The sequence below is a fragment of the Stegostoma tigrinum genome, chromosome 13 (genome assembly GCF_030684315.1).
Source record: "Stegostoma tigrinum isolate sSteTig4 chromosome 13, sSteTig4.hap1, whole genome shotgun sequence".
In the NCBI taxonomy this organism is placed as follows: domain Eukaryota; kingdom Metazoa; phylum Chordata; class Chondrichthyes; order Orectolobiformes; family Stegostomatidae; genus Stegostoma; species Stegostoma tigrinum.
This window is the reverse complement of record NC_081366.1, coordinates 37,533,248-37,821,605: the sequence shown is the minus strand read 5'-3', so window position 1 is coordinate 37,821,605 and position 288,358 is coordinate 37,533,248. Positions and strand designations below refer to the sequence as shown.

At 40.7% G+C, this 288,358-nt stretch overlaps 1 protein-coding gene across 2 annotated transcripts; it reads left to right on the top strand.

The window, feature by feature from the left end:
* The first annotated feature begins 54,267 nt into the window (after positions 1-54,267).
* On the top strand, positions 54,268-273,527 carry LOC125458512 (A disintegrin and metalloproteinase with thrombospondin motifs 2-like). Of its 2 annotated transcripts, XM_048543837.2 has the most exons (23): positions 54,268-54,346; positions 54,896-55,335; positions 55,655-56,013; positions 108,296-108,455; positions 185,585-185,784; positions 207,152-207,235; positions 218,586-218,742; positions 221,412-221,517; positions 226,290-226,433; positions 227,970-228,102; positions 232,543-232,656; positions 233,377-233,522; positions 240,564-240,739; positions 243,544-243,677; positions 247,036-247,159; positions 250,588-250,668; positions 251,025-251,188; positions 252,149-252,308; positions 257,450-257,582; positions 264,459-264,666; positions 266,206-266,335; positions 266,882-266,986; positions 270,890-273,527. In XM_048543837.2, exons 2-23 carry the CDS (start codon positions 55,254-55,256, stop codon positions 271,333-271,335), a joined length of 3,546 nt encoding a protein of 1,181 aa, XP_048399794.1. In that variant the 5' UTR covers positions 54,268-54,346; positions 54,896-55,253; the 3' UTR covers positions 271,336-273,527. The 2 variants fall into 2 exon arrangements, with proteins under 2 accessions (XP_048399794.1, XP_048399795.1); XM_048543838.2 differs by lacking the exons at positions 54,268-54,346; positions 270,890-273,527 and adding an exon at positions 267,078-268,531 and having other exon boundaries at positions 54,822-55,335.
* The last annotated feature ends 14,831 nt before the right edge of the window (positions 273,528-288,358 follow it).

Below are 288,358 nucleotides of genomic sequence, written 5' to 3'. Positions count from 1 at the left end.
GCTTCCATGTAAGAGCCTTACAGGGAAACAATTTTGTGGGAATGTTAGAAATTCAAAGTAAAATTTATTTTAAATTAAATTTTGTATTTGCATCAAATCTTAAGAAGAAAATCTTTGTAATTAAAATACCAGATCACTGGGCTCTAGGGATGAGAACTTTGCTGTGTTCAGGAGTTGGCTGAATTTCAGCTTCTGAGGCCCTTGACTTCAAATATTCATGAAAAGTAGAGCTGATTCTACCAGTAACTGTATAAATGTCTATTAGCCAAATGGGAATATAGACAGTGCCTTCCTCCTATAGAGGAGACAAACAAGTGTTCACTGCCAAATCTTCAGCTACTCCCTCCACCCTAATTCTGAAGAATCTAATGGACTCAGTGTCAGGCTGACAAGGAACATTCTTACTGTACCACTGAAGAGGAAAAGTAGGTCTATAGTTAACCATAGACCATTGAACCATTCCAGAAACCCCTAACATCTGTATTCCTTGAATCTAGTGCCTTTTCATTCCTAGCTATCAGGGGATGAACTTTACATCTAAAGAATGTTCAATGTAAGGTGCTTAGTCAGTGAATGACATGTACATGCTTTCACAATTGGACTGTGACAGTCCATAGTACCAAACCCCTTTTCTAGTAACTTGCTGTTGTTATGTCTCACTAGCGTAATGTACTAGAAATCAAGCCCCACTGCTCCTACAGTTCTCACAAAAGCTTAAAATGTTATCAAAACACACAAAGTCCTTAATTTACTTGTTGGATGAAATCAGGCTAACAGGAAACACAATCAAAGGTGTCTTTGCTTCGTAAGAATTTTGGCTTGTAATAAATGAAGAGGTTCCAGCTATAGGTAAATAACCGTGAACTACCAACATATGTAATAACATTAAACAGAAATTGCTAGAAAAACTCAGCAGATCTGACAGCATTTGTGGAGACAAAGCAAACTTAACATTTCAGGTCCGGTGACCCTTCTTCCGGACTGATTGTAGCTAGGGAAAAGGTCACTGGACCTGAAATGTTAACTCTGTTTTCTCCTTCACAGATGCTGCCAGGGCTGCTGAGATTTTCCAACAAATTTGTTTTCGTTCCTGATTTACAGCATCCGCAGTTCTTTCGGTTTTTATGTAGCTAGGGAAAGGCTTGCATATATATTAAAAATGGTGGGTGGCAGATGGTGGTGGTGCTGATACAGTGGTAAAGGATAGGTGGAGATAGAGCCCAGAGAGAGAAAAACAGTTGAGCAGAGAAAGGAACGGCTAAAAGTCAGCTTGTGAGAATGAATGGTTGAAATGGGGATTATTAGCAGCTGATAATTGGTTGTTTGTGGTAGCAGCCTATGTGTTGACAAGGTTGGCGAATGGATGTTAGAGTAAGGGCATGGGAGAAAGTATTCAAACCCTAAAATTGTTGAAATCGATATTGAAACCTGAAGGTTTCAGTGTTCCCAAGCGGAAAATGAAATACTGTTCTTCCAGCCGCTCTGAGCTTTGCTGGAGCACTGCATCAAGTTTGGGATAGACATGTTGGTCAGGGAACATAGCAGTGTGTTGAAGTGGCTGGTAATTGGAAGCCTCAGGATCGTTTTTGCAGACAGAATGTAGATGTTCTGCAAAGTAGTCACCCAGTCTGCACTTCATCTCCTCTGTGTAGAGGAGACCAGATTGCGAGCAGTGAAAACAGTAGACAAGATTGAGTGAAGTGCAGGTAAACCTCTGCTTCACCTGGTAGGTGTGTCTGGGGCTGCGGATAGTGAGGAAGGAGAAAGTAAACAGGCCTTGTTATCACATGGGCTGCTACCACAAATAACCCATTGTCAGTTACTGATGGTCCCTATTGCCCTAGTCTGACCTTTATCCATTCCTTTGTTTGCCCAAATGTTTTTCTCACTCTTTCTCCCTTGGCTGCACCTCGACCTACTGTTTGTTCCTTCCTTTCCCTTCCCCACTGCATCCTCATTGATATGTACCAACCTTCCCCTAGCTTCAGTCTGTTTGGAAGGAGGGTGATGGGACTGAAAACATTAACTCTGCTTTCTCTTCACAGATGTTGCCAGGCCTGTTGAGATTTTCCAGCATGTTCTGTTTCTGATTTCCCGCATCTGCATTGTTTTGGTGTTTTTGTCAATAGTCAACATGTAACTCTAATAGTTAAAACTGTAACCTCTATTCCAAAACAGCCCTAGACACACATACAGGTGGATACAGACAGACAAAAAGAAAAAATGGTAATATGGTTGGAGGGAAAGAAAATTGGGAACCACAGTTCAAAGGCACCAGCCCATAGTGAATGCTGAGATGGTCCTTTTGTTTGCCAGGACATTCTGTTCTCAGTCTCTTTTCACTTCCTCAGAGGAGTCACAGCTAATTGCTACACAAATCGTAAGGCCTCTTTTTTACTGATTAAAAGTCAGAGCTTACGCAACTAGTGGGAGAAAATAACAGGATATCTTTTGATTTCAGATATTTTTACTTCCCTTCCAGAGGACTGAAAACTTCTCCCCGCATCATTCACACCCACAAGGTGTACAATTGTCAGGAGCCAATTGGAGAGTTGTTGTCAGGCTGATGACCTTATCCAAGACTGGCTGTATTAACACAAACCAATCAGCTGCTTGTTGCTAGCTGAATCTCACTTTGTGTTCTCAATCTTGAGCTGGCCTGTCTATAAGCAGCTTCCCCAATTGCTTGAACAAAACAGCAGTGTAAATATGAATTACGATAAGTTTATGCAACCTGCGTTTTAAAAGTATGACATTCCTTTATCAGTTCTTTGTTGAAATTCACTCCTTTTCTCAATTCAGTCCACAATCAAAAATAGAGTAAAATAAAAATATGTGGCTTTTACACTGCAATCCAACTGCGCTATTGGGTTATTTATTTACCTTTGTTGATGTGACAACAGTATCAGATATATCCCACTGATTTCCTCTTTCTATGTGTTATTTTCACCTTTTCAGGACATGGGATCATGATTATGTAGAAATCTTTCCCAATCTAAGTATGTACAGCTTGTGTGGTAAATGCATATGCTTTTGACTTAAGGGGCCTGTTTTCAATTTAATTGCAAATTTATTGTTTTTTTTAACTGGTTTCAAAATCCAGTGTGAATTCTATTGATCTCCTGCCATAATTTGAAAACCCCAAGGAAAATTAGGACACCCGGTTACTTCTGAACTTTGATGATTTGCCTAGCTTATTATCAGTTTTTTTTTGTTACTTTAAGTGAAATTGATTATTGCAGTTAATTGTTTTTATTCATGATGTTTTATTTCTTCTATCTGTGGCAAAGAAATGTGAATGCCTTCTTTGATTGATTTCCAGTCTTCCTGTGTGATGAAGGCACAATCTTTTCCAAGTATCATGATTTTGAAAAGAGACCAAGAATCACAGGCACTGATGCCCAACAATGCTTGAAACCTCTTCATTGCATTGAATGTCACGCACTTACACATTTGAGTTTAATTTAAGTTTACGGCCCTTAAAGCACCCTACACCTTGTTGCATTGAGTGATGCATAATTGCTAAAACATTTTTTCACTTGTATCTTTCCATGTTATAGAAGCAGAATCAAATAATTTTTAAACATTCATTTATTGTACAAAAAAATCATATGCTTAAAAACAATGATATCCACTTGGACTGATCCCAAAACAGCTCACATCTACTCATTGCAGCAAAACATTCTGCCAGTGATGTAATTACTTGTTTCTTGTGTTCTACTAAGTTAAAACTCATTTGAATCTTTAACCTATTTGCCACATACAACTCTCAAATTGACGATTGCACTGAAAGACATTCCTGGACTTGTTTTCAAAGCATGTCATATAACAATTCATTTATTAATTATCTGAAAAAAACAAGTTCAATGGTGATGACAACCAGCGTTTAATTAGTTTTGTCATCTGCACTTGAAGCAAAAGTAAATTGTGTTCTGGTACCAATAAGTGAGTGTTGTACCAGAGATTTCTGAGGAGCCCTGCAGACCATCTGTTTTTCAAGGCACTCGGTTTCAAATTCCCAGCCTGCTGTGATTACTGGTTTGAACACAGTGCATTTCTTTCTCCTGCATTGTTTCTCTGATAAACCAGATACTGATTAAATGTTAACTCTTCAAATTCCACCTGTGCTTCGCAGCACTTTTATATTTTTTTCAGCACAAACCTCTTTAATGCATTTTGGAAGATTAGGAAGAACCCGAGAAAATCACAATGTAGTAATGAACTGATATTAAATTTTCTGAACTCTCATTGTGCAGCAATCCCTTGTATCGTCAAATGGTTACATTTAACAGCTGAAAACGATGTATGGAATATATAAATGATTAATCTATAATTGGGTTTTTTTGCTCCATTTGTCAGGCGGAAATTGGGAGAATAGGAGTTAAAATTGAATGGTTATATTAGCTGTTCTTTTCCACGTGCAGGTTAACCTTAGTCTATTTCTGCTGGTGGCTGGGATGCCGTCTTGACTCAAACAGGAAGCTCCTTTGTTACCCTTTCTCCTTCCCATTTTCTGTCCTTTCTACCTGACAGCGCTTAGCCCTTAATATTATGAGCTTTGATCTTTGTGATAAATATTTTAAGTGGCACTATCAAAATCTAACAATAATGCATTTATTATATTCTTTACGCGATTTCCTTAGTTGACCTAATTAAATCAGTAAAGCATGCTTTGCCTTTAAGTTCCATGTCAATCATTCCCAATTAACCTTTACTATTCCTAGTGTCAAGTAATGTGATCCATTGCAAACTACTACTGACCTGTTTTGTTATCTGCCTTTACCGTTATTTGAATGGTGTCACTTTTCTATCCTCTGATTCCTGACGTGATCAATACTTCTGCTATTTCATCACTAACCTCAGTCAATTTTTATTAGTATGCAACACCTTAGCAAGGGAACTAAACAACTGCAAGTTCCAACAATACATTTATTATTAGTTCCTTTTTATTATTTATAAATCCATTAGTTGTTGTTGCGATTCAGAGCTGGTATTCCTAAGGCCCTCCATTCACCTTTTGCCACAAATACAGAGATAAATAAATGTATTGAACATCTATGCAAATCCCTTTGCTTCTGTGGAAAGGTTACCTGGGTTTGATTCTGACCTTGTATTTTTGTATGTGCTTACCATAGACTTTGCTGTTGTCTTTTTTGTTGCCAACCAATCCTTGTCTATAGCATCTCCTTTTTTGCATTTGTTCCTGTGGTATTTATCCTGTTTCCCTCTATATTGCCAGCTGTAATATTATTGTATATGCCTATAGACTTTATTCATGATTTAATTACATATCATTGAAACCAAAACTTTCTTTTGTTGAAGGGTTAAAATATATTTTTTAACTGTGCCCTTTTTAAGGTCAAGCACAATGTTTTTCATCTCGTTAAGCTAGACTGTGTTCCCTTTCAGTCTTTGAAGATGCACTCTTTGCTACTCTAAAACCTTTATTTTAGACTCCAATATTTATTTTCTATCTTGACTCTCAACCTAAACGTGATATAATCACTGGCTTGTTTTTCGGAGTGCAGTGTATCACATCATGAAGCATTCAAGGCATGACGTTCTTCCATGCTTCTGATACAACAGATTACCAATGTGTATCAGGAAAGTGACCCATGTTCCTTCATAGTTCACAGAAGTGCTGAGGTGCATGTGGTAATCGTTATGAATTCACTGTATAGACTTCACAGTGGTGGTATTAGTTGTGTGAGAAGTAAACCTGGATGGATAACTGTTTGGAGAGCTCAACAGTCTTCTGTGTCATGTGGCTAACCTCATTTTAAACCCTTTAACAGTTAAGTCCCTTGTCTCAGTATCTAACTGTGTGCACTTTTATCTTAAAGAAAAGTCAGGACTGTAAATTAGGTGTGAGGTCAGAGCATATCGAAAAGATAATGATTGCATAGAATACTTGAAATCTGCAGAAGGAGATTTGCAGTGTGGAAACATGCAAAAAAGAAGTGATAGGAGTTACTAATTTAGTATTATGGTATTGATGCTAATTCAACACCAGAAATGTGAACGAATTGGAGCTGTATGTCTGTGTTACAAATAGTTGGACTACTACTGTTATTTTACAAGCTGTTACAGAGAGCTAAGGAACAGCATTGACTAATTCATCGTTTGGTCTCAAATAAGGCATCATCGTTTGGTAGCTCCTTCTGCTAAGGTTCTCAAAATCTTTGGCATCCGACTATGTTGGCTACTTGCCTTTGCTGTATAATTGTGAATTTTTCTGTCACCTCCACAGCTTCCCCTTTAATCGCTAGTAGCTGTTCACACGTTGGATTTTCCCCAACCTAGCGTGCTGTAAGCCAACTTCTCTGGGCAAGTGTTTCTTTCAACTGTAGTCTAGACAAATAAAGCAGTGGACTTATATGTAAAATTCTGCACCAACTGTACCTCTGAATTCTGCCAACCCAAACTTATTTGATAGGGATTGTAAAATCATTACAGAGATCTGTACTAAACCATTTCTCAGTGCAATACAGAAACTCACTCAAACACTATTTTCAGTACTATCTTTTTTGTTTTAATGTTGTATTTGTGTTTTTGATTCATAATGTCCACCACTTTCTTTGCTGAGTGATTTATCTCTTTTGAAAATTTTGCAGCTAATCCTCCCATGCCCAGTGCCAAGTTTCTTTCAAAGCGAACCATACCTTTCTGCAGTAACTAATGCTTGTAGCTTCCTGATTTGATGCCTAATGTATCCCACATTTGAGTGTAGACAATTTATCCGTGTCTCACATAACTTTTGGCACTCTTCTCCTTTCTACAATTTTCTCAGTATTCCCTTCACTCCAGATTCTTCTCCACCCCTTCAATCCCATGCCCTGGAGTTAAACTCACACCCATATCTCTGGCACAAAGCTAAAAACAGAAAATTTTGGAAATACTCAGCAGGGCCAGGCAGCGTCTGTGGGGAGGAAAACAGAGTCACCTTTTCAGGTCAATGACTTTTCATCAGAACTCTGTCACTGGGCCAGATCAGGTGCAGCCCATTTTTCTCATACAACTACTTCACATTCCAAAGCTATTCCCAAAGCTTCACTTGCTTTAATTACTCCACTTTACAAGCATCTGTGTGCGTGCTCAGTACTTCATCAATATCCACATATTTTGTTTAGCATGTGCTACAAGTACAGCAACAAAACCAAAATATTAGGCCGAACACTAATTTGTAGTTTAGTTTTTGTCATTTTACATTCCCTTCCTTGGTTATTGCAAGATTGTTAACTGACACATGAATGATGGCCATTAATTGCTCATCCAATTCTCTTTAAAGTTCACTTACCATAATTTCAACCTGCAATACTTAGTCACAGAGGTACCTGTACATTTTTAACCTTCCACAATTAAAGTATGTTTTCTCACAGTTATGGGAACCACATGTCATACCATGCTCCATAGTTTCATTGTTGATGTTGTTATTATTAATTTTCTGCTTTCCCTGAGAAACAACCTTTATAAATTAATGCACAAACAGCTCTTTGCATTTGGAACCAAAAGCAATTTGGATAATTTCTGCTGTTAATACTCCCTGCCTGCATCCTGAGTAGATTCCATCACTTCCTGCTACTTATAACCGCCTGTCAGCTTTCGCTGTTACATTCAGGCTTCTCTGTGCAATGTAAAATGTTGTCCAAAATATTCTTCCTGACCTGAGCGCTCGATAATGTCTCAAGCTGTTTCTCAAGTTCAGTGATTTGCAGCTTCATTACACAGATTTAATGACAATAAATGAGGATATCTTCATCTTGCGCACGCAGTCTGCATTTTGGAATTCTCCTACCATCCCCATCATAAAAAAGAGCCTAAATGGCTGAAGATTGCAGTTGGTGAACCAGGACCATGACCAATGATTTCCATTTCCCCACTGCACTGTCCTCTTGTGCAGATCAAAAGTAGCCATCAGCTAACAACCCTTTGCTTTCAAATGATTTAATCCCATGATCTACGGTAGAGTCAGTTTACATTGGATCATCAGCGAGAAGTGCCACATTTCGACTACAACAACAGTTTGAAGGGCAAAATAGACTTTTGGAGTCAATGATTATAACAATTGTGAATTCTTTAATTACGTTTCTTTGTAAATATAACAAATTGTTGATCCAAGAGATACGCAGTTTAGCAGAAAGAGATCACTCAGTTGCAAAGATTGGAATGCAGAAGCAAATTTTCAAACAAATCACAGTTAAACAAACCTGTAGAAATGCATTTTAATAGTGAAAGACATTCAAAGTACCACTGTCCTCATGAAAGAGATTTATCAAAATGCTATCTATTTGCGAATGTAACATTAATATATGCAGTATTTCAGATGTGTTGAGTCACATGCCAAAATGATACATCGAGTTAGTTCTGACTATTCCCCCTCCAAAAAAGCTGATGTTGTTTGCAAAGACTTTCAAATAAAGATGGTGACCCTTTGTAGCCACTCAAATTTCTGCAGCGCAGCTTTGCTAGCTACATGGCTTTCTTCAGATTTGGCTTCCTTTCCTCTCTGCTACCTGTGGCCTTAATTAATGCAGTTTTAATGATCTGTCTAACCTGCAACGAGCTCTGTTACTTTGACTTTATGTGGCAAGACACTTTGTAGGTGACTCATAACAGATCAAATGCTCCAGGGATTCTTACTTTAAGACCAAATTGAATGACTGGCCATTGAAACTCAGAACCGTAGACAAACTGCATTCAATAATCTGATAAATATTTCATGTTTCATTGTTTTTAAAGATGGCATAAAATATGCTTCAACTGTCAGTATTGAATTCTTGAATCCTTCATGTATTAAATATTTGGATATTAAAATGTCCATGTTTTCTATTATCCAGCAGCTGCAAAAATAGTCCATTAAAAATATTGTAATATGGTAATTATAAAATGGGTGTCAATGTTGATAGTTAGCCACTGACTGCTTCTTTTAACCTCACCATCCTCTCTGGACTAGTTCAAAAATATTAAGTTGGATGAATATTTTGGGTTTCTTGTCTCTTAAATTCAAAGAATGCTATTCTTTACGCTGCACAGATGGAATTTGCTGCACATCCAAGCTTCATTCACTGTAAGCTTTCCAGGTTCTTGATTTTAATCCCAAAGTGTCTTCTTATAACAATGCTTAGTTTGGGTTCCATGAAATCTTGATCTGCTCTTTGCCAAACTGTCCAGCTCACCTTTACTTACCCTTTTGCAGTATGGAAGGTGTAGCTGGATCCTATATCTTGCTTAACTACATCTGTTTTAACTTGACAATACTGAGCTAGTTAAATTCCATGCAAGTAGAAAGTAATTTTCAATGGTTAAACTTTGTTAATGGATTTTGATTTTGTTAGTTTTAAAACAGTTACATTTTTATTACATGTCCTTCCGTTGTGGGTTAGAGTTTTATTGTATAATATTCAAAATAAATACTTAATCAATTTCTGCTGATTCCTTAACCCAGTATTTTAATAAAAAATAATGACGGATGTTTTAAAATGCCTCCATCTGGGCAATGATATGGCAGAAGAGAAATCTGTCTGTGAGAATTTTTTTTATTCCCTCATGGAATGTGGGAATCACTGGCTGGGCAGCATTTTTTCGCTGTCCCTAGCTGCCCTTGAGAAAGTGATACTGAGCTGCCTTTTTGAAATGCTGCAGTCAACTTGCTGTAGATTGATGCACAATGCCCCTACAGAAGGAATTGACCCAGCAACAGCGAAGGAATAGCAACATGGTTCTAAGTCAGGATCTTGAGTGGCTTAGTGGGAATCTTGCAGCTGGTGATGTTCCAATGTATCTGCAGCTCTTGTCCTTCTAAGAGGAAGTGGTTGGGTCTGGAAGGTGTTGTCTAAGGATTTTTTGGTGAATCTGGTGCATCTGGTAGTACTAACTGCTGCTACTGAGCATTGGCAGTGGAGGGAGTGGATGCTTGTTGCTGTGGTGCCAGTCACGCGGCTGCTTTGTCCTGGATGGTGTCAAGCTTTGAGTGTTGTCGGAGCTGCACTCATCCAGGCAAGTGGGGAATATTCCATCACATTCCCGACTTGTGCCTTGTAGATGGTGGACAGGCTTTGGGGTATCAGAAGGTTAGGTACTCACTGCAGTATCCCTAACATCTGATCTGCTCTTGTTGCCACAATGTATATGTGGCTAGTCCAACTGTGTTTCCTGTCAATGTAAACCCCAAGGATGTTGATAGTGGGAGATTTAGTGATGGCTAACACTATTGAACGTTAAGGGGCAATGATTAGAATGTCTCTTATTGGAGATGGTCATAGCCTGGCATTTGCGTGGCATGATAGCTACATGCCACTTGTCAGCCCAAATCTGGATATTGTCCATGTCTTGAAAATAACAACTGCTGTAGATCACTGGCTCTGATGAAGAGTCATCTCGACTCAAAATTTTAGTTTACTCTCTCTCCATGGATACTGTCTGACCTGCTGTGATCTCCAGCATTTGTTGTTTTCAGTGCAGATTCTAGCATTTGCAGTAATTTGCTTCTAGATTGTCCAGACCTTGTTACATTTAACATGGACTGGTTCAGTATCTGAGGAGTGGTGAATGGTGCTGAACATTGTGCAATCACTGGCAACATTCCCACTTCTGACCTTATGTTGGAGGGAAAGCCATTGATGAAGCAGCTAAAGATGGCCGGGCCTTGGAAATTATCCTGTGCAACTCCTACAGAGATGCCCTAGAGCTGAGATGACTAACAACAACAATCATTTTCAAATATGCCAGGTATTACTCCAATCAGCAGAGAGTTTGTCCCTGATCCCCAATGATTCCAGTTTTGCTAGGGATCCTTGATGCCACTTTCAGTCACATGCAGGCTTGAAATCAATGGATGTCACTCTCACCTCACCTCTGGAATTCAGCTCTTTTTGTCCATGTTTGAACCAAGGCTGTAATGAGGTCAGGAGCTGAGTGGCTCCAGGTGAACCTAAACTGGGCATCATTGGGCAGGTTACGGCTGAGCAGGCAATCAGAAAAACTGTAGATGCTGAAAATCAGAAACAAAAACAAAAACAGAAATCGCAGGAAAAACACGGCCTGCCAGGCAGCATCTGTGGAGAGAAATCATTTTGATCAAGTGATCCTTCTACAGAACTTTAACAGATGCTGCCAGACCTGCTGAGATTTTCCAGCAATTTCTGTTTTTTTGTTTTTATTGCGGAACAGATGCTGTTTGATAGCATTGTTGATGAAACTTCTACCACTTTACAGAGTAGACTGATGGGGCTGTAGTTGATCTGGTTGGATTTGTTCTGCTTTTTGTGTGATGGACCTGTGGAGTTTTCCACACTGTCAGGTAGATGCCACTGTTGTAACTGTACTGGGAGAGTTTGACTAGGGGAGCAGCAAGTGCAGGTGGACAGTGAAAGACTTCCTAAGATCAAGTTTGGTGCTTGACTGGTTTCGATTCCAGGAAAATGCCTCAGAAACTGGAATTTCAAGTCTATAATTCTTCTCCGCTCTCATGTTTTCCACTGTTCAAATAGCCTGAAGTTACTGCCTAAGCTTATGATCAAGAATCTACATGTACACAAGATCCCAAGGTTTCCATGGCACACAGACAAGGGAACAATAACTTCAGAAGAAAATATGAGACAAGAATGTCAATTAGCCAATCTAGATCATGTTTCCTTTATGATTAAAATTTGTTTTTGATATACCAGATTCAAATCCAAATTGAAATTGGAATAATGGTTTGAATTGAATGGGTGAATGTTTATCTTGCTTCCACAATGTGACAATGTGACAGACTTTCCAAAAGAAATAGGTTGGGTGGAAGCTTCTATTATCTCTCTTAATGTGACCTCAATTATATTTAATCATAGGACATGAGGAGATGGTCTTGTGAATAAATAGAGTGAGAAATGTATGCCTTTTTTTCAGGTACATGAGTGGTCTTAAAGCTCCAAAATTGTATTTTTGACTTATGCATTCAGCCACAAGGAGAAAATTGTTGTAGATGACATATTGATGAGAGAAAAATTTACAGCCACTGAAATACACTTGAAGTGCAGTTGTAGAGGTATAAATTCAGCACTCAATATGCGCACAGAAAATGGCAACAGAAGCAGTGAGCTAATAATTAGGTGATGGATTGTATTTAATGATTGTGATGGGAGCGCTGCCTAATGGCTGGAAAGCCAGTGAGAGCCCTCTATCATTTCCTTTTAGGAAGACCCACCAAACTAAAGTGCAAATCAGGAACTCAATGCAGCAGCAGTGTGCCTTCAGCAGGTAAAAGCACCCTCAAGGCTGAAATCCCACTCTTTGAGAGAGGCCAACCAATCAGTGCATTTTATCCAGTGGCATAACACAACAGCCTTTGTAATGGCACAAGCATGAGGTTGACATCAAATGTAACATCAATGCTGTACAGGCTATTTAATCTCAGTCTATTACCAGGGAAATGTTGTGTTGGTAGCTACAGAGCTGTATTTGGAGCAGGGACCAATAATAATGTCTTACTCTTCCCAATTTAATTGAACAAAATTTCTGCATTTCTGGTACTGAATACTGGATAGTCAGTCTGATAATTTAGCGACAGAAGAACTGAGAGAGTTGGTGATAAATTAAAGCTTGACGTCATTGGCATACACATAAAAATTACCACTGTGATTCTGCGCAATGTCACTAAAGTACTACCTGTAAATAACAAATGTTTAAAAAAAATCGTTCAAGAATGGCCACTTAAAAGTACGAAGCTCTATCCCCATGTTTGCTTTGGACGGTAGATGATCCAAATTGTTCAATGCATTCTGGATATTGACTCATTCAAAGTTAAAAGTAATTGTTTTTGATTTATTATCATTTGTTGCAACTGAAACATAACACCAGAATTTGATTATCAGTGCTGACAATAACCCTACATTTACTGGATACCTTGAATGAATGGTTGGTAATTACACCCAAATCCTCTCCTCCTTAAACATTTGCTGCATGCATCCATTATGTACATGTGGTTAAATTAATTAATCAGAAATATCACTTGAATAGAATTTCAATTTTGCTTTTTAGGACTAGTTATGAAATAATGCTTAATGCAAGATTAGATTTTCTTTGTAATCTCTATGAATCCTGTCTGAAGATTGAAAGTTATCTGGTCTATTTTCTCATAGAAATAAAACTTCAAAATAAAATGATCCCTCATCCATTGTTTTTAATTATCCAGATAGCAAACTGGGATTATAATACTGTTTTAAATTTAATCCATTAATCACTGTTTTTTTCAAACCATAGTAGTAAAGCTAGAATTGCAATTTGATTCAACGCAGTTAAATTAAATCTTACGTAATTTTAATGGTTTCCATTTACATAAATTCCAGTTATATCAATGTTCTTTTTTGCTTGGTTAAAATTAGCAGTTTATGATCAATTCAGATACGCTTCATTCCAAGCAAGCAGATTATACCAGACTGGATCCTAATCCAAAAGCATTTCTCTTAAAAATACTTATTTATAAGTATTTGGTAAGGAAAATAGATCAAAATGAATATACGGATTTTTAAAATGTGAAATAAATTGTCACCAAGCAATTGTGCAACTCTAACAACAATGAAGAAGCTTGACACCACTCAGAAAAAAAAGCCCACTTGGCTAGTATCTCATGTACCACCCTAAACATTCACTCCTATAAGTAGCAATAGTGTGCATTACGTGTAAATGTAAGGGCCACATATATGTCATTTGAAATAAAAACTGGATAATGAAGCTTGGATTACTTTGTTTCAGAGAAAGAACCAGTTATTTTCTTAGCAGAAAGCAAAAACGGTACTGTGCTCTATTCATTCATTAGTTACACAAGGGCATGTAACTTGCGCTAGAACTGGATTTGATAATTTTGAGAGGCATGCTGGTATCAAGTGTCTTTTTGGATCAATGCAAAGATACTGCCCAACAACAGCTTGTAGATTGGTTGAAGTTTTGTTTGTCACAGACTTGAAGGGCAGTTAGGACTCAGACGACCAAGGATGCCAGATTGTTTTTCTGTCTTCCTTTGTGAATAGGAAAGAAAGACTGCTTGATGACCCTGCAAAAAGAAAAAAAATGCTAACTCAAGCCAAGATCTAGGGCCAACAGACTAACTACCAAACTGAGGATTGTTACAGATGACAACAACATGGTATCATCAACAAAAACCAAAACAAAAAACTGTGAGAAATTCACTTTGTTTCACCTTGTGGTTGAAATCTTGATCAACAGCATTTGTTTAATTTTGTTTATATTTTCCACCCACGATACTGCTGAAAAAACTGTGTCCTGGCCCAAAACCTCAACGTTCCTGCTCCTCTGATCCTACCTGGCCTGCTGTGTTCCTCCAGCTCCACTCTGTCTTATCTCTGACTCCAGCACCTGCAGTTCTTGCTATCTCAGTGTTCATCTAGTCTTCCTTGTTTGATCTAATTGAGAATAAATGAATTCAAGTTTGGATTTAGAGGGGGTAGAGTTTAAGTTTGCATAATGTAAACTAATAAACTTTCTGCCACCTGTAACAGGATATTTTTGTTATAACAAGTAAGTTTTGTTTCTTGTTCATTGATGTAACAAGGTTTATCCTAATGTAGATAGTGGTCACAGTCAGACATCAGCCTCCTACTGATTAATTTGATCATCGTTCACATTTATGGTGATTTGTAGAATTGTGGGGCTTTATTTCCAGAGCGCACTCTCCATTGTTGTAATAAGTGCATGGGGTTAGGTGCGGAATCTTTGATTGTGGATGCTATGAAATTGAAATTGGAGTGGAATGACTTGGTCATGGATAAGAGGACAGATACAAGATTTCTCATTTTGTAAAAGAAGATGCCATTGAAAGCCTGTATTGTTATCTTGCAGATAAAGGAAATAGACGTGACTGATACAAAACTGAGCGACAGTCGAGTTACAAGTAAGTAAGAATGAAGCAGCTTTACCATGATATAGAATGTGTCAGCTTGAGATAGAGAAGGAAAGAACATTGAAACTGAAAAAGTTGGAGATGGGGATGAAACAATTTGAACTTGTGGAGAAAGGTAAAGAGTGAGAATTTAAGAGAATGGAATTTGAATCGTACTGGGAAAGAGAAAACAGGTGTGAGGGGGAAAGGGAAAAACAAGAAGAGACTGGCTTGGAAGGTTGGCTTTAAATGTTATTCTTGGAGAAAGATTTAAAAACCTGTTACATTTATTAATTAGAATCAATGTTGAATACCAGAGAGTTACAATAATAAGACAAGCAGCAGGAATGGCTCATGGTAATGAATTGAGCTATAAAACTAAACATTTTTTCCCATCACTGCATAAACTTGAGAAGTATAGAAGTTGTGAGAGTGAAATGAAGGCAAGTAGCCATAGTAAAAAAGAGGCAGCTGGTAATTTCCTGAGATCTCTTTGTCAGATCAGAAAGGAGGCTGCTGCATGTGGAAATAGAAATGGAAGGCTGAAGTATTTGTGTTGTAACAAAGTGGATAACTTCATTCAGAACATGATCTTGTGAAGGCAGTCCATTGAGTGTTCTGGTTTTCATAAGAGTGATTCTGTAAAGGAAACTCACAGGGAAAATACCATGGATTAAATTAGAGCATTAACTACAACTATGAGACTGAAGGTAAATACCAACTTTGTAATGATATAGTTCAGTTCTTCAACACATGCGATATGTGTCAGTTACTGGAAAACTTCAACATATAATCAAATAGGCACCTTTAATGGACATACTAGATTTTGAAGAACTATGCAACGGAGTGTTAGTAGATGATGTGGAACTTTTACAAAAGTGGGGCACTAGTATTTCTTTACGGTTATGATAGTCGATTACCAGAAGCTATTCCTTTAAACACAAAGTCAGTATATTGGTGGAAAAATTCAGACAGTTTTTTTTTACATGTAATGGATTATCAATAGGAATAAATGTGGACCAAGTTTCTAAATCAATGCCTACATTTTTTCAGAAAATAAAAAATAATTTGGGCATAAACAATTGAAGTACGTGGAGTATCATCTACAAAACTTTGAAGAAATGCCATCAGATCTCAACAATAATTAATACATATTGTGGTGAATACCCACAGGATTGGCACAAGGATTGGATTTTTTGTTACTTACTATCACAGATTTGCTGAATGAATCTACTGGGTTCAATCCATTCGAATTGATTTCTAGACATGAGATAAGAGGTCCATTAAAATTGATTGCTTCTAGAGAGACTCACAGGAGCATGCAAAGTAGCATATAACCATTCGAAACTCCACAGGCAAAGATGAAAGAATGGGCAACATAAAATGTTACAGCTGCAAGGTTTCAAACATAAGACAAATTTTTGTTACCTTTACAAGGCAAACCTTTGAAAGTGCAATTCAGTGCTCCATACAAGGTAGTTAAGAGGGCAAGCAGATACTCCAGATCATGGGAGAAGAATTGATGATGTCACACAAGTGATTTCATCCTTGAGAAGGAGATAAGAAGTAGAAGTTATGTCAGGTACTGGGGGTAGTGGAAGATGACTGTTATTATAAAACTGAAGAAGAAGGAGAAATACTGAACACCCAATACCAAAATACCACGATGGTTCGATAATGTATTCTCATTCTTAGAAGAAAGGCAATAACCTGAACAAAGAAGCAAAAGAAGCATTCACTAAAATAAAATTAAGAGATGCATTTAATTTGACGCAGCGAAAGATATATTGCTGAGGTCTGACTTCTTAATGTATAAAAGCAACTGTTGGATTTGCTGTTATAATTAATTTTTGTACGGCACTATATAGAACAGTACTAATCAATGGCAACAGTATTGAGCGTTGCCTGTGTCTCTGTATGGCTGACTTACAATTTGCTTGGAGTAATTGCTATGATCTAAAATCACCTATGAAGTAGTGAAACACATAAACAGAATTTTAAAAATCAGCAATTTTACAGAAAACTTTCCCATACAATCTCTCTCTCCAGCTGAATACATTGCACTCCTTTCTTCATGAATCCAATGAAAATTATTTTAATAAAAGCAAAATACTGCAGATGCTGGAGATCAGAAATAAAAACAGAAGTGTCAGAGAAACACAAAAGGTCTGGCAGCATCTACAGAGAAAGAAACAGATTTTCTTTGGAAAACAATTCAAAAAGTGTTTTTTATCCTCTTAGACAGTGCCTTCAAATAAATTGGGTGAATTTTGAACAATCCAAAGTTCAGAAAGGTAATGGGAGAGTTGTGCACATCGTAACACTTTGCTTTCAACATTAAAAAAGATCTACTAAAATAAAGTGTGCAGGTTAACTATTGACAGGTTCCTTTCAAAATGGCTGTACTGGGAATGATTTCAGGAACACTTGTTTTCCTATTTCTACCTGCTGGAGTTAGTGAAATGTTTTCTTCATAAAGTTAAATGTTCCAAGGGCGTATTATATTCCGGTGCTTCTGTGATTATTGATAATGTTATCTGTGAAAAACAATGGATTGAATTTGAAGAATAAAGTTTCTAATACTAGAACAATATTTTGGAATCTTAATTCTTAATCTTCTGGAATGTTAGTCTTCTTCGAGATGCTATCTCCCTGGCTGCATTACCTTGCCATCATTCACTTCCCTCAAAAGATTGAGCTATATTGTCTTCAATAAAATCTAAGTGCCCTGCTAAATAGGTAGGCTTATTAAGAGGAGGCTATTTGGTGTTTTCCCACTTAGGGTAGTCTGACAACATGAAATGAGCCTGCTCAGTTTACATGTTTTTTTATCATGTAAAACTGAAGGGTCTAGGCCCGAAACGTCAGCTTTTGTGCTCCTAAGATGCTGCTTGGCCTGCTGTGTTCATCCAGGTTCACACTTTATTATCTTGGATTCTCCAGCATCTGCAGTTCCCATTATCTCTGCATTTTTAGGATCTTGATTAAAAATTGTTCGACAGCCACAAATGGTTATAAGTCCTTTACTTCATGTTAGAGGATGGAATTGTTATCTTCCCACATACTTGAAGCTACATCTTCTGAGAAGGTTGGTTATAAATTTAGAAAGTTCCTGTTATCTTCAGTCTCCTGTCTTGTGACTGTGTGTGCTCATACATATGAGCAACTGTGTAAATAATAAAACTGCAGAGATCCACATATTGCAGGTGAGTAGTGATCAACTGAGTAATTGATAGAAGTGACTAAAGTGAAATAGTTCTCCATCCAGATGGTTTTCAAAACTCACACCAGACAGTAGTTCAGCTTTGAATAACCCCTGTCAGATAGACTGTAAATAGCATCTTATTGTTCATATTTGACCAGCAGAGCTATTCCTGCCTCAGAATAGGTTTGATCCCTTGATGGCTTGCATGGGTATCGCTCAGCAACTCTGTTCTGATCTCCTTAAAAATGATGTCTACTTCTGTTATGTAAGATATTTTCTTGGATATCACTTCATCTCCATATGCTTGATAACTCAATGTAACAAGTATGGACATGATGCTTTCAGGCTATCTTTTCATCATTACTTTCTGTAGCACTTAGAGAATCGCTACGTGTGTTCATTGCTTGACTTGAGCAAGATGCTTGTCTTTTAGATTCAATGTTCCTGCTGAGTTGATTACTTCTGGATTATGTTAAACTGTTGTTTCTAATTGCATCTAGAAGATTTCACTCAGTTCAAACATCCTCAACTTTCTTCACAGAGTGCTGCTCCCAGCAGCATGTTGACAGTGTACATCTGTTCCTCTTGTTTGTATGTTGTGTCCAGGTGACGTTAACATTATTCTCCTTAACATTGACATTTGTAACATTCTTTGCCGACTCTTTGGACCCGATAGAAGAGCGTTGAGGAAGATGCTTGAAGTAGATTGTACCTGGACTCCACTGCCATTTTTTCTCTCCCAAATAAGCATTGATTAAAATGCTCACAATCAAAAAAAAGTCAGCTACTCTTTCTCTATCTGAGTGCAGTGTCATTCAGTCTGCCCTGAATGAAAATGTAGCTTGCTGTGAAAGAGATGCACCAAGCCCTGTTTCATTGACATTACACTGCAATATGACTTCATCATTGACCTTGTAGTACAACAACACCGGTTTTAGATTAACTTTTTGATTTGAATGAAAGCTGCTCTTTGTCCTGCGCCCTAATATCTCTGCATCTCCTTAACATTGAGCATACTTTGCTGAATAGTTCACAAACTGAAAAAAAATAGCATGGCTGTCACATCAGTTAGCCACTGCACCGCCACTACAATTTGTGTTTTGTTAGGGTACAGGCAAAGTTCTTTTGTATGTTTGACCCATATATTGGGCTTCAGACATCTTCATTTGCATCCTTGTTCCAGTTCAGAAACTGGTTCAGGTTGAAGTGCAAGTTCAGTTTCATCTGGCTCTCTCTCTCGAGCAGTTTTGCTAGGCTCTGGTCATGGTCTGCTATGGCTTTGTCTGCCGTGTCTTCCCAACCATAGATTAGAATATCTGCAATCACTTCCAGTTTGGAAAAGTCACTAACTATCTCATGCTGTCTGTCTTGATACTCTTCCAGAGCAGTGGAAAAGGACAACTATCAGTATCTCTCAAATGGCATCCAGAATACGGGCGATAAAATAATTGTTTACATTCTGCTTCACTTGCCAGTACAGGACTATCTTGCACATCAATGGTAGTAAAGACATTTTCCTTTGGTAAGTTGTAGCAAAATGTTTTCAATCAGTGGCATGTGTAGTGAGATCTCTGCAAAGTTTTTTTTGAAATTCTTTGGATCTAAGTATTCTCTCAGTTTTCCAAGTTGTTCCCTGCTCCCAAGCCATTAACCCAGTCTGTAAGATTGGTCATTTTCTCGACTGGTCTTCTTTTCCAGCTTTCCTTTCCCATCTTTCAGGCTGGACTTGAGGCCTGCTGGAAATCTCCTTGGTCGTTTCTGACTTGATCTCACCCTTTCATCTACTTTTAGATCATACTGACCAGGAGAACATTCAAGTCCTGTAAAAAACATCTTTGTAATTGTGCAGGATCTTGTGTTATTCCTCACTGTGGTAGAGAACTGGAAACCGAACCTTACTATTTCCAGATTCAGTATAAAAGTTAAAGGTTTTATAAAAGGACATTAAATCCCTAACTTACCTTCCTTTTAGATCCAGATTGACAGAAAGCACAGACAACGTGTTTGTACTTTAAAAGAATTATTATGTCAAATAAATAGACTCTAGCTACAGATAAATAAATATGAGCCATTAATAAATAACTTTATCAGTTAACATCTTAGCCCTTACAAATCTCCCTGTACTTGCACATACATATAGACAGAACAAAATTGAAAATGGTCTCTTCCTTCTTTAGGCATTTTCATTTGCTTGCAGGAGACACAGGGTGGCTGGCTCACACTTACAATGTCTCTGATTTGTTGGTTAACAGCTATGGCTTACAGTACCTAATTGGAGAAATCAACTGTCTTTCTTCAAACTCAAGGTTGTTGTTACTGCAGAGGAAAGGGCAAATCCATCTTTTCAGAGGTTCCATGTTTTCTCACCAAAATATCTACACCCTCAAGCTGTTCAGATTCTTGGGAGCTGATCATATAGTTGTTGACAGGCAGAAGGCCTTTGTTATCAGAACTGGTCACTGTTACCCAGACAAATCATTTACGTGATGTTAGCTGAACCTCCATTCGTGCTTGGTTCCAGCTCATCTACAACAAGACATCCCCCATCGCTTGAACAAACAGCAGTTAGAATGAGTGTCAGGTTATTTCCTTTTAAAACATGTAGCTATCCTTTTCATAAATCATTAGTCCTTCTCACATTTCAGTCCATAACCAAAAATACAGAAAATTTAAAAATTGTCTTTACACTTATGCAATGACTTAGTAACCTGAAATACTGAAACACTCTTCTGGCACACTCATTATCTGTGCTTGAGACTTGCTTCAGTCAAGATGTATGGCTTTCACTTTAATCTCCAGGCCTTCTTCATCCAATTGCATTGGGCTCAGAGCTTATGTGGTCCACTTGGGATGATCATTGTTCCACAAGAGAGGTTCAGTCTCCCCTTCAAGGCCTTCATTCTTTGGTAATTATCTTGAGCAACTTTGCACAGAGCTGTGAATTCATGATTTTTTACAAAGGATGAATGCTCAGTACCATGAGAAGAAGGTCAATGACCTCCACTCCATCAGCATTGTGCCAACGTGTTCTAGCTGATACTGCATACTCACCCTGTCTCTGCGACTGCATCCACCTTTCAACAAGACTCATGCTCTACCACTTACACTATTGCCTGCAACGTCATCATGCCTCATCCTCCCTCACCGAACCTCTAATACGGCTAACTCTGCGTGCCCTCTGTGTTGCCTACTCACTCACTTGGGACACCTTTTCATCTGCACCAAAAGTAACAACTGTGTCACCTGATATCATCTCCCATAATACCTGCATCTCCATCATTCCATGAGGAAAACAGCCCACAAGTTGGCAGAAAGAATCAAGGTTTGTTGCCCATTATTTTGCTCTTCGTCCCTCATGATGACAGAATCCTGACTCTGACCCCTTGAGCAGGGCCAGACTGTTAACAGAAGCTATCCTTGAATTATTATGCCAGGCTACCCCAACACACACACACCACCCCCCACCCCCACCCCCGGCCCCCTACATGCCTGATGCCCGCTGAAAACCAGGATAAGTTTGCTGGCCTTCTGCCTACACTAAATGGCATGGCATAACAACAGTGCTACAGGCCTGGTGTCTCTGGCTGAGGGGACAAAACAGAAAAAGGCAAGGTCCGGCCATGGAAGGCAGGGATGCTACAAATATCCAGTTAGTCACAGAATGAGTGAATACAATAATGGCAAGTGAAGAGCCCAGAAGTGCAGCCTGATCTGGTCCGTGAACTGAATATGTGCCTCAACAGACAGTGACCTAGCATAGCATTAAAGTAAAATTGCCATTCAGTCTGAGGTAAGCAATGAATCGTAGAAACGTTTTACATTTGCAGTTGAAATGTGCCATTGAGGCTGCTTAGAGGCTGACAAATGTTGGATACCAGAGATAATGGGAACTGCAGATGCTGGAGAATCCAAGATAAGAAAGTGTGGAGCTGGATGAACACAGCAGGTCAAGCAGCATCATAGGAGCACAAAAGCTGACATTTTGGGCCTAGACCCTTCATCAGAAAAGGGCGAGGGGAAGAGGGTTCTGAAATAAATAGGGAGAGACTGTTGGATACCAGTGTCCATGGTTGTGGGGTGTGTGCCCACGGAGTGTGCCCTCTAGATGTTGGTGCCTGACGTCCAACACAGAAGTTGTTTGGAACAATCATGAACTCAATCCACTAAGCACCAACTCTGGTTTCTGTATCAGAGATAGCAGATGCTGGAGAATTGGAGGTAACAAAGTGTGGAGCTGGATGAACGCAGCAGGCCAAGCAGCATCTTAGGAGCACAAAAGCTTTCTGATGAAGGGTCTAGGCCCGAAACGTCAGCTTTTGTGCTCCTAAGATGCTGCTTGGCCTGCTGTGTTCATCCAGCTCCACACTTTGTTATCTCTGGTTTCTGTATCCAGTTTTCCCAAATTCATTACTTTGGCAAGTTTGGTAATATTGCAACATGGACATTAATGGGTTGAATTGGGCCATTAGCAAGGACTTTAATTAATGTTAATTACTGTCAATTGGCATCTCGCTGCTGCCAGATGAGAATCTCATGTGCCACTTTTGAAAAGTCGAAATTTTGAGGTGAAATGATTTTAATGTCGAGATCCACCTCGCTGGATTTCTTACCCTATTTCTGCCGCACATTTCATCTTAGCCCGCACCTCTCAGAGCTTTGTAAATTTCTGCCCTGAATCTCTTCTTTTGCATCATGGTGCCTGTTGAGTTCCAACATCAGACGGCTTTGACGTATTGCTACATAATGCAAGCAAGACTCTATTAGCCTAGGAATTAGGGTGTAATTTGAAGAAACAGGTCCTTAAAACAAAATGGTGCTGAAACAAATTGGCATTAAGCAAGGTGACATAAAACTAAGGCTTCCTGCACACTCTTCACATCCTGGCCCTAGTGTCTGCCATTGAGCTTCATCCCCAACAAGGCTAAGTAGAAGTTGTGTCAGATTTGCTCAGTGTTTGAGGACCTGATCTGAATTTTAGACTCTATCTGCACTTACACTTAAGTTAAGTTGATGAGAATGAAAATGGTGACACGGTTTCATTACCAACACATCTTAGCTCCAATTGGTACATCTCTTATACCATCTTAACTGTATTCTTAGCTATAACTATTCAGTGACAATTAAATACAGAAGTAAAGAAAGATTAATTATTATCTCCAAAACTTTAATAAAAAGTTAAAGAATGCTATCTAATGAGAATGAATGTATGTATGTGGCCAATATAAATCAACGATCTATATGTTAGTCCCAAGTGGAATAGACAGTCCTACTTGCTAGTTTGCAATTGGGCAACTTATGGAAAATCTACTAGTGCTGTAAAAAAGAATTTGATGAAGGCAGTAATAGAATAAGACTCACTTTGGAAATGATTCCAATGTAATTGAAGTCATCTGGGAAAGTTAGTGCCACAGTAAGCACATTCGTTCCATTAAAAGAGTTCTGGCATATGAAAGTGACAGGGAAACTGTGGTTGTTTCTCCAGAACTCAACACAATGATTTAATTTTCACAGGGATCATGTAAGTGGGTCTCCAGAACTCCAGCCTGAATTAGAAAGAAGTTACATTTATCTGCACTTCAATCTAAAGCAAGTGTCATATCAAGTTTGAGAACAAACATATGTAATGAGCAGGGAGCAGAATAATCAGTGGGGAATGCTGAAGACTGACTCAAAGATGGCCTTGAACATTTTGTAATGGAAGGGTTGATGAGGTTTGTGGGGCCAGGAGAAGCAGGGATGTTACTGCTGTTTAATACAGAATATCTCACCTCATTATTACCACTGGCTGCTTCGCAATTAAGGATCCATTGGATTTCCAGTCAACCCCATTTGCTAAGCTACTATTGAATGTTCATTGAATACTGGATAGCTGGATAGCTGTATTCTAATGAGACTCAAACCGGGGAATGGTTTAAGCCTCCCACTGAAAGGTTTTGATCTGTGTGTTAGTAACTTCATGTCTGTTTGATGTGTTTTAGAAATGCTCCATGTAACTCTATTGAATTGCAACTGGAGAAATGTGATTCACTACAAAATGAGTCACTCTCAGAGAATGTTATCAGCCTCATCTTGATGTAATTTAACAGTGCATTGCTTTACACCAGATGTCAGAATTCACTGCTAAGCCATCTCAATTAATTTCATGTAGAGGAAAGCAAAAATAATGATGCCTTTTGTTTTAACAAAAGGAGCAATCATTTTATCATCAGCAAAGCAATTTGAAAATGAGGGAATGTTGAAGTACATTTAAACAGTGTCTAATTTTTAAAAGTTGTGGGTACATTTAAATCCAATATGTAGCAAAACAAATATAAGCATTTTGTTATCTAACTGTATCTTTTGAGAGAAAAAACAAATTTCAATTTCTCAGATAACAAAGTGTGAGGCTGGATGAACACAGCAGGCCCAGCAGCATCTCAGGAGCACAAAAGCTGACGTTTCGGGCCGAGGACCTTGATCAGAAAAGGGGCATGAGGAGAGGGTTCTGGAATAAATAGGGAGAGAGGGGGAGGCGGACCGAAGCTGGAGAGAAAAGAAGATAGGTGGAGAGGAGAGTATAGGTGGGGAGGTAGGGAGGGGATAGGCCAGTCCAGGGAGGACGGACAGGTCAAGGAGGTGGGATGAGGTTAGTAGGTAGGAGATGGAGGTGCGGCTTGAGGTGGGAGGAAGGGATAGGTGAGAGGAAGAACAGGTTAGGGAGGTGGGGACAGGCTGGGCTGGTTTTGGGATGCGGTGGGGGAAGGGGAGATTTTGAAGCTTGTAAAGTCCACATTGATACCATTAGGCTGCAGGGTTCCCAAGCGAAATATCAGTTGCTGTTCCTGCAACCTTTGGGTGGCATCATTGTGGCACTGCAGGAGGCCCATGATGGACATGTCATCTAAGGAATGGGAGGGGGAGTTAAAATGGTTCACGACTGGGAGATGCAGTTGTTTATTGTGAGCCGAGCGGAGGTGTTCTGCAAAGCGATCCCCAAGCCTCCGCTTGGTTTCCCCAATGTAGAGAGAGTCACACCGGGTACAGTGGATACAGTATACCATATTGGCAGATGTGCAGGCGAACATCTGCTTAATGTGGAAAGTCTTTAATCGGGAGCCTAACCCTCCCCCCAACTACCCCTTCACCCACCTCCAACACCTTGACTTGTCCGTCATCCCTGGACTGACCTATCCCCTCCCTGCCTCCACACCTATACTCTCCTCTCCACCTATCTTCCATTCTCTCCATCTTCGGTCCGCCTCCCCCTCTCTACCTATTTATTCCAGTTCCCTCTCCTCATCCCCCTCTCTGATGAAGGGTCTAGGCCCGAAACGTCAGCTTTTGTGCTCCTGAGATGCTGCTTGGCCTGCTGTGTTCATCCAGCTTCACACTTTGTTATCTTGTATTCTCCAGCATCCGCAGTTCCCATTATTTCTGATATGATTTCTATTTCTCAAATTCTTTAGGCGTTTGTCACCCGTGCTCAGCATTCAACACTTGTTATCAGTTTACCATTACTACTGTAAAGTTAAAATTTCTTAGATTTTCTTTTAAGCAAAAAATTCAGTATTTAAAATAGGCAATAGAATTTAGACTAAATGCCATAACATTACTAGCAAAATGCCAATAGATATTGGCAAGGTGATCTTCTTTGGGATAAAAACAGAAAATGCTGAAATATTCAATAGGTCAGGCAGCATCTGTAGAGATTTTCAGAGTTCAGGACATTGATGAAGGGTCATCAAGCTGAACTGTTGTCTGCGATTTAATGTGGTGATGGGGCTCTAACCCGATGGTTACAGATTTGGTAGGAACTGTCTGCCATTTTTCTCTGAGAAGTCTAATGTTATTGTCATCAGATGCTATCCTAGCCATGCCAGGCCTCACTTATTAATAAGCCACTAACAAGGTGGAAATTCCCCACCCTTGTGAGCTGCTGGCTAATCCATGGCTAGCACAGATCTATATAGGCAGTGTTGCTGGGAGCAATGGCCTATGGTGAAACTTTAGTTTTTCACCAAGGCATTGTTTATAAATCCTTGGGGTGAGATATGTGTGCAAGGGGTCTCTCCAGGGAGGGGAGGAGTGTGTTTGAAAGCAGGTTCAGGGAGTAGTTTCCTACTTCTTGATGCTTGATGCCTATTTCGGCTCAGATTGTTATTGACTGAGGGCTTCCCACATGTATTTTTTGGATACTTCAAAAGATGGTGACTCCTTGACCAGTCCTGGTTGAATATCAGGAGCAGTGGGATAAGGTCTTAAGGAGGAACCTAAGAGGCCCTTTTGGCCCTTTTCAGACTGGCCCAGTTAGCTATGTAAGGACATTTGTGTTATTACTTCGCTATCATGAGAATGCTATGTAGATTCTGTGTAGGCTGGCTGCTATTGATCTACAATCCCTACTCATCAGTCGTTGTTGCACATTCCAATCAGATTTTCTTGGTGAAGCAGAAACGGTGCCATTATATTTGTCACCCCTGTCAGAAAGTGGCTCTGTAAAAGATCAGGTAGGCCTCTTCCCATTGGTGCGGCACTTTCTTGTCTCGATATGAGTGTCCTTCTTTCCAATACACATCTTAACAATGTGTTAACTCTCATGAGCCATTCAGTTTTGTAGCCGCTTTGCATGTGGCTTGAGCAGTAATCCAAAGATCATTACTTTTGACATCCTGCTTCTGAATTAAGTTCATAACACCCAATACCCTGTAAGCAGGACATCTTCCTGTTGCTACCTCTGTCATTAGTTCCAACATGGGCCACAGCAATTGAATTTTCCTCCTTCCTTTCCAGTTGCAACAAGATATACTTTATCTTGGTACTGTGCAGGCACTCATCCATGGGAATTCTTGTTCATGGTTGTGAAGAATGCTCTATATCCTTCTTGTTAAAGAATCTCCCATTGCTACCACATTTATAACTTGCTCTCCCTTTCCTCAGAAAACTTTTTGAGCCACAAGGCCTTGTTCTGTGTTTTTGCTGTTCACCCTATAATCTTTCTCCTTGTCCTCATAGGTAAGAAGTACATTATGTCTGTTAACAAGACCAATGACTGCAGAACCTCCATCCCAAACTCTAAGTCCCCATTACCCACTTCCCTGAGAGTCATTTCCCTTTCCTAAACCTGTGCTTTCCTCTGCAACGTCTTCAGGAAATAAAAATCTAGAAATTCTTCCCCGCTATCTTGTGTTTAAATTATCTCTTTTACTGACCCTGAGCTGGAGTGACTGAAGTCAGAAATATTGCTGCAGAAATGGAAATTGTAGCAGTCTAGACATCACTGAACACTACAGGCAATTTAGCATGGCCAATCCACGTAGCCTGCTCATCTTTAGACTGTGGGAGGAAACCAGAGCACCTGGAGGAAACGCACACAGACATGGGGAGAATGTGCAAACCCCACACAGACAGATGCCCAAGGGTGGAATCAAACCCAGGTTTCTGGTGCTGTGAGGCTGCAGTGCTAACCACTGAGCCACCGTGCTGCTTGGTCTTGCTGTCCAGTAACTCCCACACTCTACAGTCCTGACACATTACCTGCTTTGTTATCTGGAGTCTTTTTAAACTATTTGTTTATTTTAACTTTAAATAAAATTAGCAGATGGCATTAGTAAAACAAATTAACGACATTTTACTAATCCAGTTTCGTCCCTCCTTATTCTCGCCAGCCTTTCATGACTGACAAGGCAAAAAAGTCAGAAGTGTGATGCAATATCTTCAATTTGCCTGGTTGAGGGCAATTCAAGAAGGTCAACGCTGTCCAGGACGATAGAAAATACATGGTCAGCTCCCTGCCCATCACTGGCAACAGTAAAAGGTGTCCTTGAAAATTGCCAAGGAGTCTTCAAGAGAACCAACCAAATCCATAACATCTGTCAACGACAAAGACAAGGACAACGTAATTCCTCACAAAGTCACACATGATCTTGACTCTGGACAATATTGGATAACACTCCTGGAATTTTTAAGCAAACAGCATTGTGGATATCCCCACATTAGATAGACTTTAACTGTTCAAAGTGGCTCACTAACACTTTCTCAAGGGCCATTAGGAATGAGCAATCAATGCTGTACATGCCAATGATGCCTATATTACTGAATGAATGAAAAAACAAAGTCTTAAGCCTTAATCGCAATTACCTAATAGCTGTGGGTCCTCTCTCTTAGTAGTCTACAACTTCTGTTAACATGGGTGATCTGTTTCTCTGATGGTAAGATATTAGTTGTGTCTTTTTCTGAAAACCTCTATGACCCCCTCAATTTCTGATTGGTGTTAAGATCTGCACAGCTCAACATCGGCATTTAAGATAAATGCTAATGGATGCTACTCTGAGATGATGAATTAATCTTCATGTTGCATTTTCTGCAGGGTGCTGATGGTTGTGGACATGAAAGTTATTATTGAGGGTGTCACTGGTATTTACGTACATTCACATAGAAATACATGAAATTAAGCACAGAGAAGGGTTACACATCAAGATTATTTTACTTTTTTTGTAACACAGGAGAAGTCCTGAAGAATTAGCACATTATCTTTCTCCACAAGGCTTTCAGTTTTGGATTCCTACCCCAGCCCGAAATAGCTACTGTATTCTATCAGCAGTCTTATAATATCAGACTCTCAAAAACTGAAAATTCTTCTTTTTGGCCTTTTTGCCTTGGCATACAATCCCTGCAGATCTCACTCCCTGCTACTGAATTCTGTCTCTCAGCAGCTGCTTCTTTTTCTCCCTCCAATGACCTACAGTTCAAGTGCTTCTCGGAGTAAGTTCCCATTCTGGCCCCTGGTATAACTATGGTGTAGCAACTGATGTCCAGTGCCCGCTGAATCTTCGAACAGTTCAAACTTTCAGCTGGGACTGCACCATATCATAATAGTTATTCCCTGCCGTGTCCTGCCTTTTACTAATGGTGTGGTGCAATTTCAGGATTTGAGTTTCCTGTTCATTAAAACTAATTATAGATAAAAGCAGAAAATATTTGCAAGACACCATGGATTCATCACATCTACAAGGATGTTTTGAATGCGGGTACATTAATCAAAATCAACTTCTGTCTCATTTCCGACTTGTTGGATTTGTATCTTTATTATGCCATTTATATAATTGTTACAAATGTCTTAAGGAAGAATGTGTTCAATGAATCAAGCTTCATTACTCCACCAGTCAGACATTAGATTAAATGTGTTGATTCAATTATGAAAATGCCCAGTTGATTCTCGTTTATACTATCTAGAATAAAAGGGTCTTCCACAACTCTCCTCGAATTAAGTCAAAACAATTTGTTTGCAAGAATGATACCTGGACTTCAGGGGTTAAACTAAGAGGAGAAATTCTACAAATTAGGCCTGTTTCATCTAGAACTCGGAAGGTTAAGGAGTGGTCAGGGTAAATAAAAGTAAACTATTTCCACTGATTGGAGATTCATGAACAAGGGGCATTATTTAAAAATTAAGGCAGGCCATTCAGGAGTGATGCTAGGTAGTGCTTCTACACAAAAAGGACGGTAGATAACAAAGTGTGAGGCTGGATGAACACAGCAGGCCAAGCAGCATCTCAGGAGCACAAAAGCTGACGTTTCGGGCCTAGACCCTTCATCAGAGAGGGGGATGGGGAGAGGGAACTGGAATAAATAGAGAGAGAGGGGGAGGCAGACCAAAGATGGAGAGAAAAGAAGATAGGTGGAGAGGAGAGTATAGGTGGGGAAGTAGGGAGGGAATAGGTCAGTCCAGGGAAGACGGACAGGTCAAGGAGGTGGGATGAGGTTTGTAGGGAGGAGATGGAGGTGTGGCTTGAGGTGGGAGGAGGGGATAGGTGAGAGGAAGAACAAGTTAGGGAGGCGGGGACAGGCTGGGCTGGTTTTGGGATGCAGTGGGGGGAGGGGATGAGCTGGGCTGGTTTTGGGATGCAGTGGGGGAAGGGGAGATTTTGAAGCTTGTGAAATCCACATTGATACCATTGGGCTGCACGCTGCAGGCACTCTCTTCCAAAAATAGCAGTTGATGCTAGAATGTTATTAACTTTCAATCTGCAACAGACTTTTTTTTGTTACGCGTAGGTATTAATGGATATGGACCAAAGGTGGGTTTGTAGAATTAGGCCACAGATAAACCATGATCTCATTGAATAACAGAACAGGGTTGGGGGCCTGAAAAGCCTATTCCTGTTCCTATATTCCTATAATTTTCCATTAATTATATCACCAGACTTAGTCTTTAAACAAATGGTAAACATTGGTTAATTTCTAGGCTATAACCCAAAATCTGAACTTTGTTCCATTGATCCTACAGATTTATACATGCAACTCTAAAGGTAAAGTCTCTGCAGAGTTTTTTTTTCAAAGAGGCACAAAATAAAAAAAAACTCCTCTTTGGTGAAGGGAGAACAGAGAATTAGATGATTGTTTACGGTCTACCAGATTCCTTGCTGAAGGAATGGAATTGCTGACAGCTGTAGATTGATGGAAGATTTTCAGTTCAGAATGAAATCAAGCTGGATCTGAGTCTTCAGAAAGTTTAGGAAGTCTTTAGAAAGTGACAGTTCAGTTTTTTTTGGATTTTATATGGCAGTCAGATACAATGGTGTTTGGAAATTTTGTCAGGTTTCCAGGAATAGAGAAATGCAGATTTTGGGATTTCTTCCTTATAGTTCCTCTTCTGTAAAACAGAAGACTAAGTCCAGAAAAGGTTGACAAGCAGCCATTAGTATAGAGGCCCCATAATCTTTCCAAACCTGTTTTTATAGTCATTAAGGGCTATACTCCTCATCTCTTATCTCCCTGAGAACATTGCTTGTCTTTTCTCCAAAGCCACTTGACTTTCTGTAAACAACAGCACAGATTAAACTGTTCATTTAGTTTGCAAGAAAGTAAGTTAAACCCTTTTAACAGAGAAAATGTCCAAACAGTTCCGTATCTTCCACTTTTTCATATACTCCATAACTGTATTCCCAATACAACAAACATAAATAATATTCACTACTAAATACCTTTGTTTGAATTCAAGCAAAATAGTCTAACAATTCAAGAAGTTAAATTCTATGCATAACACCTTCAATTTTCAGGAGTCTGGTAAATTTTTTTCCCCACATTATATCATGAACCATTATTTTTTTGTTAGCATGTGAAGATGATAGTTTGCCTTATGCCAGTCTAATCACTAATAGAACTAGATAGAGTAATTATTTTGTATTTTATCGTATTTCTCACCTTCCTTTTAAATCGATTATGTAATGTCATTTTAATTACCACATAAAAATACATATGTGAATGTAAAAAATATAATAATTGCAGCATACTTCATAGTTTTTTAATAACTAGTAACAGCCTAATGTTTAAGGATTTTTTTTGCAATTTAGAGATTATTGTAAATTGCTTTGAAAATGCCTCAAATTACATACATGACAAGAAAAATCCCAGAAATCTCCTGGCTGAGGTTTTTAAATCAGGTCTCTTGATTAATATTTGGTTTAATATGGGATTTAGTCACTGCACAGTAACATAGTTGTAGAGTGGCTAACTGTGGAGAATGTAAAAATATCATTATTATATCCTTGTCAGTTAAATGGGCTGCATCTGGTTAGGCATGAAGAATTTTTTTCCTTTTAGAAGAAATACATTTAAAACTAGTTTTGAGGTGTTTCTTGAAATTGCAACACATGCCACTGTATTTCTGTTTTTCATCACAAAAGCACTTGTTTGTAGTGATGCCCTAGGAACTCGTTCTGCAACTTATGATGGAACCTCACTGTAGTGATTTGAATGGGGGCCATATGGATGTCATTGATATGAGGTCCCTGATTGGGGTTGTTAACCTGGACCAATCAGGGAGCCCTGGCTAACAGATATAAACAGAGTGTTAGAAATTCTCTTCATACTAGGGACTGACTGTGAACAAGCTAGTCACAGTCCACGCACTGTGCATGTGTAAATACAACTTGGTGATGAGATACCTGCCTCCTTGGAGATATTTCACTCACCATAGCTCGGGAGGAGGAGAGTGGAGTAGAGAGTAGATGGCTCCTGGCGCTTGATCCCAATCAAACTGCAAGGCCTGAGGAAACCAGGAGCAAAGTAGAGTGCGTGCTAAAATTATGTATCAAATTTTGCCACAAGGATCCAACAAAGAGCACTTCCATTTATGCAGCCCCTTTAAAATAATGAAATGCTTCAAACACACAGGAGTATTTTGAAGCAAATTTGGATACCAAGCCACATTTTCAAGACTTGGGCTTTTCTATCCTCTGAACAGTAAAGCTGCACCTTGATTGTGCGCAAGAACCTGCTGTTTATTTGGCAAGTCTACTCATGGTCAGGTCCAGGTCACCAGGTTAATGCACACCAAAGGCTGGAAAGGCATAATGCATTACTGATACACTTCACTTAGTCTAACCTTGGCAGAAGGTTAATTGCTGGAGTTATTGCAGATGGTGACTTGCAATTCTAAGCTGTAAGCGCAACCAGCAAAGTTGCTGAATTTTTCAATTGGTTAATCATTTCCCTGGCCAGCTCTTGAGTTACAATGAGTAGATTCCCAGCTTCTGAAAAAATAGCTCTGGGTTCAAGTCTCACTGGAGGACTTGATGACAACTAAAGTGCACTTTAAGCCTGGTCAAATAGGTTGAATATCAACCAGTAATTCCTTCCAGCATATGCCAATGGAAACTGATAGTGCATTTTAGAAAGTGCTAGGGGTTTAAGAAACATTGGCCACAAAATGATGTTTTAAATAAAAGAATGTAAACATATTCAACTGGAGGTGTTAACCAATCTATTTTTGACTAGTTAACACCTTTATGGAAATGAGTGAAAAAAGCCAAACTAAAGAGTTGCACACTCCTGCGTTGACAATATTACCATCATTGTTCAAAGATGCAATTTCAATGACTACAAATGGCTCTGCCAAATTGGTCAATCATGATTTTTAGCAAGTAGTAGAATTTCTGGACCATACAAACACAAGATTAGGGATGGCAAAAAAAAAGGGTTGGAACAGAGGACGTGCGTTTTGCTAACACTTTAGTTGCCTTCAGGAAAGGAATCGGGGATCTGATTTGACTCCACACTGGGGCCCTCTTGCACCTTTAGTGGTATTTTGCTGACATTGAAACACCATTCTCATCCCATACTAAGTCCACCAACTCTATCAGGGCAATCCAGTCAACAGCAGGTTAATGGGCCATTGGAATGACAGGCTCCTCCACAGGCCACAGCTTGGTCTGTGGTCAGGCTTATAGAGAGATTTCCCTGATCTGTTAACCCCACCAGCTATGGGTCACTTTCAATTCAATACCTAAATGTTGGTGTGCTACCTGCATCCTCACTGCCACATCTTGCCTGCCTAGTCAGTACACACCCCTTGCAGTGGGACTGCCACCCTGACGCTGTGTCCTTTGAAAGGCCTGATGTCATTGAGAGTCTGCCTGCCTGTTGAAACACTGTGCTAGAGGGTGCACTGACAATATGGACAGGTTTGAAATCTTAATGGACCTCATCAAATGCTTCTAATACCTGCTAGGAATGCCAACCCACATTGTGTAACACTGATAATGGGAACTGCAGATGCTGGAGAATCCAAGATAAGAAAATGTGAGGCTGGATGAACATAGCAGGCCCAGCAGCATCTCAGGAGCTTGACCGTGTCTCCCGCATTTCCTGCAACACATCGCTCCCTAACCCTAACCCTAACCCTAACCCTAACCCTAACCCTAACCCTAACCCTAACCCCTGCCCCCGCCACAACCGCCCAAAGAGGATCCCCCTCGTTCTCACACACCACCCCACCAACTTCCGGATACAACGCATCATCCTCCGACACTTCCGCCGTCTACAATCCGACCCCACCACCCAAGACATTTTTCCATCCCCACCCCTGTCTGCTTTCCGGAGAGACCACTCTCTCCGTGACGCCCTTGTTCACTCCACACTGCCCTCCAACCCCACCACACCTGGCACCTTGCCCTGCAACTGCAGGAAATGCTACACTTGCCCCCACACCTCCTCCCTCACCCCTATTCCCGGCCCCAAGATGACTTTCCACATTAAGCAGAGGTTCACCTGCACATCTGCCAATGTGGTATACTGCATCCACTGTACCCGGTGTGGCTTCCTCTACATTGGGGAAACCAAGCGGAGGCTTGGGGACCGCTTTGCAGAACACCTCTGCTCGGTTCGCAATAAACAACTGCACCTCCCAGTCGCAAACCATTTCCACTCCCCCTCTCATTCTTTAGATGACATGTCCATCATGGGCCTCCTGCAGTGCCACAATGATGCCACCCGAAGGTTGCAGGAACAGCAACTCATATTCCGCTTGGGAACCCTGCAGCCCAATGGTATCAATGTGGACTTCACCAGCTTCAAAATCTCCCCTTCCCCCACCGCATCCCAAAACCAGCCCAGTTCGTCCCCTCCCCCCACTGCACCACACAACCAGCCCAGCTCTTCCCCTCTCCCCACTGCATCCCAAAACCAGTCCAACCTGTCTCTGCCTCCCTAACCTGTTCTTCCTCCCCCCCATCCGTTCCTCCCACCTCAAGCCGCACCTCCATTTCCTACCCACCACCTCATCCCGCCTCCTTGACCTGTCCGTCTTCCCTGGACTGACCTATCCCCTCCCTACCTCCCCACCTCTACTCTCCTCTCCACCTATCTTCTTTTCTCTCCATCTTCGGTCCGCCTTCCCCTCTCTCCCTATGTATTCCAGAACCCTCACCCCATCCCCCTCTCTGATGAAGGGTCTAGGCCCGAAACGTCAGCTTTTGTGCTCCTGAGATGCTGCTGGGCCTGCTGTGTTCATCCAGCCTCACATTTTATTATCTTGTGTAACACTATCAAAAATTATGCCTGAATTTGATTCAGTGTGTGTTTCTTCCACAGAAATTAATTGTCGTTTTAACCAGAAAAAAAACCCATGAAAGAAAAAGATTAGTGTACAAAAAGTAAAGAAACAATGGAATTAAAGAATTTTTTATAAAAATTTCATGTGATGTGCATGTTGCTGGACGGATTAGTATTTTTTGCCTATCTCTCATTCTCTTTGAAGAGAAAATCCATAAATTCTAAAGATCCAAAAAATAAACCTATTTTTCTTTGATGTAACCTCACCTTTGTGTGTGCAAGTGGGTAAGTGGTGTGAAAGTGTTGGGCTGTCGGTGTGCAGAGATGGGTTTGTGGAGAGAGCAGAGTGAATAATACCGAAAAGCTTGGGGTTGATGCAAATGAGTCCAGTAGATTTTCTTCATGGTAAAAATAGAACAAATTACAAGTATAGATCAGATTGGAATAGTGCTTTTACAAGGTGATAGCCATACATGTAATGTTTACAATGGTTCTGAATGGTGTCAGTGACATTAATGCTGGAATATTACATCATTCTCCAGCAGAGAAAGCTCCACACCAGTTTCAGTGGTTATTTAAATTAATTTAAATATTCTTGGTGTGACACTGGTGTAATCTGAGTGCAGAAACTGTAATTTGCTGGTATTTGCATCACCCCCAACCCCAACCCCCTCAAGACCTCCAGTGGAAACATTGACTGCTGGTAAGTGGTGGAACTGATAAATTCCAGCAAAAGAATGCGGTGAGGAGGATGAATTAGCTCCCCTCTTCTCAATTTCCATGGATTGTCCACAATATTTAATACTAAAAATTGGCTAAGCGTCAATTTCGGGGAGTTTCGTAGAGGGTTCCTCACTGTGAGCTCTGCTGACTTCTCATGCAACGTTGCACTGTTTGCTTAATTATGCATACATCATACCTCTACTGCTCCACATTCACACTAACATGCAGGGGCCAGCAGCAGGCATACTTGCTCAGTCTCCATCTCACGTAACCAGCTAGAAACTGATGTCCATTTCAAGCCCACTGACTCCCACAGCTACCTAGAATACACCTCCTCCCACCCACCATCCTGCAAAAATTCTGTCCCCAATTCCCAATTCCTCCGCCTCCGCCGCATCTGCTCCCAGGATGAGGCATTCCACTCCCGCACAACCCAGGTGTCCATGTTCTTCAAGGACCGCAACTTTCCCCCCCCCCCCCCCCCCGCAGTGGTCGAGAACGCCCTTGACCGCGTCTCCCGCATTTCCCGCAACACATCCCTCACACCCCGGCCCCACCACAACCGCCCCCGGAGGATCCCCCTCATTCTCACATACCACCCCACCAACCTCCGGATACAACGCATCATCATCCGACACTCCCGCCATCTACAATCCGACCCCACCACCCAAGACATTTTTCCATCCCACCCTTGTCTGCCTTCCAGAGAGACCACTCTCTCCGCGACTCCCTTGTCCGCTCCACACTCCCCTCCAACCCCACCACATCCAGCACCTTCCCCTGCAACCACGGGAAGTGCTACACTTGCCCCCACACCTCCTCCCTCACCCCTATCCCAGCCCCCAAGATGATTTTCCATATTAAGCAGATGTTCACCTGCACATCTGCCAATGTGGTATACTGTATCCACTGTACCCGGTGTGGCTTCCTCTACATTGGGGAAACCAAGCGGAGGCTTGGGGATCGCTTTGCAGAACACCTCCGCTCGGTTCGCAATAAACAACTGCACCTCCCAGTCGCGAACCATTTCAACTCCCCCTCCCATTCTTTAGATGACATGTGCATCATGGGCCTCCTGCAGTGCCACAATGATGCCACCCAAAGGTTGCGGGAACAGCAACTCATATTCCGCTTGGGAACCCTGCAGCCCAATGGTATCAATGTGGACTTCACAAGCTTCAAAATCTCCCCTTCCCCCACCGCATCCCAAAGCCAGCCCAGTTCATCCCCTCCCCCCACTGCATCCCAAAACCAGCCTAGCCTGTCTCCGCTTCCCTAACCTGTTCTTCCTCTCACCCATCCCTTCCTCCCACCTCAAGCCACACCTCCACTTCCTACCTACCACCTCATCCCACCTCCTTGACCTGTCCGTCTTCCCTGGACTGACCTATCCCCTACCTCCCTCCTCACCTATGCTCACCTCTCTACCTATCTTCTTTTCTCTCCATCTTCGGTCCGCCTCCCCCTCTCTCCCTACTTATTCCAGTTCCCTCTCCCTCTGATGAAGGGTCTAGGCCCAAAACGTCAGCTTTTGTGCTCCTGAGATGCTGCTGGGCCTGCTGTGTTCATCCAGCTCCACACTTTGTTATCTTAGCAGGCATACTTGTGATTGTTGGGACTTACTCAGATTCAAGTCGCTGGTGCTTTACTTAAAGACTAGCTGTGCACCAGATCAAATGCTGCCAGCCAGGAGTAGCCTTTCACGCTACACATGGTGGGAAGGAAACAAGAGAAAGACTTCCGAGGCTCCAGAGATGGCACTTCTTTGGAAATATGGCACATTTGTCTATGTATTACTACTTCACGTCATCACTTGCCTGATCAACTGTCATAGCAACATGAATCAAACCAGACAGGTATCCGTCCTTAGTGCTGTATCAGGATAGATTCTGTCTAAGGGAATGCTGCTCTTTGCCTAATAACCAGCATGACTGATATGTTGTAACTAATTTTTGTTGTTGTGATGCCTTCATGAAATTGATAATAACTTTTATTGAACACCTGGAAAAGCAAAGAAAAAATAAAGAGAAAATAAAGTTGCATATGCTTCTGCGATTAAGGAAGACTGTTTGCCTTTGAAGGAAAAAAAATTGCAGTAAAATGAATGATGGCCAACAAACAGGTCTCTCAGCTTATCCAACCTATGCTGATGCTTATGCTGCACTCAAACTTCTACCCATCATTTTGCATCTATTCCACCCCCAGAACCATCCAATTCTTTTCCCTCATGTTTGTCTCATAGAATACCTACAGTGTGGAAACAGGTCATATGGCCCAAGGGGACGCACTGACCCTCTGAAGAGCATCCTACCCAGACTCACTCGTTACCCTGTCACCCCGTACTTCACACAGCTATTCTGCCTAACTTACACATTCCTGGGCACTAAGCAATTTAACGTGGCCAATCCACCTAAGCTGCACATCTTTAGACTGTGGGAGGAAACCGGAGCACCCAGAAGAAACCCACTCAGGCACAAAGAAAACGGGCAAACCCCACACAGTCACCCAAGGCTGGAATTAAACCCTGGTGTTATGAGGCAGCAGTGCTCACCACTGAGCCACCGTGCCACCCTGTTGTGATTTGAATTCCCTCCTGTGTCTCTCTCTATTTCTGTCTGTCTGTCTGTCTACCTGTTGCTTACTCCCTCTCTCTTATTTTCAAACCTGCTTATCTCTCCGTCTCTCTCTCTCTCATGTTTAAGGGTTACTGTATTATTTGTTTCAACCAATCTCTGTGGTGACAAATTCCACATTCTTACCACTCTTCGGATGAAGTTTTGTTTTGAATTCTGTCTTGGATGTCTGTAATTACCTTATATGGGTGCCCAATTGTTATGCTCTTACCCACAAAAGGAAACCTGTCTGGATCCATGATCAAAATATTTTGTAATTTGAAAGACCCCAAATAAGTAACACATCAGCATTCTTTTTCAAAGTGAGAAGAACGCCTGTTTGGCAGACCTTTCTGATAGGCATACTTAAGCATTACTGGCATCGTGCTTTAAAATCTTCTCCAATGTTTCTGTTTCCTTTTTTTTAAAAAAAATAAAATGCCACCTAGAACTATGGACAGTACTCCAGTGTGATTACAAGATTCTATACAGTTTCAGTCTGACTTTCTAGAAATACATTAGGGGGAATGGTTTGCCGTTCAAAATGTCTGGGATCTCGCGACACAAATGCCTGTTATGGTTCAATGGGTGGAACAAATTACTCTACAAATTAAGTGATATTGGTGACAAGTTTATTGGGGGGTATATATATTAATAAATTGAGATTATTTTTATGTATGTAAGCAATAAATTTGTGTTAAACAGTAAGATGATATATATAGCAGTAAATATATATTAAGCAGAAGTCAACTTCAGAAATATTAGAAACTCATCCACACTAATGAGTGCTGAAACTACCTTAGACATGTTCAGAAATGGGTCTCACTGCCTCCTATTCATCAGTAACTCTGCTTTACAATGGCTGGTCTGGAGAGCTCAGGGTCCCTGGCACCGTTAGCAATCCCAGGCCAAGTTGAAGGCCCCTGAATAGGGCAAAGTCCCTGATATAAATACTATTCTGAATCTAAGATTATGTAGCATTATCATCATTCTGTGTTACTTTCAGTACTTTCCCAGACATTCCATTATTCAGTAAAACACCTCCAGGTGGCTCTATGCAATGGCCAAACAGGATAATTCTTGCAACAGTGGAGTATCATGCTGTCATTTCTCAGTCAAAACAAGCTGCTTTCACATTCAGCCTTTTTCCCACATGCTTTTCCAATTCATTAAATTGCTTGTTGTCATGGCCAATTAACTCTTAACAATTAACCCTTAATTATCTGGTTTGAAGATATTTTTAATCCTACCACTCCAATGCCCTTGTGGTCACCTGACCAAACTGTTGAGGCCAATGCATTGCACGGTAGGGTGGGCTCCCTCCACCCCAGCTGTGGAACAGGGACTGCACTGACATGTAGCAGAGAGGGGGAAGGAAAATGACTTTTGGATGGTCCAATGGTAGCATGGGTGACATTGAACTATATAAATATGAACTGTTCCAACTAATCTCTGGTTGAATTTCTGTGTAGGCACTACAATAACTGCCATCTAATGAGGTCAGCCATTCAATTCCATACTTACCAATTCTTTATAATAATAAACCACTCTCTCCGTGACTCCCTTGTTTGCTCCACACTGCCCTCCAACCCCACCACACCCGGCACCTTCCCCTGCAACCACAGGAAGTGCTACACTTGCCCCCACACCTCCTCCCTCGCCCCTATCCCAGGCTCCAAGATGACTTTCCATATTAAGCAGAGGTTCACCTGCACATCTGCCAATGTGGTATACTGTATCCATTGTACCCGGTGTGGCTTCCTCTACATTGGGGAAACCAAGCGGAGGCTTGGGGACCACTTTGCAGAACACCTCCGCTCGGTTCGCAACAAACAACTGCACCTCCCAGTCGCGAACCATTTCAACTCCCCCTCCCATTCTTTAGATGACATGTCCATCATGGGCCTCCTGCAGTGCCACAATGATGCCACCCGAAGGTTGCAGGAACAGCAACTCATATTCCGCTTGGGAACCCTGCAGCCCAATGATATCAATGTGGACTTCACCAGCTTCAAAATCTCCCCTTCCCCCACCGCATCCCAAAACCAGCCCAGTTCGTCCCCTCCCCCCACTGCACCACACAACCAGCCCAGCTCTTCCCCTCCCCCCACTACATCCCAAAACCAGCCCAGCCTGTCTCTGCCTCCCTAACCTGTTCTTCCTCCCCCCCATCCGTTCCTCCCACCCCAAGCCGCACCTCCATTTCCTACCTACTAACCTCATCCCACCTCCTTGAACTGTCCGTCTTCCCTGGACTGACCTATCCCCTCCCTACCTCCCCACCTATACTCTCCTCCACCTATCTTCTTTTCTCTCCATCTTCGGTCCGCCTCCCCCTCTCTCCCTATTTATTCCAGAACCCTCACCCCATCCCCCCCTCTGATGAAGGGTCTAGGCCCGAAACATCAGCTTTTGTGCTCCTAAGATGCTGCTTGGCCTGCTGTGTTCATCCAGCCTCACATTTTATTATCTTGGATTCTCCAGCATCTGCAGTTCCCATTATCACTTACCAATTCTTCAGATGGCCATTTCTATTGTCTCACAGTGCTCAATACACAAAGAGTTTGGTGTGCAAAGATGTTGGTCTTGCATGAAGATCTTGTGTGAGAAACTTCTTCACAGGTCAAGGCACTTACCCCATCCCTTCCAGAAATTGTCATGGCCATTTTCTGTGCCATTACATACTTGCAATTTGTAGGGCGATGAAAAGTGTCTCTTCATTGTGACCTCCAGGTCACTTGTACGGGTTATCATTAAACATCATTAATCCCTTCCTGGAAGCCCTTCCAATCCACCACATAGCCTTCACACTTACCCAGCTCCCCACTCAGTTTACTTGAGCTTTCACTGCCCAACATTCTGCCCAGTCTCATGTACATATGGACCAAAAGAACTGCGGAATCTGTAAATCAAGAGCAAAAACAAAGTTGCTGGAAAAGCTCAACAGGCCTGGCAGCATCTGCAGAGGAGAAAACAGAATTAGCGTTTCGGGTCCGAGGAAGGGCCACCGGACCTGAAACGTTAACTCTATCTTCTCCTCCACAGATGCCGCCAGACCTGCTGAGCTTTTCCAGCAACTTTGTTTTTGTTTCATGTACATTTGAGATGGCAATGCAAGGTGTGGTTGTATTCTGTCTGCCTTAGGCCAACCATAATGCTGTTGTATGTGGATGAAACATCCTCCCACATGACCCTGTTCCCACAATGCTCCATCATAGTCCTCCACTTCTCATAAAGTTGCCTTCTTTCTCCATTCTCATGCCCCCTTGCCTCCAGGCCTGTAGCTCCTGGATTTCTTACACAGTTCTCCCAGATTTCTCAGCATAGCCAACAACGTTCATTCCCCTATGAAATTCTGCCCTAAATATCGAAATAAAGTCGCTAGTTCTTTTCCAATTTTAAAGTTCCAAGCCAAATTCTAAACATTAAATTCCAGTTCCAGAATAACTAACCAGAAGTCCTATTTCCACCAGATTCCTGACTTTAACATTCAGCATACACAGCATTCTTTCCTAATCACTTTGTTCTCTAGTTGCCCACAGCAAATCTTCCCTCATTAAGGTTTCATACAGCTAAATGCCCACAAAACAACTGTCTTTTGTCTAACATTGGCTGAGTGCAAACAGTGGCTGTGAAAAGTCAAAGAAATGCAAAAGAATGAAGGGTGACGTGAGAAAAAAATACTTTTTTATTCAGCGGGTAGTTTAGGTATGAAATGCCCTGCTTGGAAATATGGTGGAGGCAGGATAGATTGAAGCATTCAAGTGGGCATTGGATAATTATTTGGATAGAGATAGAATGCAGGGATGTGGGGAAAGAGCAGAGATTGGCACTAGGTTCTGATGCTTGTTTGCAGATCCAACACAGGCACGATGGGCAGAATGGTTGCTTTCTGCACTGCGCTAATTCTGAAATTCTGTGAATAGCAAGGTATGTTCAACCCTGATGCAAGTTGTGGTGTTATCTTCAGCCGGTAAGCTGCAAGCAAACTCTACATTATTGTTAACACATTGCACGATGCATCAACTGCTATAATTATTTCTGAAAATTATATCTTCCCTGAAGCAAATTTACTCTATTGTTAAAATGATTAGAATGTTTCAGTCAGTATAAACCTCCAAATCTTAATGGAACCCTACAATAACAGCAACTTCTTTTCTTTTTCATCTAGAATTAGTCAGATTTCTGCCTATACTTAATAAATGGATCATGCATTGCAATTACTAATTAGCTACTTTTAAAAAAAATACTTTGTAGCAGAACACATCTACAGTTAGCACAGAGAAACAGACATCACACAAGGAACAAACACATTGAGGTGATTAATTCCTGCTAAATCCAGGAGAGGCACTTGATAGAACCCTGAGGTATTACTGTGGATGAGAAAGGTGACCTTCACTGAAATTTGTATTGACAGCTGAGAGTCATTCAGAACCTTTTTTTTTATATGCTTAAAATTCATGTGCTCCTGCACCACTATACATTAACAACTATTATATTCATGCTCTTTAACAAAAAAGCAGTTTCAATCTTGTACCATTTCTGCGTTCATCTGTTCGATTATCTTAACTGTCTGCTCTCTTGACTGTATTCTCCTTAAAGTATTGACCATTCAACTTTCCCTCCTGTCCCTAGTACTGATTGAGATTGTAAACAGGTCCCTCTATTTTGATATTAACACTCCCCCTTTGAAACTTGCCGTCAATTCCACTTACCTCAAAAATGCTACTTTTGACCTTTGCCCTTGCAAACCATGTCCATGTATAACGTGCCTTTTCTTTTGAACATATTGTCACCAAGACTAAATGGCACGAGTTAAAGTAAGATATCAGGCAACCTTAGAAACTGTTGTTATTAATGTGAACCATCCTTCCTCAGCTTTCCTAACCATCATGCAGCCACGCCATCCTCCTCTAATGCAGCCAATCATTGTCTAGCTGAGTGGGACTGCCCTTCTCTAGTTGCACTCATGACCAAGCAATGGGAGTCAGCAAAGCTGCTACAATGTATTTTTTAACCTTGCCTCACACTGTTACCTCTAGACATCCCCAACCTACACCCCTCTTAAAGGAGTACCCTTGGCACCCTCTTTCTTTAATAATATTGATGATGGCATAAAAAATATAATGCCATGTTCCTCATCCATGTAGATGATGTCTAAGCCTACCTTGATCCTTTCACAGTCTCTGTAACTTTCCTTGTTTGACATCCAGTTCTGGATAGGTCACGGAATTTCCCTAATTAAACATTTGGAAGACCAAATGCTTTGCATTTACCTTCTCCCACAAGTGTTGCTCCCTGATTTTGTCTTCTCTGCCTCTCCACTGTATCAGCATGCACTGTACTGTTTACAACCTTAGTGTGCTTTTAATTTGGAGAACTTCCAATTTCCTATCTGCTGATTCACAAAGATCCCCTCATTCCATCTTCTTCAAGAAATCCCACCATACTTTTGTCACTTCCAGCCTTGACTATACCAGTCTTTTCCTGGCTGATCTCCCAACTTCTATCAACCATAAACGTCAATTCACCGAAACTCTGAATTCTCTTTCTCTCGGATGCTGCATATATCCGACTCACCCATTGTCCTACATTGACTACCATCTCTAAGTTCCTTCATGACCTTGCCGTCTTTATCTCCTGCATCTCTCCAATCCAACAAGCCTTTGAGAATTCTGTGTTCCTTCACCACGGGCTGATTTCACATTTTCTTCTCTTCTTATTGCACTATTGGTGCTGCATCTTCCATGTTCTAGATCCTAAGTTCTGGAATTTCCACCATAAAAGATGCTGTTCCCACTCTTCTTTAAGGGTCTTTTGAAAATTTAACTTGTAATATGCCCTTCCTTGCTTATGTTACAACTTTGTCTGATCATACACCTACGAAGGGCTGTGGAATATTAAAGGCACCACACCAATGCAAACACTATTCATTTACTTTCAGTTTTGATGGTACATAGGACTCAGGAACAGGCGTAGACCATTTGGGTTTTTAAGCCTGTTCAACCATTTGATAAAATCGTGGCTTTGGTTTCAGCTCCACTTCGTCATCCGTAATCCTTCGAGTCTGACTGCCTGGTCTATCAAAAATTTAACTCAGCCTTGAATAAATTTAAAGACCCAGCCTCCACTGCCTTCTGAGGAAAGAGAATTCCACATTCTAACCACTTTAAAAAACAAACTTCTTCTCCTTACAGTCTTAAAATGGAGATCTCTTATTCTTAAACCATGTCCCCTATTTTTCATCTTCCCCACAAGAGGAAACATTCTCCCAATATCCATCCAATGCTGTTCCTTCAAGACCTTGCCTTCTAATAAGAACACGTCTTATTCTTCTAAAATCTAATGACTACAAATCCTAACTTGTTCAACCTTCATAATAAAATTCCTCCATACCAAGCATGAGTAGAAGTAACATTCTCTAAATTCCTCGAAATAAAGAGAGCAAAACTTAACACAGTAATCCAGCTGTGGCCTCACCAGTACCCTGTATAGCTGCAGCAAAACTTCCCTAGTTTTATATTCCGTCAACTTTGATACGTATTGCATTTGTCTTCCTAATCACTTGCTAACTTGTAGTTGGTTCATGTACTGGGACTCCTGGATCTCTGTATACCACCAAGTTTTGCAAACTCTCTTCACTTAAATACTATACAGCTTTTCTATTCCTCTTGCCAAAATAGACCAGTTCAAATTTTTTCAAATTATACAACACCTGCCAATTTGCTTCTGCTCACCTAATCTGAATATATCATTTGCAGACTCCCTACTTCCTCTTGACAGCTTACTTTCCTACCTTTCTATGTGTTATTGGCAAATTTAGTTATCGTACATTCAATCCTGTAATCCAAGCCATAGATGTAGATTGTGAGACTCAGTGCTGATCCCTGTGGCACTTCTCTAGTTAGAGCTTGCCAACATAAAAATAACTCATTTATTCCTCCTCTTCTTCCTGTTAGCTAACCAATGCTCTATCCCTGTTAATACATTAACCCATACCATGTAATCTTCTGCAGCAACCTTTGACATGATACTTTGTGAAACATCTTTTGGAAATACTAATCTCCCTCTATCCACCATGAATGTTAAGGGTTGAAAAATCACAATAGTAGATGAGTTAAGTACAATCTTTGCTTCACAAAGGCATGCTGGCTATGCCTGATAACATGATTTTGTAAATATCTTGCTCCAACTTGCCTGTAATTAGATTCTAGCATGTTCTCTAAAACAAATGTTAGTATAACTGGCCAATATTTCTGGATTTCTGTCACCCTCTCTTCTTGAATGAGAGGTTTACATTTGCCATTTTTCAATCTACCGGGGTCCTTCTCGAACTTGAAGAATTTTACAAGGTTATTAACTCTGCTGTCACATCTTTTAAGACCTATGCAGACTATCTGGTCCTGTGGACTGTTCAGACTTTTAGATTGTTTCCCTGGTGATGGGTAGTGTGATTATTTTATCTTCTGCACACTTGATTTTCAATTAGCTTTGGGACATTTTCTACAAAGAAGAGAAAGAAGTAACTGTTCAAAGCCACTGCAATATTTTTGTTTTCCATGATCGATTCCCTAGACCTACTTCCTAGAGGCACAATATGAGCTTCAGTTCCTAATTTCTTATTCAAATGTTTGTGGAAACTCTCTTTTTTATTACTAGCTAGCTGTCCCTCAAACCCTGCTTTCTTCCTTTTTGGTCTATTTTTATTCATTTCTTTGCTGGTTCTTAAAGCTTGTGGAATCCTTTAACATAGCAGCAATCTTTGCTGGGTGATATGATGTTTCTTTCAATGCAGTATTATCCTTAGCTTTCTTATTTAGCCACGTATTATGCGACTTTCTTAAAGATTTGCTATTTGCCTCTTTGCTTGTGGGTCAGACAATAACTAATTTCATCTGATCTCCTGCATAGATTTTGCTTACGCTTGCCCAAGTCTGAAAGAAGCAATACTATATTTCAGTTAAATGTTAATTGCAAGGGAAGAAAATGATAATTTTTTGAAAAAAAAACTTCACACACTAACTCACTAATCACACAATTGCTTAGTTTGGTTAAGATAATCAGTTTTAGACTCAATGATGAGTAAAATTTCACTTCTTGAATATTATAAAAATAGAAATGAACCAATGGCAAGAACAGAATCAAGCATTCAGCCTTTCAAACCTGCAGTGTCACTTCTTTCAGATTAAGGCTGATCTAGAGCTCAATGCTATTTACAGCTTTTATTCCATATGTATTAGTACCCTTGCCTAAAAATTATATCTATTTAAATCTGGTCAGATCCGTTTGTCTGAGTGTTGACAGCCTTTTGGAAAAGACAAAGTTCCAGATTTCCAGAAGCAGTTGTGGTGAAAAAGTGCTTTTTGATTTTCCTCCTGAATGGTCTATCATTTAAATTAAGATTTTATCCCTTTTTCCTTGACTCCTTTATTCTAGGAAATAGTTTCATGACATTTACTGTGTCCAATCCTTCTTAACATTTTTAACACCTCTCAATCTTCTAAGTCATTAATTATTCTATCACAATCTGAATTGATTTCTCCCCCTCACATTTGTCTCATGTTAATCCATTTTTGGACTGGTAGGAATCCTTAGATCAGCATTAAGCACAAACAGTCCATTGGGTCTTTTTACTGACATTGTATTTTCCTGCCTTAGCACTGAAATAATGCAGAGTCCAGATTCAAGAGTCAAACTCCTGACATTGCATTTCAGGTAGGTGTCTTTTCCGTGCGCTATGATTAAATGTGAACATCTCATTCTGCACACTATACAAGTGCTTTAGGTTTTTGTTTAACTTCCTTTATGATTCTGTTTTATCTGGTTTTGAGGTGTAAACACTTAGACAATCTGTAAGTGCTTGAGAATACATGGATTTAAATCTTTCATAGAGTAAATTCCTATTTAAATAAGCTAATTTAACTTGTTTACAATTTCATTAAAGGTGGACAGGCAGGGATCTAATATATGTGAACTATAAGTAGCTTGCAGAACAAATCAAGCCCCACAGATAGCAGAGTGGAGTTCTGGTGAAATATCATTGATAGCACAATTTCTTTGGAACAGAGTGAACTGAGAAAATGAGGTTTGCAATTCATGTGTGTTATTTATCTAAATGTTTGACAACAGTGTAATGGTTATATAATTATTATGCATGCTGCGAATGAAGGTTAGTTGAAAGATGGTTCATAGATTTGTTGAAATCTGCTTATTGTCTAATTTGATTAAATTTTTATTGTGAAGAAACAAGAGCAACAGTGGATTCTTTCAAGTTTGACAAGTAGTTGGAAGAGATTGCCGATAATTATTGTTTGAATGCTGTTAGTTCTTTTATTACATAATTATTACATTGCATAGCAATTACATACAATTTTACATTTTTGTGTTTTTCTTTCTTAAACTAAAATATTATTTTAAAAAAGCTGATATCGCCTATTCATCGCAATTGTAACATAATATATTACAAACAAACATTCAGCAATCTACAGTAGTAAAAGATAGCATGAAGGTCCATAGGAAAAACTTGTTACATCACAGATAAACAGTTCCTGATGAACGTATTTACTTATTAGAGGTTTTTTGATGTGTTATCCATCAACCAACACCTAAAACAGATCTGATTATTGATTTCATTGCTGTTTGTATGAATGTACTCTTCAAACGTTGGTTGCTATACTTCAAAGTCCTTTTGAACATTCAGAAAGGTCAGAGATATACACACATTTTTCATTCTTTCATATCAATGTCACTTAAAACTTTGTTCAAATAATCAGCAAAGATAAAAGCAAAACTAAACGGAAAAGGCAGAGATCTCTGAATCACATTTTTAAACAAATAGCTCCAAATACACCTTGTCACAACTATTGTTGCTAATTAAAAGAAAGGTGAATTTAGTCTTTGAAATTAGTCTTACTATAAATAATTCATAAATTGTTATTTCTTTGATTGTTGTGGTTTCAGAATGTTACTTTGGTTAAGACTTTCTAATGTGGGTGACCGGGTTCAATGAAAAATATATCATACAGATCACATTAACCTCACTCGGCAAAATTATATTGTGTATATTTTCGGACACTGTCAGTGTTTAAAGTTTCTTCACTACTACTACTATTGGCCTATGTCCAAGCCTAAGGTAGAATAGTCCGAGCTATTAACTTGGAGGTAGCAAAAGTGATGAATGCAAAAGTAAAACTAGCAGCAAAATCATATGGCCAAGAGTTCTAAATTATAGCTTCTACATTGTAATTATTCAGAACTTTCCTTTAATAGCTCTGAAGGAGCAAAAATAGCATTACCTTTCTGCCCAAAGTGAGATAAAACTATCTTTTGTAAACAGTGGACCTATCAAGTTGGATACAAAGAAGTTCTTATATAAGAAAAATATATATTAACATTTCTAATTGACATATCGGCAGAGCTTTATGGATCATCTGCAGATGGGAAACCCTGCAGATGGATGTTAAATTAATGCTGAACCATGCTCAACACTGGCTCTCTCATTCTATTCCACCATGATTTTATGAATGACAGGGAAAGCACAGATGTGCCATCCATCTGTCACCCATTTGGGCAACTAATACCTAAATAAAGACCTCATCCCACTGCTTCATTGATTTAACACACAGCTACAGAGGCCTGTGCGCAGCAGGTAGCCCTGCAGATTAAACTGGGTTGCTGGTCAAAGAATCTGCCTCCTTCCTGGTCCCTATATGTGAATTAAATGTCTTCTGCACTGTTTTTCTTCTCCATATCCACTCTGTAACCCCTGCTGTCTCCTCATGCTCCCCCCATACTCCTCCCAGGGTCCTGCCATCCCAGTCCCATTCAGACCCCAGATTTACTTGGCTTTGGGGATCTCCTCTTTGCTCCTCTTCCTGTCAGGACTCCTGTGAGACAGACAGTGGTCACTGATCCTGGTCAGGTATGGGATGAGCAAACAGATGTGTCTTACCGCTGAAAATTTATCTATTTGTTCTTGGGATATGGGTGTCACTGGCTAAACCAGCATTTATCACCCATCCCTAAATGAGGTTGAGAAGGGCTATCTTCTTGAACTGTTTCAGCCCTTGGTATAGATCGGTGTATCCACAATACTGTTAAGGACAGAGTAGCAACATTTTGATACAGCAGCAGTGAAATAGGTGCATTATAGTTCCACCATAGTATAGGATATGGCTTGGAGAGGATCTTCAATATGATAGTGTTTTCATGTATCTGCTGCCCTTGTCCTTCCAGGTAGTTGAGGTTGGGGTTTGAAAGGTATTGTCAAAGGTGCCTTGATAAGTTGCAGAGGGCCCGCTCTTATTGCATAATTCAGACTGTAGAATGGCAATTATCCTTCCATATAATCTGCATTGATTGGAGTTCAAGTTTTAGAACATAAACACCGATTTGAGGAACATCTTTTAACATTGTAAACTAAAAATATGTAATTGCGTTCCTAGCCAGGGTGTGACAATTCCAAAGTGCAATTACTAAAACTGATTATATATTGGGAATATTTGAGTTCTCCTATTTTGTTATGTCCTTACACTATTTTTGTCACGTAATGTCTTGTTAGTAAATGAAATCTGAATTTAATGAACCCTTATTTGAAAAAAAGTGAACTCTACTTCAAAGACAGTTATGATTGCTGTCATTATGTAAAGGACTGTATTTTTGCCAGAATATACAGTCTGGTGCTAAGTATGTTCAGGTTTTTATATTATTAACGAAGGCTTTTACACTTCAGACTAAATGCTATAGAATGCACTTGTTTCGTACTTAAAGTATGCATACGGCTTTACAAAGTAGTAGTGCATGCTAATGCCCTGCTTTTGTAATTATTTCCAATGAAGTATTTAATAAAACTGAAGTTTCTTAGGTCCTTGATTAGCCTGGTAGAATTACTTCTAATTAAGATTCATATGATTTCCTTTTAAGGCAAATCCAATTCGATATTATGTGAGGCGTTTGGTAAGGAATGAAACCACAAGGACCAATATTCCATAAATATTATGATTTTGCTCAAAATATCTTATAACATCATCTAAAGTAACTCTTAAAATCTATCAATATTCTTCATTCCTAAAAAAAATGAATTATCTTTTCTTTGCTGCTGTGGAATCTTTGATTGCTTTATTGGAGGAAAACAACTCCATATTTATGTATTGAGACGGATTTCACAATCACTGGCAAAGCAACACTGCTGCACACTGCTGTCCTTGAAGAAAATAATTGACAAAGACTTAGTAGTCTCTGTGACACAGATTTACTTTTACCTCATACCTGTTTGACTGTCGTGTCAAGCTAGCGGAGTCTTCAGTGTCTCTGAGGCATCATCATCACATGGAATGAGTTTCTAATCACATTAATGCATTCTCACAAACAACAAACTAGAAGTATAGCTAATTGAATTCCTTCCACTTTTAAGTTTTAAATGTTATAGATAATGAAAAAATGATGATGTATACAAGGATTAAGATGGAAGCTAAAATATTAGAAATGAATTTTAAACAATTAAAATATTGTAATGAAGAAATATGAAAGTTAGCACATTCTGAGCTAATAAGGCTATTTGCAGTAATTACAGAAATAGTATGCTGTTAAAACATTCAACATTATAGTTACATTCAGCTTGGAGCTTATGATGAACTACAGAACTATTACAGTACAGGTGAAGATACATTGCATATAGTGTTTATTCTAAAGCAAATAAAAAATCTTATAGTCCCATTGTTTCTCATCTGGTTCAACTATGTTTAATTCTCCCCATAAATATGAAATACTCACGTCTCATCCACTCTAACATGACAAAGTATTCTATGTTCCAACAAGCTCTGCATAAAATGAGTTTCTCCCAACACTCCTCCTCAGTCTAATGGTAACTTTAATTTGATGACTTCCTTGCCATTGGCTCCCAAAATGAGCAAATAATCTTTTTCTGTTTACCTTAGCAAAACCTTTCATAATTTTGAAATATCAATTACATGTCCAACTTCCTCTATATGCTCCCATTGAAAACAAGATATATTAAGTACATGGGAATTGTCCATGTTATCAAGAAATATGCTTTGCCATTACAAGGTTTCCAAATCAATGTCATTTTAAAGGTCATCACTTATCTGCTGGTTGCACACTTACCTCTGAGTTAGCGACCGTGGATTCAATCTCCACTATGAATATTAACATATATTCTTGATTGAAACTGCAGTATCATACTGAGAGAATATACTCCACTGTCTGAGGTGTAGAGTTGAGATTTTAAATAGTGACCCCTTTTGCACATTCTGGTGAATGTAAGGATTCTATGACAGCATTTAAAGAAGAGTAGTGAAGTCCCAAATTGCCCTGTTTAATATTCCTGTATCAATTAAAACAGATTAAGTGGCCACTCACTTATTTGCTGTCTATACAGTTTTACTGTGGCAGGACAAAACTTACCATTGTTCCTATTAGTGTTTGGATTTCAGAAGTCACCCTGCTAGTTGCTTTGGGATGCAATAAGACAGTATGGCCATATATTCCAACTTGAGACAGAAACCATATTTCTAATCCTGATTGTAGGTTGTTTAAAATTAACTACCTACTGTGGGGTAGCTTCTACAGTGGAAATTCCTGAATAGGGACGTCCTGTTTTACACCTATCCAGGAATCTTCAAACTTAACGATGTAGAAAATCATCATAGAAAGAACACCACTATTTTTACAGTGTCATATTGTACAGTTTATATATCCAATAGATATTATGACAGAATAAGTATGTAAGGTAAATAAGTGAGTTAGAGTGCCAGGTTGGTAAATGGAGCTGGGGTGCCAGGTGGATAAAGTGAGTAGGCTGCCATATAGGTAGGGTTGCAGGTAAGTTCCAGAGTATTAGGTAATGGATAATGCTTAGGGTGGATTGAATGAGGGGGCGGGGGGAGCGGTTTGGTTTCTGGGGATGTTTTGGTTGGGATCTTTTGAATGGAGCATTCAGTAGGAAGTTGTGAGGTTAGTGGAGTGTTGGGTTGAGCCCAGGAGGATGGTGGGGGTAGCTGTTGGGAGGGGGGATGTTGAGAATTGATATTGGAGTTCAGTTTAACAGTTACTCAGGAGTGTGCACTTTGAAAATCATCTAACCGTACCTGGGTATTAAGCTTAAGTGAGTCAGAACCCAATGAAATTTCAAAATTAAAGGGGAATTTTTGGATGGTTCCAGTTGCATGGCAGTTGCCAACTGGAATTTTTCATTTCCTGGGTGTTTGCTGCAGGGTCAGCAGCAGCAGGGATTCTTCAGGGTTTCATTCTGCAACTTCAGTCTACATTGCTGCAATGACCATATCAAAATACCTGAGTCAACATAAACACAAGTTTATTCTCTTAACGGAAGGTCTGAGAACTCACTAAACTTGTGAGAAAAATGTGAAGCAAAGGGCTTGATCTTAACAATAGTGAGGTAAATCTTTAAAGATACGTCAAATTCAGCTTCTCTTGCGACAAGTATATATTTTGCATTTGCATGTGTATTGAAATATTAACATCATTTTTAGAATTCAGATTTCAAAATAGAGGAAGATCGATGTTGATTATTTCAATTACAAGTGATTTCAATTTCAAGTGTGAAATTTCAAAGATTTCAATTTCAAAGTACAGGGCTAATGGTAAGATTCTTAGTAGTGTAGATGAGCAGAGAGATCTCAGTGTCCATGTACACAGATCCTTGAAAATTGCCACCCAGGTTGACAGGGCTGTTAAGAAGACATACAGTGTTTTAGCTTTTATTAATAGAGGGATCGAGTTCCGGAACCAAGAGGTTATGGTGAAGCTGTACAAAACTCTGGTGCGGCCGCACTTGGAGTATTGTGTACAGTTCTGGTCACCACATTATAAGAAGGATGTGGAAGCTTTGGAAAGGGTGCAGAGGAGATTTACTGGGATGTTGCCTGGTATGGAGGGAAGGTCTTACGAGGAAAGGCTGAGGGACTTGAGGCTGTTTTCATTAGAGAGAATAAGGTTGAGAGGTGAATTAATTGAAACATATAAAATAATCAGAGGGTTAGATTTGGTAGATAGGGAGAGCCTTTTTCCTAGGATGGTGACGACGAGCATGAGGGGGCATAGCTTTAAATTGATGGGTGAAAGATATAGGACAGATGTCAGAGGTGGTTTCTTTACTCAGAGAGTAGTAAGGGAGTGGAACGCTTTGCCTGCAACGGTAGTAGATTCGCCAACTTTAGGTACATTTAAGTCGTCATTGGACAAGCATATGGATGTACATGGAATAGTGTAGGTTTGATGGGCTTGAGATCGGTATGACAGGTCGGCACAACAACGAGGGCCGAAGGGCCTGTACTGTGCTGTAATGTTCTATGTTCTACTTCTGTGAAGGTTTTCTTTGATAGAAAGGTCAGTCCTGAACAATGACTAAATCCAACATTTTGTCAAAGAACAGATGACTGAAGACTCCTGCAGTACTACTGGACATATATTTATACTGTAATGCTTACAACAGGTGGAATAAATACAAGATCATTAACATAGTTTTCAGTTCAGAAGAATGTAGGATGAGCAATTTTTTTTTCAAAAAATCAGCTCAAAAATGCTAGTGTTGAGTTTAGAGGCAATTTTAATATCTCTCCTCAAAGATGGACATTATTTCAGTGAAAGGGTTTCGTTTGTGGAACTACCAAACAACGAAAGTTTGATTAGAAATTTTCAGATTATCAGAACTGAGAAAGACTGGTCGCTCAAATTTGTGGAAAGGTTCATTTTGGCAGGTTTGGAAAAGCCTTGCGCTGTGGAGAGAATTCAAAGACACAATTAGGAATCAGTTAAGTAGAAGCCTAAAGAGTTGAGATATGCCGTATAACTTCTCTAGAGTTGAGCCTCTGAAATGGGTACTGCTACCCTCCGTAGAGTTGCTATTCAATCAGTACTGCAAGTGAACAGTCCAGAGATGAAAAACTGGGTCTGGCGGCATCTGTGGAGAGAAATCGGAGTCACCGTTTTGGATCCAGTCTCCCTTTTTCAGAACTGAGTATAGGAAATGGTGGTATTTATGCTGAAGACAGTGCGTGGGGAGGGAGAAGAAGGGAGTGAAGGACATTTGGAGATTGACATCGGCTTAGTGCATCACCCCTTCCCCCGGAAATCTCACAGGTAGCACAGCAAATCTCTCAGATTGCAACGTTCAAGTACATAGTTACCAATTACAGAGTGAAATAACAATGGAGGCAGACCAGGATGACACGTTACTCTAATTTTTTTTCGAGACCTTGTTTACCCTTCTATGGGCAAACTCAAACGAACGACAACTTTCCCAGTAATTTTGAGATTTTTTTTGCTGTTTAATTCAGATAAACATCGGGTTTGGAAATAGACGCTGCCTTAAAGCAATTCAATTAGCCGAGTCTAGCTTTAACGATCGTGATTTTCTTTCCCAAAAAAGTTCTAGCATTTAGTTTCCCAGCTTCTAAAGGTGAACAGTTTTAAGTGCCAGTGCATGAAAGATTCGGGAATGTTTCAGATGCAGATTTGACAGCAGAAGTCAGACTTGCGCGGCTTTCGGCAGCTCTTTCATGGGTTTGAGGTAACGCGCATTGCAACCTAGAGGGAGCCCTTGTTCACCAGTGACAGAGTACAGTACAAGGGAAACGGAATTCTCAACTTCTCTCATCAGATCATTTCAAATCTTCTACTTCTTCACAGGATCTAGATGTACACGTGGTGGAGCCGAAACTGCCTCCAATCCTAAACTGTTCTCCGTTGCAGTGCATGGCCGCAATCTGTCAATCACAGTGACTTCATGAGATACGTCCCGTGCTTTCAATATTTTTCCCAACCTCCCGGCCCCTGGTTCGCTGCCTCCACTCCAGTGAGACCGAGTTAAGGACTGGCTGAGGGAGAGGGTTCCAGACATCGCTGCTCCTTCTTCTGTAGCCCGATGCTTTGGCACCGCACTGAGCCGCAGTCTACAGTGAGCGTTCAACTTTAAAGCCAGAGCCGCCCCCTCCCCTCCCCTCCATCGCACCCCAACAAGTTTTTGACACGACTTTGAAAGCGTGCAATGGATTACTTCAGCGGAACGCTGTACTTTTTCTTGTTAGCCTCGCTGGGAGCTGACGGCCTGTACGTCGCCCAGCATACAGGTAACGTTTGGATGGCTCTCCTGTTTGATTTGCAATACTTTCAGGAAAGCGGGATTTGTGCACCCACTGCTGTTTTGTTTTGGGGGTTGGGGGGGGTGTGGGGGAATGTAATGTTGTATTCAGTGTGTCCCTGCCAAATGCACAGTATTGATAACAATCTTGTTGTGAAATTGCCTGCTTTACAAATATTATGCTAATTAGGGTTGCGGTTGCGAACTTCAAAGCTACAAAATGTAAATAACTCAAACGGACCCTCTCGATAGTGTGATGGGCACGGATCGTTTTGAAAGTTTACCGCTGCATCTGTATCCATTTGCAGATTCACTTCTGGGCAAATTAACCAACTATGAGCTGATGACACCGAGCAGCACAGATGTACAGGGAAGATTTCTGTCCCACGCTGTAACGGCTGCTGGCAAAAGACGGTCGAAAAGGGACATTGGGAGTTTGCAGCAAGCTCCAGCTGATGGGCGCTTGTATTATAACGTGACGGTGTTCGGGCAGCAGTTTCACCTCCGACTGAAGCCCAACTCCAGACTGGTGGCACCTGGAGCCACGGTTGAGTGGCAGGACACGAACGGCACTCACAAGGAGCCTCTCCGCGGGGACTGCGTCTACTCCGGAGATATCACTGATGTACCGGGGACTTTAGTCGCCATCAGTAACTGTGATGGACTGGTAAGCAGCATTCCAACACGCCTTCCGCAACATTCACTCCTATACGTTAACCCTTCCCCTGCAGAGACAGCGTAGAATTCTACACCTGTCAAAAAGCAACGCATGATTTGAAAGAGATATCAAGGTGTACAGCTGCACGAACACAGCAGGCCGAGCAGGAAAGCTGAAGTTTCGGGCCTAGACCCTTCTAGTGTGTCTGATAATGTAGCCCACGATGCAACAGCTTTGGGTATTCTTGACAATGCAGGGAATAATATCACCCTTATTCGATAGTGGACATTTTGTATGCTTAGAAATATACAGACTTCTGTTTCAATCTCATAACTTCAGCTTCTGTCTCATAACTGAGACTTATTCATTGGTGGTTAATTCTAAAGTTCTTCTCTGCCACTCCCAATATATCATGCACACATGTAAACTTCTGTCAGCACTTCACAGTTGTGAACTCACTCAAAGATAGGATAACAGGTGCCCTTGGTAAATCTACACAGGTAAGAATGCAATTCGGTTTTAAGGCACATAGAATTTTCCATTGAATTGCTGTGAGCTTGATTTTAAACATATCTAGCTGTCAAGCCAGCATTCTTAAAAATTCTTTAACTCAAATAGGTTCTGATGTGCACCGAGGTGTAAAACTGATTAAAATTTTGTATTTGATTATTGATGATCACAAACTGACTGTGTGTATTTTCGCCAGGATGTTGGCATCCTTCAGAAAGCATGGAGCCCAAAACTTATGCACCATATTCTTGCAGAGCCCTAAACAGTGGTTTATATTTTTTTTATTTGCTCAGGGGAGATGGCTGTTCCTGGCAGGGCCGGTATGAATGAATGAATACATTCATTCATTAAGTATGGATATTATCTAGGTCTTGGTGTATTTAGACACAGACTGGCTCAGTATCCGAGGAGTTGCAAATGGTGCTGAACATTTTGCAATGTTCAATGAATGTCCCCACTTCTGACCTTAAGATGGACGGAAGGTCATTGAAGCAACTGGAGATGGATGGGCCTAGGACATTACTCTGAGGAACTCCTGCAGCTGGAACAACTGACCTCCAGCAACCGCAACCTTTTGTGATAGGTTTGACTCCAAGCAACAGAGAGACTTGGCCCATGTCACCCACTAATTCCCATTAACTCCAGTTTTTTGCCGGGGCTTCTTGATGCCAGACTTGGTCAAATGCTTCCTTAATGTCTCTCTTACCCGACCTCTGGAATTCAGCTTTTTTGTCCATGTTTCAACCAAGGCTCTAATGAGGTCAGGAGTTGAGTGGTGCAGGTGGAACCCAACATGGCCTTGCTGGACAGTTGCTGCTTGATAGCACTGTTGATGACACCTTCCATCACTTTGATGTTCAGGATGAGACTGCCATGGCAGTAATTGGCTGGATTGGATTATCCTACTATTTTTCCACATTGTTGGCTAGGTGCCAGTTCATTACTATTGCCAGAATGTTGTCTGGTCCCATAGCCTTTGCAGTACCCATTGCCTCCAATTGTTTCTTGATGTTACATGGAGTGAATTGAATTGGTTCACCACTGGCATCTGTGATGCTGCTATTTGTTGGAGGAAACCAAGATAAGATTATCCACTGGGCACATTTGGCTGAAGATTGTTGCAAATACTGATGTGCTCATCTCTTACATCATTGAGGATAGGGATATTTGTGGAGCTTCCTACTCCAGTGAGTTGTTTGATTCCTCATCACCATTCATGACTGGGTGTGACAGACTGCAGAGCCCAGATCTGATGTGTTGATTGTGGGATCACTTAATTGTGTCCATCACTTACTGCTTATGCTGTTTGGCATGTAGCTTTACCAGGCTGACACCTTAGTTTTAGGTATGCCTCGCGCAGATCATGGCATGCCCTCCTGCACTCATCGTTAGCTTCTTTGTTTTGTATTTTACTGCCCCTATCGAAAATGCTAAGTGTTCTAAATACTTCAGTAATTACCTTGTCAATGTGCCTTGCCACATTCAAAGATTTGTATCTGTGCTGCAATGTTCTTTCTGTTCTTGTAATTCCTCCAGGATAGTGCCCAAACAGCTATCCATTTGGGTGACCCAATGTGCATCATTTCACGATATTCCACATTAAATCCCATTTGCTGTAGAGGTACCATTTCATAATTTTGTGTTCCTGAAGTCTAATAATATCCAGATAAGTTGCTAAGTGTTGTAGCATATGCACATTTCTAAATTGCACTTTATATACACGCAGTATATTTTAAAAAAAACTGTGGTCCTCACATTGATTCTTGGGTGATTTCTTCACTTGGGGGAATCTCCAGTCTGAAAAATAGATGTTTATGACTACTTTGTTTGCTATTACTCAGCCAGTTACGTATGCAAACTGTCTGTTCCCACAATCCCATGATCTTTTATTTTCTAATCAAGCCTTTGATTTGGTACTTCATATAAAATGGCCTTTGGAAAACCATATTAAACAAATACTTCACAGTCTTTATCAAGCTTTCTTTCTATCTAATTTCATCCTATCCAATGACACTACCATCCTTCCCTAAAAGAAAATGGTTTCCTGCCACAGAGTCTTCATCCTGATTTTATTGTGGACACTAAAGTACTTGTTTTAGCACTTCTGTCAGGCCTTCCTGCCTCCACCAGAACATTTTTGTCTTTAGTCAGCCTCACCATTCCTTTAGTTATAAGATGTATTTGCTCTCTCTATATGTTAATCAAACATCATTTCTTACTTTCATTTGATCTCCTTCTATCCGTTTTCACTTTCTCCCTACACTCTATGTATCTGACCTGACTTTCAGCTGTATTCTAGGATGGGCATTTGCCAAGCCTTTTTTCTGTTTGGTTTTAAGATCTGTATTCTTTGTCATGCAGTGAGTTCTTGCTTTGGACACCTATCTCATCCACTCCTATCTGCTTTCTTCATTTATCATTTTACTTCTGCTCTTTTTCCTTTTTCTCTTTTTCATTTTTCTTTGGAGCCGTTTGCGGAGGGTTAATTGACAGCATTGGCATGGCCCTCCCAGCGTTCAGGACCAGTGGTGGCCAAGCTCCTCTAGCAATTGGAAGTTACAGTGGTGGATTTATCAAGATGGCGGCTCTGACAAGGTGAAGTCTCTGAGGAGTACAGCTGGAGTGGGCCTCTGGGTGAGACAGCAGCCTGGTCTGGCTACAGTGCCGTGGCCTCCTGGTTGCAGAAGGACCAGCATAGGAACTCCAGGCATTGGTGAGATGGTGGCTGCAGTGCCAGCAGCGTGGTATGTCCAGAATGGGTACTTCTGGTGTCCTCGAGTTGGCCTTCTATATCCTTCCTGAATACATTCTTGCCCAGAATGTTTAAGCATTATTCTCATCCATGTTTAAGTGACGTCTCCCATTATGTCATTACTATCATAACCCCACATTTCAATCTGCACTTGTACCTTGCAAAGCTGCTTATGAATTTTGAGAGGCTCATGATCACAATTGCCAAATATAGGTGGAGCTGGGGGATCCTGGTTGCAGGATGAGAATGGGTTCAGCATGGGACCCGGCATCAGTGGTGGTGTTGGTGAGGTGGGCCCAGCGGCATAGAGATGGCACCTGAAGAGTGACGACTCCAATGTTTGTGGGTGCAGCACAGACTGTGAGGCGGTGGCGGAGCGGATGCAGCACAGGTGTCCCTGGTGAGCTGGCTCAGGGCTTGTGACTCATGGCTCTCTTTCAGTTACGTTTTGTTTTATTCTTTAACTATTCAAAATGGTGCCGGATTGTGGTGACAGTTGAAGCTTTTCACTGTTTTACTGTGTTATACGCTGTAAAATGAAAGTGACAGTAGATCAGACAACTTCAATCACTAGATGGTACAAAGAGTATATCTGCTTTGTTATGACCCAATGCCACTGAAACAACAAAAGGAAGTGGAACCTTCCAAACTTTGTTTGCAACGCAGATGAGATAGACACCTTCTCAGATCACTGAGACTGGCTGTCTTCCAGTTGGGTATTTTCACCAGTGATTTTCTTTGTGCCTTTTCCGTATCTACTTTAAACATATTGTCAAGTGTTTCCAACTGAAACAGACTTTACTTCCACTACTCCATTTCCCAGAATGAGATCCACCCATGAGTCATTCTTGTTCGGCTACAGACATGTTGATTTGAGAAACTTCTGTATATAATGTTGGAATTCTTCACCTTTTTCATTTTACATTCTCTTCCTACTCTGTGCAGCTAACTGAAGTTCTGTATTTCCTTTGGTACTTGTTACATTTCTCTGATATTTACCTACAGATTTTCAACTCTATCTCTGTCTCACTATTTGGAAGTCTACAGCAAACATAGAGCAATATAACAGCTCATTTTCTCTAATTAAATAGTTTAAGTCTTTGAACTCAAATATATAATCCACCTGTGGAACTATAATAGTATTCTTGTTTAATGCTGTCAACTTCACTGTTTCCCTTCCCACCTCCTAGCCTTCTATATCCCCCCTGATTACATTCTTGCCCAGAATGTTTAAGCATCATTCTCACCCATGCTTAAGTGACATCTCCCATTATATCATTACTATCATATCCCCATATTTCAATCTACACTTGTACCTTGCAAAGCTCATTATTAATTTTGAGGGGCTTATGATCACAATTACCAAATATAGGCAGTCAATGCCTTTGTAACAATTGTTTGATAGTTTATTAGATTTAATAAGAAGCAGTGGTTAGATATGATATAGCAGTTAATTCAGCAAAAAATGTAGATGACTGTGACTGACACATAAGAATGTCTCATTGACCCTGTAGCTGCTCTGCAGAATGGAAGAGTAGGGGCAGTGACTTTGTGGTCTCTTTGTTGTGTCTTTTCTTCCCTGGAGCTTACAGAGGGAAACTCCGGTCTTCTCTGCAGAAGTTGGTAGCTTGTTTTCCTGGACCCCCTCTCTCTCTCATAACCATCTCACCCGACTTATCTCTGTTGATATATCTTACTTTGGGGGCTAGCCATTTATGCTGTGTCAATCACCTGTCTCAACCCACTTGGCCAATAACCATTGTCAGCTACTCATGATACCAAAATCATCATTGTCTCCTTGCCCATCTCCATTTAAAGGTTGCTTTTCATTCTGTCTAAAATTAAAACTTTTCTTTTTTAAGTATTGTATTTATAGTGGGGTGTTGTGTCACCTGATAAATCTTTAACATGAGTCAGGACCTTTTGTGATCCTTATAACCTTTCCATTGTTTTTGTTAACTAGAGATCTACCTATATTTGTCAAATGTTAGTTATTGCTATAACACTTAAGCTACACAGACAACACAAAATATGAAACACTTGGAAAACAATCAGCTGTAAAGGGAATCTAATTTACAACAGTCCACTCTTTGAGAAGATAGTATCGCCATTGATTCCTCAGTTCTTTCTTAACTAATCCATTTATTTCTAATGAATACATTTTACATTTCTTCATTGTATATCACAGATAACAGATCAAAGCTATTAGAATGTGATCAGGTTATTGCTTAGTAGGAGCTGCTTGATAGCACCGTACATGATATCTTTCATTACTGAGAAATGAGAATGGATTGATGGGCTGGTAAATAGCTGGGTTGGATTTATCTTGTTTTGTGTACAGAAATATATGGGCAACTTTCTGCACTTTCAGGTTGTAGCTGTATTGGAAAAGTTTGGCTAGACACATGGAACACTTTGGAGCTCATGTGTTCAGTACTATTGCCATTAAGACTCCATTCTGATGAGCTTTACATGTTTAATGGCTGCCACAGTTTACACAAAGATCACAAGATTATAGCAAGCCAGCCAATACACTAAAAGTACAATTACATTTCTCCAAATACATTCTTTTAGTTCTATGATGTAAGTCAGCTGTTGGCTATTACCTTTTCACTTCTGGCAATGATGTTTTCCTAGTGAAGGACAGCACACCATTTGGGATTCAAATTTGTGGTTTGCAGAAACATCTATCTACCCTTTTGCTTATGCCCTCTCCCCATTGTTCACCTCTGCCTTGGATTTGTTTCTGGTTGTAATTATCATCCTCACTGGTATTCAGCTCAAGATTGAATACCACAATCCTGAGGCATTCTACACTATCTGCCTTTTGCTCCTAGTTTGCCTGGTGGTCCACACGTTCTCTTAAATTATGAATTTTCTGTAGCTGTTGGGTGACTACCTCTTGAAACATGCTGTCCATGAGACTCCCAGCTGGCCTCGACAGCAATGATTCCTGCTGCCCCTCAAGCTCAACAACTTGAACACTTCTTGGTGGAGCTAGTCAAGTTAATCCCAACATCACCCCCCGACTCATTCCTCCATTGTTTTGTGATTGTTTTCCTTCATATGTTTAACTGTGTGTTTTTCAGGTCACTTACAAACAAGTTGGTTCTTTTTTTAGCTTTAATGTTATTTACCTGTAAAGCAAACACAAACTCTAACCATGTAAAGCACACCTCAGAAGATTAAATAGTTGCATGAGCCATTAAACAAAAATCAATAAACTGTAAACTTACCTGTAAATCACTTGTACTTCTCCACACTCTGTGCTGACAGTAATGTAACTTGAGTTTGTGTGTGCGTGTTGATGCTATTGTCCTGAAGTCCATGTCTTTCTGGGTTCTGCATTATTGTCTATCATCATTTATTCAGTTATTCACTTTTCGAAATAAGGATTGGAAAAGTCTGAAAGTGGAATTAGTTACTAAAACTCTGAAGATGTGCTGAATAAGTATGACATCTGAGTGTGGCCCAATGGACTGGTTGTATGAATCATTTTGTTAGATTTTCTACATAGAAAAGTGTGATGGAAATTTGAAATCTAAATGCATGTGACTAGTATAGTACAATTTCTTGGTGGTTTTATCCTTTTTTAATCTGATTTTTATGTGTACACCTACTTGTATATACTGATTAAAAATTTTACATAATCTCATTCATAAACCTCTTCTGAAAAGTATCAAAGGGTCATGGAGTAGATTTGGTTTTATATTGCCTGCTTCTCCTACTCTGATGCTGCTTGACCTGCTGTGTTCATCCAGCTCTACATCTTGTTATCTCTGGTTTTATATTAATCTGCATTTGAGGTCACTGCATGCCACTATTCAAGAGATGGTGAGAAGGAGGAAAAAACCGCTTTAAAGAGACCTTCCTCATGCCTTCGGAGAGGGAAGAGGCAGTGTGATAACGGTAAAGGTGAGAGCAGTCTTGTGCTCTTGTTGCTGCTCAAGTACGAGTGATGTGATCAGCAATGATACTTGGCATGCGTATTGCAAATTTGTGCATCATTATCCTTTTAAATCAAATCTATAGCATTACGGCTCCAAACCTCATTTCTGCTTCTTGATACTTTCAATATGTTAATCTGCTTTCAGATACAAACGGAGTTTGCCTTTTATTCCCTCTGGGTAATTTGGGAGCTCAGTAGCTTCCACGGTGACCAAATTAGAGTATTGAGTTAAAAAGCCAGGCTTTCCTGTCCTTAGTGCATTACACCAGCTTGCACTGGAGTAAATGCCCAAAGGCTCGTTAAGAGGCTAATTGATGTGTAAATTTCCTCCTAGGGTTTATTAAAGAATCTGTAAGATATTTTGGCAGCAAGCACTTGTCCCTGTTGTGTCCTCTTAACCTATTGATGAGCTGTTTGGCACTGAACAGAAGACTTCAGGTTTATTCAACAATGCTATTTGTATCACATATCAATGGTCAGTTCACTGCTGGAGCTTTTGCTTTTATTCATTCATGGGGAATAATCATCCTGGCCAACATATATTGCCCGTTTCTAATTACCCTTGAGCAAACTGTGGTGAGCTACCACCTTGAACCATTGCAGTTCATTTGGTGTAGCAATTCTCCCAATGTCATTAAAGGGAGTTAGATGATATTGGCCCAGTGATAGAGTTTTATGTCTGGTTGGTATGTGGCTTGCAGAGGCACGTGCAAGTGGTGATTTTCCCATGAACTTGCAGCCTTTATTCCTCCACTTGATAGGTTTTGGAAAGGTACACCAAAAGAGTCTTGGTAAGTGCGTCTTGTAGATGCTGCACTCTGTCACAGTGTACCATGAAGAAGAGTGTGAGTGTTGAAAGTGGGGTGCCAGTCAAGCTGGCTCATTTGTAATGGGTGATATTGAGTTCCTCAAGTGTAGCAGCTGCACCCATCCAGGAAATTGGAGAGCAGTACATCAAAACCCTGTTTTGTGCCTTGCAGATGCTGGACAAACATTTGTAGTTCACGAGCTAAGTTTCTTGCTGTCAAATTCCCAGCCTTTTACTGGCCACAGTATTTATAGATCCAGTTCAATTTCTGCTCAATGATCGCTCCCCTGCCCTGGAATATCAATAGGGGATTTAACATCATTATTTCATTAAATGTCAAAGGGAGATATTTATCTGCTCTCTTGTTAGAAGAGGCTGCTACCTGATACTTATGTAGTGCAGTTGTTACGTAAAAGCCCAAGTCTGCATACAGATTAGGCCTTGAATCATGAGAACAGACTGATTCAGTATCTGAGGAATTGCAGATAAAACTGAACACTGCAAAGAAATCAAAGATATCCAGACCTGACCTTTCTTAATGGTGGAAAGATCTTTTGAAGCAGTTTGTTTGGACCTTGGATATTATCTTCAGGAACTTCTACAGTGATGGCCTGGATCTGAGGCTACTGACTTCCAACAACTACAACCATCTTCCTTTTGTGCCGGGCACGGTGTCAATGAGCAGAGCTTTCCCAATGATTCCAATTTTACTCACATTTTGCTAAGGCTCCTTGATGCCTCACTGCATCAAATGCTGCTTTGCTACCAAGCACAGTCACTCATTCTGCCTCTGATCTTCACGTCTATTGTCCATGTTTGGAACAATGTTGTAACAGTAACAAAAACAGAAGTTGCTGGAAAAGCTCAGCAGGTCTGGCAGCATCTGTAAAGAAAAATATCAGAGTTAACGTTTCAGGTCCAGTGACCCTGCCACAGAACAGTAGCAATGGTTGGAACTTAGTGACCATGCCAGAAACCAACTGATGACACAGATAGGGAGATTTTCCAGGACACTTTGAACGTTAATAACACTGAAGAAGTTTTGACATTCTGGAAATTATTTGAGGACTTAATCTAAAGGTTAAATGCTGTGCCGCTGGACACTGAGAGAAAGGGAACAAAAACAAAGTTTGCTGGAAAAGCTCAGCAGGTCTGGCAGCAACTGTGCAGATAGAAAACAGAGTTAACTTTTTTGGGCTTCGTGACCCTTCCCCAGAACTGATGGTGGCTGGGAAAATGTCAGTTTATATGCAGAAAATAGGGAGGTGGTTGGGGTAGAGAGTAAACGATAGGATAGAGCCCAAAGAGAGAAAGACAGTTGGACAGACAAAGGAGTTACTAATGATCAGGCTGGGAGGGTGAATAGTTGTTAATGGGGACTGTTAGCCTACTATTACACACCCCCTGTTTTGGACACTATGTGGTAACAAGGCCTGGTGTGTGGGGTGGGGGGCCTGGGACATGGGAGAGTTTAGGCCCTAATATTATTGAACTCAATATTGAGCCCGGAGGGTTGTAGGGTCCCCACATGGAAAATGTGTTGTTCCTCCAGCTTGCGTTGGGTTTCAACTGGAAGAAAAGGACATTTGATCATGGATATCTTGTTATTGATCTCCCCTAGCTTTGCAGAAGTGGGTGGGACCAGGAGAGTGATAACGTTTGCTGAAGGGAGGAGGGAAGGAAGAGGTATGCTGCTTTTTCTGATGGGTATAGAACGTGCCTCCTCCAATGCTGCACCTCTAGAACCTCTGAGCCTTCTCGGTCACAAATACACATGATGCTGGATAAACTCACTAGGTCTGGCCGCATCTGTAGAGTGAGAAACAGAGTTAATGTTTCAAATGTAGTATGACTCTTCAGAACTGAAAGGTGTCTGCAATTTTGCTTCCTATACTTTTGATGGGTGGAGCAGGAGCAAGAGGGCAGATGGTACAGAGACTCAGTGTGAAAGACATGGGAGTTGTTAATAGTGGTAAAAGAGAAGAAGAGGTGTAAAATAAGTGTGAAAAGGAGAGAATGGGGCCTGTTTACTGAGAGCAAACTAAAGACACAAACACACCACAGCTGTGGGGGATAGGATGTAAGACAAATGGAAAACAAATATTGTATGGCCTGTTTCTGAACTGATGGAATTCAATCTTGAGATCTCAAGGTTGTAAAGTGTCTGAGCAGAAAATGAAGTTTTATTGCTTGAGCTTGTGTAGTTTGGAACATCACAGCAGAACCAAGAGAGAGGTATTAAAATGATGGCAAGATGGTTTATTGAAATGGCAAACAATTGGTAGGTCAGCGTCATTCTGAGTGAAGCAAGGTATTCTGCAAAACAGTCATCCAGTCTGCATTTGGTTTTGCCAATATAAAGGAGACTGCAATGGGAGCAGCGAATGAATTAGGCTGGATTGAAAGATGTAGTATGACTCTTCAGAACTGAAAGGTGTCTGCAATTTTGCTTCCTATACTTTTGATGGGTGGAGCAGGAGCAAGAGGGCAGATGGTACAGAGACTCAGTGTGAAAGACATTGGATCCTCTGGAAAGCCAGGGAGGAGACTGCAGAGCCTTTGGCATTGATGTTTAACTCGTCATTGTCTACAGTAATAGTGCCAGGTGACTGGAGGGTAGCAAATGTAGGTCCCCTGTTCAAGAGGGGGAGTAGAGACAACCCTGGTAATTTATGGACCAGTGAGCCTGACCTCAGTTGTTGGTAAAATGTTGGAAAAGGTTATAAGGGATAGGATTTATAATCATCTAGAAAAGAATAAATTGATTAGGGATAGTCAGCACGGTTTTGTGAAGGGAAGGTTGTGCCTCACATACTTATTGAATTCTTTGAGAAGGTGACCAAACAGGTAGATGAGAGTACCGGTTGATGTGTATATGGATTTCAGCAAGGCATTCGATAAGGTTCCCCACAGTAGGCTATTGTACAAAATGCGGAGGAATGGAATTGTGGGAGATATAGCAGTTTGGATCAGAAATTGGCTTGCTGAAAGAAGACAGAGGGTGGTAGTTGATGGGAAATGTTCATCTTTGAGACCAGTTACTAGTGGTGTACCGCAAGGGTCGGTGTTGGGTCCACTGCTGTTTGTCATTTTTATAAATGACCTGGATGAGGGCGTAGAAGGATGGGTTAGTAAATTTGCAGATGACACTAAGATTGGTGGAGTTGTGGATAGTGACGAAGGATGCTGTAGGTTGCAGAGAGACATAGATAAGCTGCAGAGCTGGGCTGAGAGGTGGCAAATGGAGTTTAATGCAGACAAGTTTGAGGTGATGCACTTTGGTAGGAGTAACCAGAAGGCAAAGTACAGGGCTAATGGTAAGATTCTTAGTAGTGTAGATGAGCAGAGAGATCTCGGTGTCCGTGTACACAGATCCTTGAAAATTGCCACCCAGGTTGACAGGGCTGTTAAGAAGACATACGGTGTCTTAGCTTTTACTAATAGAGGGATCGAGTTCCGGAACCAAGAGGTTATGGTGAAGCTGTACAAAACTCTGGTGCGGCCGCACTTGGAGTATTGTGTACAGTCCTGGTCACCGCATTATAAGAAGGATGTGGAAGCTTTGGAAAGGGTGCAGAGGAGATTTACTAGGATGTTGCCTGGTATGGAGGGAAGGTCTTATGAGGAAAGGCTGAGGGACTTGAGGCTGTTTTCATTAGAGAGAAGAAGGTTGAGAGGTGACTTAATTGAAACATATAAAATAATCAGATTCTTAGATATGGTGGATAGGGAGAGCCTTTTTCCTAGGATGGTGACGGCGAGCACGAGAGGGCATAGCTTTAAATTGATGGGTGAAAGATATAGGACAGATGTCAGAGGTAGTTTCTTTACTCAGAGAGTAGTAAGCGAATGGAACGCTTTGCCTGCAACGGTAGTAGATTCGCCAACTTTAGGTACATTTAAGTCGTCATTGGATAAGCATATGGACATATATGGAATAGTGTAGGTTAGATGGACTTGAGATCGGTACGACAGGTTGGCACAACAACGAGGGCCGAAGGGCCTGTACTGTGCTGTAATGTTCTATGTTCTATGTACAAATGAAACATTGCTTCACCTGGACAGTGTATTTGGAGCCTTGGACAGTGAGGATGGAGGAAATGAATGGGCAAGTGCTGTACCTTCTGCAATTGCATAGCAAGGTGCTGCAGGGGAGCGAAGAAGTGTCAGGAATGGTAGAGGAGTGGACCAGTGTGTCACTGAATAAACAGTCACTGAGGAATGCTGACAGTGGAGGGGATGGGAAGATATGTTTGGTGGCATTCTGCTGGAGGTGATGTAAATGGTGGAGGATGATTGTTTTGACTGCGGAGAAGTGCGAAGTAAGGACAACGGGAAACACTTGTCTTTCTGTGAAGAAGGGTAATGGGTGAGGGCAGAAATGCAGGAGGTGCATTAGAACTGTTGAGGACTCTGTCAACCACAGTGCTGGCAGCGTGGGGGCAGCGGAATTCCTTGATTGAAAAAAAGGTCATGTTGCCAGGTAGAAGGTGGTAATGCCAGATGTGACAGAGATGGAGCAACTTGGAGAATGGAATGGAATCCTTAAGGAAGCAGGTTGTGAGGAGATGTAGTCGAGGTAATTGTGGGAAATCAGGATGGGTATTGGTAGACAGCCTATCCTCAGAAATGGAAATAGAAATCAAACAAGGGAAGAGTCCGGGATGAATGATGGTAAACCTTTACAATTCTGGGTAAGACCAGGAAGCAGCAAAGACGCCAACGTATTATGCCTTTTCAGTCCCTGGAACCTACTGTTAATCTATGCTTACTGAAGATATGTCTGCTTAACCAACTCAAGATAAATTTAAAACCTGTAACAAGCAAAAACAGAAATTGCTGGTGAAACTCAGCAGGTCTGTCAGCATATGTTCTGAAGGAGGGCCTTAGGACTTAAAATGTTTAGCTCTCTTCCCAGATGCCACCAGACCTGCTGAGCTTCCTCAGCAATTTGTTTTTGTTTGTTTCAGATTTCCAGCATCCATCGATCTTAGTTTTATCCAAATTATGTAATCAGTATTAAAGACCAGAATTGCAAGCTAAAGCCAAACAAATACATTGCCAAATGCTGACATGGCACCATAGCTTATTTGGCTGAAGCACGCATATAGCAAACACAAACTTTCTGAGTTGGAATCTTTAGGGGTGCCTATGCACTGTTTCAGGGCATCATGGTGTTAATGGTAGCACCTCCATCTCTACAGCAGAGGGAACCAGTTCATGTCCCACCTGCTTGGAGGCGTGGCATAACATATCCAAACAGGTTAATTAAAAACACTTAAAACTTGAACAGTCGTGTATCATTAGCTCAGTATTCATGTAAAGACCTGTTTCCAACTAAAAACACCTAGACCTTTTACAAATCAGGGATTTAAAGGGAAATTGTCAAGGGCTGATAAATGCTGAGCAAAGGTAGTTAATTATTTAATAATTTTGTACAGGTAATGCTGCCCAGAATGGTTCTTGCAGGGTTTACTAAAAGCAAACATCACACACAATGACAAAGCTTAACTTTTCAAGTTCAACAAAGTCTACATGAAGTACGAACTACCACTGTAGGAACTTAAACCAGCATTTTGAATCCTTTGGTTACCCTCACGAATCTGATCATTCATCACTAATGTTGGCGTTATACAAACATTGAACACACCTGGACAAGGTCATTTCTTCCACTGAGGAGAACAACAATGCGCTGCTTGTGATCAATCAATACAACATTAAGCCTGTTCCCTATTTGCTGCAAAACAGTTGCACAAAGTTTGCAATTGTGCACTTGGTTATTGTTGGAATCAAATAATAATTAATGATAATTGGATGAAGCGATAGTTCTAATTGATAATTACTGAATTTCATTGCTGGAATTTGGGCCAAACATTGAGTTGATAAGAAACATTCATTTAAGACTTTAATAGACTCAGTGCTTTTTAGTCTGAATCCATCATTAATGCAGATGAAACTTGATTGAACTGCCTCTATTAATGGTGATATTCAAATTACATCAGTATAGCTGCCAGAAATTGGATGTTTAACCTTGTCAGTACTCTACTTCAGATGTTGTTCCTTTAACTTTGCTGGTTGTAACTTTGTTAGGTTTCACTGGAGAGTGTGATGCATTGTTTCCAGTAAAATAAGTGAGAAATTGGGCCTTGTATTTTGAGCTGATAACTAGTTACAGTTCAATGGATCTTTGTTGAAAACTAGTTTTTAAAAATATTTTATCAAAAAAGGTGAAACAATTTAGATGAATGTACATTTTAAGCTCAGTAACGGGAGTACTTTTGAGACTGGACTGCTGGCAGGAATTGTTCTCTGTTTGATACACAAATCTGAATTTTCTATGGATAATACATATAACATTTAATTCAGTTCTTTAATGTGACCAACCCCAGTTGAAGAGCTAGTGTGGATCAAATAGCTTTCTTTCGAGTTGCGAGCTCTGTTTCTCCTTACTCAGGAATCAGGTGCTGATCTGGCATGCTGGAGGCAAGAAGTGAGGCGTCTGGTTTAGGATAATCTTGGCTAACATTCTAAAATTATTGCTGCGGTGTACACTGTCAGTAGGCAGAGTGATTTCCAGCCTGCAGTAAAATTCTCTTGCCTTGTACCCTTGCGACTGATTTTAGAAGATCATGAGTTCAAGTCCTATTCCAGAGCATCTAGCACATAATCGAGCACAACCTTACGGTCCCCAACTTTACTGTTAGAGTCCTACAATAATGTAAGGGCCATCCATCAGAAGAATTGTATAGTTGCCAGTGATGGAAGGTTAATATCAACAGATCAACTGTTCATTTCTTAGAAGCTAATATATTGATTTCAGTAGAACAAATAATAGTCAACTTTCCATCTGAAATGATTGGATGGAAAGGTCAGATGGGTAGATTTTTAAACTTCATTGCAGAGGCATTTAAGTTGGATAAAAGGCTTTATGTTTCTGAAAAGTTTTATGACACTGAGGAGGGAGTGAGAGTGTGTTTCCACTTGGAGGCAGGAGCAAAAATTAGAGTTCATCAGTAGAAGATATTCACCAAGAAATGCTGGGGAATTCAGAAGAAACAGATGGAGATCAAAATGTGGACCTTGCTATGATGAAGAGTGGTTGAGGCAGTTAGTCTGGCTGCATTGGAAGGGAAGCTAGATAAATATATGGGTGAGAAGGAAGTAGAAAACATGGGTGGTTGGCTGTGCTGTCTCTCAGTGCCAGGGACCTGGGTTTGGTTCTGGCCTTACGTCATTGTCTGTCTGTGTGGAGTTTGCACATTCTGCCTGTGGCTGTGTGAGTTTCCACAGGGTGCTCCGGTTTCTTCCCATAGTCCAAAGATATGAGGGTCAGGTGATTGGGTAATTCAGCATGGCCATAGTGTCCGGGGATGTGCAGGCTGGAGGAATTAATCATGAGAAATATGGGGTTAAAGTTAAGGGTGGGGGCCTGTGTCTGAGAGGGATAATGTTTTCAGTGGCAATCCCGACTCGATGGGCCGAATAACCTCTTTCCACACTGTAAGGAGTCTCTGTGCAGATATTTGCTGAATGGGATGGGGAAGGAGAGTGGAGGATGCTTGCCTGACGCAATGTAACGCCATTATCTGAATTTTTAAGATAGTCCACTCAGCAGAAACCAGGGCATTAGTGTCCTACTGTACTGGGCCCATAATTCACCAATCCATTCCTGCTATTAATGTTCAATAGGCTTACTACTTGGTAACTGGGCTGATGCACTTAATCAGGTGCTAGGTCCATTTTAAAATGCGACCCTGAGGCACTCCGTGTACAAAACCAGCCAAAGCTGATGCTGCTCTGACTATCCCAGTGACGGGGTGTCTATTCGGAAGTCACAGTGGCCTGGAGTTGGCAGGCTACCTCTGGGCACTTGTGCTTTCACCAAGCCAGCTGTCCTGAAGTTGATGAAATTGAGCTCAGAGGGATAGGGCAACTCTACCCCCTTGTGCTGGGAACATCAACCTCATCTATCAAGAGTAAAATGAAGGGAAATATTCCCAAAATTGGTTTAGGTGCAAATGGCAAGCAGCAGGCACTATTAGCTTGGGTGGCCAGAAGCACACATGCCAGGTCTGAAATATATTATGGGCTTGTTTTAGGAACCACCTTAAATGTCAGTCTGTGGTAAAGCCTCACTCCTTCCTCCTTAGGGTTTCATAGTAAAATAATTAAAAGATCACTTAGCAAGCAGTTTGCTGCATTTATATTTAAAGAAAATCTTACCTCTATTAGGTTAAATGGGTAGTTTTTATAGACTGCCTTTGGGTTAATCTTTTTTCTGACTACTCTGCTTCCTTTTTATTGTTCTGGAGAGTGAGCAATGTAGGAAGACAATTTACCACCACTACCTTCACATGGCAAACTGGAGATGGTAGTAAATGTTGCCCAGCCAGCGATGCTCACACCCTATGGTGAATGTATAAAATGCTCCTGATGCAGTATATGAAAACAACACACACAAGCAGGATTCTTTCATCCTCCCTGACATAATATGAAAGGCAGTGTGCATATAAACAGTGAAACAAAGCTAAATGCTTGACCCACTTTGTTTGCTCTTTTCTCCTCTATGAACTTGGCTTTTTGCCTTTGCTGCAGCGATGGATTGAGTTTATCTGAATGCAATTTGCTCCAATAAAAATTTACAGGCCAAGGGGAGACAACACACTAATCTTTGTTGCTGAGTTTGTGTGGGACACTAACATGTTATCATCAGCATGGAACAGATGTGTGATCTGTATTTTCTGTCTTCACTTTAAATCTAGGCAGATGGTAAGGCTTCCCATTCGACTCTTGCAGAGGAGTAATGGTATGGGGTCTATTTCATCCGGTCAAGGTTGGATCTGTCAAGCTGTAGACGATCGTGCATTGTGTACAGGGCAATATGTTCTATGTTCTATTGTATACTCAAGTCTAAAGGAAGTGTTAGTGACAACAGAAATGGCAGTGCAACTCACAATGACTCATGCTCCCAGACCATCTAGACATGTGGATACAAATGGGCTGCAGAAGATTAAAATAGTAGTGAATGAATCAAACTCTGAACCAATTTAAGTTAAGATGCCATAGAACAGAGTGTGAATGTCTCCAAGTGACTTATTTTGTTATGTGAAATTGTTTTCCACATTGTAATTTAATAAAATGCCTTATGATAGGGTTTCCTAGCAGATTTAAGTTGGTTATAATATCCAGATTCTGGGAGTCATGCAATTTTCCTAAAATTAGCTGTTTGTCCCTGAAGACGCGCAGGCAATATTTCTGACAGTTTAATGTAATTTATTGTCTTTTTGAAACACTGAAGAGAAAATAATAAATGTTAAAATCAAAACAAAAAAGAAAGTCAGTGCAAGTTTGACAGTATTTTAAATTCAAGGTCACCTGAGGTACTGTTTTGAACTTTTTTTATTGATAAACGCACAGAATAAAAATGTTTTTTCAAAGGACATTGAAGACAAATTAAGTATCTTTGCAGTACTTGGTTACTCTGACCGACATTAATTGAATAAAATGTCATTGAAAAGATGTTCTTTCAAAACCAGTTTTCAAATGCACACATTTATGCTGAACTTTAAAATTTATCCATTGTATGCAATGCACAATGTGTAACTATTATGAATCTTCTTGGTTTATACAAAATATTTAAATGTGAAAGCTGGCCTACCATTAAATGCTTTTGTGGCTAAGCGGCTTACATGACAAAAATATACCTTTAAAGTGATTGATTTTGAAGACATTTTCTGTTTAGTAACTGAGTAATATCAGAAAGGTGCCATCTATATGCTGTTTCCACACTAATTTTTTTATATGCTGTCAAATCATTGTTACAATCTCAGTAGAAGCTAATATTAAAGAGATTTAAACATTACTAGCTGAGAAAATGTAATATTTTAAACATTTTACTGTAAGAAATGACCACAAAATTCTAAAACTATGCACTTCTTTTTGTAGTTTAGTCCTTTAAACTACAGAAGTGAACATTCCCCTTTTTTTATCATACATCTCATACACCAAGGTATTACAGTCCATGTAGCAAAGTGTCCAAAGTTGCTGCCAGTTTTCAATGGGTCATCACATCCTTACTTCACTACAGTGAATTCAGGTAACAATTTCCAGGCCTGTCCCTTCCACTACCAGCAGGTGAGGTCAGATCCATTGACTGTACTTCTCCCTTACTCTGCCAGCATATATCTCCACCACTTTATAGAAGACTGCATGTCCATCTCATTGATTTAGGGACTATCCCACCCCTCATCTGGTTATGGTACAGCGCAAAATGGAGCTGCCTTCTCTGTGCTGACCATGCAGAATCTCTGTTTTCTGTCTCCAATAATCTGAATTGTAGGGAAATCTGGCATCTGATCTCAAAAATGCTTTCATTGCTCTTCCCCCATTGGCAATGTGAAACAAAGTAGCACTTTTTATCCAGATACAAGCTTAATCAACTGCCTTTGATTTCAACTCCCATTCATCCATGGAAATAAATAATCTACATCATAACTGATTATAATCTGCTACCAGTAACAACTTTCTGGGACTTTAGAAGATTCTGTGTTTACTCATGATAAACTTAGAATCTGCTGCCATTGTCTCCAATTATACATTCCATTCACCTGCATATAGATGAAAGGAGACCTTGGATTTTTTAAATGAACAATCAGATCACCCAGGCTTAGTGGCAGACTGCAGACCAGGTCTCACAACCATTACCTCAAATGTGCAGTCCCAAAACAATATAATTTTATAAACTTCAATTGTACCATCAATATAGCTAATTGTGGAGGAAGGGGTGAAGAACAGTAGTCAGTATGACAGGCCATAAACTGTGCACAAATATTCAACAGAAATTAGTTCATTGAATGTGGATATCACTGACAAGGCACTATATTTCGCCCATTGTTAATAGTTAATTCAGACGGTAGTTAAGTGTCAACCACAAATGAGTCTGGAATCGCATATAAGTCAGAACAGAAAGGGATGGCAGATTTCCTTCCCTAAAGACCATTTACAGGACAGATGGGTTTCTCCAACAAACAATGATAGTCGCTATTACTGAGACTGAGATTAACTCATTCCACCAACTGAAATGGTTGGATTTGAAGCTCTGTTCCCAGACAGGAAATGAAACAAAGAATTGTAGATGCTGGAAGTCAAACAGAAATTGCAAGAAAGAACTCAGGTCAGATAGCATCAAATCTGAAGAAGGGTCACTGACCTGAAACATTGACTCTGCTTTCTCTCTATAGATGCTGCCAGACCTGCTGAGTTTTTTTTTCATCTATTTCTTTTTGTACCATCTTCCCATAGGATTAGCCTGGGTCTGTGGAATTCCAGATGAGTGATATTCTCACTACTTGTTACCACCTGTCCTTAAACTGACAGATTAGGGGAAAGGACCACATTCTGTGATTTGTGCTTTGCATCTTATCATTGCATAACACTATGTATACATTAGATAAATGATGTAGAGTAAGATTATATACATGAACAATGTTAAATACTGTTTTGAGAGCTCATGTAGACTTGTCAAACGATACAGTAATTGCAAGAACCATTCTTCTCAAAAGCTTTGAAGAACTTTTCTTGCTGCAATTGTCATGCACTGTGAATTCCAGTAATTAAACGGCCAATATTACATAATTTGCGACAGTGGAAATGAACAGTCTTCCTGAGGCTTTTCACCTTGGATCTAAGAAGATTGAAGGGAGATTCGATGGAGCTGTTGAACACTATAACTAGTTCAAATAAGGTAGTCAGAAATAAAAAAAAAATTCCATCAGTTGCTGGCACCTGGGTTCGAATCCTGCAATGGCAGATGCTGGAATTTGAATTCAATAAATGTCTGAAATTAAGAGTCTAATGATGACCGTGAATCCATTGTCAATTGTTCAGAAAAAGTCATCCAGTTGACTAATGTCCTTTAGGGAAGAAAACTGCCATCCTTACCTGGTCTGGTGACTCTAGACCCACAGCAATGTGGTTGACTCTTAACAGCCCTCTGGGCAATTAGGGATGGACAATAAATACTACCTAGCCAGCGACACCCTCATCCCATGAATGAATAAAGGAAATAAGAGTATAAAGGCAGTAAGAGTATATTTAAGAGGGAAATCAGGAGGGCAGAAAGGGGACGTGAGACAGCTTTAGCATTTAGGCCTAGAAGAATCCAAAGGGACTTTGCAAATACATTAAGGACAAACCGGTAACTAGGGAAAGAATGGGGCCTGTTAAAGATCAGCAAGGCTGCCTATGTGTGGAACTGCAGGAGATGGGGGCGATACTAAATGTGTATTTTGCATAGAGTATTTTTTTACTGTGGAGCGTAGAGAATGTGGGGAAGTAAATAGCAACATCTTGAAACATTTCCATATTACAGAGAATGAGGTGCCGGACGTCTTAAAATACATAAAGATAAATAAATCACCGGAATCTGATCAGGTGTAACCTAGAACTCTGTGGGAAGCTAGGGAAGTGATTGCTGGGCCCCTTGCTGAGATAATTGTATCATCAATAGCCATAGGTATGTTGCGGGGAGACTGGAGATTGGCTAACATGGTGCCATTATTTAAGAGAGGTGACAAGGAAAAACCAAGGAACAATAGACTGTTGAGCCTGACGGTGGTGGGCAAGTTGTTGGAGGGAATCCTGAACAGCAGGATTTACATGTATTTGGAAAGACAATACTGATTAGGATAGACAACATGGCTTGGTGTGTGGGAAGCCGTGTCTCACTAACTTGATTGAGATATTGAAGAAGTAACGAAGAGGACTGATGAGGGCAGAGCAGCGGACATGGTCTATCAGAACTTGATTAAGGCGCTCGATAAGGTTCCTCCTGGTAGACTGCATAGCAAGGTTAGATCACATGGAATAGAGGGAGAGCTAGCTGTTCGGATAAAGAACTGGCTCAAAAGCAGAAGACAGAAGGTGGTGGTAGAATGTTGCTTTTCAGACTGGAGGCCTGTAACCAGCGGTGTGCCACAAGGATTGGTGCTGGGTCCACTGCTTCTTGTCATTTATATAAATGATTTAGATGGGAACACAGAAGGTATGGTTAGTAAGTTTGAAGATGGTACCAAAATTGGACGTGTAGTGTACAGTGAAGAAGGTTACCTCCAAGTACAATAGGATCTTGATCAGATGGGTCAATGGGCTGAGGAGTGGCAGATGGAGTTTAATTGAGATAAATGCGAGGTACTGCATTTTGGAAAGGCAAATCAGCACAGGACTTGTACAGTTAATGGGAAGGCCCTGGGGAGTGTGGCTGAGCAAAGAGACCTTGGAGTGCAGGTTCATAGTTCCTTGAAAGTCGAGCGGCAGGTAGATAGGATAGCAAAGAAGGCATTTGGTATGCCACCCTTTATTGGTCAGTGCATTGAGTGTAGGAGTTAGGACGTCATGTTTGTAGCTGTACAAGACATTGGTTAGGCCACTTTTGGAATACTGCATGCAATCCTGGTCTCCCTGCTCTAGGAAGGACATTGTCAAAGATTTACAAAAATGCCGCCAGGGTTGGAAGGTTTGCGCTATAGTGAGAAGCTGAGTAGTCTTGGGTGGTTTTCCCTGGAGTGCCAGAGGCTGAAGAGCTACCTTCATAAAAGTTTATAAAATCATGAGGGGCATGGATAATGTAAATATATAAGGTCTTTTCTCTGGTGCTGGGAAGTCCAAACCTAGAGAGCATAGGGTTAAGGACAGAGGGGAAAATTTTAAAAGGAATCTAAGGGGCAACTTTTTCACTTAGAAGGTGGTACATGTATTGAATGATCTTCCAGAGGAAGAGGTGGAGGCTAGTATGATTACAACATTCAAATGGCATCTGAATGGGTATGTGACTACGAGGGGTTTAGAGGGATATCGCCAAATGCTGTCAAATGGGACATGATTAATTTGGGATATTTATGGACAAATTAGACTGAAGGGTCTGTTTCTGACATGTGTATCTCCATGACTGTATGACTCGATAACTCATTAAAGAAAAGTCAAACAACGATTGTGGTATATATACATGGAGTCAGGCCACCAACATTTTCTCAAAGACAACTAAGATTGGATAATAAATGGTGGCCCTGCCAGCATTGGCCATATCACTGGAAAATTGTAGAAAACAAATTCAAGTATTTGCTTCTTTCCAGAATATTACAAAATACTTAAAAACAAGATTCCCACAGTATTTTGGATAATCTTGTAAATCTGTTTTCAGATAATCATATTTTGCAATGTTGAAGTTTTAGATTCAGATTCCATTCTCTTGTAGATGTAAAATTTATAAATGGAATTATTTACATATCACCATCCCAGCCAGAAGTGTCATGGTGTAATCAACTATTGCCGTGTTTTCCATAAATATTAGAATATCATTAGCTAGATGATTGTTATCTATTTATTGGATACTGAGATCAAAGCGCATTTTGCCTTTGAGCATACTGTGAATGTTTTGGAATTAATTGAATATCAGGCAAAACTTGGTATGTGTAGAAACCAGGTTCTAGAATACTAATTTATTTGTGAAAATATCACAACAGCAAGGTTGATGAAAATCAATGTGATTTCTCCAGCGTCTATTTATAAATAGGACAGGATTTCTTTGTTTTAATTAGTGAACAAAATACTTAGTTGATTCTCACTTAGCTTAGCAACTGTGGAAAATGTTTTGAAAAAGGAACTGTAGATTCTAGAAATCTGAATCAAAAACCGCGCAAAACTGGAAATTAGATGGTAGGTCAGGCAGGATATGTGATCAGAACAGGTTTCATGTGCAGACCCTTCATCAGAACTGCATACAAAGGAATCTGCAGCGTGCATAAAATGGCCATATTATCCAATCAATTTTATTCACTTAATGGAGTCAACTCGTTGTCGAAGTGAATATGCGGACTTTTGTAAAGCTATGCCATTGAGTAGGACTGCTTGTACATGTGGTGTTTCCCGTTTAAACAATTCCTGAATGCTTTTTCTCACTGTTTCACAGACAGACAAGGTGTGTGGTTCACTGATGTAAAGAGATGTTTATCCTTGGAAAAGCTACATGTAACTTTATGCCACTTCTGAAGCTGACAGTATAATACCTTGCCACTTGTTCCTCTTTGGTTATATAATACTCTTATAGCATTACATACCTGGTACATTTGAGTAAAAATCAAGGCAATGCCACAACGACATGGAGAGGAGTCAGCTTTATTCAATATTTCTATCACTGGCAAAAGCTATTCTAGCTTCAATAATTAATTGTTCAGCTACATGAGGACAGATTTTGCTTGGCTTTTTTTAAGTGTCTACACGAACTAATTTAGAGCAGTTGGTGCATTTTCAGTGAAGTACACCGTAGAGTACTGCTTTCATATATGAACTTAAATTCTGTATTTATAATCAAAGCACATTATTATATTGATACTGATTTGTTACATTATTAAAGTGAGTTATCTTTGTCCACCTTTTGGTGGGTCCAGCTATTGGTAGCTTCACAGATATTGGTCATTGACTAACTCAAAGTGCATTTCTGTCAGAAAGGCCTGAGCATAATGGTTTGTCACCCTGATTTACAGTCACTTCAATGTTTGCACATTGGTTACCAACTGATAGTGGATTACTTCAATATTGAGCGGAGATATGAATCTTTTTGAGCTGGGAATACAATTTTACATTACTAAAAGAATAGCCCTCTTCTGACTGATGTATAAGCATAATTAATTTAGGAACTTGGGACTTGACTTAGGGAGTAAACCATTTGACCCATCAAGCCTTTTCCATCATTCAATAAGTTTATGGCTGATCTAGTTGCACTCTTCACTTTTCTTTTTGTCGTCCTCCGTAACCTTCCTTGTTTAATTAAAGTCTATCTGACTTGACTTTGAATAAGTTCAGTGACCCAACCTTCTCTTGTTTCTGGGGAAGGAGATTTCACATACTAATGACCAGGCAAAAGTTCTAAAAAGCTTCTCGTCTCTGTTTTAAAGGGGAAATTCCTTATCTTTAAACTGTGTCCCCTAGTTCTAGCCTCTTCTACAAGAAGAAAAATCCTCCTGGTATCCATGCTGTGAAGTTTTTTGAGTAGTTGTTTAGCTCTGTGATAATACTCTTGCCTCTGAACCCGAATGTTTGAGGTTAATGATCATTCTAGGATTTCAGGCTCTGGTGTCATTGCTGGCATAAACTTGTGCTTACTGCATTGTCAGAATAGCTACTGATGAAACCTCAAACAGAAGCCTTATTTGCCTGTTAGGGAAGACAAAGGGTGCCTGGATCCGAGAACTGCAGAAGAATTCTGGTGTTATGACCAATATTTTTTAATCATCACCTCAAGAACAGATGAAGTGTTCATTATCACCATCCTGCTTCTAGGACCTGGCTGTGTGCAGATTGGCTGTCCTGCTTGCTTATATTACTGGAGTGCCAATACCTTCAAAGTTACTCATTGCCTTTGGTGCATTTTGGGACTATCTTTGGATGGGAAAGATTATATAAGTGAAATGAAATGTTACAAGTTAAAACCAATAACTATTGTATTTTGCTTGTATCCCCAGTGTGCTTCCCCTCTTGTGTACATCCAGCTTAATACTTTTGCAATCTTTTGAAACTGCACTATAATTGGTTAAATGAATGAATGATAATAGGGGCCAAAGTTGAATCTGTTGAAGCAGTTGAAGCAAAGTTGAAGTAGACGGCATATTCTTGAATCCCTCAAGTTGCATTGATAGTAAATAGCGTCTGTCAATTTCAGAAGGCAAGCAGATAACGCCCATATTGTCTGAAAAGGATGTGTTTTAGAATGACTAATCGAGATAATCTTATACAGGCCATTAGAGAGTTGGGGCAAAGATGTTGTGCAGGTTTTGTTTAAACAGGTGTGATTATTTTCAATTTGTATAGCTCCTTGGCCTAGTTACCTATTTACTGGTTACTATCTTTTACTGTATTGGTCACCCACTGGGATGCTTGCAGGCAGGAGTGAGACTTGCAGCTGTACCTGCTGCGGCCTATTTGACCCATTGTCATGGCCACTTGAGGACTGCTTCTTACTGGCCACAAATTTTATGTCAGCAGAAGGTGGTAAGAGACTGGTGAAAGCCTAAGTATCCTAGTGACTCTGCTGGGAAAAGTAGCTCTTTCAGATGTGATTTCGACTTCCACCTCCAGACAGAGGAAGTTGTCCTCCAGCCAATTTTTTTTCTTTATTCATTCACTGGATGAGGGTGTCGCTGGTGAGGCAGCATTTATTTCCTATCCCTAACTGCCCTGTGGGCAATTAAGATTCAACCACATTACTGTTGGTTCTGGAGTCGCATGGACTAGGTAAGGACAGTGGTTTCCTTCCCTAAAGGATGTTAGTGAACCAGATGGGCTTTTCTGACAATCGACAATGGATTCATCATTATCATTAGATTCTTAATTCCAGATATTGGTTGAATTCAAATCTCACAATCTGCTGTGGCAGGATTTGAACCTGGGTCCCCAGGACATTAACAGTCCAGTGATAATACCATTAGGCCGTTGCCGCTCCTGTTTAATGCTCCCCAAAGTCATACACAACTGTGGGATGACCATGACGAGCAAGGATACAATCATTTTCTCAGAGCCTGCCATCTGAAAAATCATATGAACCTTTATATGAAAACATTTCTTTTGTCTTACTGCTAAATCCACCTGTCAGCTTAAGTAATGTGCAACCACTTTGATATTTCATATTCTGGTATTTAAAATGCTGTAATCACAAGATAATTATGGAAAGCCATTCATTTTTATTCATCCAAGTATGTGGGGATCGATGGAAAGCCCAACACACACTGCCTATCCTTCATTGTTTTTAAGAAAGTGGTGGTGACCCTTGAAGCACTATGAATGGTGAAGGTGCCCTCACATTGCAGCTAACTAGATTTCCAAGATTTTAACCCAACAAATAATGCAAGACCAACGTTATATTTCCAAAGAATGAGATGGATGACTTGGAGGCAACTTTGTGGTGCTGGTGTTACTATGTACTTGTTCCTGTTGTTTCACCGTACAGTAAGGTTATAAGTTTAGGATGTTCTTCAGTGCTGTGGCTGTTCTTTTTTTTTATTAGGCCCACAACTTTTCACTGGTTCCAGTGCATTCAGCTATTTCTTGAAATTACATGGAGTGAAATGAATGGGTTGAAGACCTGATTCATGATTCTGGGGACCCTGGGACGAGGCCACACTGGATTATCCACTTGACAATTCTGGGTGGAGATGGTTGCAAATGCTTTGTCCTAGCAGCTGCACTGACATACTTGGGTCCAACATCATTTGGTTGGCAATGTTCAAAACTCCCTCTCCAGTTAATTAATTATTTGACAACCATTAATCACGACTGGATGTAGCAGGACGCGCAACTTTGATCTGTTCCATCGGTTGTGGGGAAGTCTTGATTTACCCATTCAGAAACAAACACTGTAAAGTCTTTGTGCAATTTATACTTGGATTTCCTCCTTTCTAGTTTAACTCTTTTTCAGCTTCATCCTTCTTATTTCAGTTTCATTCTTGGGTATACATGTTGCCAATTTTCATGTTGTACTTTATATTCACCTATATTAAATCTGTTCTGTTCTCTTCTTAATTATAATTTTGAGTTGCTACCATAGAATCCCATTGGCCTTCTTAATTTGGCAATTTCTGCAAAGTCTGCTCATTTGGGTACAGTTTCCTTGCAGGCTGAGGTGGCATTGTTGGGCAAGAGCAGTAGTTTTATGTCAAAAGTTGTTGTCTCCTGCAAAAATACTTCGGTCTTGATTTCTGTTTCATTTGTCCAACTTTCCAAAAGCACGTAAAGATTCCTTGATATTTCCTGATGGCTTACATAAGTTGAGAGGGCAATTTCTTCTTTGTTAAAGCGTGATAGTAGAGCAGAATGCTGAAGGGGTACCCTAATTTACTGCTCATGTTAAACAGTAGCTTATTTGGGAAAATAAAACATGCAGACAAATAAAAGATATTAACACCTGCCAGTTGATAAATTACTCTGTTGAAATTTACAATTGAAATCAATAATAACGTTTATTTCAAAATGAAATAAAACGGAAAAATTTCTGTCTCATTTCGTGGTCTAATGTGCATTATCCTTTTGTTTCAGTGTGAAAATCAAAGGATACTAATGTCTTGGTTAAAATAGTAAAATTTCACATGAGGCATTAATATGACTATTATCAATATTGTACCAAATAATTTCAGGACATGTGAAATGCTTATGTTTATATTTATTGTTAAATTAGTTTCCAGCACCATCTTGTCTCCATTTGGGTTTTTGTTCACATTAGCTCATGACCTTGTTTATTAACAGTTCAAATATTTAAAACATTTTGGAGGATATTCATTAACATTTTGGAAAGAATCTATTGAGTAAACAAATATAAAGCCTGTTTTTGCTTTTAATCTTGGTAGGAGTCTTTTTAAATATATATTTACTTAAATGTACATTTCTTCTAAATGTGCAGCCATTTGATTTGTGGCAGGTCTGAGCAGGAACTCCTCTCTGGAATGGTTTTTCGTCCTTCGTGCCATTCTTGCAAATCTCTTCTGCACTCTCTCCAACGCATTTACATCCATCCTGTGGCATGGCATCCAGAATGGCACACAATACTCCAGCTTAGGTTAAGCAAATGTCCTGTATAAGTTCAGCATCACCTCTTTTAGTCATGCACTTTATGTCCCTTTTAATTTTGCATGCTTTATTAACTGCTCTCTCCACCTGCAATGCTACCTTCAATTATCTGTGCACGTATACATCTAGGTCCCTCTGCTCCTATGCTCCTTTTATGAATTGTACCCTATATGTTATGTTGTCTTTCCATGTTTTTCCTACCTAAACTCATTGCTTCTCATGACTGCATATTGAACTTTTTATTGCCACCAACCTCCCCACTCTATCAATGTGTATGCTTTCTCACTTCCTTTCTGAAACTTCTGCTTTCCTTTTGTTTCTGAAATATGTGTTTGATCTGACACATGACACTTTTTTCTTCTGTACCTTGATTTCTAATTACAAACACATGATCGGCTCTATCCTATCTCAATTGTCTGGCTGCAGAACCCTTCATATATGCCTTTATACCTCTAGAATTTGCCTTTCCAACATGTTTCTGACCCGTGTCGCACATTCTGTGCTTTATAAAATTTCAAGCAGTTGAAAACTGGGTCCTAACTCCACATCTGCCTTTAATATATTGAGACACCCCAAGGTACTTCACAGGATTATAAAATAAAGTAAAGCACCTTGAGCAATATGAAAGTCAGATGACTAAAAGATCGTTCAGTGGTTGCTTTTGAAGATGTCCCTGAAGCCAGGAAAACAGGCAGAGAGGGTATTTCAGAGCTTGGGGCCCAGGCAATTTAAGGTGCAGCCCACAATGTTGGAGCAGGCCAGAATTAGAAGTACACAGATATGACTGTGGTTGTTGGCTGAAGGAGATTCGAGCTGGGGTGTAGTGTAGCTATGGAGAGACTTGCTAACAAGGCTGAAAACTTTTAAATGGAGATGCTACCTAACGAAGAACCAGCATAGGCCAGCCAGCACTGTCTTGCTAGAGGAATGGAACTCAGTGCTCGTTAAGCAAAGAGTAGCAGAGTTTTGGCTGACCTTGGACTCATGGAAGGTGGAATGTGGAAATGTTACAATCTTCAAAGAGCCTTGCAGTAAAGTTTAATAAGATCTCAACTTGCATTTAGTGGCTTTAAGTACAAAATTTTGTCATCATTTCAGACTTTACTATAGCAAAAGACAAACAACATTATTGTCTAAACATTGGGCTGAATCTAGTTCAAGTGGAATTGAGGTTTTTGAAAGGGCTTTTCACTGTGAAGCAGAATGATTGAGAGTATCTTACCAAAAGTGCCACGTTAATTACTTATCATGCCCCATGTAATTTCTTCCATTCGATTTTCATCCCATGTTACAACAAACTGTTCCTGGGTACAACTCTCCATTAATGGAAATCCATCAAAAGGCAGTAACCATTGAGCCCACACTATCTTTGAAAGGCTGCTGTGCACCTTGACAAGCATTGGGATTTTGAAACTGCCCTGCTCATTGATGGACAGAATCTACACATGCCAGAGAGGGGAAGATGGCATTACAATTCTGACAGGGACTGGGAGGTGTGAGCTAAGGGGTTGTGCAGAGGAGGCCAAGCCACCAGATCCTGGCAAGCTGGTCACAGTTCCCAGATGGGTCAGTACCATCTACACAGTGCTATAACCAGGTCATTGTGATGGGCAAGTACCATGTTCTTTGCCAGATCTCTCTCTCAACCTATCTCTGTTACGCACCCCCTCCCACTGTGCTCTGCCATTCTCACCACATTCCTGTTGCTGCATTTCACCCAGCTATGCTCCCACAGCCAGCATCTTCACAGTGTTAGGGGAGAAACACCCTGCTTGCCCAGAAGCAACCTCTGAAGAGGGGAGTTTCAAAGCCTCAGACGAAGCATTGGCAATGCTGTCTCCAATATTCGCTACTTCCCCCACCCCCCAACTCGTGTAGGTACTGACCCCTCAGCGACTGTAATTATTAAAATGTGTGAGCATATAATTTGCTGAGCACCTCACAATGACCGCCCTACAGCTAACCAAGGAAGAAACCCTGAAGCTGCTGGCATTCGTTGGCACTGCCAGAGACCCAGGCAGGACAGGAGCCTGTGGTATAGGCAGTCAGGCACTGGACCAAGCAGGCCATGTAAATCCTGATCTAAAAGGAGATTAGTGGCTGCAAATTTACCTTATGGTGACCAGCGGTTCATCTAGTTCATCAGCAGTGGTGAGGATTCATTATACCACATAAACCAGAGAATCCTGCAGCAGAACAGGAGCGTGGATTCAGCACTGATTCAGTGCACTGTTGTCTACATGGATTCCTGGACTGAATTGCGCTGCTTTGGCTGGGATGGCTTCTGGCTGGAGGTTTGCCTGGTAAATGCTTCCAAAAGTAAATTAGCAATTTTTTGTCTCATCTAGGTCAAAATAGGGATTCTAACACATTTCATGATTTTGCATTAGAGGTAAATTTCTGAGATTAAAGATCAGGTGTGTCAAAGGGTGACCCATGACCACTTGATGTGGACTTATCTGCTGAAGTGAAAAGGTTTTGTTTTTGTGTGGATGTGTACACCAATCCTCACCTCAGCTTTATTTAACTTTATTTACTATTCGTGGGATATGGGTATCACTGACTCGGTGGGCATTTATTACCCATTCTTAACTGCCCAGGGTACAGTCAAGAGTCAACCATATTGGTTGTGTCTGGACTCGCATGTTGGCTAGAGTGAGTAAAGAAAGCAGGACATCAGTGAACCAGATGGGTTTGTATAACAATCGACAACAGTCACACAGTTCCATTAGGCTAAACCTCTATTCTGGGTTTTTCATTCAAATCCATCTCCCAATATGGCATTTCACCCCTTGATAGCCTCTGATTCTAGATTACAAGTAACATTACTGGGACTCTTGGAGGAAAAAAAAATCTATTTGAACTACAATAGATTAAACTGATACTTTCTCAGGTTGGAGATATTGAACTAAAGTCCATCTAAAACTCACCTAAATGAATCAATGTTCTTGAAATGAATATTAAGAAATAGAACATGGCAGACTGCAAACACTGGTCGCTGTCTAGTTTCGATGCTGCACGATCTGCTGAGATTTTACAGGCACTTCTTATTTACTTGCAATTCATCCACCTTGGTATTTTTGTTTATTTAGTCAATGAAAGTACTTGTACTTTGAGTTAGATGTTTATGCATTATTTTGATTAAGTAATTTGTTTTCTCTATGTATGCTGTGTGACTGAAATAACTGGGAACAATTGAATACATGGGAAAATCCCTGGGCTCCAATTTCTCATGTCAGCTCTGTCAAATGGCAATATACGCTGTTCTACTTCACAGTCTAATTGCTTGACAATTCTGAGCAGGCCTCAAGATATTTGAATTCAGAAGCAGAATTGGAATCATTGATCAATATCCTCAACTTTTCATTAATCTTCCAGCAACAACACAAGGAAAGTATTTATTTCTGTAATTCCAAATGTAGTACCACCTGATGTTTTGCAGCCTTAAATAAGAGATTCTGCATTAATTGCACTACCTTGTTCATTTAAGGTTTTCTTGGATTGCAGTTAACTGAGCATTCCTTTATTGACAATTTTAAAACGCTATGTTTACTTTGTATCTTTCCTCTTTGTACCCTACTCAATCTTGTAACTACGCCCCCTCTCACTCCTGTCTTGCAGCCTCCTCCACAAACCCCTCATGCAGCCGCTTTTCCATCTCGCCCATTTTAGTGCTACCTCCTTCCCTCAGCTTCTTTCTCACCCACACGCCTTCTTTTGTCACCACCTTTTCTCCCTCCACACATCTTTCAAAGCCTCCTTGTTAACACTCTCCCTCAGCCATCCCTGCCACATCCCACCTGGAACTGCTTCTTTCCTCGCCCCTTGTCCTCCCCTGGCTGATACCCCTACTATAGATCCAGCAATTGGACCTTTCAGATGTGTGACAATGTCCCCTAACCTGGCTGAAGGCAGCTGTCCGACAAGCCCACCCCTGCCATCTCTCAGCCCCCAGCTCTCAGCTTCCAGTCCATGCCCAGCATCTTGCTTGTTGCCAGTGCTGACTTTACTGTTTCTCTCCCACATTTTTGTCAGCAGCAAATCTGGGAGTGAACAGGAACCAGCCTGTGACGAGAGCAGCGGCTGCTCACCGTTTCTTTCAATTTTATTGAACCTTTTCTCTGGCTGTCACAATGTATTTTGAGCATTGCTTCTGAGATATCTAAATATTGAAGCCAGTCTTCAATGCAAAGCTCGAATTTCTGTGCCTCACTTTGATGCAATGGGCTACACTCAATTTTTGTCTGCTGCTTTCTTATCCTCGAATCCGTATAATTGTGAGCTCAGCCCCAGACACCATCATCTTTATCCCACTGTCCTCGGTAAACATGGTGCAGTCCTTGGCAACATGTAGGATTGGTATCTGCATTATTTTGTTATCCCATGGAAAGCCTGTGCCCCTGTCCCTCGCAGATACTGGGCGCTGTGTAGTTACAGTTGCGCATTTTTAAAGTGTATGTCAGCATCTCATTTAAAAGGAGGCATTGAAAGGGTTCTCTGCTTCAGCTTTGACCTCTTATTTGCCTCTTCCAGCTGTCCAGTAGTTTCTGATCTTGACAACTTTGTTAGTCTCAGTGGGGTAAAAATTGTGGCCACTGAAAGTGAATTTTGGCATCAGGCACTAGATAAGCAGGAGCCAGAAAACAGCATGACCCAAGGCACACCAGTTTATCTCACGCACTTAACAGATTTTGCTTGTCTGTTTTCCTGTCAACAATACTTACCTTCTCTTGCATGCTGCGAGACTTTCATTTTCACATCGCTCAGAATATCCTCTCTCAAGTTGACGTGAAGCTGCCATAATCTTTGCAAGCAAAGTTGAAATGGGAAATGAACTCACTTTTTTTGTTGGTGTTTAAAAATTTTGGAACACATTATTTATCTTGGAGGTGGATCCCCTTTTCCAATGCACATTAGATAATAATAGGACAGGGTATTAAGCGCACTGATGTTTTGCTGGTGCCATAGCAATGCTAAATAATGCCCTGTACTTTTCTTGCTGTCTAACTTCACTAGACTTTTTTCAAAAAATTAACTTTAATAGGTCTGTTTGCTTAATACAGAACTCTGGTTTCAATTAGAGATACTGACCCATCAGCAACCCGTATAGCCATATTTAACATCATATTTCCCCTGAAAAGGGAATGGATTCCATTTTTCTCCCAGTGGAACCGAGGCTAGATTAGTGTACTTAGTGGCGTCAGTGACTGGCTGAATACTTACCCGCCCTGACCTTTGGATTTGTTCTGGGAGCACAACTGACAGCTAGCCTGCAGCACAGTGGAAGCAAGCTGTACACAAACTTTCAATCCATTTAATAAGATGCAGTGTGTTTCTTATGTATTTCTGACTTAGCCCTGAAGTTAAATGGATGTTAAAGTCCAGTAGAATATCGCTGTTTGGTAAATACTCACTTGAAGCTTTGTTGGCAAGTTTAACCTGCCATTTTTGCATTAGCCATTAAATATTGTTTTCAAAGTACCCTTGCTGTGAGCTTCATAAAATAGACGATAAAGGTCAAAGAAAGTGAGAGGAAATTTGAAAGCACCAAGGAGGACGGTCTAAATTTGACAGTACTTCATCAACAGTACCTGCTAGTCAAGATAAAGCTTCCTGACAATAACAAGCTGAGAACTGCTTCATAAGCCCTCAGTTCCACAGTGATGCTGTTAGAGAGCTACTGCAAACTGCAACATAGCACTGGCAGTAACAGCCAAGGCCACTTACTTCCTCAACCTTTTTGTCTCCGCTTCCTTTCCGGGTAACGATTACCCGACGTAGCCGCTTGCTGTGCACAAATGTAGGGAGCACAATGGCACACTGGTTAGCACTGCTTCCTCACGGGGCCAGGAATCTCAGTTTGATCCTAACCTTCGCCAATTATCTGTGTAGAGTTTGCATGTCGTGCATGAGCCAGGTGCTCCCGTTTCCTCCTACAGCAAAGATGTGGAAGTCAGGTGTATTGGCCACACTAAGTTTCCCATAGTGTCCTTGGATGTGTAGGCTAGATGGCTTAAATATAGCATTACAGCAATAGTGTGGAATGCTGTTTGGAGGGTCGATGCAGACCCAAAGGTCTGAATGCCTTATATCTGCACTGTAGGGATTCTGATTCTCTATATAAAAGAAATGGCTGTGGCAGGGTTGGCTGCTTCAACTTGCATATCATAAAACAGAAGCATGAGAAGGTGAACTAATTTCTGTTCTATAGTGCTTCAGCCCATCGAGTCTACAGTGCTGCATTTTGAAGAATGAAGAATCATTTGTGGTCCCCATACTGCTAACAGTAGTCGCTTCTCACTCATATGCTTTGCAAAACCTACATTGTCTCATAAGAGCCATTATTTGCAACACCCAGGATATGTCTAAATGTGTTGATGCTTGAAGATATTGATTAAAATAAGATTGGCTTTCTCTGGATCATTAGCAGTGTTAGTAGGATGCATTGTGTGGCCTACAGTAGCAGCACAGACATATGTCAGAATGTTGCCTCCAATATACGTTGTAGAAAGGAATTGCCTGCAAGATCTTGTAGATGTTTGTATGCCTATTTCTGAGTGAGTGTGAAAGGGTCAAGATATAACAAAGGCTAATTAGAATTACCAGAAGTAAAAGCAAAATGTTGCTGATGCTGAAGATCTGCAGTAAAAGCAAGGAGCTGGAGACTCAGCATGTCTGGCAGCATCTGTGGAAGAGAAAAACAGCGTGAGTGTTTTGAGTCAAATGACCATGAGACATAGGAGCAGAAATTAGGCCATTCAGCCCATCGAGTCTACTCTGCCATTCATTCATGGCTGTTAAATTCCTCAACCCCATTCTGCCACTTTCTGCCCATAACCCTTGATACCTTGATCATCAGGAACTTATCTATTTCAGTCTTAAATGTACTCAATGACCTGGCCTCCACAACCGTCTGTGGCAGTGAATTCCATAGATTCACTACCCTCTGGCGAAAGAGGCTTCTCGTTATCTCCGTTCTAAAAGGTCTTCCCTTTTACTCTGTGCCTCTGGTCCTAGTCTCTCCCACCATTGGAAGCATCTTCCCAACATCCACTCTGTTCAGGGCATTTAGTATTCTATAAGTTTCAATTAGATCCTCCCTCATTCTTCTAAACTCCAATGAGTGTAGTCCCTGTGTCCTCAAATATTCCTCATATGTTAAGTTTCTCATTCCAGGGACCATTCTCATCAACCACCTCTGAACCTGCTCCAGGGCCAATATATCCTCCCTGATATATGGGGCCCAAAACTGCACACAATACTCCAAATATGGCCTGACCGGAGTCTTATAAAGCCTCAGTAGTGCATCCCTGCTTTTATATTCAAGTCCTCTCAAAATAAATGCCAACATTTCATTTGCCTTCCTGTCTACTGACTCAACCTGCAAGTTCACCTTGAGAGAATCCTAAAGAATCCTCAAGACTAGAACTTCTAAGTCTCTTTGCACTTCAGATTTCTGAATTTTCTCCCCACTTAGAAAATAGTCCATGCTTCTATTCTTCTTACCAAAGTGCATGACCTCACACTTTCCCACATTGTAATCCATCTGCCACTTCTTTGCTCACTCTCCTAACCTGTCCACGTCCTTTTGCAGCCTCGCCACCTCTTCAATACTACCTGTCCCTCCACCTATCTTTGTATCATTTGCAAACTTAGCCAGAATGCCCACAATTCCCTCATCTAGATCATTAATGTACAAAGTGAAAAGTTGTGCTCCCAGCACCGGCCTTGTGGAATACCACTTGTCATTGGCTGCCATCCTGAGAAAGAGAGCCGTTTATCCCCACTCTCTGCTTTCTGCCAGACAGCCAATCTTCTATCCATACTGGCACTTTGCGTCTAACACCATAGGCCCTTATCTTACTCAGCAGCCTCCTGTGTGGCACCTTGTCAAAGATCTTCTTGAAGTCCAGGTAGATAACATCCATTGGCTCTCCTTGGTCGACCGTGCTTGTTACTTGCTCAAAGAATTCTAGCAGTTTTGTCACGCATGACCTCCCCTTGATGAAACCATGCTGACTTTGCTCTATTTTACCAAACATTTCCAAATATTCAGAAATCTAATCCTTTACAAAGGACTCCAAAATCTTACCTACAACCGAGGTTAGGTAATCGGCCTGTAACTTTCCAGCTTTTGTCTTACTCCCTTTTTAAGTGGGGCTGTCACGTTAATGATTTTCCAGTCCTCTGGGACCCTCCCTGACTCTAACAATTCCTGAAAGATCACCACTAATGCCTTCACTATCTCTTCAGCTATCTCCTTTAGAACTCTGGGGTGTAGTCCATCATGACGTTTCTTTGCAGTTTCATTTTGCAAAAAACTTGACTTTTCTTTTACAGTTTTTAATTATTTAATAGTTTCTTCGCTGCATGAACAACATGTACCTGACAATCAGGTGATTAGGGAGGAGAAAGCATCTTTGACAGCATCTACAGTTTGTCATGAAGAGTGTATGGGCTGGCAGATAAGAAGGCAGGAGAGACAAAGATGATTAGATATGAAGAAACTCACATGGGATCTCTGGCCTTATTTCCCAAAATGATCCTTCCCATGATCACCAGGATATTGTCTTCAAAGAGGTAGCAGATGTTTAGCCTCTATCTGCATGGGTGAGATTTTTATTTGCAAAAGGTTGAATCTTGTGAGGTAGTCAGAAAATGTGGCTGTCAAGAGTAAAATCTGAAACAAAAACAGAAGTTGCTGGAGGATCTCAGTGGGTTTGGGCACAGTGGCTCAGTGGTTAGCACTGCTATCTCACAGTGCTAGGGACCTGGGTTCAATTCCATCCTTGGGTGACTGTCTGTGTGGATCTCCTCCTACAGTCCGAAGATGCACAGGCTTAGTGGATTGGCTATGCAAAGTGCAGGGTTACAGGGATGGGATGCTGTTCAGAGGGTTGGTGTTGCTTCTGCACTGACCACCTCATAAGATTTGTCGGGATTGTGTGATTCTAGGTCTAGCAGCAACTGTGGAGAGAAAGTAGAGTTAATATTTTGGGTCCGGTGACCTTTCGTCAGACTGGTCACTAAACTCACAATGTCAACTCTGCTTTGTCTCCACAGATTAGATTAGATTAGATTCCCTACAGTGTGGGAACAGGCCCTTCGGCCCAACACGTCCACACCACCCCTTGAAGCATCCCACCCAGACCCATCCCCCTATGATCCACACACCCCTGAACACTATGGGCAATTTAGCATGGCCAATCCGCCTAGCCTGCACATCTTTGGATTGTGGGAGGAAACCAGAGCACCCGGAGGAAACCCACGCAGACACGGGGAGAATGGGCAAACTCCACACAGACAGTCACCCGAGGCTGGAATCGAACCCGGGTCACTGGTGCTGTGAGGCTGCAGTGCTAACCACCGAGCCACCGTGCCGCCCCAAGATGCTGCCAGAACTGTGGAATATCTGGTTTTAAGCTTGTATTTTTATCAGTGAGGCTGTGGTCTGGAAGCCTTTTCAAAAGGCAGATGGAGACCCATTAGCAGATTCCTTCCCTTGGTCGTCTTTATCGTCATTTTTGACCAGTGTAGGATAAGAACGTGGGTAGCCATTTCAAAAACCTGCAACTCCATAACAGCGCCATGGCCACCCCTACACTAATTGTAGTGGTTCAAGAAGGTGGTTGACCATCACATTCTCGAGACAATTGGGATTGACAAGAAGTCTTGCTAGCAACGTTCATATCCCATGCAAGAACATAAGGCTTTGTATAGTGTGTGGCGAGGCCACACCTGGAGTACTGTGGGTAGTTCTGTTTTCAATATTGGATATTGAATATATTACTTGCTTTGTGGGTAGGATGGCAGAGGTTCTTCGGCCTGTCCTACCATGAGAATCTGTGTAAATTGGGCCTAAACACTCTGGAGTTGAGAAGAATGAGAGGGAGTGGTGTAAGATTTTGGAGTGATGTAATAGGGTTATTGTTGGAGGCAGTTTCTCTTGGTTGCAGAATCTAGGCCATGCAGGGGAAAGGTCTCCAGGTAAGGGAAATAGAATGCTGCAGATGTAGAAATTCCGAAAGAAGAAAACTGAACACACTGGAAATGTGGAACTGGTCAGGCAGCGTTGGTGGAGAGAGAGGCAGAAGTAAAACAGAGTTTTACCATTGGTAGGGCTCCTGTTGTAAGCCAGAGAGCATCCCAGACTTGACCTTTTCCAGGACACTTGGTCACCTTTTTCACAGGCCTGCAACTAGTGAGTTGCCATTCGACTGCCAATGGGAATGATGCCCGAAGTTTGGACAGCATCCAGAAGATGATGATGATTTGGTGGAAGCATATCATTCTTCCTACTCTAAGTCCAGTCAGTCAGCACCCAATGGGGATTGGATGGCATGGATGAGAAAGGAAGGAGGGGGCGCCAAGGGATAGCTGTTGTTGCCAGGAGCACCTAAATCAAACAGTGATCAGATAGATTCACCAAAAATGCCCCTCCTCCCAGGTCACAGGGGTTTACCTAGTGTTCTGTCCAGCTGGCAGAGAGCATCCATGGTGGCAGAGTAAGAACCTTAATTGCTAATGAAGTGATTTAATTATTCACCAAGGAGGGAGTGCTGTCCTTCACTTTTCCTTCCCTGTTTTCCATAGTGGGAGAGCTGATAGTCTCAGGGCCAATGTTTCAGGCCAGTGACTGAGAAGATGAGAAATGTCTAATTCAAAGGGCTGTGAATGTTTATTTTGAATTGTGGTTGCTTCATTATTGAGATGAATGGCTAAATTTTTAGTTTCTCAGAAATGCAGTAGAGGCCGAAGATTAGAAATGATTGTATTGAATGGAAGAGCAGGGAAAAGAGCCAGATGGTCTACTCTAGTTCTGATCTGTTGGGTCACCTTTAAATGGTTGTAATGGCTCAGATGCCAATGCTGAGTTTGAGGAAGAGACTACTACTTGCACTACTGGCCCGAAGCATGCCTTTCACACCAGTAGTATTCCCAGCATGACATGTCAGCTTGGTCTGTTATTAAGTTCATTGAATGTTTTTTCCAGAAATTAAAATTGTCATTAGTTGATGGCCTCATCTCTTTGTACTCTTTTCTATCTACAGAGCTGATTAATCAAAAATTGACCATCATTTACTGAATCTACTCTCTATAAAAAAAATCATAACTTCTCATCCCAAGCTTCTTTTAATCTGTCTTTGAAATGGTATAATTTAAAGCCACAGATCACTGTTTTTCGTGCCGTGAGATTTCTTTTGAGTGAATAATGTTGCTTTAGTCATATGTGGACTAAGACTGGTTCTAATGCAGTTTGTTAAAACTGTTCATTATGTGGGATTAATATGATATCCTTGGACTCTGCAGTCTACATAATATTTGTATATTAATAACAACCCACACAGCAAAATAATTTCACAAGGCTACTCAACCCTTTTGCTCAATCATGTTATGGATATGAACATTCATCTTGTAATCAGAACTTCTGCTTTCCATATCTCCGTGTCTTGTATTGTAATCAAATATAGCATTCCAAAGTACCAAATTTCTCTAGCATGGCTCAAACTAAACTACTGCTTATTTATAGAGCCATACAGCGCAGAAATAGACCCTTTGGTCTAACCAGTCCAAGTTGACCATAATCCCAAACTAAACTAATCCCTTCTGCCTGCAGTGGCCCATTATCCCTCCAAACATTTCCTATTCATGTAATAACTGTGAAACAAATCGAGAAATATGTGTCAATTTCAGGAGCAGCTCAAGACCCATGCTACTCTCAGTCCACCATCGTACAACAGTTATTACTTGTTTTACTAGCAAACTTTGTACACATCACCTATCTCGTGTGACATTGCTTGTAGCTAATCTTAGGCTGCATGATGTTTTTGTTACAAAAACAAAGTGCTGGAGAAGCTCAGTAGGTCTGGCAGCATCTGTGGAGAGAAAAACAGAGTTAACATTTCAAGTTCAGGTGGTTTTGAATGGCCTCCTTCTGACCTGGACAGCACTGTAAAAGATCAGTGTGCAGTAGAGGATTGTGGGGTTCAGTGTATAGTTATGCGTAGGCAAGAGTATCATTCACTTTTCAGTCAGAAAGTTCGAACGTAATGTTTAAAACGTGAAGATATTAATTTATAAATAAGACTTGCATTCACTGAGTCAGTAATTTTGTATTTGACTTGCTGTATTGAAGAGAATGTAAAAAGAAGCAACATTAGTATTGTTCTCCATCAAAATTTGATGTACTGTTGATACTGATCAATTCAGATATTCATAGCCCATCATTTTATTACATGCATCGAGTAATGGAGCCAGCTATATAGTTGAGCTTTTTCCTTCGGCGACTTGAGAATCCTGTTAAAATCTCAAACTTGTGAGGAAGACATTTACAAGAAGCCATTTTGGAGACAAAAAAGAACTACCGTGGAGTAATAATTTGACATTGAACTTCCTTTTGAGAAATCTCATCTGTAGATGAAAATTGATGTTCAGAAAATTATGGCACATACCCAGATTTGTGATGAATGCTCCCAATGGCCAAGGACGGGAGCACAGTTTGAAAACCACCCCTATGCTCCTGCCAAGCATAGTTTAATGTTGTTAAAATTTCTGCTATGCTGAGAACTGAGTTTATAGCATATTGGATGCTACAGAACATAGGGTGATGGCTAGCATGGTGTTTAGCACTGCTGCCTCACACCACAAGCAAACCGGGATCGATTCCACCCTCGGGTGACTGCCTGTGTGGAGTTTGCACACCCTCCCCATGTCTGTGTGGGTTTTTTTTGGGTGCTCAGGTTACCTCCCACAGTCCAAAGATGTGCAAGTTAGGTGGAGGACCATGCTAAATGGCCCATTGTGTTCAGAGATGTGTAGGTTAGGTGTGTTAGCCATGGGAATTGCAGGGTTACATGGATAGGTTAGGGGGCTGGGTCTTGGTGGGATGCTGTCTGGAGGGTCAATGTGAACTTGTTGGGCCAAATGGCCTGTTTCCACATTGTAGGGCTTCTATAGATTGAGTTGTTTCATTTGTTCTTTCTTTGTTCCTTACTGTTTACTAATGATTGATTGTCTTAACATTGTAGTTGCTGCTGACCAGAATGGTGCCAGGAATAATTATGCTTAGGTGCTCAGCTCACACTGTGGCTACCAGTGCATGCACAATGGTGTCTTTCTGGCTGGTAGCTGGAATATTAGTACTATGGAAGTGTAGCTAGCACACTTAATAGCTAATGGGGCTCTAAATCCCAAAGTCATTGTCTTAAGCTCTGCAATGGGTGATGATTCTTCAATGTATTTGTTTTTACTTTTTATGGAAAATACTGAGCAATTATGGGGAATAAAAGTTTTTGTCACAGGTACAAAAATTATAGAGCATACAGGGCACTTCTTGGGAGAACTGGGAAAATTTTATTAATTTGTAGCAAACAATAACATTAATAAATAATGCAAAATTGAAAAGTTTTTGATGTGTTTCAAAGTCTTTTAAAATAACATCTGCAAAAAAGTTATAAAAGGTCAAAACATGGAGAGAGGTTGATAACCACCATTGAACCAGTAATCTAGAAGCTGGGTCAACACTCCAGAGATATGGATTTATATCCCAGTGCAGAATCTGATGGAATGTAAATACAATTAACAAATCTGGAAATGAAGATTAGTCTCTGTGATGTTGACAATGAAACTATCATCAACTGTTCTAAAAATTCAACGGATTCACTAATGATCTTTTGAGGGAAGAATATCTACTGTCGTTACCTGGTCTGGAGATGGATGAACACAACAGGTCAAGTAGAATTAGAGGAGAAGGAAAGGCCAGTCCTGATGAAGGTTCCTAACCTGAAACATTGACTTTCCTGCCCGACTGATGCTGCCTGACCTGCTGTGTTCCTCCAACTTCACAGTTCTTGCTATCTCCTTTACCTGCTCTGGTCTGCAGGTGACTATGTGATGTGTTTATCCCTTAACTGCCCTCTAAAGTGGCCCAGCAATTCACTCAGTAGAGTGGCAATAATAGAGGCCAACAAATGTCAGTGATACCAACAACCCATTTTTATAATAATGACAGGCAAATGAATAGAACATGTGGGTAATAACATGATTCTGTTTTAATTTACTGCCCTAACAATGATAATTACAGGAAAAGTAACAGATAAAGCTAATAGTTGTACACTACTGTTATGCAGTTAATGGTATTCTTCACTAACTGGATGCTACAGTCAAACTAAATGAACATTTTGCTGACCACAGATATCATTGATACGATGTTTGCTGCAAAGTATAAAGGTTATACGTCTCAGTGATGCTTTTTCATCAATTTAAGTTTGCAACTGAAAGCCTAATTCAGGCTTTTTCTTGCAAATGATACAATGAGTTATAACACACCAGCTGCAGTTCAAAGCATCTCTCACCTTTTGCACCTGGCACACTGATTTTTCATTGATGCAATGCTAAGTTTTCATTTCCTAAAACAGCACTGAATTACATAGAATTCGAACCAACTACCTAATCAGATGATCTATAATTTTTTTATAATATTGGGCATTTGAGTTCAGGTGATGTGAAGTTTGGCAAATGTTGTAGGAGATTGATTTATTTATCCCCAGTGGCCAAAGGACCTGACTCGTTTGGTTTCCTGTTTGACTTTTTTTTGTGATGTGTAATATAATCAGTGCCATGGTTTGGTTGACAAGCTCTTTGAAAATAACATAATTGAAAACTTCTTTTATAATGAAACAAGAAAAGTTGGTAATGAAAGCCTTTGGCAACATCTTAAAAATTCTTTTATGCCCTGACTTGAGATATTTATGTGAGTTAATGCCATCTTTACAACACCAGGTTATCGTCCGACAGGCTTATTTGAAAACACAAGCTTTTGGAGTCTCACACTTCCTCCAGGTGTTCGAGAGAGAGGTGGCATCAGACACAAAATTTATAAAGAAAAGATCAAAGGATCACACCACTGATGAGGATGTATTAAACAAACCTAAGATGTTGTTAAATCTTTAATTGGTTAGAAGTATGGTTTAGAAGGGGTGGACACTAGGAAGTTGTTTCTGTTAGACGGGGAGACCAGGACCTGTGGGCACAGCCTTAAAATTAGAGGGGGTAAATTTAAAACTGGAATGAGACGACATTTCTTCAGCCAGAGTGGTGGGCTTGTGGAATTCATTGCCGCAGAGTGCAGTGGAGGCCGGGACGTTGGATGCCTTCAAGGCAGAGATCGACAAATTCTTGATCTCAAAAGGAATCAAGGGCTACGGGGGGAGTGTAGGGAAGTGGTGTTGAAATGCCCATCAGCCATGATTTAAATGGCGGAGTGGACTTGATGGGCCAAATGGCCTTACTTCCACTCCTATGTCTTATGGTCTTATGGTCTTAAGAGTTCAATTGAATGATATGTATATGTAAATCCTAGATTTTCTCTCAAGTCACTGCCCTGACAGAACTAAAGGTTTTCTCACTGTAATGAAGAGGTGACATTTTGGATCAGGCAGTGCATGTTAAGTGTGAGGCCTTTTTTAGAATCAGTTTGTGTTTTGGTTTGAAGTTCTATTTGTTCATGAATATGGTAGAAATTACTATTATGTTTCTTACCATCATGCTCCCTTTGAAATTTCTTTTTGGTGGTTCTTTCCATGAGCAGTTCAGCAATTATTTATAATGTGGAATTTGGTAATGCTTGACATGATAGTGACAAACTAACTCCCTTTGCTGCATATAACAAGCCACAAACTGTACTTCTTTAGGCCACGCATACGTTCAATGAGTGCCAGGGACAGTCTTATTTTCTCTGTTTTCCCCCTCACTGTGAAATTCTTTGTAGCATATAATGTGGTCTGAAAGAAATTTCTTCATATAAACCATATGTTTCATTTGGCAAAACATCAGTCTTTGCTGGCTTGGTTTTTGGAGTTTGGTTTAGATTTGTTTTTGGATAGCAGCCAAAAATGTTTGGATTTGGACAGCTGTTTGATTACAATTGTTAGGCTGCACAATATCATGGTGAATCAGTTTTTGCGATACAAGGTCTTTTCTAGCTGTTTTTTAGGTTTACTGTTACTTTATGAAAAGAGCCTGTTCAGAAACTCTGATACATTAAAGGGAAAGCTGGAATTTAACACAAACATTAATTTGGTGATCGGTGAGCGTGCATGCTTAGTCTAAGCTCAATCATAGTGAGTATAAAATGTTTTTTGTTTGCTACAGATTTTACTCAGCTGGAAAATTGAAGAGGTCTTCTAATATTTGACATTTAAAAAAAATCAGACATGACGATGCAACAGGACGCAGTCAGTCAGAATCAATACTAAGACTGAGCACCAAAATTCTGTCTGCGCATCCATTGAAATAATTGAAAATACAATGGATCGCTACTCAGAATCTTAGAATAATGTCATGACCCACTTGGGCAAGTGTGCTGATATTCAAATCCCATTAGTCCCAGGGTCGTCAGAAAAGTTAAAAATTTAAGCAAAGTATTCAAAAGTTCCTAATTTGCTTCCTGATAGATCTCAGTTAACAGAAAAAAGAACTGACCAGATTTATTTACTTAACAAGAACTGCTGCTAATAATAAATATATCAATTGTAACCACAGACAAATGAAAATAGTATTATCAACATCACCCTGCTCATTAAAACTCTACCTCCCCAACATCTTAGGTCGCTATACACACATACGAACATAGATAACCAAATATGGGGTTATGGTTAGAGGAAGTAAACACTGGGGAAACACAGTTCAATAGTACCACTCTGAGATTCAATGAGGTATCCTTTTTTGTTTTAAGACACCCTCTGTTCTCTGATACCTTGCTTCCAAATCATTTTCCATTCTTTGTAGGTACAGAGAATATCTCACTTTCTTCAAGGTTTTAGTTACTTTGCTTCAGCCAGGAGGTTTTGCTACCTCTGTTGTTGTTATGACAAGTTGTTTTATTTCATGAGCAGACAATTGTCATTGTTATTATACCGATGCCTTCTGGTATCCACAACTAGTCCCAGTTATATAAGGCAATCTGTGACTTGGCAAAGCACAGTCTGCATGCACAGCCCCAATGCTCTTTCTCCCCTCTTCCTGAACCCTTCATTGCTTGAACAAAACAGCAGCACAAACACAACTCACAGTAACTCTTCTCACAGTTCTTGTTTCAAAACAGTCCTTCTTCCACATTTTGGTCCACAATTTAAAATAAAGAAAATGAAAGATGCTGCCTTCACAATAGTTACAGCATAGCCTGCTGTCCATGCTGACTGTCTGCAAGAGCAATCCAACTGATCCTATTTTACTGTTCTTATCCTTTTGGCATTACAATTTTTTGCCCTTCAAATAATTATCCAATTCTCTTTTGAAAGGTCGAAATAATGACGGTCTGTCATTAGTTATCTGTCGCACAATGTGATTTTCACAATAATTGACTCACCACAGTGAAATTGGGTAGAGGATGCAGCAATTGATATGTGCCCTCTTTAGTCACTGAGCGTGTGTAAGAGCCGTCCGTCAATTGTAAACCAAAATGAGGTAGAACCGCATAAACTCTAGAGACTGAGAGTGACAATGGTAATGGCAAAGAAATTCTCCCCGTGCCGAATTTGCTAGCAGCGATGAAATAGCAGAAGAAAGCTACGCTGTAAGAAAAGCAGTTGTTATTAACTATATTGCAAAACAGAAAATCAAGCATAATGAAAAGTGTAGCACTAATAAACATGCAATTAAATAGTTTGTAAAGAGAACAGCCTGCAAATCACTAAAAAAGCCTATTTATCTTTAATAAAACCAAATCCAAAAAATAGATAAATGAATAATTAAATCTGCTAGTTAGTTACGATAACTATGTCTTGGAACAAATTGTAGACTTGGTGAATTATCAAACATCTACATGGTATTGGCAGGTGGGTTGAAGCTTGAACTGGATTGAAGCATAAGTTCCAAAAAGTTTACAAAATGTCTAATGCGTAATATGTGGTTCATGTATCAGGTGTGTAGAACTCCCTGCCTGATTTTACTTTTGACCCATGCTACCAAAGGTGTGCACTGTTAGTTTGAATTGCCCTGCACCCTACAGTTCAGAGATAATGGGAACTGCAGATGCTGGAAAATCCAAGATAATAAAGTGTGAAGCTGGATGAACACAGCAGGCCAAACAGCATCTCAGGAGCACAAAAGCTGACGTTTCGGGCCTAGACCCTTCATCAGAGAGGAGGATGGGAGAGGGTTCTGGAATAAATAGGGAGAGAAGGGGAGGCGGACCAAAGATGGAGAGAAAAGAAGATAGGTGGAGAGGAGAGTATAGGTGGGGAGGTAGGTAGGGGATAGGTCAGTCCAGGGAAGACGGACAGGTCAAGGAGGTGGGAAGAGGTGGTAGGTAGGAAATGGAGGTGAGGCTTGGGGTGGGAGGAAGGGATGGGTGAGAGGAAGAACAGGTTAGGGAGGCGGGGACAAGCTGGGCTGGTTTTGGGAAGCAGTTGGGGAAGGGGAAATTTTGAAGCTTATGAAGTCCACGTTGATACCATTGGGCTGCAGGGTTCCCAAGCGGAATATGAGTTGCTGTTCTTGCAACCTTCGGGTGGCATGATTGTGACACTGCAGGAGGCCCATGATGGACCTGTCATCCAAAGAATGGGAGGGGGAGTTGAAATGGTTTGCGACTGGGAGATGCAGTTGTTTATTTGGAACCGAGCGGAGGTGTTCTGCAAAGCGGTCCCCAAGCCTCCGCTTGGTTTCCCCAATGTAGAGGAAGCCACACCTTGTACAATGGATCAGTGATAATGGGAACTGCAGATGTTGGAGAATCCAAGATAATGTGTTTCCCGCAACACATCCCTCACACCCCGCCCCCGCCACAACCGCCCAAAGAGGATCCCCCTCGTTCTCACACACCACCCCACCAACCTTCGGATACAATACATCATCCTCCAACACTTCCGCCATCTACAATCCGACCCCACCACCCAAGACATTTTTCCATCTCCACCCTTGTCTGCTTTCCGGAGAGACCACTCTCTCCGTAACTCCCTTGTTCGCTCCACACTGCCCTCCAACCCCACCACACCCGGCACATTCCCCTGCAACCGCAGGAAATGCTACACTTGCCCCCACACCTCCTCCCTCACCCCTATCCCAGGCCCCAAGATGACTTTCCATATTAAGCAGAGGTTCACCTGCACATCTGCCAATGTGGTATACTGTATCCATTGTGTCCGGTGTGGCCTCCTCTACATTGGGGAAACCAAGTGGAAGTTTGGGGACCGCTTTGCAGAACACCTCCGCTCGGTTCCAAATAAACAACTGCACCTCCCAGTCACGAACATTTTCAACTCCCCCTCCCATTCTTTAGATGACATGTCCATCATGGGCCTCCTGCAGTGCCACAATGATGCCACCCGAAGGTTGCAGGAACAGCAACTCATATTCCGCTTGGGAACCCTGCAGCCCAATGGTATCAATGTGGACTTCACCAGCTTCAAAATCTCCCCTTCCCCCACCGCATCCCAAAACCAGCCCAGTTCGTCCCCTCCCCGCACTGCACCACACAACCAGCCCAGCTCTTACCCTCCCCCCACTGCATCCCAAAACCAGCCCAGCCTGTCTCTGCCTCCCTAACCTGTTCTTCCTCTCACCGATCTGTTCCTCCCACCCCAAGCCTCACCTCCATTTCCTACCTACCACCTCATCCCACCTCCTTGACCTGTCTGTCTTCCCTGGACTGACCTATCCCCTCCCTACCTCCCCACCTCTACTCTCCTCACCACCTATCTTCTTTTCTCTCCATCTTCGTTCCGCCTCCCCCACTCTCCCTATTTATTCCAGAACCCTCACCCCCTCCCCTTTTCTGATGAAGGGTCTAGGCCCGAAACGTCAGCTTTTGTGCTCCTGAGATGCTGCGTGGCCTGCTGTGTTCATCCAGCCTCACACTTTATTACCCTACAGTTCAAACCAAGAGATAACAAGGTGTAGAGCTGGATAAACGCAGCAGGCCAAGCAGCATCAGAGGAGCAGGAAAGCTGACGTTTCGGGCCTGGCCATTTAACTTGTTTTGGTGTAAGCTGATTACTTCACACTGAAGGAAGTAACACATCTAGGATTTGGCTGAAGAGGGAGATCAGAATGCATCTCTTTTAACAAATCTGATTGAAAGATTTTGAATCAAGCAGTGCAAGAACTGAGAATGAAGTGCAAATTTGAGGGGATGAAATTTAATGTCAGACCAGAAAGAAAAGTAAAGAGAAGAGTAAAAGGTAAATAATGAATGTTAGTATTTTAAAATTTCTACAACAATCGATATCTGAATGGGTGGAACTTTACACTTGTAATAATTAATTCAGTGCCTAAGATTAATTGACAGTTGTTAACAAAATGTCAGTAAAAAGGCATAATTACTTCAAATGACAGGAATTAACTTCTTGTGATGTCTAGTTTGCATCTATTGTAGAAATTAAGAACTTTGACATTTACTGTGTGTTGATGAGGAGATAGACAGCAGGGTGCCATTTTTATCAAGCTCAGAACGCCAACAGCAACTTATAATGTTGGCATTTAACAGTGTATCTGCTTGTTGCCTGAAGTTGCAATACCATTGTCACAAAAATAATAGTGAGCACAATTAGCCTTAGAGTTATTTGGACAGTAAAATTATGTTACATGCCATACCCAAGAAATTGTTGCCTGAAACATCAAAAATAAACTTGTAAAAACTAGCGATTGTTTAAAATTGGACTTTTGGGCACACTCTAGTACAAATGAGCTGTGGACACCAATTTTGCATCCTTGTATAGCTAACCACTTGTACCATTGACAAAATATATAGTTTAGACCTCAAATCAGTAGGTTGTATGCCCTGGGGATAGATAGGAAGTGAATAGGATGACCTAACTGCCACCTGACAGTGAACAGTAGAGGCCAGAAAGCGCAGCTGTTGTGCTAACTAGAACAGCCCACTGGAAGTCCAGCCCCCTATTCCCAAAATCATCACAAAAGTTGAAAAGATTTTATTAAAGTATGCGAAATCCCCAATTTACCTGGTTCTGAGGAAAGTTCATTTAACCTGAAATGTTAACTCTGATTTCTCTTCACAGACGCTGCCAGGCCTGCTGAGCTTTTCCAGCAACTTCTGTTTTTGTCCCCAATTTACCTGTAAGACTCAGACTCGGATTAACAGAATACACAGGCCAAGTTTCCGAACTGAACAAAAACTATTATTTATTACAAATAAATAGATTTTAACCACCGGTAAACAACAATGAACTCCTGACATATAATACACCAATTAAAAGTCTAACCCTCCTCTAACACTCACCCCTTAACACACAAACATACAGACTGACAAAAATAATTGTTTTATGAACGGAGGAGAAAAACTACTTGAGAAACGGTTCAATGGCATCTGTCCTTAACAACTGATGGAGGGGATCCTTTGGTTTCCCCTAGTCCTTTAGTTCCCTGAGCTTTTTCTTCAGGTTCTTTGACTTGTTTTATTTTAGGAGGCACAAAGCAGCAGACTCTAAATTAAAAATCTCTGACTTAATGGTTGAAAGCAACCGTTTACAGCAACTGCTGGGAGAAAACAAAGCTTTCTTTTGACTTCAAGTATTTTTCTGGTGAAATATGGAGAAAGAGAGAGACACCACCTCTCCTTCCAGAGATACAAGGGCTTCTAGCTGTATCATTAATACCCGAAAACTACCCAGGATCCAATTTGATGGTTGTTGCCAGGCTGATGAACTTGTGCATCCAGAATTGGTCACAATTCCACAAACTAATCAGCAACTTGTTGCTGGCCAAAGTGTATTTTGTATATACACCCCAGTACTGAGTCATTCTTCTCTTACACCTTCTCCCACTGTTTGCAAAGTAATAATGTAATCACAACCCTCAACAAGTCTTACTAACTTGCTTTTTAAAGGTATAGGAGTTCCCTTCTCAGTCATTTACCCAATCAAAAGGAAAGTAAATAAATATAGGTAAAATAAAAATATGTGGACTTTACATGTGCTAAAATTCCATGCTTAAATTTTGACATTATAAAGATTCAAGGAACTTTTTTTAGCACTGGAAAATACAGTCTGCACTGTAACCTCTGGTTTTATATTGTAACAGTTACCATTAACAATGATAACAACATCTGTCTAGACTACCACTCAAATCTGTACTAATGCTTAACTTTCAGGTAAACGTTCTAATTATAATAAAGAGAGCAATTCATAATAAAGCAGTTGAACATTTCAGTAAATGAGTACAAGCCTATGATATATAGCAGTGTCAGCATTAATTTTGGTATGATTGTTGCAGGTGACCATATATTGAAATGAAAGTGCCTTGTTTATCTGTTCAGCATTGAGCAATAAGCACGAACTGTTATTTCCATGAAATTCCAACTGCGTTTCATGTTTGAAGGGATGATCTTTGAAACCACACGTTTGTTAACTGTTAACAATATTTATAATGACTGTTTCTTTTTACACAAGAATATGCTGGACCAGAAGTATATTCGACCGTTCAACTCACAACAAAAGCATTTTGATGAATTATGTGACTAGTATTTAAAAATATGGACAAAGAAACAAAGTGGGGGTGTGTAATAGTGAAGACTGTGTTGATTAGTTATCAGCTGTCCTGTTGAATGTTATGAATTCTGTGCCATAATTACTTTTTGCACAGTATAAGTAAATGTCTATTTAGAGCAGCTGGTAGAATCAGGCACAGGCTGGGCAAAGGATTGTACCCTAGCCATGGTGTCAATCTGACTTCCAGTCTATAGGCATGGGATTGTTCCAGTATCATCATCTGCTTGCTTGCTTTATTACGTCCAAGTTTAGAGAACTTTATTTTTAAAAGAAAATAATTATGTGACTAATTATATGAAACAGATGATTAAAGCTGTGTTGTTGAACCAGTGTGTAAACAAAACCTCTTGGTTAACATTCTTTAAAATGAACCTTAGAAGTGACTACGATGTTAGTGGACCATCTCTTACTTCATTCGTATGACACTCATCTGCCATTTAATTCTATTTGCACGGATTAACAGCTCTAATAGTGGGCTAAAAAAAAGTCATGTGATTCACCAAATGTCATCAATAATATTTTCTATCTTCCTCTGAGCTATAAGGTTTTCCATATATCTTTCTATTACATTTTAAAGCCCTCATTTTTATTCTTTTCTTTGTCATGTACCAAAATGAATAGCAACTGATTCAGAGACAGAGAATAGTGACTTGGCCCTTTTTCTTGCCAAGTCCTTTATTATGGCTCTCTGTTGCAATGAAGATGTGCAGCCCCAGTGGTGGGTAAGATAGATACAACACTGCACCTGCCCAGTCCAAGTTGAGCAGCTTTTCTTTCCACATGAGCAGACTGCTGGATGATGCTGATGTGGTGAGTTGGACTAGTCATTAGTATTCAGAAAATATCAGTAAACGTTGTGTCTCACTGATTTGGAAAAGATTTCACTAGGTCACTGAAAATAATCCAAATGTCAATGAACATCTGACTGAGCATATAGTTTTCTCCATTCATAACATTCAATATTACATTTATAGATAGCTCAGACAGCTTCACCCTAGTGAGACACAGTAAACTGCAATCTGTATTTTTCATTTTTAGTGAGGCCTTGAGGCCTGCAGCAAGAATGACCGTTCATGTCAGGCGTTTGAAACACATTAAAAGGGTGATCGGGAGGGGGCTGAAAAATGCAACAAATAAATTGCCCAAAATCCAAAATCTTTTTAGTTGTGATGGGGCAGCATGGCAGTGCAGGCTTAGAGGGCTAAAGGGCTTGTTCCTGTAGTGTAATTTTCTTTGCAGTTTGAGAACATGTTAATCCTTGGTACATAAATATTTAGTAGCATCAGCACTGACTAATTTAAAATATTTTGGTCCATTTCTGCAAAGATTTGTAATTTACTTTTCCTAGTAATAACACCGGTGTAATACTGGGCGTAACCATAGCTTAAATCATGACATGATCATGCTCCTGTGAACTCCCTGTATAACTAAATGTGAGGCTGGATGAACACAGCAGGCCAAGCAGCATCTCAGGAGCACAAAAGCTGACGTTCCGGGCCTGGACGCTTCATCAGAGAGGCTCTCTGATGAAGGGTCCAGGCCCGAAACGTCAGCTTTTGTGCTCCTGAGATGCTGCTTGGCCTGCTGTGTTCATCCAGCCTCACATTTTATTATCTTGGAATTCTCCAGCATCTGCAGTTCCCATTATCCCTGTATAACTACTTTGTATGTCATAATGAGGCCAATGGGTTTTAGTTTACACAGCAAGACAAACTGAATTGCAGAATGTGATACGCTACCAGTAATAAAAATATCGAAACCCAATCTAATGAAAGGAATTCAATGACTTCTTCAGTCACCTTGAAACAGTGATCATGGTCAAGGGCCTGCTCAGCAGTGGTGTTCAATTGTACATTGTCGATTTTTTCTGAGTAGTCAGCTCTATTACGGTTGTCTATCAAATTTTCCATGTCTTATAGTGTTGACGTGTATGATAAAATGTGTTTTTGCTTTTAATGTCAGACCAAGGAATGACTGCTGTGTTATTCCTCATAAAGTATTTAACTTTTATTGTTTTTAAAATTCTAAAATGATGGAAATCCTGTGGGTATTTGAGCATGTGAAAGCTTTACCTGTGTAGTAGAACTGCGTGATCGCTGCATGAGCAGTTTTCTCTCATTTAAGAGTGTCTTATCTCTGGTCCTGTCACTCAGGCTGGCATGATTCGGACAGACAAGGATGAGTTCTTTATTGAACCACTGGAGAAAGACAAATTAGATGAGGAAGAAGAAAGTGGAAGAGTCCATGTGATATACCGGAGGTCAGCTACCAAGAGACCACATCCTGCATCAACAAGTGATGTCCATTCAGAAGGTCAGTAAACATGTAATTGTTTTCATAGATTCAAAGATTCATCACCTTTTGGAAGAGTTTGAATAAAACTTAGGTAGAAATTCCCCATCGGGGAAACCAAGCAGAAGCTTGGGGACCACTTTGCAGAACACCTATGCTCGGTTTGCACTAAACAACTGCACCTCCCAGTCACGAACCATTTCAACTCCCCCCTCCCATTCCTCAGACAGCATGTCCATCCTGGGTCTCCTGCAGTGCCACAACGATGCAGGAACTTCAACTCATATTCTGCTTGGGAACTGTGCAGCCCAATGGTATCAATGTGGACTTCACAAGCTTCAAAATCTCCCCTCTCCCAACTGCATCCCAAAACCAGCCCAGCTTGACCCCACCTCCCTAACCTGTCCTTCCTCCCACCTATCACCTCCTCCCACCTCAATCTCCACCGCCATCTCCTACCTACTAACGTCATCCCGCCCCCTTGACCTGTCCAGCCTCCCTGGACTGACCTATCCCCTCCCTCCCTCTCCACCTTTACTGGCTCCATCCCCACTTCTTTGACCTGTCTGTCTCCTCTCCACCTATCTTCTCCTCTAAACATTTTCTATCGCCTCTCCCTCTCTCCCGAATCATTTCAGAACCCTCTTCCTCTCCCTCATTTCTGAAGAAGGGTCTAGGCCCGAAACGTCAGCTTTCCTGGTCCTCTGATGCTGCTTGGCCTGCTGTGTTCATCCAGCTCTACACCTTGTTATCTCAGATTCTCCAGCATCTGCAGTTCCTACTGTCTCTGCAACTTCTTTTTATTGCTGAATGGATTCTGTTTAAATGATTTATATTCTTTGCTTTTTGTGAAGGCTGTTCAATGCTTTCACCTGTTTTTGAAATGAATGGAAATGTGAGACTGTTGGTAACATTTCCTTTTTAGGCAGTGGTGAAGATCAGAACTTATATAAATCTGGGAAGGAAGTACAAAGGTTTCCAACATTTCTATTTCTATTTGTGTGAAGAAAATAATCTACGTGTCTTGAAAATAACCAATTAATTACTTTTGAACGACAGTCAATATTGGTTTTAGGCTGCTGTGACAGAAACAAGAGGAAAATAAGCTAACAGCCAACCTCTCATGTCTTCCAGTGTAATTGCAAAGTGTGGGATGGGCTCGTTTACATTTTCTGGAGAAGTGTCTACACCATGGTGATGCTGCAGTGGAACTCACTGACCAGATCGGATTTGGGTTGTGGTGGTGAAAGTACAATGCCAATTTACTGATGTTCAACCCATTAATTATAGGGCCAAGTATGATTATACTGAACAGTATGTAACATTGGCTGTTATTAAGGTGCATCAAATGGAATTCATTGGGGGTCATTGGTGACTTCCCAGAAATCTCCTGAAAGGGAGAACAGTTAGGCATAAGAAACTCTCTGCTGCTCACTTCCATCCCTAAGCAAGGGAAGGAAATTCTTGGCCAATCTGACAAGATTTGGAGAGGGAGTTTCAGCATGTGAAGTCTGGATGGTTGATGTCACTGCCATTAATGGTAGAAATGCAGACATGTCCAGGAGGGAAAGGAAATATTTTGGGATTTATTCTGTTGCTGGAGGTTACAAATATAGGGCTACCGGAGGGATTAACGTCATATTTTGAAGTATTGCGAGTCTGGCATTCAATGTTTTTTTCCCTTCATTCATGGTATGTGGGTGTCACTGGCTAGGCCAGCATTTCTTGCCCATCCCTAATTGCCCTGGAGAAAATGGAAATGACTAGGCTACTTGAACAGCTGAATTTCTTGAGGGTGTAGGTGCAATCATATTGCTGTAGAGAAGGGAGTTCCAGGATTTGATCCTGTGACGGTGAAGAAACGGAGATACACTTCTAAGTCATTCTAGTAAGTGGTTTGGAGAACGTGCAAATAGCTGTGTCCCCATATATCTGCTACTCTTGTCCTTCTAGATGGTTGTATGTGTGGAAGGTGCTGTTGGAGCAGCCTTGGTAAATTACTGCAATGCCTTTTGTCGATGAATACTTGCCAAACTTTTTCCATTGTGATGCCACTTAGCAGTTGTGATAAATTTTGAGACTCAGTGAGGAAAATATTGAGGGGTAAGTAGACCTATTAAAATGAATGGGTGGAACTATCTATCTATCTGTTAGTCTGGAAGCAAAACTGTTATTACAGACATTGCAGCGGAGCTTGTGGCCATGAAATTTCATCTTGTGATCCTATTTGGAGTCCCCTCCTCTGGGAAGTCTTATTGGAGATGGTACACACTGCTGTCTCTGTGTTTTGGTGGTGAAGGAAGTGAATGTTGAAGGTGATGAATTGTGAGCTCAACAGGCAAGCTGTTTTGTCCTGAGTGGTGTCAAGCCTCTTGAGTGTTGTTGGAGCTGCACCTATCTAGGCAAGTAGAGTGTTCAGTCAACTCCTGATTTTTACATTGAAGATAATGTCCAGGCGTGCAGTGAGTTACATGCCACAATGTTCTTAGTGTCTAACCTGCTCTTATCAGATTTATATGGCTGGCTCAGCTCGGTTTCTGGTAAGTGGTAGCCCCCCAAGATGTTGTTAGTGGTTGATTTAGCAGAGGTGACGCCATTGAACGCTAACTGCTGATGGTTAGAGTCTCTTTTATTGGAAATTTTCACTACCTGGCACTCCTGTGATGTGAAGTTTTTTGTCAATTGTCAGCCCAAACCTGGATATTGTCCAGGTCTTACAGTATGGGGACAGGGACTGCTTCAGTATCTAAGGAGTGACCAATTCTGTTGAACGTTGTGCAATCACCTGTAAAGATCACTGCTTCTGACCTTGTCATGGAGAAAGGCCATTGATGAAGATGGTTGGGCTTGGGACATGACCCTGAGGAACATCTGTAAAGATGATCTGAAACTGAAATGACTGATCTCCAACCACCACAACCATTTTCTTTCATGACAGGTATGATTGACTGCAGAGAGATATCCCCTGATTTGCATTGACTCCAGTTTCGCCCAAACTCCTTGATATCACATTTGGTCAAATGTGGCTTTAATGTCAAGGAAAGTCATTTTCACTAGACCCCTGGAAGTTAGCTCCTTTGATCATGTTTGAGTTAGGGCTGTGATGAGGTCAAGACCCAAGTGGTTCTTGCACAACCCAAACTGAGTGTTAGTGAACCTATTCCTTTGCAAGTGCCTCTTGAAATCACTGTTAATGACCCCTTCCATCACTTAGTTGATTGAGACTAGGCTGGTACAGTATTTGGCTAAGTTAAGTTGTTTTTTCTCCTCTTTGTGCATGTGACGCAGCTGGACCATTTTTCACATTATTGGATACATTGTAGTTGTATTAGAACATCTTGGCCAGGGGTGTAGTAAGCTTGTGGAACACAAGTCTTCAGTATCATCACCAGAATATTGTCAGTTCTGTAGTATTTATAGCATCCTTGCACCTTTAGTAGTTTGGTGATTATCATCGGGAGTGAATTGAATTGGTAGAAAATCTGGGATACTTGGGACCACAGACAAAGGTGGAGTTGGATCATCCGTTGAGTGCCTACAGCTGAAGATGAATGCAAATACATCAGCTTGGTCTTTAATAATGTGCTGGGCTCGCTCCTTTCATTGTGAAAAGGATACTTGTGCAGGCTTATCCTCCTATTGATTGTTTCATTGTCCACCATGATTCATGACTGATGTGCTGAGACTGCAGAGCTTGGATCTGATCAGTTGGTTATTGATTGCTATGTCTATCACTTGCTGCTTCTGCTATTTAACACACAAGTAGCCCTTTTTTTTTAGCTTCACTAGGTTGGCACCTCATTTTAAGGTTTGCCCCAGGACTTGCACCTGGCATGACCTCCTGCATTCTCATTAAACCAGTGTTGGACTCCGAGCTTGATGGCAACATAGGATGGGGGATATTCCAGGCCATAAGGTTACAGATTATGGCGAAATACAATTCTTCTGTCGCTGCTGATGCCCAGTGCCTCGCGGGTGCCCAGTTTTGAGTCGCTAGCCTGTTTGAAGTCTATTCCACTTAGTTGGTGTAATGCCTCACGACATTATGGAGAAAATCATCATTATATGAGAGACTTTGTCTCCATGTGACTGTGCAATGGTCACTCTTCTAACAATATTGTCCTAGATGGATGCATCTGAGTCAGGTAGGTTGGTCACAAAAATGTTCTTCTTTTTATTGGTTTCTTCACCACCTGCTATTGACATGTTCCAGCAGACATGTCTTTAAGAAATTGGCCAGTTCTGTCAGCAGTGGTGCCACTGAGCCACACTTGGTGCTGGAGGATTGGGTAACTGGTAGGTGGCAATCAGTGGGAGATTTTTTTGCCCATATTTTACCTGATGGCATTAGTCTTGATGTGATTTGGAGTCAATGCTGAAGATTCCCAGGGAAACTCTTTCCTAACTATACATCAAAGTACTGCCAACTGTGGTGGTTCTTTCAGCCATAGGGACAAGACATAGCCCAGGATGGCGAATGTGGTGCCTGGAATATTGTCTGTAAGGTATGTTTCTACAAGTGACTAAGATTGTTGCTTGACTAGTCTGAGACAGCTCTCTCAAATTTGGCACAAACCCCTAAAATGATGGGAAGGAGGATTCTGTGCCATTGCCAAGGATTGTTGTTTGTGGTATTAGATTGATGCCAAATGGTCTTTGTAGATATTTGATACAATTGAAGTGGCCTAACAAGCCACTCAAAGGGCAGTTAAGAGTCAAATACATTGCTGTGGGTCTGCAATCACATGTAGGCCAGATCAGGTAATGAAGGCAGATTGCCTTCCCGAAAGAGTCTTGTGAACCAGATGGGTTTGCATGACTGTGAACAGATTGTGGTTGCCATTTGATTAGTTTTTAATTCACTTTTTTTTCAACTAATTAAAATTGCACCATGTGTAATGGTGGGATTTGAAGCAGTATCCCCAGAATTTTAGCCTACGTTTCTGGGTTACTAATGATATTACCACTATGCCACTGCCTCCCCTCAACTTACAAGGAAGCACAGTAAGTGAATGGGACTAGAGCTGTGAGTTGGAATATAGGCATCATAGTTTTGGATGGAGTGGAAATTAGGAAAGGAATGCTGGAGAGTGAGGATAGGTTTTTCAACAGCAACTGCAGTGAGCAAATGTAGATGATGATTTCACTGAAATGGTAGGACATAGTTTCTGTTATTTAGAGAATCTAGAGTTGTCAGCATAGTCAGGACTAAACAGGATCTTGCAGTTAAGAATAACTGCCTCAACCCATGAATATAATTGGGAAGTATGCATACAGGTATAGCAAGGGGACCAAAGTCTAACACTAAACCTCGCTATGCCTGTATGCATTCTTCCAATTTCCTGGATCTGAAGGGTTCAGAAGATTGTTAATTGGAATGGTGTTTACACACAAGTGTGAATACTGGAAAAGTAAAATAAAAACTCAAAAAGCTAGAAAGGCACAATAAAGAAAGGACAGGATAACATTTGAAGTTGAGTTCCATTAGAACAAGGGATTATGCCTAATTTACATGAGACATGGCATAGAGTTCAGCCCATGGACCCTTCAGCATGATACATACCTGGCTTATTAGTAAAACAGCTCTTACAACATAGAATTTTAGATTATTTTCATCTATTCCCAAAGCGCACTTATATTTGTTCGGAATTTAAAACATGCGTCAGACTCAGCATGGGTTATGAACCATCTCACAAAATGCAATTTGAGGGCAATTTCAGTTTCAGATGAGCTAAAATAATTCTCCCAATTTGCCTAAGGCATTTCAGACTACATGAATTATTTTTCCAAACCATTTGTTCCAATAGGGCTAAGGTTGATCGCATGAAAGATTAATGACCATAATGGCGCCATCAAAATGGATGTTTAATAATGATTAAAATATTTTTATAATTTAAGATGCTCCATTTCAAAATTCTTCTAAAATGTTTGAATTGTGTCCATAATGCATGAACATCTGCGGTGACACCAGTGAAACGACTAGAGCTTTATTTTGAAGACTGAATATGTACTGGCATAGCTCCGAGGGGAAGATTCAATTCCTGGACTCCGTGACATGAGACCAACGACTTGCCTAAGAAAATATCATTAATTCAGAGAAAGGATAAGGTTTTGTCACCATGGTAACCAGGCATATTCAGAATTTCTGTATAATCTGGGATTGAGAAACCAAAACACCAGCTCTGTCCTGTAAATATAAGCCTCGATCAGTGGATAAGTCACCAGCTCTGTCCTGTAAATATAAGCCTCGATCAGTGGATAAGTCACCAGCTCTGTCTTGTAAATATAAGCCTCGCTCAGTGGATAAGTCACCAGCTCTGTCCTGTAAATATAAGCCTCGATCAGTGGATAAGTCACCAGCTCTGTCCTGTAAATATAAGCCTCGATCAGTGGATAAGTCACCTGACTGATTTCATTGGCTGGCTTGATTTCTTCTAGGTGGAGAAACCACTTCTTTGCAATTTATGGGCATGTTTTATAATGATATATCTTTTCTGCAGAAAAATAGTCTTATTGTGCCTTGTTTAGAAATAAACAGTTTAGCTGCCCAGATCAAATCCATCCATACTGAACTGCATTATTTGAAATAAGTATGTACTTAACTTCTAATTACTTTACATTAGTTCGATTCTATCAGACTTCATTACGCTCAGTAGGAGAATGTAGCAACCAAATATTGCAGTAATTGGCTCCAAAAATTGTGATGATTAATTGAGGAATAATAAATTAACCTAATACCACGAAAGCTTCTGTATTTTACTTAACATAGTTCCACAACATCTTTTAGACAGGGCTTAGGTTTAGTTTGAAGACACCACTCTCTGACAGGTCAGCGTTTCCTTACTGCTGCTGTGAATTCCTGAAGTATGACTCTGGTAGATGGAAGCTTCTGTTTCCACATGCTGGTCAAAAACGCTAGCCTGTTAAAGTGAGAGATTTAATTCGAGAAGAGACAACATCTTGAGTAAGAGAGTTACAAGGTTCTCAAACTTCCTTCTCGAGTTAGTGACTGAGCAGAAATGTGGGATGGAAATTTCCACTGGTATGGCTGATGGACAGAACGTTGGTGAGACATGGTGAAAATTAAAATGTCAGATTTTCCATATTTTAAAAAAAATTCAGTTTTCTGCTCAGATTTACCTGTCAAGTTGAGAAACTTGCAAATGAATGGCAACCACCCTAATTCCATGCATTTTCATCTCATTGTTAGCTAACCTCACCTCATTACTACGCAGCTTTCAATTCTCTCCTTCCCTGAGAAACTAGGTGCCAATTCCTGACCAAAGGTCAGAGTGGAAACCTGATGGCAGCAGCTTGATTTTTTTTCCATATCTTCACCACAATGTCCCTGCAAACTCCGTGGACACCCTTTATCCAGGCAAGTTGACGACAGCAAACCAGCAGTTGCACCATATCATCGTGTTGTCTTTCAGACCATCTTTTGACCTGCAACCTTCTGCCAGATTGTTTTGCATGCAGGGATGAACACACATCTCATGGATCAATGCAGCATGCACCTTATGACTCTCAGCTTCATTTCTTCATGCTCAAACACTTTGCACTCACTTGGAGGCTGCCAATCTCTCTAAATTGCGTTGATTTTAGCGCAGAGAGTGGCAGCAGTTTATCATGGCACTGAGAACTGAACAGGCACAGGGGTGCGCATATTACTGTTCAGCATCATGCTCCCTCTGATGTACAGTACGTGCCAGCAAATGTACTGTATGTGCTTTAATCAAAAAGCTATGTGTGAAAGTCAACGGGGCACATTTCTTGGTGAGGTCAAAGAGGGCCCACTTGTCTGTCATCAGCATGCAGCAATGCTCCGGTGAATTACAGCACAAACTGAAGGAACAACGTCTCACCTTCAGACTAAGCACTTTACAACTTTCTGGACTTAATATTAAATTCAACACCTTCAGATTGTGAACGCAGTTGGGCAGTTAGGCACACCATTGTTCTGCAATCCTCACATTCCAATCACTTAATCCGCTCTATCAACACACTTTCTTCCCCAGCACTCCATCCCCCTCCTACCATTGCATAATGCTGCCCCTTCCACACTTCACTTCAACTCCGACGAAGAGTCGTCTAGACTTGAAACGTCAGCTCGCTTTCTCTCCGTGGATGCTGCCTGACCCGCTGTGATCTTCAAGATTTTTGTTTTCAGGGCTGTGGTCAATTGGGACGTACCACCACAGTTAGGCAAAGGCTCATCAATTACAATCCAGTAGTCGGCCATGGTGATGCAGGTCATGCAGAACCACTATGTCGCTTAGAGTTATAAAAACTGAAACAACTGCGGATGCTGTAAATCAGGAACGAAAACATAAGTTGCAGGAAAAGCTCAGCAGGTCTGTCCGCATTTGTGAAGAAAAGATCAGAGTTAACATTTCATGCCCAGTGTGTTCTGGGGAAGAGTCACTGGACCCAAAATGTTAACTGTGATTTTTCATCTTCATAGATGCTGCCAGACCTGCTGAGCTTTTCCTGGCTTAGAGTTATGTCAGTCACTCGATTCACTTCAGAAAGAGAATCTTCAAGCAAACCAGGATCAGCAAACCAATTTTGTTTTTATCGTCCTGTGACTTTTATCTTTATATCTTTGTTTATGAATTTTGGCATGTAACTTTACCACCTTTTACTTGAACAACTTTAAATACTATTAATGTGGTCAAGACAGCACATGAGAGACAAAGAAGTGTTTGAATCTATATAACAGAAATTAGAGTAAATCTTCAAGGTAAGATTTTTATAGAAATATCATAGGAAGATGAGGAAATTCTACTAAATGAATCATTCATATTTTTCTGCCCAAAATGAAAACTGTAAACAAATTCTTCTCTGACCTAATCATTTTTGTTTGGAATGTATAACAGATGTAGAGTTTAGTCAGCCATATGTCACACAGCAATTCAAAATATTAAATACCATAAAGTGGGGCCAGATGAGAGAAACCAGGAAAGTTAAAAGTTTTTTTTATGCTTGCAAAAAAATGGTTAGTGTGGAATGCATTCCAGCAAATAATGATAAAAGGAAATGCACCTTTTTGGTACAGCAAGACCTTGCTTTGAAAATGGTTTATTAATGGTGGCTGTGAAAATAGATAGGGGCAACACAGGGAAGTGAATTGATTGATTTTATATAAAAAAGGTAGATGATTAAATATTTCATATAAACAATATCTCCTGGTCTTGTTTTGATTGCCTGAGTGTTTTCCAGATTTACCTTTTCCCTGGGTTTCTTTGTCGTTTCATGGTCACTGGATGGCATGGCTCGGAACACCTCCCGGGTGTTGGTAGGAAGTGTACACTCATGATGCATTGGATGCCACAAAACTGATGCAGCCTTGATAGAAATGCTGGTCTTGTCCACCTTCTCATATTTTTATGTTCAATTAGGAGGAAGAGAATGCAAAAGCAAGGCGTGATATTCTACTTGTGTAAAAGCATGGTTAGAGTCCAGCTGGAGTATTGGGCATGCCACTCACTGCAAATGAAAAGGAAGGAAAAGCAAATGGTGCAATATTGACTGAATACAATGTTCCCAAAATGAAGAGCACAATTATAAACAGAGACTTGAAAAGCCAAACCTTTTTGTCTTGTTTGAACTTCAAATGCTAAAGGGTGGGCTTGATATAGATGTTACAGATTATGAAGGCATATCATAAGGTAGGTACTGATTTGGTTCCATTGATTAGTAGGATGGTAATTTGACACAAGATTCTTCCAAAAAGATTTAATGAGAATTTAGAAAGCATTTTATAAGACTATCAGACATAGGGGTAGAAGTAAGCTTTACAGGCCATCAAATCTGCTTTCAATCAACTCCACTTTCCTGCTTTTTTCCTTATAAACCATGATTCCTTTACTGATTTAAAAACTGTCTATTTCAGCTTTGAATAAAGTTAACAGCCCAACCTCGACAGTCCTCTGTGGCTTGAATCTCCAGTCTTTTATTCTGAGATCTGTGGGCCTAGACTCTCCCTCAAAGCGAAACAACCTTTCTGCATTTACCTCATGAAGTCCCCAAGGATCCTGTATGTTTCAATAAGGTCACATCTCATTCTACTACATTCCAATGAGTACAGGCCCAATCTACCCAACCTCTTTTAATAGGTCAGCCCCTCCACCCCAGCTATCAGCCTCATGAACTTTCTCTGGATGACCTCTAGTGCCAATATATCTTTCCTTAGATAAGGAGTCCAAAGCTGTTTACAGTATTTCAGCTGTGATCTGACTAATGTCTTATATAGTTTTGGTAAAACTTCCCTATTTTTATACTCCATTTGTTTTGTAATTCATGGACAAGAATTCCCAAACGTTCTATAGCTTTCTGTAGTTTTGCTCCATTTAAATAGTATTCAACTCTTCTTTCTGCTCAAGTGCATAACCTCACATTTCCTCACATCATATTCCAACTGCCTCCTCATGTAACCTGTTTATATCCCTCTACAGACTCTTTGTGTCATTCCCATCACTTGCCTTCCTCCCTATTTTGAATTATACATAAACCCAATGATTGGTACATTCACTTTCCTCATCCAAGTCAGTAACATATAGTATAAATAATTGTGGCCTCAGTATTAATCCCTGTGGCACATTACTGGTTGATTTATTAATTTAGAGTATGGGCAAAACGTGGAATCACTGCTGCCAAATACAGCAGATGCTGGAACTCTAAAACAAGCGCAACAGTACTGCCTGAGTTCTGACTGTGCAGGTCCCTGACCAAGCTTCCTGCTTCTCCCTGACTGATGATGCATTCATCTGCGAACTGATTATACTGGACCCACAGAACTGATGGCGGTCCACTTCTCAGACAGTACCACTGCCCCTGACTGCCCCACTTGGATGCCTGACCACATCCAAGTCCCTGGACTGTGAGCAGATGGTGTCCTTAACGGATAACACCAGGAACTCCTGCTGACAGCACCCCCTCTTGATCTGGCTGAATCTGACAATTCTCCTTCCAACTTTGAGACGCGACCATTTGGTTGAAGCAAATGCAGTGTGTTTGCCACGTAGTCTGTTGGCATATACTGCGGGTACGAGTTTGATATAACATAGTGTCATGCAGCAACATGTCCTCCCTCTTGAATGATTATTGCTGGCAACTGTGACAAACTGCCTGGCTTTGTGTGTGCACTAAACAGCAAGGAAAGACAGAATTACTGTGAACCTTTACAGTGCTACCAAGGGGACAAAGCACTGAAAGGCTTCTGATGCTGTCAGCAACCAATAGGTGCTAAGTGAGTGAACACTTAGGAAAAAGAGAAGGCCATTTGATCCTGCTTCATCATTTAATAAGATCATGGCTGATCTAGTTGTGGTGTCAGCTCCACTTGTCAGTCTTCTTAACCTTTGACTTCCTAGTCTATCAAATGTCCATCTAATTTGGTCTTGAATCAGATTAAAGACCCAGCCTGTAGTATATTCTGGGGTAGAGAATTCTCTGAATTCTCAATCTGAGATCCTTTGAGAGAGAAAAAAATCTCATCTATTTTATTCTGAAACTATGTCGTCTATTTTCAGTCTATTTCATAAGAGGAAGCTTTCTGTAAGTATCCAAATTGTATACGTTTCAAAAAAGTGAACTCACTTTTTTGGGTGCCCGTGGATAATGGCTTAAGCTGCCCAACCTTCACAAGATAAGCCGAGGAATGAATTGCATAAATTTTGTCTGAATTGCTTCTAAAACAATTATGCCAGTTTATGTTTGAAAAAAGAGACCAATAATTGCAATTAAACTTCCCGATGTTTATATTCCATGCCCCTTGCAATAGACAGCAACATTCCATTTGCTTTCCTAATCACTTACTGTATCTGCATCCTAACTTTGTAATCCCGGTACATGAATTACAAATGACACCTCATCATCCTGTTCATCATCATTAGTGGTCCCTTGCAGGCAAGGATGGCTTTCTTCCACGCTAAGGGTGAGTATGTAGGTTGGTATACAGATGGTTACGGCTAGCACAGGCTCTGTGACACTTGGGGCAGGAGGTGGTCGTGGAAAGGGGTGGGTGGGACAGCATGCTCTTTTAGCTGCTTTTACCTGGCTTCTGCCTTTTCCCCATGGCAAGTCTCAAAATGTTTGAGGTCTTCCTAAATGCTTCTCCTCCACTTTGGATGGTTTTGGACCAGTGATTCCCAGGTGTCTGTGGGAATGTTGCACTCCTGGAGCTTGCCTGCTGTTTCGGAGCTGGGAGTAGAGCACCTGCCTGGGGAGCCTTGTGCCGGTCATGTGGACGATGAGCACAGCCCATCACAGCCGATGAAGGGTGGTCAGTGCCTCAGTGCTGGGGATGCTGGCCTGATTGAGGTTGCTAGGGTTGGTGAGTCTTTCTTCCCAATGGGTTCACAGTATCTTGCACACGCAGCATTGGTACTACTGCTGCAGCACCTTGAGGTATCTGCTGTAGACAGTCCACATCTCAGAGCCATGTAGGAGGGCGGGAAGCACCTCAGCTCTGTAAACCATGATCTTGGAGTCGGATCTGATGTTGTTGACTTCGAACACCCTTTTCTTCTGGTGGCCGAAGGCTGCAGTAACACAATGGAGGCGACGCTGGATCTCTTCATCAGTAACTGCTTTGGTTGACAGGACACTCCCAAGGTATTGGAAGTGGTCAATGTTCTCTAAGGCCTCCCCGTGGACCTTGATGATCGGCGATTTGCTGCAAAATGCCGGGCCAAATTGATGGAGGACCTTGGTCTTGTGGCTGTTCAGGGTGAGACCCTTGCTCTCATGCCTCCATAAAGATACTGACTATGATCTGAAGTACGTTATCTAAGTTTGCACGTACACGAGCAACATCCGTGTACTGCAGCTCGATGGCACTTGTCAGGGTGACTTTGGTTTTATCTTGAAGGTGGCGGATGTTATATAATTTCCCACAGGTTCTGTAAGTTAGCTCCACTCCAGTGGGGAGATTGTTGGCAGTGAGGTAGAACATTGCAACAAGTTAGATCAAGGACAGTGTTGGGGTGATGTCACAGCCCTGCTTGACACTGGTCCGAACAGGGAATGGGTCAGTGATTCAGCCATTTGTCTTTACCATGACTTCCATGTCGTTGTGGAGTAGGCGAAGGATGGTGGCAAGCTTCATGGTGCAACCAAAGCAAAGAAGAACTCTCCATAATGGTTGACTTTGTAAGTTCAAAGAAGCCCATGTAGAAGGATAGATTCTTGAACCATGGGATCCCCGTGGTCTCTGGTTCACCCTTAAAACTGTCACCATCAATGCCTGCAAAATCTCAGTTGGCCACTCAACCAGGAAACACCAAGGTTGGTTTGATGACAATGATCATTAGATCCAGGAACCATCCTGATACAGACTAAGCTCACTACAAGAGGTTGGGCCATGTCTATTTCAGACTAAGTGTCCTATCTAAAATTGTGATAACTCTATTTAGTAATATTTCCAACACAGATAATTAACATTTTAAAGTATAAACTCTCATTCTTCAACTTTTAGTTGTTGGATAGTTCAAAGGATTACTTTCTTCTTACTTTGTTTTTCTGGCTCTTTTATTCTTTCTCTCAATCAATCTTTCTTTCTTGCCTCCTTGTTTTTCTTTCTATACTTAGTGAATATTGAATTTACTATTCTACCTGACACACATAATTCAGACCCTGGTTAAGTGATACTGATTGTTTAGAGGGATATAATAGACCTGTTCACAATAGGTACCAAAGACCATGGAGAGAGTGCGTCAATATTTTGTTCCAATTAAGTGAAATCACACAAAACTCTCTAAACTGTATTTCCATTTTTAGCCTTTCAGTTGCTAACTATGGAATTCTAAGCACGAGAAAAATTTACGTAGAATTTTCCAGAAATTGACTTATTGATTGAAGGCCCTTTTGTCATTTCATCAGTTTCTCATGGGTTCACATTACTCATTAGGAGAAAACTGCCGGATGCAATAGAAGGCCAGATTGAAAGTTCATCTCTTTTAAGCATGATTATAAACAAAGAAGCCATTAAAGATGACTGCTTGTCATTTTGGAGTTTAAGAAGTTTATATTTGTAATCAAACAACCCAGAAAACTAGGAAGTGAATTGCATTACACCCTAATCATTCATCTTCATGATCTAGGTTCACAGTTTCAGCTGAAATTTTCCTTTTTGAAAGATTTCTCACCACTACCTGCTCAGCCTTTATGCAAAATGACTTGGACAGTTGCAATCTTGTTCCTCTGGGACATGGATCTACAATGCAGAATTGGTATGAATCAATATCCACCCTCAAAGGCCTTGGAATGGGAGCTGTAGAAATATAAACTCGTCAACTGCCGCAGGGGCTATGTTCAGATGTTAGGGTTTGATGCATTTTATTGGATCAGAGTAGAAGGAGCTGTATCTGAACATGCTTTTCCTGATCTGGTGTCGGGTATATGTAAATACTAACATTGGAAACCTGTCACATAGTATTAACTTACTTTTCTGTCATGAGCATGAGCAAAATTAGAACACACACACTTACCTGCATTGAGCTTGAGTCCTTAGTACCTGTGGGTGGGTTAATATTTAAAAAAAAGTGGTAACTCCTGCATGAATTTCTCTACTTCTTCACTAGGCTTCATTACACAGACAGACATATGGTTTAGTGGTCAGTATTTCCATCTTTGTTTAATTTTCATAAAGCAATGGCTTAGATAGCAGCATCATAACTTGATGTAACCCTGCAGAGTTTGAAGTATGCTGTTAATATGTGTTGTCATATAATATGAATTTTGCTTGGATTAATATATTGCCAGTGCAGTTCTGCAAACTAACAATTAAATGTTGTTTGGTGAAAAGCATAACAAAATTCTTCAGTTATTTTGCAATGTGTTTAAAGGTTTATTAAAGTTAGTAAATAGGATTAGAGCAAAGTCAGTGGTGGCAAGATCAAAGCTCTTTTATAAAAATCTACTAAACCTGTTGCAGCACACAGGCAATGAGGTGGATGTTGTGGTCAGTCATGAATGAATGGCTCTAGCTGTTTGGCATACTTGTAGTTTTCACAGACTTTCTCTGGGACTTTGCACTGGAACATGCTTTGATTAGAAAGTCACTACAGCATCAAATACTCTACAGAGGATCTGGAACCCAATTGAAAATGGCAACCAACTATATTTCTACATAGCCAGGTGGGTTAAAAGATTCCTGATGAAAGTGTAGCCTAAACTAAGAAGTGGAAGTTAAAATATTTCTTCAATGTCAAATCAGATTTTTGAAAAAAGCATAATAAGGAGAGATGGAGAAAGATCAAGTAAAGAGAGAAATGAGAGATTTCTGCTTTTTAAAAAAAATGTATGATTACTTTAAATCTCTACCAATAATTAAAGTTCAAAGGAATGCATCCTCACACTTGTAAAAGCTAATTTTCAGTATCACAGTTTGCTTAATTGTAATTAAAATTCATTGCACCATTAAAATTTTACCTAAATAGCAATGGCCAAACTCTAACCTTTTCTGACAGTATTAGTCTATTTAGTACCATGTAGATACTACAATTTTACATGCTTCTGTAGGTGAAATTTTCAATTCTGTTTTGAAATGGTGGTAACCCCACTGGGTCAGAAATTCATTGACAGCTGCAACAGACATTACTGAAGCTCTTGTGGATTTGCAGCATTTGCATCTAATTTCTGAGTTTGTGAACCAGTTGGGATGATGGACAGGCTCATAGGCTGGATCTGTCAAAGGAGGAATTTCTAATTAATTGGTAGAGATTTAAAGTAATCATACATTTTTTTTAAAAAGCAGAAATCTCTCATTTCTCTCTTTACTTGATCTTTCTCCATCTCTCCTTATTATGCTTTTTTCAAAAATCTGATTTGACATTGAAGAAATATTTTAACTTCCACTTCTTAGTTTAGGCTACACTTTCATCAAGAATCTTTTAACCCACCTGGCTATGTAGAAAGAATCAACTTCCCTTGGATTCCCAAAACTACAGAAATGGCAGGAATGGAAAGGAGACCTGGGAACGTTGCTTCCTTGGGTCTCTGTTGTGCTGCGACATCTGAAGGACTACAGCAAAATGAGCTTTCCCAGGAATGGGAGGAAGAGTATCCTCTCTAACCAAGCAAATATACATTGAAATAGCTAAGAAGGAATTGTGCTCCCTCCAAATACGTAGTCTGTGCATCAAGAACATCAAAGACCTTAAGAGGGCAGGAAATGCGTAAAAAGACATACTCTGACATTGTAAGCATTCTTCTGCACAGCGTTCCTCAGGACAATACCTCTTGCAACTCCACACATTTCTTTCCCCTGACACCTCAGCCCCATTTCATAGAATCCCTACAGGGTGGAAACAGGCCCTTTGGCCCAACAAGTCCACACTGAGCCTCAGAGCATCCCACCCAGACCCATCCCCATAACCCACCTGATCTACACATCCCTATGGGGAATTTAGCATGGCCAATTCACCTAACCTGCACATCTTTGGACTGTGGGAGGAAACCAGAGCACCCAGAGGAAACCCACGCAGACATGGGGAGAATGTGCAAACTCCACACAGACTGTCACCCAAGGCTGGGATCAAACCCAGGTCCTTGGCACTGTGAGGCAGCAATGCTAATCACTGAGTCACCGTGCACAGTAAACAGGCACTATGCTCACTTACTCTCATTCTGTTGTCCTCCTGTAGCCAGGCCCCAAGACACACACTCCACAAATGTTGTCCTTCCCTCCCATCCACACAAGCCTTCCTTCCTTGGAGGAGAACAGTAGGAAGAGGCAGAGCCACGGGGTGATAATGGCCCTCCAATGACCAGCATATTGATCGTCACTTTGTAATGGATGTCCATCTCCTTCACTGGGAAAGATGTGTTATTTCAGAAGGTTGAACACGTCAACATACATATGCCATAAGAAAACCTGCGCATCCTGGGCCACTGGTATTTGGGTATACAGCAAACATTGATCCTGTGCGTGGAGACCCCGTCTTGGATGCAACATCTCCTTTTGAACTGTGTCTTTACATCCATCCCCTGCGCCCTCTGCAGCAGCTTGGGGTTAAATGGAAAGCAGATAGTGTTGCTGCTGTTACTCCTGGTATTGATGCTGTACCTGTTCTTGTCATGTAGAGCTGTGAAAGTTGCTTGTTTGTAATAGTGAAGGTTGGAAGCAGGGAAGTGCAATTTAAAATGAATGAAATCAAGAAAGTTGAACTTTTTTGAAGAATTTGGAAAAGGGAGATGATTCACTCTGAGAAGTGCAGCTTGCGGCAGCCTTTTATCTGGCCATGGGATAGATTTCCTTGATTTCACTGATCAGTGTTTTCCAGCCTGTTGGCTAGACTAAAGAAGCATTTCCTGCTGTGTCATCTCCACGACTTACCTACATGCAAATAGGGAAAATAGGTCTGCTGTTTGTTAAAGTCCGAACGCAGAGTTAAAGGACGTTTGTTGTTTGCTTGTTTGTTTGCTAGCCAGATACTTCCAAGGAATTTCTCGCTTTCTTGCAACGATGAAGCTTAGAAGTTAGTATCCTCACCCAATATCACTTTGAAAGGATTTCCTTCCTTATTACATAACCAAATCCATCTCCTATTGAAATGTGAAAACTGCCCTCAGTGTTTTTTCAATGATACTGCCACAGTGCAGATGCTGGAGTGATTCCTGTGATTAGATCTGCAGAAATTAGTCTCCAATTTACTTTTCAGCCACTGACTGAAGCCTCACTGTTACACATACCTCAAAATCTAAGTCAATGCTTCATTCTTCACAAAAAAACCACCCTCATAGAACTGGACTGGACTGAACTGACCTATCCCCTCCCTACCTCCCCACCTATACTCTCTCCACCTATCTTCTTTTCTCTCCATCTTCGGTCCGCCTCCCCCTCTCTCCCTATTTATTCCAGAACCCTCACCCCATCCCCCTCTCTGATGAAGGGTCTAGGCCCGAAACGTCAGCTTTTGTGCTCCTGAGATGCTGCTGGGCCTGCTGTGTTCATCCAGCCTCACATCTTGTTGTCTTGGATTCTCCAGCATCTGCAGTTCCCATTATCTCTCACCCTCATAGAACACTTTGTTTCAATAAACTATTTACTATCTATTCATATTTTCTGTGTCTTTGGGAATTCAAATTACTTTAGTAAAACTTTATTTTCTTTGCCCTTGTTTGCTCATGGAAATCACATTTATACTCCAAAGACATGCCTTTCTAACTGTTTTTAAATTGGACGTGTAGCCCTGATGCTGATCTATGAATGAAACAAACTGTGCTGTTGGTTGAAACAGTCTGTAGGCTCCAGCTGAAGCTGAATTCAAATAATTTGCAAACCATCCTGTACATCATAACTCCAATTTACAATTTGAGCAGTGAGAATCCATCATAGTTACAATAACGACAACAGTTACGGTGGTGCTAGGGATATTTTCCAGACAATTCTGATTCAGTGAGCACAATCCATCAAACTCTCATTTATTGTTGTTTACTGTCAAAGCAGTACATTTGTGTTTTAAAGAAACCTTCGCCCTGTGATTCTGCCTTTGTGGTGGCTATTCATTTCAGTTCATCTGAGATAGACTTGGTGACCATCAGAACAAGTTTGCTGCAGTCTGGCTGTTTGCTATTTGAAACGTAAAACAAATTGTCTGTTTCTTGGCAGAGGAACAGTCCAATAGGAAAATCACGCTTTAGGTGGAACTAATCAATACATGTTAAGTACATGTTCCGCTTGATTGATTACAGTCCCCTGACATTACAACAATGACCACACTCCAAAAAGTGCTTCATTGGCACAAAGGTGCTTTGGGACACCCTGAAGCAAAGAAATGCATTAGGCAAATGTAAATTCTTTTTGTTTTACTTGGCAATTACTATTGGAGCAGTGGTGAGAACCATTTGTGTGTAACTTACTGCTGGATGTAAGAAATTACTGTTGTTCCATCTTGATCCTCAGTGATATTTATTTATGATACATATGTCGATGCCTTGTCTTTTAAAAATGTAATCGTTTAATATGTGTATTGACAATTTTAAAAATATGTTTTTACCAATGAAGCAGACAACTATTTCACTGCTAATGGTGTTAGCCTTGAATCAGTGAAAGCATGATTACAATCCAAAGAGTTACAGATTCAAGCCCCACTCTGAAAACCTAACTGATGTAGGCTGATACCACAATGGAATAGTGAGGGAATGCTGCATGTTAGGAGTGCCATCTTGCCAATAAAGCTTTAAAATGAAGTCTCATCTGCCTTTTTCTGAGAGATGCAAAGGATTCTGTGGCAATTTTTGTTTAAGTACTGAAGAGATTTCCTGGTCCTGAATTTATCACCCAATAAATATTATTGAATTAGCATCTATAACTGAACCCACTGCTGTTTGGAGATGTTCGCTGACTAAATTTAGCTGCAGCCTTTCCTTATGTTACAGTGGTGGCTACACTTTAAATATACATCATTGACTGTGAAACACTTTTGGATTTCCTGGAGCTATGAAATATACAGAAAATGAAACAAAGAATCATTTGACTCAACCAGTTCACATTATTATTTATACCAAGGTGGATAAATAGCTCCAAACAAAAGTAGCCATTCTATCCCTGATAATGGGAACTGCAGATGCTGGAGAATCCAAGATAATAAAATGTGAGGCTGGATGAACACAGCAGGCCCAGCAGCATCTCAGGAGCACAAAAGCTGACGTTTCAGGCCTAGACCCTCTGATGAAGGGTCTAGGCCCGAAACGTCAGCTTTTGTGCTCCTGAGATGCTGCTGGGTCTGCTGTGTTCATCCAGCCTCACATTTTATTATTTTAGCTATTCTATCCCAATAGTTTTCAACCCCATTTCCCTGCCAATCTAATTCTGAATGTTGCCATAGGAAGCAGCTTAATGCCCCATCCTGCAGAGGTGAGCGAGAGGTCCGAGTGGGAATCCCACCAACACCTTGCTGCAGCACAATTAAATTTGGCGTGGGATGGCTCGTGGATAAACTTCCAGCTCAGAAACTAATTAAGATCCATAAGTGGACAGCAGAATTGTCATCCAAGGAACCTTTAAGCCCTTGGGTTTGTTTTCAGATTTCTAGGAGAAGGAGCCCCTATTCAATCCTAACCCAAACCCTAACTCTGTGCTTGACTGATGGATCTGCCATTGGGAAGGCGCAGCAGCCTGGTGTGCTCTTCTGATCCCCTCTTCTCCCCTCCCACAGCCACTCATTTTGTTCCCAACGACCCCAACCATCCACACTCACCTGTGTCCCTCAGTGGCCCTTAGGTCCAGCAGGAAAGTTCATGGGCAATGTTGAGCTATTGACCTCTGGTCGGCATACCTCCAGGCTTGGATACCCATTCCTATGCGTCCTAAACCTCGAAGGCCAGACTTTAGCCATTTAAGTGCCTGATGGACCTTAATTTCAATGGAGGCAACATTGGGTTTCTGCCATTTCCCCAACTGATGGATAAGACTCCTGTCATCAACATTCAGAATTTTAAGGGCCTTAATTTTGGCACCCAGCAATCCACATTATAAGATACCATATTGCTGCACCTTTCTGTCTTTGCCAATTTATATTGTACTTTATATAATTAGTTTTCAATTAACAAATCCATAAGCTAGACCTGTTTACATTCAAATATCTACTCTGTTCATTGATCCTACTACAGTTGCCCACTGAATGAAAGTGTGGCAGTACTTGTTTGATTTTTTTATCTCCTGTGCTTGCCCATCATGTTGAGTAGTGTTGAATCTGAAATTGAGGATGGATGGTGTTACGTTTCAAGAAGGTCTGGGGTACCACAGGGTTTAAAACAACAAGAGCATTTCGTCGGAGGCTCACTGATGATGTTACCTAGAATGGTGACGAAACGTCTGAAAACTAACCTTCCAGCTCAGCGAGCAAACTCACATCCAGAACCTCAACCTGAGCTACAAATCTTCTCAAAACTCGCTAACAAGAGCATTTAATAAGAAGGTGTTCATTCCAGAAGGTAGCAAGCTAGACTAATCTTCTTCCCTCCAAAATGACCAATGATGAGACATTACATAATCTGACTCTTACAGTGACAGTTGAACATACTTACACAAATACACAACATCCCTGACTGTTTACTTCAGAAGTTCCTGCAATGAAATCATTTACACTATCTACAGTCGTATGTGTAACAGTTCGTAAGGAGGACATTCCAGAGGAGTTCAATGCCTGTGAGGCTGTTGGCACACCTCAGCCAGTCTGTTTATTTTTCTCATTGGCTTTTCACAAGAGGACGTAGCCTAGTGCCAATTATGAAATGAAGTAGGAAGGATCCTTCATTGAGCTGGTAATTCACAAACTTAAGCCAAAGAACAGTAACTAGAGGATACACTTGCAACATTGGAGACCAACAAATCATTGTTTCCATGAAAGTTAATGCCTTTCAGTACTTTTCAAACAAGTGCTTCAGAACAAAGAAGCTGATGAAGATAGCATCACTATCGCACTCTGTCAGCTTACTAATTCTGATGCTACTGTAGAATGGACAAAGAGGACGGTGGTGCTTCATCCCAATGACAAGTGTGAAATGAAGAAAGTGGGTTCTGTTACTGAACTGTCAATCTGCAATTTGAAACAAGAAGATATACTATGATTCAGGAGGTGAACAGACCATGCCTTCCCTTTTAAGTGAAAGAAATATGAGTGGTCTTCATTAAAACCTTGTTGGAGAAGAGACAGGAATGATCACCCTGGAGTGTGAATTATCTAAGCCTGAAGTTAATTCTAACAGGAAAAAGGACAATGTGATTCTTGGTTCAGGTGACACTACATGCTGGAAAAACCACTTTGCCTTCCAATACACAACCTAAATAAAAGTGATGCTTTTGCTTAAAGGTCGTAGGCAAGTTCTACAACCGACAGCTGAGGCCTTGATCATGTATTATCAATGCCACAGGTATAGTGGACAGTCTTCTGGAGAAGAGTGATTGTAATGCTTAGTTAAGTGTTACCATAGTTCAATTCATACATGAGTGTTTGGCTTAATATCTGCTTTGACCTTTGGTCTGATTGCAAAGGCACTGATCCAAACTTACAAAATTTTGCCTGATTTTCATCCTTAATTTTCAATTTGAGAGAGATTCTTTTTATGCTTCCCAGATCCCCATTGAAAACAAAGGCATGTCTCTTTAGAATTTGTGATAGATCTGTCTCAGACTCTGATAAACAATTTACTTCAGCCCAGTTATTTGATTTTCCACTAACTACTTTGTTTTTTCCAGTAAAGCTGGAAAATTTCCTTTGAAAGCATGTAAGGAAATCTGTTCAGACTGACTGTACAACTGAACATTCACATTAAGCAACCACTTCCAGGTGTTGCTTCATCTGTTTATGTTCTTCATTCCATGTTGAGGGTAGCAGTGCAATGTGGCTCAACCGCTTTCAATGCACACCTTGAGTTTTCAATGAAACAGCTGCTCTGGCCGCCACCTCCATTCTTACCATTTTGCCGTTCAGTAACGAAGTGACACTGCACTGGTTGGTTTTGCTAGCAATAGGCAGTAGCTTAATGACAGATTGAGAATTTGGGCTTTTCTCTTCCTCTTTTTGCGTGGATTTTCTTTCTACTGTTCAGGTTTCTGTACTTTTGCAGTATGTGGTTCATGTTTCCTCCTCAAACACATCTAGTCAACATGACCTTTCTTGCTGCAGTTTCTACATACAGCTACTTTATGCTAACAATTTGTTGCTCTGAGCTGTTTTCCCAAACAGGTGATAGTTTAATGTCTGCGTTGGTCCACCTCACTCAGCCATAATTTTGTGACCTCACATGCTTGACCTTAATTGTTGACCTCCCTTGGCTGTTAGCTCCACCAACGCTGCTATCTCCATTGCTTTCTTTAGGTCTGGGTTTGCTCCTGACAGTTCATTTTTCTGGCTTGCTTCACATCTTAAGCCAAATGCCAGTCTGTCTCTGGTAACATGATTGAAGTTGCCTCCAAATTCACAAAATTCTGCTAGCATCTTTAAAATTGCTATAAACTGTGTGATACATTCACCATTGTGCTCACTGTGTCTGTGAAATCAGAACCATTTAGAAAGCACTGATGTTTTTGGTGAAAAATGATTCTGTAGGATTCCTACTATATTTTTCATAAGCATTAGAATCCAAATTCTCTGCCTGTACCAGCCCCCTCCGGGGATTAAAAGTTTTTTGCCCCCCATAATAATCAGGAACACAGGAATGACTATGTCTGCTTCAATTTTGTTAGTTTGACCAAAATAATGGAAGCTCTCTGTGCGGGAGTTCCAGCTCAGTATTTTCAACATATATTGTTGAACATTCCTGCCATTTAAATTTTTTTTAATAATGGAAAAGACCTATATGGCATGATTTACTGTAAACATTTTAACACTACCTTGCTTTTTTCCCATTTAAAACAGTGTATTCCTGAGGCTACCTGTTTCGTTTGAGTCTACAACCCCAACTCCTGATATTTGCATACGCGTACGGCATTCGTTACTCAGTGTTCCTTCAGGATGGAGCACATAGTGAGCTTCATCTGCACTGTACTTCTCTTCCCTGGGGTGAAATTCCCTTTTTTAAAATCCAAGGTGACTGTCTTTTCTTCTTTTGTGAAGTGCTTCTCAGATCTGTGATGTCCAAAATTTTTTTTTCGACGGATCGATAGATTGCTCTGGTGAATCTCAAAGCTGTTTTTATCCCCTCGATGCCAGTTTACTTTTTGTGTTACAGTTCAAGAAGAACTCGTGGCCATAGTGGGTAAAACATAACTGCTTCTATTAAGGAGGCATTCACCCCTAAGGCAGCAAGTTAAACTAATTGTTTTGCCACCAAAACAACGGATGATGTCATCTTGATGTCACATGATCAGACTCTTAAGGCAACAATCCAACCTACATAAATAAACACACAACAGTTAGGTCCTGCATGATGATGTGATTTAAAGTGATCTTGGTCATCCTTAAGGTTTACGCCATTCTGAAGAGATATTGTTTGTGCGAGTGCCTGCAGGACTGTACAGTTTTCAACTGGCCTAGTGATGTATTTGTAGTTTTCATTGAAAACTAATGGCGTTGGAGACAGTGGGTTGCCCCGGGTGTCACCTTATTTCCCTGTTCCTGAAATAGACATACCACCAGGTCATTGGCGAAAGGCAGCAACCTTCATCTGTCACAAATTGTTACAGCCCATGGGCGAGGTTTCCCCCTTTTGAGGTGGAAATCAGGAGTCAAGAGATTTCTTGATATTGTAATCTTGCCTCTTCCCTGACCATGCTGTTTCCTGGGTGAGGTGGTGGAGATGGGCTGGATTTCAGGCCATCACCTCCAGCAGCTGGCAGGCGATGGTTGGATGCTGAGGTATCAGGAATCAGTGAACAGTTCAGTCATTCTGACCCCTACCCAGTGCCCTTTTAAATAGAAGCCTTTCCTTCTGAGTGTAGATAACCATGGATACTCACACCTGTGATTGGTATAACCCATCTGTAGCTGAATTAAACCTAATAATAGTGATAAAACAACAATTTTCAGATAAAATTGCTCCCTTTTACTCTGTTTTCCTCTCCAGAAATCTGCCTGGTCCGCTGCTTCTTTCCAGTATTTTCTGCGTTTTACTTCTGAGTTCAGTTGTTGGTGATACTTTACTTTTATGTTAGTACTGTTCATGCTGTGGTCAGGGTTTTTTTTCAAAGATCCTGTCTATGGATCACAGAAACAGACCAGGACTGATAAAGTGTCCTTGTCAAACCCCAGATTTAGTTCTGAAGAAAGCATTTGGCTGAGTTATTTTTGGTCACTTGTTTAGAGGAAACAAATCACAGAAAGCCCCAAAGCATCCGTTTAACTTTTAGAAGTAACTGAGTTGAGTTTCAGTCCGTTATTTCAAATAGAGTCATAGAGGTGTACAGCACGGAAACTGTCTCTTCAGTCCAACTTGTCCGAGCCAACCAGATATCCTGTATAAATCTAGTCATATGAGCTAGCATTTCGCCCACATCTCTCTAAACCCTCCTATTCATATACCCATTTTAAATCTTTTAATTCTACCAGTCTCCACCACTTTCTCTGGCAGCTCATTCCTGACAAGGACCACTATCTGAATGAAGAGGTTCCCCCTTAGGTCCCTTTTAAGTCTTTCTCCTCTCACCTATGCCCTCTAGTTTTGAACTCCCCCACCTTGGGGAAAAGACATGTCTATTTACCATACTCATGCCCTTCATGATTTTATAAACTTCTGTAAGGTCACCTCTCAGCCTCTGACGCTCCAGGAAAAATAGTCCCAGCCTATTCAGCCTCTCTGTATAGCTCAAACCCTCCAGTCCTGGCAACACTCTTATAAATCTTTTCCGAACCTGTTGGACTTGAAATGAATCAAGGCTACTTATTGTAGTTTTTAATATTCTCTCTTTCTATGTACAATAAGGTAAAGCCCAGCTATTTGCCTGGTGGCAGTATTGCCCATTGTGATTTGATTCTACTGCAGCCTTCTCTTGTGTGAAGTATTAAAGATGTATTGATAAGGAGTTGTCTGTGTAGCCTTTTCCACATACATTTTCCTCAAAGGATTAAAGGCATTGCTTTTAATTAGTTAATTAGATACTAAAACAACAATTGGGTGCTTAGCTGAAATATAAGAATTAAAATTTATCATAAAAGGCTAGCTAATGATTTTTACTTCTGGACTGTAAAGTTGCGAAGCAGCACCTCAAAGCAGTGATTTTGTGAACAGCCATACAGGCCTTTTGGCAATGCAACTGTGCAAGTAAAAAGCACAGGATTTGTCGCTGGCGTAAATTCTACTTCCTGAACCCAGTATACCTGGATTAATGCAGGGTAATGTAACTCAGCTTGATAGATGTAGTGGAGATATAGATCTATGTAGGGGAAGAGCAATTTCTTTGATTTTTAATGGACAATTTGTGAAATATATGCCATTCATGGACCAAGTCAGCAGTTAGTCATCTCAAAGTATTATCCCAGCAGAGGAAAAAAAAACTAAGAAGCCTTAATCAAGACATTTTGCAAATATCATTACTTAACTCAATTGTCATTATGATTGAAAGTGATGTTGCTTACTCACATACAGTGAAACAAACATGAAATGTGTATTCCAATTCCTCAGGATGCCCCAGAACTTTCCACTATTAATGAGCTAATGTCATAGTTGTTACAATAATGAACAATGCAGCCAATTTTCATTCAGCAAAGTGCAATAAATAATAATGAGAAAAACTATTGGCTAATTTACTCGAGCTGGTGTTGAATAAGGGATAATTTCAGGTCAGGACACCAGATAAAATGCTTGCTTTTCGCTTCCATGATATTTTCTGCATCTGATTGACAGTAAAATGGGGTTCAGGCTACCAATGATGAAAAGTACTGTCTGGTTTTGCCTGTTAATTTAAATAATATGCATGAGATCGGAGTGGGGCTTGAACACACAACCTTCAGCTATTGAAGGGAGAACGTACTGAGCTGATACTCTTGTAGCTCTTACAGAATCATTTTAAGTTACAGCCTGTTCTTTGTCTCGTTTTTGTCGAGGAGTTTCTGGGAAAAGGTGTTGGACATATTTGTAAATGCTAGGGGGGAAATATCTGTCACAGATGCCTGGCTGGGTGCATTGAACAAACTGGCAGCGCTTGTGTTGCTGGGAAAAACAAATGCCTCTGTATTAGCTTAGAACACTGAAGGTGAAGTTTATACCATAAACATAACTTGTGAATACTTGATGCATCCAAACAAATGGCTAGCTCCATTATCATTGGAATCGATTTTTTTTTCCCCAAAGAAAACCACACCTCAAGTGAGCAGAGAATCAGCTAAATAGCTTTGCTGCTTTGTGCTATTATGTCTCAGTAGAATTGACTGTTTATCTGTATATTTTTGGTGATCTTAGAAACTAGCATTTTCCCTTGTTAAACACAAAGTTGTAAGGTGTTATTACCTTGGACAGAGTGAGTGACATCATATGTTCCATGATGTAAAAAAAATTCAATTAATGTAACAACGGGTTCTAGCTGAACTAAGTTATACATCCTTGTGTTTGTTGAATTTCTGCATCATTGAATTATGTCCAGTATATTGAATATCCAGGAGTGAATAGGATTTTGCATGACCTCTTTGTAATTTTTCTACTTTATTAAAAGACATGGATTTAACCAATAATTAGATGTTTGGTAGTACTGTAAGCACCCGCTATAACAATACGTAAGTATTTAGCATCTTAAATGTGAAACATCCCGAGGTACTTTAAAGGAGCATAATGGAACAAAATATGACACCTATATAAGGACACCTAACTCTGACACTAACCCTAGAAGGGGAATGTTATGGACAGGGGAGAGAGGTGAATTGAAAAGTTTTTTTTTGCCTTATGTCCGAGAGCAGAGGTGTTTAATTTTCCTCTCTCTTTTGAAACTGTTCTCTCCCCACTCAGTGTTTGTTTGTGAAATCCAATCCTTAAAGTGAGCCGCAACAAATTATATTTAGGATTAAATCAGAAGTATCATTTACTCATACATTCAAACTTGGTGGGTCATTAACACAATACGTGTGTACATATGTATATAAGGAAGCAAATAGGGAAAGGGAAATATTTATAGTCAAGAAAATGTAAAAACCAAAGATATGAAAATTAATTCACATGATTGGCAGAGTCCAAAATGTTTGTGTACAATGAGGGTTCTTTGGTGTACAAACTTGGATGGGCAGGTTTAGTTAGCTGAGGAGGGAGTTGCACAATTTTTTAGAGTTGACAGAATTGATTAGAGAGACAGAAATTTCAGAAAAGGGGACTGATGGCATGGGCTTACAGAGGTGACAATACATTCGAGGAGTTTGGAGAGGAAAGAGAGATTGGAAAGGGCAGTTTGCAAGGAATAGCCAAAGCTGGTTTGTTAAGGAGGCAAAGATGAGGTTAATACTGATATTTCATTTGAGAAATTTTGCAATATCAGAACAGTAAGTATCAACAGGTGTTTAATATGCATCAAAAGTTTAAATTATTTAGAAAGCATATGGCAATCATAAAATATACCTGAATATTAAATCATTTCTGGTATTTTTCTGCATAACTGCACATGGAAATTCCTTCATGGTCCATGTGAACAGTCCTCCACAGTAAAATAAACAAGTCTAGGTTCTGACAGGAACATCTGACACCTTTTGTAACTATCATCTAATATCCAAGAAAATTGTGTTAATTACACATGAATGTGTCACTGGGGACACCCACTCCTTCAAGTGCTGTTAGTCCCTGTGGAAAAAAATAGCAGTACATCTTAAGGCTGGGTTTTAAAAACACATTTTACCATTTGATTTTGCTTTTGAAGAAAGTAAGTGTGTAGAATGTTAGAATTTTTTTAAAAAAGCTGAGCTCCTTGTGAAGGAATGAAAAGTAGATGTAATTAATCTAAGCGGAAAGAATCTAATTGAATTTTCTGTCATTAATACTTAATGTATGTAAAATATTTCTAGTATCATAGGTTTACTGTCTGTGTACCTTGTTGCATTTTAACAATCTGACCATAGAGATGACACATTAATTATTTTGCGAACAGGAGTATGCAGAAATCATCTTGCTCTGATACATAGAGTGCAATGGGATGATTAATAAATAAAAACGTTTGCTAATATTTTATCCTAAAGCTGCAGCGTGAATTTCAAATCATGATCACGTTGTCGGGCAATGGACTTAGAAAGTGAAATGATTGGCACGATAGGGTTAGGCAGAATTTTAACTGATGTGAGCATAGTTGTACTTCACAAATATATTCTGATTCTTTCCAAAAAGGCAGAATATCAGCAAATCATGAATATGGGGCACTGAATAATGGCTCATTATTTTGCTTCTCCCAACAATTAGGCACCTTAAAAAAATCCATAGTTGTACCTAAGCAATAGAGTTCCAAAAGATGATTTTTGCTGTTAATTTTGCTTCAAGATTTGGCACACTATGATGTGAATTTTAAACAATTTTGATTTGTGTAGAATTGTCACTGATTATGGTTTGATACTTTGAATCTTACATCAATAAAGGAATATTAGGAATTTCCTGATTGCAGATCATTCACTTTATGTGTTTCATTCCGCTTATGGCTTAACTTATCTATTATGCAATATCAGGACCGTATTATTTTAATCTTTCTTCCAAATGATTGAGTTGCTGCTCTGAGTGTCAATCTCATGCTGGGCTTGCCAAACCATGAGCCTTGCTGGTGGCACTTTATAAAAGCTGGCAAATTGTCTTTTGAAATTACTGGCAAGTGCAAGACCCACAGTGTGCTGTGAACTAGCTGCCCTAAAGTTAGGACCTAACCCCAACAAAATCCATATAAAAGTAACTATGGTCATATAAGCCGAGACAAACAATGACTGAGATCATGTGTTCCTGCCGCAAAATAGCCAGAAGTATAATGTGACTGGGTTGCTCATGACACAAACTGCTAACTTTGATGAGATTTCTCAGTTTGAAACTAGTTTGCCTTTCAGCAGATTCTCACGTGCTCAGGAGTTACTGACTGGAAGGGAGAATGTGTAGGAATTAATTAATTAATGCCTATAGCAACTTAAGGACGCACGTCATCTTGACAACGATTTTTTTTAATGTGGTATAATTTACTGACTAGTAAATTCAAAGATTTTTTGGTAATAGTTGAAAATGATTAATCATGTGTTAATTTTAGACTTTGCAATTCCACCTACACTCAATAATGCTGAACTCTTGTTCAGAGGTGTTCCTTACACAATACTATTAAGGTGATGATGTTTTTAAAAAAGTCGTAATGTTGTTCTGTCATTACCATTTACTTGGGATATTCTATCTGATTTTGAATAGACACTCCTGAGATTAAATTTTGTCAGCACGTCATGGGTCTCGGTGTCAGGCTGGATAACCAGGACAAATCTTGTTTAGGCATTATTATGGCCACTACCTGAGTAAGGTTCCTCAAATCATTACGGTGCCACACAGGAAACTCCCAAATCATTGAGCTTTGGGCTGAGAAGGGACGAACTGACACCCTTTCTTTATTCACCCACGCCTTGGTTGATCAACAGGATTAATTTACAGAAAGATCCTTTCCCTTGTGGATATCTTGCACCTGACCCAAATTAACTTTTATGTTTTAAAAACAGCCAATTTAACAAGAGTTTCTTGAGTTCAGTGAAAAGTGCGTTTATTAAATACCAGACGCAAGAGGGAATAGTAATGTGACACATGTAAACACAGATTAGAAATAAGTAAGGGGGTCAATTTTTAAAAAAATCAAATAAATGGGATACGGCTCAGTCTCTTGGTCATTTGTGATGCGTAGAGAGTGAACAATGATAAACAAGTTGATTTTGAGATTCTTGGCTTTGCAGTTTAGCTGGAATTCTTTTATACTGTTTTTTGCACTGGTTTCCTGGCTAACATCCAGCATTCAGAGTGAGAAATTCATTTTACCTGAAATTCTGTTTTGAATAGTAAATGGTACTTTGTGACTTTCACAGTGCGCCAGTGCTCTACCCCAGTACACATGGGTTCCTCAACTCACCAGTACACACAAGTCCTCATCCCACAGCACACACAGATCAGGGTTCAATTTGACTTTTAACCACTTCCCTTGTGTGAAAGTTGAAAACATAGATCTGTCTGTTGTCCAGATGGTTGTCTTTCCTCCTATCATGTTCATAGTCTGAGATACTTAAAAGAGATCACAGTTGAGATTATAGTGCATATCTCCCTTTTGAAGCTTCTTGCTGTGTTTGAAGGAAATAATTACGAAGGTAGAATGTAGCTTTTGGATTGTGAAACATTGCCATAAAATTTAATGGGTTATGAAACATGTATCTTAAAGTGCCTGAGAGCTAGTAATAAACTGAAGTTTTCCTTTACTATTGTGGAATCCCATCTCTGATGCTTGTTTATAGTTTTGGGGAAGTGCCTGATTAGTGAGTCTGTTCTGGACTTGTCCTAATGAAAGAGGAAGACCCTTCCCGAATGTTGTCCACACCAATGACTACTTTAAATACTTTGTTGAGGTTTGGAACTGCAAGCACACATTCTCTTAGTAACATGGTCTTTTGTCTTTTCAAAAGTGATCTGACATTTATCCACCACCTTTTACGAATAGCGGCCCCTTTCTGTTTTGGGCAGGGCTCCCATGTAGCCCAAGAGTGCCTTTCCAAATGGCTGCCAAAAGCCGACCCACGAGTCATCGGTTGGGCTTTTCTGCAATTTGGCAGGTGTGGCAAGTTCTACAAAAGCTCACTAACATTCCTGAAGAGCTGGGACCAGTAAAATTGCTGACTGATGCTGGCTACAGTTTGTTATACATTTCTTACTTGGATGTTTCTTAAACATCTTGAGGTGTGACATTCCAGAGATCCTCTCCAGACACCCACTGAGTTTACATGTTCTGTTATCTTTTGACTATTCTTTTAAAAAACACGTCCATAAGTGATCTGATGTTACGATCTGTTCTCCTGTCAAGTTTAGGGGACCTCTGGCTATATATATTTGCAATGGGCGTCATGTTTCTTCTTTAAAAAAAGCTGCAGAGAATTGAAAGGCAGGCAGTTCTTCAGCATCCTTAGTATCACCAGGAAGGATGCTCGTTGTCGGGTCTGCGGTCATCAAAAATGGACAACATAAATGGGATGAAGGGTGGGTGTCACTTGACGACAGCAGCAGCAGGGTATTCCTGTGGGGGTAACCTATGAGCCTTCAAATGTCTGAAGAGGTGGGCCCTACTCCTTAAACCCCCACCTAGCCCTAAGGAATGCTATTCCCTTTTACAAGATGGGACTGATCAATGCAATGGCCAAAGGAATGACCAAAAGTCCTGTGGCCTTTAAGTGTGAGAGGCCATTCTCCACCTTCCACATTGCGGATTAAATTCCAAGGCAACAGGAAAGTAACAGTCACTGCCTCCCATCACCATGTTATGACTACCCCTACCTTCTAGCCTGCCCCTTGAGGGCCTGCAAAATATTACATCTTGGTGTCTGCAGGAAATCTGACCAGAATATACTGACAAAGAATGGACAAGTACCTAGTAGAATGGGTGCCCAACCACATTTCCATCCTTATCCACCCAAGTGTTGACAGGGACACTTGTATAACTTAGGAGAAAAATCGTATGGCAGTGTTTAGTATCTTTTTGCTATGACCTTGCATCTAACAAAAGAGGTGTATTGTGGAAGTGTGAAAATTGTTGCTAAGCAACCTGTTAAAATGTATTCTACAGAATTTCATTAACTGCATTTACAGTCCTGGATTTGGGAAGCGATCAATTGCAATGCAATACTTGCTTCACTGAATAGTATTGACTTTACCTCAAAGCTCCTTGTTGTTTTGTAAAATTCCAAATTGTTCTCATACTTACATACATTTTCTGAACAGTCATTAGTGACATGAATGGTTTTCAGATATTATTAACTCAACACTCAACAGCTCCTGATGGAGGCAATTAGATGCTAAAATTTTTTGTATTACCTTAATTATTGAATAGGATGTGAATAAGTGGTTAAAAATGGAGAAGGAGAGTTACTGAAAGTTAGAAGGCTATTTCTGCCTTTGAAGGTTCTCTGACATTGAGATCAAAGGGGAATATAGACTGCTTTGGTGATCATTGGTCACCAGCTTGTGCCATCTCACTGGAATGGCTCATGAAGAGGCTGCCTCTAACAAGTGTGGTCCATTTAAGGATGACAGGAAGGCAGGCAGCTGGATGGCCTCAGGATGAACTTCAACACAATGTATTGCGTCTCTCTCCAGACTGTCTTTACAAAGGCACATTCCAGAAGGAGATGCATGACGGATTGTTTCCCCCTGCAGCCATTTCTAGAGCGGTGTACAGTGGTGAGACCACTTTTGCAAGAAGGATAGTGTCCTTCTCACCACCAACCAAGGGATGTCTTGGTCCTTGTTGTAAAGTTCTGGGTAATGGGGCATTCTGCCAAATGACTTTGATAGTCTGCTCAGGAAACCACCTGATAGGATCCACCCTTTCCTTTCCCAAAGATGCCAAATGCTGACCACTTCCTGATAGACTTGTGGTCAGAGGTGTTTTCCTTCACAAACTTTTCATCAAAGGGTGAGTGAGAGGGAATAGTTGAACTAAATGAGGCATTTTGTGGCAGGGAGGCCAGCCCCATCCTTTTGCAACACCAGAGGCCAGTAGAACCTCTGGAACATGGTGACACTCGGTGTTTGCATACAAACTATGCACAGCTTGAGGCAGCAACACACAAAGGTGGCCATCAGGATGAAGGAATGGGACATGTTTTTGTCTTGGGTAGTATCTCAGGGGCATGCCCAGTCAGCTGTTGGCAAATCATAGAGTCCCTACAGTATGGAAACAGGCCATTTGGCCCATTGAGTCCAGACAGACCCTCTGAAGAACATCCCACGCAGATCCACCCCGCTACCCTATCCCTGTAACCCTGCATTTATCATGGCTAACCCACCTAGCCCACATGGACAATTTATCATGGCAATCACCTAACCTGCGGTGCCTATGCATAAGATAATATAACTGCAGTTGATAAAACAGATTCAACAATCAGTACAACAGAGCTAGCATTAAGGAAAATAAAGGATCAATCAAATTCATTGGATCGTGTACCTTATTCTGGATGAAGAAATATGGAAACAAATTAGGAATTTGAGTGAGATACATCGAATAATGATCACGGGGTTTCAACTACCTCAGAATGAACTTAGCAAAACAGGTTGGGGAAAAGAGAGGAATTAAGGGAATGCAGACCATGATTGTCTGGTTTATAGGCTGAGAATAGGAAGGACATGTTTAGTGATGACTGACCAGCTGTTCCCCCATTGAGAAGGACTCATGGTCCAGGGAACTGTCGGCTTGTTAAGAAGGGGTTGGTGAGCTTCTGGGGAATTCTGCCTCATCAGAGCTTTGGAGACCAGCAGCTCTGGGTGTGAAAGACTAGGTCAAGGCCTAGCCTTCAGGGGACCCAGTGACGAGGGGAAGGTTTTCTCTACCTTCTTGTGCGGAGAGGTGTTTTAGGGGTCAGGAGCAAGAGCAAGGCTGGTTTTCACAGGCTACTCTTTCCACCCTACTCCCCCCATCCATGCCACCGGTTGCCCAGATGTGGGACAATTGTAGAGCCCCGCCCCCCCCCCAACCCTCATTTCCCAGTCAGGAATTAAGCCACTTTCCTACTTTCCGTGCTGTAAGGAAAGTAATTGGGGACTGGCAATTGAGGTCTTTAACTGCCTGCTGGTTGTTAAACTGGAGGAAATGGATTCAGCAATAGCTTTGGGTCCTGACAATATTCTGGTAAAAACATTGAATATTTGTACTGCAGTACATGGTGCACTAGTAACCAAGTTATCTCAGTGCAGGGATAACACTGATTTCCATCAGACCATGTGGAAAATTGTTTTCTCGTTTTTTTTCTCTTGTTTTTAGTTTTTTAGTCTTTTTTTTGGTCACCTCCTGGAGAGAGCTCAGCCTTGGAGGTGAGCGCATCAGGGTATGGAGTGTGGGCGATGAGGACGCTGTCGAGCTGTATGGTACTCTAAAGGCCAATGGCATCATCGAAATCTGGAGCGGTTGGCAGCAAGGTGACTGGTGAGCATGAGTTGGACTCTGGCAGTCGGCAAAATGGCAGTGTGGAGGAGAAGAAGCCCAGGGTGGAGTAGAGATCCAGCACATGTGCGGAGTGTGAGCCCTCGTGGGGAAAGCTCACAGTGGAGTGTCTGTTGGCCTATGATTAAAGAAGGACTGTAATGTCGAACTTCTAACATATTTCATTATTTTTCTACTTTGTACCTAAGATTTTATGCTTAGGTACCTTTATGTCTAAGATGGTGCTAGAGAATGGCGACCTTGTACACTTTTCACTGTACTCCTCTACCCATGTACTTGAGTACATGTGACAACAAAACCTAATTCTGATTCTAATACTAATTCTAATGTATGTCCTGGACAAGAGAAATAGGACAAATCACACCCACCAGTTACCGATCTGCTTTCTCGTTAGTAGTGGTTTAACCTGAGGGTTAGCACACCTCCGCTGGGAGGAGAGGTTGGGAAGGTGGGACCTTCATGGTAACCTCAGCCAGTGAAGTAATTGAAGTCACTCTATTGGCATCACTCTGCATCACAACCTACTCGTCCCAGCCAACTGAACTAACCAATTCCTGTTTTGTGAAACACTGAATTCCAGAGGTATGCTGAGAGTGACCGCCCTTAGTATCAAGGCCACATGAATGTGACATCGAGGAATCTTGGCAAAACCAGAATCATTGGGAAATCTCTCCACTCTTTGGAGTGGAGTCATCCCCAGCACAAGGGTCAATCATCTCAGTTTCAGGTCTTCCTGAAGATGTTCTTTAGCGTAGTGTCCTAGGCCCAACCATCTTCGGCTGCCTCATTGACAACCTTCCCTCCATCACAAGATCAGAAATGGGGATGTTTGCTGATGGTTGTACAATGGCAGCACCTTCCATGGCTCCTCAGTTACTGAAACAGTGAAGGTCCAAATGCAGCTGGACTTGGACAATATCCAGGCTTGGACTGAAAATTAGTGACTAACATTTGCAATACACAAATACCAGGCAATGACCATCTCCGAAAGGAGGGAATGTAACCACGATCCTTTTATTACTTCTGGGTAAAAATTCTGGAACTCCCTTGGCAACAACATTTGTGGATCTGCCTAAACCAACTGGACTACAATGGTTCATGGAGTCAGCTCACCACCACCACCTCTAGGGCATCTAGGGATGGCCATAAATGCTGGCCCACCCAATGATGCCCACACCCTATATATTTTTTTAAAAAAGGACTCCTTAGGGCCTTAATTGCTGTCAAAATGAGAAAGCCCTCAATGCACCACCTTACCTAGCACTTACTGGGTAAAGTCAGGTGTAAGTTTCTCTCCAGGTCCAACAGGCCCAATTATTGCCACTTCCTCCCCATCTCCTTCTCTAGCTGCAGAGATGGGAAACTTTTGCCTGTCATTCCTACAATACATAACAAAATCCTTTTATAATTCAAATATGTTCAAAGCACAAGAGAGAATTTGCTAATGGATCTAGTAATAGGGAATGAACCAGGGCAGATTTGAGAAATAAAATGAAGGAAACATTTATGAAATTGATCCACTAGATGTGCCCATGTTTTGGGTGTTGTAAATTTCTATGCTATAGAATCTATTCCAATGTGTTCCTAATTTGAAAAACATGGAATCGTTAGAAAATTGTTGCTTTTCTTGTACCACCCCTGTACAAGCTGTGAAAAATACAACCACAACGCTTTCCCTACTTCGATGCTTATTTTCTTTAGTGTTCATGAATAATTTCCATCGGGCTCTATTCAGACACTGCAATTCTTAATGCCATGTCATTACTCATCTCAATTTTCTCATCCCTTTAAAAACCTGGATGGGCATCCTACCATTTTCTGTAAATGGATTCTTTCGTTTTATTCTGCTGTTTCTCTTCTATCTCTTATTTCCAAACTGGGACCCCTCTAGACTTTATTAACTTACAATATTTTGTACGTCTTCAAATCTCCTCATTTTTGTGATATACATTTCTTTTTCCAATTTTGCTTCCCTTTAATGATGATGTTTAGCACAGTTTACTTGTATTTTATACGTTTTCACATTCCCAAAATGTGGCAATGTAGAAAAAAATGAAGGAAATAAGTGAAAACACAGAAAAGGCAGAGAAAAGAAAAATTTCAGCCTTTCCCATGTGTTTTTGTAATTAATAGAGAACTCAACAGTTGAAATCTCTTCAGCGGAAAGAGGTTGCTAAATATTAAATATCAATAGATAATTGAGACAAATTCAGAAACAAAATGGAATTTGATGCCTTCTCTTGAGACGTGTTTGAAGGCTGAAGTTGTTTAATCAGGAGGCAGGACTCCAGGTGGGGTCCCCATTGCTTTCCGGCCTCTGCTCAAGTCATTTTGAGCTGGCAAGCTTCTGAATTGCCTCACCACCGTTGGGGCCCTTAAATGATTGATAACACCCTCTTAAGACCTCATTGTTCTGCAGCTTGTGTTCAACAAAGAATGGGCCAGGCCAGCCTGTTCTGAAAGATCCACTACTGGAAAGTGGTAGAGGCAGCCTGCTGAAAGGTACGTACTGCGTTTGCTGCTGATCCCTCTCCGCATCCCCCCCTAGTCTAACCCTTTCCAGCTCTCGTTTGCTTTTGGCTGTGGATCTTGCCAATCTGAGGCCTCTACCTGAGACTAATAGTGGTGCCACTCACTGGCACGCCTGGTTTGAAAACCTACCCACCTCAGGTTGGCATCACACAGTGACTCTCAGGATTTGAAATGCCTACCCCTGGGGTCTGTGAGCCTGGAAACAACTTAGAGCTCTCTCTAGCTCAGCAGAATGCAAGAAAGCCCCTCACCTGAATTAAGTTCCACTCAACATATGGTCCTATTGAGTTAGAATTCTGAGCCTTGTTGTGGATTAGCACATTTATATTTTGGACTAAAATTTTGATCTAAACTACTTGGACAATAAAATTAAAAGAATGAGGGTCGGGTTATATCAGAAAGTTACAAGTCTGTTGCTTAGCAATGAATAATTTGTAATATTGCACAAACCTTAAAGGGCCAATGGGTTACTGGTTGTAAATAAGAGCTTGTAGTTATAATGTGGGATTGCTTTATTTGGCAAGCTTGAAATGAACCACGTAGACAAATTGTTCCACTAGCAAATTACTTCCAGGCTACAGGTCAAGACAGAAAGTGGCCTCTGTAGATTGGCAGGCCAAGAGGAAAATATGATTTTGTGCCTGAGACCAAGTTAGAGTAGTGTTGTTCAATTAAGTCAACATGGGACTTTCTCCAAATGCACATATAATGCAGCATAATCTTAGAAAACAAGAAGAATGATTTTTGCTAATTTGTTTCTGCTCAATAATAGCAAAATATTTATAGGTGGCTACATTTAATTCTCCTGATGGCTTATATATTCAACAATAAACAATAAAATACATTCTTTGCAGTATATATTGCTGAGTGAATTACTGTATCAAATAAATAAATTATTTTTTTCCTTATTTAAGTGGATAGACCTTTCTTGCAAAATCTATTCTAAACCAAACAAATCAGCTTCATTATACTCAACAGAATTCTACAAATTGGAGTTAATCTAAGAAATCTAATTTTTGAAAATGACTGATGAGGAAAGTTTCTAACTTTAAACAGAAGATTAACTTTGAGGTTCAGCTTTTAAAAAAAGTCCTCATTTTCTGGCAAATGTTTTCAGCTGGAACAACCATTCAATATTATACATTGACCTGGGGGAGAAAATCTCCTGCCAAAGCAACTCTACAGTGTATTAGAGAAGTGACAGTTTTCTTTGTCCAGTCATGAATTATAGAATTATAAATCCATAAAATGACATCAGCCCAGAGATAAATCTGCAAATTCATCTCAGACAGTCTGCTTGTCTGGTCAGTTCTTCAACCCGTTGTATTCTTATTTGACAAATCCAGCAAGAAGCTGAAATGTACCAAAAATGCTTGTTTGTTTTGTATTAGTCAGACACGTTTGCCAAAGATCATGACGTGAAATGCTCATGTTTTTAACCCCCACACCCTATTGACTGTACTCTGCATTTCTCTCTTCTGTAAACTGTTCATTGTAAACATTACAGTGTCACTTGAAAAATCTTGGGCAGAAACTTCCCAGGCTCTGAATGACCTGGGCAATCACCCAGAAGTGGGGTGAATCATGTGAGATTGACAGTGAGGAGCTTTTTGCAGTTAAGAGCATGAAGTCTCATTTTTCTAGCCAATTGCGGGCAGCAAGATGAGATTCTTTCGAATGAGTGGTGAGAGACTTATTGACATGTATTAACATCTACATTATCTTCATTAACGTCCTCTTGCCTCATAGCTATTGAGTTTCCCATTCTCTCACACACTGGATAGAAACTAAATGGTGACAATAAAAGGTGAAGCCGTAATCTGGCAACTCCAGCTCACTACCTGCTCCTCTAATCTCTATTGATCATACCTCATCATATCTCAGGGCAAGCCCATGGGCAGTTAGTGAAGGCATGTACCCAAACTGCACCCCCCCATCCATTCGTCCAGCAGGACCAGGTCCCTGCTGACAAAGTAGATGCCTGTTATGCTTTGGCCAATATGCCTGGGGTGGATAAAACAAACCTTTCAGGGTGGCTGCGGCTGCCACCACTTGACCAACTGCTCAGCTGGGCTTTAAAGATGGCACCAACACCAGGGTACTCGGGAGGTCCCACAATTGACCTGTACTTCTGCTTCTGGTGGGTGGGCAATACGATGGGCAGGGTTTTGGTGCATTGACAATGGGGCAAATTTGGAAAGATAGCATGCAAAAGCATAGAGAGGATCCTCTATGAAATACCCCAGAATTGACGCTTAGCTGATTTTTAGTAAATTCAGCCACTTGTCTTTCAAAGTTACTCAAATGATAGTCTCCCATTAAGTATTCGTGAGCTTCATTTTTGCTACCTCCATTTTGACATGGTTAAGGTCTCAAAAAGCAGCAAGTGGTCTTACTGTCCCATTAATATGAATGATATAGATGGCTCCTGGTTCCATTCTGACTGGGGCCCGGTGGTCAGAATGCATGGCTGTCTCAGGTGGCCAGTCCTTTTCACATTGGAAATTGGGCTTCTGTGACATTTGTAGGATGCTGCTCACTATTCTTGGAAGGAACTGTTTGAAATATGTGACCAGACGAAACCAAAGAGATCAGTTAGAGTCAGAAAATAGTGCTGCACTAAAATCCTCACATATAACTTGTGCCACAATATATGACAGGCACGCATCTCCCCTTTCTTACAGCTTATTTTTCTGGCGGCTGTCTGGATTAGACCTATATGGTTTCAGTCAGCCAAGCCCCATTTTCATCTGAATGAGCAGCCAAGGACAGGGACAGAAACCACAGAGCCTGGTGCTCCTTCTGGTCTTGGTTCCTGGCCATCCAGCCAAGCCCAGCAGCCCCAAGCACAGAGGACCTACTGTAGACCCCAGACCCACTTCCTGAGCCCTAATGTACCCCTCCCCTGGGCCTTGTTGACAGCCATCCACGTTCCACATTGATTGAGTGTCCAAAAGTTACACTTACTCTCTAGGAGTTCTATAAATATTTGACATTGACAACAATGTTTTAGATTTTATTTTGTTAAAGGTCCCTTCATTGCTTTTTCCAGTCATTGAAAGGATTTGCCTGTTCACTTCAGCTTATTGCTAGTCTTGCTGTTGGCATTTCTCAGACAGCTTTCTTAGCCTCTGCTGGGGAGCAATTGACAGAAATTGGCTGCGACAAAGAGTTTGGTAAGCAGCAGCAGTTAAAAAGAAACACATTTTAAAAAATAGCAACTAAGCCAAGTCAAATAGTTGCCAACTCAATTGCTTGCAAAGGCTGATTAGTCACTAAAATGTAAAAACATCGCTTTTCTTACCAGGACAGCACTGGATTCTAGGGATGAGCAAATGCCTGGTGTACCTACTATTGCTCTGTCATTGTATGATGTTTTCCCATAATTAATATAACACAACAAAATTCCTATCCATTTATAGGCACATCAGGTGGAATTTTCATTTCCAAGGCTAAATGTGGGAAATGTGGGAATTGCCACTCGGGTTGCCAGTTGAAGTGTGGAAAGAATTGGCGCCAAGGAGGCTCAGTGCAGCTGTGATTGTCAGTGCCACGGGCACAGCATTTGCTGCCGAGCCATATGGCCGAAGATCTGCTTGTGACAAGTGGCAGATGTAGGTAGTGTGTTCTGCACCCACCCTTTGTAGGTATCTGGAACATATTGAGTACATCCTCTCTCAGGAGACCACTTGACAATGCTGAAGACCCTGGATTCTCTCCTCATTAAGTACTTGCTGTCCCACAACTGCAAACCTCTGAACATTTTGTTTCTAATTCTATTGTTATTGCTTTTTCTTTCTTTTCAATCTCCTCTTCTTCATTCTGAGCAATGCCAGCACAGCGGATGAGTTCTGTAGATCATACATGCGGCATGGAAGTACCGATGTGTGAAGAAATATCAGTAATAAAATGGGAAACATTTGATTTCAGATGTTGACATTGTCAGTCTAACCTTTTGAGCCCATTACCAGGCTGCTCATGTCTTGGGTAAGAGGCTGCCCTACAACCACTGTTACAATTCAGACAGCATTCTCCATGACCAATTGTCATCAAATTTAGTTTTGAAAACTGCACCATATTTATTAGGTTAGTTACTGTCACTTTTGAGTACCTTCTTTGCCAGGACATGCATATCTCAAATTTGAAGAGACAATTCCAAGAAGTTCCATAGTTTACAAAAGTGAAAGTGATTAAAAAGCTGGTTGGCTGGTCATCTTCTCATTCCAGAGTCAACTTGGAGCACCTTGTCTGGGGAATGGTATCGTTTCAAGATTCAAGCTTTCGAGACATAGCAAGAACAGTATCACTGAGAGCTTCCTGAATGTTAGGAAATTTATAGTTTAAAGCCCTTCATGGTGCAGTTAGTTTGTTGAAGTATATTTGGCAATTCATCATAATATTTGTTGGATAGAGAGTGTTTTGGGGATTGAAGAAGAGAATTACATAATTTTATTTCAGAATGATCAGCAAGATTATATAATTTCATGTTTCCAGTGGATAATGGAGGGAATATTATGGTTGGGGGTCATGGTGGGGAGGAGACGCATTTGTCAGAATAAAAGTTGTCATCCTTCTTTCCACAGCTTTGCCCACTCTGTCATTAACTGCTGATAATTTACTTGTCTGCTTCTCTGTCTGAATATCTGTTAAAACCTGCCTTGTTACTTCTGTATTGTTTAAGCCACCGTAGATAACGGAACATCGTGCAAATGCATTCTATGAGACAGATAACGTTGTTGTTTCCACCTGCACTGCCCAGAGTTGCACATTCTTAAAGACCAGTTTCACAATTTCTTTAATCATGTCAAAATGAAAAATGTTGAGCATTTTTATTTTCTCTTTTTAGCAATGTTAAATTTCACAGCATATTTGAATTTTGGTTGTGTAATTCCCCAGTGGATAGACCATCATACTGTGTAATGTTTCAGTATTGGCTTTGGCCAAAAAAAAACTATTTTCTAAAACTTGCACTGATATTTGAGTGTTTCTTGCCTGGGCAACATGATGTGTACAACACGAGTACCAAAAGCTTTCACAGGCTGTAACGATTACACAAAATATTTTGCTGTGGGGCCTATCTACATTCTGATTTAATGATCTCAACTGCTTTAGTTTGTGGGCACAGTGAAAAACACGGTAACTGATTGGCACCTCTGGGTGGTTGTACATCTGCTAAAATAGAGACTCGAGAGTGCTGGTACTTGGACACAATTTGATGTTATCAAATCTGCCCTTCAGCTGGAAGTCAGCATTTTATATCTTGACAGTCACCTTTTGGAACACTCAACTACTTTTTAAAACAAAAATAAGCTCCTCAACTGAGCATGACAAAGTTATTAGTTTCATGTATGTATCTCATAATATTTAAATTCACATTGTATATATTTTAAGATATTCAGAGCTACTTGTGGAATTTTGATTTTCCCACAAATAGGCATGCTAATTAAGCCAAGATATTGACAGAATCTCGGCGTGCAGTTGTTCTTGGGCAGCCATGCTAAAAAGCTGACAGCAGACAGGACTTAGCCATCCCTAGACCAACCTGCCACCAGGGTGGGTTTAGAGTGACGGCTGTGTGATGAGGCAAGGGGATGTATCAAGGAAATCCTGTTGCATTCCCACTTCTCTCTGAGAACTTGAGGTGGATACCTTAAGAACTGCCTCATCCAGTTACCATTGGATTAACTGATGGCCAATGACAACATCATTGTTTGGGGGTAGATGGGAGGGGGTGTGGTTTCTTCTACTTGGGAGGCACACGTTGATATTGAATATGGAGAAAATTATACAATCATCGTGCAGTTTCATTTTGCACTGCTGTTCTTTCATGTTTGACTGGTAGTTTCATTGGATGTGGCAAACCTTAGTAATTACAGAGATGGCTTTGGAGATGGGAGTGTGGGGAAATTTAGAAAGGTGTGCATTGGGTTATGCTCCTGACCTATCCCTGTTGCCAAGCATTCTTGCTAGAGGTAGAATGTGACCGGTAGCAGCACCAGAGCTGACAGTCAAAAGCATCAAATTAAGATAATTAGGGACCCATCTTAGAGCAAAGTGGCAACGCCCCCAGGATCTGAGTGGCAGTTGGATAGCTATTTTATGAAGCCAAAGTCCAGCTGATGTGTAGAGGTAGCCTCCCAGCATCAATTTGAAAGTCAGCACAAATTCCTTCAAAATCCCTGTTTGTTGGATTTGAGAGTACAAGACAACCATAGCTATAGTCATAGGCTATCCCGCGTAGAGGATCCCCCTCATGTTGTTGCTGTGTTAACTGTGGCGACAGTTTACTCTCAAACATTTGAAAATCTCCTCATCTGTCACCTATCCTGCCCACAATCTAGGAGGTTTGGTTAGTCCTGCTGTCGACCTGACCACTGTCATGTTAAAGATAATGGTCTAAGAATTAATCCCTCATCCAAGATTGATTAACTCTGTGAATCTGTTTATTTCAAACAGTAAAACACATTTTGAAGAAGAATTTGCAGCAAACTAGCTAGTCTGTGTCTGTGCTTGCAGACCCCATACCTGGAAGAGTTGCAACAGTTTATGTGAAGTCAGAAATCAAATGACACCTGATTATAGTCGGACAGGTTTATTTGAAATCACAAGCTTTCAGAGCACCCCACCTGACAAAGGAGCAGTGCTTCAAGACCTTGCGATTTCAGATAAACCTGTTGGATTATAATGTAGTGTCATGTGACTTCTGACCTTGTCCACCCCAGTCCAACACTGGCACCTCCACATCATCAACAGTTTATATACACAGACCACATGGAGTCCTTAAAGGTGACTGTTTCTCAAAGACAAGTTACACCTACAACAACCACGTCCAGAACGATTATGCAGATGGGTGTTAGTGTGGACCTGGATAGCATGGAGATTTCGGAAAGGATTCTGTGCCATGTATTCTCATTCAAATATTGATAAAACATTAACTTTATCCCTTCAAAGCTGCTGGGAGCACACTGCAATGTGCCCCATCCTCTGGAGCAGGCATAAAGACTGATTGGAATAGAATAGATGAAATGTATTAGATTATAAGGGTATCATTTTTTAAACTAAAGCAGTCATGTTTGCTTTTCCCAGAAGCTATAGAATAAACTTAAGACCAATGTTAGTGAAGAGAAGAAGATTGGAAAGCAAACATTACTGGTTGTACAGTCAACTGATGCTAAACTGTATTCACATCAAAAAATTGAATTCCATGACGTTAATTCCTATTGAAAACTCAGTTTTGTTTCCAAATGATAAAACTGTTTGTTGAAATTATCTTCCCATGTCTGTGTTAATTTAGTATTTTCAGTGCTGGGAAAACCCTGTTTCCTGTATTAGTAAGAGGCGGCTGTTTCTCAAGAAGTATGAACACAACTGTGTCAAAATACAGTAAGGTCAGTTATGACTCAAACCACAATAGGATTCCCAAAGTAATAATGAAGTCCAGTTGTTGCCAATTTTCAAAAGGATTCTAAACTTTAAATATTTGGGTACACTGAACTTTGTGTATGCAGCAGTGTTTCGAATCAAATACGCTTTTTATTTGGTGTGATCCTGTTTAAAGCATTTACTTTGTTGTTTTACTGCATGGCTTCAGTCTCTGGAATTGTGTATAATGCTGCGGTCTGATATCTGATGCCGGCTCTGCTGGTATAAAACTTCAAATTGAAAATGAACAGTTCTGTTCCACTGCAACTCTACTCACTTTGGCCAGCACTACCATATTCTGGAGGAGGGAAGGGAGGATTAGCAGATACTACATGTTTATTTTCCTGCTTTTCTGATGTGCAAGGTGTCAAACATAAATCACAGCCATATACAATAGGTCCCGTGGATTGCCAGGCAGTAATAGTTATCCTGATTCTTTGAACAGAGGCACAAATGTTAAACTAAATATTCCTAGGTTTAAAATATTTTATTTCCTGCTGACATTTATATTGACCTCAGCCTTTGGGCTAATTATACTATTTTGCAAAACCCCCATTACTATATCTGGCACCAATATGTTTCTCAGCTGGGGAATACCTCACTTTTTTGTGATTGGCGTACCACAAGGTTCAGTGATTTAGGTGTACATTAATGATTTGACACCAATATTGAAGGTTTTATCAGGAAGTTTGCAGATAGCACTAAATTTGCACAGTGGTAAATAGCAAGGTGGAAATTTTGGATTACAGGAATATATAAACAAACTAGTCAGAACTGCAGTAGATAAAGTTTAGTCTTGCAAAGTGTGAAGCAATACATTTTGAGAGAGGACTAACTAGGCAAGGGAATACATGATGAATGGTGGAACACTGGGTGATACTAAAATTCAGTTGGATCTTGGAATGCACACATGAAGATCCTCAAAATCAACAGTTGTGAGGATTGTATAGAAGGCATATGGAATACTAACCCTTACTAGTCGAAACATGTCACAAGAGCTGGGAGGTCATGATCTAGATGTATAGGATGCAAATTAGGCCACAGCTGGAGTACTGTGTACAGTTCTGATTGTCAAAGTATCGGATTGATGTGATTGTGTAAAGAGAGTGCTGAAGAGATTCACCAGCATGTTACCTGGACTGTTGTGATTCAGCTATGAAGAGACACGATATAGACTAAGGTTAGTTTCCATTGAGCAGAGAAGGTTGAAGGAGGACCCGATTGAGGTGCACAATGTTGAGGGGCATAGATAGAGTCAATAGGATTAAATGCTTCTCATTAGTAGAGGGGACAGTTGCCAGAAGGCATAGTTTTAAGGTAAGGGCAGGAAGCTTACAAAGAATATAGAGACAAATCGTTTCACCCAGAGGGTGGTGGCCATCTGTAACTCACTGGCTAAAAGTGTGGTAGAGGGAGAAACCATTGCAACATTTTAAAAATACTTAGATGAACACTCGGAATACCACAATGTGCAACGTTATGGGCCAGATGCTGTGAAATGGAATTAGAGTTGCTAAGTGCTTTATAAGCAGCACAGACACAATGGCCTGGAGGATACTTACCTCTGTTTTAATACTCTCTAACTCTATGCAAAGGTCCTTTGGGATGAAGTCAGGTAACGTAAATTGGGCTGTAGAAAATGTGCTGTATTCCCATCACTGTAGCTACATCCAGGTGAGCTAGTGTCCTTTAGCTAGATGACTAGAGAATGCAGAGGCCAGTCTTTCTAAAAGAAGAAGGGCCATCATAATCTTTGGTACGATTGAAATTAATGAATGATAAAGTCAGATGATTCTTCATAAAGTTCCCAAAAGCATAGACGTCAAACATTTGGAATTTGGGTTCAGTTTTCTGAGAAAAACAGACTGAATTACATGATCCTAAAACCATTTGCAAATGTTCTGGTGAATAAAAGCAAAAATTCTGAAGTTTGCCATGAAGCACTCTGGAGTTATCAGTATTTTGGGGGAAATAGTCGGAAACAGCTCATCACCATTTGGATTTCATCCCGGATTATATGTAAAATATTGTCAACTGTTCACAATTACTTAGTTAGAGTGTTAGATGTGAGTAAGTCTGAGATTGGTGGTTTTACTTTAGAATAGTCTGGGAGGAATAATGCAACTGACAGAATTTAACATTGGTTGCTCTGTCCCAGTGGAAATGCTTAATTCAGATGTTTAAAAGTTGGGTTAGTATAAAGAAAGAGTTCAATTGGATTGTGACTGCTGCAACCGACACAAAATGGAGATTGCCTCAGATTTGATGCTTTTTGTTTTTATAGAAATAATGTAACTGTAGTTAAACAGTTAGTAATTCAATCACTGACGAATTCTAATTACTTCAGATAATATCTTTACAACAGGTCCCATGATAGTGAACTAGGCTTTATGGTGCTAAATTACAAAGTAATCCCAGCTTCTGACCTATTTCATACCACCAGCTCTGCAGGGAGAGGCCATTGCTTCACCTCCCTTCATAGTCCTTTTTGAACAATGATTCGCTCTGTAACTGTGCCAAGTGCAGTCGCATTGCATATAAATCTGGCTTGTAACATTTTCTTAGGCTTTTTTTTGGTGTAATGCTGAACTGCTGTTGTGATGCACACTAGAGTGCAGATGAGATTTATGGCATCAGGGTAAAGGCCATAATTTTATCCATGGCATTGGAAGCCCCCCCCCCCAGCACTAGGCCAATTGAGGCCCTTATGTAACCAGTTAACACTCTGAAGGACCTCCTTCTACCATCATTGGAATATTACTGTGGAGAGAGCTGCAGGCACCAAAGGTGGGGCTGGTGGCTCGGCAAGGAACACATTGTCTCTTTCATTGACCCTTGTAACCATCAGATTACCCTTTCTCCAAAGGTCTTCTGATCTCTGCCTTTACACTCCCACCCACCCGACCATCTCCATTCCCTCATTTCTTTTCGGCTCACCTTTCTGTCCCAGGCAAGACCCCACACCTTCACGTCTGGCATCCCCGACATTCAGTGCAACTATTGGATGCGGTCCCAGCAGTATCCAACATTCCCAGCTTACTGACAGCGCAGCCTTCCTGGAGGTGTTTGTAGCATGCGGTGCTAAACCTAACTATGTCATATCGCAATGCGAAACAGTATGTGCCATCTCAGAAAGTGATGTAGTGTCACGGCAGCTTGCTCTCTCTTGCAATCCCATGGCAAAATGAAGCCACAGTCCATTAACTTTATTTAAGAAACAATGTTCTTCCTGTCTCAGCAGGCACCACAAAAATCCTTGAGCAGCACCAAAAAATATATATGGTGGCAGAGAGTGAAAGAGCATGTTTGAGAAAATCTTTACCATTAACAGAAAGGCACACGTGAGTCTTACGTCCTAATTAGGCTGAACTGGCACAAGTGATTTATAGAGGTATTGCACTGCATCAAGTGTAGCTGCTAAGCTGTATAGTGAGCAGGTCAGTACAGTGTAGTTTCCAAATGGTGGCTATGCAGATGATATTCTGACTCCAGGCCCACAGTAATGTGGGTAACTCTCAACTATTCTCTGAAGTTACCTAACAAACCACTCAGTTATAACAATTACTAGAAAATCTCAAAAAAAAATTAAACAATTAAATTGACCTTAGCACTGGAAACAACAACAAACATAGGCCTGTAGACTCTCCTTACTAATGTTTAGGAACTAGTGCCAGAATCAGGAGAAATGTCTCACAAACAAGTCATTCTCATAGTTGTAGTCTTACTCATGGAATCGTACAAACATTGACCCCCAGCCAACACTATCATTGTGTCTGGATATATCCCGTCTCACTGGCATAGTGGTATACAGTCAGGAGGTAGTTGACCTGGGCATTTCAACACTGACTCCATGATGATTCCTGGCACCAGGTTAAATCTGGACAAAAAAACCTGCAGATTACCATGTACCATCCTCCTTTGGCTGATGAATCAGTACTGCTCCATGTAGACCAATACTTGGAGGAAGCACTGAGGGTGGGAAGCACAAAGAGTGTTTCCTGGGTGGGGGATTTTAATGTCCGCACCAAGATGGGCTCAGCAGAAGTACTACTGATTAAGCTGGCCTTATCCTAAAGGACATAACTGCTAGTTTGGGTCAGTGGCAGACGGCGAGGGAACCAGCAAGAGAGAAAAGTACACTTGATGGATCCTTAACCAACTACTGCTACAGATGATAATGGGAACTGCAGATGCTGGAGAATCCAAGATAACAGAATGAAGGGTCTAGGCCCGAAACGTCAGCTTTTGTGCTCCTGAGATGCTGCTTGGCCTGCTGTGTTCATCCAGCTCCACACTTTGTACTGCTACAGATGCATCTGTTCATGGCAGTATCAGTAAGAGTCACCAACACACTGCCCTTGTGGAGATGAAATCCCACTTTCACTTTGAGGATACTCTCTATTGTGCTGTGTGGCACTATCACCATGTTAAATGCGACAGACTTTGAACTAATCTAGCAACATCAGACTGGGCATCCATGAGGTGCTGGGGCCATCAACAGCCGAATTGTACTCCAGCACAACCTACAACCTCATTGCCCCGCACTTCCCTAACTCAACCATTACCAGCAAGCCAGGGGATCAACTCTGGTTCAATGGAGAGTGCAGGAGGGCTTTCCAGAAGCAGCGCTAGGCATACCTGAAAATGAGGTGTTGACCTGGTGAAGCTACCAGACAGGATAACTTGCATGCCAAACAGCATAAGTAGCAAGTAATAGACAAAGCTAAGCAATCTGACAAGCAATGGAACAGATCAAAGCTCTGCAGTCCTGCCACAGTCAGTCATAAATGGTGGTAGACAAGGAGGCTGTACAAATATCCCCATCCTCAATGATAGAAAAGATCAAGATATCAGTGCAAAAGATGAGGCTGAAGCACTTGTAGCAGTCTTCATGCAGAAGTTCTGAGCGGATGATTTATCTCTACCTCCACCAGTGCTTCCCAGCCTTACAGATACCAGCCTTCAGCCAATTCAATACATAACACATGATATCAAGAAATGGTCGAAGGCACTGGGTGCTGCAAATACTATCCATCCTGACATCATTCCCACAATAGTATTGAAGACTTGTATTCCTGACTTTGCCACACACCTAACCAAGCTATTCCAGTACAGTTACAACATAGGCATCTATCCAACAATGTGGAAAATTTCCCAGGTACGTCCTGTACACGCAGGACAAACCCAACTTGGCCAATTACCACCTTATCTGTCCACTGTTAATCATCAGTAAATAGATTGCGGGTTTCATCAACAATGATGTCAAGTGGCACCTGCTCAGCATTATCCTACTCATTGATGCCCAGCTTGGTTTCTGCCAGGACCACTCAGTTCCTGACCGCATAACAGCCTTGGTTGAAACATGGACAAAAGAGCTGAATTCCAGAGGTGAGATGAGAGATAGCCCTTGACATCAAAGTCATATTTGACTGAATGTGGCATCAAGGGGCCCTAGCAAAACTGGAATCAATGGGAATTAGGGGGCAACTCTGCTGGTTGGAACCATACTTGGCACATAGGTAAATAGTTGTGGTTGTTAGAAGTCAGTCATCTCAGCTCGATTGCATCTCTACAGGAAGTCCTCATGATAGTGTCCCAGGTCCAACTATCTTCAACAGCTTCATCAATGACCTTCCCTGCATCATAAGATCAGAAGCAGGGACGTTTTCTGATAATTACACATGTGCAGCATCATTCACGACTCCTTAGAAACCCAGGCTATGTCTAAATCCAACAAGTTCCGGACAATAACCAGGCAATGACCATCCTAAATAGGAGACAATCTTCCCTTTGCCCTTTGATATTCAATGCCAGTGACATCACTAAATCTCCCACTACCAGCATCCTGGGGCTATCATTGACCATAACCTGAACTGCACTAGTCCTATAAAAATAATGGCTACAAGAGCAGGTCAGAGGCTTGAAATCCTGCAGCAAGTAATTCACCCCCTGACTCCCCAAAGCTTATTCACCATCTACAGGCCACAAGCCAGGAGTGTGATGGAATACTCCCCACTTGCCTGAATGAGTGCAGCTCCAATGACACTCCAAGAAGCTTATCGCCATCCAGGACAAAGGAGCCCACTTGATTAGCATCACATCCACGAGCATCTACTCCCTCCACCACCGATGCTTAGTAACAGTAGTGGGTACTATCTACAAGATGCAGGGCAGAAATTTATAAAGGCTCATTAGATGGCATCTTTGAATTGCATGACCACTTCCATCTAGAAAGACAAGGGCAGCAGATATGTGGGAACGCCACCAACAGCAAGTTCCACTCCAAAGAACTCACCATCCTGACTTGGAAATAGATCACCATTTCTTCACTGCCATTGGTTCAAAACCCTGAAATTTCTTCCCAAACAGCATTGTCTACCTACACCAAGTGGACTGCAACGGTTCAAGAAGGCAACTCAACACCACTACTCAAGGGCAACTAGGGACAGGCAATAAATGTTGGCGCAACTACTGATAGGTACATCTCATGAATTAATTTAAAAAAGAACATGGTCATTACAATGTTGAGAGTTGCAAACCGTTACCCCTGTTGATGATATTGGGCAGGGGCAGTATTAACGTGAGTATGAGGAAGCAGAAGTAATAGCGCTTAGCCTTTTAGAGTGCACAAGATCATTAATCTTCCTTCGGCACTGCCTCATCCATCTTGCTACTGTAATTTAAGAAAATGAAAGTTGAGTCTGTTTCAAAGCAAGAAGTTATCTCATTGTGATGTAACCAACACACTGAAGCTGGGTGGTGTTTGCAGTGCTACAATGTGTCCAAGAAACCACAGAAGGCTAATGGATTTATCAGAATCTACGTGGCTTTCATGTAGCCGAACAAAGCAGTTGAATGGGAAGTTCATTAGATGTCATCTGTAGGTGACAGCCTTGCAAGCTCCAGAAAGAATTCAGTCTTCATGAAGTTCGATAGTTTTGGTAACCACCCTCGAAGAAATGTATATTGTTGTCTTTCAATGTATGACAGAAAGGTTTTGTTTCAACAAGAGTACCCTACAGAAGCACGATAATGTCAGCGATCTTCCAGTAGACAGTGTGAATTATCCAAGAAGGACTAGATGGTGTTACGTGCCACATGGATCTTGCTCTGATCCGTGGATCGACTCGGGGGCAACATGACAGTAAAGTGCAGGTTGTGCCTACAGGAAGCGAGACTTCAGATTTGGCGACCAATGTGAATTTTTGCAGCTGACTCTGTGGTTTCTTGGACACATTGTAGATGCATCCACTGGTGTCAGATTTGATCCAAAGAAGACACGAGCAATCTCTCAAAGTGACTGTACTTCAGAGATTCAAAATTGAAGTAAACCCAAGTCTGAAAATTGCAGCCTAACAATGAGCGCTTCATCAGCGGCTACAACAGGACAATATGTGGTGCTGGGAGGAAGCATACAGAGGGTCTTTTGATAAAATCAAAGCAATGTTGATATCCTCTGATATTTTAGCTCACTATGACCCCGGGCTATGTAATGTCAATGCTGCCTCTTTTACCAGACAGGAGCAGTGATCCTTCAGATATAGATGGATGGAAAGGTAACCTAGTATACACATCCTGTTCACTGGCAGAGACTGACAGAGATAGATAATGATCAAGAAAAATATGTTATGCGCTGCATGGGCTTTTGAAAGCTGTGAATACTGTTCTTCATCCTCATTTCAAGGTAGAAACATGCCATAAACCCTTAGTGACGTGCTTAAATTCTGAAGCATTAGCAAAAATGCTTCTATAGCACAATTATTCAGAGTGATGATGATGAAGTTTTGATATAAAAGCAGAGTATGTACCAGGAGAAAAGGAGGCTGTAGTAATTGTTTTATCCTGTGTTCTGTGGCAAGGGCTGAACACAATAATGCAGCTTTTGGTGGAAACCTTGACATTGATAAGAACCTCAATTCTACCAGCAACAACTCAGCAATTCACTAAACCAGACATGCACAGAAATCTGATGAAGAATTGCTCAGGTCCAAGAGAACAGTGTCAAAAGATGACTAAATTATGGGCCACATCCCTTCTCTCTGTCTGAGAGCATGTCAGTGTGACAGATGTTTTGCATATTTATGATCAAGAAGTTGGTCATTCTGAGTATCCTGCAACTCCATATACTGCAACATTGCACCACGGACATCTAGGTAACACACTGTTGAGCCAGAACAAGATATTCAGTTAATCAAACGAGGAGCTGCGGATTCTGGAGATCCGAAACAAAGCCCGGAAGTGCCAGAGAAATCCAGAGGGCCTGGTACCATTTGTGGAGAGAAAATAGAGTTAACAGTTCAAGTCCAATAACCCTTCATCGAAACATATTCTGATGATAATCTACTTGGTGGTCAGGTCTTTCAAAATTGTTCGAAAAGACAATATCAAACTGTCTTACTTGTCTAGTCAACCTCAGGACATATCTACCTACTGATGTCACTGTCCTTTCTGTTAAGAACATGGGAATATCTTGGGATGAACTTAAATGAGAACACCAGAGGCAAAATGTTCTTGCCTTTAATGGATGGCTACTCCAGAAGGAGATGAGGCACATGTTTTGGAGGTTTCAAGGGACACAGAAATGCAAATGCTGGCAAATGAGATTAGATTAATGTAGGATATCTAGTCAGCATGGACAAGTTGGACCAAAGGGCCTGCTTCTTTGCTGTACATCTCTATGACTCTATGATTATATCTAAAGTAGTGACTAAGTTGTTGAAAGATTTTTGTAAAACATAGAATCCCAGACATTGAAATCTCAGCCAATGAACCTAAACACCTTAAGGTGTTGATTGCAATATCCCTGTCACCAGCTCACCCCCATGATCCCTTGAAGCTGAAAAATGTGAAAACATTGCTGCTGAGGAACAACAACAACATCCCCAACTTGGACTTCTAAAATATTTTCAGTTCCACGTGTCAGAGACTTGAGGGGATTGCAGTAAAAGGGGTTAAGTCTGATTGTGTGATATACTAGTGAAACAGTATACATCATTGCAAGAACTGATGCAATGCCACATGGTATCACATTGGCTTGCAGCCTCGTGGCAAAATGAAGCCACAGCAAGTTATTTCTTAAATAAATAATTGATTCTTGAAGGCATAGCAGAGACATGTGGGTAATATTGCAGGGCTCCATGCCTCAGATAAAACCTCGGGGAAAGCAATCCTGAAGGACCCGTTTGTTTACTAAGATCTAGAAATTGTGTCACAACAGCCCTGTTCCTTTGTTCTTGAGTTGCCTTTCTGAATGCAGGACAGAAGCTATTGAGTTTTGAAATATTGATTGAGCAGTATTAATTGCTTTCTAATGTGCAGTAATGATCAGCGCTCCGAAGTTAAAACAGCAGTGAGGAAGTAGGTGTTATAGTATAAAATAGTAATATATAAAAGGTGTATCAGAGATAATGGGAACTGCAGATGCTGGAGAATCTGAGATAACAAAGCATGGAGCTGGATGAACACAGCAGGCCAAGCAGCATCTTGGGAGCACAAAAGCTGACGTTTTGGGCCAAGACACTTCTTCAGAAAAGGGGGATGGGGAGAGGGTTCTGAAATAAATAGGAAGAGAGGCGGAGGCAGATCAACAGTGGGAGAGAGGTTTGTCCGGAAGGAGGAGGATAGCTTCTTCAGGTTAGGCATCCCTTGAAGAGGCATCACAGCGTGGTTAAAATTGTATCAGAGATAATGAGATCCGCCTCCCCCTCTCTCCCTATTTATTTCAGAACCCTCTCCCCATCCCCTTTTTCTGATGAAGGGTCTCAGCCCGAAAAGTCAGCTTTTGCGCTCCTAAGATGCTGCTTGGCCTGCTGTGTTCATCCAGCCCCACACTTTGTTATCTAATATGTAAGGGGCATATGATTAGGATTTGTTTTACATATACAGTATATGCAGCAAATCTTGGCAAATCATCATACAAGAATCCAACCAACATCTGTTTTTTGTTTTTTTTAAAACTTTTCTCCCCGCTTCTCATTCCCTCCTGGAAGATGATATAGAATGATGTTTATATCTGAGACTGCTGGTTCATTCTATGATCTTCCTTTTCTACAGAGGTCATATGTGTTTATCAGTTCAGCAATTTGGGGAGCCAAATTATTTGTCATTAAAAGTGTATAGTGTAATCATTACTGAAGACAGAGTAGATGAGAAACCTCAAACACTGCATTCCAGGGCTGGAACCCACTCCCTGAGAAAAGAAACAAGACCTCTGCAGTTAATCACAGTGGACTTTTCATTGCCAGAGGAAAGTTCCCTCTTTTAGATATCTTGTAATAAGTTCTCATGCTGCTAGTAATACATCTGAGCACCTGTTTGTAGAACAAGGGCAATAAAGTGATAGATTGTGATGGAGACCTTGCTAGTGTTTCTTCCCTACCCCACCACACAATTCTCAACTGTTTACCTGGTGTCATTCTATATCCTATTGACTCCTTTTCCCCTTCAGTCTCTGGCTAATCTAGAATACTAACGTTGTTCTAATGTTACTGGCTGCAGTCAGACTGGATTTGTACAGCCCGAAGACCCTGCCTGAAGATGTGTCGCTAGCTCACTGTTCTGATATAAGCCATCTTGGCAGTAACTCTGTGAGCATGCATTCCACGCCATTTGTCAATGTAATGGGGTGGACTTTAACAATTTGGCAGGCTCATTGATGGAGCGTCACAGCCAGCCACAGTGAAACTCTGGAGACCAGGCAGGGCTCCCTCTGCAGCTCGGACCCACTCCAGTCTGTCATCAGCCTGGGTGGCTCGGAGCTCGCAGTAAGATGTGCAGGCTGCTGCTGGCCTTTTTGACTGGACGGCTTCTTTCCTGCAGCCTGAAACACTAGAACTACATTTGCATTGCAGGAAGGCACCTGTGAGGATGGAGGTGGTCAGAGGGTCAGTGAAAATATGCAATCTATCCCAATTTGGCAGATGTGGACTTGTCCGTGACCACATCTGCATCAGATCGTAATGATCTCTTCTCAGCAGCTCTGACAGCAGTAAACAAACTTGTAGGGGGCACTGTGATGGGGTAGGAGATGAGTGGTACTGAGGAGTGGTGGGGAGAGGGTGAGGAGTGTTGGAGTGTTGGAAAATGGTTGCACTTTGCCAAAGGGTCGAAGCTTTGTCAGGAAGGTCCTAAAGCTGCTGGAGGAAAAAGGTCCAAAAAAGGTCCAGACACTGCGTTAAATGCTGTGGGCAGTGTCTGCTCCAACTCCAGTGCTGATCCCGAGATCATCGACCTCCGATTTGGATGGAACCAGAGAGGGCTCATTCTGAGAGGATGGTTTTCCTCATGGGGAATCCTCAACCAGGGTTACACTTTCTAAATAATGGGCCTGCACTTAAAATTGAATTGAGGAAGAACTTTCTCTCTCGGAGGATTGTTAATCTTTGGAATTTTCTAATGATGAGAACAGTGGTTGCTGAGAAATTGAAATATTCAGGGTAGAATTTGAGAGCTTTTTATTTACAGAGGCATCAAACGTTATCGGGACAGGCAGTGCAATGGAATTACTGCCACAATCAGATCAGCTATGGTATGAAAGATCCTGTTGCTGTTTCTTAATGTTTTCAAACATCTAAAACTGCTTGAAGTAACAATTAACACAAGTCTTTTTTGTAAATTATTGGTTTTGACCAGTCTTGCACCAGAGCCCTCTCTGGTTCCATCCAAATGCACGCCTACTTGCTGACCTGTAGACCTGGAACAAATATATGACAACAAATCTAGGTTGGTTTACAAGGTGGCTGGGGGATCTAAGAAAGGCCTGTCTGTCAGGCAAAGGACTGAAATAATCTGCCAGAGAAGTCTGCTGTCCACCTTTTATAACTGATTTCTCCGAGTCATTTTACCCAAAGCTTAGTAACAACAGAGCAGCAATTGCAGCAGATTGTTGGAAACTGTCCCAGCAATGCATCAGACGTGCTTCCCTTTACACAGAAAGAAATTGCTCATGAGAGAGATAGTTGTGAGTATTGGCCTCTGTTGTGGTTCCACCCAATGGGGCCTCTCCTGGTAAAGTTACAGTTTCACAAAGCGAGTGCAGCTGATAGTGTGTGCCTGATTAAATGAATCCAAATCCTTATTATTTTAAGCTGTAATGGAAAATGTTTTATACTGTAAACACTCATGTTGATGAATCCTAAATTGCTTCACACTATTTCTTGAAGACTTCTTAAAGAGGTTTATGATTTAAAGTTAAAGTATGAATAAACTGTAGCATCAGTAATAAATGCTTTCATTTGGGTGGCACAGTGGTTAAGACTGCTGCCTCACAGCACCAGGGACCTGGGTTCAATTCCACCCTCAGGTGACCATGTGTGGAGTTTGCACGTTCTCCCTGTGTCTGCATGGGTTTCCTCTGGGTGCTTCAATTTCCTCCCACAGCCCAAAGATGTGCAGGCTAGGTGGAATGGTCATGCTAAATTGCCCATAGCGTTCACAGATTTGTACATTAGGTGAGTTATGGGGGATGGGTTTGGGGGAGCACTCTGAGGGTTGGTGTGGACTTTTTGGTCTGAAGGGGCTGTGTCCACACTGTAGGGATTCTATGATTCTATTTTAAGTGACACTGAAATTATCAGTGCCAGATAAGTTGCTTATGAATCCTTTGAGCTCGAACTTTCTCTGCTGTGCTGCTGTGCTTACTCCCAGATAGATACAGAGGGTCTTGAGTTTTGATTTTGACAGATACTGAATACAACTGGTTTTGAGTGTTGTTAGCTTTCAAATATTATATAAACAAAAGGACATGCTGTTTAGTTTCACAGCCCTGTATCAGCTGATGATTGGAGTCGATATATACAGTTTATTGGGCTTTGAACAATTCATGGTAAAACTCTCAGGGGAAAAGGTTAATGGATGGATTTAAACAGATTTTCCAAATTGTAACTCATACTCACAAAAATGTGCATAAATGTAATAATTCTGAATATTTATTTCAGATACTTAACAAATCATTTTTACAATTGATAAAAAGGCCAGAAAATAGGAAAGGCATTAATGCTTAAATGAAATGTTTTACTATAGGGTTTATAATATAAACGTATGCAATCTCTACCCTGAAACTCTTTTGCAGTAAAGAAGATACCCTGATATTGATAAGCAGTTAGATTCATTCTGCTTTATTGTTTGATCTTAGAAAATGTGTATGCAGACTTTGTAAAATAATGGTTGCGATGAAGTAGTTGTACAGCCTGCAGGGTTTACAAGTGGGTATTAATTTAGGAGGTGGAGGTGGGGCAGAGTTTTCACTTTGCTCGTTGTTCTGGCCAGCAGTTGACCTCATCCCAAAGTCTGCGAGGTAATGCCATTAGAATATTCCACTGCTGTCAAGGGGAAAGGTACATGGAGCCCTGAGAAAGCTGATGAAAAGTTTTTGTTTCCTTTCAGGGCAAAGGGCAATTTGTTTTTGTTCTGGTAAGATAAATGGTCCCCCTGAGATCATTTACCTTTACCATATTTTTTCCTGGTGCCTCTTAAAACCTAAAACTGCTCTTAACAGACTTAATTCTTACTTGGCCTCTTAGTTGAAATGGACAGAGTTCCCAGGTAATCCTGGGGAATGGGCCCAAACATAGTCGCCAAAACTATCCTTAGCTATCTCAAGCAGAATCTTACCTGATTAAAAATAATTGAGGAATGGGTTCACAGCCAGGTCCTGATGTTACGCTTATTTTGCAAGCAACTGTTGGACCCTTTCAGCTCTGTTTCTGTTTGGTCTGCTATGTACTTGAGGATAATGTTCCTGTGACTGTAGGTCTGACTTGAAAGGACAGTAGTCCCACAGGCACTGCTTGCAGCTGCCTCTGTAAGATGGAGCCTGTGAGTCCATCTCTGCGTTGAGGTAAACCTTCTAAAGAGTTGCTGATTTTTGAAAAAATAATCTCTGGCTGCAAGCTGCCAGGCCAGCCATGTTCGGGAGGAGCATCCCTCCACAAGATGGTAGCAGCCAGAGCTGCAGAAGGATGACCTAGGCCCCTCCTGTGAGGAGTAAGTAGCGCTGACATTCTTCTATCAGGCACCTGCCCGACTTTGACCTGAGGATAGACTGGAGGTTGTGGTGGGAGGATCTGCTGCTGGGTGGATTCTGGCAGCATCTTCAAAAAGCCCACAAACAAACAGTTAATTATATCCTTGTCTGGCTGCCAGTTGTGTGTGACTGATAGTTATAGCTGTCATATGACAGGATTACGTTGAAATGGAAACGCATCCAGTCCATGACCCAATATTGTGGTTTATGAATTTCCTCCCTGCCTTGCCTTCAAGGCAGACTCCCTGGCGAGACCAGGAGGTGCCCACCTAATGGGAATGAGAAGAAAACACACAAACCCACAGGATAAAATTAAGACAATTGGCAGAGGCAAGCCTGAAAATTGTGTTGTGGCTTAACACATATTAAAAAAAAAGTAATGGCCTAGAAATTCGATTGGAGGGCCCCCATTTTTCAGGAGCAAGGTAGCCATTGCAAACTCAATATTGGGAGCAAGCATCTGTACTCGGCTCATATTAGGAGCGCACTTAAACAAGATTAAAATCAGACTGTGGAGTCAAGGAGAGTGGCTAAACCTTTTCAGTCTTGGATTGGAACTATGAACATATAGCCATGAGTGCTGAATTCCAAAGGATAATCTTGCACCATTCCTGGTTTGTCTTTCTTCCTGACTCCCATATTTCCTCCTTTGCCTGCAGGAGGTTTAATCTCTTCTCTGATGGTTATCTGTCCATCACAACTCTTTAAAGTACAAGTCCCTGCAAGACTCAAATACTTTTATTCTAGTTGGTTCTAATCACAATTTTCTTGAATTTTCAGACAGGACAAAAGAGCATGCCTCTTGCAGTTTGTTCCTGTCACCCACAACTTCAATGGGCTGAATTCTTACAACAATGATGATAAAGCAATCATTAATGCTTCTCTTATATTTAACTCAACTTACCGACATCTCTTGAAGCAGCGTTGGCTGTAGCTGCAGGCCTCCCTGTCTCCCTGTGTAGTAGTTTCCAGCCCCAAACTCAACCTTTGGTGATCCAGCATAATAAAACTTCAAACTGAGAGGAATTGTCAAAAGGGTACATTGAATTTGGAGACATCGTGCAGTACTGTAGTGGTGTGTGTATGTCTGGGACAGGGGTCCTATTTGTCCCAGAGGTGTTTCATACCCATGCCCAAACAGGTTAATTAAAACAATTACCTTCATCTGGGGCAACATCTCCCCAACTTTAGCTTCCCATGACATCCTGCTGGTGCCTTCAGGGTGAAAGACATCCTACTGGCCTTTCAACTTCAAGTGCCCGCCTAACGTATCTCATTGGATGGCAGCCTGTACGTCTGGTCATTAGTTGGCCAATCCAATAGAAGGTGAGTTACTGTTATTCCACATATTTTTCTACTTCTGACTCCCATTTCTATCTGACAGCAAGAAATCCTACCCATTCAGTTTAAAATCATATAGTGCATGGTATAGGATATCACATTCCAGTTCTGTTAATGAGCATGGCAGACCCATATCTGTTGATCCTGAAGTATTGAGGAGTAATGAAAATCCTTCTAGTTGAATTAAATAATAAAGGGAAAACTCTCACCTGGAATTTTATTGGGATTTTACGATTGGCAGGTGTCACTTTAACAGGAATTACAGATGTACCTCATTTTACTAACGTTAGTGGAATCAGTTAGGAAAATACCCAAAGAAATTTCTGTGACCCCTGCTAAGGTAATATATTCGAATTACTGATGTTCTGATCCCAGAAGACTGATAACTTTGAAAAGAAATTCAAACTTCGAGTGAATCCCTGAAATAATCCGATTCGCCATGCTGATTTGGAAATATCGTTCCCTCACTGTTGGCTGGTCAAATCCCAGACCTCCCTCCCTCGTGGCATTCTGGATCTACCTACAACACACAGACTGCAGCAGTTCAAGCAGGTGGCTCACCACCATTTTCTCAAGGGCAACTAAGGGCTGGCAATAAATGCTGGTCCAGCCATCAATGCTCATATCCCATGAGTGAAGTTAAAAACCTCAGAGTTTCACGTGTTAAGACTTTTACTGGAACAAACAAACTAAAAGCTGCAATGACATTTCAGTTTGAAACTTATACTCCTACCTGCAGAAAAGGCTCCCCGTTCGACTTTTACCATGATTCACAATCACTCGGCCATGATTAGGCTTGACTTTGTCTCTAAAGTAGATACATAGTCCACCAGGAGTCAGTCCGAAGCTGTTAATTTTGAACTGTCAAACTTACTTTCCCGGGATAATGGGAACTACAGATGCTGGAGAATCTGAGATAACAAGGTGTGGAGCTGGATGAAGACAGCAGGCCAACCAGCATCTTAGGAGCACAAAAGCTTACGTTTCGGGCCTAGACCCTTCATTTGAAAGGGTCTAGGCCTGAATCATCAGCTTTTGTGCTCCTAGGATGCTGCTGGCCTGCTGCGTTCCTCCAGCTCCACACCTTGTTATCTTACTTTCCTGGGATAGTTGGATGGGAAATCAGCCAACCAAATCTCTCAGCTTTGGTTAAATATTGATGAACTTGGTTTCTTAAAACTGAGTGCAAGCTTATGTCGATGTCACTATATTTTTTCTCCCTCTCTCCCACCCTGTCCCACTTCCTCTTATGCTGTTTTTTGTCTTTTTCTTGCTCTCTTTCTCTCACACTCCCTCTCTCTTGAATTCTTGCAGACTGAACGTTTGTGAAGTTCGGTGAGATTTTTATGAAAACTTGCTGGCCAAATCTATAATGGCTTCCTGCAGAACTACCCCTCTCGAATCTCACCTACATGGCAATTAAAAACATATGAGATTTGTATCCAGGTTTAAATGTTAATTCACTATCATCTGTACCCCCAGAAAATAATTATTTAATAAATAGTTAGGTTTTACGAATGGTTAATACTTTAACCTGACATTCCTACTACCTCCGTACCCTGAGATTATGAATGAAAGGCCCAGATTTCCACTAGTGAGGTTGGGGAATAGAGTTGGGAGAATTCCTGGGTCCATGAACCAGACGTTTAAAAAGACGTTTGGTCTGGTGGATGAGCTAATTGGAACTTTGTCTGGGTGAACCTGGACCAAGAGCAGACGCTGCTCTGTGTGGAGACACTGACCCTGTTGGGAAGTCTCTGGAAACACCCCAAAATGATTCGCGTGGCAGCCTCCTCCTCTCCCATAGAAATATGGACAAGATGAGCAAGAGTAGGCTATCATTGTCACCATGGCTGATTTTCTATCTCAACACTTGCTCTTGCTTTCTCCTAATATCCCTTTGACATTTCCAAATATTTGTAGTGCCTTTTTAAGTGCATTCAGTGACTTGGTCTGCATCAGCTTCTGCAAGAATTCTGCCGGTTCCCCACCCTCTGATGAAGATGTTTCTCCCCATCTCAGCCTTCAGTAGACTACTGTATGTCCTGAGACCATGATTGTGTGTTTTCTAGAACCTCAGCCAGAAGAAACATCATCCCTGCATCCAGTCTGTCCAGCCTATCAGAACATTATACATTTCAATGAGATCCACTCTCATCTTCATAAACCCCATTAAATACAGGCCTGGTCAACCCAATCTCTCCTCACATGAGAGTGCTGCCACCCTAGAAATCAGTCTGGTGAACCTTTGTGCCTGTTCCTCTGTAGCAAATATATCTTTTCTTAGGGAGAGAGATCAGAACTGCACACAGTATTCCAGGTACATATGACTCATCAGAAAGCAAAGTGGGCAGTAATACAGAGCAACTAGGGAAAGCATGAACCAATGGTGGACTGAGAAATTTGAAGGAGCTGCAATACTTTGCTGACAGGCATGTCACTTGAGGGTTCTGCAGTGCCACCAAGGCAATATATGATCTAACACCATTGCCCTCAGACTGGTGTGAACAAGGACTGCACCCTTTTGAGGGACAGAGAAAACATCACCCTCCAATGGAGAGAACTCTTCAAGGAACTCCTGAACAGCAATGCAATCATCAATGAGGGCATGTTTGAGGAAATCCCCCAACTCCCCATCAAAGATGATCTTTGACTCCCACCTTGTGAGGGAAGCCTCGATTAGACACATGACAAATTGAAAATGGAGTAGATGGGACTCCAGTGGAGATTTTCAAACTTGGAGGAGCACAGATTACCTGACATCAATAGCTCCTGAAAATCTGAAATAAAAAAGAAATCCCTGTCAATCTCAGGATATTGCCATTAACACTGTTTTCAAGAGAGGAGCCAAAGTAGGCCATGGGAGCTACTGAGGACAATACATCGCTGGGAAGATCATTGCTCAAATCCTTGCTAAGCAACTTCTCCCAGGCTCAGAGGAGATCCTTCCTGATAAGCCAGTGTGGCATTTAACTAAACTGTGGAACCATGGACATGATTTTCACTGCTCGCCAACTCCAAGAGGAATGCCAACCACTCTGCATGGCCTTCATTGATCTGACCAAGGATTTTATCTCTGTCAGTTGGGAAGTGCTATGGAAAACCTTGTCAAAGGCTGGCTGTCCAGTGAAATTCATCAACATTCTCTGTCTCCTCCATGACAAGATGTTGGTGATGATCCTAACTAATGGTAATATAGAATCCTCTGAAGGTCAAGGTGGGAGTCAAGCAGAGATATGTTGTCATCACCCCCACCCTTCTCTTCATCTTCTTGTCAGTAATAAGCTTCACAGTGGTGTGAACAGAAAACTTTTCAACTTCAACCGGTTGAAATCCTAGAAGAAAATGACACGCGTGGAACATCATTATGCAGATGACAACATCATCTCTGCTGCCTTGGAGGAGAATCTTCAAGCCTTGCTTAATACTTTCATGGAAACATACCGTAGAATTGGTCTCAGCCTCAACCTCAGGATGAGTCAAATCCTTTATCCAACTCCCCCATCCCAGGTCAAGTTCTGGCTCATCCCTTCATTAAGTCCAGTGGAAACCCTTCCAAACATGGAACATTTCCTTTACCTGGGAAACATTTCATACTGACATCAATATGGAGATCAGTATAGAATCCAACCTGGGAGCATTGTTTTCAATCTCTAAGGAGTCTTTGACATCCATGCTGATACCAAGAACCTTGTGTATAAGCATTCATCCTTCCATCTCTTCTAGATAGCTCTGAAACCTGGACTATATGTAGATGCCACCTCGAGACCCTTGAACATTGTTTGAGATAGTTTCTCCATATCAGCTGGAAGGACAGGTGTACTAACATCATTGTTCATGAAACAGCTAACAGCATGAGCATTGAGGACATAAGCATATGACAATAACTCCACTGGACTAGCCATGCTCTTTGGACGCCTGAGTTCCAACTACAAAAGCAAATCATCTTTGCCCAGCTCAAGGAAGATGCTCATATGAGGGTAGGACAAAGGAAGCATTTCAAAAACTTCTTGAAGGCTTTCCTCAAGTATTGCAACATCAATGTCAACAGATAGGTGACTCTCATTCAGAAGAAACCGACATGGAGGAAACTCTTTATGAAAGGACACAATTCCGTGAGAACACCCTGTGGCAAGAAGAAGTACAGAAAAAGAACTGAAGTAAGGAATGCCAATGATCTCAAGGACAAGGATCATTTCCACCTCACAGAAACAATTAATTAATGTATGATCAGAGATGCAGCTCTAGGTTTGGGCTCATCAGTCACTCAAGGCCCCAGAGACCCCCGACCAAGGAGTGACATGGAATTTCCTAGGTGGACAATCACACTCATTAGCAAATGGTTGCTGATGATGATGACTCCAGCAATGGTCTTACTAAGGACCTGTCCAACTGCAATAAAAATTCCTTGCTCCTGTACTCAAACCCTGTTGCAGTGAAAGCCAATATACTATTTGCCACCTAATCGCTTGCTGCAACCGCATGGTTGTTTTTAGTAACTAGTGCACAAAGTCACCTCTGTGTGTTAACAAACCTCAAACTATCAGTGATTAAATCGTGGTGTCATTTTGTTTTTTGTAATGAATTGATAACCTGCTGAAATGTCCAAAAGAGCTTTGGCTGTCATTTAAACTCTGAAATGTCAGGCACCCTGTTGTGATAATGGATGTTTGTAAAATAATTATTTACCAGTAATAGAAACCTTCAAGCTTGTGTCAGCAAATGGAATGAAATTTTCAATAATTTTTTTTACTCCAGACATCTTGTTTTTAAAGATAAGGATTTCCAAATTCCTTACTACTTTACTTTGGAAGATCTTCTGGTTAGTGATGGCTTAAGCTGCAATCCTTTTCAATCACATTGAGTCAGAGAGTCATACAGGACAGAAACAGACCCTTTGATCCAACCAGCCCATGCTGAACATAATCTCAAACTAAACTAGTCCCTCCTGCCTGCTCCTGACCTATACCCCACCAAACCTTCCGTATTCATGTACTTATCCAAATATCTTTTAATCAATGTAATTTTACCCACATCCACCACTCATTCAGGAATTTCATTCCACATGTGAACCACCTTCTGTGTAAAAAATTTGCCTATGTCTTTTTTAAAGCTCTCTCCTCTCACCTTAAAAATGTGCCCCCCCCCAAGTCTTGAAATTCCCCATCCTAGGGAATAGACAATACCATAAACTCCATCTATACCTCTCATTATTTTATAACTTCTATCAGGTCGCCTCTCAAGCTCCTGCACTGAAGTGAAAGAAGTCCCAGCGTATCCATCCAGCCTGTCTTAATAAATCAAGCCTTCCATAACTAGCAACATCCTGGTAAATCTCTACTGAATTTTCTCCAACTTGATAATATCCTTCCTATAACTGGGCGACTAGTTCTGGACACGGTATTCCAAAAGAGACCTTCCCAATGCCCTATACAACCTCATCATGATTTTCCAACTCCTATTCTCAAAGGACTGTGCACTGAAGGCAACTGTGCCAAAAGTCTTTTTAACCACTCTTTCTATATGTGACGCAAACTTCAAAGAATTATGTCCCTACACCCCAGGCCCCTCCGTTCTACAACACTACTCAATGCCCTACCATTAATTGTATAAGCCCTACCCTTGTTTGTTATATCAAAATGCAATACCTCGCATTTACCCAGATCGAACACTATCTGCCATTTTTAGACGATTGACGCATTTGATCAAGATCCCTCTGTAATCTTAGAAAACCTTCTTCATTGTCTACTATGCCACCAATTTTGGTGTCATCTGCAAACTTACTAACCATGCCTTCTATATTCGCATCCAAATCATTTATATAAATGACAAACAAAAGAGGGCCAGAACCAATCCCTGTGGAACACCACTGGTGACAAGCCTCCAGTCTGAAAAACAACCCTCCACCCCAACACGCTGTCTCCTGCCGTTAAGTCAATAATGTATCCAATTGGCAAACTCACTCTGAATCCCATGTGACCTAACTTTATTAGTGAGTCTACTGTGCAGAACCTTGTCAAAGACTTTACTAAAATGGAAATAAACAATGTCTACTGGTCTGCCATCATCAATATTTTTGGTAACTTCCTCAAAATACTCGATCAAGTTTGTGAGACACAATTTTCCTCACACAAAACTATGCTGAATTTGCCTAATAAATATTTGTCTTCCTAGATGTCCATAAGTCCTTTCTTTTATGATCACCTCCAACAATTAGTCAAAACCAAAGTTACACTCACAGGATCTGGTTTCTCCTTACAACATTTCCTAAACAAACACACAACATTAGACACTGTCCAGTCATCAGACACCTCACCCATAGTTATAGATGATAGTGCAAATATTTCTGCAAGGGGTCTTGGAATGCCCTCCCCAATGTCCAACACATTCTTGCATACATTAGACCAGGTCCTGGAGATTTATCCACTCTTATGTTCTCTAAAACCTCCCGAGCTTCCTCTTCTGTAATGTGAACTGTTTTTAAAACATTTAAGTTCATTTCTATGCATTCTCCAGACTCCGTTTCTTTCTTCACAGTAAAAACTGTTGCAATATATTCGTTCAGTAGCTGCCCCATCTCTTGGGGTTCAACAAAAAGACGACTCCCTTAATCTTTAAGAGAGCCTACCCTCTCTCAAGTTCCCCCCTTGCTCTTAATGTCCTTGTACAATATGTTAGGGTTATCCTTAACCTTGTCTGCCAATGCTATCTCATATTCTCTCTTTGCCTTCCTGATTTCTCTCTTAAGGATGCCTCTATACTCTTTATATTGATTAAGAGATTCAATTGAGCCAAGTTGTCTGTATCAAAAATGAGATTCTCTTTTATTCTTGACTAGAACCTCAGTATCTTTGTTCATCCATTGTTCCTTAATCTTACCAGCCTTGCCGTACATTGTAACAGGAACTAAATGCCTCTGAACACTTGTCATCACACTCTTGTATGCCTCCCACTTGCCAATGTCCTTTTACCTGTGAACAAACTAATCCAATCAATTTTTGAAAGTTCCGAGGAAGGGCCACCAGACCTGAAACATTAACTGTGATTTTTTTTCACAGATACTGCCAGACCTGCTGAGCTTTTCCAGCAATTTTTGGTTTTGTTCCTAACTTTTGAAAGTTCTTGTCTATCCCTGATCAGAAACTCCTGGTACTCTTGCTGTGTGCCATTGCCATACATTACACATTGATACTTAACCTATTTGATCAGGTTGTGAATGAACATTCCTTGTCCACCAAGACCTGGAGTGGGATTTGAACCCAGAACTTCTGGATCAGAATCAAAAACAGAAATTGCTGGAAAAGCTGAACAGGTCTGGCAGCATCTGCAGAAAGAACTCTTGGTTGAGAGAAGGATGGCTGGACCTGAAAAGTTAACTCTGATTTTATCCTCTGATACTGCTAGACCTGCTGAGCTTTTCCAGCAACTTCTGTTTTTGATTCTGATTTCCAGCATCTACAGTTCTTTCAGATTTTGCTTCTAGACCAGAGAAAGAGATGCTATCTGCTGCACTACAGGACCTATGTATAGGCTGATCTATGTGAGAGGAATAAACTCATTAGTAATCTTTACTGATGGTGGTATTATGTTACGATTGTTTTGTTTGATAGTGTTGAGTACTTAAAACAAACCTATTTAAAGATTACACTAACATTACACACTGCATTGTCAGGCTGTTGAACCTTGCACAATGCCATTGGTTGACTATGGAATGACTCTGAATGTGAATCTGTACTAAACGGCAAATGTCGAAGAATTCTTGTAAATGTTACTGAGGTACCTTTAAGTTTATTACGACTTTTTACAGTGTTATATGATTTCAAGTTCACCATGAATGTTTTTGCCATTTTATATGCCATTACTCATCCCATGAGGATAATAAACATGGGGAGTTGTCTCTAGGTAGTTGCCAGTTATGGCTGTATCATTTTAAGTAATTATTTCTGAAATGTACCGATTTTTCAAATGAAAATGCACAGAGATATTTGGAAGTGCACATGTTGAAAACTTTGAATGGGGACTTTAATCATTTAATGCGCTCTTACAAATATTTTTCATTGAGTTTTTTTAAACAACTTCTAGATTCTCGTGAATAGGTAAACTGGTAACTACTGGTTGACCTAAACTTTCACCTGTGATATTGACAATTATTATATAAACCAGTCTTCCTGCTAGTACTGCTGAATTATCAAACTAACTTTCAATTTTGCTGCTTTTTTAAGGTCAGCATTGATGAGGTCAGCTAGCTTTCATCACTGCACTGCAGCTTGAGAGACACAGCCATTCTCGTTTGAGGTTAAAGTGGTGCAGGATTCAAGCACGTCTTCAGTTACCAGTCGCAAGAAACAACAGAGAAGTGTCAATCCTTTACCACGCACATCGGCTTTATTTTCCTCTTAGCTTTCTGACAGCACAAAATCTCTGTAGGAAATCTACGTGGTTACATTGTACAGGTTAAATTATTTATGCTTCATAAGAATGTGGTCATCACTGGCAAGGACAGCACTTGTTGCTCATCCTTAATTGCCCTTGAACTGACTGGCTTGTTAAACCTTTTCAAAGGACAGTTAAGAGTCAACCACAGTACTTTGGGTCTGGGCTCACATATAGGCCAGACATGGTAAAGTATGTCCTTCCCTAAAGGACAGTAGAGAACAAGAGAAGTGTTTACACCAATCATTACTGCTAATACCATATTTCAGATTTATTAATTGAACTTAAATTTCACTAGCTGCCACAATAGGATTTGAACTTGTGTTCCCAAATATTAGTCTAGACCTCTGGGAAATAGTCGAGTGACAATGCTATAACAGTGCCATCTCCCCTGCACCCCAATTGTTAATTAAGCAAAAGCAACACAAATCAAAGCTTTGAATCAGTTTTGTTGTCATAAGAAGTTCCCCTTTTTGGGTCTGTGTCACAGTTTCTTTTTGCCACAATTGAACTGCTTGTCACTTTTCTTGGTCTATTTGTTTTTTTCTGAGATGACTGTGAGATCTCTACACTTTTACCATTTATGAACTGGTTAACAATTTATGTTTACAGTATACATGGTGAAATTTTCATCATGTGCCTAGCATGTTAATGTAGTCAAGGGAATATGTCAATTTATGTTTAGATCTCAACAACCTTTCCAATCAATGCTTCATACATTTTGACCAGATTACAATTCTTACAATTTCTATAGTTATAGTCTCAGTAACTGGAGTATCCCACACCCAGTCATGAAGTAATTGTCTTACCCAGTGATATGTGCAGATAATGATGCTGAATATTAAAAATGCAACTATTGATTACTGATTCTTGCAAAAAGTGCTTGCTGAATATGCCTCTAATTGGTTATGGAAGGAAGCCTTGTACAATTGGTATCCTCTTGAGGAAAAAGCCCAGAGAAATGAACAAAGAACAAGACAAATGTTTTTATCCTGCTGAGTTGTGAAGAAAATATTGTGCGATGTGTGAAATGTTGAAAGCTGCTGCCTTGGGGATAGGATGTGAGATGGTTGTAAATCTACACAAATAGGATTTTTTTTAGCAATCTACTGTTTGTTTCCAGCTTTCTCTGAAGAATGATTAACACTGGAGAGTAATTGAGCTTCAAGTGTTGTGGTATAATACTCAGTTTTCTCAAAAAGAATTTTTATAAATGTTGTAGATATACCTTGTACATATTGTGATCTTTTTGGTGGAAGTTTATAGTAGTTATGTGTGCAGTGAAAATATTTAGAAATAAGGAATATTTAAAATATGATTTATAATAATAAAGGCAAAAGCTCTGTAGTTTTCAATAGTGAATAGAACTTCTTAGTTCTTTAAATCACAGAATAGAATTGAGCATGCTTTGCATTGTATTTTGGGCATTAAGCATGTACACATCAATTTTACAGACGAATGGCTTGTGAGTATTCAATATAGAGGTTCTGCCCCAGCTCAGTTTATTGGATCCATTTATTAGCCATTTCTCTGGCAGCCAAAAGGACTGACTTGTTATTGAATGTAAGTTTAGGATTTGTGGAGCCAATGTTGCATCTTTTGTGCTGGTTTATCCCAGCTAGTGCTATTACCAGACAAGTTGGATTCCGAACTGAAAACTGAATTGATATATTTTTCTTTGATTTAAACCAGGTGGTCTTTCACTGAAATACAAGGCTGCAATGCTGCAGATTTGGTTTTAGCAATAAAGCAGAATGCACAAGAAATGAAAACCAAACTGGAATAAATCAAAATATTTAAATAGAATGCAAATATAAAGATTTTTGAAATGCATGGTGAAAGGTGATCCCATTAATCACAGCAGCTTTACACCATGGCTTAATTTACTGTGGCTCCAGCTAACCATTTTGAGAATCTAATAGCCTCTTCCTTGAAGCTTCATGCAACTGAGCTTAGACGTTCTCAGCTTCAGAAAGCTCCTTCTGGTCAGAAACATTCCAACTACACTCTTTACACTGAAGCAACCTATTTAGTAACTATTCTACATTATCTCCCTTCTTCAGGATCAACTGTCTTACGTATTCAGCTTTAGCCAATAATTATTTAAACGTGAAACTGAAATGACTTTTTTCAAGATATGGGTGTTTCTCCTAAAATTAAAAAAAATCTCTGAATCTCTCTATCTGAAATGTAAAACAAAACTGGTCACTCTTCTCACTGGTAAAACTTGCTTAACATGAACAAAACTATGTTACTGTCCAGGACATCTCTATCTCACACTGCATTTCAAAAGAAATCACTGTGGCTACAGAAATACTTACAAATTAATCTTTAAACCTCATCATAATCACAGACAAAGCCCAAGTGCCACCAGTTCAAAATTAAAACCCTTTAAAAAATATAAATTTCACATCTGAAATAGTGCTCAGAATGCCTCCATTTGTAGCAAGGTGATTTTTTTTTCAAATCTAAAGTCTTCCTGTGGATACAAGAGGAGTAGCAGTACTTCACTAACCATCATATCAGAGTTTTTCTCCTCATAGCCCACCCTAGCTATCCTTGCCAGTATTTACTTAAAGGTGTTTTTTGTGTATTTTGAAATGTATTTTCCCACTGAACGAGCTGCTTGTGCAGATTGCCTCAAATTTGTCGATGGTTCTGAGGGCCAATGCCTACTGTTCCTTGGTTTGGATCTCTCTACCTCCACAATGCCTAAATTTGGAGTGAAAATTAGGCCAGAGCAAAATCTCCCCCATTTTCTCTAAATAATGTTTTCACCTCAGAATTTGAGTAGTAGATGAAGAACTGGACTGAAAAATGTGATTGTTGGCGAAGTTAATTACTTTTGTTCCAGCCTTGTACATGGTTGTTAGGTTCTGTGACCCTCACCAATCCCCTTCACCCAACCCTATGACTTCACCATGTCCCCTTGTGTCCCCATTGCCTTTCCATAGCATTAATCCTTTTAATTTGTAATCCTGCCCAAATAAGCAAAAATGCATTGAAAAGTAATGCCAAATAAAGAATAATTATTTATTATAACCTTGTAAAGTTATGAATCAAACAAAGCTAGGACTCTTCTTTAAGCTGTGTTTAATCTTGGAACTCAGCCAAGCATTCTCAAAGAGGTTGTTTGGAAATTGAAAAAGTCTGTCTGGTCGTCTGTTTAATGTTGTTTTTGTTTAAGTGCTCTTAGTGTGATTCCTTGGCCAAATTACACGACTGGCTAATGGGCTCAAGTTTGACACAGTTTAATAGGGATATTGGCAACGTTTGATTGACAATTTCCTGAAATCATAATAACCTTCCATTTCTTTGTCATTTTAAAATATAAGCTTTTTTGGACACAATTAAGAGGGGCTAAGAGGATTAAAGATTCATTGATTAATATTGTGAACAAGTAGTTGATTGGCACTTTGAAGATGTAAAAGCAACTGGTTTTGCAGAGGAGATTTCAAAGCTTGCTTGCTTTTTTAATCAGTCTTTTGAACATTGCAAAGACTTGTCATTTGTTATATTCCTCATTAATTCTGTACGTAGTGAATACTGAAATAGTAGCAATGGAAAATACAAGGTAGCATAGAAAGGGAATGGAGGTAATGGAAAGGATACAGAAGGCGTATTGGCGAGGAGGAAATAGTACAGAACCTGAGAAGGCATGGGGATATGACAACATAGGAAGGAGGAATATGAGGGGATATGAGGCGACAGCTGACTTACAACTTTCTTACAACATCAGCCTTTCGTACAAATCTTTACTATAAAAAGCTTTCTGACTCCTCAGCATGCTTCACTCAAGGTTCATGACTTCTATTGCTGTTCCCATGTGCAATCAAATCCAATCAATCACAACATAAAACGTGAAAGATAAAATTAAACCTTTTCCTCAGCCTTTAGTAGCAACTGTGTTATCACTGATGGTGTGTGTGGAGTCACAACTGACACTTGCCAGCCAGGGGTAGATGGTGTATGTCTGCAATGTAGGATAAATTTGAATATCTCACACACCCAATTTTACTCATCCCTGACTCAATTAAGGACAGGGGCAGCTGGGAAAATCTGACCCAAAGCTTCTGGAAAGAAACAGTTTGAGATGTATACAACACTTTGATAAGTTATACCAGTATTAAAAAGACGTGATGTGTAATTTCCCTGAATGTACATATAACATTAAAAAAACTCCTCACAACACTGGGTTTCCTGAAGTTTGCAACCACATCACACCACCATTGTAACCTTGCGTCTACCACATTTCTGGTGAATTAATGATTATGCTATGAAAGTAGCACTGAGGAAAATCCTGAACTTTAACATGACATTTAAAAATACTGTAATGTATTCACATCTATTGGAGAGCTATATTATTGTATAGCATCCAGCAGTGATTATAATAATTGTACATCTTCTTTTTTATTGAGAGAGTTTTTCTGACAGAATGTTCTTTCCAGGTGAGGCTTGTTGAGTATGGAGGATGAATGATCAGTTTGTCAAGCTGTCCTTGAGACCATTTGACAAAGATATCTCTATTTTGTTCTACAATTTGGAGATTTGAGCAATGCTAATTGTTGTTAAACTTTCATTTAGAACTCTCACCTGAATTTTACTTAACCACCTTAAGCATTCATTCCCTTCACCACAAAGCACAGTTCTAGCAATCTGTACCATCTAAGCAATATGCTACAATAACTCACCAAAACTCCTCTAATGGCACATGCCAAACCCATGACCTCAAGCATCTGGAAAGGAAAGGGCATCAGATGTTTGGGGGCATCACCACCACCTCTAAACCACACTCTATCAGCTTCACTGGCACAATCCTAGAACACTCTCCTGTTGAGGGGCATGCTCTGTGTTGCTCATGGTGAGGGTTGCCACTATCCTCCTCAAATGTAGGAAGCTTCAGGGCCTGCTTGGCCTAATGATGTAGAGGACAATCTCTTCTTGGTCTCACTGGAAAAGTCTCTTGTGTTAATAAGGTATAGTTTATTGCACATTAGCCTGCTTGGCCTAATGATGTAGAGGACAATCTCTTCTTGGTCTCACTGGAAAAGTCTCTTGTGTTAATAAGGTATAGTTTATTGCACATTAGCAATGAATTACGTTACATTGATATAATACCGTAACATAAAGGAGCAGAATTAGGCCATTTGGTCCTTTGAGTCTGTTCCACGATTTTATCCTAGTTGATATGTTTCTCAGCCTCATTCACCTGCCTTCTCTCCATAACTCTTGATCACGTTACTAATCGCAAACCTATCTATTTTTGTTTTAAATACACTCAATAGCTTGGCCTTCACAGACTTCGGTGACAATGAGTTCCACAGATACTCCACCTTTTGGCTGACAAAATTCCTCGTCATCTGAGTTTTGAAGGGTCATCCCTTCACTCTGAGGTGGTGCCCTCTGGTCCTAGTCTCTCCTACCAGTGGCAACATCTTCTCCATGTCTAGTCTATCCTGGCCTCTTGGTATTCCATAAGTTTCAATCAGATTCCCCCTCCTCCTCCTCCTAAATTCCATCGAGTACAGGCCCAGAATTTTCAACCGATCCTCATATGACAAGCCCTGCATCAATGGGATCATTTTTGCAAACCTTCTCCAGAACCCCTCCAATGACAGCATATCCTTCCTTAGATAAACTGCTCACAATATTCCAAATGCATTTGGACAGAGCCTTATACAACCTCAGCTGTATATCCCTGTTCTTGTAGTCTAGTCATCTTGAAATAAATGCTAATATTGCATACGCCTTACTAACCACGAACTGAACTGGCATGTTAACCTTGAGAATTCTGAACCGGGACGCCTAAGGCCCCTTGTGCTTCAGATTTCCAAAGCCTTTCCCCATTTAGAAACTAATCATGCTTTTATTCTTTGTATCACACACTTTCCCACATTGTGTATTCTATCTGCCTGTTCTTTGTCCACTCTCCTAGCCCATTCAAATCTTTCTGCAGCCCCCCACTTCCTCAACACTACTTGTCCCTCCAGCTATCTTTGTGTCATCCATAAACTGAACAACAATACCTTCAGTTCCTTCATCCTGATTATTAATATATAATGTGAATAGCTTGGTCCTAAGACTGATCCCAGTGAAACTTTGCTAGTCACTGGCTGCCATCTTGAAAAAGACCCCTAACTTGTTTGTTACCTCCTCAAAGCATTCTAACAGATTTTTCAGGCATTATCTCTCCTTGACACAGCCCTATTTTACCATGCTCTTCAAAATACTCCACAATCGCGTCCTTAATAATGGATTCTAAAATTTTACCAAGACTGAGGTCAGGCTAATGGCGTATAGCTTCCTGTCTTCCGTCTCCCTCTCTTCTTAAACAGTGTGTTACGTTATCTATTTTCCAGGCTTCTGGGACCCTCACTGACTTCAGTGATTCCTGAAAGATCATCACCAACGCCTCTGCAATCTCCTCAGCTATATCCTTCAGAACTCTGGGGTGTAGTCCGTCCAGTCTGGGTGATTTATCCACCTTCAGACTTCAACTTCCCCTTGGTATTGGCCAGTACATTCACATCTGCCCCTGATTCTCTTGAATGATATGATTTGCTATGATAAACATTATCACAGAGACTTTAAGAGGGATCAGATGTTATGCCCCATTTGTTCGGGATCCCAAATCTAAGATCCAATTCTGTCCACAAGTCTTCAGGACATCATCATAATTGGTGGATTTATTGGCTCGCCTCAGTATTAACCCTTTTCAGATTCTCATAAACGTCTTCCTTACAGCAGTATCTCCACCTAGGATCTACAGTGGTCTGAAAGGACAGCTCACCACCATCCTCTCATAGTTAGGGATAGGCAATAAATGCTGACCTATCAAGCACATTCACATCCTATGAATGAATAAACAAAATCTCCTCTTACATTGTAACAAGTGTGGAGCTGGATGAACACAGCAGGCCAAGCAGCATCTTAGGAGCACAAAAGCTGACGTTTCGGGCCTAGGCCCTTTGTCAAAGGCCCAAAGCGTCAGCTTTTGTGCTCCTGAGATGCTGCTTGGCCTGCAGTGTTCATCCAGCTCCACACTTTGTTATCTTGGATTCTCCAGCATCTGCAGTTCCCATTATCACCCCTCTTATATTGCATTGTTTTTGTAGAGGGAAGAAATCTATTTTGATAGTGAAAAATAATCAAATAAATTAATATTATTTCTGCTAGTTATAATCTGAGAGAATAAAAACTTAAGATCTGTACAAAATAGAAATTTTCTGTCCATAACTCCTATTTTCTCTCCCCTATTATGCTTTGTCTAACTGGTAAAGCAAATCACTGTTGTTATGAATGTTACAAAACCTGCTGTTCGGTTGATAACATCTTGGTGTTTTAGCATTGCAACGTCAGAAAGCGTTTGGTTCAAATTTGCTCCAACCACTTGCTCAATCACCTAGAAACATTTGTCTTTGAGTTCTTCTCCATCAACAGCTCAGCTGAGTAATGACACTGAGTCTGTGTGACAAGTAGCCAGGTACTTGAGCTTCTGGCTACTGCTCGATGTGTGTTCAGCTGTGTGAGGTTAAAGAATGCATGAGGAAGAGTGCTGATCTCCAAAATGACTTCATTGGCATCCATTCAGTACCACATGCTGACTAACACTATCGCTGCACTCTTTATCTTTCCGGCAGATGTCACCCGGTTCTGTGCTAACTGTTTCACCAAAATGGCGACTGAGGTGATTTGCAGTCATCCTGATCCCCCCGCCATAGCACCTAAGAAATGAGTGCAACTGAGTTTGCACTCCACACGTTCATATATATCGCATAAAGAGGCTGTTTATTTTCCCTGGATGTGCGATAAAACTTCAAGCTCCTTCCCCGAATTTTCTGAGTTTCTCGTTTCCTCATTACAAAAACAGCAAGGAGGGTGGCCTGACTCAAACATGCTGTGAGGGAGCATGCTTCCTGTTCTGTAGAAACGGTTGACCTGGTGAAACCAAAAACCTATTATTTTCTTGCAATAAGGCTGTGTTATGAAATGTTTTGTTGTGAGGTTATAGCACAAGCCACTCTTAAATGAGCAGTAAATTACACAAGATTTTTTTTACTGAAAAGTGTCATGGCAATGGAAATGGAAACATGACACATTGGTGAATTCAAACTTGATGGATGGCCCTAAACGATATTAACACAAGGTTGAGTTTCCTTTGCTAAGTGTTAAGTTGTGACAGGCCTTGAGTAGAACAGGAATTCCTGTAATCTGAAAGAGAAAGCACAATGGTGGCCTGCTTTACATTTAATTTTCCACAGTGCCTTTCTTAGTGAAGATCTTGTGCTGACATCAAGCTGCAGTTGGGAAAGTAGGCAGTAGTCTACCCCAGAGATAATGGGAACTGCAGATGCTGGAGATTCCAAGATAATAAAATGTGAGGCTGGATGAACACAGCAGGCCAAGCAGCATCTCAGGAGCACAAAAGCTGACGTTTCGGGCCTAGACCCTTCATCTGATGAAGGGTCTAGGCCCGAAACGTCAGCTTTTGTGCTCCTGAGATGCTGCTTGGCCTGCTGTGTTCATCCAGCCTCACATTTTATTATCTAGTAGTCTACCCCAACCCTGTCTGAACCCAGGAAAGCTTATCCACTGGTGGCCACAGAAACAAAACAGTTTATTTTGCTCGCACCAGCAACCTGCGCTTTATTGAACACAAAATTCTCAGGGAGTGAAAGCTTTGAAGATAAAGATACCTTTTGGTTGAATAAATTCACTGATATTATGGAAAAAAATGAACACAAAGCTATTTTTTTATCATTATATTAGAAGAAATAGGCAAATGGCTTTTACGTTGATGTTGCACTTTTAACTTTGACTAACAAGGTAACTTCTTTCCGGCAGAACCTGATTTGAGTGGACTGCATGATCTGGAAGCCGAACATAAAGCTATTGAAGAACAGATTAAGAAAATCAGGAGAGTCCGAAGACATGACAGAGACAATGACTACAATATAGAAGTTCTTCTTGGAGTTGATGACACTGTAGTGCATTTTCATGGCATGGACCATGTGGAGAAGTATCTTCTGACTCTAATGAATATAGTAAGTATTATTTTTGGTAATATGTTCTTTAAGCAAGAGAACTTTCTTATTTCAGCAATGAGAGCAATTGAAAATTGTGTGAGCAAATTTGTGCAGTTTCAGACCGTAGAGGCATTGAGCAGTTATGATCCCAAAAGAGGCATTCAGCCCATCCTGTCTGATGCTTAAAAAGGAAAGAACAAAACCAGCTGCCTGTTTAACTGCAGCCTCCAGGATCTGGTCTCCAGTCTTGCAGGTTACCGCACTTCAGGTTCCTTTTCGATGAGTTGAGAATTTCTGCCTCTACCACAAAACCAGGAAGTGAATGCCAGGCACCCACTGTGCGCTGGGTGAGAAAGATTTTCTGTCTGATCCATTTAATCCTTTAATTAGTCACCTTAAATCTGTGGCCCTGATAACTGCCTACTCCCCATGTGGAAACAGATCTTTTCTATTTACTCTATCTAGGCCCATCATTATTTTGTAGATATTAAGTCACTGTTCAGATTCCTCTGTTTGAAACCGCTCCAGCTCGTCCAATGCTTTTCTACAACCTATTCCATCAGGCAGAAGATACAGAAGCTTGAACATGTGCATGAGCAAATTCAAGAACAGCTTTTTCCAGGCTGTTATTAGATGGATGAATGGACTCTGTAACTTCAAATAATGCTAATCTAGTTAATGTTGATCTTGCCTAGTGCATGTCCTGTGTAGTGTAACCTGAATGCCTTACTCTGTCCAAGATTTTTTTTCACCCTTTGAACTGTATGCTCTTACTTACTATGATCTGCCTGTAATGATCGCAAAGAAAGCTTTTCACCGCACTTAGGCACACGCGACAATAAATCAAATCTTTCATCAGAGCTGTCATTTCCAAGCCCTGGCAAGATTCTTACAAATTGCTTTTGTTACAGACACTCAAGACCGGAGAAGTATAGCTCTATCTCAACTCATAAGTTTCTACTTTACTGACTGTTTTTCAATTTTTTTGTTACTCTGAAGACAATTCAATCAGTCTTTTCAAAATATGCCGATGTGACATTTTCAGAGCCTAAACTTTCTTTGTTCGAAATGCCTGAGGAATTGTGACCAAAGTCTCTTGGTTTGGACATGTAGCCAACTAAACCATTGCGATGAGGTAACTTGTGCCCTGAGCTATTAGTTGGGGAGAAGCTAAATCTGTTTCTAAACTCAACGCTGTTGTATTCTGAGCTGAATTTAGGTATGAACTTGTTCAATCCCAAATATTCTCTGAACTGAAAACAAAACTATGGCATGCTTATAGATTTACCTTCCCTGCCATAAACACAACAACATAAACATCTTTCCATTAACACCATGTCGGTCTGCATTCATCTGCTTTCTGATACAATATTGGATTTTATCACTTTTCTGAAAGGAGTCTGACCTTTTGCTTTTAAAAGGCAACCATTCATCTGCTTCTGTTTTGAAATCCAAAGTCCAAAAATTAGATTAAGACATGTAAAGTATATACCCTTCATTAGTCTATACTCATAGTTCAGTGTGTCATCCTAAGTATCATAGAATCATAGAACATTACAGCACAGTACAGGCCCTTTGGCCCTCAATGTTGTGCCGTCCTGTCATACCGATCTCAAGCCCATCTAACCTACACTATTCCATGTACGTCCATATGCTTATCCAATGACGACTTGAATGTACCTAAAGTTGGCGAATCTACTACCGTTGCAGGCAATGCGTTCCATTCCCTTACTACTCTCTGAGTAAAGAAACCACCTCTGACATCTGTCCTATATCTTTCACCCCTCAATTTAAAGCTATGCCCCCTCGTGCTCGCTGTCACCATCCTAGGAAAAAGGCTCTCCCTATCCACCCTATCTAACCCTCTGATTATTTTATATGTTTCAATTAAGTCACCTCTCAACCGTTCTCTCTCTAATGAAAACAGCCTCAAGTCCCTCAGCCTTTCCTCGTAAGACCTTCCCTCCATACCAGGCAACATCGTAGTAAATCTCCTCTGCACCCTTTCCAAAGCTTCCACATCCTTCTTATAATGCGGTGACCAGAACTGTACACAATACTCCAAGTGCAGCCGCGCCAGAGTTTTGTACAGCTTCACCATAACCTCTTGGTTCCGGAACTCGATCCCTCTATTAATAAAAGCTAAAACACTGTATACCTTCTTAACAACCCTGTCAACCTGGGTGGCAACTTTCAAGGATCTGTGTACATGGACACCGAGATCTCTTTGCTCATCTACACTACTAAGAATCTTACCATCAGCCCAGTACTTTGCCTTCCAGTTACTCCTACCAAAGTGCATCACCTCACACTTGTCTGCATTAAACTCCATTTGCCACCTCTCAGCCCAGCTCTGCAGCTTATCTATGTCTCTCTGCAACCTACAGCATCCTTCGTCACTATCCACAACTCCACCGATGTTCGTGTCATCTGCAAATTTACTGACCCATCCTTCTACGCCCTCATCCAGGTCATTTATAAAAATGACAAACAGCAGTGGACCCAACACCGACCCTTGCGGTACACCACTAGTAACTGGACTCCATGATGAACATTTCCCATCAACTACCACCCTCTGTCTTCTTTCAGCAAGCCAATTTCTGATCCAAACTGCTATATCTCCCACAATTCTATTCCTCTGCATTTTGTATAATAGCCTATTGTGGGGGACCTTATCAAATGTACGCCTTTCTACAGTTCCAGCATTCAGTCCCTGAATTTTAATCTCTATCCCATTCAGTATAGAAAAGCATTTTGTATGCTTTTCACTATTGAATTGCTATTATTTTTAAAAGAAGCTGTATTATATATGGTCCTCATGCACTTGTTTTAAGTTACAATTTGAAAGTTATCTTTCCTCAATTTCAGTGACAATGTGCCACAGCGCAACCCACCCCCCACCCCACCCTCCGACTGCCCTTAACAGTCCACCATATCATTTCCTGGAACAGTGGGTGGTTGCTAACCAGTTTCCCGTCCATTGTCAAAACTACATCTCCGCAGATTCCTTAGAGGTTTTCTGAGTTTACTCATTCATCAAATTCTTCCTCATCCTCCCACTGATATTGCAAACTCATTCTGTGAGAAATTGTGGGGGAGGAGCTGCAAGTCACTTTTCGTGCAGTATGGCTGCAAAGGATAGAGCTTCACCAAAAGGAGGTACGTCAGTAATTACTGGCCCCCCGCCCTGCTGCCAGAACGGTAGCAGGCACACAAGGGACTCTGTCAAAAACAGTATTGGCCTCTCCTAATTTTCAGGCATGGGCTCATTTTAATAATCAAGGTAGCTGAACAGTGGAGACAACTGTCTCAAGGTAGTGTTTACAATTTAATGGGGCATCTTGCTGGTGTCACTTACAGATGCCCCGTACAGATAGAAGAAGAAATGCTAAAATGTATCATGTTTCTCTGTGGCTTGCATTGTCAGGTGATAGTGTGTCAAGCTGTGGCCCACTACAGAGTCGTATCTACTCTTAGCTGATGTTAATAGTGTGAACCTGGGAATGAAATAATTAGTGAAGTCTCCAGGGTAGTCTGTGAACATACCCAGGCGCACTTCAGAAGCTGGTGGAGGAAAACAGATCTGTACAATTGTTTCCCTCCAATATCCATGGCCTACATTCAGATTTTGGGGCAACCATCACATTTTTTTAACCCGAGGCTCTGCCACTTCTTTCTGTGGACAATGCTTCAGGCATTTAAGTGTTTATTTGCCCTACACCCTTGCAGGTGTCAATGTGGCTCAATGATAGAACTCTCAGCTGAGCTTCACAAGATTCATTGTAGGATTTCAGCACCTACAGTAGTTGGTTTACAGAGACATGACAGATAAAACACAGTACTTGAGGGCCATCCCTGTTTGTTTAGGTACACTTCAATATTGAGTATTATCATAATGTACTTTACATTTACAAATACTTCTGATTAATCACTGCAGCTAAAGCTGTCAAATGTTGTACCAAATGGTGTCAGTTACAGTAGCCTAGATGTTATTCACTGTGTTAACAATAATTGTTTAGCAGGGGTTGTTAATGTTGCTGCGAAGTTCTACGTTGTTATACCATATACCTCTGTCTGCTGCATTGACTTATTCATTTTAGTCTTCACTGAAATAGCAGCCAAGAAAATGTTCATCCACAATCATAAATAATGGTATTTTCTGCTGAAATGTATGGTGGATTGACATGAATAAACTATACATTTAGTTCATTCTGTTTCCTTACTGGCTCGTTAGGCACGACAGCATAACATTTTTAATCCAGTTTATTTGCATACAGCCACCACTTATTCCCCACCCACCCTTTTACTTTTACATCCCATGTATCTAGTTTCCTTTTAAAAATCTTAATCGATTTTAGATCTATTGCTTTTTCATATTCTCTCAGCTTTTTGTTTGAAGTAGATATTTTAAATTCTCTTTTGATCACAGCAGCTTGAATTAATAGCTGACAGTCTTCAATACTGCACTGTCTTTCCAAAAGAGATGCATTCCCCCAGTGCCTTTGCAGTTCTCTGCATCATATTAAAAAACTCGATCAGATCAGCCTTAATCTTCTCTTCTGGAGAAATGTCTTCCTACTTCACTGAGACTCTCATCATAATTCGATATTTTATCTGAGATCCCTCTTGGTGAAATGTTGCTGCATTTTTCCATGGTATGCCTATGCTCCATAAAATGGACTGCTCAAAATGGAAATATAGTCAGGATGCATGATTTTGATATTGTTCCACCTGCCTACCCTTTCCCGGATTCTGAGTGATAGGACCTGTTTACTAATGCTCCCAGTGCACAAGTTACAATGATATGGAGACATTGGCAGTGGGGGCTGGAATTCTGAGCACCAGCAGAAAGTTAAAAGATGTTAGTTGTCTATTTTATTGATCTATTTACTTATTGTATGTTACTATCAAATTTTACTGATCTATATTTTTGCGAGGAGTGAGTAGAGTAGCAATTAGACAAAACACTTTATTTCTCCTGCTGAAATGCTGAAGACAAGGTAACCCAGTTGTCCTTACTGATTGGTAAGGGCCAGATATGCAGGCAAAACATAAACTGGGTGATCCCAACTGCAAGAGCAGGAAATGGACACTCAATAACTGATCATTGCACAAGTGTTGGTTTTATTCTGGGGATAATTTGTAGCTTATTTATTTTTTGGTACTATGTCAATCATTGCAATGACCCTCATTTTCTGAATGCCGTGCAGATTTTATTAGCATGTGTGCCTAAGTCCCCATATTGTTTTGTTCAATAAACATCTTCTATGTTGCTTCTACACTTCCATCTTCCATGATAGAATTCAAATTGTTACCTTATACTTTATTACCGGAAGGTGCATCTACACTTGTTTTCCAACTTAATCATTGTATGTTTGCAGTTTTCTATTTCATCTTCACAATTCACTCTTCTCACTAATATTGGAATATCTAACAATAACCTATTATATTCCTGTTTCAAGGTAATTTATGTAGTGAAAATCTGAGACCCTCATACTGATCTCTGGCAGATATCATTAGTCACTGCAAATCCAAGGATGTGCAGAAACATGTTTTGGCATTTGGTTTTTGTTTGTTCATGGAATGGATTTGAGAATGAGTTATATTTAAGTGTTGCCTTTGAAACAAAGAGAAGTTGCCCAGAGTTTAAAAAACAAACTTGCAGGCATTGAATTCTGTATAAAACCAAAAGGGCTGGATTGTGGATTGTTGCAGCTCACAGTTTGCTTCTGTATAATTCTCTTCTATAGAATCTTACTAAGTACCATCAGAAAATCATATGTTTAGTATTCGTTAATTCTTAGAAAAGTTGCTAGAGGAGATTATTACGTATACACTGTTCTATCACCTTGAAAGAGAAGGAGTTATTAGAGAATCACAGCATGGATTCTAGAAAAGAAAGCTCTGTCTCATCAATTTAGGGAAATATTTTAAGAAAGTTACAGTGCTGACAGGCAATAGAAGCTCAACTGACAGTGTACATCTCAGCTTTCAAAAGATCTTTGATAAAAAGTGTTGTACAAAAGCCTATTAAGCACAGTTGAGGCTTGTGAGATTGATAGGCAGAATTTTAGGGCTGTGCAGGAACTGATAACATTTGCATATTGAGAAGTTATTTGTGGGAAGCAGGGTACTGCTGGAATTGCAGAGAGCCTATGTAGTGGCTATTGCTCTGTGCAATCTGTATTAACAATAAGAAGAAAGACATTGGATGGCCCATTGACATCTATGATATAGAGAGTGTCAGGACCTTAGCTTCAAAATATGTATTGCATTGGTCATATGTTTAATGTGAGACTCACAAATGTCTTTTAACTTGAATGAATGTAGTGCAGTGCATTTCAATAAGAGCCTGCTCACCCATGTACATTCTGCGCAAAGCTATGCAATGAAGGCATCAGAACTGGTGAATGAACTATGAAGTAGTACTCGGTTCATTGAATATCACTACTGCTACATAATATGTCAATGGGCACACCAGAGCATTAGTTTGTTTAACTCATTTTCCATTCTTATAACTATGGTGCAACTTAGATGGATATGTGGAACATTCCGCCACTGGCAGACAGGGGGTTTCTATTCAAAATTAATGCGTCAGGTGATGGATAAGCTCATATATAAGCTCAAATACAGAAGCTCAAACCTGTCTGGTTTATATCATTTTCAGTACACAGAGTAGACTTTTGGCAAGATCTCAGAAATTACTGTTTTACTGAATTTGGTTGAACTCTAATTAAATTTGACATAAGCATTCATGAGCTTAACCTCAACAACTGATTCACTTGGGCCTCCAGTTGCTTGGCTAATAGATTGTCAACCAGGGGAATTTTGTCATGGAATTACATTATTTTTCAAGCTGGACTTCCTAATTTTGACCTTTAAATATGAAAATACATCGATAGGATTGACAATACCTGCATATTGATATTTGCAAGTGAATATAAATATGAGCCAGCGAGATATTTTGCGGATTTTAGGGTGCAGGTTGGTTGTGCTGAACTTGAATAGTGCAAGTGTGTGCAGACAGTGGGAGTTATGTGAAATCGAGTTTTACCTTGGCAGCTGTAGTGAGGTAATCACATTTTCTCAGCAGTGCTAGAATTCCAGCTGAAAGTCATACAGCCACCTGACTCCAGATTGCTGCCAATATTGCTGGATAACTTGCTGACAAGAGCTGCTTGACAGCTACCAAGAAAGTTGCAGAAAATTTCCCTCTCTCCACCGAGGGAAATGCTGAGTTCATCTTAATAATCTGACTGAAAAATGCAATGGAGGAGATTGTTGGCATAGTCCTTTTTCTTTAACTCACTGCATATAAAACTGTAGCAGAAAATGATTGACAGAGCTACTTTAACAATATTGTTTGACAGAGAATAAGGTTATTTGTTGAATGTGCATTATGTGCCTATGTTGTATTGATTTCTCTTCTGAAGTTGTGATTGAGCTGATGTTATCAGACTGATCAAAGCAAATACTGAATGATTTGTTTTACAGATGACTTGAGATTGTGCAAAGTGATTGCATTCCCGATCCGTCCTCTTCACATACATCTAGAATTGAAAGGTTAACATGTCAAAGGTCTTGCTGAACAAAAGCAATGATTCATGAAATTGCTCCAATAAATGTAATACTGGATTATTATTAATTAGTGAATCATATAATAGAATGAAAGTTATATGCAGGTTAGATGTTTCATTTTGAATGGGCTATAGCAGGAATATGCTGAAATGGTTATTCGCTTTCAAGTTTATTTGTAATTCTTTTTGTTTATGTAGGAGCATATTACCTGGATTAAAGAAGAATGGTATTATTTGACAAGTTACATCTTTTTATAACATCCTGATGTAAACATGAAATTAAAAGTGAAAACCTAAATTCCAGCAAAATACATCTTCAAAGGTGGCTAACTTTTGAAATGAAGTGGAATGATTTCCTTATTCATAAACCAGAACTGTCACTCACTTTCTGTGGATAGTATTGTTTGCACTAGAGCTCCGCTTAGACAGTTGACAGTGCATTTCCTTTGGGATCTAATAAAATCACAGCTCCAGCCAATAGCTAACATCTGTCACTGGAAAGTTCAGCATTATATCTTCATATAAGAAATGGCTTGATAGCAAGATGGAAACAAACTGTATCAGAGATTGACAAGCATATTTGATAGCTTAAACAATTTGACAAACAAGTATTTTTCCATCTGCTAAGTTAGCTTTCAGTTACTGAAGATGACTTAACTGAAGAAAGAAGTTTAACATCAAAAGTTGGGATAATTTTTATATAAATTTAGCAGAGATTCAAAACTTTTGTAGTCAAATTAATATCTTTATTGTATCTCTTTAGAAAAGTAACCTGTATTAATCTTTCACCAAAGTCAATAGAATCAATGCTTCTCATTCCAGAAAATATTACATGAAGCTGGTCATGTGTAAAAACAGCCATTTGAGTATACATTTTGTGGAGTTTGGTCTTGTTTATAGTCATAGAATACTGAAGTCTAATTGGGAAATGTACATAGACTTTAATTCCCAGGATTGTGAGAGGCTTGGAAGGAGACTTACTAGTGGTGGTCTTCCCACGTATCTGCTATCCTTGTCTTTCTAGATGGAAATGGTTGTGGGTTTGGAGGGCGTTATTTGAGGATCCTTGGTGAATTTCTGCAGTGTTTTTTAGTACACACTGCTGCTGAGTGTCAGCAGTGGAAGGAATGGATGCTTATGGATGTGGTGCCAATAAAGTGAGTTGCTTTGACCTAGACAGTATTAGCTTCTTGCCTGTTGTTGGAGATGCACCCATCCAGCAAAGTAGGGAGTATTCCATTACACTCCTGACTTGTGCCGTGTATGTGGTGGACAGGCTTTGGAGAGACTAGAGGTGACTTAATTGCTACGGGGTTCCAAGCCTCTCACCTGCTCTTGTAGCCACACTGTTTATTTGGCTAGTCCAGTTCAGTTCCTGGTCAGTGGTGGAATGATGATGAAAAGTGTTCAGACAGAAGCCCAATGTGTTCCTGGCGCCACAGAATATTGTCAAAGTTAGGAAAGGCAGTGACTGGTGGTGAACATCACATTAAGTTCATTGACCTTTTATAGACTGTTTTAACATGCCACTGGGATTTTATCTACCTTGGACGTGTGGTGAGTGTGCTGGCTATACGCAGTTGGCCTTTTGGCAACTTCCTGGGAAGTGACTGGGGATCTTTCCTTTTTAGGGTCTACAGGCCCACCCTGGCTTTCCTGGTCTACCATTGAATGCTTTACCTCTTTGGCTACTGGGGCTTGCCTGGCATGACTGATGAAAATTAATATCTATATAAATTTGAAGGTGCCCCAATTGGTTGCACTGCTGAAGTTGCACACTGCCAGCCTTCTGACTGACCTCTGACGTTAAAGTCACCCCCTGTGGTCCTACTGTCTACCCAGGGGCGTTTTCAACTCCTTTAGTCCCAAACTTTAGCTTCATAACAGCAGCAAAAGAGGACACATGAGCAGATTAATTGCTGCCCACTCTCAGGCTAAGTAGCAAGAGAGAAAGCAAGGCCTACCATCTGCAGTTTCCGGACAACTGACTGGGGTGTAAGAAAGTAAACCGTGATATCACAGTGAGGTAGTGGAGTGACTGGTTTCTCACTGACTGTTGTCGGGGATGTATGTGCTTTTTTATTCGTTCATGGGATGTGGGTATCATTGACTAGGCCAGCATTTACTGGCCATCCTTAATTAGCTTAAGAGTTAACCACATTGCTGTAGATTTGGAGTCACATTTGTTTAGACCAGATAAGCATGGCATATTTTCTTCACTAAAGGAAATTGGTGAACGAGATGGATTTTACAACAGTCAACAATGGTTTCCACCAGCAAGTTTTTTTTAATTCTAGATTTCTATTGAATTCTAATTTCACTGTCTTCCATGTTGGGATTCAAACCCATAGTCCAGAACATTAACCTGGAGTATCTGATTTAAAGTCATTAACCACCTCCAAGTACAGCAACATAGTCTAAGAATACACCAACAGTCAAGTCTAGATGTTATAATGATAACATAAAGACAAATCTAAAGGCTCTGTATCTGAGCACCTCTATCTCATTGCACATAAGTTGAAGTAAATAAATATGATCTGATAGCCAGTACAGAAATTGCAGAGTTACAAGATTAGGTCCTGAATGTTGAGGGATATATGACAATAAAACCTAATAAATTTGAACAGGAGTAAGCTGTTTGTACCCACTCCTCCAACCAAGCCCGCTGACCATTCATTGGATCATGGCTGAAATGACATTCCTCACACACACTTTCCTGCCCTTTCCCCTTGGCCATCAAGCCCCCTACTGATCAAGAATCAATTTATTCAGCCTTAAATATATAGACGGACTCTGCCCCATGGCTCTCTACGGAAGAGTTCCAAAGACTCATAAGCCTCTGAGAGAAGAAATTCCCCCTCATCTCAGACTTATATAGACACCCCTTGTTTGTGAGACTGTTTCCCTCTGGTCCTTGACTGTCCCGTCAGGCGAAACATCCACTCAGCATTTACCCTGTCAAACCTCTTAAAAATCTTTAGTATTTCAATGAGATCACCTCTCATTCTTCTAAACCTCAGTGAGTAGAGTCCCAACCTGTTTCGCCTTTGTTCATAAGGCAGTCCCTCCATGCTGGTGATCATCCGAGTGAACCCTCTCTGAACTGCCTGCAATGTAATGATGTATTTCTTTAATTAAGTGAATGAAAACTGCTCACAGTGCTGCAGGTGTGATCTTACCAGAATCTTGTCAAGTTGCAATAAGTCTTCCCTACTTTTATACTCCGATCCCCTCAAAATAAGAGTGAACGTTCCATTGGTGTTCCTGATGACCTGCTGCACCTGTGTACTAGCTTTCTGTGTTTTGTGTACAAGTATCCCTAAATCCCATTGTGTTGCAGCTTTCTGCAGTTTCTCTCTATTTAAATAATATTCTATTCATTTGTTCTCCCTTCCAAAATAAATGACTTCACATTTTCCCACATTATGCCCTATTTGCCAACTTTTTGCAACTCACTTAACATATCAATATCTTTCTGTAAGTCGTTTGTGTCCCTGCCTTTCCACCTACTTTAGTGTCATCTGCAAATGTAGCTATAGTGCATTCGCTTCCTTCCTCCAAATTAGTAATATATATTGTAAATGGAGTGATCCCAGCCCAGATCCCTATCAAACCCTATGGGTCATGGATCACCTTTAAAACATCCTTTACCCCCACTCGCTATTTCCTGCCCATGAGCCAAATCTCTCTCCATGCCAGTATGCTATCTCTAACACTGCCGGCACTTATGATTTAACCTATTAAGAGGTACTTTGTCAAATGCCTTCTGGAAGTCCAAATACAACACATCTACTGGATCCCCTCTATCAACTCTGGTTGAGACTTCCTTGAAAACATTTAATAAGTTAGTCAGACACGATTTCCTTTTCATGAAGCCATGCTGACTCTGCTTGTTCAGACAGTCAAGAAGAATAAGAAGTTGAAGAAACCTGAAAGGTGGCTTGTTAATTAAAGGTGATATTGGCACAGTAGTTGGAAATGATCTTGCCTTAGAAAATCAGGATGTAACATTGGTTTGGTAGGACATGGGGAATGGGACAAGAAAGAAGTCATAAACGGGAATAGTTTACTGCCCTTGAACTGTCACTACAGTATATGATGAAGTATTCAAGAAGAGATACTGGATTCTTGTGATAAAGGGATAGCAATTTCATGGGCGAGTTTAATCTACCGATAAACTGGAAAAATGAGGTAATAACAGCCTGCATCAGAAGTTCATGGAATGCTTTTGAAAAATCTGTAGGGCTACCCAAACAAAAAACAAGTTATATTATACTTTGTACTGAATATGTATTAATGTGTGTTCAATTTACACATCATAGGCATGGCACTTCTAGACAGCAGAGACTGCAACATGATTGAATATTACACCCCATTTGAAAGAGAGAAGAGTGGGTCTAAGCTTAGTATTTTAAACTTAAATAAGGGGAGTTATGTGGATATAAGATTTGGCTAGCAGAAGCGAACTGGGATTCTAGGCTGGGAAGTAAATCAGAAGAGAAACAGTGGCAGACGTTTAAAAGAGTATTTCAGAATTCTCAGAGCAAGTATATTCTTACTGTTCCTAAGATCCTGTACGTGGGTACCTTTGAACGTAAGATGATGCCATATATGGCGTGTTTGTAAACATTTCACTGCGCTTATGTGAGTACATATGACAATAAACCTAATTCAATTAAATTCAATGCAATTCATAAAGAAAATTTCCAAGGGGAGGATTCATCATTTGTGGTTAACTAAAAAAGTTTACTAAAAAGTTGAGAAAAGTGTGAAACTCGAGGAAAAAGCATATAAAAACACCAGGTGGCAGGTCAGATGATTCACCAGAATATATATAACAATGGAAAATGACTAAAAGGTTAATCTGAAGGAAAAGTTCAGAAAATGAGACAAAGCTTGCTAGAAGTTCCAAAAATAGATAGCAGGAGTTTCTACAGGTATGTAAAAAATGAAAATAAAGTGATCACTGTTCCTCTGGAGAGTGAAAATTTGGAATGAATAGCAAATAGTGGATGAAATTCACAAATCTCTTACTTCTGTTCTGTCCTCATTCATATAGAGAATACAAAATATAACCCAGTAACAGCTGTAAATCAGGAGCTGGAAGGAAGAATGGAACGTCATGAGATTATAACAAGGGAAATGGTACTGATCAAACTCATGCAGCTGAGGGCTGATAATTCCCTGGGTCCTGATGCACTCCATCCTCAGGTCTTAAAAGAGATGACTAATGCAGTAGTAAATGTGTTAAATTTTCAAAATTCATTTTGATTTTGGGCAGGTTCCACCAGACGGGAATTACGTGTCCATTCAAAAAGGGAGGAAGGCAGAAAGCAGAAAATTGTAGCCACTTTGCACAAATTCTTTTGTGGGGAAGGTGTTAGAATAAGTCATTTTAAAAGTTTATAATTTTAGAAAAAATCCAAGATAATTGGGAAGAATCAGTACAGTTTTTAAAAAGGGAATTCATATTTAACCAAATTATTGGAGTGTTTTGAAGGAGTAATGTATGCTTTTGATAAGGGAAAACTTTAGTACGTACTTTTGTTGGATTTAGAACACAGAACATAGAACAGTACAACACAGTACAGGCCCTTCGGCTCACGATGTTGTGCTAAACTTTTACCCTAATCTTCAGGCCTATCTAACCTCCCTTCCTACATTATACTATCATCCATATGCCTATCTAATAGCCACTTAAATGCCCCTAAAGAGGCCGACTCCACTACCCCCTCCGGCAATGCATTCCACGTCCCTACCCCTCTCGGAGTAAAGAGCCTATCTCTGATGTCTCCCCGTTATCTACCTCCAATCACTTTAAAACTATGTCCCCTTGTAATAGCTACCTCCACCCTAGGAAGAAGTTTCTGAAGGTATTTGACAAGATAATTGCATAGAAGAGAATTATGTGGTGTGGGGGTGGGGAGTGGGTGCGCAGTTACAGACAGACATAAAAGCCTGTGTAGCAGTCAGAAAACTGAGATCATGGCCTGAATCTTCCCATATTTTGATGAAGTCTCAATTCTGTGGAGTATCATGAAGAGTTCTGGCCCCTTTTCTCATGCAATCTCTTCTGCTTACCACATTAACTGTGCACCTAACACCCACGGCGCACATCTTGCAGAATCATATGCTTGCAAAGGCAGTCTTGCTTGCTGCTGCTGGGACCTTCAGACATCGATAGAGTCAGTGCCCTATTTATACCCAAGCTGCACACCACTTCAAATGCTGCAGATCAGCAATGTCAGTTCCAAGTCTGCATTACAAAGGAAGATAGCCAAGAAACGGAAGTTGGCACACTTCTTTGGTGATAGGGGCTTGAAGGTCCTGGAAGATGCAGTAGAGAGTCATTGGAGCCCTTGGAACCAGCCTGGTTGGAGGTAACCACCTGGCTCCATATAGTACCGTAAAATGATTAATGACCTGCTGGACTTCACAATGGTAAGTTCTACCATCTTCACTCTGGCACTTCACCTTCATTCCAACTCTGCCATTGCACACACCTCCCACTACTACATGTGACATCCTCATTCACTGGCTAACAGCCACCTCACCTTCCCAAAATGCAATCTGTGCTTCCTACTTTTTGACTGAGGAACCTCACTGCATTTCCTGCTCTTGCATCACCACTGACAGCTTTTCCAACCATTTTCATCTCACTCAGTTGCTGTATTTGTCATTGCAGAAGAAACTGTCGCATAAGGGTGGATTGGAATGTAGAATTTGAAACTCAAACAGATCAGCTATAATCTCATTGAATGGCGGAACAGGCTTGTGCAGCCAAATGGCCTACTTTTAGAATCATTTGAGTTCCTACAGTGTGGAAGCAGGCCATTTGTACCAGTGAGTCCATACCACCCCTCCGAAGAGCATCTCACCAAGTCCCAAACTGTCCTATCCCTGCAACCCTGTATTTTCCATGGTTAATCCACCAAACCTACACATCTTTGGAATGGAGGAGGAAACTGGAGCACCTGGAGGAAACCCATGCAAACACAAAAACATGCAAACTCCACACAGACAGTCACCTGAGGGTGGAATCAAACCCAGGTCCCTGGCACTGTGAGGCAGCCGTGCTAACCCACTGAGCCATGGTGCCATCTTTACTTTTGTATGTTTGATGTCAGGACCCATGTTTACGTCATTAAATATCTGGCCAATTTTTCATGAAATCTGCCTGTAATTTCGGCGTCAGTCAGCTTCAGAAGCACCCATTCTGTTCCATGTAAAGTCCCTGCTTAAGATTCAACTTCTGTAGCAAACATTATAACTGCTACTCCCTGGAGTTACATTTGTACAATGTCATGTTCATTTGAACTACAATGTGTGTAAATTCCAGAGAATGTGAACTGGTTTCATCATCATCAATGGAGTCAATGCTTTTCTAACACATTTACATCCCAATCTAGTGAGTACTCATTTTCACAAAATAACAGCTATGGCATCATAATTGTTCCTATTATTTTTCCTCCTATGTCATTCCATCTTTCTGATGCTATCCCCTCTCATGCCATCCCAGTGCCTCTTCTTCCATCCTCCTGGCATTGTCATCCTGACTTTTGCCATCCTCCCACCAGGTGCACTATATTCCTTACATAAACAGTCTCTCTCTAGCCTGAGATAATGGGAATGGCAGATGCTGGAGAATCTGAGATAACAAAGTGCCTCCACACTTTGTTCTCTCTAGCCTGGTGAACCTTGTTATTTTTCTTGCATTAACTTTTGCTACTTTTGTTTCCCCCCCAAACCCCACTCCGCTATGTCACCAGCGATGCTCATGTTGCACGCTGCAGTCCTCCATGCGCCCTTCATGCTTCCTTGTGCCCTAGGCATTGCCAACAAAACAAAACCAGCACCAGGCACACCTCTTAAACCAACCAGTCAACTGACTATTATTGCTGTCCTGACAGTAAATGGCAAAATAAACCGAGTGTGACAGTGTTTGTACAGTTTTTGAGTTTGGGTACGGAAAGAGAGTGAGAAAGAGGAACAAACAAGAAGTGTACCTTCCATTACCCATTTTCCTTAGGTGGACAGTCAATAGCAAGTAAAAGTCAAATTGGCATTGACCTAGAAAAGGACTGAAATCCTCAGGAGAATAACAGTGAAAGGACACAGAAACATCAGAAGAATTCATAGAATGCTTGAATATGAATTTACATTGAAGGTTGGCCTTAAGTTCAGGGATTGTTGAATGGCAGCTACTGCAAAAAGACCTGCACTGTGGAATTGACGATAATTTGACAAAAGGATAATGGCATTTTCAAACCCATACCAAACCCTAAAGATGGAAGAGGGAAAGGATTTAAATGAATGGGGAGGGGGAGGGTTCAAGCGAAGTTAATATTATGAGCAGCAAGAGTGGCAAGCAACTGTAGCAGGACAAGACTGAAAGTTGAATGGTGGAAGTGCAGTAATAGTTGCATTGACCAAATTAAAGAAAATTAAACATTTGCAATAGGATAGTGAACTAAACATAAAAGTTAGCTGGAGATTTATAGGCCCAAAATATGCTGGTAGTAAACTTGATTGGGATAGCAAGGAGTGCTGTGCTACTGCTCAATCGTCACAGCTAATATTTTACTAGTTGTGGGGTATATGTCAGAAACTTGGGCCAATTGAGGCCTATGTGGCCACTTAATGGCCAATTAAGGGCATCTCCCCTCCATCAGTGGCAATTTGGCAGTGGGTTTGAGGGATCCCTCATTTTAGAACACCTTGGCCCGGGAGGACCCCCTTCCCCTACCCCGCATTAGATCCCATTTGTTTGAACCCTGCCTCCAATCCCCACCCAATACCAATGTCCTGATTAGCTCAGCCCTTTTCAAGGGTCTCTCTGCCTGGCCCTAGTGACGCTGCTCCGGGAAAAGAGGGATAAATAAAGTGGAAAATTTATATCAGTAATAGGGAAAACACTACAATCTATTAGTCAGGATGTGATAATGGAGCACTTAGAAAATCAAAATATAGACCAAGGCAAAGCAGATTTATGAGAAGGAAATTGTGCTTGAAAAATCGATTAGAGTTGTTTCAGGGTGTAATTCGCAGAGTAGATAGGGGAACAGTTTCAGAGCAAGACCAGTAGTGAAAATCTCCATCACCATGAGGAGTGAAATTATGGTGGAACATTACAGGGAAGCAGATGAGCAATTCTTTGAATGAAAGTGTGGGGAGAGGGAAATCCATTTAGTTAAAGCAATAGGAGACAGGAACCTTCGAGCTCAGAGCCTGAAACTTGATGTCAGGAGTTTTAAAAGTGCACACTTAGTTGCAAAGTGCAGCCAAATAAAGACCCTGACTGCATGAGGATCGTGTGATAGTTAGTGTGTGTCAGTTACTCCATTTTAAAAGAACCCATGTCCAGGCGTCTTCCACCCTATTGTGATGAAGTTTGGAGTTTGCAACATCAGGAACCTCCTGGACCATTTCTGCAGAGATAGACCTGAACATCACAGCGCCACTACAGCCCAGGAACTTCAGTGCTATCACTCTGACATCACTGCCCTGCGTGAAACACTATGGGCAGGAACAAGTCACCTCAAAATACACTTACTTCTTGAAAGGCACTTCTGAGGGAGGAGCCTGGGGTTGATTTTACCGGTAAAAACAATAAGGGGTCGACTTGAAGCAGGGGTTTCAGCAAGGCCCTCTGGGGATGAATTAAAGCCTAGTGACCCTTCTGCTCACCCTACTCCAAAGCAGTACATCACAGTAACCAGTGCATGTGCCCCCAATCCGGGGAACAACATGAGACCAAACAGAGATTCCACTCCAGCCTCAATCAATCATTATCCCATGTTCAGTCGGGACTCAAGCTGATTTTCCTCAATGATTTCAATGCTAGAGTTGGGATGGATACGAGCCTCTCGAAAGATGTGATTGGTAAGAAAAACTGAGGGAAGGTGAATACCAATAGAGTCCTACTCCTGATAAAATTCGCAGAGCATGGTCTAGTCATAACAAATATTTTGTCAGAAACACAAATACATTCTCATTCCAGGCATTGACACCTCATTTGCTATGTCATGTACCCTAAACTAAACACTCACAGAATTCTACTACCTGCTCCGACCACACAACACTGTCCCCCAATGATTAAGATCCACAATGAGCCACTGGACAAGATGGATCATGATTCTCACGCCTTGAGAGTCTCCTGTCAGCAATGGTGTAATTCAGCGTCACCTTCAGTGTGATAGTGCAACTTTTGACTATCTGAAGAACAGAGTATTGGATGACAAAAATCTCAAACTTAACACAAAGCTCATAGTCTACAATGCAGTAGTGTCACCTGCCCCCTGTGTGGAAAAACGTAGCAATGGGAACTAAGAGGAGTAGGCCATTTGACCCTTTCTGCCTGCTATACCATTTATTTCAATCTTGGTTAATCAACCAATTCAATTATCTGTTCCCCCTTTCCCCCCATATTCTTTGATCCCTTTAGCTTCAGTTTCTATATTTAATTCCATCTTGAAATTATTCACAATTTTGATCTTGACTCCTTTCTGCAGTAGCAAATTCCACTGGCTCAACACTCACTGGGTGAAAAAATGTCTCCTCACCTCAGTCCTAAATGGTTAAACCTGATTCCTTACGCTATGACCTCTAGTTCTGCACTCCCTCACCAACAAGAACATTCCTCCTGCACCCTACCCTCTCTGCCCCTGCTAGAATCGTATAGGTTGGTATGAGACGCCTGCAATTCTTCTAAACTCCACTGTATACAATTCATACTAATTCAACATCTCATACATCAGTCCTGCCATCCCAGAAATGAATTTAGTAAACCTTTACTGCACTCCCTCTGCAGTAAGAACATCCTTCCTTTGATAAAAAGACCAGACTGTACACAATATTTTAGGTGTGGTCTCTCCAAGGCCCTGTACGATTGACAATGCACAGCAGACATCCTAAATCTGTGCAGAAATATCACCAGCAATATCTCCAAAAATCAGCAATATTCCCGCAAAGACCTGCATTACCACAGGCAGAATAGGCACTTTAATATTAGAGTTCTCCCTTAGGCCATCACATCCAATACTGAAGTAACACTTAATATTAATCAAAACCAAAAGAACTGCGGATGCTGTAAATCAGGAGCAAAAACAAAGTTGCTGGATAAGCTCAGCAGGCCTGGCAGCATCTGTGGAGGATAAAACAGAGTTAACAATTCGGGTCTGGTAACCCTTCCTCAGAACTTAATATTAATCAGCTGTGTTGGGTGGGTCACATTGTCTACATTGTCTGCCACAAATCTTCCAAAACAAGCTCCCCGTCCTGAGCTCTGTCACTGCAAGCAGTTATCCAGGGGTCTGCCTGATGCAGGGATACAGGGATAGGGTAGGGTATTGGGTCAGCGTGGACTTGATGAGTCGAATGGCCTGCTTCCACACTGTACGGATTCCACGATCTAATGCATTGCTTTACTGTTGCTTGGTCACGGCAGTGATAAACATTTTGAGAATGGAAGTATGTACTGTAGTAAGTTGTTGACACAGTTATACCAGAGTTGTTAATCCCACCTGCTGCAACATTGTTTCAAAATGAAGTTTAATAAAAATTGTAATTTTCTTCAATGTGGCCACATTGGCTTTTAGCACGATGAGACATTTTTCTATCTAGATCTCGGTAAAGTTTATATACTTCTTAGAAGAACATATACCCTGCTGTCAGTCCTTCCCAGCTTAACAGGATGTAATGTAGTAACCTCAAGATTTGTGTTTGGTGTAAAGTAGCAGGAGATAAGAGTCAGACAATGATATTTAGCCTCCTGGGTAGTTTTATTTATATCAAATGCTACCTTGAAATAAAGAACCCACATTATTCTTTCAGCAATCCTGTTGCATGATTGAACAGAGGAGTGTAATCGAGTTCTAGGAATTTGAAAAATAAATTCTAGCACTCCCCATTGATATTTGTTTTGCTGTTGCTCATAATGAAACAAAATTCTCAAAGGTTTTGCGTTTTAATCCCACTCCTACATGATGTGGCAATGTTTGTTAAACCTGAAGGAAATTTCTTTTCTATGAATGTCCATGATGCATTTGAGGCAGTGGACTACTGATTTTCAAAAGACATGGGTTTAAATTTCACCATGCTAGATACTGGAATTTAAGTTCAGTTTAAAAAATCTGGAGTCTCTGTAATGGTGAACATGAAACTGTCATCAATTACTGTAAAAAGTCATTGAATTCACTGCTGTCCTTTAGGGAAGCATATCTGCCATCTTTATCTAATCTGCTCCACCCATGACCAGAGTCGCAGTAACATGATTGATTTGTGTTTCGAAATGGCCTGGTTGGACTCCAACTCCAGGGCAATTACAGGTGGTCAATTAATGCTGTGATTGACAACAATTCTGACATCCCATGAAAGATCTTTTATTTAGCAAAATTACTTCTGTCTGGATCCACGTCTTTTTCGGTCCGGAGATGATACCTTCACTATTCACACTTTGGAGAATTTAGCGCAGAATGACTCTTGCTCAATATCATTCAAAGGTCCAGTGAACCAGCTCTTCAATTCTAACTTGAGAGGTTCTTCCACAAAGAGCAAGTCAAGCTCAGATATCCATGAACTAATCCATGATGGATCAACTTTGATTCACCTGACTAGAGAATCAACCATGAACCAACATCAACCTTTTACGACAAAACTTCTTTAAGAATTTTTTGTGTGGGAAATAATTGCATTAAAGAGTATTTGCAAAGATCATAGCTATTTTCTTGATAGACTGAAAGTTTGGTCTGAGTTTTTATATGTCATGGATTTGATAATAGATAGGACAGTTATTTAAGCACAAGGATAAAAGAAGTCTTAGTTAGATATTGTGATCGTAAATCCTAATGCTGTGTTTTTTTTATTACAGTCCCAAGCTTCTAACTGGTGTTGATATTTAATCAAAATTGGCTGTACTTTTAAGTCCTCAGATAATCCAGTGCAATGTGGTTGTGGCTTGCTTTATAAATCAGCTCAGAATGCCAGACTCCACTAGGTGCACGCATTAATTTAAAACTTCCCTGCATATTGCTGACATTTAAAAAAAGAATTAGAAAGTGATAAGCAGATAAAGACCAAAATCCTGCATTTTCTTACTTTGCCAAAATCCTGTTAATTAGAATGAAGAGATAGTAAAACATTTTGAAATACTCATGGCTTTTCACATTATTACAAAGGTTAATGATACTGGATCACTTCACCACTAGTGTCACCACTGCACTATGAACCTTAGGCTTATCAGAAAGGTGACAATTATTTTTACGCATTTTGTTAGTCCTTCAGTGCTAGGATCTTAAGGCTACTTATAGGTTTTCAATAATAATGTATTTGGCCTCCATTTATTTCTGATATTATGGAAGACAACACTAAATAATAATATTATTTGCCTGTTATATTTGTCAGTACTACTGACACTCAGGATAATTAGATAAATCCTTTCTACAATGAGGATAGCTGTTAATGAGATTTCACTTCTTCTGGGTTAATTTTTTTTGCTTGCAAGTGCATCATTCATTTAACAAAGTTCCATTTGATGAATTTGGGGATCCTGCCTGTTGATTACAATGGGTATATTAATGCATTGAGCCACATTATTTATATTTTATAATTTCTCTGGAGAATTCCAAGCTGATTCCAATGCCCTCAACTTTAAATTGTACCTAGTTTTTGGATCCACAACGGATAAATGTATGAAAAAAGTGTTTGTTGATAATTTGTAACGGAGCCAAACTGGTTTTGTAACGTTTTCATATGAGGACGTTATTGCTATCTAATACGTCCAGTCACATGTATTTTTATTTTTTCTGCAGGTTAATGAGATTTACCACGATGAGTCTCTGGGAGCCCATGTCAATGTTGTGTTGGTGCGAATAATCATGCTGGGTTATGCGAAGGTAATGGAAAATGTATTTGTTGTCTGAGTGTTTACATAGCCCCTAATAAAGTGTGTGTGTGTGTTTGTATTTCAACAAATCAAAGAGTTGTTTACACACGTTGAGGCCAGAATTTTCTGAAGCCCACCCCCCAACCACTACCACCACCCGATTTCTGAACAGAACTGTACACAGGATCATACTTGATCTCCAGCAAGCTGCATAGTATTGCGGCTAGGTTTAACAAAATTCTAGGAACCCTCCTCCTGGTCCACACCTTCCAAAAGGTCATACCTGAGGAAGGAGAAGTTTCAGTTTGTTCCAGGTGAATTAGGATTTGATAAAGATCAGACATTTCCAACCCCACCCCGAATTTGAGTCTGCACAGGCCATTAAATTCACGTGCTTAATGCCATTGTGATTTTTTTGGTACATACTGATCAAAGATTTACTTATTTTTCTAAAATCTATTTCTTTTTAATTGAAATTTCTAAAGAGATACAAAATGTAATGATTCCATCACAGTGCGCTTTTCAACTCTATTACAAATAATAATACTAGAATTGGTATTTAATGGTCAATTTTGTGACCCCCTTAAGTAAGATCTTTTATATTCTACAATATAACACTGGCCCAGTTTAATCAAAAATACTTAAGAGAAGGCATCTGTTCTTGTAAATTCCTGCATTCTCATTATGTGCACGTACTTAAGGACACTGAGAGGCACTTGCCAAATTTTGGAAAGTAGAATTTGGCAAAATCTCTACTGAGGATTATTGGCTGCCTGGGTAAAGCTGTGTGCAGCTTTGATGAGTAACCAAGCTGACTCCTTGCACAACTTTGATGTTGCATCAGCAGCTTTGTCTCAGTGAGAAATGTGGCAAATTGCAAACTAAGCTTAAAAAGATGATATAAAGTAACAATTGCTCCGTAATTGTGTTCCTGGTCAGATATTTTAGCAATAGTGGATAAACATTCAGTGGCTGTTGTGGTACAGTGCTAATGTTCCTATCCCTGGCCGAGAGACCTGTGTTCAAGTCCTGCCTCAACCAGTGGGTGTGTAAGAGCATCCCTGAACAGGTTGATTAGGAAAAGTAGTTTAAATTGCAGGGGAGGGGGGGAAAGAGCTAGAGTTCAACTTCCATCACAGTAGTTGAAAATATTAAATTTTAAATAAACCTGAAATAGAAGCTAGTATTAGTGCTCACACAACTACTAGACTATGATAAACAATCCATCTGATTCCTTTTCTGTCTGGGTCTATATATGATTCAGGATCCATAACAATGTGGTTGACACTTGACTGCTCTCTAGTGACCTCCCTTGACCAGAATGCAGCTCTGCCAGGAGTGTGCCCATTAACAACATGCACCCAGGTGGTGATGCTACATGCTGCTGGTTACTTCCTGCTTTCACTCTCCGGCGGTACCATCTCAACAACATTCAGTCCAATGTTTCTCTTGTTAAATCAACATTATCTCCAGCTACAAATTCAAAATCTGGTGCCTTGAGTCCAGTAACTGTCAGAAGGACAGGTTCCATTCATGTCATTTCTGTACCAAAACTTGCAGCTGGGTTTTTTGATCATTTCACATCATCCTTTAAGTCATTTTGAACGTGACCTTATAAATTACATACAGTGCTGGCCGAATTTTGACCAAACTTAGGCGTATTTGCTGAATTGTTTTTCAGCTGAGGCTGGCCGGACAGATTTCAAGCTTGTACCAGATGAGCTGGAAAGCCTAAATTAAAAAGCATGGAGTGCTAGAGTAACTCAGCAGTACCCTACACAGGCTGGAGGAGCAGCACCTTATTTTCCATTTTGGTACTTCGCAGCGTTCCGGACTCAGCATTGAATTCAACAAGCTCAGACCATGAGCGCTGTCATACATTTGGTTTCCCCTGTCTTCCTTGCCCCCTCCCTGCCCAGTGTCAGATTTTGTTGATTTTTGCTGATCAGCTATTAATATTTTATATTCTGCAATTAACACTTCCTGTGGACTTATCTCTACAACCATTACAAGGGTGTTTGCCTTGTGTGAAAACGGTGATCTCTAATTTTGCTTGCCTCTAACCATGGCCTGACTTTCTCTTCTGTTCCACTGGCTCCTCACCACCTTCTATTACAGTATAACACTCATTACTTTTCCACTTCTGCATTCAGTTTTGAAGAAGAATCATAATGGACTCAGTATGTTAACTCTGTTCCTTTCTCCACAAAAGTTCCCAGAATTGCTGCATTTCTGTAGCAGTTTTGCTTTATTTGCAGTGTCCGCTGCATTTTACTGTTGTATAAACCAGGTAGGCTTATTGCTCATCACTACATTTCATTACATACAGTTACATTTCAGGAATAAACCAAATTTTGATCAGTAAATTAAACATTGTGCAATTTGAGGTTCCGACATCAATCCCAGTTATGAATTGAGAACAGACATTCTCACAGAGGAGCTCAACAAAGTTTGCTACCCTCAGGTCTTGACTTTTTAAATCGGTAACCCATTTTAACCATCCATATTAGAAAGAAGGGAGTGAGAGAGAAATATATTGTTTTCATTCACCCATATATGCACACATATAAGATAACAAAGTGTGAAGATGGATGAGCACAGCAGGCCAAGCAGCATCTCAGGAGCACAAAAGCTGACGTTTCGGGCCTAGACCCTTCATCAGAGGATGAAGATCTAGGCCCGAAACGTCAGCTTTTGTGCTCCTGAGATGCTGCTTGACCTGCTGTGTTTATCCAGCTTCACACTTTGTTATCTTGGATTCTCCAGCATCTGCAGTTCCCATTATCTCTGTACACACATATACATTCATTTTGGGCCAATGTTGACAGAAGTTCTGATGCTGTTGATAAAGAATACAAGAACTTGTTGAAATTTTCATCAGTTGTTCTAAAGTTGAGCTAAAACTCAAAATTGCTAGGTCTTTGCACTCAAGTGCACTGCTGATAAGAAAAGAAATTTGAAACTGTTACAAGGTATTCCAACTGACAGTAAGTGCACAAATTTACCTCACAGACTGAAATATATCTGCAGTGGAATCATCGTGGTAACATAAGAATTGTATGGCAGACAATTTGAACGGAACAAATTTCCACAATTAACATTGTGATAATGACCAGAAAATCATTTCTTTTTTCAGTAGTTTCAACTTGCTTTTCACAGAACAGTGCTATTGGAACTTCTGTGTCCATTTGACAGAACAGACAACTGAAAATTTGACATTTCATTCAAAAATCAGCAGCTCCAACTGCACTTCCTCAAAACTGAGGTGGATTTCAGCATTGGCTTACAATTGTATATTCAAGTCTCTGATGAAGACCATGTTCAATAAGAGCCGTTCTAATCACAGCCCCTTGACATTTAATGGTGTTACCATCACCCACTGTCAACATTCTTGAGGTTACCATTGACCAGCAACATAACCTAACTCACCACATAAATGCAGCAGCTGTAAGACCAGGTCAGGGACTAAGAATATTGTGGCAAGTAACTCATCTCCTGATTCCCCAAAGCCTGCCCACCATCTGCATGGCACAAGCCAGAAGGATGGAATACTCCCCACTTGCCTGGATGGGTGCAGTTTCAACAACACTCAAGAAACTTGAAACCATCCAGGAGAACACGGCTGCTTGACTGGCATTACATCCACAAGTATCCACTCCCTCCACCACTGAAGCTCAGTAGTAGCAATGTGTATCTTCTACAAGATGCACTGCAGAAATTCACCAAAGATCCTTAGGCAGTACTTTCCAAACCCACAATCACTTCTGTCCGGAAGGACAAGGCAGCAGATATATGGGAACACCACTCTCTACAAGTTCTCCTCCAAGCCGCTCACCAGCTTCACTCAGAAATGTATTGCCATTCCTTCCCTGTCATTGGGTCAAAATCCTGAAATTCCCTATATAAGTGCATAATGGGTCAACCTACAGCACAAGGACTGCAGCAGTTCAAGGCAGCTCACTACCACCACCTCAAGGACAGCTAAGCATGGGCAATAAATGCTGGTCAGCCAGAAATGCTCATGTCCAAGGAGTGAATAAACAAGAATAGAGCTACAAATGCAGAACTTTCTGACTCAGAACTAAGGTGCTACCCACTGTACCATGTGACAATAACAGACATCCAAAATAAATAAACTAAAAAACCTTTCTGTAAAAAGCTTATTTTACTTCCAAAGCTTTTCAATTTTTTTATACCTACTTAGAAGTAGGGAAACAACTATGTGTTGCTATACTGATAAACTTAGGGATTCAGCATTTGGCACGTTAGGCAGGAAACATGGTGGCCAGAATAGTTAATTATGGCAGATGCCGCATATAATTGTCTTGATGGCACGAAAATTCCACACAATGTGGAAGTGGGAACATGCCAGTGGGATAACTCACTGACAACCTGCTGTGGACCAATCAGACTATTCATTGATTTCCAGCTTAGGGAAGAAAGATCTCCCTCCTCACCCACTCACTTCATCGCTTTCCTCTCCCATCCACTCCCTCCACCTACTCCCTCACTCCTTCACCCCCCTTTTACTCCTTCCCTCACCCACTGCCTTCATTCCTTCCCCCTCTTAACCCATACACTTCACTCCTTCCCCCTTCACCTACTCCCTTCACCACTTGCTTCATGTAGTTAAATTCTTAACCCACACGCCTCACTGCGTCCCCCCCTCACCTACTCCCTTCACCATTCCCTTTATTGTTTCCCCCCATCACCCACTCCTTTCACCAACTCCCTTCACCGCTTCCCTCTCTTCACCCACTTGCTTCACCCATTCTCCTTCTTAACCCACACGCTTCACTGCTTCCCCCTCACCCACTCCCATCATCTACTCCCTTCACTCTTTGCCCCTGCACCCACTCCCTTCCCTGCTTCCCCCTCTCACCGGTTCCTTTTACTGCTTTGCCCTCTCGCCCTTCCTAATCCTCTAATCCATCTGGATTTCCCTGATACTCATCCTTGGGGAACATCCATTCTGCAACAACAAAGGCCAGCGCATAGTGGGAGGTGGCCCTTTGGGCTGCCTATTACACACCTCCACCAGGACGTTTGAATAGGGGACAGGGTTCATAAAAGCCTGTCATCTTCCTGACCACTATCACCAGTTTCTCATTTTACACTGTGGTGGTGGAGGTTTCAGGTGGTTCACCTACCCCGGGCATGTTTCCCCTGCTTTTATTTTGCCAATGTCAAATTGCAGCTTCTGTGCACCATAATGCTCTTAGAAGTATATTGTATCTGCAAAGGAAATTCAGAATTACTTCTTTAATAAAGCCCTGTTTTAGACAAGTGCTGCAGAAGAGAAATTTGAATGTTGACTTTAAGTGTCTTTCTTTTTAATACTTATGGCTCTTACACGTGGATAAAACAGTTGTTTTGACTTTAAGAGGAATATAAATGGCTTGGCAGTAATTAAGCAATAAATATTTAGAGATAAATTTATAAAAGCCTTCAGCCCACAGTATTGGCTGTAGCATGAAAGTTATTTGTCAGCAGCTCCAGAAGCCTTCTGTCCCAAGTTTCCTACAAAGCTCTGCCAGACTCCTACAAAATACTGACAGGATGCCATTGGAATCCTGTGCAAGAACATGATGCCCTGGGATTTTCATTATTCCTGGGGTTTTCTGATGGTCCTTGTAAGGAGTGCAACCTTCTCCCACCCCTTACAATTCCAGTGACATCAGTGGATGATTCCAGAGTATGAACATCTTATACTGGGAGTTCTTACCCCTGCTCAGTCCAAACCCAGTAACGGACCATAAGTTATGAAGCTGAATGAGGTGCTCTTCAGATGGACATATGTTGACTCCATTGGGAAATCTACCTGAAGATAAAGAAGAAAAAAAAATTGAGTATGTTAGAATAATTCATTCAATCATTTGAAACTTCCACCGGTTAAGATGATCATGGCTGATCTGTATCTGCTTTAGCTATCCACCCTACATGCCCTGCTTCTGTAGCCCTTCATACACTTGCACCCAAGTAAAACCTGACTTGCTTCCATCACCCAAAAGCTTAAAAATGAGATGACAGGGGTCTTCTGGAGGTCCGGTGGCAGCTGGTGGGAGGTGATTGAGTAGGTAGGCATGAAATCTGCCATAGTGACTGTGTCCTACTTCCCACTCACTCTCCAGACTCCGATGGAATCAACGTTTAAGGCACAACCCCAATTTAACCAACAGGATCGGTACACACAGATTTTCCAGAAGATCATGCTTAGTTCAGTCAGGATCATAATACCTAATAATACATAAAACCTAATAAAAACTGTAACATACATCTGCTTGATTTCTTCTTTACATTTTCCCATTCTCTTTTTTGTTGTTGGTTAAGCAGTGTTTCAGTTCCCAGGTGGTTCTTTTCAACTATTATTCTTGAATTAATAATATTCCCCAAAAATGCCCCCCGAAAGTTTTTATTGTCTCTGAACATATTGCAGCAAAAAATGTCTTTTCCACCAGAGCAAACTAATTAAAGGGATAAAACTGTCAGCCAAAACAAGATCTGAGGCCTGAGGCAAATCCTGACAAGGGGATGAGGGAGACTACTGATGCAAGCCATAGGTTATTCGTAGCTTCAAGCTGGAAACCAAGATCGCTGAGTAAAAGCAGTACATGATCCTAGAATGCCAGATAAAGGCTAAGTTGTTGGATATCTGCAATTATGTACTAATGGCACATAATTGAGAGGTATGGCACTGAGCACAGAAAATACGTAGAGATTCTATTAAAAATGTGCATTTATAATGGAGATTTTAATTTTAGTTTTTTTCTACTTTGTCAATATCATGTCAGTTTAAACTTGTATATAAAGAGCTGGGGTTTGATGAGAAATATGGAACCTATTATAAAAAGTACATACTTTATCAGCATCCCTGTCTGAACTAGTTACACAGAGTAATGGATAACCCTGTCAGAGTGGATGGGTATCAGAACATTCAGAAGTTAAAACCACCAAAAAAATCGGCTGTCAGGAAACCAGCTGAAACCAGCTGATTAACTTATGCTAAGAATCATATAACAGTATGTTTAGTCATGGATTCTGGATTACTGCCATGACAAGAGGTTCCCAGGCATCATAAACTCTCCAGGACGATCTGGGTAGCAGGCTGAAAATCCTTTAAATACAGCCCTATGACAACTGCTTGTTTGCATAGGTGACGGGTTTTTGTTCACAAGACTAGTTCTGACAGCTTTCTTCCACTGACTGGAAGGTCATTTCTAGTAGCATGGAGTGTGTTCTTCCTTTAATGTAGACATCTGTGCTGTCAGCCATCAGATCACCCTGGGAACAGCTCATGCAGCTCTATTTTTGACCTCTAATGATTAGAACTAGAGGAGGAGGAACAACAACAGCAGCAGCAGCAACCATCTCCTTAGTTGCTTACCACTCCAACAGATAGAGCAAATAGACACAGGACCCTGACTGACAGGAGAACAGCTACTCATCACAGGGGTTCCCAGGAGACAGGCCTCGTTCTGGACATGACTGAGCACCAGGTGCCCTAGGAGACTTAGACTCTCATGTTAGATTGTTGCTAATACTTCCAGGAAGATGACTTCCTGCCAAATGAACACACTGGGCATGAATTGCCAATGGCCATCAACAACATGACAGCTCTGCATTTCAACACCTCCAGCTCCTCCCAGAGAACAGCCAGTGATATCTGTAGAATCACACATCTGATGCACACAGTGAATGTCCTGAGTGCTTGCTGCAAATCCAAGAGGTGGACATCAGTGCAAAGACCTGACATGACATAGCACCTGTGTTGGATTCAGACCATTCCAGTATCTCTCAGTCATGTGCAGTGCCTCGGGATGGAACTGCCTGTATTTTCTACCACTGCTGCTGCAGATTTGTCCTCTTCTTGGCTGAACTATGAAACACAGAACCTTTGGCGAGCTGAGCAGAGCACAGTATGCATTGGGGACTCTATTATTATCCCTATCACCACCATTTGCTGTGGCTCACGTGTGACACATGCTTAGATATTTGCCAACATAGCTACCTGGCTTCAAACACTGACCAAGACCTGGGCTGATGCCAAGTTGCAGTGAGTCACATGACAGTGCCTCATCTGTAAAATCTTGCTCCAGCCCCAGCTCTTGATTTTTTCCTGAAGCACCTGGGGTGAGTCAGAAGTCAGTGGTGGGGAAGTTGTTGGAGGCGAATTCTGCGAGAGAATTTAGAGAGGCAAGGACTGATTAATGATAGCCAGCATGGTTTGGGGCTTGGGAAATTATATCTCACAAACTTGCTGGAGATTTTTAAGGACGTAGTAAAAAAAATAGATTGATGAAGGTAAAGCCATAGGTGTTGTCTACATAGACTTTACTAAAGCCTTTGATAAGGTCCCACATGGTAGATTGATTAGTAAAGTTAGGTCAAATGGGATCCAGGGAGAGCTAGTCAATTGGATACAAAATTGGCTTGACTGTAGGAGAGGGTGCTGGAGGAGAGTTGTTTTTCGGACTGGACCCCTGTGATCATCTGTGTTCTGCACGGATTGGAGGCTAGGTCCACTGTTGTCTGTCATTTCATATAAATGATTTGGATGAGAATTTCAGAGGCATAGTTAGTAAGTTTGTGGATGACACCAAGATTGGTGGTATAGTCAATAGTGAAGAAGGTTATCTAAGATTACGAAGGGATCTTGAACAGTTCTGGTGGTTGAGGAGTGGCAGATAGTTTAATTTGGACAAATGTGAGGTATTGCATTTTGGGTAAAAGGAACAAGCACAGGACTTATACAATTAATGGAAGGGCCCTGGGTAGTGTTGTTGAAAAGGAAACCTAAGGGTTCAGCTGCACACTTCTTTGAAGGTTGCATCACAGGTAGACAGGACAAGGCCACTTTTGGAGTATTGTGTACAGCCTGGTCACCCTGTTATAGGAAGGGCATTATTAAACTGGAGAGGGTTCTGGAGAGAGTAACTAGGATGTTGCTGGGAATTGATGGTTTGAGTTATAAAAATAGGCTGGAACTTTTTCACCAAGAGTGTAGGAAGTTTAGGGGTGACCTTAAACAGATTTATAAAATCATGAGAGGAATAGATAAGGTGAATAACAAAGGTCTTTTCCCTAGGGTAGGGGGTTCAAAACAAAGAGGCATTTTTTAGGGTAAGAGGCAAAAGATTTAGAAGGGACCTTAGGGGCATCTCTTTCACACAGAGAGTGGCTCGTATGTGGAATGAATTGCCAGATGAAGTGGTAGATGTAAGTACAGTTACAATGTTTAAAAGACATTTGGATAGGTACATGAATAGGAAAGGCATAGAAAGATATGGCCAGATGCAGGCAGGTGGGACAAGTTTGGTCGGCATGAGTGAGCTGGATCCATGTTGTATGACTCTATGACATGAATTAGAAGAAAGTAAATGGATTTTAAAACAACATTTTGAATATCATCATGTTTCAGTGGCTATTGGTTTCAAGCCAACATGAGTGAGTGTTGTCAAGTGGCCTTGAAGTATAAATCCTGTCACCCGCTAACTAGAAGAGCCCTGTGTTCCCCAGCCCTCCACTTCATCGCCAATGGTCATAGATTCTAAAGCTCTGCTCATTTATGATGCACATTCATCCAGAATCATTCGGGTAGCTCTGACTAGAGAGCCACTCCTGATTCTCTGTCTTTTCCCTGGTGTTTTGTGAGGTGCAATTCTGCAAGGTGATATAGGAGGATATAGTGTAAGAAATGGTATGCTTTGAGAGAATAGTCTGACATTTGTGGAAGATCACTCACTTTGAGGGATGGGTGTGAAATAGCAGTAAGAAGAAGACAAGTGTCCAGTGGTGGCTGATCAAATGGGCTTGTGAGGAGGTGCCTTGAGAAAGAATGGATGGAGTTAAAAGGTGTGTTGGTCTGAGGAATGCCGGGCAGGAGAAAGCTAGTGATGTCAGAACATTTAAACAATCACTTGAATGTCGAATACCATTCACTTACTTAGTGAGGTTATTGAACCTCTGTCGTACAGTCATAGACCCTAAAGCTAGAGCAAGAGGCTATACTCCTTCTGCTCAGTTCCTTATTCACCTCCAGCTATCCCTCTGAGGTAAGCTTCTTTACAAACTTTCCCTGTGAACTCTCATAGCCTGCAATAAGATCTCCAGGAAGGGATATATGTAGAGAGCAACAGCGTCCTTCCTACATTGAGATTCCATCATTCAAGTTTCTGTCTCTCACTGACTAATAGTAAAATTGCTCCAATTTGCCTCTCACCGGGGTCCCTTTGAGTACAGAGGCTCCAAGAATCCTGGGTTGGCTGTGAGCCAGGCTGCCCGCTTCAGATGGTCAAGAAAATGGCATTCTAATGCCATGGCTTGGCAAAGGAGCCAAGGAAATGCCCTTTCCACAAACTTACAGGTTGTATTCATGTTGCCCAGCCTCCTCTGGTGAGCAGGTACAAACATCCAAAATGTGTTCACAACCCTACTCTTTATGAGGGCTTTCTGTTTATAGCTTCATTCCATCCTGCCACCAAAACATCCACCCCATCCCACCACAGCACTCTGGGTGGCCTCAGTGTGAAAACCACTTGTGCTGCAAAGGTTGCTCTTGTAAAGGAAAAGTGGCGAGCATCTTGCAACTCCAACTTATGTGTTTAAAGCAGTTTTCACAATATTAATGATTCAAATGAAATTTTCTAACTCTAGCCTACAGGTGAAAGTTTTGCTGAGAATTGCCTGTGAGAGATTCAGGCACACAATGTGTAAGAATGTTACAATTAAATAATTGAATAGTCACAAAAAAAATCAACATTTGAAATCCACATCTGGTATGTGAGGTTCTGAACCGGTAGCTCAATTTCAAAGGACTGAAAGTTGGATAAGCTCTGTAGGCAGGCTGTCTGCTTGTCCAAATGAATTCCTTAATAAGTGACAACAAAAATTAACCCCATTTCTTTTAAGTGGTTCGAAGTGTCCTTGGAAACAAGAACAAAATTCAGAAAAATACTTCAGTAATCTAGTTCAAGTATTCCACAATGTAGTTTCAGTGCCAAAATGTCTGAGAGCCATACCGAGTGTAAGAAAGAGACAGGCAGACTGGAACACTAATCAGCGCCAGATAGAAGACAGCAAGTGATGGAAAGTGGGAGGCAAGCAGATTCACAGTCACACAAAGGAAGGCACACACAATTAAAGAAAAATGTTGTGTGCGAATATTACCATGGGAAATAGTAAATATACAAAGCGTTTTAAATAAAATTTAAAAAGTTAGTGAAAATGGAAGGCAAATTGCTATTAGTTCAGAAAATAATGCTAGATATACAACAATCTCTAGCTTGAAGCGTGTTCTAACTCTTGCACTGTAGTCAGATGAAATTGCGCTAAGATTTAAAGAGAATTATTTTCTTTCTTAGTCTGTTACTTTAATTGAAATTGGGAACCCCTCACAAAGTTTGGAGAATGTGTGCCGATGGGCTTACTCCCAACAGAAGACTGATACAAGCCATGCCGAATATCATGACCATGCCATCTTTCTGACAAGGCAGGACTTTGGACCATCAGGAATGCAAGGTACGGTATTCTATTCAGGTTGGGTGCACAGTTTTGTCCTGTTCTCTTACATACTTAATGATAAATGATCAAGGGAATGGATTTCATAGTAACTGGCATGCTATTTTCCAGTCCGATGTTTCAACATTCCAGGATGATATGGGGATGTGCAGCCCAAGGTGGACCCTTTGAATATTGGGCTCCAGGTCTCTCTTAGCTCAGACTGATGAGCTGTAGTTACATGCTGGGCATCCATAGCAACTTGCCCACAAAAACCATTATATGTTTGGGCTACTGACAGCAACACAGTGCCCCCTACAAGAGGAGAGGCTGATTGGAAGGGAGTTGTGGGTTCCCAGGAGGGGAAGACAATGAAGAGTAGAGGCAATCTGGAGAAGTGGGATCAAAATTGTGTTTGGAGGGAGGTTGAGGGAATTGGCAGGGCGAGGCAATGATCAAGAGGGTGTTGGTTAGCAGTAGTCAGCAGTCAACTGTTGTAATAATGTCATCCTGCATCTTTTAACTCAACACTTAGCTAAGTATTTTTTTAGACTTGTTTTTTAGATGGTGTCCACTGGTAAGGCTGCATATGGATCTGATCTTCCTAATTGCAGCCAGATGTATTCAGGTCAAACTGATTTGTAAAGCAGGCATTAAAAATGCTAAGGGACAATTGTCTGTTTTGATGGCGATGTAGATATGGCAACAGCCAGCAATCTGAACAAATTCTAATGCAAGCACAGGATGTTCCACTAGTAGTTCCATTTGATTCTGCTGAATGCCAAGGGACGAAGTCCCTTGACGTGTTTCAATAGGTCACGCAAATCAGTTCAAGGATCAATGATCAGCAGTTGGCTCAGTCTGTTATTAATGAGAGAAAGTCAGAGAAGTTGGTTCCATGTAGCCACCTGCTGATGGTAGCTGCTTGTTGGAGCAAATGATAGCCTATAGACATTAATATTCATACAGAACAGCTAGAGAGCTGGAATTTACATGATGGAGCACAGTCTTGTGAAGCCTAGTGGGATACATTCTTGAGGTCAGTTCAACAGAAATGAAGGACCACGATGTGCGGGTGGTGGGAGCTCAGGAAATTTCAGGTGCAGCACCTTAATGGTGGCTGGTAAAAAGCTGAAATTGTAGCAAGATTTGGGGACTTGTAAGGGGTCTCAGGAATTTTGGGAACGCAGCCTTGGAAGAAAAATAAATCTGCCAGGAAATGAGCAGTTGTTGTTGAATGAGTTCCAAAGCTAGATCTTCATAAATGAAATATTGGCAGCCTTGTGAAAGTTTGAATGAGATTTGGTGACAGTGTCAATAACATCTTGGCATGTTGCTGAGAATTCTGCGGAATCTGTCTTAACCACATCTGCTATTTGATGTGTTCTCTGGGATGTTCAGATACAGTTTGTCCGCCTCACATTCATTCTGGATGTTAGAGTATACATGGCATTATATCGTAGATTATATTATTATTCTAACTTGGTACTGTGTGATCATGCAACTTTTTTCTCCTAGAAAGTACATGAGACTTTAAACTACACCAACTTCAAGCAAAATGTAATTTATCTCTAACCAGATTGTAACATGAATTTGGTGGACTTGTGCTGGATTATGCGAAGATGGTGACTTCGGACTCCAAATATGTGCTTGCAAGCCAATCATCATGTTGGACACTTTGATGTCCATTTTATCCCTATACGTTACCATTGACTTTCTAAATTGCAATACTCTTGCTAAACAACTCCATGTACTATACCACTGTCTGGTAGTTTTTTCTTTTGTTTTCTTTATTCACTCACAGGATGAGGGTATTGCTGGCTAGATGGCATTTATTGCCCACCCCTAATTGCCCAGAGGGCAGTTCAGAGTCAACCACATTGCTGTGGGTCTGGACTCACATGTAGGCCAGGCCAGGTAAGGATGGCAGTTTCTTCCCTAAAGGAAATTAGTGAACCAGATGGGTTTTTCCGACAATGGACAGTGGATTCACGGTTATCATTAGATTCTTAATTCCAGATATTTACTGAATTCAAATTCCACCATCTGCCATGGCAGGATGTGAACCTGGGTCCCCAGAACATTATCTGGGTCTGTGGATTAACAGTCCAGCGATAATATCAATCGGCCATCGTCTCCCCTAAAGTATTGAACAATAATTGGTATAAATCATAAGGCTACTTACATTTCTTCAAAATGGAACACAATGAAAGTTAATGATAAAAATGGAATGACTTCATGGAATTTTAGCATCTTTTATTCATCGTAATTTTCTAAAACCAGCATGCAATGCTAGATTTTAGTATTTAGTGTTTTCTTAACAGATAAGCATAATATACGGTATGATTATCTAATAATTTTTAAGCTGTCTAGAACATCTGCCTTATTAGTTGGTTTACCAATAGGATTTGAAATAATGAGTTTTGCTTGCGTTAGTTTTTAGTTTTGGCAGAGATTAGATATATCATTTTAAAGATTAAAGTAGAATCAAGAATGTTTAGTCTTTTGACAATATAAGTTGTACATGATGGTGATAACTTTGTTAACGCATACATTTCTGTGTGTTATGTTTAATCATAATGTCTTATTTATCAATGCTGAAATAAGAAAAAAACACTATTGATATTTTTCAATATTGATTACATGTTATTTAAATGCATTCTTCTCCAACAATTTTCTGTCTGTCGCAGGTTACGCGCCAGTTACAGGTATGTGCCATCCAGTCCGAAGCTGTACTCTGAACCACGAAGATGGCTTTTCATCCGCATTTGTTGTTGCTCATGAAACCGGTCATGTGTAAGTGTCAAATCTTACGGTTCAAAAACAAACTTGAAAAGCACGTGTTACTATCAAGATGAACATTGTGTTAAATATTAGAACGCCAGGCATCATACAGCAACTTTTATGCTGAAAGACTTTGAATAGTACATATTCAAGGAGAAAAATGTAAAGGAGCCAATCTTGAGTCATGAAGGGAGAGTTGGGAAAGAAGAAAGGAAGAAAGAATGAAAGAATGAACAAACAAAGTTGTGATAAATCTTAAAGGTGGATCAGAGTGTCAAAAGAAGCAGAGAGGGCTCGTAGGTAGTTGCAAAATGTGGGGCCGAGTTACAGACTCTTTTATCAATCTTCGCTATCAAGGATCGGGATTGTATAAAAGGCCAGAAGCAAGGGACTACAGAAGGTGAATGAAGAACCAAGACTGAAAGAATTTGCAAAAATAGATTGGGAAATAAGATTAATTATTTAGATTTTAATGTATCATGGACAGAGAGCCAGTTTAGGTCAACAGGCAGGGATTAATGAGCAAATAGGACTGGATGGTGGACAGGATATTGAGGATACTGAGATTTTGAGAAGTCTGGGAGTGTGAACAGCTGGTAGGGCATTATTGAAAACTTAAGTGCAGAAATGACAAGAAAGTAGGTAAAAATTTCAGCAGCGATCGTGGGGTGTAAAGTTGGTGAGAAGGTGTGTAATACTGCAAAATTCTAGCCCACTGTTGTTGTATTTGTTTTAGGCAGCCCCTCAGGATCAAAGGTGATTTTCCTCCACTGTGGAGGTATAGGTCCTGAGATGACTAATTAATCCAAGTTTGCATCCATACAGATGGGGTAGGTGGTGTTTGAAGAGGAGGTTGGTTTCTGCATGCTCCTCCTGCTGCTTGCAATAGGTCTCGACCAGGGAGGAACAGAGGAGCGTGAAATGGTTAGCTTCTTTGTGGATGCTTTTATCCCCGTTTGAGTGTTTTGGGTCAAGAGAGTCCCATGAGTTCATGGAGGTAGTAAAATCTTTTAGGAGGCTTTGAGGATGTCCTTGAAATTTTTCCTGTGCCTTTCTGATAACTATTTGCCCTGATGAGGCTTTGAGTAGGCGGCTTCTTTAGGAAGTTTCAGATACTTTGGTGATGTGACCTGCCCAATGCAGCTGATAACTCTAACCATTGTCTTAATATTGAGGATATTGGCCTGGTAGAGGGCACTGATATGTGACTGACCTGCCACTGAATTTGTGGGATTTTGCAGAAGCATCCTGGTGATATTTATTTAGGGATTTGAGGTGCCTACAGTACATTTTTCATGTCACTGACTCAAGAAGAAGGGCAGATAGAACTACTACCAAATAGGCCATAAGCTTGTTTCTAGGTTTGAGGTCTTTGTCGTCAAATTTCTAGTTTTTAAAGCTTCCAAAGGTGGCGCTGGTACACTGGAACTGAAGTTGAACATTGTGTTGATATCTCCCCCATTGACAGGATTCTTTGATTTATCACATCTCTCAAATTTGATCATTTGCCCCACCATTTAGTTTGAAATCTTGTCTACTCCCCTAGTTATCTGGTTTACAAGTTCAGGTGGAGTCTGTCCCGTTGACACAGATCCTACTTACCCCAGTGCTGGTGCCAGTGCCCATGAACTAGAATCCACCAGTCTTTGAGCATGTCTGATTCAGAGACTTGTTGAAACTCATTGATAAGAACCCACTAAGTTGCATAAAGAAATAATTAAAATCCCAGAACACAATACTAATGTGGCTTTATTTTTCTCCGACAGTTCCTTGTAAAATAGGAAGGAAGTTGTATTGGAATGCAAATATATGATGTGGTAGAAGCAATGTATTTTTCAGTGTTTGCAGTACCCTTGGCATACTGTCAGTGCCAAGTCCAATTGGTTCAGCTTCCTGTGGGTCAGCAGGATGCTCATAGCAGAATTTTGCTATCTGCAGCTCGCACATTTGCAGCCAAATTACAACATACCAACTGTTAGGCTTGCTGCTGATTCTGGCTAAGGTTTAACTATCAGCTCACATGGACCTCACATATAGATCAAACTGTTGCTTAGATCAGTATATTTCACACTCCCATCTCATCTCCCATGTTACAGTTGCTTGATGGAAATGATTATCATTTATATAGCACCACCCAGGATGTCCCTAAAACACTTTACAGCAATTAAGTCCTTTTTGATATAAAAGTGAAAAATGCTGAACAGACACAAGAAATCATGCAGCACCTATAGATAGAGAAAACAGAGCTAATAATTCAGGCCAAACTCTGAGTGCATCAAAATACTTTTATTGTTTATAAAAAAATGTAGCACCCAACTTGCACATAGCACAGGCTACAAACAGCAATCAAATGATGACCTGTGAGTTTAGTGACTTTAACTGAGAGATAAATATTGACTGGGGCACTGGAAAACTCAGTTTGTTTGAATGACTCTATGAGATCATTTTCATTCTCCTGTGAGGACTGGCAGGGTTTTGCTTTCACAACTTGTCTGTATTACAGCCTGTCCAGCAGCATTCCCTCAGTACAGCATTGGCCTATCAGTCTGGATTAAATTCCTAAGGGTCCAGAGTAGAGTTTTGACCCATGATTTCCCGACTCAGACATGAGCTGGGCTGACGTATAGGAGAATCCAGAAACCCTTGTTGTCTCCATGAGGATAAAGGTGAGCCACCTGTCTCGCTGGTAGCACTACGTCTGGTATCTCTTGGGATTCAGGGCAGGCAATCCTGAGGAAGCAGTCAGTTAGAGGAATATTGTACATGGATGAACAATCAGCAATGATATTCAGGATTGCTGTGAAATGATCTTCTAGGCTTTATATTGAGTATTTTATTTGGTTGTGATTTCTAATGGCCATTTGATAACAGCTGGTTAGACCAAATATATAGGCAAATGCCCCACTTTCAGGAAGGGGTTTCAGACAAGGATTAGGCTTTCTTTTGGCACATTTATAGGACAGATACCCGTTGCTCTGGGAATAGTAGGATGGGGATGGAACTGGACATGAGGAATGCCTTAGGGGATGGGTAGGTAGTTAATGATGTGCATTTAATATGATAGGTGAGAAATCCCATGAGGTCTCTTTGTGAGAATCCCTCCAGAAAGCTCATGCAATTTGCACTTAGCCAAAAAAACCAGAAAATTCAGCCAATAGTCATGTCTTCATTTCAACTTTGCAGTGACTGTTTCAATGATAGGTGCTTAACTTTATCGCATGATTGAACACACAAACCCCGTTTTTAGGTAACAAAGTGTGGAGCTGGATGAACACAGCAGGGCAAGCCACATCTTTCTGCCCCTAAGATGCTGCTTGGCCTGCTGTGTTCATCCAGCTCTTCACTTTGTTACCTTGGATTCTCCAGCAACTGCAGTTCCTATTTTCTTAAGCCCCATTTTAATTCTTCAGTCAGGAACACTGAGTTGAAGAATTTTAAGCGGCACAAATTTAAAAGTGCTTGTTCGCACTCTCCCATTTTCAGTCAGCCTGGTGGTGGGGGAGGGCTGCGGGGATGTGGGCTGCATTCAGAATCGTGGCAGACCTGCCCAAGAAGAACTGCAGAGGCTGGCTGTTACTGAGGCAGGCTGAGTGCAAAACATGCCTCAGTACAGCACAATCCAACAGTTAAAACAAAATAATACAATTTAAATCATTCCTCAATTTCTCATTCCTCACGATCCCTCACCTTCGGTCCCACCCCCGAAATCCAATCCCTTTCCATATTCCATCCATGCCATTTAATGTCCTCTACTTATCCCCTATGCTTCACAGTCCTCTTATCATTTACTCATACCCATGGCTCCTATTGCGCTCTACGTCCATCTTGTCATATCCCACAGCCCTTAAACCTCTACACCAACATCATGCCTGATCCAAGCCAGGCACCCATCCCTTTCACCTACCATGCCAACTCACCTAGTATCCACAGTTTCCCATACACACAGGAAAAAAAAATAAAAGTTCATTATCATAGACAGCTCTTAGTTGAGAGGAACACATTCAGATTTGGGCAGATCTTGAGTCTCCTTGCCACTTGATAAAAACAGATTCTTGACAGGCCTTGACATGTTTGACAGCTCTCGATAGGTTTGAAAACGTGTTGTCACTTCTTGACAAGTTTTAACTTATCAAGAGTATGTTTGAGAGGTTTTTCTCCACCACACCCCCCCCCCAACCCTCTCCCAACAAAGGGTGTTTTGCCACCTCTCACCAACCCACAAAGAGGATGCGGGCCCCCTCCAATGGATGCCTGTTTCCCTAGGAGTAGAAGAAGTACCCTTTGTTGGGAGGGGTTTTGGGGTGTGGTGCACGAAGACCTCTCAATATATCAAACTTGTTCAAACTTGTCAAGAAGTGGAATACATTTTTCAAGGGGGCCTGGGCCCCCTCCAAAGGATGCCTGACCCCCAACCCTCAAGGTGTTCTGGGATCATAATCACTGGAGTGGGCAGCATAGCTTTCCAAAATGATATACGTTGCTCTGAATTGGTCTGTCATATTTGCTTTAAATTCTTTGCTGCTGAATTTCTAAACTGGGATTAAAAAGATGACAAATGACCATTTTAATGCCAGCCATCTCCATGAAGCTGTGATGCCCACACTGACTGCTTTCCCACTCCTGAAAAAAAAGGTGTGTTTGGGGGAGGGACTGGTGATTTGGGGCTATTTCTAACATTTTTGCCGCAGTGAAGAGCACTCCAACTGGCAGAAATCTGGGCTATACAGTGAACTTTAAACAATGGTATAAGTGATCGCCTAACTTTGTATTTTCCTATCTACTAGTCTAGGCATGGAACATGATGGCCAAGGCAACCACTGTGGCGATGAGATCAAAATGGGAAGTATCATGGCACCATTGGTCCAAGCTGCATTCCATCGTTTCCATTGGTCCCGTTGTAGTCAACAGGAGCTGAGCCGATACTTACAGTAAGTGGAAGGTTGTTGTGGTCTCACAGTGGACAAAGTAGCCGATGTATGACCTTCCTCCAGTCAAATATAGAGAGTTCAGTAAGTCTAGCCCAACAGTACTCACAATGTTCTTTTTGAAACAGATGTTATGTGTGTTTACTGTCTTCAAAAATATTTCAGAGTGATTTTCTTTATGGTTAGCATTGCTTTCCTATCATTACCTTCAGAATAATGTTAACTTCTGGCAGAGAAACAAGCACGAACATCCGCCTTGCCTTTTTAATTTTCTTCCCAGAAAGAGATCATAGAGAGAAAGGAATATGATACAAAAACACAGGAAGCTTTCACAAGCATTTTGCTACTGTTCTTTCCTAATTGGCTGGACCATAACCTGTAATTCCCTACTTAATACCTTTGGGGAGCACTATGAGCCCAGGAACTGCGATGGTTTATGGGGGCTCAAAGACCGTGCAAGAGCATAAAAGGCACATGATCCAAACTTTGGTCAGAGGCAGGTTTTAAGGAATGACTTAAACGAGGAGACAATAGAGAGGCCAAGACATTCAAGAACAGAATTCTGGACCTTAGAGGCTAATGCTGAAAGTGTGACTACCAGTGGTGGAGAAACTATTGTTAAGAGGCACAAGAGGCTAGGATTGCAGGAGCACTGAGATATTGGAGGAGATGGTTACAAACTTCTGGCAGTCTGAGGCAGTGTCACAATTTGGAAATAAGAATGAGAAATTAAAATTGATATGTAATCTGTTGGCCAGTCAAATTATTGAATTAATATATGTTGATCCAGCTCCTTAGCCAACATTGGCTTCTTCCACAGAGTCCAAAATTTGACTATCAAGACAAAAAGATTCCACTTTAATATAAAACCATTATAAGCGTATACCTTTTGAAGCTATTACATTTCACTATTGACAGCTCCCATGACAATCTTCCAATGGCAGGTAGCTTTACTGTTGGCACCCTATGCCCATGATTATAATTCAGCTTGTCCAGAGAATGGATCAGGACCACAGCAGGAACATCATCGCAGTTAGACATCCCAGCCTATTACATATCTTAATGGTGTCATGGAAAATGCAAACCTTGCCATTTTTAGCGTACATTAAATTGATTGTGTTATGTTGAGCTATTGTTTTGGCCTGCTCAGGGAAGAGGACTGACAGGAACCCCTAGGGTAGTGCTGAAGCAGATGGAATACTTTTCTCATTAAATCACATAACCCTACCATGGCCTAGAAGTAATATGCAGTTCAGGTTTTTAAGGCCTGTAAACCTTGCCCACTCTATAACGCCACTGGAATTTGCCTTTGTTACAATCACCTTCCACTGGCAAATAGGATCCTCCCGGGAGCTGGCTTTGTGCATGTGATGAGCTGACCTAGGACTACAGTGAGGATGGGCAGGAAGTGGAGAATGCTGGCCATGCTATCATTATTACTTAGGGTCTAAATCATAAAATTTTACTTGGATATTTCACATCTTTTGGCTGGGCAATAACATTGAGAACAAGTTGTTTAAATATATTTTTTCATTGCAGTTCATATGACTGTCTACGTGATGATCCATTTGAACATGACTGGCCATTGTTACCACAACTTCCAGGCATCAATTACTCTATGAATGAACAATGTCGCTTTGACTTTGGAATGGGCTATATGATGTGCACAGCAGTAAGTGTAATCAGAGCTCTTTCAGACTTATGCAGCATGCATCAGATGCACTCCATATTTGGTGTAGAATTTCTATGGACACTGCTTTCTTACTGCAACTTATACAGAACCCTGAGTGATCTATTGCTAACAAAAGAATGAAGGAAGCCACTTGTAAAGCTCTGTAAACTTACCAATATCTGCAAATACCATTTATAAACACAGCTGCATTAAATGGTAAAATAGTCTGAAGCTCTGAATTAGGATGAACAAGCCAAAACAATTCAGAGAATCTTGCCAGTTACTATTATTTATGTTGTCTAGTTCTAGTCAGTATATTCAAATTAGTAAAATTGTAGTGGTATCCAGGTTGCATGTCATCTATTTAACCCAGTTTCTTGAAATTTCCCTCCATTTACAGGCCAGATGAAATTGGCAAATGTGGAGAACCTAGGGAAGTTTTAAACCTTTATATTTTCCCACTTACGAGCTGCAAAAAAAGTTTGAAATTTCTTACACAAGCTGGCATAAAATGTTTGAAATACGAAGCATTACACAAGTTGATAGATAGTATTTTCTGATCATACTATGTTAAAGCTTCAATATGGCTTGATTTAATTGCCACATTGTTGCTCACTTTTAAAACCTTTCCTAAAATTTATTTATAATGTTATGATCTCAGTTGAGACCAGAAACTCAACAAAAGAAACAAAATCCTAGTTATTTACTTTAAAAATGAAGTCACAAAATTCCTTGGTTTGATGCAAAATTTTTTTTACTGTATGAGATCCAAACAAAACAAACCATATCTATTATCTTGGGTTACCACCTATTCCATAAAACCCAGACTCAGAGAAATGCATGAACATACAAGCAAACTGTAGTCAATTATAAACCATAAATTAAACATGAAATGGTAGATATTAACTAAGACAGAGTTACAAATTGCCTCAGAAGCCCATCCAACATATGTGCCATTAATCTTAGCCACAATGTCGTTCAAACTTGTCTTATTCATAAAGAATTTCATTTCCTTGTAGAGTTTTGTCTGATCCTTTGTCAACAGCAGCCCACAACAATCCAAACATGGATAGAGTTTTCACTAAAAAAATGACACACATCTGCCAAATCTCGTCAACTCTGCTCATGGTTGTCTCAAGGGTGGATGTTATTTTCATGTACTAGAGACAACTTCAGCAACTCCATGCTTGCCACTTCATAGCTCCTGGATCTAGCTTCATCTTCTTCAGCCTCGCTGTACTACGCAGTGGAATCATCACCTGAGTTCTCATCTATCTGGGTTCTTAAATACGCTTTCAACAAGCTTTGGTCTGCCCAGAAATCCTGGTTCCATTCAGCTTCAATTTAGTTTCCTAAGTGTCAGTTTCCTTTCTCAATCAAGGTCTGAAAAGATACAAAATTTGAAACCATAGATTCCTTCACAATAAAACATTGGTAACGCAGTGTGGAGCTGGAGGAACACAGCAGGCCAGGCAGCATCAGAGGAGCAGGAAAGTTGACAGTTCAGGTTGGGACCCTTCTGCAGACTCCAGCACCGGCAGCTCTTACTATCTCTGATTGAGTTCTAACCCCACTGCAAAGCGTTTCTGAAGAAGAATCCTGACCTGAAATGTTAGCCTTCCTGCTCCTCTGATGCTTCCTGGCCTGCTGTGCTCCTCCAGCTCCACACTGTATCATCTCTGACTCCAGCATTGGCAGCTCTTACTATCTCACAATAAAATCTGTTAGGGCTTTAGATAATCTTAGATAATAGCATGCAGTTAGTTGAGTGATTAACTGTAGAGGTTCCTAGATGAAGAAATTTTGAGCAATGGCGCTTCAGTTTCTAATAATGAGAGCATAAATGTTCCACAGCACATTTCATGAAAAAAAATTGCATTAATTTTTTCAGTGTAGAGTTGGAAGTTATTGAATTTCCTTGGTCGTTAGCAAATCTAAGCAAATAACACTCTTCTGGTCCAGTTGGCAGCCTCGTCACAAGATTCAGGTGCTGATTCCTTTTCCAACATTACATCCTACTTTCTGTAAAACATACAGAACTGCGAAGCATGTACATAAAACCTCTATGCATTTGTAGCAATGTTGTACATTTTGAAGAAGACCAAAGTGCCTGACTCTGAGACTTTAGTACATTATCATTGAACTATTTGTAAGGATATATTAGCTGTAAGCAAAACTTAAATTGTACCTGCATTATGCAATGTCCTGTTCAGAAGTAGGAACCATCAAGGGCCAGAATACCAAGTGTGCCAAAGCTTGTACCTAAGTTGTGCACACCTTTCTGAAGAATATGCATTGTGAGCCACTTCCATTGCCTGGATCAGAACCTTTATTGGAACAGCACCAAGAGACTACAAAACTGCAATTATATGTCTGAAGGATACTTAGTCACAAGGAACAAATTCATTTCACTTCCAAACCATCAAATTATACTGCTATCAGTGTGTATTTCTGACAAGACTATAAATGTGAAGACTCTTAATTACAAACTTGTACACAATATAAAATTCATTTTGAATAAAATTCAGCAAAGCACAGTCTGTATAATCGTTAGCTGGGCAATTTTTGGACATTCATATCCTTCAGCAATTTTCTATCTGTGCTCACTTTAAATGAGGATAAATGATTCACTGCATAAGCTTAATGATCTGACTATAGTTAAAAGGATGTATCAAGCCATTATTATGCAATTATCCAATTCTTCAAAACCTTTATTTTGATGTGAGAGTACTGCAGCAGCTCATTTTGGGAGGAAGTTCAACATTACGTCTGTCAATTTTGTAAAATGAAAATTAGAGGCATTTGATATTATTATGACCAGATGAAGAGATGAAGTCAACTTGATCATTTGCAATAAATATTTTAAATACTTTGAAACACAGCTATCACACTTAAATTAAAACATAGTTGGCTAGAAAATGAGAGAGCAAGCTACCAAAATTCACTTCAGTGAATGAAAAAGGAATTTTACAATCTTCTAACTCCAATGGAAAATAACAAAATCATGATGTCAAACATACATACAAATATGGATAATAAGCTTGATGAAGCCATGCTGACTCAGCCCTATTGTACCATGTCCTTCCAATTATTCTACACTCTCATCCTTAATAATAAACTCAAAAATCTCACCAATGACCAAGGTCAGGCTAACCGGCCTATAGTTCTGAGGAAGGGTCACCGACCCGAAACGTTAACTCCGTTTTTTCCTTCACAGATGCTGCCCGACCTGCTGAGCCCTTCCAGCTACTTTGTTTTTGTAACTGGCCTATAGTGTCCTGTCTTCTGCCTCCCTCCCTTCTTAAACAGGGGTGTTACATTAGTCAGTGATAATGGGAACTGCAGATGCTGGAGGATCCAAGGTAACAAAGTGTGGAGCTGGATGAACACAGCAGGCCAAGCAGCATCTTAGGAGCACAAAAACTTTTCTGATGAAAGGTCTAGGCCCGAAACGTCAGCTTTTGTGCTCCTAAGATGCTGCTTGGCCTGCAGTGTTACATTAGTCACTTTCCATTTCCCTTGGACCCTGCCTGACTCTAGAGATTCCTGAATGAAAAGGAGAAAATAACGCCCGGCTCTTACTTACAAATCCATACTTCCTTTACTCTACTGTATTGCTCAAAAGTAGCTGTTGAAGTATAACTGAGGGTGTATTTTTGATCAAATTCTATTGTATTTCCAAGCAGACAACCAACAGGCAAGCATTTCATCTCCCAATATATTACATTATCATATAAGTGTGAATAAAACAGGGAATATAAATTTTTTGGCATTAACTCAGTTGCTTTGTATTGATAGCTTTGGATAAAAATTGTAATTTCAGTGCAGATGGTTTTGTTTATTCAACATAGGCTTCATGAATCTTGCTTCAGTGTCTGATCAGGTGACCATTGCAGCCATTTTAGATCCATGTGCCGTTCTTTTTAAAAACACATTTTAGTCCATGAAACCTTACAGGTATAACAGTCAGATGATAGAAATTAAGATTTGATTGTCTATTTTAACTCCTGTTGTAGCAGCATTTAAATCCCTTTATAAAAGTTGCAATTAGTAACAATTGTTACAGTGCTTTTGACGATAGCGAGAATATAAATTAAAAACTGTGATTTGGCAAGCTTTGAAAGACCCACTGCAATAAATTGACCACGACATTACCCTGAATGTACATGTTAAATATCCAAAAATTGTGCAGATTTTTATTTCTGCTATATGAAAGCCCTCCTGTCAATGTCTTTTTTGATATTATGCCATTTTTTTACTTGCAGAAAAAATGTACTAGGAATTTTGCATCCTTAGATTAGCAAAGAAAAATTATCACTGATAGGTATATAAGTGTCATGTAATCGTCTTCAATGCTTTTTAATGTGCTATTTTATTTTGTGTGGCAGCATTTAGAAGAAATGCATTCTCCCTAAACACCCTTACATTTTGTGGTTCCAGTTTCGGACCTTCGATCCCTGCAAGCAGTTGTGGTGTAGTCACCCTGACAATCCATACTTCTGCAAAACCAAAAAAGGTCCTCCACTGGATGGGACAATGTGTGCTCCTGGCAAGGTAAAGTCATATATCCAGTTGTATCGACCGACCTCTACTTTTTTCTTTTATGTGTAGTCCTATTTACTTTTCTAAGTCAGTAGCAGACATTTTGCAATGCATTAGGACGATGAAAGAATTTCAAATGTTCTGTTTGGAAAATGTAAGTTTGAAGGCAAGTTGAGCATGATGAATACACAATGATAACAAGTGACAGGATAACAAGAAACAGGGAATAGCTGTTCAAACAATTTATTAACATTATTTTCAGTTTTTACAGTAGATTTGGGCAATTTCACTGCTGTGTAATGCAATAAGAATGATGCATCTTAACTCAAAAATGCAATGTCAGGAACAGATTTCTATGATCTTCATCACTAACATAATCCAGTGCGATTATATCAAGAGGCGAAAAGTAATTTCACGGCCCAAATATTCTCAAGTTCTGTGAATTGTAGCAAACCTCCAGGTTTGCAACTAATATCTGAACCCTTTGAGGTGAAATTACCACCTCGAGATGACTCCTGTCTACTAATAATTTTTTTTCTACTTAAGTTCTTTGGAATTTATGTTAGCACTTTATAGTTTCATTCTGTTAATACAATTGTCCTCTTTATTTTGCTAGTGGTAGATATTGTTGTTGTTTCCACCCAGGGTGTGACATACATTTGAAGTGTAATGTTCCGAAGGGAGGAAATTTAAATTTAAATCTAAATTGTGCAATTTTGTTTTACTTTCTAGCATTGCTTCAAAGGTCACTGTATCTGGCTGACTCCTGACATACTAAGACATGATGGAAACTGGGGGACATGGAGTAAGTTTGGGTCTTGCTCTCGAACTTGTGGAACTGGTGTACGCTTTCGGACACGCCAGTGTGATAACCCATTGTAAGTAGGTTTTGACACAAATAACTAGTTACATTTTATCATTGAGTGTGGTTGATGCAAAATTGAAATTATTGATTTACAGTAAAAATGACAGATCCTCAATGAAAAAGTCACCAATGCCATTTTTCAATACAGCTCAAAATCTATTTGCAATAGAAATTAAGTGAAATAGATGACTGAATTTTTTGTTTAGTTATCTTACATGATTTGTGATACTATTTCCAGTCTAGGGAGTAAAACTACTCAATGATTCATTATATTGCCAGCCCTGATTTTGACCATGAAGAAAGCTGCCTATAAAAAAATATGATAGTAAGAACTGCCAATGCTGGAGTCTGAGATAACACAGTGTGGAGCTGGAGGAACACAGCAGGCCAGGCAGCATCAGAGGAGCAGGAAAGTTGACATGTCGGGTCTGGACCCTTCTTCAGAAATAGGGGAGGGGAAGGGGTCTCTGAAATAAATAGAGAGGGGGGGACAGTGATAGCATGTAGAAAATGGAGCGATAGGGTAGGAGAGAAGATGGACAGGTCAAGGAGGCGAGGATGAAGCTAGTAAAGGTGAGTGTAGGCAGGTAGTGGTGAGGATTGGTCAGTGGGGTGGGAGAAGCAGATAGGTGGGCGGGAAGACGGACAGGTCAATGAGGCAGGGATGAGGGGGGTGCTGGCCTTGGGATCAGGTCAGGGGTAGGGAGATTTCTAGCTTCAAAGCTCGAGATTTTGAAACAGCATCTCATATTCCGCCTTGGAATCCCACAACCCAGTGGCCTCAATGTGGACTTTATTAGTTTTAAAATCTCCCCACCCCTGACCTCATCCCAAGACCAGCGTCCCCTTCTCATCCCTGCCTTAGTGACCTGTCTGTCTTCCCTCCCACCTATCCGGTCCTCCCACCTCACTGACCAGTCCCCACCCCTGCATACCTACACTCAGCTTTACTAGCTTCATCCTCGCCTCCTTGACCTGCCCACTTATCCACTCCTCCCACCTCACTGACCAATCCCCACCCCTACATACCTACACTCAGTTTTACTAGCTTCATTCTCGCCTCCTTGACCCGTCTGTCTTCTCTCCCACCCTATCTGCTCCATTATCTACCTGCTATCACCGCAACCCCCCTCTCTATTTATTTCAGAGCCCCCTTCCCCTCCCCCATTTCTGAAGAAGGGTCCTGACTCGAAACGTCACTTTTCCTGCTCTTCTGATGCTGCCTGGCCTGCTGTATTCCTCCTGCTCCACACTGTGTTATCTATAAAAATCTAGCAATTTCTGTGGTACAGATTTCACCTTAATTTACATTAGCATCATCAAGAAGGGTAAACTGCTAATCAGAGTACAATACTCACACAGCAAACATGCTCGGAAGCAAAAGCACATATTTTTCTTCACATTTTAAGCATTTTATAAGAAACAAAATAATTGATTAAGCCATAAAATTGCTGAAATTAGAATTAGAATTCGCTTTATTGTCACATATGCTCACATGGCTACAATGAAAAGTCACCACTTACTGTGCCATCTTAGGTACCAAGCTACCTCAGTACAAATGCTTATGGGAACAAAATTAGAAAAAATAAAGGAATAAAATGTTCAACATAAGACTACAGAAAATTAACTTGGATTCTTCATCAGAAAACTACTCCATTTAAAATTAGTTTTGCAGGGCCAGAGAGAGTCTTTAGCAGTTGTTACAAATTTATCCAGCATTGAAAAACCAAGTCAGACTTTCTGGAGATCACTTTTATATGTGTTTTAACACTGTTGTTATGGAATAAAAGAGCAGATTCTCTCATTAGGTTTATGATTAATTGCATGCTGTGGGGACTTCAACAGCACACCCGATACATAATAGAAGCACTGACAGAAAGTCTGAATTCCACATTTAATTGAGAACTTGCAGTGTCTAAAAGTTGTAGTGAGTTACAAAGGAGTAAAGATGGCAAGCACTGACAGTTTCATTGTTACGACTACTGCAAAACCAAAGTCTTGCTATAATGTAAAATAATCTGGTCTTGCATAAACTTTAGATTATGCTGCATGAAATAAATAAAAGAATGTCTTTGTTATAGTTAAAACCATTTGATTTAACCATAGAAATTTGATGTCCATCAGTAAGAAATGAGAACAACACAAAAAACAATTGAAAACAGAATAAAATTAGCAGTGAACTAAACCAGTCCTTATTATAAATTAATTTATTTATCTTCTTTATCTGGGCCATGATAAATAAAGAATATAATGGCTTGGAATTTTCCCTTAGCTTGTATTAATTCACACAAAGACATCCAAATCAGTGCAAGTTCTGCTGCGCAATAAATTCAGCACAAATTGAATTTCTGCAATTTTCTGCTCTAATTTAGGGGTGGCACAGTGCCTCAGTGGCTAGCACTGCTGCCTCACAGTGCCAGGGACATGGGTTTGATTCCACCCTTGGGCGACTGTCTGTGTGGAGTTTGCACATTCTCCCCATTTCTGCATGGGTTTTCTTCGGGTACTCTGGTCTCCTCCCACTGCCCAGAGATGTGCAGGTTAGGTGAATTGGCCATGCTAAATTGCCCATGTGTACATTAGGTAGGTTGTAGGGGGTTGGGTCTGAGTGAAATGCTCTGAGGGTCAGTGTGACTTGTTGGGCCAAAGGGCCTGTCCCCACACTGTAGGGATTCTATGAAAAGAATAATATCCCTATGAATTTAGAAGACATCATGCTGTATGGAGTCCCTTCCCCAATCCATTCAGAAAACAGTACAGACACTTGGTCCAATTAATCTCCACTTTGAATTTCAGCTAAATGCACAACTTGCAGGCTTTTAGATAGTTCAGCTGCTGCTTCTTTAGGCACATAAACATCACGTCTTAAAAGAGCTCTTAATTTTAGAAAAGATGAGAAACTGGCTGTGTACCATTATGACTCATTCTTTTGAAGGCTTTTAAAATCTTTTTAGTTATTTAAGATCAGCTTACTCACAAGTGGTGGACTTTCTGAGTGAAAATGTTTATACTTATGTGAAGTGGTGAAAACATTTACAGCTGTGTTAATGAAGCTGCATTGCTGATCTGAAATATATAAATATATATAATTTTCTTTCTTAAAATAGTTTCTAAGATGCTCCTTGTTTGCGGCCAGATTTAATGTAGCAAAATACAAATAAGTTGACCAGAAACTTGAGGAAAAAATTCAATCTGTAAAACTGGGTTCATTGAATATGCCGAAATTGTAACGACTCACCCAACCACTCCTACACTTATCTCAGTTGTTTTTGTTTTACTGCTGTTTTGTTCATCTTTCCTTCAGTTTCTCTATTGCTGTTTTCTTTGGGTGGCCTCCATTTTAATTCCTTCATGTTTCTCTGCCTGGTTCATTCTTCCATCAAGTGTTCTTTTGGGTGGAATTTAGCAGAAAAGAGTTCAGTCACAGGCTGTAGCCATACCTTGGAGTGATGTCTGCAATGGATCCTATAAAGACTACAGTTAGTTTTGGCAGGTATGGGGCTTTGTTCCGGGAGTGGAATCCATTCAAGGCTGTCATACCAGTGGATTACCAACAACCTACAAATGTCAACTGGGTCTTTTCCTGAGATTTGAGGAACAATGTGCATTTTTTTCAGTAGAGATTTAGAAATTTTTGGCAGGAAATGGGATCCATCAAGTGTTGCAAGATGGCATCAGCGTTGGAAAAGATTGGGTTATAAACTGCTGGAAGTGTGTGGTGCTATGAAGTGTAATGGTAAGACTCTAGCTATCTTAAAGGTGCAAGTCAGAACATTAAAACTGAGTGCACGGATACAGGGTCAGAGTATGACCATATAGAGAAACCTAAGTTTCACTCCAAATCCAGCATTTCTCAATTCCACAGGGTGGGATTTTCAGATTTTCCATTGTTTGCACATGCTCACTTTACAAGACACCTGGCTAATTAAATCGTCAGTTGCTTTCACTTAAAATGGAGTTTGGAGTCCATAATGTCCGGAACCCAGAATGTGGGATTTGGCCAGGCTGCAGCTGGCCTGTACTCCGAAAATTCCTTTGTATTGCCAGGCTACCCTTTTCTAGAGCTGAGACATCCCTGTGGATATAATCCCAGAACACTTTGGGGTTGTGGGTCAGACTTTCTTTAAGGAAGTTCAGGTAATTCTTTGGGGATGGAGTTCAATGATCTTTGGGAGCCAGAGGAAGGGCTCATCTACCCTTCAGGATTGTTAACTGTAGAGAAGAGTGTGTCTAAAAGATGCACAAATCTCTAGGAACTGTCCACCTTATCATGAGCCATCAGGACCTGACAAGGACTGTCAAGGAGTATTGGCACCTGTTTGGTTTCTGGGGAATGTTAGACCTGAGAGGACTGTCTAGATGTGTCAAGATCAGTCAACGCCTGCTAAAATATGTTTTTTTTCATTTCAAACAGTGCTTTTCTTAATATCGTGTGTAGGCCATAATGTAGAACTTTGAGTAATAGAATTTTAATTTTGCCCTGTGTGCATGGGGGGCGTGGAGATACTCAGCGAATAGCTTGTTAGATGAAAGAGGATCGGATGGTGAGTAGAAATAGGTACTAAGTTGGCATGAGTACTATGAGGGTTCGTGGGAATGGATAGAGGTCTTTAGGTGATACAAGTATCATTGATGATGCCTAGGGCGTGTCTGGGGTTGAGAGGGATTGACGAAGGTGTGAGGAATATTTGCTTATTTTATTTTGACTTTGGCAACAGGGCTGAAACACCAAAGCAGGGTTTCTACCCAGCATCCTCCCCCTCAGGAATTGGCAGATTTTTCAGCTCCTCCACCACACACCAAAACAGGAGCGTGCAGGCAGCTACGTTTACATCTCAGGTTTTTGGAGTTGGGATTCCTCCCACCTCACACAAACAACCCAGAAGTGTAAATCAAATCATAATGTGCTGGCTTGACATGAGTAGCAGTGTCTGGTCTTATTGCAATTGTATGCTAAATGTAAACTTTTAATATATTTTAACAGTTGTATGTGATTGTTCAAATTATTCTGGAGTTTAGCTTTGTAAAAGAAGTATTTCAAGATTGAGATTGAAGGAAAGGGTTTAGGTGAAAGTGATTTATTTTTAAGAAATTTAATGCTCATCCAAAATAGATCAGTGGGTCTTGTGTGGCATTGTTCAGAGTCAGTCAATGTAAGTGCTCTCAGTCTGACATCTTTGTATGATCTTTGCACCAGCAGAGGCCTGCAAAATATTTGTGTTAAAATTAATATACTTCACAAATGTCACCTTGTCGCCCTTTCTGCCAAGCCATTCCTTCCTAGACTCTGCCCTCCTTCCCATGCTTTCCCTTCAATGTCATGCTGTCCCCCCATGCCAATTCATTCTTCCCATGCTGCCTCTCTACCATCCCCTCCATCTCATTTCTTTCATTCCAAACACATTCCATGCCATTCCCTCCTCTCCATCCTATTCTATCCATACCATCCTTTACATACCACCCTTCTCTTGACATGCCCATCCCGTTCACCTTGTACGAGTTGCACCATCCCCCACCCATCTCACATCCCGCCATTTTTTGCTACATCATGCCGCTTCCTCATTTGGCTCCTCCCATGTTTATTCCCATTCCACAACTCCTGTCCCACTCCCCATGCTGCCTTCCCTGCCCTACTCATTCCAGTCTCCAATCCCGCACAGGGACCTTTGCTGCTGCCTTTCCCCTCTGTCAACCTCACATTGGCACTGCCAAATCCACCCTTTGGCAGGCACACATGCATCTTCTACTCCAGTCCTTCACATACCTCACTTGTGCCAGTCTTGTCCACCGACTCAACCCTCCAACCAATCAGAAGAACGTAGACAGAAAAGCTTGTATTATTAATGTAGAATCTGATTCCTACTTTTTATTTTTCTGGCTTTTTTTTGTCTTTAAGAATTTATTTTTCCTTACAGCAGCACCTTAATTATTTAAATAAAACAAGGTACTATGGATGCCGAAGATCTGAAATAAACAGAAACAGAAAGTGCTGGAGAAACACAGCAGCATCTATGAAGAAAGAAACAGTGATAAAATTTAGAGTCAAATCACCCTTTAGCAGAAAAAAATCTAATTCTGACAATCTTCTGGGTTTCATTTTAACCAATCGTTTTCTTCATTTTCACTTTTCAACACCAGACAGTGCAATTGATTCAAACTTCAAGCTCTATTGACAAGCAGTTGCCAATTTCCCAGTTTAGTGTTTGAAAATTTGTTTAGGAGTTAAACAGCAATGGGAATGGGAGTTGCAGGAAATCAATAAAGTGGGGTTTTTGTTCAGTCGGCTCTGTGAGCTGGGGCAGGCAGGTAGGATACATAAATGCATCTGCTCTGATCATGAGCTGGTATCAGGTCTTGGGCACATGTGGGATGATTGGTTAATAAAACTGAACAAGAAGTCATCCCTAAAATCATTTCCCTCACTTCACTTTCTCATCAAAATGTCATTGCTATCTCCTCCCTGCCTCATTGATCATGCCATTCACCTACCATTTCCTTTCACTTTATTGATTTCCTGCAACTCCCATTCCCATTGCTGTTTAACTCCTAAACAAATTTTCAAACACTAAACTGGGAAATTGGCAACTGCTTGTCAATAGAGCTTGAAGTTTGAATCAATTGCACTGTCTGGTGTTGAAAGGACAGAGAGGCATGTGTCATGGCAATTATCCAGGACTTTCATGCAGTCCTTGAAATTTAAAAGTTTAAAAAGGTCAGATGGATTGTTAGTACCAAACTGCATTTTATGATTGGGGTAAAAATATATTACCAGTCAATAACAGCCTTTCACATCCTGACTATTTAACCATAAGTAGAACATCCCACTCTATATCACACTGAAGGTACTTTAAAGTACGTCTGACTTTTTATTTTCTACAAGATGATGATTTGTGCGTTAGTGCACTTTAGGTAGCATAAATAAAAATGTGATTTGGACAACCAATTCTGTGATCATTTATCGTGAAAATTTGATGACACATAATATTTTATGGCTAGAGCTTGGTTAGCTAGCCTTAAATGTCGTGACTATAAATTTTTTGATTTCCTCCCCTAGACCTTCCAATGGTGGGCGAGAGTGCTCTGGACAGAGCTACGAGTATCAGCTTTGTAACACAGAAGATTGTCCAGAGCATTTTGAAGACTTTAGAGAACAGCAATGCAGGCAGTGGAATAACAACTTTGAATATAACAACAGCATGCACCAGTGGTTGCCATATGAACATCGTGACCGTAAGAAAGTTTTCAATATTCATGGCTGTGGCATTTTGTTCCTGAAAAGTTGCTAGTTAGCAGGTGCACAAAGTTTAGGAAAAAAAAGCTTTGGCAGCTTATAATAAACACAACTAAGTATAGTGTTCCATGCATAAAATTGCATGTTAAGTGGAACTGAAAAACCTGCAATTTCGTTTGCATCCAGTAATGCTGTTTAGCATCAACATGTTGGATATTGTAGGGACTTAATTTGCAAGGTATTGTTAGATGGCAGCATCACTGCATGTCACATGCCCACTTCGCCTGTGTCATCGAATAAAAGTAAACATGATGGTGAATGTTGCTACTGGTATGATTGTGCAATCCAGTAAAGCCAACTTCAGATTTTGAAGGTGTTGGATGGCACACCCCAGCTGCTATCATCCAAACCAAGGAAGGCCTACTTATCCATCTCTGTATAATCACCTCCAGTGCTACACTGTCTCCAGGTAAACAGGATGTCCTGTTGTAGGGCCCTTGTTAGGGAATGGATGAATGCCCTGCATCTCGGGAAGCCAGTAAGAAAATCAAAGAAATGGCAGGGATCCAGTAGGACTAAGAAACCCTGGGCACTTATGCTTGTGATGTGTTTCCAATTCTGGATGTGTCAGCAATATATGAAATATGCTGGAACATTGCAGAATTATTTTTAAGTTCTTTAAAGCACTGTTGAAACAGTTACCTTCATGAAGCCCATCATTGGGAATAAATAAAAGTGCTAGGTATCAAACACGGTAATTTGCAAACTTTGTAATTGTGCATATTGTGTGAAATAAATCACATTCACAACAAATTCACATTGAAATAAATGTAGGCAATGCTGTTGCATTTGATATTGTACAATACGTAAATACTCAAAAGTAGTGTTAGAATTGTTTGAGATATGGTACGTGGTTAGTGCAGCATGTGTGGAATGAACAATAGCAACATCTGCTCCTCTCTTGTCTGGATATGCTGTTTGATGGAAATTGATTGCCATGTTTATTCATCAACTCAATTATTGGTGCATCATCCAAAATCAGAATAACTGAAGGTGAACTAGAGCCAACAATTTTCATATTGCAGTTTATAAAGAATGATAAATATTCCAAAGTGAAAGACAGATGGAAATATTCATACTGGGATGTAAAATGGACATAAACTATTCGTGGTTTGGCTGATGGATCACTTCTCATTCCAGCTTATGGTCTTCAGTCCTTTAATTGAAGCAGTTAGGAGAATGATTTTCAATCTGATCCATGGTATTAGTGTCTCTAGAGATGCAAGGCTATTCACAGAGTCGCATGATTTTTCACTTGTGCAGCAGTGTGCTTCACATATGTATCATAGAGTTGTACAGCATGGAAACAGACCCCTTCAGTCCAACTTGTCCCATGTCAACCAGGTATCCTAAATTAATCTAGCCCTATTTGCTAGCATTTGGCCCGTATCATCTAAGCTCTTCCTATTCATGCACACTCCAAATTCATTTTAAATGTTGTAATTGTACCAACCCCCACCACTTCTTCTGGCAGCTCATTCACACGCACCACCCTCTGCATGAAAAAGTTGCCTTTTAGTCCCTTTTAAATCTTTGCCACCTCTCACCTTAAACCTATGCCCTCCAGTTTTGGATTCCCCTATCCTGGGAAAAAGATCTTGGCTATTTACCCTAACTATGCCCCTCATCATTTTATAAACCAGTGGTCACCCCACAACCTTTGACATTGCAGGGCACCTATACACTTATGAGCAGAGGAACTTTGCATTTGTTTGGGTTGACCATGAGTGAATGATAACTCAGGCCTGTGTGGAAACTTTTGATTTGCTGTTCAGTCATGCAGTTTAGTGGAAAGAAACCTAGGAAGAAATTATTGCAGGTACTGTAATCTGTACTGAAAACAACAAATGCTGGAAATCACAGCAGGTCAGGTAGCATCCATGGAGAGAGAGCAAGCTAATAACTCTGAGGAAGAGTTATCTAGACTTGAAACATCAGCTTGATTGTAACCTGGTAGGTTACAGTACTTCAAGTGCATATCTGTGTACTTTTACTTGTGATTAGTGTTTCTGCCTCCACTAATCTGTCACCTTTTGCATGACAAAGTTCTCCTTAACTTCCTTCTAATTTATCCATCAATTATTATCACATATGTACACTTCAGTTTGGGGAAGGCTCTACAAAATGCAAGGAATACCCATTGGGACATTACTGTCTGGGTAAACCGAAGACAATAACCTTTCCTAGGGACTTTACCTTGAAGCCATTGGGAGATGGGTGTAAAGAATGTTTTGAATTAATATCAGTGTTGTGACAAATATCTTTCGCTTCGTCACTCACAGTTTCCTCAGGTGGTCTGGTCATGTATCAAAACAGAGCTAACGGATGGCCATAGCCACCTTCTGTCATTGAGTCACAGCAGTATTGAGACCTTCATTCCAGCAGGATGTGCACAGTTGGGATATCCAGTGTGCTTTCAATTTAAAAAATGTTGTTTTTCTTTAATGTGTCAGTAACAATTTCAGTAGTGCAACTTTGCAAAACACAAAATGCAAAAGCAGACAAAGATCACACTACTAAACCTTGGGATTACATATGACTGCCTTCTTTGTCAAGAGACCAGTCAAAGTGATGCTGAAGTGGGTGCAGCGATGATAGATTGCTAAGATGGTCAAGTGATCATCTAAGCTGCACTTACAATAAAAAAAGAATTTTCAAAGACGTGAAAAGTTGAGTCACTCTATCAAATGGCAATGTTAATTTGTCAGTAATATAATCAATACCTCTCAACACCTCTCGACAGCTGAACAAAGGTGCTTCCTCACCTGTGAATCAAAAGAAACCAGGGAAATTGTTTACATGAAGAGGATAGTCCATGATGGAACACGATGTTCATACAGTGACCGATATGACATTTGTGTTCGAGGTGATTGTGTGGTGAGTGATGCGATCTTTCGTATAACGTGGATAATGAAAGTGACAACTTATGTTGAATTCTGTCAAATATGCATTCTATCTAGACCAACCTGAACTCAATAACTCAAATGGATTCCAACGTACAGATACAACAATCTTTGAAAATCATTTCTCACAAGTAAGAATTTACAGAAGATAAATATTTTTAACATATTCCACTTTATTAAGTGAATGTGTCCTTTGCACAAACACGATCTCTTCCATTTAAAAATCCTAATATACTTCTTCAGTGGCTTTGTTCATGCTGACTTAGGGACTTGGCTATTCATATCATGATGGAATATACAGCTTGAGTCGCAACAGTGAAAGCACTTGCCTCTTTGGCTCAATGTTGAAACCATTGGCCTGCTCTTAATTAAAGGAAATTGTTAACAGGACTCACTGCTCACACTACAAGGGAAAGGGTTATGACAGACTCTTGAATAGTGGGGCATATCTTACCAAACTGACAAAATTTTTCGAGATGGTTACTAGATTGATAGAGAAGCCTTAAGGGTAGAATTTTAAAGCACTGTAGTGTGGCAGACATGAGGAGGGTCCTCCTATCTCTTCACCTTATGATTAGAAGTCTTTGTTCAATCCCCAGATTGTCTCCACTATAGAATCTAAATTTGTGGCTTAATTAGAAGTACCAGATTTTTTGGATTATTTCTGTTTTCCTCCTGTTTTAAAATAAATCCTGTTTAACCATTTCCGGTGGACAAAATACATTCAGTTATATAAATACTTCAATTTTTGGCATAATCAGCAAAACACTCAACTAAAGTTAACATTTTTAAGCATTGCAAAGTGGCCAAATATGCATTTTCTAATCATAGTGATAAAATGTAACTAACTAAAATAAAGTGCAACCTCCATATATAGCTGTATAATATATGCACACCATATTGTAAGCAGTCTGCTTCTCAGACTGTGCCAATTTTGCAATGAAATAACTAACGAACAGGATCGAGGAAGAAGTACTTTAATAAAAGAGAAAAACCACATCATCTTTCGTTAACAAATATGGAAGCAAAATAATTCCTTTAACTCTGGCAAAATGGTACAAATGAAGGCATTGAAAGATGTTTCTTTTTGAACTTTAGATATAGTCCAATAAAACCCAGGTGGAATTTAAAATAGTTTTTCATCTAAAATATTGCTTTTACAAAATTTCTCAGGCTTATTAACCTGGTCACTCACAGCCTAGACAGAAATAAGGTTAGGGCTTATTCAGGCCTGACCTATATCCCTGGGAGAGATGGTACCTGTCCTGACTTCAAAGGAAGCTGGTCCCATGAGAAAGCACTGTTTTGACTTGATGACAGCAACTCTCAGGTATGACCTAGGAGAAGGATTGGATTGTGTAATGGCAAGAAAGGCTGATCTCCAGGATTGTGGTGTGAGTGCTTGGCTCTTCAGAAAAGTTAATAATTTACACTTAATATACAAAACTTTGTAGTGACTGAGGTAGTTATTGAAGAATTTTAAGTGACACAATCCTAACATCTGTCTTGGTTGCCAATGATTAATTTTATGAAGGGGTCATAAACATGTTAATAACCTTATACTTACGTGTGGCCATATCTAACACTAATTAACAACAGTTAAAGGGACTATCGCTTTTCAGTGCAATTTTGATATCCATTTTAGGTATATACCTGGATTATTTACACAAATTGGGTGGATGCCGTGTAACTACTTGGCATATTTTACACAGTATTACACACTCGACAGAAGCATAACACAAGCCTATGCCTACCTTATGCGGCCCCCCTTTAGGTTGATGGTTCAAGATTTGAATGTTGTTGCTTATAAAGGAGAGGTAGCTAGAGGACATAAGGAGGAAAAGCACATATGATGGCTGTTTCACTTCTTTTTTGTGTGTGTAGTTATTTACATATTTTGACAATCTGAGCCACATTGCAATGGGGTGATAGCAAAGTCAAAATACATCGGTTTGTCAATTCCAAAACAGCCTGAGAACAAGCTTGTAGAATCATAGAATCCCTAGAGTGTAGAAACAGGCCCTTTGGCCCAACAAGCCCACACTTGGCCATTCAGTCGACCCCACCCAGACCCAGCCCACTATAACCCACATAATCTACACTCTCTGAGCAATTTAGTATGGCCAATCCACCTAACCTGCACATCTTTGGGCTGTGGGAGGAAACCCACGCAGACATGGGGAGAATGTGCAAACTCCACACAGACAGTTGCCTGATGCTGGAATTGAACCTGGGTCCCTGGCGCTGTGAGGCAGCAGTGCTAACTGCTGTGCCACCCCATGGTAGCACAGCTTGTGTTTCAAAATATATTTAAAGAACATGTTTCCCAAATCTCCTTTTTTCGATAGACCCTGCATTCATACAACAACATTGAAATATTCTTGCTTTCTTTTTGTAATGGAAATACTAGCTTAGTGCTGTCACATGCAAATGCAAAATGGTTGGTGTACAATTGTTATAGCTAACTCTTTTTCTCAATAAGGCTATAAAATGGCCTGGCTAAATTCTTGTTGATCTATACATTCAAAATTGTGGTATGCCTGGGAAATACATTTACATTTTTTCTCAAGCATTTGGAAATGTAAAGATTAACTAATGTCAATTGTGTCTTGATTTCACAATTAAACATAATAAAGTAAACAGCATAAAATAACAAATTGCCAATATTTCCCTTGGCAAATTAAAATCTCAAGGTTCCATAGTGACTAACAACTGAGAGGTGATTGAATAGTAAGATTTGGTACTGCAAAAAATTGATGTTTGAAGCATTAACACAGTTTGCTGCATGGAACCGTCTGTAGAAAGTTGATTGGAAAATTTTCTGAGATGATGATTTTAGCATGAATAGACCCCGGTGAGATGGGGAATATACATAGAGTGTACCCACTAATTGGTAGAGAATTTGGGCTTGTTATTACTTTTGACCCGTCCCTAACAATTCTTTGGAAAGATATAACTGTTTACAAATGTAGTATTACATATATCATATCTAACTGATTTTTTGAATACATCTAGAAAATAATAACTTATAATGAATAACGGGACACAACTGAAGATATTCATCTACCCTATTTTTAAGACTGCATTACGTAAAATGTGAGAATCCTGCAAGTGCCAAAGGAGTCTATGAATATAGAAATCATTAAAAAGTGATTACCTAGTTTTAGCATCTACAATTGTTGGACTAATACTGTATAATACTGTGTCTCAGTGAGCATGTCCTTCATATTAATGGCTTTCTTAAATATTAATGCTTATCTTCAACAAGATCCTATTAATGTTACTCATAAATTTCCCAAAATGTAAAATCTTGTGTTCTTTTGATGTTTTAGAAAGTGGGCTGTGACAAAGTGTTGGGCTCCGTTAAAAAGGAAGACAAATGTGGGGTGTGTGGTGGTGATAATTCGCACTGTAAAATAATCAAAGGGACATTTTCCAGAGCAGCAAAAAAACCAGGTTTGTGTGTTTGTTTATTATTTATTTTTTCAAAAATTGCAATTAAAATATTGGAACACACTGTCTCTATCACTTAGTAAATGAAGACAGCAGTGCCTGCACTAATTACACAATAATTCTGATAATTAGTGGTAAGTTATTTGATTGGCATAAAACTGCTTCAGCTAAGGATGTGAATAGCAGCTAAACTTCCCATTCAGAGGCTTCACCCACTGAATTTGGTGTTGAGGGAGGAGAGAATGGGTGATCCAACCTGTTAGCAGGATTGGACAGAGGCTGGACTAGAAAGAGCAGGCCAGCTCCATGATACTTTATGTCAGTAAATATAACTCCTACGATAATGCTGACTACTGGAAAACAAAACTGAGTTGCTATTTATGGTGACTATATTATCGGATATTTCACTGATCTCACTCCCACAATGAGAAACCACAGATGAAGGAAGAGCAGGCTAAAGACAAAGTTAACGTACTAACTTTGTTAAAGTACTAATGCACTCTTGGAATATATTTTCAGCTGGAAAGATAGCATCTGGGAATTTAACCCCCAGAATCCATGGGATTTCAATTGAAAATCTAACTTTAATTCTAAATAAGTGCATGGATTTTGCATGAGTTAAGACAGACTCTCCCACACCGCAGTGTAAAAATTAAGGGGGAGCTCATCTTTGCTCAGTCAGTTTAGCAGGCTGTCAATTTCTAGACAATGGCCCTTTATTTGTATTGGGCTTTATCTTCTTGGTCTCCAGGTAGTAGTTCTGTCTGAGAGCTGCCAGCCCCTTGGAGGATGGGATCTCACTGGGGCCAAGGTTGACAGGCCTTGGCAAGAGGAGTTTGGAGCCACATGTTGGACAGAGCCTTAATTGGGTAAAACCAGATGGCCCATCTGACACCTCCCCCGCTCATGTGTAAAGTTAGAGTGGGGAAAGGAGTGGGCTGACCAGCAGTGGGCGCGTGCCAATGACAGATAGTATTCTAAATTTAAGGTTCACCCACATGCTTTCCCACCTGTGGTTGGCCCATAACATTCAACCCAATATTTTGAATCATTAGGTTTGGAGATGGACAAGTCAATGGTTGCTGTCGGACATTTATGTACATTCCTGCAGTAATATAATAGTTTAAATTGTCTTAGTAAAAACTGGACAATGTTAATTTGATAATGATATTTCATATAATACACTTCAATATTCTGTGTGTTAAAATGGAATATGTACTTCACAATTATTTGACACTCTATCAGATTTTGGAAAACTTTATGTGACATAAAACAGGCAGCCAGTTCACTACAGCCTGTCTTAGAGTCATGCCCAAGATGTATTTCTCCTTCTCCTTTGTGGTGATATCCCAAAGTTTTCTGTTCCTTTCAGGTAATGATACAGCAGGTTGCAGCTGCATTGATATCAAAACCAGAGCCACAGATGAGAGGTAGATAGAGATCATGAAGAACAAACTGCAGCAGTGGAGACAATTTTGGAGATCAGCATTGACCACAGTTCCAAATTGTGGCCAGTGCTATATTTCAGGGCTGAGCAGATGCACCAGCTATTATGAGAACAGGCAGCAACTTGAGATGTGTAGATATGCATTCAGGACCCAGTAGAAATCTGAAGACAGCAGCACATGAGATGTTGGCAGTCCCCCTAAAAAGACTATCCCTGTGCATGGTGGCGGGCAAAACCGAACTCCCCGGATCGCCATCAGAGATGCTTCCTGCCAGAAACTCTTGCCACAAAGCAAGAGACAACTCTGTCCAACATTTGCAGTTGAGCTCACCTCATGCTATACACCCCCAGAACATTCCAACAAAGCACTAGGATACCAGCTGGGGAGACATGATTAGGTAGAAACTCACTATTCTCAGTAAAACTAGCCACCTGATAGGGTGGAAACAACTTACAGAGGAGAGAAATACACAACAGTCAAAGTAATTGCAGAAGCCATTGACTTACATATCAGGAAAAGAAGACCGACATTTATTATAATGCCATTCAGGATGTCCCAAAAGCATTTTAAAGCCCAATGAGGTACTTTGGAAATGTAGTCACTATTGCAGTGTAGGAAATCTGACAATCAATTTTCATGCAGCCAGCTCCCTCAGAAAGTGTTGTGATTATCATTAGAAGTCTCTTTACAAGTGATTTCACATTTGAGGCTTACAACACTAGGATAATCACTCATCTATGTTTTTCAAATAATATCCAGTTTTTGTCCCTCTGAGATGAATATCCTATCCAAAACAGGCCACTTAAAGTGAAGCACCCTGTCAGATCTTCTGCAAGTGCCAGCTGGATTCTGTGTTCAGGGCAGGGTCTTGTAGCTGGTAGTGTTATAAAGCGGAGGTTGACACTAATCCCCCAACCTCGCACAACTAACACTGAAACACCCAAAGAGGAGCACCTCGCCCTATAATCTGTAAAAAGGGTGTGAAAAGGTACCTTTCAGCAACTTCAAATGGTTAAATAGAATAAATCCCTGACACTCATTTCACAATTAATAAGTAACAATTTATTTATCTAACTCTAACAGTGAACAAATTAACTAAACTATTAACAAACGGAATAAACCCCTTCTAACTATTAACTATTCCCAAAGGAAGCAAGATTCTAAAGGTATGCTGTTCCAAAAAATACAAGTCCCAGTTATGTAAAATAAGAAAAGAGACTTTAGCCTCTCAAAATTACAGCCAGGTTACATGTCTTCCAGAATGTTCTGTTCCTTCTCCGTCGAATCTTCTGTCGGGACTATTAACTAGTTCTGCCGTTGGTACCTGTTGGTATTTAGATGATGTTTTCTCTAAGACATAGAGGAGGCTGTGAGAGCCAGCAATCCTAGACAATGGCTCTTTGATACTGAGCATTTGTAAATTTTTGTCCACTGGATAATCTTTTATATCTTGGTTGTCGTTCACAAAAGACTGTTTTCCTGCTAAACCTAGTATTGTTCCGTTACCTTATCTGGAGGACGGTTAATCTCATGAATTCCCTTTGCAGGTGAATTCTTCCCTGTTAGCCCATGCATCTGCCTTGTATCACCATTTTGAAGACCTTTTAAACTCATAAATGTCCTTCATTGAAAGTAGCTGGTTTATTGAAACAAGTAATTTCTTCCTCATCGTATCCTGGATTTCTGGACCAAACAAATGCTTTTTAATTTGAACAAGTATTTTCTTCTACGTGTGTTTCTTCAATACAAATTGCATTTAACACAATTGAAGGTTTCAGATCGCTATTCCATAGAAAGAGAAACAGAGTTAACATGTTGAGTCCAATATGACCTTTTTGTGACCCCTTCTCCAGCAGCCTTTGTTTTAATTTCAGGTTTTCAGCATCTGAGGTATTTGCTTTGATTTAGTATCCACATCAGTTAAAATGTGCTCCATATTTGATAACATCATAATTTAGTCACTAATTCTCTCTGATTTGAAAGGCTACATGAAGATGTTTGAAATTCCAGCTGGAGCTAGACATCTCACTATTCAAGAATCAAATGCATCTCCTCATTTCATTGGTAAGTCCTCCCCAAAATGAACCTTGAAACAATGATTTGAATTGACTTCATCATTTAAACATAGTTCTCCCAAGCTATAATGGTTCTTTGTAAAATATTTGTACTTCTCAAATTCAAATGTGCTGCTCACTGTTTACAACCTCAAGATAGTAAGAGATTTAATTTTCTTTAAGGTGCGAACTGTACCGGTGAGATCTGTCCAGTGCTTATTGTATTTAATGTTTTAAATGCAAATTTTAGTGAAAGTTGGCGTTGAAATTTAACTGCTGTTCAAAAGTTACAACTTTGTGGTTTGAAGCAAATGTAACTATAGTATTTACTTAACGTGGACTTTAAGATTTCTTTTATTTACAAAGTAATCAAGAACCAAGTGACAGGAAATTTCATTTTGAATGGAGAAGATGATTTGCCTGATACTAAAACTTTCATTGAAATGGGAGCAATATGGGAGTATACGAACAATGATGACAAGGAATCTCTACAAACCATTGGACCCCTCCATGATGGGATAGTAGTGCTGGTAAGATTACACTCCAGTTACTACCAATATAGACACAAATTAGGCTTGTGTGCATCAACAATATGAAACGTCCCACAGCATTTGATTAGAGAGAGCTAATGTGGACTCTGAACAGGAATTGAAAGAAAATCTGGGAAAGATAACAAAAGACAGGATTGAGGAGCTAGGTTCTGAGCAAGCTTTTGAAGCTGCTATAGATTAGGTTGCTGAGAGCAAAATTATCATGTTATATGGATGGCTATAAAAAAGAAAGTAGGACATGACAGAATTTGAATAGTTTGATTTATACACATTTCTTTCAAACCTTTGCCCCATCACCATCTTTGCCAACTGGTGATTCATTAAATGTATGATCTTGCCTTCTTGTGGTCCTAATAGTGCTTTGACTCTGATTCAATTTGTGGCTGATTTCATTGTGGAAGCAATTTACTGTATTAGAGGTGCTGGGCCTGGTGCTTTCATTGTTGATTTTACAGAGAGAATTAATTGATGAAACTGATGACCAGGAAGGCTAGTTGTGGTTGTCATTGAGTCATTTTGCAAGACAGTTAAAGGCTACAACGGTGAAATTATTTGATTGTTTTTCTGGGAAGAATAATACAAATAGATTAAAAAGTCTTCTTTGGCTGAATCATTCTTGTTTTTAAGTTCTTGTTGCTTTATATACAGTTGCCATGATATATCATTATTTATTCATTTACCTTTACCTAGCAGTGCTAAAATTTCAGGAACCTCATGACAGCCACTCCTTCCGTAGAGAGACCTCAATTGCACTCAGCCTGTTCCTTGTTCCAATCAGGAAGCAAGCAGAGTGTCCCCATGCTTTTGTCAATTAATTTTCTCCTGTAGTTGTTAATGTGCAAGTGTACTGCCTGTTACATTGTAAAGGTGATTATTGAAGCAATAGACTTAATGAATGTGTAATCATACTATTTATTTGTCCCTTTTACCAAACAACAGATGATGCCAAATGATGATACCAAATGCTCCCTGAGTTATAAGTACACTATTCATGAAGACGACTTGGCCACTATGACAAATGAAGTTTTACAGGAAGACATGGCTGCATTTGAGTGGGCTTTGAAGAGGTGGTCCCAGTGCTCCAAACAATGTGGAGGAGGTAATTCTTAAATAGAGTTCCAATCAGTGCTTTGCTTTAATGCTCTAAAAACTGGTGAAGACTAATAACTCATAAATAAATTTACTTACATAAATGTTATAAGAAAGCAGCAGATCAGTGCCTAATCCCAACTAAATTTGGTTGCAATCAGTGAGTCACTTACTGTAAAATGGCTAAATTATCATAGTCCTATGCAGACCATAATGCATCTCTTTCATTAGAGAGAGCAACAACCGATGGTGGTTCGACCTGAGAGTGATGGGAGATGTTGAGGAAAGTCCTTCATGGTTAGTTCCCTTATCACACAAAACTGCATTAGATAACATATTAGCCTACTGAAATCTCAACAAAGAAATGAAACCGGACGGACCACCTGGTATTGACCTCGGAAACAGCAATGGCAGAAGCGGCTCTGTCAACCCTGTAAAGTCCTCCTTACTAACAACAGGGGACCAGTGCCAAAATAGGAAGAAAAACCGAAAGAACTGCAGATGCTGTAAATCAGAAACAAAAACGGAAGTTGCTGGAAAAGCTCAGCGAGTCTGGAAGCGTGAGTGAAGAAAAAATCAGAGTTAATGTTTCGGGTCCAGTTACCCTTGCACAGAACCAAAATTGGAAAAACTGTCTCACAAATCACGACAGACTGACCTAGTCATACTCATGGAAACATACCTTAGGAGCAATGTCCCAGCTAACACCATTATCATCTCTGGATATGTTCGGGCCAGGAGCAGGTCAGACCCAGCAGAGGTGGCAGCACAGTGGTATACAGTCGGGAGGGAGTTGCCCCCTGGAGTCCACAGCATCGAAACCCATGAAGTCTCATGGCACCAGGTTACCACATACTTTCGGCTGATGAATCAGTACTCTTCTATGTAGACTTGGAGGAAGCACTGAGGGTGGGAAGCACACAGAATGTAAGATAACAAAGTGTGGAGCTGGATGAACACAGCAGGCCAAGCAGCATCTCAGGAGCACAAAAGCTGACATTTCGGGCCTAGACCCTTCATCGGAGAGGAGGATGGGGAGAGGGAACTGGAATAAATAGGGAGAGAGGGGGAGATGGACCGAAGATGGAGAGAAAAGAAGATAGGTAGAGAGGAGAGTATAGGTGAGGAGGTAGGCAGGGGATAGGTCAGTCCAGGGAAGACGGACAGGTCAAGGAGGTGGGATAAGGTGGTAGGTAGGAAATGGAGGTGCGGCTTGAGGTGGGAGGAAGGAATGGGTGAGAGGAAGAAGAGGTTATGGAAGCAGAGACAGGCTGGGCTGGTTTTGGGATACAGTGGGGGGAGGGGAAGAACTGGGCTGGTTTTGGGATGCAGTGGGGAAAGGGGAGATTTTGAAACTTGTGAAGACCACATTGATACCATTGGGCTACAGGGTTCCCAAGCAGAATATGAGTTGCTGTTCTTGCAACCTTCGGGTGGCATCATTGTGGCACTGCAGGAGGCCCATGATGGACATGTCATCTAAAGAATGGGAGGTGGAGTTGAAATGGTCGTGACTGGGAAGTGCAGTTGTTTGTTGCGAACCGAGTGGAGGTGTTCTGCAAAGCGGTCCCCAAGCCTCCACTTGGTTTCCCCAATGTAGAGGAAGCCACATCAGGTTTCAGTGGATACAATATACCACATTGGCAGATGTGCACGTGAACATCTGCTTGATATGGAAGGTCATGTTGGGGCCTGGGATAGGGAGGAGATGGGGCAAGGGTAGCACTTCCTGCGGTTGCAGGGGAAGGTGCCGGGTGTGGTGGGGTTGGAGGGCAGTGTGAAGCGAACAAGGGAGTCGCGGAGAGAGTGGTCTCTCCGGAAAGCAGACAAGGGTGGGGATGGAAAACTGGCTTGGGTGGTGGGGTCCACTCCCCTAATCTGTTCTTCCTCTCACTCATCCCTTCCTCCCACCTCAAGCCGCACCTCCATTTCCTACCTACCACCTCATCCCGCCTCCTTGACCTGTCCATGTTCCCTGGACTGACCTATCCCCTCCCTACCTCCCCACCTACACTCACTTCTACTGGCTCCATCCCCGCCTCTCTAACTTGTCTGTCTCCTCTCCACCTATCTTCTCCTCTATCTATCTTCGATCAGCCTCCCCCTCTCTCCCTATTCATTTCAGAAACCTCTCCCCCTCCCCCTTTTCTGCTGAAGGGTCTAGGCCTGAAACATTAGCTTTTGTGCTCCTGAGATGCTGCTTGGCCTGCTGTGTTCATCCAGCTCCACACTTTGTTATCTTGGATTCTCCAGCATCTGCAGTTCCCATTATCACAGCACACAGAATGTACTCTGGATGCAGCTTTGCAGCAGTGCTATTGATCAAGCTGGCCTTATTCTAAAGGACATAGCTGCTAGACTGGCTCTGCAGCAGGTAATGAGAATACTGGCAAGAGGGAAGAACACATTTGATCTCATCCTTACCAATCTGCTGGCTGTAGATGCATCTGTTCATAACAGTATCCGTAAGAGAGGCCACCGCACAGTCCTTGGAGAGACTAACTTCCATTTTCATTTTGAGACTAATCTCCATCCTGTTGTGCGGCACTACCACTCCGCGAAACATAACAAAATTCAAACAAATCTAGCAACTCAAGTTTGGCCATCTATAAGGTGCTGTGGGCCATCAACAACAGCAGAATTATACTCCAACACAATCTGCAACCTCATGGCCTGGCATATCCATTACTCAACCATACCATCAAGTCAGGGGATCAACCCTGGTTTAACAGAGACTCTAGGAGGGCTTGCCAGGAACAGCACCAGGCATTCCTAAAGATGAGGTATCAGCCTGGTGAAACTACCCAACATGGCTACTTGTGTGCTAGACAGCATAAGCAGCAAGTGATGGACAGAGCTAAATGATCCCATGACCAATGGATCTGAAGTCCTGCCAAATCCAGTGGTGAATGGTGATGGACAAATAAACAAATCGCTGGAGTACGAGGCTCCACAAATATCCCCATCCTCAATGATGGAGGAGCCCAGTACATCAATGCAAAAGATAAGGCTGAAGCATTCTCAACAATCTTCAATCAGAAAACCATCTTGGCCTCCTGTAATGGTCTGTGGCATCTCAGATTTCAGCCTTCAGCCAAGCAATGGCTCATCTTCGATAAGAGAGAATCTAACCACTGTCCCTTGACATTCAATGGTATTACTATCACTGAATCCCCCACTATCAACATCTGGGATTACCATTGACCAGAAACTTAACTGTACTCACCATATAAATATAGTAGCTATAGGAACAGGTCAGGGGCTAGGAATACTGCAACAAGTAAATCTCTTCCGGATTACCCAAAGCTTCTTCACCATCTGCAAGACATAAGTCGGGACTGTAATGGAATACCCTGCACTTGCCTGGATGCTTGCAGCTTCAACAACAATCTAGAAGCTTGACACCATCCAGGACAAAGTACCCTGCTTGGTTGGCACTATATCTACATCCTGGAATTCCTTCCCTAAGGGCATTGTACGCCTGGCTACAGCACATGGACTGCAGTGGCTCAAGAAGGTATCTCACCACTACCTTCTCAAGGACAACCAGGAATGTGCAAAAAATGCTGGCAGTCGGCAACGCACATCTCATATCAGTGAATTAAGAAATAAACTTGCACCGAGGCAAAATGTCTTTTTTTAATCTATGGTTATGATACTGGACTAGTAATGGACATTGTGAGGGTTTAATTTATTTTTAATAGATAATTATAAATTATTATCTAAACCATGTGTTTATTAAATATACATAATATGTTAATAGATTTAAAATAGTTTTCTGCCATTTGCAGTTGAGAATTGTGATCTGCCTTAATCCACTGCCAACTTAATTCCCAACTTTCATATCAGTGTCTGGTAGTTAACATATTGCCTCCCACATGAAGAGGTATTTCTGCCTGTCTGCCCCAGAACTTCACTCGATTCTGCCTCATGACACTATAGGTTAAACCTTATTTTTTTTTGGCTAAGTCCAAGTTGTGTTGAGTTTTTATTGGAGCTGTTTCACCCTGAGGCCTGACGAGTTCCTTCGCCATATTGTACCAAAATCACCATGGTAACTAACAACCACACCCTAACATCATCCGTCATGTCTGACGCTGACCACATCAGATAACACGCTTTACACAGGACAGCATGCTAATCAGGATTTATGCTGAAAGACCAGCATCTCTTGTGCTCATGCCATCTTTGAAAGACAACTGTGCACCTGGACAAGTGACCCCAGTGTCCTTATCCTCCTCCTCAGAAGACTGGTGATATTCCCCAGCATCCACCATGTTGCCTCATTGCCTGCTCCAACTAGAGCAGAGCACAGGTCTCACTGTACTTTTCATCTGATTGTGCCATAACCCACATTATTCAGACCCCCATAGGATTCCACCCCATGGAGTCTAATTGATGTTTCAGCAATGAATGGTGGATGATTATTCAATATCTGTGGTGTCTCAAGCAGATAACTGTCCTTAATTAATTAAGACACAAAGACCTATTAGTCAGAAAGGAGATGTGATTTTGCTGTAATATCAAAACTAATGTTTGATTAATCTTGGTTTATTAGAGATTTTTTGACCTTTAGATATGGACCATCCACTGGTGGCAGTTTAGAATGCAGTGTGTAAGGCAGCGTTATAGGGGCCACTGAATGCATAAATAATTTAAAATGCTGCAAATTTTTACCTATCTTCAATAGAAAGGAACTGTTGCATAAACTTATAAACAGCCCCTTATTTTATGCTGCAAAGTGCTGGGAGAACTGATACCATTTGAATTGCATAGTGCCTTAGCAGCAAAGGACATAAACTATAGCCCTTTCAAATCCAGATCTGAAATTCAAATGAACCTGGCTTTTCATTATTATGTGGACCACAAGATTATGAAATGCCTGTGAACTTTAATCCCCATGATAATAGAAATATTCACTTATCGTCATCATCCTCCTACTTTAAGACAAAATAGTACTCTAATATTTGATCAATAATTATTCAATCATAGCAATAGCTAATTTCTCTGACATGAAAAATTATATTTGTGGTGTCACTTGTGTTGTTTGATGAGCAATATTTCATGCAAACGGCTAGAAAATTCCTTGAACATTATATGTAAATAAGGTATTTAAGACCTACTCTGACAGGGATGATTGATTTTGTTAAGGTGCTCAGTTTACAAGATATGGTTGTCGTAGGAAGGCTGATGCCAAGATGATTCATCGCAGCTTCTGTGATGCAAGTAAAAAACCGAAGCCAATCCGTCGAATGTGCAACTTACACGAGTGCTCCCAGCCTATGTAAGTGAAAAAGAAAATCCAGTCCTGTGTTCTGTTTATTAACTACATGCTTTCAAGAGGCAACATCAGCAGAAAACATGGCCAAAGTGAACATTAACCATATAAAAATGATTGAACTTATGTTATGTGAAGCGTTAACATTTCTAAAGACCAACAGGCACACATTAACCCATGCATTGTAGGGTTTAATAGAGGTGGCCCAAGTGTTGGTCAGTTTATCTACTCTCGAGACATGGCTGAATAAAGGGAAACCAGTAGGCGTAGTGTTTTTGGATTTTGATAAGGTACCTCACAGGAGGTTAATAGACAATATTAAAGTGCATGTAATTCAGGATAACATACTAGCATCGATTGAGTACTGGTTAGCAGACTGAAAGCAGAGAATAGCAATAAATAGTTTATTCTTAAGTTTCTAGACCTTGGCCGATGGCATACTGTAGGCTCAGTGCTTGGGCCCAGTATGTTCAACCTATACCAATAATTTGAATGTTCAGACCAATTGTAATACAAAGGTTGCTGGGAGTGTAAGCTGTAAGAAGTTGCAACTGTATTCCGGGGCATATAGACTGGCTAAGCGATTGGGCAAAAGCTTGGCAGTTGGAATTTCGCACTGAATTTACCAGGAGTCACTTAAGTGTCAATTTTGGTAAATTTTATGGACTTTTTCTCTTTGAGCTCTAGGGAGATTTCGTGCACTATCTTCTCAAATTCACCTCATTATGTATGTGCCATGCCTCTGTAGAACCCCACTCATAGTCTCCCACCTGCCACAGATGGATACACTAGCCACTGCCAGGACCTCCTGGAATTCTCGGTACCAGTGCCATACCTTTAAAGTCCAGCTAGGGTACCCTGTTAAGCATTGGCAGCCCCTGACTGAACTGCACAGTTCTTATCAGTTGAGCCAGACAAGTGGGGCAGAGGGATATTGGCATCCTGCTTTTGCAACAAGATCCGAAGATGTGGAGTTGGGTGGGTCAGTCGGGGTGGTGAGGAGTTGTACATGCGGTTGCTGCCCATCGAGTGTGCCCTGTGGTGTTGGTGTCTGCTGTGCAAGATGGACAGCAGCAGAAAGAAGTGGAGAGCTACAGTCCCCAAGTTACTGCTCTAATATTCAGGCAAGGAATTACTGCATCTAGTTTTTCTCCAGTAGCTGGAAGAATGGAAAACTGCATATTAATGAGGTGCGATTATGTAATAAACCACGCACTTAAGCATCTCCCTACTCACTCGTAGAACCTTATATATGTGTTCAACACTTGGTTGGAAAATGGGATATTTTGCTCTCGATGGCAGGAATCTCTGCACTGCAGATCTCACATGATTCTTCTAAGTTTCACACTACTGGCCACCTTGATCAGTGGCTGAGAAAATTCAATCCATAAAATACATAAGAATGAGGTTATCCACTTTGGAAGGAGGAACAGAAGGGGAGAGCATTTTTTGAATGGTGAGAAATTGAGAAACGTTGCTGACCAAAGGGATAAGGGCATCTTGGTTCATAAATCAGTAAAAGCTAGAATGCAGATGCAGTATGTTAACCTTTACTGCAAGACAGTTTGCCTACCAGAGTAAAGAAGTCTTGCATCAAGAACTTAAAGCAATGATTAGATAGCATCTGGAGCAGAGTGTGCAGTCTGGTCCTGTTGCCTAAGCAAGGATATATTTACTGTGGAGCACAGACTGATTCTTGGGATGGTGAGACTGTCCTAAGAGGAGAGAATGAGGAGACTGGACCTGTATATTTTTCAAGGTTAAAAGAATGAGAAGCAATACCTTAGATATGTACAAAGTTCTTAAGGATATAGACAGAATAGATGCAGAAAGGTTATTTTCCCTAGTGGTGGGGCTCTAGAACTTGCGGACAGCCTCAAAGTGAAAGGCAGCTGTTGTAGGCTGGATAACTAATATTGTGCCCAAGCTATGTAGTGCCCCAAACTTTTAAGGTCACATCTTAGTTTTAAATTTCTGTGTGCGCTTTTCCAACCTCTAGATCAGTAAATGCCCTTTCCTAATTCCCTGATTTCCTTCAGCTCTACTGTGAAATATCTGTGCTCCTCTAATTCCACCCGGCTGAGCATTTCTAATTTTAATGACTCCTCTATTGGGGGCTGTCTATTCAGCTGCCTTGGCCCAAACTTGTAACACTCTTGTGAAATGTTTTGGGACATTTAACTGTGTCAAATTCACTATATAAGTACAAATTGTTGTTACTGTACAAATACAAGCTGTTGTAGTTGTTGACTATTCTAGTCCTCTGTGTTTCAGCTGAAAACTTACACAGGAACCCAAAGATATGAGAAATCAGAGGAGTAGGCCATTTGGCACCTCATTGCTCCTCTGTCATGGTTGATTTTATGGGCCGACTCTTCTGTTTGTGATGGTGAAAAGCTTGGAGATAGACAGATTGTTTAATTAGATTGAGTGGTGAAACACCAGAAAGCCTGCTGCCCTCTAACCACTGATATCCTGGAGAAAATGCCATGGTCAAGCTTCCTGCCAATGCCAATTAAACAACCTTAAACAACCACCACAAGTGCCTGGACCCACCTTTGCAGAGATTGACTTAGCTGCAAGTGGTACCTCTCCGTGTGGGTGGGCGAGCCCTATGGGGAGGGTCCCCTTGGCCAGGATCAAAGGCAATCAGTGGACTAGACGTAGGGTATTAGTAGGGTTAGCTGAGAACTCCCAAATCCCCTCCCATATAAACTCCAACCTTAGAATCCTCGCTTGCTACATGTTGCCTCCCCACGAACAAACCACTCACCTTGTCCCATGATCTACTGTGATACGATAGCAACCACAACCTCCTCGGTGACATTGCTGAGTTCAGGACCAGCAGCTTTTGTTGGGCCAGCCATCCACCCCAGGTTCTTAATTTACAGGCAGAGGCCCACCATTGGCCTCATCACCACCTGACTGGCATGTGATTTGGCAGCCTTGCCTTACCAGCAACAGTGCTGCTCTCACATTGGCTCTGAGGCTAGCAGCCAAGACCCTTACAACCCCAACAAGACTCCTCTCCCTATCTCAGCACTACTTTCCTGCTTTATCTCCATGCCCATTCCATCTCTTAAGTATCCAAGGATCAGTTGATCTTTGATTAGGATGTTCTCCAGACTAGATAATTCGAAAAGGTTCATAGCCTTTTGAAGATATTTCTCCCCACCTCAGCTCTAAGTGGCCAATTCTATATTCTATATCTATAACTTCTAGTTCTAGATCCCAATGAGGAGAAACATCATTCCAGCATCTAAAATGACAAGTTCTTTAAAAATGTTATATTTCATTAATTGTGTTTCACTCTTTGAAGTTCTAGGGAATGTAGACTCTGTATAATTAATGACATAGCAAGAATTGCAGATCCTGGAGTCAGCATTAACAAAGTGTGGAGCTGGAGGAACACAGCAGGCCAGGCAGCGTCAGAGGAGCAGGAAAGTTGACGTTTCGGGTTGGGACTTTTCTACAGCTCCACACTTTATCCGTATAATTAATCCCTATTCATAGGACAATTCCCTTGTCTCTTCAGTGAACTGGACTGATTTACAGGGTCTTGAGAAGTATTTAGTGTTTTATTGCTTGGACTCTGTAGCCATGTTGCTGTCCAGTGCCTTAAATTTCCAAGAAGCCACTGATGAACTCCTGCTTCTTTGGAAATTACCCCGCAAAAGCATTCAGTCAATATGCAATGCCGCACGATCCAGGAAATTTAAGCCAGGTTGTAATGGGATTGGTGAAATTCTTACTCTGATCCTATAGCAGGAAGATTAGGAATACTCTGCCCCACCGATCATATCAGTTTGTTCTTAGTCGCACTGACGAACAACACAGAAAGGAACTCGCTGCTTTGATTGGCTTCAGGAGAATCCACTATTTTTCACAGTCAACTCATCACTCTTTGAACTGTTGCTATTGTTTCCATGCAGGAAAACACAGAATCAGATTTGTGAGTACATGGTCTCATAAACAGCACTAGCAAAAGACCAGGTAATTTGTTTCAGTGATGCAGGTCAGAATTGTTTGACAGGCAATCCAAAAGTCTTCCAGAAATTTTCAAGTACTTTAACTCAGACACCAGTTTCTATCTTTCCCTTCTGGGCCCTTTCCCTATCCAGAAGCCAATTCCCCATCGGAGAAGAACCAAGCTTTTACCTTAATGTAATAACCAGCGATCAAATAAATCAATCACTTTGGAACTTAGCTCTTGTTGTTTTAATCAAGCTGTTCCAACATGTTACAATACATTTCCACAGCGGATGAAACTTGAACCAGTGGAGGGGCACTGCCAGAGCACCACAGCATCCTTAAGAATCCAGATTTCTTTTTGTTTAATTTGAAACCCACAACCAAGTAAACCAAGTACCCAATTAAATTCGATCCCAATGAAGGGCCCTGACTGCTCTTTGGATGCTTCTGACCTGATGCGCTGCTCCAACTGCACGTTTTATCAACTCTGATTTCCAGCGTCTGCAGTCCTTGCTGTCACCCACTTAAATGCACTGCCCACCAAAGGGCAGCACAACAATAACTAAAAAGAAAATGGTTGGAGAAACAAGGGAGGCAACTCAATCCAAATAGTGCATTAGGGGGAAATAATTCACTCCACCCCTAACCCGAGTGTTCATCTCTGTCTCAAAGCTTTGAGAGTGTTGGTAGACACAGCATGCTTCCTCTCCATGGACACCTAGGCATAAATATAGTTGCGGAAGAGAGACACGCAGTCAGGAATTACGATTCCTTCCATGGCCTGCTGCCTGGATCTGTTGATGGCTACCTTAAAGGACCCAGCTCTCGTTTTTTTGAAAGACTCAGAAACAGATTAATCAGATTAAACAGATTAATTAAACAGATTATAACTCATTAATCAAGTCAGAATGAACAAACACGACCCATCAAGGCCAGCAACAACAAAAAACAAAAAAAGTGGGCAGAACAAGAGAGGACTCCGAATCAAAGTAGTTTCAGAGGAGGAGATAAAGCACTCCAGGCTCACAGTGCCCACTTCTGACTCAAAGCTTCCAGGGTTGTAGTGGATACTGTGTGCTCCTCTCCAAGATCATCCATGTATGAGCATAGCTGTGAAAGAGAGGTAGGCAGTCAGGAATTATGACCCACTCCATATCCCACTGCTGCAGCCAGTTGATGGCCATATTAAAGAAGGCAGCTTTTCTTTTATTTTATCCGAAAGTGTTATCACACACAACGAAATGGCTTTAATTCCCGCCACATCACTCATGGTCAGAACACAGCTCTAACTCAAAGTCCATTCGGCATCACCTACTCTCAATCAGCTCTGGAGCTGATCTGTTCTGAGGGACTTGTGCTTCCAACATTGATAAGAAAGGTCCACTCATTTTCTTCCAATAGTGCCATGGGATCTTTTACATCCACTGGAATTGGATAGTGTCTCGAATGAATGTGTAATACAAAGGAAAGGAGCTTCCAAAGTACAGTCTTTGCTGCACTGAAGTGTCAACCTGGATTATTTGCTTGCTTCTGGAATGGACTTGCTGCTCACAAATCTCTGATCCAAGTGCAATCGTTGAGGCAAGGCTGAGTCATTACAGTAGCTGTTCATCCTAAGCACTTGATGGATATATCTATCAAAAATCCTTTTGAAGAAGCTAGTGCTTCATTTGTTGTATTCCTGATCCTGCAAATGAGGCAGGCTTTAAGAATACGATGTGGCTCCACAATCTATCACTGGCTCCACAATCTGTTTGTTTCTGCCTCTCATGCTGATTATCTGGTCAGTATTTCATTGATATTTGTGGGATCTAGCTGTTGGCTGCTGTTTTTCCTATATTACCACAGGTTAACACTTCAAAAGTAGTTCTTTGGCTCATTAGTTATGTAATGCTGTGCTGTGCTCAAGATACACACTGTGTAGGTATGAAAGATTATTTTCTTTTTTCAAAATAAGTAGATTTTATTCCATGAATTTAGGTGACCACTTGCAGATTCAGGAAAACAAGAGTTATGTAATGCTACTGGAAATGAGGGGTAAAAAGCATTTTTCATGACCACCCCATGAATAGTACTCACTCTAAAGTAAACTTGTATCTGGTAAAATATTACGGTTTGTTTGCATTAATTGAATTTAGAGTTGTTTTATCATTTTGAAAGCTGTGATTTTCTGTGAGTAAAGTTCAGGGACAGGACATTAGTGAAGCCTCTTCTGGAGTACTGTGTCCATTTCTGATCACCTTCTTTTAGGAAGGTTCTTACCAAGCTGGAGAGGATTCAGAAAAGATTTATCATGATTTTGCTGGGAATGGAGGGTTTGAGCTGGGACTTTTTCAGTGGAGTGTAGTAAGTTGAAGAGTGACCTTATAGAAGTTTATAAAATAATGCAAAGGTGAATGGCAGTTGTCTTTTCCCTATGGTGGTTGGGGGGGATGGGTTTTCAAGAGCAGGGGCCATATTTTCAAGGTCAGAGGAGAAAGATTTAAAAAGAACATGAGGGGCAACTCTTTTACACAGAGAGTGGTTTGTGTGTAGAATGGACATCCAGAGGAAGTGATGGATGCAGGAACAGTTGCAAAGTTTAAAAGGCGTTTGGATAAGTACATGAATAAGAAATGTTTGGAGGGAAATGGGCCAAGCACAGGCAGGGCGGGGTTAGTTTAGTTTGGGATTATGGTCTGGTTGGACCAAAGGGCCTGGTTCCTTGCCATATGACTCCATGACATTCCATGAATGTTGTTTTAGCTCATCGTTTGATGCATTTGCTTAAAATTCCAACTTCCCTAAAGTCATAAAAATAGTACTGAGCAGAATTTGAATACCATAACAATTTAGAGTTCCAAAATGCAACACACCACACAAGTACTCTAAAGCCTTGTACATTTTGGAAATTCACTGTGTACTTTGCAGATGGATTACTGGGGAATGGGAACCATGCACCAGAACTTGTGGAAAATCGGGATATCAGATCCGGAGTGTCCGGTGCATTCAGCCACTCCATGATGGCACCAATCGGTCAGCACACAGCAAATACTGTAATGAGGATCGGCCGGAGACCAGAAAACCTTGTAATCGAGAACTCTGCCCTGCACAGTGGACGGTAGGACCTTGGTCACAGGTAAATCGAGAATTGTTGTATTTCATGGTATTTAAAGTAACAGTTTTAAAAGCTAACTGCCCATATGTTTGAGAGATATGTCATTCATGTTACTAATGTTTAACCCCGTATTCAATTTGCTTGGATTATGTTTTGACACTGAAATGGACATAGATCTACAAACAATAATTTTGAAATTCTCTCTTGGGATCTAGACTTGGCTAGCTGGGCCAGCATTTATTGCCTATCCTGAGCAGGGGATAGGTCCATCCCCTAAAATAAAATTAAAGTTCAACAAGTCAATAAACAAATACCAGACACCATTGACCAAACTTACCTTGCAGTTGCTAACAAAACCAAAAATTGTAGGAAAAACTTGACATGTTGGGTAGCATCTGTGGAGAGAAAACAGAGTTAACGTGTTGAGTCTGGTGACTATTCATCAGAACCGCTGGTTGCTTCCTGGAGTTATCTGATTTCAATTTTATTGTTTTTAATTAAGAAGTGAATGGGCAGCAATCCTACATTTTTGGATCAATAATTTAGTGCTGAGTACACCCAACTGAATTGGATATTAGGCCGGCTATAGCTTATACATGTATTATTGGTCTGGGTTTTGCACTGTTTTTAGCAGAGTACGTACACATTTCTTCGAAAAATCTGTCAACAACCAAGATGTTCCAACTAATTTAATGAACTATCTGCTCCAGAAACATTACAAAATTCCAGGCTCATCTCCATTCTGCTTCGGTCAATGCCCCATCTTCATTAACATCAGTCTTTATTAGAAATGCCTGGTGTTGCAGACCAGACCAGACACTTCAAAACATTTTTAGAAGGTAGACAAGACCCTAGCATTTTCTTATTTTAAAAGCAAATATAAAGTGCCATATTCCAGATGCAATGCGATAGGTCAAACTGCTCGATGTTAAGCAAAACACAATTTATTTAAATGCTACAGTTAAAATACAACCAAAGAAAGAGGAGTTTAGAATAACAACACTAATGGAAAACTTAATTGAATAAGAAATACAGTAATTATTACTGATCACTGTTCCAATGTAATAACACCCTGTAGACACACCCCTCGGTAAAAAGGCAGCTTCAGAAAAGTAGAGTTGTCTCACAGATAACCCAGTAGCAGAGAGAAACCCCAGCTTCTAGCTGTAACCGAGAGAGGGAAAAGATAGCTTCTATTTCTTCAAGTCCACAACAGCAACTGTTTAAAATCTCAGAAAAACTCGAAAGCTTGGTCTGTGAGAGCTGGCTGCATCAGCCAGACTGTTTCCATCGTTCCAAGGCCTCACAAGCTGTTTACCTTCTTAGAGACAGCTCAGTACCTCTCATTCTATCTCTCCTTTCAGAAAAGGACAACATTACCTCTTATAGCCATAATATTGTCATACTGACCAAACTTTATATTCTCTTTCTGACAGTCCCACATTTTAGAATGCAACTGGTCACATTTTTGTACTAATCTCCTCATATGACAGTAGTCATAAATACATGTTGCTGTATTACTGTTCTCTTTCTCAAAAGTATAATTTGTTGCTTTGCTAGTGTTCTGTAACCTGCAGAAATGGAACTCAGGAGAGACAGGTCGTGTGCCGAACAAGGGACAATACGATTGGTCATTGTGAAGAGGAAAAGCCAGACGCCATCCGGATTTGCAGAATGCCTGCATGCCCCAGTAAGTCACTCAGTAACATCCTGGATTCAAGTTACAGTGAGCTTTCAATATTTAACTGTAACCTTCAAAACAATATAGAATTATTTTGCACTAGTAATGAGGGCAAATGCCACAGTTTCAGTCAGGATCACGCTCACAGGGAGAGGATCAATCAGAGAATTGAAGCTACAGGGTTCTGTAGATCCATGTTTCCTTCCATTTGGGAACAGGTGATCAGGGAATTTAGCCTCTATCTTGTCCTATCAAATGTACAATGTTTAAATATTTGCAGAAGTTTGTGAAGACTTAGAATGTGATAAGAACAATTTTATTACAAAATTGTTGAAAATATACCCATTGCAGAGTTTTTTCCTGAACACCTGTCTAGACACAACATAAGTTGAAAAAACAAATGGTTTTGATTTAAGTAGAAGTAAGTTATAATATTGCAATTAACAACTAGTTAAATAGAAGACCAATCACAGTATTTGGTTTATTTCTAGTTCAGTTCAGAAGATTGATTGATTGCTTGATTGATTCTGATGTGGTATGTTCCATTTTTTCCAGAAAACTCTTCTCAGCAAACATCAGTCACTTCCTCCAAAGGAAAATCTTTAATCCAGTGGCTGTCACGTCCAGACCCAGCATATCCTATTCAGAAAGTTTCGAAAAGTAAATCATATTATAACTCTGATCCTGGCTTTAAATGCATGCAATTTCTCACTTGGATTTTACCCTTTCTTGTTTCCTTTTCTCTTCATAGTGCATTTCTCTGATTCGCAACTGCATTATGGTTCTAATACTTCTACTGGGCCCTGGTGCACAGCCTGTATCTTCTGTAGAGCTTGTGCAGTACTAAAGATGGAGGTCCAAAGGGGTGACTTCATACTTCACTGGAGGAATTCCACTGTATGATGCAGGCCTCTGAATGGGAGCTGTCTGCATCTTGCTTACTGTTTGATTTGCTTGATAACAGGCTCGAATGAAACATAGCCCCAGTTTGTCAGAAACTGAGAAATTTATTGTGAATGTGATCACATCACAATAACGTCTTATTCTGCTAATACTTCCTTCTCTGTAAATCTCCTATACTTTGTTAAAATTTCTGAGGGTAGTTCATGCTATGACTTGAATGAATAGTAGTCTGAAGTAACTTCCTTTCCCTGTCTCATTTGTTGCTTTCTGAGATAAATTTCTGCTGCTTGACATTGTGCTCTTGCATTTCATTGTGTGGAGTGAGGATTAGGGGCTGACACTGTACTTATAGGTAGCAGGTGCATAGTTCGATTTTCATCTGTTGCATATTTGATGATTAAGTTATTTTGTGGGAGGGAGCATCTATGTGTGTGTGTGTGTGAGAGAGAATTGGTTATTGTCACAAGTAGTGTCTGTTTGAGAGAGCTAAATTACAATACAGTACCTCGTAAATTTTATTTTGTTTAGAAAAATGCCTTATTTAAGGATGAATGTAATTGTTTTTGTAACTACAAGCAACAGGAAACAAAACAGAAAACTTCATATATACTGAGCCCTTCTTTACCAATACACTATACAGTAATCACTGCCATAACTGGCTGCAGATGCAAACAAATACCAATGCGATAGGGATATAGAAAATATTCTGCAAGATTAAATTTAAAAGTGTAACATTTTAAGTATTATAATTTGGAAAATGAATGTCAACATATAAGTACAAAGCATTTGGGCCTTTAAACAATGAAAATATTAGTTTAAGAGGAAAAAGCGAAAACACTTTTTGACCGTGTCATTGTTATGTGATCACATATTCAGCTTTTATTGTAAGTATTTCAGTGGAATTTTTTAGGATGTGTGCTAATTCTTATAAACAAGGAGAACTGATGAGCTACAACTATTGCACTGGAAGTGTTATATGTTGCAAAATTGGTGTTTGTACAAATGCACTCGACTGTTAATTTTGTTAAAGTCAGAAAGATTAAATTAACCATGTTTAATAGCTCCAGACAGTGCAATAAGATACTCAGTAATGTGCACTATCTGTATGCACTTTGTTTTTTTCAGGGATAATTTATTGATATTTAGTAAACATTTCATAAAACTGTGAGGATGTACCATTTCAGCTTTCATCATTCACTTCTAGATTTTTTTGTAAGATTGGTGACAGTGTTTACCAAGTTAACTGTGATCTTGTACATTCAGATGCATTTTCTTACCAATGGAGATCTGGGGACTTGTGTTCCTCCAGTTTGTCATCATTTTCTGCAAATAAATGAAAACTTATGTCAAGAAATAAAACATTGTCTATTTTTCCATTCTTTTTAACAAAAGAGAAACATTAGGCAGTCACTGGAAAATTCCAGTATTTTTACTCTTTTCTCTTTTTTTGCAACCAATGTTGAACAACCTTACCATTGTGCTTGGTAACTTAGTAACTATTCCAACATTGAATATCGAAATTCAGTTGAATTTATTCATTCTAAGTCCCCAATAGCATTTATCATCTGAGCTCAGTTCTAGGCATTACAGAAAAGATTCTAACACATATTCTGGATTAAAAAGGCATTTTTCTAAGCAAATGGGGATTGTTGTATTTTGTTTGGCCTCTGAGGAAACAAAATATTTGTGAATAAAGCCTGTAGTTTTCACTTTGTACAAACTAGGAAATCTGGGTATAAAGAAAAGCATCCAGCTTAAAAGAAAATATTATGCCATTGTCTAACTGAAGCAGCTCAACAATCAGTAACCAAAGAATGCAAGATAATGAAATGTGAGGCTGGATAAACACAGCAGGCCCAGCAGCATCTCAGGAGCACAAAAGCTGACGTTTCGGGCCTAGACCCTTCATCAGAGAGGGGGATGGGGTGAGGGTTCTGGAATAAATAGGGAGAGAGGGGGAGGTGGACCGAAGATGGAGAGAAAAGAAGATAGGTGGAGAGGAGAGTATAGGTGGGGAGTTAGGGAGGGGATAGGTCAGTCCAGGGAAGACGGACAGGTCAAGGAGGTGGGATGAGGTTAGTAGGTAGGAGATGGAGGTGCAGCTTGAGGTGGGAGGAAGGGATGGGTGAGAGGAAGAACAGGTTAGGGAGGCAGAGACAGATTGGACTGGTTTTGGGATGCAGTGGGTGGAGGGGAAGAGCTGGGCTGGTTGTGTGGTGCAGTGGGGGGAGGGGACGAAATGTGCTAGTTATGGGATGCGATGGGGGAAGGGGAGATTTTGAAGCTGGTGAAGTCCACATTGATACCATTGGGCTGCAGGGTTCCCAAGCGGAATATGAGTTGCTGTTCCTGCAACCTTTGGGTGGCATCATTGTGGCACTGCAGGAGGCCCATGATGGACATGTCATCTAAAGAATGGGAGGGGGAGTGGAAACGGTTTGCGACTGGGAAGTGCAGTTGTTTATTGCGAACCGAGCGGAGGTGTTCTGCAAAGCGGTCCCCAAGCCTCCGCTTGGTTTCCCCAATGTAGAGGTAGCCACACCGGGTACAGGGGATGCAGTATACCACATTGGCAGATGTGCAGGTGAACCTCTGCTTAATGTGGAAAGTCATCTTGGGGCTTGGGATAGGGGTGAGGGAGGAAGTGTGGGGGCAAGTGTAGCATTTCCTGCGGTTGCAGGGGAAGGTGCCGGGTGTGATGGAGTTGGAGGGCAGTGTGGAGCGAACAAGGGAGTCACGGAGAGAGTGGTCTCTCCGGAAAGCAGACAGGGGTGAGGATGGAAAAATGTCTTGGGTGGTGGGGTCGGATTGTAGATGGCGGAAGTGTCGGAGGATGATGCGTTGTATCCGGAGGTTGGTGGGGTGGTGTGTGAGAACGAGGGGGATCCTCTTTGGGCAGTTGTGGCGGGGGCGGGGTGTGAGGGATGTGTCGCGGGAAATGCGGGAGACGCGGTCAAGGGCGTTCTCGACCACTGTGGGGGGAAAGTTGCGGTCCTTGAAGAACTTGGTCATCTGGGATGTGCGGGAGTGGAATGCCTCATCGTGGGAGCAGATGCGGCGGAGGCGGAGGAATTGGGAATAGGGGATGGAATTTTTGCAGGAGGGTGGGTGGGAGGAGGTGTATTCTATGTAGCTGTGGGAGTCGGTGGGCTTTTGTGCTGCTGAGATGCTGCTGGACCTGCTGTGTTCATCCAGCCTCACATTTCGTTATCTTGGATTCTCCAGATTCTGCAGTTCCCATTATCACTAACCAAAGAATGCAGTCAGTTTCAGTTCTTCAAGAGAGAAGGTCAAGGCTCAAGTGAATTCAGTGAATTAATATTAAAACAAATGTATCTTGCAGTTTATAAATTGTAAACCAGTTTGTTTGATAAAAGTGCAAGCAAGGCCTACAGTTCAGGTCAAATATTTGACTGCAGGACTTGAAGATGCATTTAAGCAGTTATAATGTGGCTAACTAGAACATTTTCATTTACTTTCTTAATTAATTGGACTAATCTGGCTATTAAAATATCTAACTCTTACAAAATATCGAGAAACAAACTATATCAGTGAGCATTTGTTGTTCAAATCAGCTACAAAACAAAACTTAAACCTGTTAACTGATGACAATATACCCTTTACAGTTCTAATTTTCTTTTCACCTTAATATCTTCGCAGAAGCAATTTGTCATGGGGACAAGTCAATCTTCTGCCGTATGGAAGTACTTGCCCGATATTGCTCTATTCCTGGCTACAACAAGCTCTGTTGCAAGTACTGCAATTCACTATCTCAACAGCTTGCAAACGAGACCAATGACTCTGAATCCCAAAAGCAGGTTAAACCAACCTTACTACCTGAGACCACAAAGAAGCCAAGGGTTGTTTCCTCTCACAAAGTAAATGGAACAAAAGAGAGTGTTCAGAAAAATGCAGTTGGACAGGCACACAAGAGAGAAAACGGTAATACTAAAAAACTACAACATAAATTAATAATTCCAACACGGCCAAATATGGTGAGCAACCACAGACTCCAGTTCCTGCTTGATCAGAGGAGAAAAGAGCTGCTGAACAATTCCTCAGAAAAAACAGTAAAGAACAACAGTTTACCTCACCCAGAGATATGAGCTCGGATCATCTGTCAACAGAAAACAAAAGAAGAATGTTATAAAGTGCTTCACTCACTATATGACAGTAACTGGACTAGAAATAAATGGCACAATTTATCTTAGCAGTGTTAACACAGTTATAACGCAAACACTTCTAACTTTAGTAATCTACCTTATAAAAATTCAGCATGGAGCTTATGTCTCTCAGCTTTGCCAGGCTTCTCTCAGATGCACATAGACACACACATACACCTTCGTAGTGAGTGGTTTGATTTTACCAGCCGAGGATTTCCTCTGACTTCCTCTTTGCAGCTCGTTGCTGCACTATATTGCACTTAATGTAGCATTTGCACCAAAATAATTTCTTTGTACATTGCAGTAAATTTCCTGGAAGAATGGTGCTAAACATTCCCAAAACACCTATGTACTGTATTAGTGGCACATATGATTTATTCCTCTTAGGGTCTTTTTGTACCTAACAGGGACATAGTCTCCTCAGGTTCTAGTTCCGGTCCTGACTTGAGAGATTATGTTGAAAATAAATGCTACTTGCGATGTTGTACACAGACAAATATTGCCAGCATGTTACGCAGGTTTTGCTTTTGATGCTGTGTTCTTAGAATTTTTAAAATTTGGGAATATATGGTGCTGAATTTCCTGTAGATAGTCCTCAATTTGAAGAAATTGCAGATCAAGTAAAATCTGCAAAAATATCTTATACGTTTACACAAGGATAGAACCACGGAATAATTAATTTGCACTATTTGTTTTTACAGAATAACACTCATACAAACCTGTTTATTCTTGTTATCAAAGGCTATTCCTACAATCTTTAAGAAAGTAAAAGAATTCCTGTAGCAACCTAAAACATCTGGAGTGAAATATGGTGGCTGGAGGACACACCCATTGTGATTTGCAAATTAATATGTTTCTATATAATGCTAAACTTCAAATTTGAAATGCCCAGAAACATCTTCATTTGGCAGATTTATATGTTCTGCCATTGTGTTTGGCTTCATAGAGGTAACCATCTAAGTTACTCTAAACTTTTGAAAGAAAATTATCTTCAGTGCTCAATATCCTAGACTTATCACAGTTTTCTTTTTGTACCTTTTATATATTATGGTGAAATGTTCTCATTGCTGTACTACAGAATACTTTCTCACCTGTTTAGGTCATCTAGTTTGCTATACCTTTCATAATTTGTCTTTGAATGTCTGTCCAGGTCATCTGAATTCTGTTTATCCCTCCGCTAAAAAAAAAATGACAGTAATAAGGAAACAGCAAATTATGCAACCACACAAGCCTTATTCCTGTATTCAACACTTATATCTTAGAAAATGATGTTATGTGTTGTTCTACAGGAATTGTGATTCCTTGATCCTACATTAAACTACCTTCCTCCCAAAAGTGCATGTATTAACAAAAATAGAAATGGTGAATATCGGTCTGTCAAATTCTGAAAGGAAAAAGCTAAGCTAGTTCACAAACTTCCCAGAAATCTTGTTGGACAATCAAGAGATTTTTATGATCAGGTGATGATGCCCAGATTTCTCAAAAGGTTTTGTCTAGTGAGTAAGGTGGAATTCTAAATCAGGACATAAGTCCCCCTTGAAATGTAAACCTATTTTACTTTTCTTCGGATACTGATTGTTATGTGCATTTGTAGCATGATGAACAGGTATGGACTTAATGGTTTTCTGCTGTCTGAAAAATAGAGCATTTCAGTCCCAAATTACAGATGTCGTCTAACACTAAAAGCATTCAGCCCCTGAAATCCATTAGTCCGAACATGTGATGTTTCCTATCCCACAAAATTCTCATTCTGACTACTTTGCATATTTTGTAATATTTTTCTTAAACCTAGACTGGGTTTGTCATTCCCAATTAAGAACATGTGTGACAAAATGTGTGCTTCATTTTATTTTATGACATTTATTTTATTACATATTGAATGCAGACATTCTACTTTAAAGTGTAAAGTTGGTTTATAAGTTGTGTTCCAGTGCTTTAATCTTGCTTCATGGCATATGTATTTTTCTTCATTAAGTAGTAGCTCAACTGGGCTGATTCTTGTATGTATGAATAACATCATCTGTCCCAATTACACTTGCAATTTCTACAGCAGCTCCACTGAAGAGTGTCTTTTGTACATTATTTGTATATAAGAGTTAGAAACTTTATTTTTAATATTTATTAAACTTGGAACATTTGTGGCATTTTGCTCATTTGTCTCAGAGCTGTAACTATTTTTGAATGTTCCTTTTCAGTTTTACAATGATGGCAATGTTACTGCCATTTATTTAGTATTTCAATGTAGGTTGTTTCTTAAGTATCTGAGTTTGTTGGGACTGAGAACACACAATGAGCAATATGTGATCTTTGAAAATTTGTCCAGGTCAGTATGAGAAATGTTTCATTCAAAACAAATGTAGTAGTTTGCAACTGGAGGTTTAGTACAAGTCATATCACTCATTTATTTTGAACTGAGAGATCAGAGAAGGTAATCAGAAAATGACAATAACTGAACAACAAGTTTTAGGTCAAAGAGGGAATAAAGTGTAGTCTCCTGTGACTGATGGGCTGAATTTTTGTAACAGTTAGTGGCAGGAGGCAGGCATGTTGATGAAATTGGATTGGAAAGCAGTGTGATAGTTTCTATCTGCAATTCTGCCTCTCAGCCATTCTGGTGGAGGGCCAGGAAATGGAAACCAGTCCAAAAATGACAGACATTAATCAGACATGCAGAGGGGCCACTTGTAGAGCTTCGAGAAGTTCAGACAAAGATTTTAGAAAGGAAGCACAAGAAAGACTCAGGGTCATGAGGACGTCTCTGATGAGGAAGGAACATTGCAGCGATGAGTCAGTCATAGAGACTGGAGCATTTCTTAATGCTGACTAGAAAGAAAATGAAGAACAGAGCACCTCGTTCATTGAGACATGGTGGAAAATCCATGAACAGAGGTCACTGAGAATTTTACTGAAGGAATGTACCCAGAGGGAGTAGGAAGGAGGTATCCCCAGTCAATACAATTGATGAATACTCTCTGATGAGGGGTCTAGACCCGAAACGTCAGCTTTTGAGCTCCTGAGATGCTGCTTGGCCTGCTGTGTTCATCCAGCTTCACACTTTATTATCTTGGATTCTCTAGCATCTGCAGCTCCCATTATCTCTCTCCAATACAATTGACGGCAAGGTGCCTATCTCTGGTCATGGTCTCAGTAACACAGAGCTTGAACTTAGGGACATGGAGGTAATGCGCAAGGGGAAGGAAGAGTACACACTCCCCATAAAGTATGCCACCTTTGGAATCCACTGAACATATTGGAGCAGCAATGCCATCACAAGCTGTGCCCAGCAAGGTCATTAGTTGATGTAGCCTCATGGAGTTGGAGTTTAGGCCTGACTGGTTATGTAGACATGTATTGCAAGTAATTATCAAGTGCATGTGGTCTTGAACTTCTTTGTCCTCTGTTGTTTCAAAGAGTGGAGGTAGATCCATGTGGCAACTCACAAGTGGCCACTGACATTGGCTTCAGCTAAGTGACAGGTGCCCGAATGAGATGGCATTGAGTGTAAAGAGTTCCAGACTGAAAGGACCACACAAGCTCAGAGGGCTATGGGCTTTATCTCCATGGCAGCATTTTCCCAGGTGGGGCTTAGCGACTGCACCCTTGTAGCCACAGTCGTTCCTGAATGACGCAACTCAATTGTAAGAGCTTTTGCTCTTTCAATGTCCAGCTGGTGTGTGACTACCACATACATTTTGTGGAGGTGTACATACATGTTCCCTTCTGCTTTCGTGACGTTTTCGTCCTGAGGCTGTCATGAATGTAAGGATCATTGCTAAAGGATGAGGACTATTGAAGAAATGGATGTTAACACCAAAGTAAAACTCATGATAGAGGCGCTACAATCATTTTATCTCAGCGCAGAGACTATGAGAGAGCAAGCCATCAAACTCCTGAAATTGTAGTTCAAGTGCTTGGATCAGTTGTGAACACACCATAAGGGTTATTTGCGAGATGCTCTTCATAGCATGGCCCTCCACTGCAACGTTACCTTGGTAAAGTAGATGCAGTAATTGACACACTTTGGAGTTGGAGGACTAAGTGATAGAACATGACATTCCTGCATTGCCTTCCAATGGGTGGACTCCTTGAGTGGGATGGCAGGACCGTCCCAAGCTGCAGTAATACTGGAACACTCCTCATGAGGACACCTCATCTGTGACTGCATATGGATCAGAGCCTGATCTTTACTACAAGGAGCCAGAGTTTTCTTTGTGCAGATGATGAGACATTCTCCTTTCTCTCGCAGTGCCTGAAAGTCAAGTTACACCCAGTCACACGATGACCCTAACCAGCCACATCATTCTGGTGCTTTAATTCCAGTAAAATGTCAGAATCATGGAAGTTTGGGTACATTCAAAATCCATATAACTGCATCTAGTCATAATCAATAATCACAGCATAGCACAAGCCACCCATGTGTGACACAAAGTAAAACTTACCAACATGACATCTGCTGGCTTCCGCTTCAAGACCACTCCTCCTGAGGTGGTGACTGAAGAAGTAGTAAACTGTGCAAATGTGAATCTGAGTGTAGCTGTGATGTTTGTGGTTTCTGCCCTTGGTTTTGTGGTGCCAGTATCTCCATAGGCTGCCCCATCCATGTTGATGCAACGTAGCATCAAGCATGCTATGCAGATGCCACCTCAGTCAAAGAAACCAAGGGGACAGCTCATGGTGACAGTGCCCCATGAGGGGTGGCCCCTTCAACTTCATTCCTATCCACCCAAACCCTTGAGTGATGCCCATGCATGTCTGAGGGAGTCACCAGCTCATGTAAAATTAGCAAGCTCTCCCTCCAGCTTGGTGCAAACAGTGTCATTGACCAGGCAGTGTTATAGAATGTGACATACAGCTGTGTATCTCAATACGCTGAGCTCTAGCCATTTTCATCTTAAGAGGGTTGGAATATAAAAGCAGTGATGTACTTCTGAGACTTTATAAAGCTCTAGTTAAGCCCCATTTAGAATACTCTGTCCAATTTTAGACCCACACCTCAGGAAGGACATACTGGCACTGGAGCATGTCCAGCGGAGATTCACACGGATCATCCCTGTTTAGTATCCCATTAGCAAGCTGTCCCCTGAATCCCGTGTGATCTAACTTTACAAATTAGTCCACCATGCAAAACCTCGTCAAAGGCTTTACTAAAGTCCACCTTGAAACCCTGTATTCAAGCTGCAGAGAGACTCTTACTGCTGTTGTGGGGATGGGTTACAAGCTTTTGACCCATGACAGTGAAGGAGCAGTGATATAATTCCAATTCAGATGGTCTGTGGCTTGTAAGTGGCTGTGCTTTTTAACATCGATTGCCCTTGTCCTTCGAGGTGGTAGAAGTCATGGGTATAAACCATCGAAAGAGCTTTGGTCAGTTACTGCAATATGTCTTGAAAGTGGTACACATTTCTGTTCCTGTTTATCAGCGGTGGAGGGGCTAAATGTGTGGCAGTGATTTATGTCTCATTAAAATTCCCCAAATACTTCAGAATATTAAAACAGGTTTTTTTTGTTGCAATTACTTTTCATGGCACAGTAAAAACAATGTAGTCAGACAGCAGTCTTTCTAAAGTATAACGTATTACTCCAAAATCACCAGATTCCTCTTTACAAAGTTTCACTCCAAAACCAGGCTATTTCTTAATATCAAAAATCTGATTTTTTTTTCCATACACTTGCCTGAAACTGTACTGGCTTGCAAGCAAAAAAGAGAAAATGACTACACTTGACTACACTTCATCCGCTTCTCATCTCGGGATAAAATTTACAGCCCATCACTTGATCAGGAATGCTCTGCCATGGAAATGGGAACATATAAAATCTCCCTCCCATCCAGTCCATTTAACACCACTTCCCATGATCACCATATCGATTGTGGCATCAAAAAATAGTGCTGAAGGAGTCATGTTCCTTGAGGGGGCCAATGAAGGTGGTATCAGTTTTGTCTCTCTCTAGTCTGGCATCAAACACTTTACTACTGAACTTTCCTTACTGCAGCACTGTGGAGATTTTATACCCTGGGACTGAACAGCTTCCTCCTGGCAGTGGGAATGTTTCTGGGATCTCACCTTATATTCAATGCTGGGAAATGGCCCAGATTCATATAGGATTCAGGGAGGCAGGAAGAGAAGGAGAAGCATCAATCGTAGATACCAGAATCAAGAGGATGAACTTAGTGAAGCTTTGTCACCTTCAAGTGCTAGTGTCTAAACCACAACAGAAAATGTATTCCTGAAACTCTGTAATGATTTTCCTTGATCTTTGGCCGTTACTTCACCAGGAAATCAATGGTAGCTGCAAATGAATGCCACAAAAGTGAAACTGGTTGTCTATGCTACATTTCAGAGGTTGGTCCCTTGCATTACGACGGGAAACCAAGCATATCCTAGAATTTCAGGAACATCTACTGTTACCTCACCCCAAATGTTGAGGTCAATCATACAGGACCCTCAGCAGCGCTGTTAGAAATTATGGTCACTGCCAGGGCAGGCAAGAGCCAGTTGCAAGCCTCTGGCATTTGCAAAAGAATTAAGATGAAAATTCCAAGAAGCAGCGATGGAGGGGTGACCTCTCAGCCATGCTGACTGCATTCCCCGTGAGCCCCCTTTCCTATGGCTTTCAGAAACAATGGACTCTCCCTTGGTAGCTGGTGGCAGGGACAGGTAATCTGTCCTCAGACTCTCTTGCTATTTCCACAATTGCTGCTGGTCTTATTAAGTATTCCCAGTAGTTTCTGGTTCTGTTTCAGGCTTCCAGCACTCTCAGTACTTTGCCTTTGTAAATAAACTGCAGTGTGTGCTCTACAGCCCAAGGAAAAATGAAAAGAAATCTTTTACCTAGGGAATATGATGCTGATATTTGCAAGAAGCCAGGAGGGAGTGGAGGAGACTGCAAAGGATCAAAGAACCCAGCAAGGCAGGGGGTACAGTGATTTGCCTGGATTTAAAAGCAATTATTATATTATAATTAATCATTATAGTTATTCTTCCTTTCCCACCTTGTAACCAGTCCAATATATGAGCTGCCTGGCAGCTGGGTGAGAAATCTGTAGCTGGTGTTCCTTTGGAATAGTCCCTGGCAATCAGAATGTGGTTAAGCTACAAACTGGCTGTGATCCCAAGGAGTGGGGCGAATACAAATTGGAGAGGTCGGGCGTTGGTTACGGATTGCAGGGGAGGAAGACAGAAATGCGGTAACTGGCAGGATGGAGCCTTAAAGTTTACTTGATGGGCTGGGGAGATTATTACAGTTCCAACAGGCCCACAAGGCGTGCTGTAAAATGCACATCATTTCTACATTCAGCAACTGCTACCTTTCTTACACTCCCAGGTTTCCAAAGCCTTGTGAGCCTCAGTTGGCAGGATGCCAATTGCATTATGTGAACAAGTATCTTAATGAAGTGTCACCTACAGCACTTGTCAAAAAAAAATCCTCATGCCTTGCTGGCTTGACATGAAAATGTTGTGATAGGGTTGTGATGTGCTTAAGCCATCAACATCTTGCATATTTGGAGGGTGTGATGTATGGAACTGAGATTTAACATCAAGTACTCCTGCCTCTGAATTTGTGTTTGGCTGTTTGGAAAGGACACTATCAGGCTGGACTGTGATTAACTCCATAAGTTGATTGAAAGGCCGATACATTATTTTCATTACATCTGATCTAAATAAAAGCTAAAATATTGAATTAGCCTTACACTTTAGAAATTAATAGCAGAAGCCTCTACAGCAGAAAACCATTTGTAATACGCGCTGTACAAGTATTTTCCAATATACAAAAATCTATTTTGAACAGCCATGTCTTTGAAAATTTTTTTATAGAAGTTAATCACTCAAAATATAAATTTCAATATTGACTCAGGTGAGTAGAGCTTCTGAACTTAAAATTTAGTTTCAAGTGGCATTCCAGGACTTTTTGTTCATGAAATGAATGTTCATGATGCTGTTCTTCCAGTGCCCCTCTGTGAGACGAGAAGAGTGCCAAGACATGGAAAATAAACACCTTTATCTTTAGTGGCATATACGGACACCCCATGATCATTCCTGACCATCATTATAAATTGATGTGCTTGTAAAGTTAGGTTCATACGAACCTTTTCGCGTGTGCCCTTTAGTTCTCCCAATTTTTTATTTCATTCACAGGATGAGGGCATCGCTGACCAGGCAGCATTGATTGCCCATCCCTAGTTGCCCAGAGGGCAGTTTAGTGTCAACCACGTTGTGGGTCTGGAGTCACATGTAGGTCAGACCAGGTAAGGATGGCAGCTTCCTTCCCTAAAGGGCATTAGTGAACTAGTTGGGTTTTTCCTGACAATTGACAATGGATTCATGGTCATCATTAGATTTTTAATTCCAGATATTTTTATTGAATTCAAATTCCACCATCTGCTCTGGCAGGATTTGAACCCAAATCCCCTAATCTTTCCTCTGGGTCTCTGGATTAACAGTCCAGCAATAATGCCTCTAGGCCATTGTCTTCCCCTTTGTGTTGTTCAGATTCAAAAGAAACACACAGATCCTTCACTATATAATCAATATTTTATTTTCTGTTCTTGAGAAAACTCTAGACAAGATTTTTAAAAAATGAAAATGCTGCTTGCTGAATATTTCCAGTGTTTTTTGTTTTATTTCAGATTTCCAATATCTGCAGTAACCTGCTTCAGCACGAATGTACAGAAAAGACCTCAGGTTGATTCAAAGCATCTGCCATTATTTAGACCGGCCCTCGCAAATATAAATATTTCTTTTTTTTTAAATTGTGTGGAAAGTTACTGAATGTGAACTGAAAATGAAATAGTGAATCTGGGACCTGCATGATCAGTCAAACCTTACTCAATTGGATTAAAAAATTTTGGATTAAATTTCAGATTAAAAATGCATTTACTGTTGGGAAAGGCAGGGATGTTAGGCAACTTGGTGAAATAAATAGTGATGTCTTGAAGAGAGTCCACATTACAGGAGAGAAGATGTTAGAAGTTTTAAATCGCATTATGGTAGATAAATCCCCAGGACCTGATGAAGTGTCTTGAAGGTAGAAGACAGAAGGTGGTGGTAGAGGGTTGTTACTCAAATTGGAGGCCTGTGACCAGTGGTGTCCAATGATTTGGATGAGAATTTAGGTGGTATGGTTAGTAAGTTTGTGGATGACATCGTGATTGATGGTATAGTGGACAGTAAACGTTATGTGGGAATGTAGCAAGATCTTAATCAACGAGGTCAGTGGGCTGAAGAATGGCAGATGGAGTTTAATTTAGATAAATGCATTTTGGTGGGTCAAACCAGGGCAGAACTTACATAGTAGGGCCCAGGAGAGTGTTATAGAACAAAGAGACCCAGGGGCACAGGTTCATAACTCTCTGAAAGAGGTAGACAGTGGTGAAGAAAGCTTTTAGCATACTTGCTTTCATCAGTCAGAACATTGAGTATAGGAGGTGGGACATCTTGTTGCAGCTGTACAAGATGTTGGTGAGGCCACATTTGGAGAACTCTGTGCAGTTCCAGTTGCCCCACTACAGAAAGGATATTATTAAATTAGAAAAAGTGCAGAAAACATTTACTAAGATGCTACCTGGACTGCAAGGTTTAAATTTTAGGGAGATTGAATAGGCTGTGACATTTTTTCCTGGAGCATAGGAGACTGAAAGGTGATGTTGTAGAGGTCTATAAAATCATGGGAGGCATAGATAATGTAAATAGCCAACAGCATTTCTCCATGGTAGGGGAGTGTAAAACTAGAAGGCTTAGGTTTAAGGTGAGAGAGGAGTAATACAAAGACTCCAGGGCGTGCTTTTTTTTCTCACAGATGGTGGTGAGCATCTGGGACAGGCTGCCAGAGGTAATGGTAGAAGTAAATACAATTTTGTCATTTAAGGAACATTTAAACTGATACATGGACAGGATAAGTATGGGGGGATATGGACCAAATACAGAATAATGGGACTAGTTTAATTGTGAAAACTGGGTGGCGTGTTTCCTGTTTCTGTGCTGTAGACCTCCATGACTCCAATTGTGAGAATAACAACATCAGGACTGAGAATTGGGAAGTACAAATTAAGGTGGACAATTCAATGTCAATATATGTTCAGAGAAAGAAAAAAGACACAAAGAAGAAAAATGTTTTATTTTCAATGTTGGTATGGTTAAAATATGCAACAACATGAGAACCTGAATGGATAATGATTGAAGCCATGTGCCAGAATGACTGGCTCAGTTATGTATCATTAAAACGGCTGAATGGACAGAATTTAAAACCTCGCAGGGTGATACTTCCCACTTCACCAAATACTTACTGTCTATCAATAGTGAGACAAACAGTAAGCTGCTTTTCTCATGATGGAGTAGTAAAGTTCAAATAACAACTTCCCATTTCTGAGTTTAACTGAATATCTGTCCCTTTCCTAACGTTTACGCATATCGACTGGGAAGTTAATTAATCTTGTGGCCATTGTGACAAAATAATATTTTGCCCATTATATTTTGAAGTCCAGTTCTCTTCAGTTTTCCAACAGGGCAAAATCTAAAATTCCATTAAATCTATGTTGTTGGGAATGGCCAGAAATCACAGAACACGACACTGGGTTTTAGTCCAACACTTTATTTGAGACCAAATTTTTGGAGCCTCAGTACTTTTTTAGGTGTTAAGAATGGTGGTAGCTGAGAGAGTGTTGAGGGGAGAGAATTTCCTCCTCCTCCTCATGCAACAGCCACGCATCTTATTTTCACATATTCACAATTAAGTTCAAACCAAATCATACAAAATGATTGTTCTGTGTTTGGAGGCTACACTCATTTCCGGTCAGATGATTGTTTTGTCCATTGTTAACATTATATTTATAATAGAATATCATGTACTTTTGGCCTCCAGATGGCAATATTGGTCAGTGATGGGCACCTGAATGCATTAAGAACCATGTCAGAATAAAAACCGAACTGCGGATGCTATGAATCAAGATCAAAAACACAGTGGTTGGAAAAGCTCAGCAGGTCTGGCACCATCTGTGAAGGAAAAGCAGAGTTAATGTTCCGGGCCCAGTGAGCTCTGCTGCCAGACCTGCTGAGTTTTTCCATCAACTTTGTTTTTGAACCATGTCTAGTTAATTAAGCTGAATAAAACAGCCCTTGTCTAAGAGCTCTGGGGTGCAGTGGTACTGTCGCTACTTCTGATCTAATAGGCCTGGGCTCAAACCTCACCTGCTTCAGAGGTATACCATAATCTCTCTGAACAGATTAGTGTGCAAACATGATAACAAAGTGTGGACCTGGATGAACACAGCAGGCCAAGCAGCATCTTTGGAGCACAAAAGCTGATGTTTTGGGCCTAGACCTTTCATCAGCAAAACTCTAGTTCGCAAACATGTCTGGTAGGAGATGCCCTTTCAAATTAGTGTCAGCCCTATTGCTAGTAGGCAGGATATTGTGATGCAATGGTGGTGCATCTGAAGGCCTAGACTCTCTGCATTTCCTGCTGTAAATGTTGTCACAGGACACAGCAAGCTGGGTAGCAATGGATGTTCAGCATCAAACATCACCTGAAAATGGTAGTCATTGGACCCAATATTGTACACCCCGTTGGAAGATATTCAGGTGTACAGTGGGATTGTTCTGCACATACCCCTGCGTATACCCTGTAGACAGAATTCTACATTACCCCCCCCCCCCACCCCACATTCAAAAACCTCCCTCAGGGGCCTCCACTTCACACCCTGAGAAGCCACCTGAGGGAAGATCCTATGTGTTCTTCTGCTTGATGTGGAGGGGTTTCTGGTTCAGTCTACTACTACACACCATCCACTTCTACTCCTTTGTCAGCTGTCTGAGACACGTTGGTGAGCTGTTTTTACCATTGGATAGTGGAGATCCCCAATGGAGGGGTCACCATGCAGAGCTCCTCCTGCTTTCCATCAGGGAGGGAGGTGTTGCACACAGCAGTCCCATGTGACTGCAAATTGCAGTGGTTCTTGGACTCCCAGCCCAACAGTTTTTTCCGTGGCAATGTGACATCCATGGTCCAATTATACTGTTTGTCGATTATTGCACTCCCTTTTCAGTTGTTTGAAAAACCTTTTGTTGTGTTTTGGTTGTACTTTGGCACCACACCCCTGATCTTTGGCCATCCAGTGCAGCGGAATGTGGGCATCACCTCATGGGTCTGCTCCTGGGCATGGCCAGGCTGGCCATTTACAGGTGTGGGCAGTTCAAAGTGGAGGGGACCACAGCTACGTTCATGAATATATAGGACATCTGAAACAGGTATATGATTTACTGAAGAAACTCAGCAGGTCTGGCAGTATCAGTGAAGAAAAACCAGAGTTGATATTTTGAGTCCAGTCACCCTTCTTCAGAATTCCAGATTTTTATTGAATTCAACTTCCACCATTTGCCAGGATTTAAACTCGGGTCCCCAGAACATTAATTGGCTCTCTGGATTAATACTCTAGCATTAATACCACTAGCCCATCACCTCTCCATACTTATCTTAACCTCTGTTTCTTGCCTGCGAAATAATCCTCTTTCTATGGTAATTTCAACCCCAAATTTACTGTGTGTATGTCACTGGGGAGGGAGCACTCTTGATGCTTTTATTGAAAGGTGGGCACTGCAGTCAGGGGAGTGCCTTATTTTGCCCCCTCCAACGCCATTTTGATTTAATCCCATCCCTGTATCCCTATTTTTCCTCTCCTCTTTGATGGTTTGCATTGCCTTGTTGGTGTTTCTGTGTAAATTGGTGGTAAAAGTACCACAGGTGATTTGGTGGTGGAAAAACACTGTTTAGTTGTGTGTATTAATACCCGTAGACAATGAAAGAAGGCAGATCTAAGCGCTGTTGTGGCACAATGGTGGCGTTTCTACCTCTGGTCCAGGAGACCCACATTCAAGTCCCACCTGCTCCAGTGATGTGCAATTACAATGACTTAGGAAAGATCTAAACGAGCAGATCTGACATAATGAAAATGCAAAAAAACTCTTGAGATGGTGAAAAGATATGTTCAATCAGAGGGTCACGGAAAAGTATTGCAGCACAAAAAAAAAACCAGAGAGATGGATAGACCACTGTACTGTATGTTTGTACATATTGTTAATATTCCCTTCATATGAAGTAACTGTTTCATCTTGAATGATGTTGGTTTACAAACAATGATTTCTTTGCAAGTTTGGCACTCTGCTTTTCTTTCAATGTTGGTGGATAACTCTAAATTAACTATAAACTCGAGTCGTTTACAGAGTCTTTACAGTGCAGTGTATTTGGTCCATTGAGACACCATTGGTTCCTGAAGAGTAATCCAGTCAATCCTTGATCCCTAAAGTTCTTTATATTTAGTTGCTTCAAGTGTTCATCCAAGTTTCTTTTGAAATTACTGAATGTTTCCATTTCCCCCCTCATAGACAGCACGTTCCAGATTCTTACTGGACAAAGTTGTTTCTCACTTTACCCCTGCCATCTCTTGCACAAATCTTAAATCTGCAACTCCTCATCCTTGTACCATCAGCATAGGGAATCATTTTTCTTTCCCACCTAATCTAAACTTGTCATCATCTCTCTTCACTCTCCTGTTTTGATCCAAAGAAGCAATTTTGATCAAATTTCTCTTATGCTGTAACTAAATTCTCCCATCCTCCGAAACATTCTGGAAAATCTTCCGAACAACTTCTTGAGCATCTTTTTCTCTTTCCTGAAGTATGAAAAGACGAACTGTGCACAATACTAATTGGGGCCAAAGCATAGTTTTATAAAGTTTCAGCTTAACCTCCCTGCTATTTTATTCAATGCTTTTACGAAGCCCAAGATCATATGAGCTTTGCTATTTACTGTCTCAATATAAATCAAAGAACTGAGTTTTGAGAAGATTTGTAGCTCAGGTTGAGGTTCTGGATGTAAGTTTGCTCGCTGAGCTGGAAGGTTCGTTTTCAGACGTTTTGTCACCATTCTAGGTAACATCATCAGTGAGCCTCCGGTGAAGCGCTGGTGTTATGTCCCGCTTTCTATTTATTTGTTTACCTAAACTCATAAATAGAAAGTGGGACATAACACCAGCGCTTCACCGGAGGCTCACTGATGATGTTACCTAGAATGGTGACAAAACGTCTGAAAATGAACCTTCCGGCTCAGCGAGCAAACTCACATCCACAAGGAACTGAATATATAGGACATCTGAAACAGGTATATGATTTACTGGAGAAACTCAGCAGGTCTGGCAGTATCAGTGAAGAAAAAACAGAGTTGATATTTTGAGTCCAGTCACCCTTCTTCAGAATTCCAGATTTTTATTGAATTCAACTTCCACCATTTGCCAGGATTTAAACTCGGGTCCCCAGAACATTAATTGGTTCTCTGGATTAATACTCTAGCATTAATACCACTAGCCCATCACCTCTCCATACTTATCTTAACCTCTGTTTCTTGCCTGGTAAATAATCCTCTTTCTATGGTAATTTCAACCCCATCAAGTTTCAGATTAAAAATACAAATGATCAAGTTCAGAAAACTTGATCAGGGTTGCCTGAATAATTATGTTTTGTCTTTTAATTCATCTGTGGAGTCTTTAACTCAAGTTTCAACATCATTTATATGAATGATTTGGATGTGAACATTGGAAGTATGGTTGGTAAGTTTGCAGATGACACCAAAATTGGTGGTGCAGTGGACAGCAAGAAAGTGACCTTCGAGTACAACAGGACCTTGATTAGATGGGCTGATGGGCCGAGGAGTGGCGATGGAGTTTAAATTAGATAAATGTGAGGTGCTGCATTTTAGAAAGGCAAATCAGGGCAGGAGTTGTACACTTAATGGGAAGATTCTATGAAGTATTGCTGAGCAAAGAGACCTTGAAATGCAGATTTATAGTTCCTTGAAATTGAAGTCCCATGGAGACAGGATAGTGTAGAAGGCATTTGGTATACTTGCCTTTATTTGTCAATGCATTAAGTAAAGACAACATTGAATACAGAATAATACAGCACTGTACAGGCCCTTCAGCCCATGATGTTGTGCTGACCTATTATCCTACTAAGATCAAACTCTCCTGCATAACCTACATTTTACTATCCTCCATGTGCCTGTCCAAGAGACGCTTAGAAGTCCCTAAAGTATCTGACTCCACTACCACTGCTGGCAGTGCATTCCACACGCCCACCACTCTCTGTGTAAAGAACCTACCTCTGACATGTCCCCTCTACCTTCCTCCAATCACCTTAAAATTATGCCCCCTCATAATAGTCATTTTCGCTCTGGGAACATGTCTCTGGCTACCCACTCTATCTATTCCTGTCATCATCTTGTACACCTATAAAGGTTGAGAGGTCATGTTGCACTGTACAGGACATTGGTTAGGCCATTTTCAGAATACTACATTCAATTCTGGTTTCCCTGCTACAGGAAAGATGTTGTGAAACTTGAAAGGATTCAGAAAAGATTTAGAAGAATTTTGCCAGGGTTGGAGGATTTGAGCAAGAGGGAGATGCTGAATAGGCTGGGACTATTTTCCCTGGAGGAGGAGGCTGAGGGATGACCTTATAGAGTTTTATAAAATCATGAGGGGCATGGAGAGGGTAAATAGGCAAGATCTTTTCCCCGGGGTGGAGGAGTCCAAAACTAGAGGGCATAGGTTTAAGGTGAGAAGGGAAAGATTTAAAAGGGACTTGTGACGCAATATTTTCACAAAGAGGGTGGTGCATGTTTGGAATGAGCTGCCAGAGGAAGTGGTAGAGGCTGGTACAATTACAACATTTAAAAGGCATCTGGATGAGTATATGAATAGGACGGGTTTAGAAGGATATGGGCCAAATGCTGGCAAATGGGACTAGCTTAATTTAAGATATCTGGCTGGCATGGACAAGTTGGACCGAAGAGTCTATTTTTTTGCGGTACACCTCTATGGCTCTATCACTCCATGTCTCAATCTCGACTTTCACTGTCTTTCCTTCTCTCAGACAGCAAAAGTTGCAGCTGACTTTTACACCTCAGATCTATCTTTAGATTCTCTGCTTTTCTCACTCCCACCCACCTTAGCACCATCGTCGCTTCTTGTCACTTAGTTTCTCCTGCCTCCTACCTGTTATATTTGTAACATTTTCCAGTTCTAAAGAAAGGTCGCTGGTCTGAAACAATCAGGGGAATTCATACCTGGCAAGGTGGGTGGGTTTGCAAGAAGACTGATTGAAAGTGCTGAAATTAAGAAATCAGCAAGAAAGTATTGTTCTATGTTCTATTAAACCGCTAAACTTCCGCCTTTAACATTAATGCGCTGGAAAACCACATGGGCCAGGCTAGTCAGCTATTTAATGATGTTAAGTGCCAATTATCTCTTGCTCTAACTCTGAACTCTGATTTTTCAGCACGTGTGCATAGGTTTCCAAGCTACCTGAAGCTTGCTGGGGAAAGGCAGTCGTTCAGCAACACTGGGGAAGGAAAGCAATGTTTTAAATATTGAGAGCTCATACCTCCCCCTTATCTTTATCACAAGATTTTTGTTCATCTGGCCAATGCTGAGAGTCTTCGTTAGATGTTTTGAAGGAGATTTGGAGATTGTTTCTGCTACAGGTTTATATTAACTGAGATACCAGATCAGAATGGGAGCTGCTGATGTGTTCCTTCAGCTTGGTTCTTCTCCCTTGAAGCTTTAGAGGAACAGTATCAGCAGTTGTCTCCCCAGAGACTTGCACCTTCTCAGATTTCCAGCTTGGAGGATTTGATAACTTCAGCAAAGGGTGTACAGGTGGAGGATACTTATTTATCTGTGTCTGAGCGTCAGTAACTTGGGAGGTTTGTTAACACTGGGAAATATTGTAGATATGCCCAGAAGTTAAAGGGTTATAAGCAAGTAGCATGGAGAAATGAAATGACAAAGACGCATGATGGTGTGAAAGGAGGTGGTAATGGGACAAGCGAAAGGAAAAATAAATTAAAGTGACCTCCACCAGCAGGTGGCAGTGGTAAGGGAAGGCATGGAACAGGAAGCTCAAAGAATTTAGTGGAC

Bases quoted from the DNA above. Each gene is read 5' to 3' on its own strand.
- LOC125458512 (XM_048543837.2), top strand. From the start codon at position 55,254: ATGGATTACTTCAGCGGAACGCTGTACTTTTTCTTGTTAGCCTCGCTG. The intron at 243,678-247,035 runs GTGAGTGATGCG...TTGATGTTTTAG, and splicing joins GTGTTCGAGGTGATTGTGTG to AAAGTGGGCTGTGACAAAGT. The intron at 266,987-270,889 runs GTAAATCATATT...ATATCTTCGCAG, and splicing joins TATTCAGAAAGTTTCGAAAA to AAGCAATTTGTCATGGGGAC.